This window comes from Lepidochelys kempii, chromosome 27 (assembly GCF_965140265.1).
Source record: "Lepidochelys kempii isolate rLepKem1 chromosome 27, rLepKem1.hap2, whole genome shotgun sequence".
Taxonomy (NCBI): domain Eukaryota; kingdom Metazoa; phylum Chordata; order Testudines; family Cheloniidae; genus Lepidochelys; species Lepidochelys kempii.
The window spans coordinates 16,185,029-16,403,769 of NC_133282.1; the positions used below are offsets into that span (position 1 = coordinate 16,185,029).

At 45.3% G+C, this 218,741-nt stretch overlaps 6 protein-coding genes across 8 annotated transcripts; 3 read left to right on the forward strand and 3 right to left on the reverse strand.

The window, feature by feature from the left end:
- Positions 1 to 6,879: 6,879 nt before the first annotated feature.
- GRB7 (growth factor receptor bound protein 7) lies at positions 6,880 to 28,866 on the forward strand. The gene is made up of 17 exons (XM_073325621.1): positions 6,880 to 6,947; positions 8,767 to 8,811; positions 9,766 to 10,021; positions 11,695 to 11,893; positions 12,863 to 13,004; positions 19,498 to 19,654; positions 20,069 to 20,190; positions 20,725 to 20,802; positions 21,865 to 22,002; positions 22,956 to 23,066; positions 23,645 to 23,743; positions 24,063 to 24,143; positions 25,502 to 25,618; positions 26,249 to 26,309; positions 27,231 to 27,318; positions 28,135 to 28,228; positions 28,629 to 28,866. The coding sequence occupies exons 4-17, from the start codon at positions 11,703 to 11,705 to the stop codon at positions 28,773 to 28,775; spliced, it is 1,626 nt and encodes a 541-aa protein (XP_073181722.1). The 5' UTR covers positions 6,880 to 6,947; positions 8,767 to 8,811; positions 9,766 to 10,021; positions 11,695 to 11,702; the 3' UTR covers positions 28,776 to 28,866.
- A 3,490-nt stretch (positions 28,867 to 32,356) lies between these two features.
- LOC140903755 (retinol dehydrogenase 8-like) lies at positions 32,357 to 47,537 on the forward strand. Its single transcript, XM_073325522.1, has 6 exons — positions 32,357 to 32,453; positions 33,653 to 33,814; positions 37,244 to 37,423; positions 42,082 to 42,175; positions 43,863 to 44,046; positions 47,298 to 47,537. Exons 1-6 carry the CDS (start codon positions 32,357 to 32,359, stop codon positions 47,535 to 47,537), a joined length of 957 nt encoding a protein of 318 aa, XP_073181623.1.
- A 19,763-nt stretch (positions 47,538 to 67,300) lies between these two features.
- IKZF3 (IKAROS family zinc finger 3) lies at positions 67,301 to 117,816 on the reverse strand. Of its 2 annotated transcripts, XM_073325781.1 has the most exons (8): positions 117,607 to 117,816; positions 106,373 to 106,426; positions 105,216 to 105,326; positions 89,595 to 89,855; positions 88,717 to 88,884; positions 85,875 to 85,991; positions 76,559 to 76,675; positions 67,301 to 70,015 (listed from the first exon to the last, which is right to left on the reverse strand). In XM_073325781.1, exons 1-8 carry the CDS (start codon positions 117,611 to 117,613, stop codon positions 69,312 to 69,314), a joined length of 1,539 nt encoding a protein of 512 aa, XP_073181882.1. In that variant the 5' UTR covers positions 117,614 to 117,816; the 3' UTR covers positions 67,301 to 69,311. The 2 variants fall into 2 exon arrangements, with proteins under 2 accessions (XP_073181882.1, XP_073181883.1); XM_073325782.1 differs by lacking the exon at positions 88,717 to 88,884.
- A 6,838-nt stretch (positions 117,817 to 124,654) lies between these two features.
- ZPBP2 (zona pellucida binding protein 2) lies at positions 124,655 to 142,428 on the forward strand. The gene is made up of 8 exons (XM_073325776.1): positions 124,655 to 124,751; positions 126,188 to 126,268; positions 128,062 to 128,187; positions 129,617 to 129,778; positions 130,745 to 130,963; positions 137,581 to 137,666; positions 138,846 to 139,023; positions 142,331 to 142,428. The coding sequence occupies exons 1-8, from the start codon at positions 124,655 to 124,657 to the stop codon at positions 142,426 to 142,428; spliced, it is 1,047 nt and encodes a 348-aa protein (XP_073181877.1).
- Positions 142,429 to 152,935: 10,507 nt separating this feature from the next.
- Positions 152,936 to 177,191, reverse strand: LOC140903844 (gasdermin-A3-like). The gene is made up of 11 exons (XM_073325734.1): positions 177,066 to 177,191; positions 175,472 to 175,744; positions 174,752 to 174,926; positions 171,204 to 171,372; positions 167,455 to 167,557; positions 165,427 to 165,474; positions 164,584 to 164,616; positions 163,888 to 164,027; positions 162,301 to 162,478; positions 159,607 to 159,680; positions 152,936 to 155,603 (listed from the first exon to the last, which is right to left on the reverse strand). Exons 2-11 carry the CDS (start codon positions 175,680 to 175,682, stop codon positions 155,373 to 155,375), a joined length of 1,362 nt encoding a protein of 453 aa, XP_073181835.1. The 5' UTR covers positions 175,683 to 175,744; positions 177,066 to 177,191; the 3' UTR covers positions 152,936 to 155,372.
- A 12,008-nt stretch (positions 177,192 to 189,199) lies between these two features.
- LRRC3C (leucine rich repeat containing 3C) lies at positions 189,200 to 199,317 on the reverse strand. Of its 2 annotated transcripts, XM_073326088.1 has the most exons (3): positions 199,195 to 199,317; positions 198,042 to 198,157; positions 189,200 to 190,757 (listed from the first exon to the last, which is right to left on the reverse strand). In XM_073326088.1, exon 3 carries the CDS (start codon positions 190,674 to 190,676, stop codon positions 189,894 to 189,896), a length of 783 nt encoding a protein of 260 aa, XP_073182189.1. In that variant the 5' UTR covers positions 190,677 to 190,757; positions 198,042 to 198,157; positions 199,195 to 199,317; the 3' UTR covers positions 189,200 to 189,893. The 2 variants fall into 2 exon arrangements, with proteins under 2 accessions (XP_073182189.1, XP_073182190.1); XM_073326089.1 differs by lacking the exon at positions 199,195 to 199,317 and having other exon boundaries at positions 198,042 to 198,285.
- Between the last annotated feature and the right edge of the window lie 19,424 nt (positions 199,318 to 218,741).

Below are 218,741 nucleotides of genomic sequence, written 5' to 3' on the forward strand. Positions count from 1 at the left end.
AGAGGCAGCGTCTTGCAGGAGGTGGTTGAGAGGATGGGCTGAGTTTCAGGCATGGCGTCCAGGTTGCTTGGAGCCTCAGACAGCGTTTCTCTGTGAGGTTAAGGGAAGTGCGTTCGTGTTTTGTTCTGGCTTCATTTGATTCCCATATACCAGTGCATTTCCGCACTCTGAGCCCTCCAGTCAGATTCTCCATTTGCAGAGCTCTGATCCGTCAGTCTTTTGCCAAGGATAAGTTGTTTCCACGCCGGGGTGCCGCTCTATAGTCTCCACTTGCCCATTGCAGCAAGGTCTGGGTAGGATGCCGACTCGGGGGCCATCTTCTCAAACTATTTGGACCATCACTACAAAAGGATTTTTTCTCCTGCTGATAATAGCTCACCTTAAGTGATCACTCTCTTGTTACAGTGTGTATGGTAACACCCATTGTTTCATGTTATTTGTGTGTATATATATCTTCCTCCTGTATTTTCCACTGCATGCATCCGATGAAGTGGGTTTTAGACCACGAAAGCTTATGCTCAAATAAATTTGTTAGTCTCTAAGGTGCCTCAAGGACTCCTCGTTCTTTTTGCTGATACAGACTAACACGGCTGTTACTCTGAAACCTATTTGGACCAGGTGTCTTGATCCATTTTTGTGGCTCCTGTCTCTCCTCTTGTTTGCTGACAGCTCAGGATTCACAGAATTCGTGAATCTGAAGATTTGTGATGATAAGTGCAAATCATAACAAGCTAGCTGTGTTTCAGGGGAGATGTAAAACTAAGGTCCCAGTCACTTGTGGCCATATCATTTTGCTCATGCTTTGCATTACAGGCCTGTATTCTAGCCAAATTCCAGCTCTGCCGCCTTAAATTCTCCTTCATGTTTCAACTGGACGCAGCAATCGTTACTTCAACTCTTGTGTTGCATTGCAGCAACTGTTAAAACAGCTGCTGTGTTTCTCCCAAGAGATGGCTGCATTCAGCGGAAAGTGAGCGGATTCCTGGACTTAGAAAACCAGGCTCCAACCTCAGTTTGACTTGCGTTAAATCCACAGTAAGTGGGTCCACTCTAGATTTCCACCGGCGAAACCAAGCTCTGAATCTAGTTGTTTGGAAAGCCACTTTGCAACGCCAGGCCTTGAAATTGCTCCCCCTCCAGCGACACACGTGAACTTTCAAGCACAAACATCTTGGGAAGTTGTTCCTGAGAGAGCATGAGCCTGGGACCTTGACCAGAGACAGACAATGGACTGCAAGCTTCCTCCCCTACTGGGCAGGCAGTGACCTGAGAAGGGCTGTGGAGAGACAAATATGCCCCCCTCCCTGGGGACTGTAAATAAGAAATGAATGATTAAACCCTGAGATCAATGAACCTCTCGCTTTGGCCTGTTGAACAAATTAAACTTTAAATGGGGCTGCTTTCTCCAGGACGTGCTGTTGTTGGTCGTGTACTGATTTCATCAGGGGTTTTTTTTAGAGAGGTGTGTGTCTGTGTTTGCACGTGCATGTGTGTGGTCCGTCTGCCTGTGCGCATGTGTCTATGTGCTGGTGGTCTGTGTGTGGATGTGTGTCTGTATGGATCTCTTTTTATTTATGCATCTGTGTGTGTCTTGGGGGCCGGGGGGTGTTTTGCATCCTAGCCAGTGGCTTTGCCTTTAGCCAGGAAGTTGTTTTCCAGGACTAGGCTCCCAGGCAGAAAGCATAATAGTTTGCAAATTTAGGAGTGGGTGGCAAGTGGCCCAATTTCCTGCTACACTTCATGCCTGGGTCTCTCAGCTGCCCTTTGTAGAGGTGCTTGGAGATCAAAGAAACAAACTCTTAGATGGAGTATTCGGGTACCTGGTTTTCTGAGGTGCAGCTTAGATGCTGGAAGCATTGATGTCTCCGAGTATCCATCTGTCTATCGGTTTGCAGTGTTGTTGTAGCCATGTTGATCCCAGGATGTTAGAGAGACAAGAGATATTACCTCACCCACCTTATCTGGCTATCTATCTGCACTCTTTGCATAGTGCTTCTTCTGGTGGTGTCTCTCCTTCTTTCACCGGAACGCATTCAGAGACATGGTGCAGTTCTTTTCAACCCTGCTTTTGCCAGGTTGGAGAGTGACACCCCTGCCCCCACCCCCAGTGCCTCTGTGATTGTCATGTAAAGTAACCCTTTGGGGCAGGTCCCCCGGGTGAGGGGTGGACGGAATCGGGCCTGTGACTCGGCAGGTAGACCCTAAGAATCCACATCCAGATTAAAAGGGAATTAAATCGTCTACACTTAAAACTTGGGTCAGCGCCTAGCAACTCCCTGACCGACAAAGCTGTGCCACCTTAATCCCCAGTGTAGACACAGCTATGTGGACAGAAGAATGTTTCCGTTGATGTAGCTAGAAGCGTTCTGGGAGGTGGAAGGCCCCTTCTGCCGGTGTAGGTGGCGTCTACACTATGGGGTTATGCTGGCATAGCAACACCGACAGAGCTGAGCCAGTATAGTCTCCAGAGTGTAGACACAGTGTAAGCAGGGCTTATGGTGTCTTCAGAGCTCTGGAACCATGGACCCCCAGCCTCCCCTCTTTGAACCGGTAACTAAAGAACCTACCCAGACCAGTTGGTTAATTTCAGCCCTTCGGTGGTTTCGTTTGGCATGGTGCCTCAGCACAAACTCAGACCACAGGAATTTATTTCATGGCAAGAAGTCCTGGGCCACCATGACACTGTCATGCTTCTGGTTACAAACCCTTCACGCAACTGGGGGCCAGGAAGAAAACATCCCCTATTGGATCAGGGAGGAGCATTATTGTGCAGGGTTGGACCTCTATGATCTGTGGGACCTGATCCTCCTCTCTCATTGCAGTTTGATGCTGGCCTCTGTTGGTCAAGGGAGTTATTCCTATTTATACCAGTGTGAGAGAACTTGTATTTCCCTGTGTCCATGCAATACATTGGTGCAGTGGTTGCTCTAACACTTAAAAGGGGCCAGATCCGGCATTGTGTAAAGGATAAAAGCAGGATCAGGACCTGAGAGGTGACAAAGAGCATCGGCTGAGGCAGCAAAGTGTTACCAAAAGTCCTTGTGCCAGTGCTTATGTCAAAAGAAGAAACTGGCAGAGGAATGAAGGGCCAGAGTTACTAGGAGACGGCAAGGCTGTAAATTGCCGGAGACCAGTGATGACAGGCTGTTGATCTTGAGGCTTCTGGGAGCTTGGTGCTCATTATAAGTAGTAACTTGCTCCTGGGCTGTACGTACAGGGCGGGTACATTCTTGGTGTTTCCATTTGGGCCACGTTTAGATTAGGAAGATGGGTCATATTTTAGAAAATATGTTAACTAGGGAGGATCCTGGGGCTCCTTGCAACCAGCCACCAGGTTCTTAAAGGCATTAACCCTTTTCTACACTCCTGTATCAAACTGTGTGGCAGACACGCCTTTGGACATAAGCTATTTTTCTACCTAGCTGCAAGGTGCCTGTCACGGAGACACTGGAGCGTTGGTACAATCAATACTGCATTCCTCCTCGCGCCCCGTGTGAGGTAGGGCAGGTCTATTGCCCCCGTTTGCACACAGGAAACTGAGATGCAAAGAGACTAAAGGCCTTGTGGTTAAAGGTATTTAGGCACCTGCTGGGGAGCCTCTCTACATCTTTAGGTACCTAAATACCTTAGGAATCTGGTCCTAAGAGGCTTGCCCGTGGTCACACAGGAAGCCTGTGGCAGAGACAGGGCACTGAACCCAATTCTCCAGCTCTTTAATGCCCACATTACCCTTCCTCCCTACAGCCTTTGCTATGTCTCTAGTGCACGCTAAGCCTGGGTTCTGTCTCTGATCTGAGCCCAAGCCCCCCTTTCCGTGCACACATAAATTAGTCTGACAGGTCAGCGAGCACTCAGCATCCAGGTCCTCAGACACTGCTGGGGGGTGGGTCATCAGAGCCCAAGTCCCCCTGTGACTTGGGTCCCGGCCCCGTCATTGTGCAGCGTGGACGCGTCAGCACGGCTGTGAGTGCCAGGTCCGGCAATCGTAAACCCAGGTTTAAAATGCAGTATGAACGCTCAAGCACATGCTTGGAATTACCGAGTCCACACACCTGGCTTCACAGTGCAGTGTAAACATACCGTCATTCCTCAGCTTTGGGGTCATTGTTTTAGCCCTCAGCGTGACTCCAGTCTCATATGACACTACGCTCTTGTGGGTTGTATTGTTGCTGGTAGCTACTGGATTAGCCGTCGAGTCAACGTTCAAACTTTAGACGCTAACATTTCCTGTATACTGGTGCAAATCCCTTTGAACTCTGTCTAAGCTACGAATAAACCGGAAACAATGTACATGATTGGTTCACACTCACATGACACTTTTATTATAAACATCTTGAAAGCGCTTGTGATTGCAGCAGCCCGGTGCTGATAGATATCTGGGGTGGGGTTTTCAAAAGCCTCTTAAGTGACTTAGGAGCACAAGGCCCATTGCAGGTCAATAAGGCTTGTGCTTCTAAATCACTTGAGCCATTTTGAAAATTATATCTGTAAAGTGTAATACAGGTAATGAATCAGGTATTTTGGGCGTGTAAGAAATACAATGCTGTGCGGCGTTTCATGCACCATGCTATGTGTGATATGGTATCAGAGAAATGTACCTACCTTGCTTTGCACTTCCATAGCCGTTTCATCCCTGAAAATTACCCTTGCTTAACAAGCCAGGGTGAGTATCTTCACCTGCATTTTACAGCTGGGGAAAATGAGTTTCAGAGAAGGGAGGGGACTCACCCAAGGTCACCCAGTGTGCCAGAGGCAGAGGCCTGTCTAGAGCCCAGGAGGCCTGACCACCAGTCTCCTGCTCCAAGCGTATATGTATGCTGGATCCAGATCGGTAGATGTGTCTATGGGGAGAATGTTTTCCCCTCTGTAGAAATTCTGCTGTGTTTGCAGCCTCTGGCTCATCAGAGGACTTTAACCCCAGGGCTCTGTCTGCTTCTCGGCCCCTCTTGGGTTCTGCTCTAATCCAGCTCATACTTTTCGCTCGCTCTGCAGTACGGTATGTGCTCGCGGGGAGGTTTATGAAGCAGCAGCCGTGCTGGGCTGAGTTCCACACACAGATGCGTCTCCACGCTTCTCCCTAATCTTCTGAACATGCCCCCGTGTGACTCTAGCCTGGCTTCAGGATTCCGTCCTTTTCCCAGATCCCCCCAGTGCCACAGTCAGGGCAGATTGTAGATTTCAGGAGCCGGCCATGAACCTCAGCCTTGCTATGTTTCATGCTTTGCTGGGTGCTGGCAGCGTGCAGGGCGCTGCACAAAATGAGCAGCCCCTTCTCCAGGGACTTGAGGATCTAGTGCAGGGACAGACGCACTGGGCCACATTCAGAACAAGCATAAACAGGCAAAGACCCAATCCCTCATTGCCCTAGCTGGGGGGGCCGCTGGGCGCGGGAGCCGTGAGGTGGGGTGGGGAATGGCCAGAGATTATCTGCACTCTGCTGGTCCTCTACCCCAGCAAAGCCCCGTAGAAGCCTTGAAGCAGGGGCATGATTCAGGGCTGGCCGAGCCAGCACAGGGAAGCTGCAGCCCCTGCAGAGGAGAGCTGGCATCGCTGTTTACAAGTGCCTGCTGTTCCTCATCAAACTAAAGTTGCTTTTTGCGACCTTGGGACTTCCCAGAAACGCACTCGACTGTAGAAAAGGGTTCTTAAACCGGAGCCAAGGAATCAAGCCAATTGGATTACATCCCTCCGCAGGTTTATTGCTGTGGCAGCTACAGGATTTGTTCCAGCCAGAGCTAATGGCTGGGCTTGGGCGTCTCCCTCCTGAGTCTGAGCCGGTGGCTGTATCCATGCGCCATGAGGCGCTATCTGAATAAGCCTGGCACCTACTAGGATACAATCACGAGAGGTATTGATCCTCATGCTGCAGGGCACAAAGCGACGGCTACCTACAGGGGTCAGGAAGGAACCTGCCCTCCTGGGACAGTATTGCAGAGCTCGGTGTGCTGCATGAGGGTGGAAGGAAAACAGCACCTTCCTCTGACTCATCCAGCTTTAGTCATCATCTGAGGCAAGTTACTGGACCAGCTGGGCCTGGCTGTGGCAGACCAGGTGTGACGCAGGGCTCTGATCCTGTGCAGCAGGGAATGGGGGGATAGCAGACTGAATGGCACCAGTGGGCTAATCCAGCCCTCCAGATTAGGGGGATGATGCTGGGCCAGATGGACCACTGGTCTATTCTGGACTGATACTCCCTTTGATTTCTCTCATTCACCCCTTAGTCCTAGGCCCCGCAAAGCAATATGGCCTTGTGTAGCAGAGCTCTCCTTTCCTTGACAAAGGCTCAGGACCACACAGCGCCCTCGTTACGACCTGGTGTCTGAACATCCCGGCCAGCTGGATGTCCCAGATACCAAGGGGGTGAGCTGTAGCAGGGAGAGGCCAGCAGTTCATCATGCTGGGGAGGTCCAGGTGTAGAACTGGTTTAGCCAGAAGCAGGAAGGTGTATGGGCTGCGGGGTAGGAGGAAGTGATGATCAGCTCCATTAGGCTGTGGGAAGCAGTGTCCTGGCTGCACTTCCTTTACCGCTCATGTGCTATGCGAAGATCTCCAAGCACACTCAGGCTGGTACCTTGCTGGTGGTTCCAGGGGGGATTCACTCCTGTGCAGAGGGGTCTAAGCGCCACTTAAATATTGGAGGCAAAACCCATTGCTCTTCCTTGGGGAGGTTTTATGATAAATTAATTTAAAACCATAGAATTTGTTGCCTACTAAAGGATCCCAAGTTTAGCAGATTGATTGTGATTGGGAATCATGTCCTCTTTTTCCCAAATGCAGCCACCTCTGGAGTAGAAGGTCACAGCTGTTTGTAACAGTTCACAGCGACACTATATAAGAGGTGCAGTCAGGACGTGAAGGAGAATTTTGCACCCAGTTGAATCTCTGGGGTGGAATGTAGGTCAGCAGAATGCAGTTACCCTAGATTGGAATTTTGCCAGGATACCAAGGTAAACACCTGGATTCCAGTACAAGGTACAAGAGGATTTAATCACCACAAGGGCCTCAGATTTGCATCACATCCATGTGACGGGGACAGTGGGGAAAATGTTCACAAACGCCTGAATGATTTAGGATTGAAGGCCCCTGGACTTTCAGTGCCGAAGGCCATGCCTTCCTCGCTTACCGGAGAGTCACCCCGTGCCTGCGTGCAAAGAGTGCCATTTTCCAGATAGCCGGCACGCTTTATCCTGCAGGGTCAGCACAGTCTCCCATCCAAGCACAAACCCAGTGTAATGCTGTTCTGGTTCAAGACGAGTCAAAGGCCTGGGATCTGCCACCCACTGCCCATTACCCCCCGACCTCTCCCCCATGCAGCAGCCCCCCACCCCATGCCAGGGGGCTGCAGTGGGAGAAAATGCCCGGCATGGTTGGGTGGGTTGTGGTCCCACGCCCAGTGTCTCGGTGGTGCCTGGTAGTGCCCGTTGCACAATCCGCCTGGCGATCACTGCTTTGTTTTGCAGTTTGTCTGGGGTGGGTGGTTGTTTTCAAGCCGGGATAGAAAAGGCAGGAAGCCGTGAGGGTGAATCACAGCTCAGGGCCCGCCTTAAAGGAACCCTGCCCCTTTCCCCTCGGGCCAGGGTGGCTTGAGTCAGAGCAGAGCGGGGGAGGGAAGGAAACAGCAAGAAGTTGCCAAGCTGAGGATCCAGGTGCCCCTGTCCCCTGGCCAGATTTGATGTTCCCTCCTCCTTCCGGCCCAGACCCCCGGCTGGATGGGCAACATTGCTGTGGCTGGAGATGTTGGTGTGGGGAGGGGCTCCGACTGGCTGGCGGGGAGCCTAACATTGCAGGGGGTGCCGGCGTGGCAGGGGAAGGGTCCCTCCCCCGACATGCCCATGGAGCTGCAGACGCCTCCAGTTTAATACTCCAGTGATTTTAACGATGTTCTCCCAGGCCCATAAAACCTGTTTGTTTCCTGACACTGGGGGGAAGGGGGGGCGCTGTATCTCCCCCAAACTGCGGCCGCGGCAGCCAGAATGAATTGGGCTTGTTGGGCCTTCCCTTCCTTGCCCCCGGCAACGGGGTGCTAGGACAGCTAGCTTGTAGACAGCATCCCCCCAAAGCAGAGCTAGAAGGGTTAAATCGGGGACCAGGGGCCGGCTTATGTGTGTCCACCCCCCTGCCTTTGGAGTCCCCTACTAATCTCCACTGGGCTGGCACAGCCCTGGCATCAGCAGGCCGAGCTTCCCTCTCGCCACGAGACACCCGCCCTGCCAGCCACAGGCCTCAGCCTGCCCTGGAGAGACAAAGGGGCTGACTGTGGTCGTGCAGGCCCCCAGACTCATAGCAGGCCTGGGTTGCTGCGTGACAGCATCCGGCTACCACTCACCGGAGCGGGGGATCCAAACGGGTGACAGGCTCTGTGGCCCACAGACAGCCCCCTGGAGCCATCCAGTCCCCATGCAGAGCTAGAGGGGAAGTCTGGTCTGGCAGGCAGGACGCTAGTTGAGCAGTGGGGTCAATTCTCAGCTCTGTTACAGACTCCCGGGACAGGTTGCTTGGCCACTCTGTTTCTCAGTACCCCACCTGTACCTTATGAAAGAACTGTTTCAGATTTGGCCCTGACTACTTTAAAGTTTAAGCCTGGCTAGCCAGAAGGCTGTCTGATCACTGTACACTGGGGATAAAGCCCTGCCCTGCGACACGGGGTGTGGTGATGAAAAGCCATTGGTAGTTGAAAACCCACCAGACTCCCAAGTCTCTCTCCCACCATCTCTCTGAGCGGGGCACACCTCCCTTGTCTTTATTGTCCTTGTCTTTATTCCCCAGCACCACGCTTCGGCTTCACCTTCCCTGGGAGCCAGGAGAGGTCACGTATGTAATTAGCAACAGAAGACGCCAGCAATCCTGTTTCCTCCAGATCGATCCCTCCAGCACGGGGCCCTGCAAATTATTTCAAGCATCCCCAGGGTGGTCAGCCGTGCTGAGACACCAGGGCGTGGGAGGGAGTCCTCTGTCGCTGGGGTCGCAGCCTGCAAATAGGGGGTCATAGAATCATAGAATATCAGGGCTGGAAGGGACCTCAGGAGGTCATCTAGTCCAACCCCCTGTTCAAAGCAGGGCCAATCCCCAATTTTTGGCCCAGGTCCCTAAATGGCCCCCTCAAGGATTGAACTCACAACCCTGGGTTTAGCAGGCCAATGCTTAAACCACTGAGCTATCCCTCCCGGGGTGTGATGGAAGGAAGAGGAGACGGCTGAGCTGATAGGAACAGCTGTGTCGTGGGAGCTTTGAACGGGTTGCGTCCTGCTCTCAGCTGGGTTGGCATGAATCCTGTGAAGTCAGGGGAGTAACAGGGATCAGAAGCTGGCCCCAGAGCCTACAGGACTGGCCTCATTATCCAACCCACCCAGTGTTTGTTTCACGCTCCGGCCGGCCTGTCTCAGTGGTCACCAGGCCTAGTGGCGAATCTGGCTGCTCCAGCTTGTCTGACTCCACCACAGCTTCCCCATCTCAACCCCGTGTCCCACGACAGCCCCCGGACCCAGATGGAGGGGGGCAGACGCAACATCACGGCAACACAGACAAATCCAGAAAGCTGCTTTTCTAACCTACCCGTGGCTCTTTGGAGCCCAGCCACCACGGTGATGGGCACCTTAGGAATTCCTAACTGAGAGTCTTCGGGCCAGCTGGAAGGGCCCGGCAGCCCAGGAGCGGCCAGTGGGGATCATCTGGACATCCCAGTCCAGGCTGCTAGCCTGTTAGACCAATGGCCCCTTCAGCGATCAGCTAGATGGAGCAGCTAACTGATTGCCTCTGTGTCTGTAGATCTGCCTGGACAGAGGCACCCGGTCCGGGACGGGTAGACTGGGCCATGCCCGCCCCAGTAGCAGCTATTCCACAGCAGAATGTGTGGGCAATGCCTGCCCTGACCTCCACGGCCAACACAAACCTCTGGGCAAGGTGGAAAGGGACCCAGTACAGAGGAAACACGAACGCTGCCTCCGACCCGGCTCTAGATCCCACCAGCCTCTAGCCAGGCCGCCTGCACGCAAGCACGTGGAGGAGGTCTGCAGTGAGAAGGGTGGGGCTGTGTTGAGTCACCTGCCCACACGCTGACTCATCCCTTTGTTGTGGATCAAGGGAAAACAATGGGCCACCGCAGACTTGGGAGCCAGTGCCCTGTGGAGGCCAGCTGCCGGATCGTGGCCAAAGGGGCCAGATGCCAGTGCCCCCTGCCTCTGATTCTGGCTTTGCAGTTCTTCCTTCTGGTGCCTGGCACGTTGGGCTGCCCCTGGGGTGTAGCCAGATGGGCTCTGGCTCGTGCCAGCAGTGTAGCTGCTCTTGCCGGAGAGCTGAGCATGGGGCAACCCGCAGCGTGAGTCAGTGATTGACACCCAGCATAGGCTGCCAGCCTGGGATATTGGCACCTGTAAAAGCCCGGTACAGCTGAGCTGGCCAGGCTGCCGGAGAGCGCAGGCACGGAGCAGGGGAGATGGAAGGGGACACTGGTCCGTTTCTGGAGGCGCCAGAGAGCATGATACCCGGCCTCAGCAAATGTTTCTTTAGGGCTAAACCAAATTTGGTGCTGATGGGCTGAGATGGCAGCGACTCCATGTGCAATGAGCTGAGTGACACATGCATGAGACTGGTGCACACTTAGTGAGAGTGCATGGAGTCCATGTGCAATTAGCCGACTGACTTGTGCAATAGGGATAACTGTGCCCAGAAGACCTGCCTGATTGCTTAAAATTCCTGGCCAAGGCGCCGGGGGCACCCAATGAGCCTGACGGGACAGCACCACAGGCGGGGCAAGGTTCCTGCACAAGCCAGCTTGCCTGTGTGGCTCAGCAGGGCCTCTTACCACTGGGCCTCTCCAGCCCTTGCCTGCTAGGGAACAGACCCAAACCCACTATCTTGGTTTGGGCCGGCGTCAGCTTTACCCGAGTCATCTGACCCAGTTGCAATAAGGGATGTGGCCCGAGGTTGTTGCTATAGCAGGGGAGGGGTTGCCCCGCTTCACGCGGCAGGGATGAGCTAACAGGAACCCAGCCCCAGCTCAGGGCACACTCCAGGGGCACGCGGCTGGCCCTCCAGGGGCAGGAAGGGTTCTGGCAGGTTTGGGTACTTCATGCTTTGCCTCGGATGGGGCTTTCTCTTTGTTAGGGCCAGAATCTGGTCTTAGCCACACTGGTGTAACGTAAGCTACAGCTTTCCGAGCCGATGAAGCGGCAGCTTGGCTCTTTGGGGTGCAGGCACCGTGGGGGTGGGGTGATCGCTGCGCTGCCCTGTGCCGCGCCTCGGTCACAGATGGTCACCTGGGGGTGGGAGGTCAGAGAGAGGGAATCCCCCCCCGTTTGGCTGGTGCCTGGGTGCTCCCTGCCAGCTGCCTTTCCCCGGGGTTTCTAGGTGCCCAACCTTCCTATGGGCGCTTAGGCCTCATTCCCCAGCTTGGCCCGTTCCTGAAGCAGGGCAGCGCTCTCTGCCCCAGGCTGGAGGAAGGGGGTGCGCCTCAGTGCAGCTCCCCGTGGCAGGAGATTCAGCGGCAGCGCGGGGTGTGGGTGAAGGTGCATCCAGCCTTCTTCTGTGCTGAGCAGGGGTGCCCCCTCCCCAAAAGGCCTCGGTGCCTCTAGCCCAGCAGGACACAGGCTGTGGCTGAGCCTGCCGCTCGGCATGGCGGGTGGGGAAGGTGCGGTGGTTTGAAGAAAGCCACAGAGGCACGAGTAACCATCCCAGTCTCCTCCCTTCTCTCTGCAGATAATGCCATGGACCTGGCAGCACTGCGGAACGACCTGCCCACCACCTTGGACAACCTGTACCAGGGCCACCTGGAGCAGGACCGAACCCGGAGCCTGTCCAATGGCCATGCCTTCCCCACCGGCGAGCGGGACAAGGCCGGGCTGCTGGCCGGCAGCGACGTGAAGCGCTCACAGCCGCTGGTCATCCAAGTCAACAGGTTAGGAGCAGGGCATTGTGGGGAACTCCGTCCTGCCCTCCACAACGGGGTCCCATGATTTTCCCAGCAGTGTGTCTGGCCAGCCCCAGGGGGCTGGGGGGAGAGTGAGTGTCTCTGTCCCCTTGTGGAGCTGTGATGCCCTCACCACCATTAGCCTCCAAGCCACATGGTCCTGGAAGGTCGATCATGTTAAAATACAAGACTGGGAGTCAGGACTCCTGGGTTCTATGCCCAGCACTGGAAGGAGCATGGTATCTAGTGGTTAGAGTCAGGTGGTGGTGGCTGAGAATCAGGACTCCTGGGTTCTATGCCCAGCACTAGGAGGACCATGGGGTCTAGTGGTTAGAGGGGTGGCTGAGAGTCAGGACTCCTGGGTTCTAGTCCCAACTCTGCCACTGACTGGCTGTGTGACCTTGGGTGAGTCTCTTCCCCGCTTCATACTTCAGTTTCCTCCTCTGCAAAATGGAGGCTTGTGCCACAAGCCTCCCCCATGGGGAGGGAGGGGAGCATCAGCTGGTGGAGGGATCCAGCAGGAGGAGACAGGGGTGCAGCCTGCAAGGAGGGAGGCTCCTTCTTCGCCTTTGAGCCTGGATGAACAGCACTAGGGAGAGCCAAGGGGTTTAGAGTTAATTATTAACTCGCCCGCCCACCTCTGGATCTCAGCGCTGGGCCCACTCTCCGGCTGAGGGAGTGCACGGCGCGTCCCTTTAAGAGCAGAGTGAAATCACCAGGCCTGCGGCTGCTGCTGACTGGGGCGGAGGTAGTTTTTGTTGGCACAGCCGTCAGTCTCTGGGGAGGGGCTGCAAGGGTCCGGGCGCCCGACTACCTTCAGGCTCTGGATACTTTGGGCCCGATCCTCCACGCTTTGTGCTGTTGTTTGCATCGGAACGTTGTATGGCTCCTGTGATCTCAGTGTGGTTCACATGCCAGGCCCCTGCGCCCTCACCCCAAACCTCTCCTTTCTGGCAGGAAGTTGAAGGAGGAAGAGCCGCGAGCCTCGTCGCTCCCGTCCATCCCCAACCCCTTCCCCGAGCTCTGCAGCCCCTCCAAGTCACCCATCCTCAGCAGCCCCTCGGCAGGGCAAGGCCCGCAGTGGGAAAGCGGCCCCCACGTAAGTGCACCGGCTCAGGGGCTGGGAGGGCAGGGCAGCTCCTGGACGGGTTTGCGGCGTTAGCCACAGTGGTGGTTGGACGCACAGGGAATCAATGGGCCTGCGTGCCAGGACACCTGGGTTCTCTCCCTGGTTCTGGCACGCGGTGGAGTCTAGTGGTTGGGGCAGTGGGGTTGGGCGTCAGGACTCCTGGGTCCTGTTCCCAGCTCTGCCGCTGACCTGCTTTTTGACCCTGGGTGGGTCATCCCCCTGTGCTGGTGCCCCATCGAACTCCTGAGCTGAGTCTGGCTGGGGTGTGCAGGGCAGCTGGGCATGACGGGGCTTGATGAGGCAGGCGGTTGGTTTCCATAGGGATGGTCGGCATGGATCCCGGTGTGTTTCGGCGACCCAGGCCCCCACAAGCTTGTAATTATAGGTGGGACAGTTTCCAGGCACCCTTGGAAACTTTCCAGCACTTCCCACCTGACACCTCCCCAGGCAATCACCTGCCTCTGAGCCGGGCCCAGCACAGCCGCTTAACCCGTGGTGTGCCGAACACTGCACCCTGAAAACACCAGGTGCCCCAGCACGGTGTGGCCCGCCCAGTGCACCCGCCCCCGCTGGAGACCCGGATCAGTGCCCCCTTGTGCAGAGACTTTGGTGGGCTGGTACTGGGGGCGGGGGAAGGGGCTGTAGTAGTTAGCCATCGGGGCCCCACTGTGCTGGGTGCTGTATAAACCATCCCTGCCCCAAAGACCTCCCAGTCAAGCCAGATGGATGAGACGGGTTGGAGCAGGCCCAGGAGAGCCAGGGAACAGCTGGGAAATGCAGCTGAGTCTCTGCAGGAGCAGGTGAGCTGAACCACAAGGGAGGGAAGTGGCTGCTCTTTCTAGGCTCAGTTCCCTTTCCCTGACAAATCTGATTGGCTTTGCTCTCTGGTCCCCGGAACTTGTTTTTCTCAAGATCTGGACCAATCGTGGTCACTGAAGATTTCACGGCACCTTTCGCGAGAAGCCAGGTTTTTAACTCCTGGCTTTCTGGCCAAATCCCAATTTGGAAAGCTCCATTCCCCCTTGCTAAACTCCCCCTACAGTTCAGTACCTTTCTTCACTCCCTGCCCTAAAGTATTAGGCAGTGTTGCTGAGGCCTTGCTCAAAGTGCTGACATGTTCCACCCCAGAGGTGGCTGCATTTCAGCAGGTTGGGATGGTGGACTCTATTTCTTCCACGTGAGCAAAGTGCTTTGGGATCCTCTTGGACGAGAAGCCCTCTAGACATGTCAGTCTCTGTACATGTGTCGGTCTTTGGCTGTTCCTTCAGGTTCAGAGGGACAACTGGACATAGCCCAGGGACTCTGTGGGTTTTGACGCTGGCAGTTACCCTGGGTTGGGTGGGGAGAGTGGAATTATGTGTCTGGAAGAATCTCTGGACGTCTCTAGGAGGTCTGTGTGTCCCGACGTGCTCAGATCTTGGAGCCAATTTACTGACTCGCCAGCAAGGAATAAGATTACGATTAAGGGCTTTGGAGAATAATAACTATAAAGGTTCCCTTGCCTTTCATCTGGAGCATGGGTGCTGCTGGGTGAGCGAGAGGGGGCACTGGGGTGCTCTAATCCCTGGGGGACTTGATCAGTCAGGAGGAGCAGCGGTGGGGTCAGGGTGGGGTGAGGAGCAGACAGCCAGGGGGAGGGGATCACATAGCCATGGACTGGTCACTTTCTCACAGGATTACCCTGGTGCCGGCCCCGGCCCTTCCCATTGCCCCCAGGGGTGTTGTCTGCGTGCTCCATCGTACATTTCCATTGCACTTTAGGATCCCTCCTCTAGGGGCATCTCACCTGCCCGGAGTGCAGGTAGCAGGTGTCAGGGTGGTTCTGGGGAGCCCTTGGGTAGGGGACAGCTCAGCCCCCTCCCATGGAACGTCAACGAGCCTTAAATCAACCCAGGGCTGCCGCAAGACCCGAATCTCCCCTGGGACGGTGATGGGGTTGGGGTTTGGACCTCGGGTGCAGCCCTTCGCCCCCAGGGCTGGGTTAGCTGAGCGGGCCGAGGGTGGGAGCTGGTGTCCCTCCCCCACACACTGGGAGGTGCTGCTGAGAGGCCAGCGCAGCCATCCCGACAGACTGTGGGGGCCACGAGCCAGGGGCTCCTCAGCCTGTGGGACGGAGAGCTGGCTGTGGCAGCAGCATGAGGCCTAACACGCTCGTGACAGTCTCCTCCCACCATCAGCAGCTCAGAGGCCTCAGTACAGCCCCAGCCGGGCAGCGCCCTTCCCCCAAGCTGAGGGCCTACCACACAGGGGCCGTGCTGGCCTGACTGTAAATCAATCCCCTTTTGGCAGCACACCCCCCATATTTCATGCGCCCCCCCACAGCTCCAATGACCCTGGGAGACCTGTCAGGGCCATTCCCAGGAAGCCCACGTCACTGTTACCATTGCGACCCTATGCCAAGGACAGGCTGCCCCCAGGCTGTGAGCTCGGGGGGCAGATGGTTCCCAAGGCCTCTCCGGCAGAGGGGACAAGCAAGCGGGACCCCTGTTCCCTGGGGTCAGCAGCATCGGAGTAGACAGAGCCCAAGAAGCCAACGCCTTTGGCTTTGATTTGGCCTGGCTGCTGGCTGAGGAAATTCAGCACTTCCCGGAGGGAAGCGGATGAGCCATCACCGAAGGGAAGAGCAGGGAGGTGGGCATGGGATGTTCATGGGTTTTCGACACCTTGCTTCTCTCCGGGCTACAGAGGTCCAGTGGTGCCGGGTGGATAATGCCCATGGCAGGCCAAGCAGGGGCCGTCTGGGGGCTCAGAGCAAGGGGTCCATGGCACACATAGCCAAAACATGTCCCAGAGGCAGCAGGGATCAGCACCTGGACTGGTTTCCTGCCAGGCAATGGCCCCTGGATAGAGATAAAAGGAGCCAAGCAGCGGGTGCCACGTGGGGCCAGCCCAGGAACTGCTTTATTGCAGCCCTAACGACCGTCTGCCCCCTCCGTGTGCAGACGCTCAGGGCATGGCTGGTGTCTGCAAAGAGCAGCTCAGGTGGTTGGTAGAGAGCAGCCAACCACAGAAAGAGCCTCCCCGCACCCGCCCCTAGCTGGTAGAACCTGAAGGAAGGCACTGAAGGAAATCTGAACCCTCCCTGCAAAGGTCACGAACTTCATGGCACGTGGGAGGGGGGAGCCTGTGGCTTCAAGACAGTGGCTGGCAGCCTCCCAAGCCACCCCAGGGCCTGGGCTGCCCCCTGCTCCTCCCCGCTAGGGCCTGCCTGGGAGTTAAGTAGCCTGCGTGCCGTTCCCTTAGCTGCTTTGTGACCTGTGCCTCAGTTTCCCCTCCCACCCTTCCTTAGTTCTATTGCAGTGGTGCCGAGGGGCCCCAGTCACAGACCAAGGTCCAATGGTGCTAGGCGCAGTACAAACGCAGAACAAAGAGACGGTCCCTGCCCCGAAGAGTTTACAGTGTCACAAGCCCTTTGGGGAGCGCCTGTCTCTCCCACAGGCTGGGCAAGGGGCGCCTCTCGCTGTGTATCTGTGCAGTGCCTGGCACCATGGGGCCTCGTCACAGCTGGGGCACAGAGAACAGGCACAGTGGGCCGGCTCTGCAAAGGGCATTGTTAGACGGACGTCCCCGCGCGCTGTGCCAATTCAGCAGGTGCTTATCCCCCTCTGGTGGGTTAAACGGGGACTAGCAGGGAGGATTCGGGTCTCAGCCTAGCCCAAGGCGCTGCTGCACTTCGATGTCGTTGTAAATTCCTTGTGGGCAGGGTCCAGCCATGATGCTGCTTCCTGCCAGGATCCCCTGGCAGTGGATGGTCTAACAGGGATGGGAATGGGAGGCTGGACATCCAGGTTCAACTGCTGGCTCTCTCCCAGGCTTGCTTGCAGGACCTTGGCCACCTCACTTTGCCTCCATTTCCTTGCTCAGAGCGATGCTCCAGCTCCCTCCAGAGAGGCTGTTTGGGTTCAGTGCTGGGGGACCCCGCCACCCTCCTGGCAGACAGCCCTGTGAAAGGGCTGTAAGGTTAGAAACTCAATGAGCTGGTTATGTTCGCAAAAGCTCCCCCCTCCCCGGCCCCTAGCTGACTCACTACACACCTCAATTTGCAACCAAGTACTGTAATGAGCATGGACCACTGAGCCAGGAATAGAACCCAGGAGTCCTGAACCACTAATACCTGCTCTAGCCCCTAGATAATGCTCCCTCTTAGAGATGTGAATAGACCCCCGGAGTCCTGAACCCCTAATACCTGCTCTAGCCCCTAGATAATGCTCCCTTTTAGAGATGTGAATAGACCCCCGGAGTCCTGAACCCCTAATACCTGCTCTAGCCCCTAGATAATGCTCCCTTTTAGAGATGTGAATAGACCCCCAGAGTCCTGAACCCCTGCTTGCATCACCAGACGATAGTCCCTCCTAGATTTGGGAATAGGACCCAGGAGTCCTGATGCATGCTCTAGCCCCTAGCCCACTCTGCTCCAGTATCTTTGCACTGTTTATTTTCTCTTTGTTGCTGGAGAGATTTGGGGCCCAATCCTGCACCTTGGGATTCCTGCCTTTGACTGTGACGGGAACAGGACCAGCCAGCCCACCCCCAAACTCTGCTGGCAGCTGACACTTGTCTATTGACAGGCCTACTTCCAGCTAGTGCTAAGCAGCTGGTCATGGGGTTCCTCTCCCCACAGTGCAAGGGTGCAGCGTTGGACCCCTAGGGAATGCTACTCATTGGCCTTTCCTTCCCCATCCGTATCCCGCCCCAAGCTCCAAACCCCCAGCAATCTTTCCCCTCCAGAGGCCCGGCAGGGAACCTCACACCCTCTGTATTCTTGGGAGCAGACCCAGCCTGTTACTCATTAGCCAGCAGTGCCCATTCCTTTGGGGGAGGGAAGGGGTCAGCATAGTCATGCCCTGGGGATATCGCTACAGGGCGGAGCCTGAGCCGCATCCACTGCCCTGGTGTCACCAAGCCACACGCTGGGGGATGCAGAAGGTCTCTGCCTGGCCATTTCCCCAGCTGCCCATCAGGCCCCCGCAACGGGGAGCCTGTAACACCAGAAGGATTGTGGGGTGCAACATGGAGCAAGGGGTGTTCAGCCCATGCCAAGGGGCAGTGGTGACATAGCTATCCACTTCCCCCCCAACTTAAGCCAGGACCCTCCTGGGCTATGGGCAGCAGCTGTTTCAGATGAGACACATCACGGACTCCCCTCTGGGGCGGGGCCAGTAGAAGCTGGGCTGGGCCAGTCGGAGTCAGGCTTTCTTGCACTTCTACCATCTCTTCCCCAATCTGACCTCTCCCCACAGCCAGAAGCCTGATCCCTGGACTCGCCCCTGTCTCGTTCTGCTGCTTCTGAATTTGGTTCTGGAGCCGAGGGGCGGGCCAGCTGGCCTGCTGCCCAGCCCCAGCTGCATAGAGCCAGAGATCTCCCTCTGTGGCACAAAAGGAGGCTAAGGCTACCCGGTCGCTGGGCAACCCACAGCCCTGGAACCACTTTCCCAGGCGCTGGGAGCAGAGGGACGCCGAAGCTACCCGCTCGCTTACTGAGGCAGCCTGAGAGCCAGGGGGCGATCACAGCCAGAGGGGGAGTTGCTGGGGGCTTCATAGATGAGTTGACGCCAGTGAACAGCAAGAGGGATTTGGGCTCCCAGGGGGTCAATCCTCCCTGTGCCAAAGAGTCAGTGCCTGAGAACTGCTCCATGACCCGGCCTCACGGGAGGGAGACAGAGAGAGCTGGTTTTGGGGAGCGCTGGCTTGGAGTGGGGGGAGGACCCACACCCGGCAGGGACCAATCCTGGGACCTTTTGCTGCAAAAGCACAGCCCGTTAGCACTTGAACTAAAGAAGCACCTCAGTTAGTTGGCTGCAGTAGAAGGTTCTTATCCTCTGCAGGGAGCAGTTACAGCTGCTCAGCCAGCTTGGCCTGGAGCAGTGCATTCCACCCTGAAACCGACGCTGCGATAGTAAATCTCCTGCTTAGGTCTTACTCCGATCTCTTAGCTATTAGAGATCAAGATGAGACCCACCATGGGGGGTGGCAGCTTTCCCCACTGCTACTGGAGGGTTCTTACACCTTCCTCAAAATCATCTGGTGCTGGGCCCTGTCAGGACCTTGGGCTAGATGGATTCTGGGGCTGATTCTGGCTGGCAGTTCCTGTGTGATCCCACAGTGCTGAGCAGGATGCAAACGCCCTGAAACCGACCGAGGGCGTCTTGGGGGGACAATTGCTCTGGCCAGGAGGGGAGCAGGTGCGGAGACAGGGCTTGTTTGCTATCACCCTGCTACCCTGCACACATCACTGCCTCCCCTTGGGAGGGTGATAAACCTCAGCCCAGTTTGGGTTTGCCCTTGGGGCTGGCTGTCAGGCTCTCCACGCCCCATCCTGACCTCCACTGCAGGGACATTGACCCAGCCACTGGTGCATTCAGAACTGAGACATGAGGAGGGGAGGGAACCCAGGGAGTGTCCAGAGTGAGGGGGTAGGGCTGTGGGAGAGGGAAGTTAACCTGGCCTGGCCTCTGCCCCACAGGTGGTAAAGGTCTTCAGCGAAGATGGCACCTGCCGCTCGCTGGAGGTCATGGCAGGCGCCACGGCCCACCACGTCTGCGAGATGCTGGTGCAAAAGACTCATGCCCTCCATGACGACAGCTGGTCCCTGGTGGAGCTCCATCAGCACTTGGCCCTAGGTGAGGAGGCATGTACACCCCCGGGGAACCTTGCACGGCCAGCTTTCTGCACATGGCCACCAGTGCACGTATGCAACTAGGAGCTTGCGGGGAGACGTGCACAGCTGGTTCTGTGCACGTGTGTCCACTAATGCCCAAATGCAAACACGACCTTGCGGGAGCTCACGCTGCCAGGTCTGTGCATGCAACTGCAGGCTTGGGTGAGATCAGGCAAGGGACTATGAATCCCCACAGCACAAGCTCCTACCACTTGTGCTAAGAGAGCAACTTGCTTAGCTGGGGTGGTGGCAAGCTGCTGTAGTCGCTGAGGCTGGCAACTAGAAGGAGACAGGCTGACTCAAGCTAAGCCAGTGTGCTGTGGTGCATGATGGTTGGCAGGGCTCTTCCTTGACCCTGTGGCTTTCTCCTCCACAGAGCGGTGCCTGGAAGACCATGAGTCAGTGGTGGAGGTCCAGGCCACCTGGCCCATTGGGGGAGACAGCAGATTTGTCTTCCGGAAGAACTTTGCCAAGTATGAGCTGTTTAAAAGCTCACCGGTAAGTGCCTGCCGACCTTGCTGCTGGGCGACCCAGCCCGGCATGACCCGGAGGGCCACCCACTGGCCTTTCATGTCTTGGACTCCAGTGGGCGAGATCCAGGCAGCATCCTGGGCACAGAACAGCCCTGCCTGGATAGAAGCCAATCCCAGACACACATTGACCTGACCAGAGGGGACCTGGTGGTACTCAGGGGAAGAATCCCCGAAGCTGCTGGAAGATCTGGTTGCCTTCCCTTCTCCTGAACCCCCAGGGTCCCGGAGCTGCCCAGCTGGGAATGAGCTTTGAATATGCTAAAACAGCTGGACTAAGCATCTACCCTTTACTGCCAGGAAATTAATTCCAGCACCGCCCTGCATTAAATGGACAGCTGCCCAGTGCACCAGGAGGTCACAAGCCCACTGGTCCTGATCCCAGGGGAGCCAGTCTGCCCCCCAGCCAGATGCTGGGGGCTGCTATGGTGCAGCGCCCGTCTGCTGCATTTGTGCTTGCCCCAGAGTCCCCGCTAACAATCTTCTCTCTCTCTGATCCCAGCAGTCCCTGTTCCCTGAGGTGATGGTCTCCAGCTGCTTGGATGCCAACAAGGGCATGACCCACTCGGAGCTCATCCAGGTATGCACTGCCAGACTGCCCTCCTGGCACTCATCGCCGGTGGCCAGTTCTGACTCTAGCCCACATGGTTTGAAGCAGGAAAGTGACCCTGGGAATTGTCCATAGGCACCGCCCACAAGTAGCTTCGCCTTATAAACAGGCATAGCACAAGTTTGTGGTGGGGTGGGGAGAAAGCGAATGCACCTGGGATAAACCCGCCGTGCAGCCTGTTAGTCAGAGAGCTTAATGCTTGAGCTGGATGCCTGATAGCCTCAAGTTATGGGGCCAGTTCAGTATCAGCTCTTAACATAAGAACAGCCGGACTGGGTCCATCAAGCCCAGTATCCTGTCTTCCAACAGTGGCCAATGCCAGGTGCGCCAAAAGGAATGAATAGAACAGGTAATCATCCAGTGATCCATGCCCTGTCACCCAATCCCAACTTCTGGCAAACAGAGGCTAGGGACACCATCCCTGCCCATCCTGGCGAATAGCCATTGATGGACCTATCCTCCATGAATCTATCTAGCTCCCTTTTGAACCCCATTATAGTATTGGCCTTCACAACACCCTCTGGCAAGGAGTTCCAGAGGTTGGCAGTGTGTAGCGTGAAAATATGCTTTCTTGTGTTTGTTTTAAACCTGCTACCTATTAATTTCATTTGGTGGCCCCTTGTTCTTGTATTATGAGAAGGAGTAAATAACACTTCCTTATTTCCTTTCTCTATACCACTCATGATTTTATAGACCTCTATCGTATCTCCCCTTAGTCACCTCTTTTCCAAGCTGAAAAGTCCCAGTCTTATTAATCTCTCCTCATACGGGAGCTGTTCCATACCCCTAATAATTTTTGTTGCCCTTTTCTGAATGTTTTCGAATTCCAACAGATCTTTTTTGAGATGGGGCGACCACATCTGCACGCAGTATTCAAGATGTGGGCGTACCATGGATTTATATAGAGGCAATACGATATTTTCCGTCTTATTATCTATCCCTGTCTTGATGATTCCCAACATTCTGTTCGCAATTCCCAACAATTCCCAACTCTTCCTTCCCATGCTCTCCCCGACCCCTCCTGTCCTGCAGAACTTCCTCAATTCTGGCAGCTGCCCAGAGATCCAGGGCTTCCTGCACCTGAAGGAGGTGGGGCGCAAGGTCTGGAAGAGGTTTTACTTCTCCCTCCGGCGCTCAGGGCTTTACTACTCCACAAAGGGCACATCTAAGGTGAGGCTCAGCAACAGGTCTAGAGGGGGCACCGCAGGAGGGGTGGGGCTGAAGACATCTTATGGCCGTGGGCTTCCTATAGAAGTGGCTAGTTCTTAGTTACTTTGGGTGGAGCGATCCGAATTATGCCCTCTATGAGTCACAAATGAGGCTTGAACCCTGGATAGTTAGCTTAAAGCACGGGATGTACATCTCTTGGACTAAAGGCATAGCTCCCTTAGCTGGTAGCAGCAGTAGGCTCTTATCCCAGTATGAATCGCTGAGTACCCTATCGATGCTACACATATGTCACCCATGTGCACGCTGTGTAGGGCTCTCTCCCCCTCTAGTGGTGGCTGGGCCACACTCGCATATTGATGAGCCTGCTGCAGCCCTTGCTAAGGGAGCAGGAGCTTTTAGTTCAGGTACCGCAGGCCCCTCTAATTCCATCCAAAGGTTCCTGGTTAAGTTCCCCTGCTGATAACCTGCCCAGCAGACTGACGGTACATAAATAACAGCATCCAGAATGAACACGCACTGAGGCTATTAAAGCAGAAGTGATTTTTAAAACCCTTCCTTGACCTTTGATGCCATTTAAATCTGCCCTTCCTTCCCTCGAGCCAGTTATTATCAGTGTTTATTATGGGTATTCCAGTAGCACGCAACAGCCCTGGTCTGCCGGGGGGCCCCGTTTTGCTAGGTGATGTACAAATGCATGGGGAGACCCAAAGAGCTTAGAGACCGATCAGTTTCCCTACCTCTGGCCAGTCGGTTTCCCTTCCTGGTGTTCGTGCTCTAAGGCCACGGTGGCTCCTGGGTTTGAGTCCCCTGTGCCCCATGCTTGGGTCGCGGCGGTGTCTGGAGTCTGGTCTCTCTGGCCCTTCAGGGTGCTGGACGGGAAGTGTCCTGGTCCCCCTGCCCCAGGACTGCCTCCCCTAAAACAGCACATGCTCTTCCTTCCTCTCCTCCCCCAGGACCCACGGCACCTACAGTATTTCGCTGACCTCAACGAGTCCAATGTCTACTTCATCGCCCAAGGGGGAAAACTCTACAGCACGCCCACCGAGTTCAGCTTCTGTATCAAGGTGAGGGAGGCCAGGTGTTTTGAGGGGGTATGGCTGCCACCTGGCACCCTAGAGGCCACAGCGGTAAGTGAAGCAATCCCTGCACAAACAGGGCCAAATCCATCCCTGCTGTAAACCCAGCAGAAGTTAGGATGGTTACACCAGGGGCCCAGGTGCGCAAAGTCCTTCCAGGCGCCTCTTGAGGTGGAAGGGACTGGAGACACACCAGCAGCAACCATTAAGGCCGGGTGGTTAGCGCAAAGGAGGGCTGGGCGCCAGGACTCCTGGGTTGGCTTGCCAGATGTCAGATTGGAGTGTAGAGCAGAGGGGCCTGGGATATCGGGCTTTGTTCCCAGCAATCAGAGAAGATTGGGGTCTAGTGGTTGGGGGCGCGGGACTGGGACTCAGGACTCCTGGGTTCTTTTCCCAGCTCTCCCAGAGACTTCTTGGGGCTAGTCCGTGCCTCGCTCTCCCCTCCCGCTAAAACAGGGCTCACAGCTTGGGGGGCTCGGTTCGCGCTCAGGGAGCTCGGTGCCGTGGCCTCCCGGCCGGCGCTGAAGACAGCCCCCTGCGGTTACCGTTGTCGCTCTGTTCTGCAGCCCTACAAGGTGCGCAGCGGCATGAAGGGCCTCAAGCTGTTCTGCAGCGAGGACGAGCAGAGCCGCACCTGCTGGATGGCCGCCTTCCGCCTCTTTAAGGTAAGAGCCTCCAGCCGGCCCCTGCACCTTGCTGCCAGCCCACTGGCATGCTAGAGCGGACAGCGACACCTGCTGGCGGAAGCGGGGACTGCACTTCGGTTCTGTTTCCTGTGGGAGCTCAGCACCACTTGGGCTGGTGAGGTTAGTGCTGCTACTTAGCACCCCCCCTCTCCCCCCCGCGTTGCGATGGGGGGCTAATTGGCCGGTGGGGGTGCTGCTTGCCTTGCAGCTCATGCCGTTCGCCCGGGGTGAGGCAGTGCCCTGCCGCTGGGCTTGGCTCTGGTGCTGCTGATGCTAACAAGGGCTGTTTCCTTCCCAGTATGGCGTGCAGCTCTACAGGAACTACCAGCAGTCCCAGTCCAGACGCAGCCACCAGTCCTGGATCAGCACCACGCCCCTGGTAAGCGCCTCGCCTGAGCCACCCTGAGGAGCTCCCTTTGCAGCGTTCCCCGCTTTCCCCTGGCCGGCTCAGCGGATTCCAAATTGCAGTGCACGGTGGTGGCCCCATTCCCACATTCTCCCTACAGCCGTCCTCACTGACGTGCTCACAGAACAGGTAGAGCCCAGGTGGGAAAGGATCTGGACAGGCGGCAGCTGTTCACTGCCCTTGTTGTTCCAGGCCGATGTTTTCCTGTGTCGACACCGCCGGATCTCCTGTTAGCACAGCAGAAGATGATGTTTCTTCCCCCTGCAACTAGGGGTGTGGTGAATGCCTTCAGCCTAGAGAGCTGATTGAAAAATGGGGATTTTTCCTTGGCAGTGCATCCTGGGAGGCCCTGGCCAGAGTGCATCCTGGGAGATGTAGTCCAGCTGGGGAGCCTGGCCCATAGAGAAGAATGGCAACATGGGCCAACTGAACTACAGCTCCCATGAGGCACCGTAGCAGCCTTTCCAAATCAAACTTTTTGGGCTTGGGGGTGTTTGTTTTTCAGAAATTTCACATTTTGTGAAAAATGTGTTTCATCAAAATCCCAATTTCCAATCAGAAAAACAGTTTCAATGGGAAATTTTCAACTAGCCCTTCCCCGGGCTCCCCCACCCCTCCCAGGGCGCAGGAGCTGCCCAGCAAGGCATGGTGCTGTTGTTCAAACAGAACTAAAGGCGAGATGGCCTCAGACAGCACCCTCTAGAGGAGTAGCCTGTCAGCACTGGGTGCCGAAGGGAGGACAAGGAGACTGGTGTCTGGATCTGACCAGATGCAACCCTTTTGGGGGTTACATATCAGGTTCTGTCTGCACTGCTCACCAAACAGCATCTCTGTGAGGGCAACCTCTCTGGAGGGCACCTATCGGACCCAGTCACTGGAGAGCGTCAGTTCAAAGTGACGTTCCCCACATGACCTATGCAGATGATGGGGCAGTTAGTTGAAGCAGGGGCTGGGTGGTACCTAATGATGTAGCTGGCCACGAAATGTTTCCTTTAAAATACCCAGGGATCCATGGGCCGTGGTGGGATTTTATGATGCCCATAATGGAGCTTTGATTTTTGAGTCCATTTTGTGCTGCGGAGAGGTGCCCAATGAAGAGCCCTGTTTATGCCCTGAACTGCTACAGCTCAACACTTACAGGCCCCCAGGTCCCTTGCTGAAAGGACTCAGTGCTGACATAATGGGACCCCTCTCAAAGCTGCTTACAGGGCCCTGAACTGTAGAACTGTAGAACTGTAGATCTCTGTCCCACGGCTCCCGTCTTCCAGGACAGGGTCCCCCTTCCCCACCCCCGTGGCTGTTCTCGCCTCAGCTGTTATTTCATCCCACAGAGGAGCATGTCTGACAACACCTTGGTGGCCATGGATTTCTCGGGGTGCACAGGCCGTGTGATTGAGAACCCCAACGAGGCGCTGACGGTGGCCCTGGAAGAGGCTCAGTCGTGGAGGGTGAGTTCATGCTTCCAGGCGGAGCTAGAAGTCAGAGGCCGGGCAGGGAAGCGGGCTGAGGCTGGAGGCGGTGTTGGGGCCGTGCATCTTCATCAAGCTGTCCAAACAGCTTCCAGCTGGTGGCTTATCTGCACAGAGAGCTGCACCGGGTTAGCTTAAACAATTAAACTGTGATATGGGCTGGTGGATGCCGTGTTGTTGTAGACGTGCTGATCCCAGGATAGGAGAAAGACAAGGTGGGTGAGCTGATATCTTATTGGACCAACTTCTGTTGGCGAAAGAGACAAGCTTCCAAGCTCCACAGAGCTCTTCCTCCGGTCCGGGAAAGGTGAGATCATCTCAGCCCAGCTCCATCGGCGTCCAGTGGGATGCTCTGGTGAGGGTGTGGAGACACAGTGCCCTTGCACCAGATTGCAATGAGGCTACGGTAGCCCTCAGATTGCAGCCTCCCCCCGGCTGCAGCCTGCGCTCTCGCCCTCTCTAGGTCTGTCCTATCCTTGCTCCCAGGTCATTCCCAGCATTCACCGTGGCGCTCGTTTCTGGTTTGATTTTCCATGAAAGTAGCATTGTGCTAAGGCCTAATAACAACACCCCATAGTAATGCCCTGCTCCTTGCTTTCCGTGCCACAGAAGAAGACAAGTCACCGCTACAGCCTGCCGATTCCTTGCCAGGGCTCGCCGCTCAGCACAGGTGAGTGAAGACCCCTCTACCCCCTTCGGTTGGCTGAGGGTCACCCAGGGAGACGTCCTTCCCAAAAGGATTCTGGGCTTGATCAAAGGGGAGCCAGAACCAGACGCTGTAGGGATACAATGAGCCCAATTGCTCTGAAGCTCATGTCAGTGCCAAGTGGGTGTGAAACACTAGCAGATCAGGGTGGTTGTGTCTTACACACACCTTGCACTGGTGCAGACGGAGACACGAAGTGGAGGGGAACTTGTTCCAAAAGTGAATTTTGAGATTAAAAAAAACAAAAAGATTTTATAGAACCTAAAACGCCACCCTGGATATTCTTCTAACTTTGGTTATAAGGGAATTTTGGGGACTGAATTGAAACTTTCCCCAGTATCTGATCTACATGGTGGATAAGGGCCTACTACTGCTGCCAGCCAAAGAATGGTCTTGTAGCTAAGATGCTCAGTGGAGACTCATGTTCAATTCCTGGCTCTGCCACAGACTCCCTGAGTGACCTTGGACAAGTCATTTGATTTCTCCGTACCTCAGTTTCCCCTCCTACCCTTTGTCTGTCTTGTCTATTTAGCCCGGGAGCCCTTTGGGGCAAGGGCTGTCTCTCACTCTCTGTCTATGCAGCACCCAGCACAATGGGGCCCTGATCTCATTTGGGGTCAGTGCTACTTTAATTTATTATTTGTGTTAACATAGCACTTAGGAGGTCCAGTCACAGACCAGGACCCCATGGTGCTAGGCACTGTACAGAGGCAGAACAAAGAGATAGTCCCTGCCCCAAAGAGTTTGCCTTTTTTTCTCTTTCTTGCTCTCTCCAATACCCCTTCAGTTTTGCAAACCCACCACGGTATACAAATTTTCTCTGTGAAAGGGTTTGTAAGAGAGTCAGATCAAAAAAGCTTTTTTTCCTCCATTTTCTTTTCTCAGCCATCCATCGAACACAGCCATGGTTTCATGGGCGAATCTCAAGGGAAGACACACAGCGATTGATAATCCAGCAGGGATTAGTTGATGGGTACGGAAAGGCTTTGAACACTGATTACATGGCTTCTATTAACTCGAAGTAGGCATTAACTCAAGGGACTCCCTGCTGCAGGATGTCAGTGAGGCCAAATGCTTAGCAAGGTTCCAAAGACACTTGGACAGCAATTTAATCCCCAGTCTCACAATATTTTCCTTAAAGTTTCCTTAAAGCGCCAGCTTCTGGAGACTTGTGATGACATGAGAATCTGAGCATTTTTTTTTAAAGTGAGTTTCTAGCCCTTGTGGTTGCAGAGAAAATGTGACCCCTGCTACAGGCTCAAAACCAAGAAGGCAAATAAGAAACCCCCAATTTTTAAAAAAATCGTTATTTTTAAGATAAATCTCATACTTTTTGGGGCCTGACTTGCTTTTTGAATAATTGAGGTTGTCAGTACTGCTTTTGTGGATAAGATGAGCACCAGCAGCGACGCTAGAGAGGATAAAGTAAGAAAAGCTTTCAATCTTCATGCTTCAGGGCACCCATCAGTTCTGGGGTCAGGAGGGAATGTCCCTCCCTGGTACAGGGCTGTGCAATTAGGCAAGATTTTATGCCTCAGAGTTATCCAGCACAGGCCACTGTCTGGGACAAGTTCATTGCCAGCTCTCACTGCAAAGGGTTACAGCACCCCTTGGTCGTGGCACGGGTTCGGCTGCTTTCAACAGCATTCCACGTGAGGCTGTGTTGATTTCAGCTGAGCTGACTGAGCAGCTCAGATGCTGCTCTGGGCTCCCCCTGGTGGATAGCAGAAGTTGGGTGGGCAGCGACAGCATATTGGTAACAGCCCCCTCTCTTGCTTTGATTTTTTAGGGTGTTTTTGGTGCGGGAAAGCCAGCGGAACCCCAAGGGCTACGTCCTGTCCTTGTGCCACCTACAGAAAGTCAAGCACTATCTCATCCTGCCAGTAAGTGCCCCTCCCCAGCCCCAGCTGCCACAGACTTTGCCTTCCCAGCAATATGGGTGAGGGTGCTTTACGAACTCGCTCAAGGAGCAAACCCATGGGGAGGAGAGTCACATATAGGAATGGTGTAAAAAGAGCTCCCAGCAGGGAAATGGGGCAGGAGCACTGGCTGTGGGGGGAGCTCCCAGCCTCTCCCTGTGTGAGTCCCTGAAGAGGACAACACTATCAGACAACACTAACCTTGGGAACGCTCCCACTCCCTCCAGTGTCGCCTCCTGGCAGGAGAGGTCACTGAAACAATAGCTTAATAAGTCTGTAGGGGAGCTGGCTGTTCCCGGCCTGCCCTGTCCAAGCATGGGCCAGGAGAGCTGAGCACACACCCTCCCACCCCATTTCTCTGCAGAGCGAGGAAGAGGGGCAGCTTTACTTCACCATGGATGACGGCCAGACGCGCTTTGCCGATCTCATCCAGCTGGTGGAGTTTCACCAAATCAACCGGGGCATCCTGCCCTGCAAGCTCAGACATTACTGCACCCGCGTCGCCTTGTGACAGACCTCCCGGTGGGCAGCAGGGCCCTGCGAGGGGCCACAGCCAACGCGCAGCAAGCGGGACTAGGATCAGCACAAAACTTCCGCCCCTCGCCCCACTTCGGCCGGGCAGTGGCGGCCGCAGGGGCCAGACTTGGCTCGTGCTCCGCCCTCTGCTGGGGTGTCAGTCACCACTCAGCCCCGTCAAGTGAGCACCGGCCAGGTGAGAGGCCGGAATGGCACCCCCAGCGCCCAAGGAGCCCGAAGGACCGAAATTCATCGTTTCAAAGGGAGACCTCGCCCCTGTGCTTCCACCATCTCACGGCCTTGGCTCTCTGCTGCCCCTCCCCCTGTGCCCCCGCTCCCGTCTCTCTCTGCCCCATATCCTTCCACTGTCATCTCTCTCTGTCCCTTCCTGTATCCTTCCACTCCCATCTCTTTCTGCCTCATATCCCTCTGTCCCGTAGCTCTCCATGCCTGTATTCCCCTTCCCACCCGTATCCCTGCGCCCCCAGCTCTGCCCCAATATGCTCTATCTGTTTGATCCTAGAGTCTCTCCTCCCTCCTCACCAGCTACTCAGTGTTAACGGTCGTATTCTGTGTGCCCTTGGGAAGCCAAGCCGGGAGCTTGGGGATGGTCCCGTTTGGTATGTCCCAGCACTCCTCCTGCACAGAGCCCTGGATGCTGTGTCTGCGCCCTCCTCCCTGGGCCCCTGCAGCCTCTTGGCTGGGTTCGGAGCTCCTCGTCCTTTGGGAAGATCTACCCACTCGTGCACTTTCTCCCCTAGGTTCCGACCTCTCTGGCCAGTGACCGCTGGGAGCTGAGGCAAGGGGGTGGTTACGTTGCCTTTCTCTTCAGGTTTCCACTTCTTTCCGTCAGATCAGTGCCAGAGTGGCTCCTTCTAACCTAGAGCACTGGCCTCCCTGCGGGTCGGAGTCCAGACCCTTCTGTGCGCGGGCTGAGGCTCACCTTTCTGCTCCCCATAGCAGCAACCTGCCTGAGGGCAGCCACCGTTCCCCGGCCACGGAGAACTGTATGTCAGTGGCAGCGGACCCTGATAGGTAGTGCAGATCCCATGCACTTGCCCCCTGTGTGGGAGTGGCCATGTCTCCCTTTCTGAGCTGGCGGGTGAAGCCAACAGGCCTGGCCACAGCAAGAAACAGCGCCCAGCTGTTTCTGTACTGGCTGGGATTAGCGATGGGTTATCGGGCCGCATGGAGAGGCCCGGGGCTCTCAATATTGATAGTAGATAACGTTCCACCGACAGGGTTGGCCTTGCTCCCAATCCTCCGGGAGGAAGTCCCTCCTTGGGAACAAGGCAGAAGCTAGCGTCAGCTAGGTTTGGGGCTGGCCAGGAGCCAGGGTGACTCATACAGAGATTCCTCTGCCATTTGCCCAGGGCCATGGGAATCAAGGTGCAGCTGGGTCCATTCAGGCTGACCAGAGGTGAGGAAAACCTGGAGGTGCAGGGAGTCCAGGGTCACGCTTCGAGCTGGGCCTTGTTCAGATGCTGGGGGTTGGGGGACTGGCCCCAAGCCCTGCTCTGGACATGGCAGGGGGGAGAAAAGGGGGTTTGGTGGCAGGTGTCAAGGGCGAGAGCAGACAAGTGGAACAGCCACAGTAAGGAAAGAGCTGGGCTTTTCCCTGTCCCTTCCTGTCAGCCCAAAGAGGCTTCCGCTCTCTGGAATGTAGGCTGCCAGGACCCGGTGATGGGGCCGTGCCCAGGTCTGGAAAGACCGGCGGGGCGAAGGGGGGAGGAGTATGTTTCCATCTCCAACGGCCTAGACGCCGACTGTCCTTCCAAACCCATCTCTGTGCGCTCCACTGTGCTGCACGCACTGAACTCAACACACCAGAGACCCCCAAAGCCAGGACTGCCTGGGGTGCTACTAACCCCCATAGCATCAAAGAACCCGAAGTGGGAGACAGATCTGACCCACTTGGTGCAGAGCTCTGTCCTCTTCAGTGGCGGCTGGGCCACATACAAAGCCTGCTGTCGGCAAGGCTAACAGAGGTGGGGATTTCAGCTGACGTAGTAGCGACAGGCATTAAGATCCCCAGGTTCACCTCCTGCTGCAGCTAACCCAGCCAGGGGTGTGGTGTCGCCGTGTTAGAAGGATCCTGGGTTTTGCTAAGAGGACGGATCTGTCTCTATTGTACATACCTGAGAGGCCAGTCGAACTGTGATGTGTTTTATACAAGTGGTAATAAATGTTATTTTTTCATATCCTTGCTTTTATTTTGTACAAAAAAGAGAAAAATAACTCAAATTAGCACCAAGCCCTGTAAGAAGACAGATTTATCTCTATTTATATCTACTCCAAAATCTTTTCACTACAAATAAATCTTGTCTATTTCATACCTGGCTGCTCTCCTTTCCTTATGGCGGTATGGTGGGGAGATGGGTCGGGGGAGTTTGGGATCCAGCCACCTTCCCGCATTGGCTCTGACTTCTGATCCGCATGCAGCGTCAAACTCCGTGGGAAATTCCACGTAGGCCCCAGCCGGGGAAGGGTTATGCTGAAGTCGGATCGAGGGAAAGGGGCCTGGAGGTTTGATCAGGAGCCAGGACTCCTGGGTTCTATGCTTGGCTCTTGGGATGACCTTGGGCAAAGTCACCCCCAGGTAGGGCTGGAACTTGAGACCTGGGTTAAATTCCCAGACTCCTTGTGACCCTGGGCAAATCACCTCATCTCTCCGGGCCCCTGTTCCCCAGTCTGTCCCATGGGGACGATGCTTTTCCTACCTCGCAGAGCAGGGGTTGCGAGGCTAAATCCATTAGTATCTGAGAGGGGCTCAGGTATGTTCAGCCCTCACTGTGCCCATTCGTTGACATGCTCACTAAACGACTCCCAGCCAGCAGAAGGGCAGCTGTTCCCATGGGGCCAACACAGCCCTGGTCTGCAGCCCAATCTGCAGCCCTGAGAAGCCTAGGGTTCCAAATCAGGAATCAGCTCCCTGCAGCGTTTCAGGCTGGTTCGTGGCAATGCAAAACCAAGGGGGTTTGCAATGGCCTGAAAAAGACTCTTTGCACCAGCTTGGCAAGGCTCAGCCAAGAACCTTCCAGGTGTTTTAGCCAGCAGAGCAGAAATCCACCCGCCCATCCCGCCAAAGCACCCTGCTCCCACCTCACACAGTGCTGCCACTGTGCTAACTACCTGCCCTGCCTCTGACCCAGCCCGTGACCTTCCTGCACAGTGCTCGCTTGGACAAGGGCCCCAATGCAAGGCATGCTCGGTAAGAGGGTTTGCCTGCTGCCGTAGTTCCCGTGGCGCTTTTTGTGCATCACATGTGGTGGTAGCCAGACGAGATTAGCCAGGAATCATCGTGCAAATCCATCCTGAGATTAACAAGGCCCAGAAGATTAAGGTCTTGGGCGCTGGCCAGTTAGGAGCCAGGCCATCCTTTATTAGGGCTGGAAGGAAGGTCGGAGCGGGATGTGAAGACAGAGCTGGGAGCTGCCAAGACCCCTTGGGAACTTCCAGCCTGAGAGCAACACTCTGAGTGCTCCTGCGTCAGGAGGATTTTCAGGGACCCCTGCTGCGCCTGCCCGTCTCATCCAGACCAGACCTCCTTGGTGCCCCGCTTTTCCTGGGAACGGCATGGCTCCCAAGACGGTGCTGATAACGGGCTGCTCCTCCGGCATCGGCTTGGCCTTGGCTGTGAAAATGGCCCAGGACAAACAGAAGCGGTTCAAAGGTGAGCGCTTCCCACATGTGCCCAGGGTGTCGGGCACACAGGCGCGAATGCCCAGGTTGCCCCCGGGTGGAGCTGGTACGGCTGGGATCATGGGAGACCCACAACTCCCCTGCAGCTGGACGGGGCTGCGTATTCCCACCCCCACTCCCAGAACAGCAGAGTCCATCTCCTTTCCCCATGCCGCCAAGCCTTGAGTACTGCAGCAGGATGGGGAAAGAAGAGCTGACCAGCTCCCTCGCCTGTCCTGGGGTCTTTCCATGCCAGCATGCAGCCAGGCTGTGGGTGCATTTGGTACCCGGCCTATTGGACACAGCCGGGAAGGGGTGGGGAACTAGGAACATTTTGCATGAGTGGTGGGGCACAGGAGAAGTCTTTACACATGAGATGGTAAAATAAATAATTTGCTCCAAAGGGAAAGAAATGGAGAGGGCAATGGGTCCTTCCCCTGCCCCTCTGTTCTGGGGCAGGGGCCCCAGCTTGGAACTCAAATGGGACAACACAAGGGAGTGAGAGTAGCTGCCTTCCTCCTACCTGCTCCCCTCCCAGGATGGTTTGGGCCCCTTAAATGTGATCCAGTAGTTAGGATCCCAGCGAGGGGTCATGGGGGAACCTGTGATCCAGTGGCCAGGATCCCAGCGAGGGAAGGGGGAGAATCTGACCCAGTGGCCTGGAACTGAGTTAGCATGACTGCCGTATTCCTTTAGGACATGGGAGGGGAGGCTAACCCCGAGTAGCTGGTACATCTCCCCATGTCGATGCTGACCCAAAGGCCTTTGCGGGAGAGAATGGCTGTCTGGCCTGCACCAGCCTTGGGCTCTTGCTTGGGGCAACGAGACACAAGCCAAGTCTGGAGCCCCCTCCCTCCATCTGGGCCCATGGTGCCAGAACACTTACTAGGAGCAGCATGGCCCTGATGGCACAGGAGGCCCCACATTGACACCCCACACCTCCTCTGAACCCCCATTCTAAGCCCCATTGAGAGCCCTGCAGCCTCTGGGGTGCATGGCCCTGGGATTTGCCTTCGCGGGCTGCTCTCCAGGACCCACCCCTGCTGCAGTGGGAATAGCAGGAGAAGCTCGTTGTGTATCGCGGCCCCCCCTCTACACCTGCTCTCCTCGCTCCCAGCCCTGCAGCATCACCGGGCCCTGTCCAGCTTCAGCAAACCCCAGTGCCTGCAGCCAGGCTGCTCTGTGTTACAGTCATTGCCACCATGAGGAACCTGGGCAAGAGAGGGTGCCTGGAAGCGGCCGCCGGAGTCACCCTCAACAAGACCCTGGAGATCAGGCAGTTGGACGTGTGCGATGAGCAATCCATCATCAGCTGCATCAACAGCATCCCCAACCGGCACATCGACATACTGAGTGAGGTCCCCTGCTTGCCTCTGCCCAAACTCCTGCTGCTGCCCCCTGCATGGGGCCCCCGCCACATTTCTTCCCCCTATCACCTGTGCTTATCTGCTCTTCCCATATATATCTGTGCTCTCCAATGCCCCTACAAGTCCTAACCTCCCCTACACAGGTCTACCTAAAAAAGGGAACAAAGAGGACCCAGGGAATTACAGACCAATCAGCCTAACTTTGATACCTGGAAAGATATTGGAACAAATTATTAAACAATCAGTTTGGGAGCTCCTAGAGCAGTGGTTTGCAACCTGTGGTCCACGGACCCCTGGGGATGTGCAGACTATGTCTAAGATTTCCAAAAGGATCCACACCTCCATTTGAAATTTTTTAGGGATCTGCAAATGAAAAAAGGTTGAAAACCCCTGCCTAGAGGATAATAGGTTTTTAAGCAATAGCCAGCATGGATTTGTCGAAAACAAATCATGCCAAACCAACCCAATTTCCTTCTTTGACAGGGTTACTGACCTAGTGGATAGGGAAGAAGCAGTAGATGTGAAATATCTTGATTTTAGTCAGGCTTTTGACACAGTTCCACGTGACATTCTCATACGCAAACTAGGGAAATGTGGTCTCGATGAAATTACTATAAAGTGGGTGCATAACTGGTTAAAAGATCATACTCAAAGAGTAGTTATCAATGATTTGCTGTGAAACTGGGAAGGTGTATCTAATGGAGTCTCACATGGTCAGTCCTGGGTTTGCTACTATATTCAGTATTTTCATTAATGACTTGGATAATGGAGCGGGGAGTAGGTTTATAAAATTTGCAGACACCACCAAGCTGGGAGGGCTTGCTAGCACTTTGGAGGGCAGGATTAGAATTCAAAGTGACTTTGATAAATTGGAGAACTGGTCTGAAATCAATAAGATGAAATTCAATTAAAATAAGTACAAAGTACTACACTGAGGAAGGTAAAATCAAATGCACAGTGACACGATAGGGAATAACTGGCCAGGCGGGAGCTCTGCTGAAAGGCATCTGGGGTTCTAGCGGATCAGAAAGGGAACATGAGTCACCAGTGTGATGCAGCTGTGAAAATGGCTAATATGATCCCATTAACAGGAGTGTCACATGTGAGACAGGGTAGATAATTGTCCCACTCCAGTGAGGCCTCAGCGTCAGTACTGTGGCCAATTCTGGGCACCGCACTTCAGGAAATAAGTGGACAAATTGAAGAGAGTCCAGAGGAGAGTAACAAAAATGTCCGGAGGTTTAGAAAACCTGGCCTGTGAGGAAAGGTTAAAACCCTGGGCATGTTTAGTCTTGAGGAAAGACGACTGAGAGGGACCTGAGAACAGTCTGCACATATGTGAAGGGCTGTTAGAAAGATGGGGATCAATTGTTTTCCATGTCCACTGAAGGTAGGACAAGAAGTAACAGGTTTAATCTGCAACAAAGGAGATTTAGGTGAGATATTAGGAAAACATTTCTAACCATAAGGGTAGTTATGCTGTGGAACAGGCTTCCAAGGGAGGTTGAGGAACCCCCATTATTGGAGGTTTTTAAGAACAGTTTGGAGAAACACCTGTCAGGGATGGTCTAGGTTCACTTTGGTCCTGTCTCGGCACAGGGGGCTGGACTTGATGACTGCCCTTTCAGCCCTACATGTCTATGATTTATGATCTTCCCTTCTGCATATTCATTCTCCCTCTCACCCTTATATGCCATCCCCTATATATATATATGTCCTCTTCTGGGCCCCTGGACTTCTCTGCATGTCCTTTTCTCCCCTATAGATGTCTGCCATCCCCTATGCACATCTCTCCTTTCCCTGTGCCCGATGCATGTCTGCCCTCCCCACATCCGCTGCACATCGCACAGGACCGTGACCTTTAACTCCACTGCGGGGGAAAGATGCTAGCAGCCCTCTCAGCCCTCGAACTGGGTCAGAGGCTGCCGGCAGTTTGGCTGGCACTGAGTCACATCTTTAATCGCAGGAGCCCTTGACCCATTTGCTGCTCCCTGCTTGCACAGACTACACCGAGGCTGATCTGTGAAAGTTATGTAGGTCAGCGACACACGTGCCCGGGGCCCCTCTCCTGAGATTATGGAACAATGTGGAGTTGACACTCTGGGAGCAGGAGATTGGCTCTCCTGCTTCCCGAGAACCATGTTGAACGCGCCTTCCCACACAGAGCCTCTTGGACGTCTCTCATGCTGCCCCACCAGGGCAGTGGCTCAGGCCCTCAGCAGGGCGAGGGAGTGGAGACGCCGCAGGAGCCAGGGTCTAATGTGGAAGCAAGGGCAGCTCATCTCAGTCACACCCACCTGGCCCATTAACTGCAATGCCGCTGGCTCAGTCAGAGCTGGGCTGGGAGCCAGATTGGGCCCCATCCACCTTAGGTCACACAGGGATTCTCCAGCCCAAGGAGCAGGCCTAGCTGCACGCTCCAGACTGCGCTGCTTGCCAGACCCATGGGGAAACCAGTCTGCAATTATTCAGCACTGGGAAGGCAGGACTGGGCCATGGTAAAAGCCTGTGGCCCGTCCAGACTCACAAAGAGAAAGATCTCTAGGAATGCAACCAGAATGTTGCTAACTAAGGAAGGGGCCTAGGTTACCTGCCTGGCCTTGAGGGAGGGCCAGCTGGGTCAAGTCTGACTGAGTGGCATTGCATCCTGGCTTGCTGGGTCGCAAAGCTACTCCCTTCAATTTGGCCAGGACGGCCCTCCATCGTCTGGTCGGTGGCCATGGGAGTGGAGACCTGACTCCCCTCCTGTGTTGCACCCCTGCCCCAAGGAGCTTGTCAGTTGTTATGCGGGCCTGTAACCAGAGACTCACACCAACAGTGTGTCCAACTGTTGCAATCAGGAGTCTTACCACGTGTTTTCTTAAAGCCCCAGCTCCTGGATACACAGGATTTGATGACAGGTTTCAGAGTAGCAGCCATGTTAGTCTGTATTCGCAAAAAGAAAAGGAGTACTTGTGGCACCTTAGAGACTAACAAATTTATTTGAGCATAAGCTTTCGTGAGCTACAGCTCACTTCATTGGATGAGATGAGAGTCTTGGCTTTCAAAGTAAGGTCCCAGCCCTCGTGGCCACTGAGCACAGCATGAAAATACAATCCCAAAAGGCTCAAAAACCCTGAAGGCCAAGAGGAAGAACCCAGAATTGATTTTTATTTTTAAAAACCCTCATGATTTCGGGGGGCCTTATTTGTGATATTGTGCACTTGGGTTGGCAAAGCTGCACCAACGCACCTGAAAGCAGGTGCCAGGCAATGAAATCCTAAGCTAAACCAAAATAACCCACTGAAACCAAGATCAGTGCAAGCCTCTGTGCAGACACGGCCTGAGACTACACAGGTCAAGCCCGTGCAAACCATGCTCGTTCAATACAAGAGGGCTCCTTGCTGACGCTACACTGCTTGTCCATATCTTGCAGTTAACAACGCCGGGGTGGGGATGATTGGCCCCATCGAATGCCAGACCATCGAGGAGATGAAGGGTGTGATGGAGACCAACTTCTTCGGTGTGGTGAGGATGATCAAAGAGGTGCTGCCCGATATGAAGAGGAGGCGGAGTGGGCATATTGTGGTGATCAGCAGTGTCATGGGCCTGCAAGGTAGGTGGGGGCCAGGAGAACATCCCTCTACATCTATGCAAAGCTGGTTCTGAGCCGGTGTTGCCTCCCCCCAGCTGCAAACCTTGGGCAGGTGTGGAATTTGCACCCCCCCCCCCCCGAGTGTGGCCCTGTTGGCCTGACTGCAGCTGCCCCCCACAAAATACAGACTTCAAACTACACCTGTGTCTTCAGCTCTAATGGTAGCAACTTTATGGTTTTAGTACTGGAGGTTTCCTGGTGTCATCCAAGATGGCAGCCAACACATAAGGATGGCAGTTTCTGGCTTTGGATAAGTATGTGTCCGTTTATCACTAAAAAGGACCTGGTTTTTCCAGCTGTACTGTGGAGTTTTAATCTTCTATTTGATACATACAGTTGTAAAGCGTTAGTGTTGTTAAAGTTTTTGGAGCAGAGATCCAGTCTCCCTGCACTTATGCCTCCTGTCTCACCATACACAGGGCGAGACTCACTAGCCTAAGTGCCACTTATGAGTCAGTTTTGTGCTAGTTAATGTTTTTACTCATAGCCCCAAATCCTGGAGTCAGGTGATTAGGTGAAAATCTCATAGACTGTGGTAGGTGCTGTACAAATACAGAGCAGAAAGAGAGTCCCTGCCCCGAGGAACTTACAATTTAAATTAATCACTTTTAATAGTCTCATCTGCCCCAAACTAGCGTTAAATTAATCCACCACATTAGGTGGTAGAACCACAAAAAGGGATTTTTCTGAGAAGGCTGAGGGCTTGATGACGATGGGGTGGAAAGAAGTTTCTGTGGGTGACAGGCTCTGTTCCAGTTGAGTTGATCAATTAATACTGCTGAGATTTCAGTGTAGCATTAACGCAGGATGGGTGGCCTAGCATCTTGGACAGGCATCTTTCTGGTTATTATTTAAATCAACATAAATACGTCCATCGAATCAGTCATTTTCAGGGTGGGGAACAGTTAGACCTGACATGGGAAGCTGGACGGATCAGGGATCCAAGCCCTTTGAGAGTGACCGGCTCCTCGTACACAGGGAAAGGTGGAAGGAGGAATTCTGGGGAAGGAAATGGCCCATGGAGAGAGGCTGCATTAAATGAAAAGGTCAGTCTCTAGGTTCCATCTCCCACTTGGCCCCCCCCAGAAGATGGAAGGTGTTTGGGACCTGGTGCCAAACAGACAGCAAGCTCTTTGGTGAGGAGGTGGGGCCCACTCATGCCTCCGGAGGGAGAGGACCTGGTGGCCGGGTCCCACGCAGGGACGTCACAGATGCCACAGTCGGAACTCCTGGCCCGTCACCCAGCAACCCCAGCACACCTGCTGAAGCCAGGGCTCAGCTCAGTGACATCAAAGGGATGAGAGGCGCAGCCTCCCCTCAGCCTGTGGTTTGTGAGGATTTGACTAACTCTCTCCGCTCCGAGGGGGCAGGCCAGGGGGAAAAGGTTTTTTGTGGGCTGTAGCCTTCACATTCTCCGTCACCTAGTGCTGAGGCCGGCAGGCTAACATGCCCAGGGCAGAGGTCACAAGAAGGCAGCTACTGCCAAGCCGCGAGAGCAGGCCAGAAGTCAGGCCCTTACACATCTCGGGCCAGAGCCTCAGCTGGTGTACGCGGGCACCGACAACCACGTCGATTTGCACCAGCTGGGGACCTGGCTGCTTTAGCTTTGGCTTGTAGAGAAAGTGGATTTTGTTTACATGATAGTAACAGGGACAGCCACCTGCTGAATGCCCCCTCAAGACCTCGGGTGTCTCTGTTGCACCCTGCCTCAGTTTCCCCTCCTGGAGTCCTCCATAACTCCCAAAAGGCGTCTCGCTGTTCCATAATCTCTCTCCTTAGAGTCTGCTTTTATTGGCATAAAGCTCAAAATAAACACACACAAAACAGCTCCCCCCCCTTATAAATTGGATGTGGCCCCTTCTCCCTGAGGTGCTGTCTCAAAACTCCCCTGGTGTTTCAGGGTCCCTGCTACAGGAGCCTTTGTCATGCTCTGAAACCTCTCTACAGCTTCCTCTGCCTTTGGCTTCAAGGCCCAAACTCCTTTCCCGCCCCCACCCCGGTCTCAGAGAGGAGCCACCTGCTCACTGCTGCTCTGCTATAGCTTCCTTCCTGTCTCTTCACCCTCTCCGGCTCTTTATACAGACCAGCTGCCTCGCTCAGGCCTGGGCAGGAGGCTGTTATTGAGGCACAGGTGGGCTGGACTTGGTTCCACTTACAGGGCCCAGTCCACCTGTGACTGATCTGCAGCAGCCCCCCATGACCTGGCGGGTAAGGCCCAGGGCTGGGAATCAGGGCTCCCCCTGGATTCTGTTCCTAGGCCTGCGACCGAGCGGCTGGGTGACCTTGGGCCAGTCACGGCCTCGCTCTGTGCCTCAGTTTCCCCTCCCATCTTTTGTCTGTCTCTAGCAACCTTTTTGGAGCAGGGATTATCTCTTACTAGCTGTATGTACAACACAGAGCATGAGGGAGCCTTGATCTCAGTCATGGTGTCCACAAGTCCCTAGAACACCAATAAATTAATAATAGTGAAAACGTAGGTCCCTGGGAGATTTCAAGGTTGTAGGCGTTGCTATCCTGTATCAGACTCTAAAATCCATCTGGCCCAGTAGCACATCCCCACCAATGATCAGTGACAGCTGCTTCAGGCGAAGGGTGCAAAATCCCCCAATTATGCCCAGGTCTGGAATAAGACCAGAGCATAGTGATGGGGCACAGCTGTTTATACAGGGGGAGGCAGGCGGCCTCTTGGCCTGGAGCAGGGTAACCCCGCTCAGTACCGCTGTCATGTGACTGGAGCCAGAATTCACTGACTCCAGTAGCTCCTGTTACAGACCCCCTGTGAGTTTCCATGCGCCCGTTGCCACGGCAAGTCCATTTCTGCTTTAATTTGCAGCTTTCCATGTGTTACTTGCTCTGCTGAGCTAGCTGATTGTGGGGTTGGCTTGTTTTGGTTGGGTTTTTTTCAGCTGTGGTGAGGCACTTTGTGGGTTTACAGTAAAGTCTGGGGGATAAAAATAACCATCCCTTACAAAGTACAAGTGTTAGGAAGCACTTCCTTATCAGCCTGATGCAAATCTAATTACAGAGGAGAATTATGCAGAGTCCTGTGACCTCTCTCTTCTTGGGACTTTACACACTGAATAAAGTCCAGTAAGGGCTTCTACTGGCTACACAAAAAGCTACACACACAAAAAAGACTTCTGACCAGCAGTGCCAATTCAGACATTTCTTGGGGGGGAGGAGGGCAGAATTCTGGTCTACCGGCTGGGGCCCTGTTCCGGTCCCCTCCTCCCTCCCCCGTCAGGGACCTGCGTCTCTCTCAGTCAGGGAGTCTCCCCTCTCTCTGACCCACCCAGTGCATGAGCCAGTGCTACCAGCAGTCGCATTCCCAGCAGATTTCCCTGCGCCCCGCAGTACAGGGACAGGCTCCCTACGTGCCAGGTTACAGCACCCTTTGACCCATCCCTCACTCTGTCCGTACAGAACAGCGGTGTTGTGACCACGCAGCCAGAGCGATGATCCAGACTGCTCCAGCAGCAGCCAGACTGATTTAGTACGGGGCCACTGCTTAAAAGCGGTCGGGTCATGGCCCTCCCCTGGCTCCACGGCCTATGGAACTTTGAGCAAGTGCAAAAGCCTTGGAGGGGGAGGTCAGGGGGTGTTTTCTTGCCCCCACCCCCACCCCACTCCACTCCCCAGCTACCTCCTGCACCACTGATCCTGACCTTTTGATTGGTAATGATGTAGTGAAATCGCTAGTGTGCGGGTGTCACCACTACACCCAGATGGAGGGATTCAGATCTGTTCGCTGTGTGCCATAGGCCCCATACTGCCAGGAGGTAATGGAGAGTGCCCTTTAGCTCAGATGAGTGGGGAACTAAGGTTTCTGGAGCAGGATGGCATCAGTTCTGGCCCCGCTGCTGTGACGTTCTGACTGGCCACGCTGTGCGGCGTAGTGACCGATGTGGAGGCTCTGCATAAGAGCGGAGACAGATTGATAGATAGCCTCAGATTAAATATCGTGACAGTTCCCTGGCCTTTCTCAGCGTCAGGTCAGATTTATCCCTCTTTCACAGGCTGGGAAGCTGGGGCACAGAGCTGCCGACCTTTTCATTCCCAGGGCTGCACTGCAATTCAGGAGCAGAACCCAGGTTTCCCTAGTCCCACTCTCATGCTCGCAACCACCAGACCACATAAGCTCCAGCACTTGGCTCCATGGACCGGAGTTGCAAGGCAATGAAAACGTTGGTGCTTGTTAGAGCAGGCTAATCAGGGCATTGCAGGCTGGTAATTAGCAGCTCCCAAGTTGCCCCTGAGGAGCTGAGAGTGCTGTATCCGCGCCGCACCCCAGCGGGTTCTGCCACCTGGGTCTAACTCACAAATCAACAAGCCTGCTCTGTGCTGGGCATGCAGTCAGATCCCTGGCAGTCTGCAATTCAAAGCCACTACCCTGCTTTGCATGACTGGCCAATGGATCATCCCCGATGGCTTCCTGTCAATAGCTACCCCTCGATTACCTGGTGCACACCGTATCCCCTCAACCCCTGCCCACAACCAGCTCACCACGTCAGATCCAACGTGCAAGAGACTCCTTTGTGGGCTCACGTAACTGACACACGCTCGCTGTGGTTCAGCTCTGTTCTCACGCCTCTCACCACTCTCTTGCCTCTGTCTTCCAGGCATTATGTTCAATGACATCTACACAGCCTCCAAGTTTGCCGTGGAAGGATTCTGCGAAAGCCTCGTCATACAGGCGCTGAAGTTCAACATCTTGTGAGTTACGGGAATCAGCTTTATTATGTTACAGACACAGCCAGGGTTCCAAATTATCTGTGCTGTTTCATTTCTCTGTTCTGAGGGTATTAGCTTAAAATACCACACAGGTGTGGGGAGCCATCCCTGGTGTGGAGATGGCACAGGCTCGGCAGAAGCAGACAGCTGGGATTAGCCTCCATAATCATTAATTCCTTTAAACAGAAAACTGACCCTGGAATATCCCCTGGGAATACAGTTCTGGGACTAACCGCAGACAACACGGTACCACCTTCCAATAGGAAATGGATCCCCTTTGGGGAATACACCCTTAGCATTCATTTGGCAAGCAACAGGGCTCTTATGCAGAGGTCTAAAGTCCTGTCTTGTGGGACATTCTTGACAAGTGCTCACAACCCACAGCCAGCTTGCAGCTGCCACCCCTCTTTGCTCCATACTGTGAGTAAGAAATAATGACATTTTCATGCCAGCAAGCTAGGCGAGGCAGCCGCCATCCAGCCAGAACCAAGCCCCAGGAATGCACGTTGGCCTATTCATTATTTTATCTTAAATCTACAAGTCCTTGAGATATTCTGAGTCCCCCATAGCTCAGTGTGTGAAATAACCCCTGGGCATTCGCAGGGGGACCTTGCTGTCCAAACTTCCGTGTATGCTTTTCTCACCGGAGTATACTGAGGCCTTTGTTCTGTGATTGTGCTGAGATTCTTTGTCTGCACAGGTCAGGTTGGCTAGGGTGAGTTTTCCCCGGAGGCGACTGCTGCTTGGCCCTTAAAACACTGGCCAGTCCCCAGGAAGGTGTCATTTGGGAGCTAGCTAATTTCTAGAGTTCATCAGAGGCCACCATAGGGCATGCTGGGTTGGGATTCTTAGGAGAATCAAGTCCCAACCCCCTTGCCTTAGCCTAGTTTCCGTCCTAGTATAATCTGCCTCTGGCCTGTCTTGCAGGCTGGGAGTCCCCAAGGGAAGGCAGGCCAGGAGCAGGCACAAGGAAGAGGAAGGGCAGCAGAGTGGCCTGGGAGCGAAAGGCTGACCCCTCTATGCCTCATGCAGAGGTGAGAGATAGCTTGGGGCATAGGAGGGAACTAGTGCTCAGCTGGTAGGAGCTGGGGAGACTATTCTAGTCCCAGCTTTGCGCCTATCAGAGCTCCTGCAGCATGACCTGAGGGAGCAGAGAACCGGTGAGACATGAGCCCCAGAAAGCAATCGTGGGATCGGTCTGGATTCCAAAGGCCAAGAGCGTGGCCAGCTTTGCCGTAGCTAGTTCTGCAGTGACGTTGCCCAGGAGACTGTGTTGTGGCGATTCTCCCGGCCTGTTTTGACATCCTAACATCCGGTCAGAGCAAGACGAGGTGTCACGAGGCAACGTCACTGCGGGAAGGAGCAACGTCAGCGCACGAAGCTGGGACATCGCCGCATAGGGTTGTGTTGTTCCCCCTCGTTAACACAGCATCACTGGGCACGGTTCCATGCCGATGCGGTGTCATGATGTCAGCGGGCATGGTTACCTAGGAGACATTAACACAGGCTGGTCTGGCATCCAGGGATGACACGGTAGGAGGTGCCCAGGCAGAACTATGCCTTAACACTGGGAGGTCAGACTAGAGGATCACAGTGGACTCTTCTGGTCTTAAAATCTACAGACCCACTGCATTGTGAACAGGGCTGTTATGCTTGCCTGTGTTTCCAGCGTCAGCCTGATAGAGCCTGGCCCCGTGGTGACAGAGTTTGAGACGAAGGTCTATGAAGATGCAGAGAATGCAGATTACTCCACAACAGACCCTGAGACGGCAGACATGTTCACTAACCTCTACCTGAAGAACTCCAAGGCGATTTTCTCCAGCCTGGGGCAGACTCCCAGTGACATAGCAGAGGTAAAAGGACTCGTGGGTGTGCCCCCAAACACAGAGAGGGTTGCCCTCTATCCTTGTTCATACGTGCCATATGCATCACCCACCCAGCAGCAGGCATAGAATAATAGAATCACAGGACTGGAAGGGACCACGAGAGGTCATCTAGTCCAGTCGTCTGCACTCATGGCAGGACTAAGTATGATATTCTAGACCATCCCTGACAGGTGTCTAACCTGCTCTTAAAAATCCCCAATGATGGAGATTCCACAACCTCCCTGGGCAATTTGTTCCAGTGCTTCACCGCCCTGACAAGTAGGAAGTTTTTCCTAATGTCCAAACCTAAACCTCCCTTGCTGTAATTTAAGCCCATTGCTGCTTGTCCTGTCCTCAGAGGTTAAGAAGAACAATTCTTCTCGCTCCCCCTTGCAACAACCTTTTATGTACTTGAAAGCTGTTCTCATGTCCCCTCTCGGTCTTCTCTTCTCCAGACTAATGCTCCTGGCCACACGCTAACACAGCAGAAACATGTTCTCGTGGACACACCCTTCCACAAGCGCACATGACACAACCCCAAGATCTGGAACGCCCCAAACAAGGCGTCTGATCTCCACCCCACTCTCCGTGGTAAAGCACGCCTTGCTGGCGGACCTCATGGTATCCCTTTAGAAGGGAGGGTCCCCCTATGGAGCACATCAGTCCCTAGTGGACTGTGGAGAGATCTCAGCAGGAGGGCTAATAGCTGGTATGTTAATTGCCAGCAATGCCATTACCTCCTCCATGATCTCTGCGTTCCCTCCCTGCAGACAGAGCGTGCCAGGAGACAGCCCGAGCTCCTGTCCCAGCAGTATGGTGAGATGCTAAGTCTTAACGTTGACACCAGGCAGCAGTGCACCATAGCTGCAATCCATTCTGGGCAGGCAAGAAAATCCGTTGCCTTATTGGCCAGGTGACAAGTGTGAGCTAAGGAGGGCTCCCTCCGCCTGCTTGGTCACTTGGAATAAGGAGGCGGTCACTGTCACATGTCCTGGAGCACCAGTGCCCCCTTAGAATGGATTCCAGGGGCCACAGTTCACCTGGCAGCTGATGATGGAAACCATGTATCTGGTGTTTGTTATTACTACTTCAAGCCAGGGGGTGCAGCAGCACCCCTAGTTCCAGCACCACTCCTGGCAGGCAAATTAGCGGGACTCCATTCCTCACGCCCACCTGGCATGAGCTCTGGCTATATATCTGGATTCTGCTGCCCAACAGCTGACAGGTACCAGTTGCTCTAGTTACTTCTTGATTCTAAACCCAATGACTGAAAGCTGCAAATCCACTCTTCTCCCCTCTAGGCCAAGCTTCCCCAGAACCTCCTCACGAATCCCACTAAGTGGCAATGCTAAATGGAGGCTATCTGGCCTCCTTTCCTTTTACTCAAAGAATGTCATGTCCCGTTAGCTCATATTTCCTCCCTCTGTTTATATCTTCCGGCTCATTCGCAAATTAATTAATCCCTCCCCCTCAACATTCACAAAATAATCCTCCCTAATCCCCACTTTATCCTGCCCCAAAGCCTCTTAGCATCTCTAAGCTGTCAGGAGACCATTTAGATTGGCTCTCCCCCTCCACTGATCCCAGCGGGGCCCCCCTGGGTTTGTTTGGAAGGCACAAAGCGGGTCTCTGAGTCCCTGCTACCAACGTTCAAAGTCCAGTGGGTCTTTCCGGCCCTGGTCTGCACTTGGTCACACGGCCCTCCATGGCATCACCATGGGAGTAAGGGAGATTTAGGTGAGATATTAGGAAAATCTTTCTAACCCTCAGAGTAGTTAAGCTCTGGAACAGGCCTCCAAGGAACGTTGTGGAATCCATGCCATTGTAAGTTTTTAAGAACAAGTTAGAAAAATACCTGTCAGAGAGGGCCTAGATTTACTTGGTCCTGCCTCAGCACTAAGGGCTGGACCTGCTGGTCTCTTGAGGTCCCTTCCAGCCTGACATTTCTAGGGTTCTGTGTGACTCACCCCAGGTGCAGCAGCAGTCCAGGGAGGAAGAAGAAAAGGAGTTCTTGTGGCACCTTAGAGACTAACCAATTTATTTGAGCATGAGCTTTCGTGAGCTACAGCTCACTTCATCGGATGCATACCGTGGAAACTGCAGTAGACTTTATATACACACAGAGACCATGAAACAATACCCCCTCCCACCCCACTGTCCTGCTGGTAATAGCTTATCTAAAGTGATCATCAAGTTGGGCCATTTCCAGCACAAATCCAGGTTTTCTCACCCTCTGCCCCCACACACACAAACTCACTCTCCTGCTGGTAATAGCCCATCCAAAGTGACCACTCTCTTCACAATGTGTATGATAATCAAGGTGGGCCATTTCCTGCACAAATCCAGGTTCTCTCACCCCCTCACCCCCCTCCAAAAACCACACACACAAACTCAATCTCCTGCTGGTAATAGCTTATCCAAAGTGACCACTCTCCCTAGGTCCAGGGAGGGGGGCTTAGGAAGAGATTTAGTCTCCACAAGATGAGATTCATGGGTTTGAGGATCTGTGTTGTGGGGTGGAACCCAGGATTTTGCCCCAGTCTGAACCCTGGGATGTCTCCCTTCGCCCACTCTCTTGCTCACTGGTGGATGTGTGTCACGCACTGAGTAGATGAATGGTACTGCCTCCTACCCCATGATTCACAAATCCTTAGACAATACTTCCTCCCCCGCCCTGTGGGGAGATGATGCATAGGAAACGGGGGGGTTCCCCCTGTCAGATGAGATTGCTGCTCCATCAAGTCAGGTATACTGTAAACACCTATTGCTTGTCTAGTGGTTAAAGTGTAGGAGTGGGTTCTAGGTCTCCTGAGTTCTGTTCCCAGCTCTGTCACTGACCCTCTGGTGGCCTGGGGAGAATCGCTTCCCTTCCCTGAGCCTCAGTTTCCCCCCAGCACAATGGGGACTGTAACATATTGGACACGTTTGGGTACTGGACATAGAGGCAGCTCACGAACCCAGGAGATTCAGTCAGAGACCTTTCTTGTGTCCTCTCTGAGATCCCACCACCTGCGGCACAACCAGAGTCCCAGGGCGACACCGCTACCGTATCCCTTAAAAGCACAGCGCGCTGCAGGACTATGGGTCCTGACCTACCTCCCAGGGCGTGGTGAGGCTGATGTTCACAGGGAGCTCTGGGATGGAGCTGCAAAGCACGGTGCTGGTAAAGTATTATGTTACTCTTGGCTTAGCAAAGGGCGGCACAGCACTCACGTGGGGCTGTCTCGGTTCCCTTGCAGCACACGCTGCAGGTGATCAGTGCCGCCAAGCCACCCTTCCGCCACCAGACCAACGCCTTCTACACGCCCATGACGGCCCTGAAACACGCCGACCCCACTGGAGCCCTGATGGCTGACACCTTCTACAAGATGGTCTTCAAGTACGACATGCTCTTGCACATCAGCCTGAAGGCCATCAAGGTGATCCGATGGCAGGCCCAGAAGATGAGGCAGGGGGTGAAGATGCTCAGCTTCAGATAGGCCCTGGGAACCAGGGTGAAGGGGTGGAGAGTGGGCTCAGGTGCAGTAGGGCTGGAAAAAGGCTGGAGATGCTCGATGATCAAGGGGTTCAGTGGACATGTGCCTCTCGGAGATGGACCGAGACCTTCCGGCCCATTGAACCATACACTAACCCAATATGGCTTCATTTTATAGGGTGCCCTTTGCACAAGCTGTACCCAAAATAGTAGGGAGAAGGAGAAATGAAGAGGCATGGGTTATTGTGGGGGGGGTAAGAGGTTGTAGCTGACAGCTAGAGGCACCCAGGGGAGAAGGCTTTTGATGCAACAGGGATGAGCTTCTGTGGGAGGGACAGGTGCTAGGAAAACAGAGGTAGGAGGGGAGCGAAGAGGGGCCAGGGTCTTGATTCTCCTCAGAGCCCACTGAGCTAATAGGACCCGCTCCTGAAGGTACATGTGCAATCAGAGTCAGTAAGCAAGGCAGGGCCGAGTGATGGCCTTTGCTTGCTTGTTACCAGCCTTAGCTGGATTTGAACCTGTGATCTAGGGGCACAAGATTTTCCTTCTCCAACTAACAGCCCTTGGAACAAACTCATACTCCCCCAAGTACTGTAATTTTAAATAGCAGCAAATAGTAAGAGGTGCTGCTGCTTTAAAGGCAGGAGGGAAGTGCCTTTATTCTTGCAGCTGGATGTGATATAAAGCCAACAGCTGCCATGCAAACTAGAGTCCTACTTGCCCACATCCAGTCCCCATCCCACTGCTGTCCACCAGCCAGCCCATGAGCACCAACAGATGTGCCAAACCGAGAGCGTGACACTCAGTCGTAATACTTGGCTTTTTGGGCCAGGTGCATAAGCAGAAGGTGCATGATGTTAAAAGAATCATAGGGAGCTTGAGTGAACGATGCCCAATACCAGTGTAGCTGTAGGACTGCAGAAGTCCTTGCTCTGTCTCCCATCTCCAGCCTGATCTAAGTTACACAAACTTCCAGAGATGCCTTTCGGGAAAACTTAACAAGACTTGGTATAACCTCTTTGGAAGTCTTCCAGAAGGACTCCTCCAGTATGCATAAGAACGGCCAGACTGGGTCAATCAAAGGTCCACCTAGCCCAGTATCCTGTCTTCTGACAGTGGCCAATGCCAGGTGCCCCAGAGGGAATGAACAGAACAGAAAATCATCAAGTGATCCATCCCCTGTCACCCATTCCCAGCTTCTGGCAAACAGAGGCTAGGGACACCATCCCTGCCCATCCTGGCTAATAGCCATTGGTGGACCTGTCCTCCATGAACTTATCTAGTTCTTTTTTGAACCCTGTTATAGTCTTGGCCTTCACAACATCCTCTGGCAAGGAGTTCCTCAGGTTGAGTGTGCGTTGTGTGAAAAAAATACTTCCTTTTGTTTGTTTTAAACCTGCTGCGTCAATTAGTGGTTCATGTTCATTAGTGGACCAAACTCATGGCCCTGTAACAAAACCCATTGAAGTCAATGAGAGTCTTTCGCTTTACTTCAATGGTTTATTTTAATGCCAGGTCTGGAATGGGCATAACCTCTCTTGAAACACAGCAGACCTGCCCACAGATGGTTATTATTTGGTGTGGCTAGTTGCAATCCCTTCCTGCCCTAAAGTTTCCTTCCTGTATGTAAGGTGACCATGTCACTAGTAATCTCAACAGCGCAAGCGCCATTGAGCTCTGAGTCCATGACATTCAGTGCCACATCCAAGTGTGAAACGTTGCAGTCAGGGAGACACCATGCAAGGGATGCTGTGTCTGAGTGCATGTCATTCTTCACCCTTGCAAAGTTTTGTTGTTTGGCATGCTACCCACAATGGAAGAGAAGAGCCCACAAAGTGGACGATGAACTATGGAATAAAACACCTTCAGGTTTTACATCTTGTGTGGAAAAGTTCAGAGTGGAAAATGTAATGATCATGTATACATGTCTGAATACATCTGGATGATGAGTCTCTGTTTGCACACCAGATATCTTGGTGATAGATAGATAGATAGATAGATAGATAGATAGATAGATAGATAGATAGATAGATCATGAGAGAGAAAAGAGAGACAATGAGATACTGTGCTCAGAACTATGGAACTGACTGTTCTGACTCTGTGGAGGACATAATCACTACTGAGAGGATCTTTCCCAGGGTGGAGCCTGTTCTTGTGACTAAGGCACCAGACTAGGTCTCGAGAGGAGGGTTCACTTCCCAGCTCTGGCGCAGACTTCCTGTATGAACTAGGGCAAGTCTCTTAATTTCTCTATGCTTCAGTTTCCCCCTCTGTAAAAAGGGTATAAAATCTTTCATTTCTTTGTCTTGTCTATTCTGATTGCAAGCTTTTGGGTGCAGGGACTGTCTCATACTATGTTAGCGGGGCTTTTGGGAACGACTGGAATATAAAATATTAATTATACCAATTCCAAAGGTTTAGAGGTTCAGATGTTTATCTACATCTTGTTCAAATGTATCCAAGGAGGTAAAATTCCAGGCAGAAATATTCTCGAACAGTTTTCCTTGCTGTGTTTCAGCATTTCTGACCCAAGGTAAACTAGGAAGCACCAAAGGGCTGGATTTTTTCCCCTCTGGATGAAATATTTACCTGAACTTTGCTGAACTACAGAGAAGTTTCCAGGATTGTGCTTCAGGCGGATTTTTATCTCCATGCTAAAACCCAAGAGCTCAAATCTACCTAAACTCAATTTATAGGAGCACAGATCCCACTGTAGTCCACACCCTCCTTAGTGCATTGTACTAGTGCTCAGTTCCTGGCTCATGTAATGTTAAGCCCCCGTTACATTTTTAGGACATTGTCAATGCCAGCTATTGGTCATTGGCATTGCACAGAATCCCCTGGCAGTGACTGGTGTGTGCACCTGCAGTGACATCCAGTGGTCAGTGCTAGTAATTGCAGCAGTGTATTCTGTCTGGTGCCTTACATATGGGACAGAGAGGCCCAGCTGTGAGGGACTGCAGAGTCTTGGGCTGGCTTGTGGGGACATGAGAGAGGCTGGGAATGGTTGGAAGGGAGAGGGAATGAGCAGGTGAAGAAGACCCTTAGAGCGGCTGAAGCATCAAGACTGAGGAGTGGGAGAAGGCACAGGAGAGGGCTGTCATGCCAGGACTGAGAGGTAACATTGTAAAGGGCAGGGGTGGTTATGTTCATAGCACACACACAGAGATGTTAGATAAAAACATAAATGCTGTTGCTGGAAGGTTGTAATGTAACGCTACTTGAATTCTTTGAATTCAGAACAATAACACACAAGGACCCATAAACAGAAAGAGAGAAAACAGGCTACTCCCTAAGGCAGCAAGGCATACCGCACTGCACTTTGCTTTAATCTGGCTCTTTCCAGACTGACTCTGATCACACACTCTGTTGCTGAGCCCCCACCCTAGCCTGCAATTGCAAACTGGACCAGGACCTCCCTGCACCCTTACTCAGCCCTTTTCTCCCCCGCGCTCTTAAAGTGATAGCTTACAATTCAAACACAGTCCTCAGTACACCACAGGAGTGAGTGGGGATCCAAGGGCCCTGGAACAACTAGGGTAGGAAGAGTAGAGGCAGCTGGCTGGGTGAGACCTGCTTGCTCTGGACACAGTCTGCGTGTATAGGAGGAAAATGAGCAGAAAGCAATGGGAGGGAGGAATGATGAGGCCAAAAGAAGCTAAGTGGCCTTGTGTCTTTTTAATTTAGACACTAATAATAGTCTGAAGGAGTCACCGGGGTATGTGGGGTCCATATAATGTCACTTACTGTGACATACAACATGCAAGAGTGAGTTACAGTCACACACTGTTGCACAGCGAACCCAGTGAGCACCATAAACTGTTTAAAGGGATGCTACCCAGTTCCTATACACTACAAAGGGGTCACGAGTGAGGGATGGAGCTGGTGGGTGGGGAAGGAATCAGAAGCCAAATGTGGCAAGGCAGAGTGGGATCCTCCAGTTACTCAGAGTAAAGTGTCCCTGTGTTTCACCCATGTGTGTGTGAGTGTAAAGAACAGGGACACTGAAAGGCTGATACTGAAAAAATTCCCTGGGCTGCAGAGGTTTTCAGAGGCCCAGTGCAAAATATGAAACAAGGGTGCAAAACATTGAGGGACAGTTGCGGGGCTTGGAGAGTGAGCCAACCCCACAATCACAGCTCCAGGCCCACAGGTCTGGCCCCAGCTCCCTGCTCCAGGTGTTATAACCTGGCACCTGAGGTCCCAGTGCCACTCAGGTTTGGGGCCCCTCTCAAACAGGGGTCCCAGGGCAAGCTGTCTCTTTTGCCCACCCCTTCTGGGCAGTCCTGGCCCTTCAGATGTTACATATCTGTTCTGTCTCACCAAACCCTACACTCAGAGTAAGCTGCTTAGCCAGGATGATCTTTACAGAATGGTAGCCACGCATCCCAGTAATTTGAAGCTCACCCTTCTTTATAAGCCCAGTTTCTAACACCAACCACAACTTCTCATAATTGAATCTGATCTTCTGAAAGGTTGTATGTTTTATCTCACAGAAGGGTCCATTTTTGCTGGGAAGTTTGGTTAAAAAAAATCAGACTTTTCTAAAGTGACAGTGCTTTGAAAACTTGGCTGTAGTTTGCTTTTTCAACATTTTTCCAATGCACTTTCTGTTCTGGTTCTCAGTCCAGGTTGGTTGGTCTGGGGACTCCACATTGACCTGCTGAGGACAAATGACTTTGGGCGGAGGCACTAATGGGGGATTTAAGAACATATAAAGAATAGTTTTTAAGTGCATAAAGAGCATCATCTATACATGTAAATGTTAGACTATAGGAGTGCAAGTCAGGAACCCTAGTCCCTACAATTCTCAGCCCAGAGAGCAGGAGTCAGGTCTGGAGGTTAGCCCAAGTGGAACAGGACTCCTGGGTTCTATCCCTAGCTAGGTGGAGTGCAGTCTTGTGGTTACAGCAGTGGGGAGTAGGCATCAGAACTCCTGGGCTCTACTCCCTGAGTTGGGATGCCCCTGTAGCTGTTCTGTCCCTCACCTGTAAGATGGGGAGTTTTGTTATTTATATTTTGCAATAGCACCTAGAGGCCTCGTTGTGGTAGGTGCTGTACATCATAAGAGAAAGTCACGGCATTTAAGAGCTTAGTTAGGCAAAGGGTTTGAAGAGGAAACAGAGGTGAAGTGGTTCAGAAGATCACATGGCAGGTTAATGGCAGTCCTAGGAAGAGAACCCAGTCCTTGCCAAGGCACAGTTTAGTGGCCTGTCCACTGGGCAGAGCTGCCGCTCAACATTAGCCTGTTGCACAGGGGTGCTGCAATGTCTGAGTCATTTGTAGCTGTAACAGGCTCTCAGAGCTTTGAGTGCCAAGTGCTGGGAAGAGTGGGAGTGCTCAGGGAAGGGGTATGTCTGCCTGGCCTTGGGGAAGAGCAGCTCAAGCTCATTCTGGCAGAATCAAGTGATGGGCTGTGACCAGAGAGAGGGTTTCACTTCCCACTCCCAGACAGAAATATCTCGAGTGACAGCCCTTATTAAAATCTGGAGTGATATTTTTAACCAGCACCGGGTGAAAAAGTACAGAGGCTTCCTTTGAAAGTGCACCCACTGTGACTTCGAGCTGGGAAGGGCTGAGCAGCTGTTCTGATGGTGGAGGGGGGTCTGGCCCCCCTGCCACTGCAGCTGCTTCCTGAACTTGTGCCACCATGGGCTTCCTAGGGGCCAACTTTGAAATGAATCCAGTCAGGTGGCAGCCCAGCTCCCAGCAAATAGGTGCATCCCATTAGCACCTCACTGGGCATTCATTCCCTCCTGCCTTCCCTACTGCAAATCCCTCGGTCCCCAGCTACCTGCCGCCTTCCCATGCACACAGCAGGGGTGGGTCATCGCCACCCTCACACAAGTGACCTTTAGGGACCTAGCCCTCGGCGCCACAGATGCGGCTCCCACTGAAGCCAGCAAAAGTTGCCCCATTATCAAAGGCAAAACTCCCACTAACTTCAGCATGGGCAGGGTTTAATCTCCACAGACTCACCCCATCTGACCTGCCGGCTCACTCTGCAGAGGGGAGATCCAGGCTCTGCCCATGGTGCAGCTGAAACTGTGTGAGCAACTCCTGTGAGGTGACAGGGACCGTGGCTCCCAGTGACCCGGGCAGGGGTTTGGGACCACCCAGTGCTTTTGAGGGATGCTCAGCACCACGCACCACGTGCCCCTTGTGGCCTGGATTTTGAAAGTGCTGAGCTCTTAACAGCTCCCATTGGCTCCTGTGGGCCATGTGGGTGGTCAGCACACTCTCACAGCAAGGCCACTACCAGGGACAGGGCCAAGAAAAGGCAGAAGTGACGGAGGAACCCGGAGGGATGGAGCTGCACCACCGCCACCATCTTGGCCAACGCCAGGGATGGAACCAGGCATCTTAACAACGAAAAGCATGAACTGCTCGAGCTTGAGAACCAGCCTGCACACCTTGTGCTGTAACAGACCCACATCCTCTGTGGGCTAGACACAGTGTGGGAATGCCTAATGCATGATGACCAATGGGTTATGGTAGCTCTTTTCTCCCTCAGAACTGCCCCGGCAAGGTGCTGGGGTGGCCTTGTGTTGCCAGATCTTTTGGGATGTCAGACCAGAGGCCTGGTGCCGGGCAGCTGCTATTGTTATAGAGGGCTGCTGCTCTCGGCACAGCCGTGCAGGGCTGGGAAAAATCTGCGTGGGTGCTGTGAGGCAGATGGAAAGCTAAGACGGAGAACAAGCCAGCCCTGATACTGGACTGAATGTTCAGTCCCTGGAGATGTGTTAGCTCTGGGGTCCTGGCCAAACATCACCCTAAAACCCAACTGCTGATTCAACCGCGTGGGGGACTCTCCTTCACTTTCTGTCCTGCCCTGCTGCTTTGCATGGCTAAACAGCTGGCTATCCCACCGACAAAGGGATTCATCTGCACTGGCGTGGCCGAGGACACTAGGGCAGCTCCAGATTTGCCCTAACTTGTGTCCCTGCTTTAGTGACGCCCCCCCGGGGCTTTACAGGGGAGCAGAATCGCTGCGCTACAGTTCTGCCTCAGCCACACCCCCTCCAATCTACCCCCAGCCCACTGCAGGATGCCCGAGGCTAGAGCGGGGCCTGTCTATGACGGGGATATTCTTCACTTCCCTATAGTGCCATTTGCACCAGCCTAGCTGGCACAAACGAGCCATCGTACACCGTCCAATCCGGCCCGACGCGCTCCGTGCTCGGGTTTTGTTGCTCAGTGGGGTGTGTAATACTCCCCCAATGCAAGGCACTGGCGATAGCTTCAGCAGCCGCAGTGCGACTGCTAGTGTTGTTCACTGGCTCCCTGTCCCACAGCCGCCCTTTTGCAATGCTAGCCACTGTGTGGGCGCCCAGCGTGACTGAACTTTGAAGATGATATAAGAGAGAGAAACCACAGAAAGGTCCTGGATGATTAAACCCCATGCACCATTTCTCAGAAGCAATTCTCAGCGTCCGCCATTCGGCTCCTGTGGCAACTGAGCCGTCTCCGAGGCTCGCTCTGAAATGAATGTGGAGGGAGCTGGGAGACAGTGTGAGAAAGCCCAAAAGTGCCCTTTCTCCTTTTCTAGATGACAAAGGCTGTCTGCCAGCAGGGCGGACTCTGCACCGGTGCCTGGGAATTCATCTCGCAACTGAGGCTCTGCCCATGAGGAGCTCTGTGTGTGTGTGTGTGTGTATGGGTGTGCGTACACTGGATAGGGACCAGGGGAATTAGGAAATGGAGGGGTATACAGCTCCACAACAGGGGGCTAATATGCTTCTGAGCCACCTGTAGGACATGGCTCTCCTTTTCTATCCACTGACACTTGGATCCATGAACCCCGTGAACCCTGTTCGCCAGAACTCAGGGCTCAGAACTCGGGACTGGCCATTAGCTCCGTCACTGACTCTCTCCATGACCATGGACAAGTCTCTTCCTTGCTCTGTGCCTCAGTTTCCCACTCTGGAAATTGGGTTTAGTAATAGCTGCCTCCTATGGAAGGGGAGGAGGATGAGCCAATCAGGCTCTGCAAAGGCCTGGGGTGAAAGTGCAACACATCATGAGATGTGTGAGGAGGGGAACACCACTGACATGACAGGCTGCATTCTAGGGAAAGGTCTGTCTACAGTACTCATACGAGCTCTACTACCAGAGTACCCAAGTATTTCACAGAGCATAATACATGTATCTTCACAACACCCCTGCAAGGCAGGGCAGGGCTTTTGTCCCCATGGTCCAGATGGGCAATGGAGGCATGGAGAGGCCAAGTGATTTGCCCAAGGGTCCACAAGAAGTCTGTGGCAGAGCAGGGTCTAGAATCCAGGTCTGCCAAGTGTTAAACTAGTGTCCTAACCACTGGACAACCCTAGCTCGGTGTCTTCGGATGCTGCTCCCCTTCCCCCTGTAAGGCACTACAGGGGAGGCAGTATGGCCTAGTAGACAGAGCATTGGGCTGGGTCTCAGAAGATCTGGGTGCTCAACTGCTGGCCTGCTGGGTGACCTTGAGCAAATTTCTTCTCCCTCACTGGGCCTCAGTTTCCCCACCTGCAGATAATAATAATGACTTTCTTTGGAGGGGGGCGCTTTGAAATCTACAGATGAAAAACACTATAGAAGAGGTAGGCATTGTTATTACCACAGGCTCTTATCTGGGTTGAATTTAGGTGGGGATGGAGGGCGAACAAGCTCAAGAGGAGCTGCTGCTCCCGCCCTCCGCCCCCAGCACTGGCCCACTGAACATGGAGTCCCAGGATACATGCTGCTGCACTGAGACCAGTCAGCTCACCCAGGAGACAGCTCTGTGGCTCCTTTCTTTCTGGTTTTGTTTTGTTTTTAAAGTCAATGTTCATCAGAAAAAGTAGTCAGGGGACGACTGCCTCCATCACCATGGCAACAGCAGCCGCACCTGCGGGACCCAGGGTTCAGATCAGTGACATCAAAGAGCCGAGAAGCTGCAGAGACGCAGCCTCCCCCCAGTCTGTGGTTTATGAGAATTTGACTAACTCTCTCCACTCTGAGGGGCAGGGGCGAAGGTGGGGGGGTGGTTTAACCCAGGGAAGAGAGAGAGACAGCGGGAACAATTGCTGTTACAGCGTTGCTAACGTGGAGCGTTCAAAAACCGTGGATCGGGCCCTGTAAAAATCATTACATTGGCTTCAAAATCATGAGGTTTTTTAATACCCCCACCCCACATATTTGGGGGTGTCTTTGCCATCTGGTGTTCGAGCACAAGGGTCAGGTTTTTGAACTTTGACCTGTAACCACGAGGGCTAGAAACTGATCCTTTAAAAAAATTAAAAGCTGAGATCGGCGGCTTTATGCAAAGCATCAAATACCATGATACGATCATGACATTACCATGTCTCCGTTGAGGCAGCCATGAAACCCCTGAGTGCAACGAGCAGGTGGGCTAGAGTAAATAGAAGATAATAACCTAACATTGCTTTGTTGAAATGGTCAGGGACAAGCACAGTGAGGCACGAAGTTAGTTCACTTTGTGCACAAACAGGCTGTCCTTTAATGGAGTATGTGTAGACTAACGGAAAAGCAGTCCCCAACGGCTGGCTGCCAGTTACCCTTCCATGCCTTTCATCCCACTGCTAGCAGCAGGGGGGCGGGCAGGGAGCTTGCCATGAACTTTTACTATCTCTGGCTCTGCTGTGGGAGGAGGGACACTGGCAGCGTCCTGTCTGCAGCCCTCCCAGAAATGGGAACTCAAACTACATCAGTGCAGGGGAGGCTGCCATTTATGAAAGGGGGAGGCCCCCTCTGGAAAGGAAGCAGTGAAAGGGGAGTGTGGGCTCTCTCTCCACCTCATGAATCATCACCAGCAATAGAGGTTGCCCTTGGAGCGTGATGAGTGGAGCTGGAGAAAGAAGGTCAGGTTTCAGGAGGGGCCTAGTTCAGTGTGAAAGCAGGAAGTTGCTGAGGGATACAAGCTGGCCCCTGCAAAGATCTCTCCCCTACCATTCTGCCTGCCTTCTGCACCTCTTATTGCTAACGATAGACACTACTGTCCAAATTCAGCCTTTTGGGTGACGCCTCTGCGATCACAGAGGGGATCCTGAGTGGCTGCATCTGCCCCAGGGACATTTGTCAGTGTTTTCCAATGGCGAATGCAGTGGGCCTGCTGAATGATTAGCACATAACTGTGTTGAGGACCTAGATGGAATGGGATCCAGTGAATTCACCTCTGCAGTGCTAGTAGAAGTCAAAAGCTGCAAAGGCCTTGTTTTTGTTGTGAGAATAAAGGCATCTGACCCTGAGACAAGCACGCAAGCAGCAGATCTGCTGAGCAAGAAAGAGCCATTTTTATAGAGTCACTTTCCCCTGTTCTCCTGGGTGGAATCTTGCCTGGCTCTCTGTGTCCAAGCGGAACTATGGGTAAAATGCCAGCCCCATCAAAGTCAATGGCAAAACTCCCATTGGCTCAATGGGGCTAGGATTTCACTCCCGGAGTCCCAGTCGTGGCAGGGGTCAAGGAGAAAGTGACACTCCAGGAGATCACTGCACGTGCTGAACGGGTAGATTATGGCAGGGGAGAGAGAGTGGGTTTTTTGCCTTCCTCTGAAGCATTAGGTGGATATCAGACTCGGTGCGCCACATTTGGGATTGCGAATCTTATGTTTTCATGGGAACACTGGGCACCCTCTATTGGGGGAGTGTATCCTGCCCGTGATAGTCTAATACAAGGTTTCTCAACCTGTGGGTGACAACCTAAAATTGGATCTCCAGAACACGTCAAAGGGTCAAGGGGCTGCCTGGGCTCACCTCCCCACTCCGGGTGCTGTGACCTGGTGCAGCGGGTCATGCCGCCACTCAGGTTTGGCCCAGCTGCCCCTCTGTCATGATGATGGGGGAGGCAGGTGGGCCAAATTTGAGGGAGTGGTCGCAATGCCACTCACACAAATTTGGCCTGGCCAGCTGCCCCACATCAGGGGGCTGAGCCCAGCCAGCCCAGCAGGACAGGAGCTGGGAGGGAACAGTTGATATCACACTCTCTGGTAAGTATTGCCCCCACACAATGTACTGCACTCCCAAGCTGGACAACACCCCATCTTCCATACCCCCATCCTGCACCCCAGGACCTCCGAATGGGGACCCCAAGGTACATCTCCCACAAAGACCCCTCTGTCATACCACCCTTCCGGATCCCCAGCTCTTCCTCCACTGCCACCCCAGCCCCTCCTGCCCCCCGACTCCTTCCCCCAACCTCCCCATCTTACTTACCCCCAGGACCCCAAATCCACCCACCCTTTTACCGTCTGCCCCCCATGGACATTTAGGGGTTGTGTGTTTTGGGGGAAAATCAGCTCATTGTCCTTCCCCCGGACCCCTCTGTCCCCATAACCTTCCCCAGCCTCTTACTGTCCCCCCACACCCTGCTGCCCCCCCATTCCTTCCCCATCCCCCTCCAGAAGCCCCAACTTCGTTCTCACTATACCCCTAGGTGCCCCAATCTCCCCACTTCACCTCCAAGCCCCCAAATCCCCCCTTACTCTCTGCCTCCCATGGGCCGTGAGGGGGCTTTGTAGTATTAGGGGGTTGTCTTATCTCACTGCCCCTCTCCTCAGTTGCTGGAGAGGGATATGCCCCAGCTGTTCACATCTGGATGGAGCACTTGGAATTTTAGTTCTGAGACTCTCCCCCTCACTGAATCCTGCAGGGGGAAGAGCATCTGGTCTGGGGGAGCAGGGGGTATCTCCGGGTTGTGACAGACCATGCATCAAGATTTACAAACGGGTCCTTCACTCCAAATGGTTGAGAACCACTGGCCTAATGGGTGTTTTCCCCTATTGTGATCCTATCCACGCCAGACATTTGCGTGGCCACCATCTTTCCTGCCTTCAGAACTTGTGAAAATCACTCCTTGGTCAGCCAGATGGGCAGAAGGCATCCTCCACCCCCCCACTTCCAAAGGTGCTAGTACATTCCCAGACCTTATTTGCTACAGATGGAGTGTCAACAAAGTTTTATGGTACACGAACCATGCATTTATCTTGTAATCTAAAGTGATTAATTAATGAACAATTCATTCACGGCTGCAGTGGAAATCAAAGGTCATGATAATAACAGGGACCATGCAATGGGGGGGAAAGGTTTGCTCCACTGGATCAGAGAAACCATCCGTCAGAGTCTGCTTTCTTACCTCCGGTAGCTTCAAAGAAAGGAGGAGGAATCCTCATGCACCAAACAAATAGGTGAGGGGCCATCTGGAGAACAGAAAGTGTCCTAGCAACCTGACAGTTATACCACCTGCACCTCACGCACCCTAGGAAGCATGGGGCGTGCTTGTGAATATTCCCCACTCTTGAGGAGTAGGCTGTGAAGGATCATGTCAGACCCAGGCCCGTAGGTCCTGCTCAGGCTGGGGCCACAGCAGCTCACGAGAATCAGTGGCAAAGGGGGCTAGCGGAACTCTAGCTCACAAAGGACTCTGCCCACAAAGCTCCTGACTGGGGGAGACATCTGTGGTCTGAGCATTGCCAGGGGCCCGATGGGTCTGGGTTGGGGACCCATGGGGTTTGAGAAAGAAAAGGGGTAGGGAGGAGGTGGGGTCATGGGCCACTGCGCCTTCTGTACACCAGCCTGCACTAGTGGGAGTAACCTGCAGTTCCCTCCTTGCACACGAGTAGGCAGCAGTGAGAGAGATTTCCCTATTTGAGGCACAATATCTCCAGCGCTCTATCATCCCTAAACAGGGTTGTGGCATGAAAGATATAATCTAGTCCTAAATTGCTGAATGGACGTGTGTACAAACGTGTGGGTATGTGTGTGCACAGGGGTGCGTGTATGTGCATTCATATATGTGGCTAGATCCGCAGATGATGTAAGTGGAGCTATGCCAGTTTACACTGGTTAAGTATCTGGTCCATAGTAACATAAACCTTGGAGACAAAAATAATAAATTAACACAATGCTTTGCATTTTCATAGGTTCTAAGGCCAGAAGGGAATATTGCGACCATCCATTCTGACCTCCTGTATAATACTGGCTACAGAACTTCCCCAAAATAATTCCTAGAGCATATATTTTAGAAAAACATCCAATCTTGATTTTAAATTTGTCAATGATAAAGAATTCACCACTACCTTTGGAAATTACCCTCATTGTTAAAAACTGTGCCTTATTTCCAGTCTTGAATTTATCGGGTCTCAATGTGCAGCCTATTGGATTACGTTATACCTTTGTCTGATAGACAGAAGAACCCATTATCAAAGATTTGTTTCCCCTGTAGGTACTAATAAACTGTGATCGAGTCACCCATTAACCTGCTGTTTGTTAAGCTGAACATGTTGAGCTCTTTCAGTCTATTGCTATAAGGCAGGTTTTCTAATCCTTTAGTCATTCTCATGGCTCTTCTGTGAACCCTCTCCAATTTATCAACATTCTTCTTGAATTATGGAAGTGGACCAGAAATGCATACGATATTCCAGTAGTGGTTACACCAGTGCCTAATACCTATGCCTTTACATTTAGCTGTATTACATGGCATATTGTTTGCTTGTACCCAGCTTACTAAGTGATACAGATCTCTCTATATCAGTAACTGTCTGCAAACTTTATCAGTGGTGATTTTATAAATATGTCATTCTCCCCAGTCATTCATAAATATGGTAAATAGTATAGGGCCAACAACCAGACCCTGCAGGACCCCACTAGAAACACATCTTTATAATTATATTTTGAGACCAATCAATTAGCCAGTTTTTAATCCATTTAATGTACATCATGTTAATTTTATACTATTCCAGTTTTCTAATCAAAATATTGTGCTGTACCAAGTCATACGCCTTACAGAAGTCTAAGTATATTACATCAACACTATTACCTTTATCAAGTAAATCTGTTATCTCATCAAAATATATTAAGTTAGTCTGACAGGATCTATTACCCACAAAGGCACATTGATTGGCATTAATTCTTTATTAATCGAGTCCCATAGAAGTTGGGCCATTATCTTTCCTAGGATCAATGTCAGACTGACAGGCCTCTAATTACTCAGGTCATCCCATTTACCCCTTTTAACTAGAGGCACAACATTCGCTTTCTTCCCGTCTTCTGGAACTTCCTCAGTGTCCCAAGAGTTATTGAAAATCAACATTAATGGTCCAGCAAGCTCCTCAGCCAGCTCTTTTAAAAGTCTTGTATACAAGTTATCTGGACCTGCTGATTTAAAAATATCTAACTTTGAAATATTTATTTGCTTTAGCAAGCTAAAGTAGTGGTAGCTCATGTAGAGAGGTTTTAGCTTAGTAACTCTTGAAAGGAAAGTGTGTTCTTCTAAAAACAATTGTCTGCCGGGACTTTCCTTTCATTGGCGAGTCTGCGTGTTACAATTGTTAGTTACTGTTCTGCACTCTCGCTCCCCGGAGAATTTCACTAGCTGCACAGGTGCAATGGTTTGCTGATATGCAAATGGCAATACAAATATAACCTTCCTCTGATGGAATGTCTCTATGTTAGCCTCATGACAGCACATGGGCCAGGAAAAGGAGAAAGAGAGTGATTCCCTTGAGGGCCTTGGTCTGATAACTTGTGAAGGTAAACTTCCTTCGCCAGGGTGCAGTTTGTCTGGTATGGACCCGCTCTTGCCAGTGTGGTAACATGCATCCTTTATGCTTGACTGAATTGTTTTACATAGGGCTTGAAGTCAATGGGAGCATTCTCGTAATTGCTACTCACTGTAAGGGCGGCATGGGCCCATGGTATTAGTGATTGTGTCCAGGCATTCTTTTTAACTAAGAACTAGCTTTTCCAAAGAGCTCAGCAAGTTGAGTGCTGAGCTTTTTTGAAAATGTGGTCCTTATTTGGGTGCCACAATGGGAGCTGGGCCAATTGCGGATGCTGAGCACTTGAAAATCTGGTCCTGTATGTGTAGTGATGTTTTTTTTTTTAATGTCTCCTAAATAGGGAATGATAACTGTTTGCACATCTATAGTGTCTTTCATCCAAGCAGCTCAACATGCTTTACAAACACTTAAGGGTCCAATCCTGTTTGCAATGACGTCAATGGGAGTTTCATAATTAACTTCAGTGGAAACAGGCATAGCCTATATTTAAGCCTAGCAATTTACCTTTCTCGCCACACACCCCAGTGGGGTAGATATTATTATCTCCCTGTAACAGAGTGATAGGGAAGCAAGTTTTCCCAGGCCACATACAAATATAGCTTGAGAAGGAACTAATTTACAGTACATAAGCAGCTCAAACTACCTCCTTTGCTCACCTATAGATAATGGCCCTGATCCAAAGCCTACTGCAATAAATGGAAAGACTCCCATTGACTTCAATGGGCTTTTGACCAGGTCCTAAAAAAACAGAAGAGGCAAGCAACATAAATTTACTTGAAGTGAATAATGTTTTGGTGTCCAAGGGCCTTGAAATGTACTGCTGCTAACTTCATTTGGAGGTGCTGAATGCTCCAGAACTGGAGGATTAAAGGACTTTGATCAGAGACTGCATGGCTCAAGGGGTTAGTGATAGGCTGGGAGACTTTTAGGGTTCCAGTTCAGATCCAGCTCAGGACATTAATGAGTGACCCAGTTACCATGTGATGACCATTCAGTAGCCCACATGGAATGAGTCTGGTGATCTTTGTATGGTTTCCAGTGTGTAGCTAGCTGAGTGTTTCACTAATTGGCCTTCTCACTGGCAGTCTCTGCAGAGAGACCAAAGACAGAACGTCTGTCACCACTAGCCCTGTTACCTTCTGCGAAATAGGGTAGAGACAGTCTTGCAAAAAGCATGAGCACATTAAAACATTCAAATGATGCGGTTTAATGCTGTGTACACTTTTTTAGGATTTTCATGCATTATAAAGCATGTTTGAACACTACAGGCAAAATGAGTTCTTCCATGTTCTATCACAATTACAGTATATCAAAAGATAAGGATCTCTCTGTCCTAACATCAACTCAACACCTTTATAAACCTTATGTTTATGCGTTTCTGGTTCCAGGCACATGAATATTTTTTTCCATTGACAAAAGAATTATTTTTATTAAAAGAAAAGCCACAATGAAGATACATTAAAAATTAAAACAGAGTTTGCTTCTTAACATTTTGCTCACTGTTCTAAACCTGCCAGTACTGCTACATTTCAAAAACTGGAAATTATTTAGATAATTCTTTAAGGCTTAGTGTGAAAGTTTCGCAGCAAAATGGGGAAACTATTTACAGTTGTTTAGGTTTTACTGGGTGGTGGGAAGGAAGTAGGTGACTCTAAAGAAGAAAATGCATTGACTTTTTCTTTTCTCTCTCTTCTGTTAAGCTGGTCCAGTTTATTGTGGTGAAAAGTGTCAAGAGGGAATGAAGTAAGTGTGAACAAGTGTGAAGTTGTTAAAACAGGTGCTAAAAAAGGGCCTGCTGGCTGTCCTAGTATTATCTTGAAATGCTACTTCTTCCACAACTTGTTACTGAGGCTTCCCTCTAATTGATGTGCTCTAGAGCAGTGCTTCTCAAGCTATCTGATGGGGGGGACCGGCCATTTTTTTTTCCAATGCGCGCGCAGACCGGCAGCCGGTCGGCGGACCACCACTTTCAGCAGCACTACTCTAGAGAGTTAGGTGCAGCTCTAGTCTTTCAGAGACTCCTGGATACTTGAGCCTTCCACAGAACTCCCCAGGGGCATAGAAGACTAAAGTGTTTGTTCTTAAAGCACTTTTTAAAAAGAAGCTGGGAACTATGGGCTGACTGTAACCTTCAGCCCACTGTTTTTTGGTGCAGAAAGCACTAAAGGTAGCAGAAGTGACACAGTTCCACTTCCTGAGGTGGAGCAAGCCAAGGACTAGCTGTCATGGGGAAGTCTACCCCATGTGCTCACCGCATAGTTCTATTCCACAGTGCCAGCAATACGGAAGGAAGGAAGGAAGGAAGGAGGCAGGGGCATGGCAGGCACAGGCTCCGACTAAATAATGGAGCTACCACTACAAGAATCTACAGGGCTAAACATCACACCCAGGAGCACCAGCTGTTACTACAGCCTTTCCCTGTAACTGTGGCAACAGATTAGCCACCCAACCACTCCACACTTCTGGATTAAGGGGAAGAGTAGTCCTTTCCATTTTAGGTATTTCTATACTGCCCCTCACTCTAGTAGCCAAGTGCTTTTAAAGGCCTGTGCAATGCCTGTTTAGGCTTTGCATGAAGAGTGTGAAGGTGAAAAGCCTTTGACCCTATAATAATGTAAAGTCACTTAAGGTCACCAGGCAGTATGTGTAGATAAATGGAATTTCTATTCTTCAAATCCACTGCTAACATTTACAGTGTACTTTATTTTCCACTGGCAAATCAACTAGTTCACAGGGAGCAAGAACCCCACTATCTCCAAGGCCAACCTGGCTTCAGTAACATAGAGCCAAAAGAATGGAGATTCTTAAAACACTGGGTGACAAAGTAAGGACCAGACTCTGCCTTCAGAAATATGCACACAAAAGTCCCAGAAAATTTGGTAGGAATTACTTGTGTATATCCCAGGGCAGAATTTGGCCTGTTATTCATCTTTATGTGCCTATCCTTGATTTGCTTGGAACGCAGGGAATGTGCAGTCTAAATCCAAAAGGTCAAACAAGGCTCCTTTTTTTGTATATATATAATTTATACATCAACTACCAGTATATACTATACTGATATAGTTTTTCCACAATTAAAAGAGTAGCCTATATTATAGTTAAATCTCTACATTTAACAGAGTTATATTAAGAAACTATTTAACATTCTGTTAACCACAGCCATCAAGCTCATTCTTAAGGGTATAACACATAACCTGCATATTGACCATAAGTTTCATCACAATTTCTTGATTTATAAATATGAAATATGATAGATTAAAGCTTAGTAAGACAAAAATTCTCAACATTTGGAAGCTAGGGGCTGCCTATCTGAATTAATTTGTCTTAATTAAATACAAAAATTTATTCAACATATAGAGCATTATTATTACGTGTGTTTTGTAGCATCTAAAAGCACCAATCAGGGATCAAGGCCCCATAATGCTAGGCCTTTTACAAACACAGAATTGCATTACATCTATTTGTTATATCTGCTGAGACTTCTTTAGCAATTACAAATATTAGACATTCTTTTTGTAGGTCTGTCCTTCAAAAATTCAATAAAATATTAAACAAAAAATAAAATTTATTCCTTAATGATACAATACAATTTGAAAAACCATATCAATGTTTTGTATGTGTGCAATTTATCAGTTAGCACAACAAAGAATTGACTGAGACAGAGAAAACTGTTGATCAGGCTGCATTTCAGAAAAATGTCTATGCAAAATGTGTTTTCATACTGAAATCAACTGAACCAGCAGTGTTAAAATAGGCCAGTAGAACAAATTAGGCTAGCAACAGTTTGCAAAGGTTTTTCATTTTGCAGTTCAGGTAATTTTGCAAAGTCATCAATGGGTTTTTCAACTCTGGCGTTTGAACTCTTTGCAGCAGGGGTTGGCAAAATGTATCTTGCAAGCTAAATGTGACTCTCAGCAGCCAACGTTGTGATCCACCTTCTTTCTGATAAACAGACATGGCCAAAACAGACTACTTGCTTCACCATGCAATCTTTCCTCTTGATCCAGTGGAAGGCTGCTGAGATCAAGATGGAGCACTGCAAGATGCAATCTTTAGTGTCTGTGAGCTACCCCTCCATATTAAAGATGAGGTAAGTGTCAATCTGCTCAATTTTATGCCAATTAGGGGGCAAATCCTTTTAAATTAGGGGGCAGATCCAGATTTAAATGGAAAGCAGTGGTGCTCAGCACTTTGCAGGTGTGGGCCTTATGTACTCCTCAAGCTTCAGTGCCAATATGTGACCAACGCAGTCCTGGGCCCAAGTGGGAGTAGTCCCAAACACACACTCATGAAGTTAATGAGGATTTTCATGTCAGATAAAAGGTACTCATTAAAATACACTGCTCATTGGGCCCAGAAAATGGCTATGAGCAATTTATTTTGGTGCAGTATATCTTAACAACACTTCTTTGCCTGAGTAGTGGTGAGAAAAGTCTGCCTACTAGGGGAAGATACTGTGAAACCTCTTTCAAAAAACTCTGAATGTAGCTCGAATTGAACTTTTCACAGGCGCAGTGGTTGATTGCTCACTTTATCTGGGAAATAATGGGTGGGTAGGTGGTTGAAGCCCTGCCTAGCTGAACAATGAGTGAAGAGTGGGAAAGTAAATTCTGGGCAAAGTAATCTTCAAGGATTCTATGGTGGAGTGAGAAAGAAGCTGGTGGTATTTGATGTAATATACATGCAGTAATTCAAGGTGTTTCCTGTGCTAATGACTAGGTAACACTTCACTATTTGTACTTTGTCTTATTAATCTTTCTAAATGATTTTGTTTAACCCTAATGAGAACCATTTTTTCTATGGTGTACATATATATTGATCATTTTTCCCATGAAAATACAGCCATCTTTGGAATGAAATGTAGAAACTGTTTATCAGCTCACAGTAATTTAGGACAGGAAATAAAGAAGAATACAGTATGTTTCTGCCCCACCGTTTTTAGGCAACCTCCTATTGTAAGAGACCAACTCCAAAGTATTTCCAAATATACTGAGCATGAACCTAATGTCCTATCTGATTTTACAGATCTTCTGTAAGTCAGGAGTAACTCAACTGAAGGGTTTTGTAGTAGTGCTGCGGCATGGGTGTGTTTGGGACGTAGGAGGGACATCCACTCAGCTCACTAAAAATGTCCCTGGTAATCAGAAGTTTTCTACCACAAAGGGATTAATAAAAGTATTTTACAAATATGTATCTACAAATTGAACACAAATGGACAAAAATATCTTCCCCACTCTGCACAAAATATATATATAGACATACACTTAGCACTTATATAGTACTTTTCAACTTCATAGCATTTTACAAACATTAATTTTATTAATCTTCACACATACCCCTATCAGGCAGAGAAAATATTATCATTCCCTTTTTACACGAGGAAAATAAGTCAGGGAGAGGTGAAGTGATTTGTCCAAGATCACAGAGGGAGCCAGTGTTAGAATTCTGTATTTCCTTACACTCAGTCCTCTATTCAGAACACTAGCCCTCACTTTTGCTCCATGGAAAAAAGTAAAACATTACACAGCAGTTGACACAACACTGAAAAAGTACAAAATAAATGCTCAGACCAAATACCCACTGGATGAAAAAATCCAGCAAAACACATCTAACTCTACATTATATAAAAGATTTTAAAAAAATAAACATACACTCAGCAAAATTATCATATTCACATCTTCAGCACAATGACTAATAATACAGCTGCAGAACAATGATTAGATTAAAACTATTTTAAAAACTGGCTTCAAAGTAATCGCAAATACTCATTTTGCAAAACAGCACATTTCACTCCAAGGGATATCCCCATGTAAAACCAGAAAGTGTGATTGAATTGTCCGCTCCCACACATTCTTACATGAAGATTCTCACGGTAGCTACTGCAAATTTTTGCCAGGACACTATGATTCTACTTGGCAACGCTAAATCCAAAATATATTGAGTCAACTTCTATGCTCATCTGCACAACCACCTGGCCATCATTGAAGTTACATGGGTGTAAATGAGGGTAGCATCTGATACAATAAATTTTGAGCCGAGCGTTCCTCTCACAAAGGTGTAACACCAGTGAGAGGAGACTCGGGACCTTTATTTTCACATTCAGTACACTGTCATTAGAAAATTGCTTTCTCAATCAAAAAGTTTTCTTTTTATTTGTTCTATATGTTATCGTCTCTGTTCTCTCCCTGAGTTATAGTAACCTCAAACTGCCCAATCCTGCAGCCCTTAGATAAGCAAAAATTCCATTTGCCTTAATGAGCATTTTGTCTGCCCATTGCTATTTTAGAGACTGCTCCTGCACCAGGTGAAGTCAGTGTGAGTTTTGCTGTTGATGTCAACGGGAGCAGAATCGGGTCTTGAGTCTCATTGCAATTTTGTTCTGTTAGAAAGACACATACTTGATCCATTAATGAAAAGCAGGATTTCCTTCAGAATTTAGGGGCAAGCCAACAAATGGTCTCAATGGGTATCCCAAAAGCGTACACAGTTACAAAAACTAAAACCCCAAATAGCTCAGATGGCTTATTTTGGTATTACTGAGTAAGAGATGAGGTGGGGAGAGACTTTAAAGAAAGTGAACAGAGTGGAGTAAGCAAAAGCAAAGTGTGGTGAGACAACACACTTTTAAGACTTTGGGGGAAACATTTAAAAGTTATTTGATACAATCTCCCCAGATATGTGTTTTCTGTGTTTCAATAATTTGGCCATTTTAGGAATACCTCAGAAATTGAAACACTAACAGAAAGTGTCTCTTGGGTGTTATTGGCTGGAATACAGTGGTTCTGAAAGGGCAGTAAGGATGGACAATCTTTTGTGCTGAATTTCAACTTTTTTTATGAGAATTATCACATCAATATTTGACTTTGTATTTCACTCATAATACAGCTAGATGGCCATTTTGCTATTACTGGAAGCAAATGTTCTAACAAAAATACATGTTAAAATATTTAAAAACATCTTAAGTTGCTATAAATTTTCACAAACATAAAGTTCATACAAAATCTGTATCTGGCTATCTTTGGTGTTTATATATCGTGCCAGTCACCACAGTATCTAGGCACAGATGCTACAGAATACTGCATTTTGAGTAACAAATAAAAAGCCCCATCAGTACTTTGCTACTACAAGGGACACTAACTCTTTTAGGATTGGCACAGAAAAATATTTAAGCAATTTTTTTAGTCAAATTTAAAAAACAAACAAATCTAAAACAGATCCTTTGGTCTCTTGGAAAATCAATCCTTTTACTTCAGGACCACTCTGTGCTCTCCTCGTGCTATATGTGAGGAGAATTCATATCTGTCTTGGCTTCTGTACCCACACATGTTGCATTCGAAAGGATCACGGAATCCGTGGCATCCCATATGAATGGTGAACATCACATAATCCAAAAACAAGACACGACAATGGTCACATCTGTAGACCCCGATGACATCACCTTCCTTATTGATAACCTTAAAGGCATCACGTGGGCATATGGTTGGTGGCTTGATTATGTCATATGGCCTTGGGAGCTCCTTCAAGGATTGGAGGCCATTGCGGACCTGGGAGGGGATCATTTGGTTTTGATGGTAGGTGTGATTCTGGCGCTCCTCATGGTTGCTATCAGTATCTGTGGAGTCTTGGCCACTGTTGTTTGGGGAAAGGCCTCTGTCAGAAGACAAACTTTTGTCTCTAAGATGGGCATGGCTCTTCTCTGTATCTTGTGGATTGCCATTTGACATTTCAGAGCGGGTGAGTGGTATGGGATACAAGCTGCTGATGACAGGGACCATCTCAGAAGTGGGAGCTGGTGGGGTTTGTACAAGCGGACGCAGTGCTTCTGCTCCAAGATAGCTGATCGCATTATTTATGGCCTGGTCCATCATACGTCCTTGCATCATTTCACTTTCCTTTTCATACAAGAAACTGGAATTGTAATTAATGTCAAAGCTATGTCGCTTCTCACCTACAAGAGAGGAAAGAAACTGAATTACTGAGTGGATTGTAAAAGTATTGAAACTCTAGGATCCTTTTCTAAATAGCAGTAGGCCCTGAGAAGGAAACAGATTTGAATTTAGCTATATGCTCTTTGGGGCAGGGATGCTGTTTATGTAAGTAAATTGACTTTTTGACGCACAAGCCTATAGGAAATGGAGCAATAGAGAAGTTAGTTAAGCAACTTGCCGGCCAATCCATCACTGATCTTGATGGTTCTGGGATTTAAGGAAAAGAGTAAAATTAGGAAAGCTCGTCAAGGATTCATTTCCTTCATCTTTACAGAAAATCATGTGAAAACTGATTCATGAAAAATAAAACAGGCAAAAAAGTCAATTAGTCAATAAACAAAATCCACAGCAGGTCCTTAAGGTTTAGAACATTCCCTCTAGCTCTTTGATCATCTCCTGAGAAATTGTACTCGTCTGTGACGGGGAGGGTAAACTGGCCACTGTCAGAAAACAGTATACTGGGCTAGATGAATCCGTGGTCTGACCCAGTATGGCTGTTCTTATATTCTTATACCATTCATTGATAGATATAGATATGGATTTTATATAAATATATGATGTATTCTCCCCTTTACTCATCTCTTTCTAAATTAAGTAGTTGGAAGGCCCCTTCAATAAGATTACATAGGCATAATTCTGGGACGACTGCACTTAAATCTTTTTACATTTCTTTGCATGGGAGCCCTCACTTAAACTTTCTTTTTCCAGCTCTTTTGTTCTTATTGGGCCTGATTCTTCATGATGTTACTTGGGTGTGAAACTGTAGAAGTACATTGGAGAATTACACCCATTGTATTTTAATACATTAAAATTAACAAGAATTTATGCATATTCCCAACCTAGACTGTGGCATAATATAGCTCCCCTTGGACTGGAATTGTTTCCTTTTAACTCTGTGAAGGATCTCGGATAATACAGTATTGAAAGCCATATAAGTAGAGATAATGTATTCTTTTGGAACATTACATTACATAGGGCTAGATTTTGACCATCTCTAATGCAGTCACACAGGGGAGCAAGCCCACCTCTGCCCTGACTATGTTAACGCTGCACACATTGTACTCAGCCAGGCATCAAGGGAATGGGGAGAGAGCAGAGGGGCTACACAATTGAAACGCTCCTCATACCCCTGCTAGCAAGGTATGGGACAAGGAAGGTTACTGTGGGTGGAGCCATGGCCCAAACCCTTTGTGTGCCAGGTGCAAGGAAGGAAGAAAGCTGCACTCCAAAAAAGACTGAAGTAACTCTTTTGTGGATGTCTAGAAATAAGTAACTGAATTCTGTGGTTTAAATGAAACTTATAATCTTTCATAGTTAAGAAAATGGACAAGCCTGAATGTTCACATGCAAGTGACTTGCAAACATCAGATCCACTAATCTTTGAGTTACGGTAACTTGAATAGTACAGATGTTTATCAGTCACCTGTAGACACTATGACTCAATGTATATGAAACTCACCAGGTTTCACTGCAAAGACAGCAAAACCAGAAGCTCACGTTTCTTTTATAAAACACTTTTATAAAAAAGGTTAGTGAACCACAAGAATGTAACTGCTTCCAACCCTCAGCAAAACTTGTGATCCAACTTCTATTCAGAGGGAACAACAATGGTATAACACATTTGAATGACTCATAATACCAGTTCTAGACAAATGAAAGGTTTAATCAAAACTGAAATAAAAAAATAACAAGAGCAAAAACATACAGAATCTTACTATGAAACTCCTGTTAAAAAGCTCAGCAGTCATTGAAATAAGACATGAAACAAATGTCCTGCCCTCTTGTGGTCATTAACGATCTGGCACTACTTTTCCCAACAGAGATGTGAGCCCTCAGGACCTGTTCAAATTCCCACTTAGTTAATTCCATTCTGCTTCCCTAAGATTCCATATGATAGTTCAGTTAGATAGAATATCCTACTTCACTCCCCTGACATAAACAGGGATGTCATGTGCTGTGCACCTTTAAAAAGCTTCCATATTCCACACCATAAACAGTGGTGAGTGAATGATTCCTACATGTATTTATCAGGTTATTAAGTTTGTTAAGCACTTTGGGATTAAAGGTGTTTCATATTAAATAATATAGTAAGTGGAATTATTATTAGATCTCATTATTGAAGGCACTAAATGTCAGAAAAATTAATAAGTGTATGTTCTTCCCTGCATTTACATCATACCAAATGATAACAAAACATTATAGGCAAACGGATGGAGTTCCACTGGTTTTGTTGTGTTCTAAGTCAGCAACCCTTTACTTAAAAGGAGACAAAAGGCAGCTCAAACTTTGCCTCATTAAGACAGCAACAAGACAGGGGTGAAAGAAAAGAAGAGTAGATTAGGAAGAGGCAAGAGAGCACGAGAGCAATGGAATAAAGTAAAGAAGATTAATTAGGGCATAAAGTAGTGATACAATTTTATTTATTGCAGCATTGTGGGACATTGCAAGAGATTACTGTGAGTTAAGTTGCTATTGCTCCCAGAGGAAGCACCAAAAAGTTACTGTGAAACACCAAATTAAGAACCAAGCCTGCATTCTCTTCTACTGTTGATTTACAAAGCTAGCTACTACACATTTTAAGAAACACCTTTCCCCAGTTTATCTTTTTCAACTCAGTGCAATGCAAAACTTTCCCCTTCAGAATTCACACGATCATATAATGCAAACACATAGCCAGTTGCTGCTCAGTGATGCTTACTCTACAGCAGTATGCAGATTTTTGTGACATGATGAGGTGTGGACACTGGAAAAAGGGAGTGAACCTGCTTCCTGTTGCTCTGCTAACCAAGGCAGGCCATTTTTCATTAGTTACTTCACACAGAGAGCTGGTGGTATTTGCTGAAGTTTCAGAACTGTACGAGCACATTTACCACTGGGGAGAAAGATATTTTTAATGCTGCTCTCAAAAAGAAGGTTTCAGAGGAACAGCCGTGTTAGTCTGTCTTCGCAAAAAGAACAGGAGGACTTGTGGCACCTTAGAGACTAACCCATTTATTTGAGCATGAGCTTTCGTGGGCTACAGCTCACTTCATCGGATGCATACTTCTCAAAAAGAAGTAGCACAAAATGAGCCATATGGGCAGCTGTGTAAACTGGCATAACTTAATTGATTTCAGTAGAGCTACTCTGATTTTCTATTAATAGAGCTACCCTGATATTCTATGATTCTATGATTTACACCAGCTGAGGATCTACCCCAATGTATATTCTATTCAAGAGATGAGGAAACACAAGCATAGTCACTACTGAGTGCAAGTTTAATTGAAAGGTGTGCCTACCAAGCTATATTCCTATTACTGGGTATCAGATCCACTTAACACACAACTAGAAAAAATGGCTAACTGAAATGGTAATTACAAACTGCTAAATACTACAAGTTTGGTGCACAGAAGTACACATTAGAAATCCGGCAGGAAGATGGGGAGTGGAACATGGAAAACTTTTGCCTGAACAGCTGTTCTCCCAAAATCCATGGAAAGGCCAAAGGCAGAACCTCTGCAACAGGAGCCATGGGGAAAGGTCTCAGGTAAGTTTTAGGAGTCAGGCATATGGTTTGTTCATATATATTCATATTTGTCCTGGCAATTGAAACTGCACATACCCACACAAATTATTTACACCAGTGGTTCTCAACCTGCAGCCCAAATAGCACACAGCTGCGGCCCATCTCAGCTGTGTGCTAAAGGCCGCAGGCTCCAGGCTCCCAGCTGCCCTGTCATGCAGCGGGCTCCAGGCAGCTAGCTGCCACACGGCCCCGCATGGCGGGGCTTGGGGTCCGGGCAGCCAGCTGCTGCTCAGCCCCGCACAGCAGGTCCGGGGTCCTGGGGCCCCGCATGGCGGGCGTTGGGATCCCTGCCCAGCTCTCCACTCCTGGCCCCACTCTGTGGAGGTGTCTCTGGGCAGAGGGTGCGGAGCATAGGGGTTTGTGCGGGGGTTTAGTTGGGGGGCACTGTGGTTCTCAACCTGCGACCCAGATAACACTTAGTGGTTCTCAACCTATTTAATATGCAGCCCACAGAGTTACACAATGGGGCCACTGCTGGTCAGAATGTGATACATAATCTTTTAGAGCCATTTACATGATGGGCCAGAATTTGGCCTACAGGAAGTGTGAGAGTCTGCAGTGTCATCAGAGGAGTCAACAGACAATTTAATAGTTTTTCTTCTCAGTAGACTTTTTCATAGAAATGAGCCTAGGCTAGCCTGTTGGTTTACATCTCCTTATCCCTCCTTCCTGAGGAAATGAAAAATCAGCACCCTTCTGAGAACTCTTGTTTCCCAAGAAATCACAAAACTGTCCTGGCAGATTTTTCCTCCTGCTCATATAGTTCAAGAAGTCACAAAAGTCAAGTCAAGGTCGGACAGACTGCTGCTGCAAACATGCCACTCAGGAATAAGAGGGAGTGAGTGACTCATGCTTTTTTCACATATTACCCAACATCATCGCTGTAGTAGAGGTTCTAGAGAAACAGCATGTTTCAGAACTCGATTACTCTATATCACTAAAAGAATGTCCCCAGTGCCCCCAACCTTACCCCCCAAAACACTTATTTATACCCCTGTGTCAGCTTGCACTGTTAATAAACTGTATCAATGCAGCATTACAATAGAATAAAAAGGACTCCGTCCTGCAAGGTGCTGAGCCAAAGCACTTCAGCTCATGCTTAACTTTAAACACATGCTTAAGTTCTAATGAAAAATTCAACACGTGCTTAAGTGGTTTACTGAATCAAGGATTAAGTTCTTTGCTGCATTGGGCAAGAGTGTTTAGCACCTTGCAAAATCACACCCCCAATGAATTATGATGACAAAAATCTGAGGCTGGTCTCAATACCAAAAAAACGACCTAAAGAACTTGAAAAGCATTTTAGGAATCACAGTATGGCCTGCAAGGCCTAATCCCCAAGGCCAAAATTTTCAAAGCTGGGTACCTAAAGTTAGAGTCCTAAATCCATAGTTAGGTGCCTAAGAAAAAGCAGCTTGTTTTTCTGAGGTGATGAAAGTTGACAAATTCCCACTGAAACCAATGGGTGCTCTAGGTGCTCAGCACCTTTGAAAATCAGGTCACTTTTATTTAGATGTCTATATTTTTTACTTAGGAGCCTACCCTTTGGTACCCAGATTTGAAAATTTGGGCCCAGAATTTCAAGAAGCATCTTTAGTACCCCTCTGTGCAGGGTGCAGATCAGACTATATGAAAATGGATTGCTCAAGTTCTGGCAGATGATTTCTATCACTATTCTCTTCCTTTCTCTTCTCCTGTGAGTGTGAATGTAAATTACCACAGAGGCCAATATTTGCAACAGAAAATGTATATTAAGAAAAGTAAACATCTTGTACCACATATATCCCTCTGGAAAATTTATGATTAAGGCATAACTGCAGGCTAATTAAACTCCCGAGCTCAAATGCAACTTCATATAGTGCAAAATAAATAACTATGACCAACAGACAGAGATAACAGCATCAAACACTGCTGAGAAACAGGACCTGCCATCAAACTCAGATACACAGGATTATTTAAAAACTATACCTTTGATTGGTTAGCTATTTTAATTAGAATACCACAGTGTATAGTTTTTTATTCTCTAGCTATATATGAGGTAAGTATTATTACTAGTACTATATACCCATTTCAGCAGGCTACTTGACAAAAAGAAATGTGTTTTAAACTTATTTTAATCTCTGCAGAAAACATCAGGCATATTTTAGTACACCAGTGGTATAAACTAGAGTCAAATATTTTTCTGTGATAATTTGTTATAATCTCATTTTGAAAGCTCAAGATTCAGTAAAACTTTTAATTTTATAAACATTCATTAAAGAAAACAACAAATTATATCAGACCTTGCTATCTAAGATTTCCAATTTGCCAAACATTGATTTGATAAAATTAAATCCACAGTAAATTTTATGGAAATGTATTGTGGCCATATTTTTTTTAACCAGAGCAAGAAAAGGGGTTGACCCTATCATTCATCATTCAGATTGAAATTTTTAAAAATGACTTTCAAAAATTCAGTAATTTTCTGTCTTTGGGCTCTATTCTGCAGTGCCATATGCCTCTGCAAGGAGCTACTGAGCACTTTCAACTTCCATTGACTACGATGGGGGATAAGGTACTCAGCCCCTAACAAGATGAAGCCCTCTGATTCTTCCCCAGTAAAACCCTGGTAGAAAGGTTTTCACACACACATACAGCTCCAAAACAAAAGCCCCCATAAAATATATATTTATTAACCATGCAAACACTAACACAAACAAGTACACAAAATACAGTATGAATTCAGATCTATTGGTCATTTACCTAATTGAACAATTTCTCTTGTTTATCAAATACATATAATCAGTAAGTAGAAGCACAGCAGGAAAGCAGAAGTTACCTTATTTAAATACATGATGGACTAGAAAGGGCCCTTCAAAACAAGTACTGCTATTGTACCTGTTGGTTACCAGCCCTCACACAGTTAACTGCTGCATGTGAAAAGACTTTTTATTCTTACCAATAAATTTCTGAGGCATTGAACTTTTTCGCTTTGCCACGTTGCTCGCTAACCTGTCCAGCACGAGTGCTCTTTCAGTCCCCATCTCTGCTTTGATGTGCCTTGCCTCCACGCTTGCTAGTTTGGAAAATGTGAAAAGAAAACACACGTAGGTTAAAAAAAAAAAAAAAAAAAAGGAAGAGATGAATGGTTTAATCTCCGGAGTTTGCCACAGTAACTGGAAGGAAACAGTTTGGAGATCTGATGTAAACTTGTTTTGTTGTTTTTCTGTTGTTCTTGTTCTTTGCGTCTTGGGCACCAGTTGCGGTCAGTGGAACCAAGCACAGAAACGCACAAAAATCTTGCAGTCTTAAGCTCGTGCAGGAGAGCATAACCCATACAAAACCAATATCTTCATTAGCAAGAGGAAGTGTAAAATAAACAGGCTGGACGTGGTTGGTTACAAAATACAGATGGAGATATAAGCCCTGCTCGGCTTTCCTTTTGATTCTGAGTAACACTATGTGACAGCTGCAGACCAATATAATTCTTCAAGACAGCTTAAAAAAAGATACAGTCCCTATGTTATATTATCAAAAAAGCTCAAGTATTTTAATAATACTGCTCAGAAACTAGGGTTGTTAGTAAAATAGCAACAAAGAAACATAAAATCTTTCTATAAATTTACATTTTTTAAAATAGTCTTACAATACTGTCTTCCATTCCCAATTTTTTTCCAGATTCTAGAAAAAGTCTTATCTAGTCTTACATTTTTTCTGTTTGTTACAACTGAAATTCACTGTGCACTCTCTATGCATCACTTTCAGTATTATTATTAGATATTCAGAGCTATTTAAAACTATTTAAACTGCCTAGAATTTCTGAAATTTAAGCATACTTGGTGTGTGTCTGTTCTATGTACCATTCATCTAGTGCTGTGGCTCTAGCATTTTCCAGAGTAAGACCCTAGCTGTACTAGCCAGGGCCCACTGTCACACATTCAGCTGTGAATGCTCTCAACCTCATCAAATTATGAACTGGACCAGCCATGACTACTTGTTTGTCACCTCAACCCAGTACTACCAGTCTCATTCTGATTTTAACTGCTCTAGCCCCCAAATTCTTGTTTTCTCCTCAGGAACAGGTATTATTACTAGTGATATGTATTAGAGCACCACTAAGAGACAAAAAGAAAAGGAGTACTTGTGGCACCTTAGAGACTAACCAATTTATTTGAGCATGGTCACACCGTGGTAGAAACTAAACAAACATATTAGAGACAGACTGTGCCCCAAAGAGCTTACAATCTGAATGGACAAGATGGACAAAGGGTGGAAGGGAAGTAAGTTGCCCAAGGCCCCACAGCAGGTTGGGCTGTGGGATGACCTCACTGTAAATGGACAATTTAAATGTTACAATATTTCATGTGGATACCATAAGCTTTGGTGTCTTGCCTAGACAGGAGAGAAGTCTTATCATAAATGGAGGATACATAAACATATCATGCTGCAGACCAATTAAGTGCAGTTTATAAAGTATTAGACCTAAATTAATCTATTTGCTAAAAATACAGCAGTAGAAATAATGTAAAATATGGCTGTGATAACAAAAGTGCCCAATCATTCTCCTTTAAGCTACTGTGCAATATTTTTCTGACATTTAAAAATAATTTAAACCTTAGATGTTTACTGTTACTGATATTGGATGTATTTTAATCAGTACTAACCATGACCCACCAAACCTCAGCCATTATTTAGTTTGTCAGTGTTTGCACAGCGTTTTGAAAATGTAAAGTGCTTCACAAGTGTTAAGTATCAAACTGCTCCTGCCATGAAATCTAGCTATATATATGACTCAGAATGGATGGAATAACTGGGTCTGTATCTCCATTGTGTTACTCTGGTTTTATGCAGGTGTATCTCCATTGATTTACATGATAAATCAGGCCCACAAATGAACACATTCACAGTGTTTTAAAGGTAATAATATCTTGCCTTTATATTGTGGTTATTTTTAATCCAAAGGATCACAACATGCTAAACAAACTTAAGAAAATATACATACTATAAACAGAGATCACTATATCATCAGCTAAAATGCAGCTGCCTCTGGGGTGAAAGAGTATACAAACACAGCATAACAATTGAAGTGAGAAAGTGAAGCATACCAGAATCAGTTGAAACGGCAAGAGAAAGTTAAGTTGCATTTTGGCCAGTATCTTTGAATTAACTCTTGCAAAGCATGCAATGGGATCTTTAATGTCAGCTTACATCTCATCCAAAAGCTGTCACATTCAGCAACACAATACGCCCTAGCATCATGCTGGGGAATTTGGTTTGATACTAAGTCAGGGGGAAGAGCACCCACTACTAAATCCCCAGCACCACTCCATATGGCACCCTTGGTTATCTTTGGAGGTCTCCTATCCAAGTTCTGAATCATCCTAAACCCAGTAAGCTTTTAATTTTGACAGGATCACTGTACAAGGCAGTTTGCTATTAATAATTAAAAGAAACTCAGCAACCCACATCTGTCCTGAACAAAAACAAGTTAGGTATTATGTTTTCAACTATGGTCACTTTTTATACCCAGAAGCTTTTCACTGGAACGAAAAATATCCATGCAAAAGAGGGCACAATAAATATGTGATAACAGTACTGCTTACTTGTTTATTTCTTTCCTATTCACAGCTCTTTGTTTGCTTTTTCGATTTTCTTTTATTCCTCCTACACCTCTAAGTCTTTCCTAGTATCCTCTCATCAGTTGTTGTTGTTGTTTTTTAATATACATTCTCAGAGCTACTTTATATATCTATTGGTAGAACTCTAGGAGCAAGAAACGGTGAATACAAGATGTTTCACTCAGCGCAAGACCTATATTGGGAGTTATCCTTAGCATCTTGATGTCATATTGGTTTTATCAATGCCATTTATTTACCACTGATGGAACCTCACTACATTACAGTCTAAAATGGTAGACATGCAGCTTCCTGCTGGGTGACACTAATATTCTGTGCAGAGAAGATATTGCTGAAGAGACACTAAATATTGACCTACATAGTATGTTCTGGGTCATCTGGAAATGTCAATTTTCTAGACTGTTGTGTCTCATGATTTTAAGCTTTTCTTCTGCATGCTAGTAGCCCTTTGTTTTTAAGAAACTGCAAAATATGGGCTGCAAAATATATTTGCAACCTCTTCAAAATGTAGTTCTAGAAAAACAATATGTTTGTTTCTGTAGCAGGGGCATACAGGCATAGGCGCAGCTGTCCCACACCTTATCAGTGTAGCTCTCCCTGTCTAAAGGCTGGCCTGAGATACTCCCATCTACCTGTTCATTCTTGTCCATTTAATTAATAAAGAATCATACTTAGCAGTTATGTAGCATTTTTCCTCATTCAAAGATCACAAAACACTTCTCAAAAGATAGGTAAGTATCTTTATGTCCATTTTATTGATGAAGAAACGGAGGCTCAAAGAGGCAACATGTCTTCTAAAGTGACTGCAATTGCAGTTGGTCAGTTTTTGGCCAGTCTTTAGGAATGGAACCCACATCTCCTGACTCCTACTCCGGTACTTTATTCACTTGATTTGTGCTGGAAATGGCCCACCTGTTGATCACTTTAGATAAGCTATTACCAGCAGGACAGTGGGGTGGGAGGAGGTATTGTTTCATGATTTCTGTGTGTATATAAAGTCTGCTGCAGTTTCCACGGTAAACATCTGATGAAGTGAGCTGTAGCTCACGAAAGCTCATGCTCAAATAAATTGGTTAGTCTCTAAGGTGCCACAAGTACTCCTTTTCTTTTTGCAAATACAGACTAACACGGCTGTTCCTCTGAAACAAGTAGAAACTGTCATTTCAACATGTAGTTAACAATATAATCCAAATACACCAGGCATCTTTTTTTGTTTTTGTTATTTTGTCACTTATTGACCTAGGATGGTTCAGAAGGATCTGGATTTAAATCAGCAACCATCTGAACACTGATTTCTGAATGGCTTGACAGAGGCACAAGGAAATGACAGATGACTTGCCCAAGGTTACATAGAGAGTAACTGAACAGCGTGATCAAAAACCTAGACTCTTAATGAAGTTATACTACTTTAGATTGTGATCTTGATATGTCATTCAAATCAAATAATGTTGGCCATGGTTCATCTTTGGATGGGACAGCACCATAAAAATTCCCAAGGATGCTGCAGGAAGTGTTGGAGATTCATTAGGTATTATTCTTCCCTCTGAACCTTCACTAATCAATGCCCTAGCATGGTGTTAGAAACACTGAGGAGCTGTCTTTCAAGTGAAATGTAAAGCCAAGTTTCTGATCATGGCCTTCTACCCAAGAGTAGGACAGTGTTAGCTCTAGTGTCCTGACCATTTTCAACTAAACTCTTCCTGAAGTCGCAATTGGGTATGGCATTCTTCACTTAATATCTTAGACATCTATGTAGTGCTTATAAATGCTGTTGTCCAGTGTTTGCATTTCAGGTGTAAGTGTATGTGCATTTCAGTGTTAGTCCTGTGTTTAAAAAACATTTTGGGATGAAAAGCATTACATACATGTGAGCTATTTTTCATTACGGACCACCAGTCTTTTGCTATAACCATTAGATTAATTATATTAATTTCTTAAGAGAGCAGAGACTCATTATACTAATTTCTTAAGAGAGCAGTGTCTCTAGAAAGCTCTAGTGTCTACTACCCTGCTGTAGAAATAGAAGGAGCGGGTCCTTTTCTTCCAGTCATGAACATTAATATTTTATCATTTGGCCTGTAATGAATTGTTTCCACAATGTGGTCTCTGTCACACTGTGACTATACTTTTTAGTGCATGTGGGCATCATTAGCAAACCCTGAAGTGCTAAATGAAGCTCAAATTAGAGGCATTGTTTCCTGTCTCATCTACTATGTGGTCACTAAATAATGGAGAGTGGAACATAGAGGTGGGTTATTGTGCTAAGAAAACGGTGTGATCAGAGATTGTTATCAAGGACAGAGCTAAGTTCTAACAATACTGTTACATAAAATCTTTTTTTTTTTCAGCAATATTGTTACCATGCCACATTCTGAGCAAGTAGAATACTAAAATGCAATGAGAAATTATTTAAAATTTTAAAAGAATGAATGAACTAGAGACTGCTGAAAATTCTGTTTCACTAGAGATCTGTTTTTTATTTATTTCCCTTTTCCTTCAGTTCACTTGTTTAAATTGTAATTCTACAAACAGTCTGACACTCAACTTTTAAGGGATACATTAGGTTTCCATAATACATCTTGTATTCTGCTGCTGCTACTATTATTACTACTGTGTTGTGTTTTTTTCCAGTGATCTCAAAGAGCTTTACAAACAATAATTAAGCCTCACAACCTTCTGGTAAGATAGGTGCAGTAAATCGTATTCCTGTTTTAGAGAAAGATAAACTGAGGCATTAAGAGGGTAAGACACTTACAGGACTCCCTGTCCCCTGATATTACTTATAACTTTTGGAATTCAACTTTAGATATATGGACTTTGTCCAGGAGTCATTAAAAAGAATAAATATTCTCCAAGCTTTGTACAGAGCCTGTGTGCCTCAGGGAAATTATGTTTGTGTGTTTGTTTTTAGTTTATTTTTTAATAAAAGAAGGTTAACTTTTGCATTTAGAAGTTAGTAACAACGTACAACTACTGGAGAAGGATGAGAAAAATATGGGATCTGCCTCCAGATTTTATCCTCCTGAAAGCAACAGGAATAGGCTTGGAAATCAAAACATGGATCTATCTTGAGGAAAAACTTTATGAAGTATATTGTCTGCTCCTGGGGTCTATCTAGTTCCTCTCCAAGCCAGAGTGAATTTCTGGCTTTTACTCAGAGAACATAGGTCTTGGTCTTACTCTGCTCTGGTTTTCATAGAAGACAGTAAATAGAAAAATCTGATCCATTTAAGTACAAATCAGAATATTCATCCAGTTCTGAGACTTAGGACAACATTTCCAAAAGGGCTGAAGTGATGTAGAAGCCTGAATCCCATTTTCAAAAGAGACTTAGGCACTTAGGAACCTAAACCTCATTGACTTTTGATGAGACTAAGGCACATAAATGCCTAAAATCACTTTTGAAAGTGAGATTTAGGAGTCCAACATCTCTTAGGTATTTTTGAATATTATCCTGAATGTCTAAAAATGTCAGAGCAACACTGTAATGTGTAATCCTTGAAGCTCCATATGGAAATCATATAATTGTTCCCATGGCTGATCTACATAATCACATGTTCCTATTACTATTATCCTCATCCTCCCCCCACAATTTCCTCCATGTATTTATTACACCCCTTTCCTGCACCTTGTCTTAAATTAGGGTGTAAAGCTCTTCTGGATAGAGACTGTCTTTTACTATGTGTTTTTGCACTTATTATAATAAGACCCTTGTATTACTTAGGCCTTCTGGACACCACTGTAATAAATAATAATCATCACAATAGCAGCAGCAGGGTTACGGGTAAGAGGAGCAATGACATGACAGTTCAAGATTTTGCTCTTGCTGTCTCAACCTGTGGGGAGGAAATGCCACACTGAGGTGGAAACTTCTGAAATGTTGACAAATGTAAGGTGAATCTTTTTGCATATCAGCCATTGTCATCAATGAACATTCTACATGTGGAACAAGGGCAGAATATGCCATCTAATACAGTGCCTAACAGCAGCGAATTGAATAGAAATGCCTCAGCAAGATTGGAGTTCCTGTTTTTCATAAATCTTACAGTGCCACTAAAAAACATTGCAGCATTTTTTAAGCTGTGAGGCCTTAAAAGCAGAGTATACTGATACATAATGCTGTACTGGAAATTTATATTTCCTCTATGACCAATTTACGCACTATTTTAGCACTGTTTATGGATAAGTGAAAAGTTGCCATTCTGAAGTGAGTACAAATGATGGGAACTACTATAATGCAGAAATCTACAGTAGGTATAAAGTTTCTGTGCCTCAATTTCCATGTGGTGGGCATCTCAATGTGATTGCCACCATCTGAGTGTACCTTGTAAGATAAAGCTGAAGTTATGGTATGTACAGGTTCTCATGAAAATCACAACTTGCTGACACGCTCAGTTAACCATTTCTTTGTGCGCAAAAAGGAAAACATGCTATGAAGCACTAATTAACCTTGATAAATCATCATTTCCTGAATTTTTTTTTGCACACTAACGGCCAAACCTGCAAGCAGCTCTGCAAGTTGGGGAGGAATCCTTGCACCCATTACAGAGTTCTAATAAATCAATGGGGATTCATGAGCTCAAGGGCTTACCTTTGTGGTGCTACTTGCATAAATAGGGTCTAAAATAGCTGAATATTTTTTCTTGATAGCCATATCCCTACAATAATTTTGTTATGTTTGAAGTGTCCATGTTAATTCTGTAACTTTATTACTATTTATTATTATTCACATAAAAGTATTTTAATCCTTATTTTTAATTTTTTAATTTTCATATTTTATCAGAGTAAAACATGCACTTAAACTCTTTGTTTGAAAAGAAACATCTATTTCAAATTCAGAACCAAAAATGAGGGGCTTCATACTTTACGTTCACTTTTCAAGGCAGGAAGTTCCTAGCTATAACAGCAGGAGAATGGGAGCCAGAATGCTGAAGTTTTCATAGATACTAAGGTCAGAAGGGACAATTATGATCATCTAGTTTGACCTCCTGCACAACGCAGGCCACAGAATCTCACCCACCCACTCCTGCGAAAAACCTTTCACCTATGTCTGAGCTATTGAAGTCCTCAAATTGTGGTTTAAAGACTTCAAGGAGCAGAGAATCCTCCAGCAACTGACCCATGCCCCATGCTACAGAGGAAGGTGAAAAACCTCCAGGGCCTCTTCCAATCAGCCCTGGAGGAAAATTCCTTCCCGACCCCAAATATGACGATCAGCTAAACCCTGAGCATATGGGCAAGATTCACCAGCCAGATACTACAGAAAATTCTTTCCTGGGTAACTCAGATCCCACCCCATCTAACATCCCATCACAGGCCATTAGGCCTATTTACCATGAAATATGAGTTTTAGACTCATATCTGCTACTGACTAATTCTGTAAACTTTCAGCAAGTCACAACCTCTCTATGCCTGTGTAAAATGGGGATAATTATATATTTCCTACCTCATAGGGATGTTGTGAGGCTTAATTTATTTTATGTTTTGAAATTCTCTGATGAAAATAGCTATGAAAAGGGAGAGTATTATTGTTGTTACTTTTGCCACTGAAATATTTTCTGAAATCCAGTATTGGAGTAATGAAAAGGAAAACAGAAGTTCCAAACTATTATTGGAAATTAACTTTTAAATCAGGTGACAAAACTTCGCTTCAGAATAACTAAAGGAATTCAAGTAGCTGACCAATATAGACTACATGAATGTAAAATTAGTTTGCCTGCATTCACAAAAGGTTCTGTTCAATCATTAAACTACTTAGCTACTATCACAATATACATGACAGTTATTTTTATTTTGTTTCAATTTAGAACAATAAAAAGAACCTCTACTCTGGCTCTGAATGCTGTGTCACTTATTTAAAATTACAAAACTAAGCTCAATCAGTTGATCTCTTCTCCAAGTAGCAACTCATAATCAAATACTAATACCCATTGCCTTTGCCTATACCTCAATTTTCCCATTTCCCTTCAAAAGCCAAGTATAACATATGGGCCCCCTTCAGTGTGCCCTTAAAGTGGGCAAATGGAACATAGATTCTTTCTGTTCACATAAATATGCATATTTCTATCTCCTTGTTTATTATTGAATATTTCTCATCGAAACTTCTCTCTACATTAGAGGCTGGTCCATCAAGAGTGTCAGGATCCCCACCCCATTTCCATCCCCTAGCCCAATACTTTTGCAGTTTGAAACACTTACAAATTCTAACTGATTATGATGGTATCAGCAAATATTAATCTACTGAAAAATAGTTCTGAATGGACTAACACATGCAAACAGTTGCTGTAATGAAATACCAGCAGCAACTCATCCAATGAAATAAACCACATAATAGTACTAGTGTAGGACTAATTTAATTTAATGTGGGTGTCACCTACAGAAATGCTGTGTATGAAGAATTCTGGATGTTTTATTGAAAGTAACAGTGAAATAAAAAAGTAATTAAAATAAAAGCATTCTTTAACTAGCTGCCTGAGGGATGCATTAAACTAGACCTTTTTATGAGATCTGCAGCCCCTTAGGTTACTTGAAATGATTGTAGTGAAAACTGTTTTCAGGCTGCAAATTAACAGTTTGCCAGATGCCCTTTTAAAGGCACTGTAACATACAAAGACAAGCACTGTAATCTGATAAACTTACCAGCCTCACACATGCCAGTGCTCTGCAAGTAAGTACGACAGCGCTCTTTATGCTCCTCTAATGAGCTTCTCTGCTTGTAACTCCTTCCACAAAACTCACATTTGTAGGGCTTCTCCACTAGAAAGAAAAGATGGCAGGATAAAATAACCACATGAAACTGATGATGCCTTCCTGGCATATGAGCACATAATTACTGATAACTCTCAATTTAACACTTGGGGAATGCCTTAAATTCCTATATAATTGATAACTATTATTATTATTACTATGAAATCAAGGTTAACTAAGGGTGAAATTCACCCTGGTATGGAGGGTCCATACATGGCCCTCTTCCTTACTTAAGTCCAGCAGTGCCCTACTACAGTGATGGAATATCTGTCAAAGAGCTTCTGCACTGCATGCAGCTGAAATTTGTGTCAAATAGGCTGGAAAATAATGGGCCAACAGGGGAAGACCAAAGGGGTCACTGGACCTGGATTTGCACAGATTCATATATCCCAATATGATATCATGACTGCAGAGGGGCTGTACTGGAACCCTGCAGACTGCTCACAGGTCAGGGTCCAGATTCTGTTCTCACCCAAACTCTGCAGATCAATCAAATTTGTGGTGTATGGGATATAAATTCATCTGATGAAGTGAGCTGTAGCTCACGAAAGCTTATGCTCAAATAAATTTGTTAGTCTCTAGGTGCCACAAGTACTCCTTTTCTTTTTGCGAATACAGACTAACATGCTAGCTACTCTGAAACCTGTCACCCTAGGACAGTAATTTTATGTTAGTAAATTTATAAATAATTGCTAAAATATGCCTGAGATTTTGTAACTAGGCACAGTTTTAACAAAATGAATACAGCACTTTGCATGGCTGATTTTTCCTGGTAGAATATAAAATAAATATGCAATAGATACATATCTGTTGATACCATGATAACATCACTAATGTAAATTATCATAATTTAATTAGCATGTTGCTTTCAAAAGATCTAATCAGAAATTATCGTCTCCCTCTGTTCATCCTTAGACTAACACGGCTGTTACTCTGAAATCAGAACTGTTCAGTTATCCTTAATGCATTTCATATCCTAAGATTGTAGGAGGCAGTGCTCTTAGGATCAGAGTTTCATAAGTTAGCCCCCACATTTGCAGAATCAGGAACAAAACCTAGGAGCTCTGATTCCTAGTACCCCACTCTAAGCACTAGCTTCTCTTAGCATAACCCCCTAACGTAGAGACACTACACTTGTGTGAAACAGGACTTGCACCATTGTTACTTAACCTGGTAATTTATAGGGGTGAGGCCCTGTCTGCACACAATCTTGTACTGATTTACTTAAACAGGTTTAGTTAAAACAGTGGAAGCCCTTGTGTGGATGCTCTTATTTCAGTTTCAGAGTGGCTTATTTCAATGTAGGTTAAACATGTTCCTAATCAATTTAAAATAAACTGAAATAAACCTGGTTTTAACTGAAATAAAAGTGTCCATACAGCCTTTACACTGCTTTAATTGAATTAGTCTAAAACGCCCCTTAAGTTAAACTAGTGCCACTCTATGTGTAGACAAGTTCTAAAGGCACATAGGTGCAAACCCCTTCTTGAAATCAGTACAACACATATATATTGGGGGTTTGCACTCTATACCAGTACAACTCCCCCCCCCCCAAAAAAAACCCAGTATAGTTAGGACCTTTGTTTATGTATTTAAAGATTTTAACATCTTTTAATTAGTCACTAACAGGCTTCTCAGAACAACTTTAATCACAAACAGCTTCCGATTGTAAGGTTATTAGTTCACATATTGTTTGGCAGCTGTGCCAAAGAGGGTTGCTGCATTGTTGATTAAGATGTGTTTGACACATGATGTTTTTATGTGAGTCCTGATGGGGACATGTAGTTTTGTTGATCTGGGCCAAAGTCAAATCAGAATCTTGTTTATCCATGTAAGATAATCTCATTTTTAACTTTCAGAGTAGCAGCCGTGTTAGTCTATTTGATTCTTTGTACGGTTAAACTTTTTTTCTGCATGTGGTAGTACATAGATAGTATCTGTCATTCAAAATCCTTGAATCTGTCATTCAAAATAGAGATTTTTCTAAACCTCTATGTAATACAGTAAGGACATATAAAAATAAACAGGAGTAAGTGTGATCTGATTGTTAAAGAGCAGGACTAGGAATTAGAATGTATGGGTTCTATTCCTAGGTTTCTGATTGACTTGCAGTGTTGGGACAAGTCACCCCCAGTTTTGTGCCTCCATTTCCAAATCTGTAAGAGGGATATAATATGCTAACGGGATATTGAAAAAATTAATGAACATTTGTTAAACTCTTTAAGATATTCAGATGAAAGGCACTAAAAAGGGCAAATATTATTTGGTAGTTGAGTGACACCAGCCCTGGGTATTCTCCTGGGGCCATTCTGATGATACAGGATAGGATAGCTCTAATAGACAAGAATGAGAGAAAGCCCTAGTGGAGTATAGTTCACTGCAACTATAAAAACGGAGGGTCTGATGGCATGGCCACATCTCCTAATGGAGAGGCCATACCTAGATGTTATGCAGTACAAACAAGTGGAGTAGCTGGGTCTCTCTCATAGTACTCTCTCCTGAAAGTAAGGCTTCCTACAGCCTTTTCCCTCACTAGCACATCCATGCAGCAAAGAGCAGAACTGAGCCCCAAGGTGGAATATACCATATATAGAACTAGGGGTCATTGCTAATTGTTAGGTCTCCAGAATCCAACTGCCAGATTAAACCTTGTGGATTAGCCCTTTCTATTTTCCACAACTGATGTCCTAGTGACACACATTTACAACACCTACGTGTCTCTGTAGGCACTTACCAGAATGTGTCCTTAAATGACCAGTTAGTGCATCTCTCCTTTGGCAGGCATAGCTACAAAGATGACATTTAAAAGGTTTTTCCCCTGTATGTAGTTTAATGTGGCGGAGGAGGTTACCCTTCTGAGTAAAGGAAGCTCCGCACTGATTACACTGGAATGGCCGTTCACCTTAAAATGACATACAAAAAAAAGGACATTTAATATTTATATGGATATCACCTCCAGCCCCTCACCCTTTCCTTTTTGGAGGAGTAAAGAATGAGATACTGGATCAAATTCTGTCCTGGGACACAAACACCACTCCTGTTAACCTCAGTGGAAGTTACTTGTGAATTTGGCACAATGTGTCCGTTTATGAGAAATATTCCAAATGTATAGTTTTTCTGTGGACTGGAAATAAATGTTCTTGAGGAAGTTGATTCTAATATGTTGAGAATTTTCAGGGGAAAAAAACTTTTTTAATTCTTCCCAGTCTGTACCTAATATGATAGTTGACTTTGTGTTAAGGTATGGTACAAAGAGAAGCATGACATACAAGCAAGATGCAGCAACCAGCAAAACAGCTTGACTCCTGGTTTTTGACTAAGTATTTATGTGATGAAGTGCTAGTGCCTTTCATCCAAAATTCTCAAAACACTTCACAAACATGCTTTTACAAACATTCAACCCTGATGAGATATGTAAATATTATTGTACTCATTAGGCAGATGGGTAAAGAGAGGCACAGAAAGATTAAGTGACTTGCCCAAGGTCATATTTGCAGGTTCAGGAACAGAACAAAGAGCTGTGATTCCTGCTACCCTTTTAATCACTAGACCACACTCAAATCATATGGTATCAAAATGTAGCTCTTTTAAGGATAATACAGGGATATTTACCAGTGTGGCTACGTTTGTGAACCATCAAGACATTGAGGCTAATGCAGGCTAATCCACAGACATCGCAGTTCATCTTTCCACTAGTTGGCCTGATGTTGTCATATGAACCAGAGTGTCTCTCCAGTTTAATGCTCTCGTATTCATTATATTCTCTTGGATAGCTGTAAGGTATTTCAGATTCTTCTGTATTTTCCATAGGCTCTGAATTCAAAGCACTCTCTTCTCTTTCATTGTATTCACCCTTCACTTTAACCAAGTCATCTGCAGGTGAACAATAAAGCACAAAATGAAAAATTATGTTAGAAGCTATAATGTCTCTCTAAAACAAATCCACATCAGCTAATTTAATATAAAAATGTTTAAAATAACTCTGCATGTTTGACGTAAATCCACAAAAAACAATGAAATACAGTTAAGACATCAGTCCTCATGGATCTTGCATTTATAGTGATAATCTTAAAGAAATAATTTTTATAAAAATTATACATATTAATTATATTTTGGGGATATTTTGCTTCTATGTTATATAAATATATAATACACCATATATCAAATTGTTATTATGTTATATATACTGTACAATATATAAAAGAAAATATTTGTTCACATAATACATAATTAGACTATAGAGATTATTGCCTCAGGGTGTCTGTCATTGAGGCCAAGAATGCAGGGGATTCTTGTCCCTTCCTCTGAAGCATTTGGTGCTTGCCACTTGACTAGATGGACCACAGGTGTGATCCAGTATTTAATTCTGCTGTTCCTATGTTGTAGTGTGAGGAGAGCCCCTTTTAATTTAATTCTTCTCAACAATCCTCATCAGGATTTTCACTAATTATCACTTCAAACAGCAACTTCTATCCAAGGATCTCAAAAGCTTTTAGAAGCATCCATTAATTTCCATTAAAATTGCAAAGAGAACTCAGGGGTCAAATTCCTCCCCAAGATATTTGCTCACAGTCACATAGCACGTGTCTGACAAATAATTCAGGTAGCCCTGATTATCAGCATCCTGCCCTACTGGTAGGGCATACTTGGCCTCCTTCTCCTAAATGTCCCTGGATAGGCTCCTGGTCCTTTGAGTTCCCATTTTTTCTGGGTGGCTAATGATGAAGACAACCTCTTAGGTTTTGGTTAGAAAATGACCCTACTGGCAAGATGGGACAATGGTGCAAGTAGTTAGCCATTTGCAAATAATAACCCCTCACTCAGGAGACAATGCTCCAGGAGTAAAAACATGAGGAGACTGACCATTCTCTTAGAGATAAAATATATAATTTCCTGTTTGAAAGTATTGCACTCCTGGCCACCTGCTCCTTTCCAGAAATGAGGGTTAGACAGTTAAATATGGCCTTCCTGCTAAGCAAGGTGCTTGCCCTTTCTCTAATGTATAGAACATGGACTATCAAAACTGCATTATCTCTGGATCTGATAAAGAAACCACATCAAATGCAGAGAAAAAACAATTGGTGCTAGTGAAAATGAAGTGACAGCATAAAAAAAAGTGAAAAAATAAAAACCAAGCAATAAACCCTTTCATGAAGTCAAACTTCTCAGCTGAAGTATGGAAGAAAAATACTCCTTTGTCCTGAATACTTGCAGTGAGCTCAGGCATTTATATGGGCACCAAGTATGCTTTTGTCTAAAAATATAACCCTTTCTCACTAGGGTGCAATTTTCTGCCTGTGGCCTTACTTCTGGCTTAAAGGTGTGGGGATGAGGGGGGGAGCAAGTGGCTGTGAGGGTCCTGGTGGTGAGGAAAATTCCAGGAGGTCTCCCTCAGTTTTTCCCTTAGATGATTCTGTCAGAAGGAAGTGTGTTTCTTTCCCCTTTCCTCTCTGTGAGTGGGGAGGTTGGCACTCAGAGCCCACAGATCACCCAAGGATCCAGACTGGTCTTGGGTAATGGTCCACCAGAGGTTAATCTACACAGGTACCTTATTTCTCCTTATCTGTTTCAGGAGTAACCCTGCCTCCCTATCTACCTCCTGGACAGTGCATCTCCTCAGAGTAGCAGCCGTGTTAATCTGTATCCGCAAAAAGAAAAGGAGTACTAGTGGCACCTTAGAGACTAACAAATTTATTTGAGCATAAGCTTTCGTATGTATGTAGCTCACGAATGCTCAAATAACACTGACAGCGTTTCCCTGCTTGAAACTATTGCTGCCCATTCCCATGCCCCCAAATAGGGGATCCTCCAGAGCAGACTGGGCTCAAGCAAAAGTTAGTGTAGCCTCTAGCTGTATAACTTTGCACAATACTGACTGCTAGTTGTTGGGGGGAATGTTAAACAAAACTCTTTTCCACACAGATTTATTTTTTAATAAAAGAGGGCAATCCTTACAAAATAATTCATCAGGTCCTGCACAATGTGTTAAAAGAAAGTGCACATTGCAGCTGCACCTTGCTGATACCTTCAGAAATATGTTTAAATTTCCACTTACTAATTAATGTTTTACCTGTCATCTGTATTAAATGCAGCTGCTTAGGGGAACAGGTTGGTCTTAACCTCTGATGTAGAAGACTTCTCTATAGTTTTATCCTTTATGTTTCCCACCACAAGTTCATGGTTCACATCTTTTTACTCTTTAGAGAAATATACCAATGTTCGTGAATAATATACATGTGTTTTGTCCCTGATTTCCACTGGGACAGATTAAGCAGACTGATATAGTTTAGGCTATATCTCATGGTTCCACCATGGAAAATAACTGTGTTTTGCTTTTTCCTTATTGCACACTGTTTGCAATGTTTTTGTTTTCTGATGATAGATGAGAAGGATGCACCTGAGTTCTGATCAAGGCCCTCCCCCCTAAATCATCACTACCACTCCAGCTGTCGGTGATATCCCACCAAAGCTTGAGTGCTTTTCAGTTTGCACGTAGGCGTTAAAAGAACCTCAACGGAAAACTGCAGCTACTGACAACTAAAAGATAGCAGAAAGCAGAACCTATTAGGGAAGAGTTATTTCATTTTGAGTGAATGTTGGTATAGAAATATTACCTTAAGATGTTGGCCACAATTAAGGGGAAAGTAGTACTAACAAAGTACCTCAGTGTGCTTGTGATAGGCGAAGGGAACAAGTGGCAATATTTATGCCATTTTCCCAAGGAAAAGAAAAGAAATGGCCTAGGAAAAGTAAGTCAATAACTGATCAAGTGGTAGTAGAGGTCTGCACTGCCATGCAGGAGACAAATTCAGTTTCTAGTCTAGGCCTTTTTGCTTTGCAAGCTGGCAGGCATAGGGAGGCCTCTGGAATCATAACACTAATGGTTGGGTGGGAATGCTTCATGTTGCATAAAGAGAGATTTTGACAGGTTCTGGAGAGTACCCAATCTAGTCCTCCTCAGACAAAAGGAGAATGCACAGAATTGTGGAGGAGAATTAAAGTGAGGAAAGACGAGGATATTCTTAAAGGGCTCATTGAAGTACATATAGGAACCACTTGGTTAAAAAGAATTATTGCCATAAGAATTATTGCCTCTTGTGTATAAGAATTATTGTCCCTTACGTGTTCAGGAAAGTGAAGAGGTTAATAGAGAAGAATTAATTAATCTGTCCTGGCCTGGGTAACTACTTTTTGGGGCCTTCCGGAAGACAATACACACAGCAGAAAGGATCTGGTAGATTTTACACAACAAAGTGGTGGTGTGATACATTAGGGCTGATGCACATGGTTTCATTTCCTGGGGTGATGATTATGAGATGAAAGACATACTCCAGAGTAATATTTTTGTTTCACCTGAAACGCTGTAAAAACAAAGGGTTCTGGAAAAGATCCAAAATATAAAGCTGTGATGGCAACATCAGACTGAGTCACCACAGAAACTCTGCATATATATGCTCTGTAAATTCAAGAATAATAATACACAGTCAACAACAGCAAATAATTAAGAAAAACAAGTGTGTTGTCTTGACTATACTCTCTAAGAGGAATTCTCAGGGGAACAGCCTTCAATTGCCATGCTTAATCCAATTCCTTGACATCAAACACAGGGAAAAGAATGTGAGTTTTGTGCTGTTACTGAGCAAAGTTTGTTACTGAAGTTACAGAAGACAGAAAGATTAAGAATCAGAAGCCATTAAAGGCAACAGCACAACAGGGTGATGTTGCTCAAGTATTGTACGAGGAGTGGGGTCATAATAATGAAATCCTCGACACATGCAAAAAGTCAAATGGATAACAAAAGAAACTTAATCATCTTAATGTGGCGTTTTAATGATGCTACTGATTTGCTATGCCAATTCTGAGATAATGAGCCCCCTAATGCTACAGATGTTCAGCCAGACTTAAAAAAAAAGAAAAGAAAAGAAAAAGCTTTTCTTGTATGCCATTTCCTAACTATCCAATTAAACAAATTGTGAAAGCATCTAGATAGTTTACCAGATTTTGACAGCTGTTCATAGGATTTAGAAGCTTGGAGCACTAAAGAACAAAAACAAATCTCTCTCTCTCTCTCTCTCTATATATATATATATAGAAGGATTAGAATGTTTTGTGACTACCTGTACCTGACTGATATTAACTGATGAATTGTTACATACAGTATGCAAATGTCTCCACAAACTGTTCCTAGAATTGTGAGTACAAGAGAGAATTGTGAGGTACTAAAACCACTCTTTGCCATCTCACAGAAAGTGAGATTTTCTAGCCTATGCTGACAAAATAACACAGTTGCATACCACAAAACTGAAGAAGTCATAAGAGTTTACATATTAAAGAGAATTCACAATCCTGAATGTCTATGAAAAACTCAGCAATCACTACGCAATGAACATAACGCAATGTGTACATACTGTAATTCCATAACATGGCAACCATTTTCAATCCTGTCAAGTGAAAGCATAAACAAAGAAGAAAAATCCATAATCAAATACTTGAGGAGATGCACACAGTTCATCCAATTACAAAACCTTAGATAAATTACTTCTTTTCTTTCCTTTCCATGTTTTCTTAAGATTCACAAAAGTGTTAAATTACATGTTCATTAAAAATTTCAATAAAGATTACAAAAATATTTTTCAGTATATTTAGTACTGGAGAAAGGTGCCAGGCAGGCAGCTTGCAATTTAGGCCAGGTCTAAACTACAAGCACTTTGCCAGTATAGACATAAAATTTTTATTAACGTTAATGTTAAAAATTCTATAATACACAGGTTAAGAAAAGAGTGTCTGTACATCTGGGTATAGTGCATAGATTATCCACAAATACAATGTTTGTTTAAAAGTCATAAGATACCTATAGTGCATAATCAGCAATAACCCAGATTTAGGTGAAAAAATTTAACAATACAGTTTAAATATTAGCATCCAAGTATTTGAGTACATCACTCATGAAAAGTTGTACAGTGAGTTGGTTGTAGAAAGCAAATATAGGAATGAGTGTAGATTGTCCCTCAATAATTGAGCATTTACGGTAAGGTGTCCATTTAAAAAATACATATACTGGTAAAGCACTCCTAGTGTGGATGCAGCTTTTACCAGTAAAACTATGCTTTTGCTGATATTACTGCATCTAAGGGATTTTGATGACACAGCTAGTTGGTCACAAATCACACCTCATCATATCTCTGACCAACACAGTTATGCCTGGCCTTACCCACAGGACAGGGACAACACAAACAGATACAGAGGAACTTTCCTTCACACCATTATGTCAATGTGGCTGCAGGTATCAACTGTAAGGATGAGAATGGAATTCAAGTCCTCCTGGCCCAGTCAGACTTTGAGGTTTCTCTGCTGAAAATGGTGATAAAGCCAATTAATGATGACTGTGATGATGTTTTCTGTGAGAAGATCATTTGTCAGCTAGGCACTGAAATGGATATTCTCAAGTCATTTCATAGTCCCCTGAACAACCATCAGATGAGCTCTACTAATCTGGACTGGATTAACGGGCAAGTAGAAGTAAAAGATTCCACTGCCTAATACCAGTCCTCTGAGCCACCCCTCCTCCATTGCAGCTCTGACATGGTCTGGAACAACCTTTCTGTATTTCTCCACCTGATTGTCCATTTAATTTCAAAATTCATGATTCCCCAGCAGTTGACTCCAGCCATGTCCCCTTCTGCCCTAGGGATGGAATAGACATGGCTGGAACTCACTGTACTCTGGCAATCCCAGTAGGTCTTCTAGCCCCATTACAAGACAATGGGTTTACCAGCAGGCTGGGGCTACACTACATTGCACCAGGGATTGGGTGGAGCAGCACAAAGCCAACTTTGCTTCACGTTCCATAGGTGTTCCAAGCATTGAGCCAGTGTGCCTGAGATTTTGTCTTATCAAAATAATTATTTAATCTATGGGTCAGATCCTCATCTGGTGTATTTCAGCAAAGCTTCATTGGACTTCAGTGAGTATCTGGCCCTACTGTCCTTTATTACCGTCAGATTATTTTTGCCTGTTGCAACTAGTGTCTTTAATCTTAGTTCTATAATTCACCGTCTACATTTTAGTGATAAAGAAATAAACACCCGTTTAAGTTATACACTGTATACAGCACATTTCAAGGGTGATATCTAAATGAGCCAATGTAGTGTGCACCTGGTAGAAATTTCACTTCTAAAAATAGAAGAGAAACTTTTATAATTCCTCTCTGTGGAATGCATGTTTTATGCTAATTAGTCTCTTTATTTTTATTCAGACTTCAGATAAAAATAGAAGCAAATCAGACTGAAGTACAGCACTTCAAATAGAAAAATCAGGAATACTCTTCCAAGCATTTGTACATTTAACTTCTATCTATAACAATTCCCCTTTTAATAACTGTCCTCCAAAAATCAAAATAGAACCTGATGTATCTTAAAATATAATTAAATTACCACAAAATAAATCATAAGAATTATGCTGGAAACTCAATAAATTGGTTAGTCTCTAAGGTGCCACAAGTACTCCTTTTCTTTTTGCGAATACAGACTAACACGACTGTTACTCTGAAACAGGAAATTCAGAGTTAACCCTAACCCTCAGCTTCTAACATTCTGTTTTTTTTCCCCTGTGGAGACCTATAATTTCATGAAGGATCCTATGCCCAAATATTTTAAATGTCTGTTAGCTTTTGTGTATTATCAATTGTCTGCCCTATAATAATGGTCTTTCACTTTATCGTGCTTTCATTCAGAAAGATCCCAAACCACTTTACAAAATGTTACTGATTGATCTATCTATATAGGAATTACATTGTCCAAAGCTAAGTGCTATCAACTCTGGACTGAAAGATAGCAACCATATATTATATCCAACTAAAGCTGCAGTGGGAATTTAGGGAAGCGGACTGTAATCATCCTGGATGGAATGTGACTAGAACACCAGGCATTATTTGGGGATGAGAGTTTAGTATTGATTCAGAGAGAACACCACTTCCTACTTCATCACCTGCAGTGCCTGAATTTTATCTTGAGTTCTCCCATTCAAATCCTGTCTCTGCCAATGTTGCTTAATTTACAAGATCTTCTGGCATTGATTTTCTGAACTTTTTTTTTTAAAATAAAAAAAGAAGATTAAACTCTGAGTTTTTCTGTTACTATTTAGATAACATGAGTCAGAGAACACAACTTGTAAAACTACAATTCCTAAAGTCCAGAAAGCCAGATACTGAAGTGTGATTTAATGGTTGTGATTGTAAGACAGTTGAATCAGAAAACATCTGGACATAACAATCAGACTGAAAGAGGTTATATGTTAAATTCTGATAGTATAACCTTTAAACACTATCGAATGAGATTAAGAGACATATTACTAATGTGATCAGTCAGGCTTGACTTTCTTTGGTCATCTGGTTTTTAAAATGCATTTCAAAACCTGAACTGTTTAAAGTACAATCTTGCTAATCACTCTCAAATAGATTTTCAAATGTCCTTTATTCCAATAGCACCTGATAATACTAACTGACATTTATATAGCAAATTTGATTCCAAAATGTTTTCAAAATTATGCACAATATACAGGATTGAGGAATCACTCCTGTGTGGAGTTTAGCAGCCAGTACACCATAGTGCATAAGGAAGGGAAAATTTTGGCCCAAAAAAGCAAGGCAAATTCCTACTCTTATGAAAAGTACCAGTGGAAATTTAATGAACATGCAGAGAAGACAGGACCTTGGTTTTTAAGGTACTGCCCAAAAGACCCAAACAGATTAAACCGCATGAAACTCAAATTATCTATTTTGGAAGAATGAAAGGTGAGTCAACCAAACCAGGATTTGAATGTATAATTCTAGATAATCCAGGTTTTGAAACTAGATTTTTAGATCACAAAAAGCTTCCCCTCCAGAGTTACTTTGTTGCGATAATATAATCCATTAATTACTTTTGCACTTTAATCTAGCTTTGACCGCCTCTGGGTTAATTTCTGCATTCCAGCATCCTTCCAGTGACTCAAACATTATTAAACTCATCCTTTTTTGCCACATAAATAGGTCTGGGGATAAAGTGTGAGTTATCTTAATTGATATCCTCTACTAGCCCATGTTTCTGTAAACTGATTCTTGTCTAATGTGACGTGTGATCTGATTTCCAGGGCCATTCTCTCATCTTCACCTCTCATATGTTGTGTACCGCATGGGAAAAAATAGGTCCCCGGTCTAGATTTCATTTCAGTACAAAAAGAATAAAATTGTCCCAGTTTTAATTTCACAGTTGTATTGTATGGATCTATGGGTTACATACAGTGTGAACAGAGGAAAGGGAGTACAGACCTTGAGAACTAAAAATCTATTGAATAATAGTATGTACCTTTTTCCTCCTTGGCCTTGCCTTCTCTGACCAGATATGATACAGATAGTCACATACCTCAAAAGAAATTTAGTCTTTTTTTCCTAGGTAAGGATAATGGATTAAACAGACTAAGGAAATGACTGCACATTTCTGGCTAAGGCAATCAAGATTACTGAGTTTTCATACCTCTAATTCCTAATTACATACCCCTAATTCCCTGTTATAAGTGCCCAGTACAACACAATCTGCAACTGTATGTCATTCATAAACAAATTGTAATGAAACTGACTAATTTTTGTTGATGTCATTAAAAATGTTTGGCAGTATTGCTTTTTGTTGACAGTACAGTACTGCAGAGTTAAAACAAAGTAGAGTAAATCTTTTGTTGATAACATTAGGGAGATGTGACTTTCAGTTCAGACATAGCTATCAAAGCTCACAGACTTGACACAGTTAACCAGTACAGACTCCTTGCCTGGTTTTAACACTTACAGAAATCCCCTGTTAAGTGAACTTCTGCAGCAAAGTACTGCTGATGTTGTGAGATAACCCCTGAGTCCCATGAGCGGCAGGGCTCGATCTAGGCTTGGGAGATGTAATATTCTGATAAAAAACGGCACTTCCTTTTCAAGCAGATAAGTGCGTGTGCTAAACAGCACCACTGGAACCTCAGTGAGCGCCTAAGCGAGGGTTTGTCAGCCTCTCCTGTCTCACTCCAGCCTTTTAACCGCCCCCTTTCACACACCTAAATGCAGCAGCAATTAGCATCCATAAACCACAAATGTGGCTTCTATTTCTTTTTATTTCACAACCATGAAAGCTAGCTAACATTCATAACACTGAAAAAGTAGTCTGCCTCAACCAATGATGGAATTGAGACTTTAATTATAGTACTTGTGCTTGACCTGTGTCTCCCATGGAAACAAATATTTTTAATTTAATTTTTAAATTAAGGACTCTTCACTTAAGCATGTGCGCCACTCAAGGCCACCAGGGTGGGGGATATGAAAAGGAAAGGGAAGTCTAAATCCTTCCCCCAATATCTGCCTCGTTGCTTGTCTCTTTTCTGACTAGTTACAGGAAGCACCATTGGAACACTTTTTTTCATAGTTGCAGGCAGGCATACACCATGTGCACCACAGCATACAACTTCAATTCCCTTGGGGCAGCAAGGGTTCTTTTTGTTCTTCACCAAGCTTTTTATTAACCTGCTACTACAGTTCTCTGTCTAACTGCTTGCACTATATTCAGTGATCATACTAAGGTCAAGCTCATTTCCTTGGGCTGTGTGTGTGAAAGGCTGAATTTCACTCACCATGTGTAACCTTTCTATGGCAGGTTTTGAGCATGCGGCATGCAGGCAGAGGGAGCATCATATCACCCAGTGTGTGTTTGTTTGGCCAAGGGACTGTACAAATTCGAAATTGCTAGCTACAACTGCAGATTTTCTTACAACTGATTTGCAATGTTCCTGGGATGCTGCTTCTTGTTTTCCACTGAGAACAATGAAGAGGGATACAGAAATGCAACAAGAATATTAGCTTTGATGAGATATTTTGACATTATATCATAATTCATTTATTGCCATTATTTTCTGTAATGTCAAAAAATTAGCCCAAAACTTCTACCAAACCAGTCCAGAGTTGGACAATATACAGATTGCAGTTGTCCCCACCTCGCACAAAGCTTGAAACTATGTCTCCATTACTCTATATGGAAACCACCTCCCCTGATAATGCAAGATTAATAAGTGAACAAGCTCTAAGAAATGATCATTGTTACCAGGTATGGATGATTTAATCATATAACAGGGAAAATGCTGGCTTACAGCAGTAATGAAAGACAATTATTATTGTTGGAGATATCTTTAATTGAAAAAAAAAAATACTAAACTATCAAATGCCTGATCGCCATCCAAATAGATGGCTGCCTGCCATTCAGCAGCTGGAGAACACCGTTTGGGAATGGACAATGACCACAGGCTGGTGGAACTGAGTTCTTCTCAAAACCTGGCATGAGCGTCCATGGCTGTATAACATCAAGATAGGAAAGGAGGCTTCTCGGTAGGCCTTTGGTGAGCTAAGCTTGATAGTGAAGCACCAGAACACAGGGATGAGAGCACTGCTTCAATGTGGAAGAGATTTTGGACTTCCCTGTGAAAAAACTGTCCACCCTGGTCTTTTGGGGACAAGTTTGATGATGGGAAGTCAATGGAGGGTATGTTGTGGAGACTTGCAGGACAATACAAAATGTGTTGCAGGGTGCGTGATCAAACGGAGTAAAAAGGCCACATGAGGGGCCAGAATATGGACAACCCTGGTTGCGCAGGTGTCATCAAAGCCTGGTTTGACCTGTATAAGTTTTAGGATTGGTGATGATGAAAAGATGGAAAGAGCCCAGCTTAGCCTGAGTCTGCACTCCTCACTTCCATTTCCAAAGTCGCAATGGTGGCACCATCTTTTCTGCTACTAAACTCTTCCTTAGGCCTGGAACATGCCAGAACCCCAGCCTCCTTCCCACATCCTGCTATAAGTCAAGCTCCATGACATTGTGAAACAGGGTTCTGTGGTTTGCATGGGGTGTGGAGGTCCCCATGTAGCTCTTCCATGGCATCACCACCCAGAAGAGTGGACGTTGTCAGCTTTGCTACTCTAGGACCTTCTCCACCCACAACGGGATTGGGGCAAGCATAGCATTTGATTCACACTAACTGAATCCATTTAAAACTCTTTACATTTAAACATTTATTTTTAATCTTCAAAGCTGCAGGGGTGATGAAAGCTTTGGTGGATCATCAAGGGATGTTCATGAATGTGTACACAAGGTGGCCCGACAAAGAGCATAATGCCAGAATTTTCAAAAACAGTGGACATGTGACGAGCAGAGAAAGGGGAACTGTATTCCTACTAACAACACTGACATGTTACCACTGTGATTCTGGATGACTCTGCATACCCATTTTTGCCACGGCTAATAAATCTTTTCATAGTTACAACAAACCCAAAAAGATGCACATCCACTAATAAATCCAGCAGGTGCAGCATGGTGATGGAATGTGCATCCAGGTAACTGGAAGTAAAATGAAGATGGTTGTTGACCTGCAATGACTGTTCAGTGACTAATGTTCGAATTATCATACCCAATACATTTTGTATAGCATATGTGAAAGCAAACGTGAAGTTTTTAATTAACAATGGAATGCGAAGGCAGCTGGATTGGTATAAGTTCATGCACATACAGTCACACAAGCAACTGTTCTTGAGCCTGTTAGCATAGCCTGCACTCAGCATGCTGCACAAATTAGAACTACTCTGTGCATAGACTATCAGACTGATGGTGCAGAACTGTATGTGAAGCAAACACAAAACACAAGAACCAGAGGTCCCATAACACAAGAACCAGGAGTTACTCAATGAAATTACCAGGCAGCAGGTTTAAAACAAACATAAAGAAGTACTTCTTCACACAACATATAGTCAACCTGTGGAACTTGTTGCCAGGGGATGTTGTGAAGGTCCAAAGTATAACTGGTTCAAAAGAACTAGGTAAATTCATAGAGAATAGGTTAATCAATGTCTATTACTCAAGATAGTCAGGGATGCAACCCCACGCTGTGGGTGTCCTTAAGCCTCTGACCGCTAGCAACTGGACGATATATTCCCTATCACTCGATAATTATCCTGTTCTGTTCATTCCCTCTGAAGCATCTTGCACTGGCCACTGGTAGAAGACAAGACACTGAGCTAGATGGACAATTGGTCTGACCCATTGTAGCCATTGTTATGTTCTTAAGTAGTAAATGTAATTTTATGTTGTGATGCTGTGGTATGTCTTTTTATGTATTAACATCCTTCTCCTATTTCCTCAAAATCTCTTTATTTGTACATTGAACATCTTCATAGAGGAGTGGATTATTGTGGTGTTGTAGTGGGTTTATACTCTGGGTTGTTTCATGAAGGATGAATGTTATAATGGCAAGGTAGTTTATTGAAGAGTGAATTGATGATGTATTGTTATTAATAACAGTATCTTTGACATGTAAAATTCACAGAACCTTTGTTTTCAAGAATAAAAGTTATTGCACAAAAGAGGGTTGCAGCAGGTCAGCTGCCATATAAAATAATATGTACAAGAGCAGGGTCAACATAAATGTTCTCTTCTCTGCACATAAAATATATTTGGATATAGCTTTTCTTTCATACTATTGCAGGTAGGTGAAGTGCCTGGAAAAATGTCATGAAGGAGCTAAAAGTAGGGGGCAGTCAAGTAACTACTAATGTCCTGATTGATGCCAGGATATTGGGCAGGTGATACGTTTTAGGTTCAGGCCAGATTTTCAAAGATATGTATGTGACTAAAGATGCAAAGGGGTGCCCAGTGGGATCTTCTAAAGCACCTAAGCAGTTTTGTTATTTAAATCCTATTGATTTCAAAGGAAGTTAGGCAACTAACTTGCTTACACACTTTTGGAAAATCCCATTAGGCATCTATATGCATCTTTAAGTGACTAAATACCTTTGAAAATCTGGTCCTCAGTCTCTAAGGATATGTCTACACTATGGAGATGATACCGGCACAACTATGTCTGCATATGTTATGCTGGCATAACCCCATAGTGTAAACGCAGCATACATTAACAGAAGTGGTTTTTCTGCCAGTGTAGCAACACCACCTCCCCAAACAACGTTAGCTACATTAATGGAAGCACTCTTCCATTGATATAGCTGCATCTACACTGGAGGTTATGTCAAGATAACTACATTGGTCAGGATTTTTTCACACCCTGACTGACGTAGTTATACAAATATAACTTTCAAGTGCGGCCAAAGCCTAAGTAGCCCATTCTTTGGCAGAACTGAACACTTTTGCAGGATGTGGCATGGAAGCACTTTCTACTCCTGCTGCCTGTGCTGTACCTAGTTTGTGGAGAACTAGAGGACTTGCCTCATTCACCAGTTAACACTAAATTTACTTTATATATCGTTTTGTATTTTGTTAAAGCAGTTTTATTTTTAATTACTGAAAGGTTCTAAATGTGAAAGTTCATTTTAGACCAAAGTAAAACTGTTACTTCCAAGTTATGGCAAAAGCAGATAACATCTAACTTTAGCCATTTAGATCAGCGGTTCTCAAACTGTGGGTCGGGACCCCAAAGTGGGTCTCGACCTCTTTTTGATGGGGTCACCAGGACTGGCTTAGACTTGCTGGGGTCCAGATCCGAAGCCCAAGCCTCAGGGCTTTAGCCCTAGGCGGCGGGGCTCAGGTTATAGACCCCCTGCCTGGGGCTGAAGCCCTTGGTCTTCAGCTTTGGCACACGTAGGGCAGCAGAGCTTGAGTGGGCTCAGGCTTCGCTCACCCCTCCTGGGGTCATGTAGTAATTTTTGTTGTTAGAAGGCGGTCGCGGTGCAATGAAGTTTGAGAATCCCTGACTTAGGTGACCAATTCAGAGAAAAAAATTTTAAATGTCATGATTTAAGTAAATCCTGATTCAGAAAACTGCCACCTGAAGCCACAGACATAATTTGTCTTGATACTAGTGTATTTTCATGGACATGGTGTATTTGAGAGGCAATATGAAACTGCTAAAACACCACATGGCTTTTCCTCAGTATATATTACCACATCCTCTGCCAAGCAGTATTTTTCACTGTCTGTGGTTGAGAACTGGCATAAATGAACATGCTCTACTCAGAGTAGCTGGAATGTTTATTAATGCTGTGATTTCACTTTATGACCATCTAGATACAGAGACCTTTTTCAAGGCCCCCTATCTCAAATGTTGCAATCCTAAAGGCCACACCATGAAAGATTTCCAAGAATCTAAGGACTGCATCTTTTATCTTTTTTGCCTATTAGGTGCTTTGATACTACAGAGAAGAAGCCATACCAGTTTCTAGATAGAAAGAGTTAAATAGACATATAAATGTACATAGGATATCTTTTCAATTAAAAATAGGTACACATGGGTGTAATATTTGTATCTTCCTTGAGAGATATATAGAAATTGTTTGAATTCATGTTCAATAAAAACCTAGAGTTGCTCAGCTTTTTCCTCACTGAGCAGTTACAGGGAAAAGATTACTGTGTGCAGCAGTTTAAGATTCCATAGTGCACTCTTGTTCCAGGAGTACAGAATAATCTACCCTTCCTTTAGAAAATGAAGCTGAAAGCTGTGAAAATATTCTGAGTTAATAAAAGTGGTGAAGTGATATTGATGCACAGTGCCTTGCTAGCATTTATATTGTTTTATCTGAAACAAACTACTTGTTTCAAAACATTTCAGTGTATGATTTTCAACAAGAAAACTTCGAGTGAATGATTCTGCATGAGGTGCATTACCCAAACTGCCTCTCATTATCTGAAAGTCTGTCACGGCTTCCAACAAAATTGCACCCAGAGTTACATAACACTCCCTTCTTCTACAGTTTTGGAATCTGATATATTATTACTTACTATACGTGTATGATCTGTTATGTCTGTGTAAGTAATACATTATAAGTTCTTTGGGGCAGGGACCATTTTTCCTTGAGCTTTTGTACAGCATTGAGCACACTATTAGAGCTTGCTAAATAATAAATAAAGTTAATCTATAAACTCATTCATAAACCCAAGATTGAAATGTACAGCATTTATCTGAGAGTGAACATTTCATGGGTCCTGTATAAATGACCTACGTACAATCTGCACATGGAGATTGTTTGATGGGAAATAGTAGTACTTCCTCCAATCTCCATATCACCTGGGAATCTGTTAAAATGTTCAGACCTCAAACTCATATTTCTCTGTTTGTATATCACGTAGCACACGGGAGCATGATCCTAATTAAAACTTCTAGGCACGAACATAACACAATCAAAGGAAGAAGAAGATCTTTAACTATTGTTTTCATCATGCAACCCCTGTTTACCTCCTGTTTCTTCATGAGGTTGACTGTGCTCTTTCATATCTTCCCTACTATCCATGTTTTCCATCTCCTGGAATTTGTTCACATTACAGTCTTTCAAAACTTCCTGTCCTTCTGAAGAAAAGAAAATGTTAAATGATAAGTAACCCTTCAATAGCATCTTCCATGTGATTATCTCAAGGCACTTTGCAAACTTTAAAATAATTTTCACAACACTCATGTCAGTCACCATTTTACGGATGAGCAACATAGCTCAATGATTATGATCATTCACTGAGTCACGGATAGAATTGGGAACAGATCCCCAAAACCATACACCCTTCTAAAACAGCAACTATCACCAATGCTATAGAATATACATCTAAAAGGAGTGTTAATCTATTTTTCAGACTTAAATATTCTGGAACTGTTCTGAGTCAGGTTAAAACAGATATAAACTGAAGTATAAGTAATTATATTTAATATGCCGTAGGACCTTGCTAATGTGTCCTAATGACTAGGAAACCCATTGCAAATTAGTTAATTTTATGAATTAGCAGATAAATAAACAAGAACTTTAAATAAAGCATAGAAAATGCTCACAAGATGTACTTTGCTCATATGGGGCTCAATCCTGCAAGATGCTGAAAACTCTGGCCCTTATCTAGTAAAGTGCTTGAACACATGCTTAACTTTAACCACGCGAGTAATCTCATTGAACCCAATGGATTTGTATCCGTGCTTTTGGAAAAATCACCCCCTTAAATAGGAAAATTGTTAACTATATCACTGGTGATCACTTTGGCAGAAACAGCAATTAATGTGCTTATCCCACAATTCCAAATTGCCTCCCAGGCAGAAAAAGGCCCAACTATCACTTAACCAGATACCAAAACCTCCAGCTTAATTTCTAAAACCTTTTCTTTTGTCCATGAGCAATGATAATTCTGAATCACATTCTTTTAATTTCTCGTCTATCACACTATTTTCTAAAATTCTATTGCCCTCTTATGCATTTACTTCAACTCAAGAGTTTAATTTTCTGTCCTCTAATGTCCATCTTAAGTTTTGTAATGTATCATCTAGTTCTAGTACATTGTGCAATTCTTCCATTTTTATTCCATTTAAAATTAACTAAGATTTTAAAGAGGAGGGTGAGAGAAAGCTTAAGGGTACAGTACCTGTAGCCACTGACTGTTCCTGAGAATTACTTAGATCCATACCTGACTGTGTATCTGGAAAGGACACAGACAAAGTAAATACTAGCAGCACTGTAAATTGCTAATAATATTTTTTAAATGATCTCTGCTCTAACAAAGCTAGAAGAGTATAATTTATTATGAATAAACCTAAACAGCAAAATTGACATTAATAATCTAAAGAAAGAGCTATCAAACAATTATTTTTATCAAGTGGAACTTGTACAATATAATTAATTTATACCCATTCTTTTTCTATAGCTCGACTAGTGTTAGGTGTCCAAAACAAGCAAACAGCATTCTTCCTTTTACAGTTTCTCAGTGTTACCGAATCAAATCATCTATGTTTTCCATTTAAGACCTCATTCTGAATGCAGCTTGATGGTAGTAGCTATGCATGGGAGGGATTTCTGTGGAGCAGAGTACTAGATGCTCCTAGATTCCCTTATTAACAAAAAGGAAAAAAGCTCCTATTAATTTTGTTACATCAAATTTGTTTAAATAGGGGTGCAAAACTAACTTTGTTTCTGATTTCTCATAGGGATACTGGGGCAGAGATTTTAAAAAACTGGAGACTAAAGATAGGCTCCTAAGTCTGTATTTAGGAACATATATATGTGGTGTGATTTTCTAAAGTGCTGAGCACCCAATAGGTCCCTTTGAAATCAGTGGGAGCTACAGGTTCTCAGCACCTCTGAAAATGACTTAGTAGCTTAAGCAGTCATTGATTTTTTTAAATCCTGGCCTGTGTAGATCAATGTACTGCACTTTCTAGATGCCTGTACTGTCATGACAACTTACAAATGTGGCTGATATTAATATTCACCTTTTTAATGGTGCCGTAGCTCCCTGTTCCTTTATTTCCTCTTTCCTTCACTATTTTTGTTCCTTTACATGTCAAAAAAATCTTGAATTGTCTTTACATAATCAAACAAGAGACCCAGAGCACATAAAACTCATTCCTGACAGTTACATAACAGAAATGCACATACTGTGGCAGTGAGGTGTTAACCACTACTGACATTTACCCCATAATTATCTATCTTTACCACCACTGTTTATGGAACATTTTTGTGGTCTCTTCAACATCAAAATGTAAAGCTTTGGTAACTAAAAAGTAAAGATGCCTGGCACTGCATAAGGTTATCCTAAAAATTCTGGGCGAGTGTGACCTTACTGACCTGCTCAGCTTAGTAAAAGTAAGTTAAAAAAAAAAAAAGTTTTGTACCTGCCTGATAAAGTTGCTAAAAATTTTGGATCTATTTTGGTCTCTTAAATGCTTGTGTTTAGCTTTCATTTCTCAAATATTTTATCTGTGTCGCTCCCACTATGGTTAAACAGTAATGAGCAGGGGGGGAGGAGCGAGGGCTCTGCAGGCTCAGGGGCAGGAAGGGGTGGAATGGGGGCAGGCCCTGTGGCAGAGCCAGGGGTTGAGCAGTGAGCACCCCCCGGCACACTGGAAAGTTGGCGCCTGTAGCTCCAGCCCCAGAGTCGATACCTGTACAAGGAGCCGCATAGTAACTTCTGAAGAGCCACATGTGGCTCCGGAGCCACAGGTTGGCCACCCCTGAGCTAGACCATAATATTTATTCTAGGGCTGTTGATTAATCGCAGTTAACTCACGCGATTAACTCAAAATTAATCGCGATTAAAAAAATTAATCAGTGTTTTAATCGCTCTGTTAAACAATAGAATACCAATTGAAATTTATTAAATTTTTGGATGTTTTTCTATATTTTCATATATATTGTAGTCTGTGTTGTAATTGAAACCAAAGTGTATATTATTTTTATTACAAATATTTCCACTGTAAGAACGATAAACAAAAGGAATAGTATTTTTCAATTCACCTCATACAAGTACTGTAGTGCAATCTCTTTGTCCTGAAAGTGCAACTTACAAATGTAGATTTTTTTGTTACATAACCACACTCAAAAACAAAACAATGTAAGACTTCAGAGCCTACAAGTCTACTCTGTCCTACTTCTTGTTCAGCCAATCGCTAAGACAAACACATTTGTTTACATTTACATGAGATAATGCTGCCCTCTTTTTATTTACAATGTCACCAGAAAGTGAGAACAGGCATTTTCATGGCACGTTTGTAACTGGCATTGCAAGGTATTTAAGTGTCAAATATGCTAAACATTCTTATGCCCGTGCATGCTTCAGCCACCATTCCAGAGGACATGCTTCCATGCTGATGATACTTGTTAAAAAAATAATATGGTAACTACATTTGTGACCTAACTCCTTGGGGGAGAATTGTATATCCCCTGCTCTATCTGCATTCTGCCATATATTTCATGTTATAGCAGTCTCTGATGTTGTTCATTTTCAGGTTTTAAAGTAGCATCCGATGAAGTGAGCTGTAGCTCAAGAAAGCTTATGCTCAAATAAATTTGTTAGTCTCTAAGGTGCCACAAGTACTTTTCTTTTTGTTCATTTTAAGAACACTTTCACTGCAGATTTCACAAAACTTTTCACAAATGCTTTCAGAAGTCTTAAAAGAGCAACACTCTGATGCGGAAACTACAGAATCCAAACCACTAAAAATAAAAATCAACCTTCTGCTGGTGGCATCTGAATGAAAATGCGTCAGTCCACACTACTCTGGGTTGTTATTGAGCAGAATCCGTCATCAGCATGGACGCATGTCCCCGGGAATGGTGGTTGAAGCATGAAGGGACATATGAATCTTTAGCGCATCTGGCACATAAATATCTTGCGATGCCAGCTACAACAGTGCCATGAGAATGCTTGTTCTCTCTTTCAAGTGACATTGTAAACAGGAAGCGGGCAGCATTATCTCCTGCAAATGTAAATAAACTTGTCCGCCTGAGCGACTAGCTGAACGAGAAGTAGGACTGAGTGCACTTACAAGCTCTAAAATTGTACATTGTTTTATTTTTGAATGCAGTTTGTTTTTTTACATAATTCTATATTTGTAAGTTCAACTTTCATGACAAAGAGATTGCACTATAGTACTTGTATTAGGCGAATTGAAAAATACTATTTCTTGGGTTTTTTTTTTTTTTTTTTTTTTACAGTGCAAATACTTGTAATCAAAAATATATATAAAGGAGCACTATACACTTTGTAGTCTGTGTTTTCATTGAAATCACTATATTTTAAAATGTAGAAACCATCCAAAAACATTTAAATAAATGGTATTCTATTATTGTTTAACAGTGTGGTTAATTTTTTTAATTGCACGATTAATCGTGTTTAATTTTTTTTAATCGCTTGACAGCCTTAATTTATTCATGTCTCTTCATCCCTTCTAAGTCACCATGAGATCTCTATATGCGATCTAAAGCAGAGATATTCATAAAGACAAAGATGTCATAATGTAATTCCTAAACATAAAGAGCTAATATCTCTCCCTCTCTTAAATCATTTGTTTTTCATTTAACGGCTATGGGATGTCACAGCTCTGAAATCTAATAACTGAATGCCATGTCCAGATTTATATGAAGTCTGATAATTCAGTAATATCTGGATTGTGGGAATAACTTAGCATTTTGACCTCTTCCTGGTCACTTCTGACTCTTTTTGATTTCTGAATAGAGTTGCATGTTGCGAAATAAAGTCTTCCAAAGTTAATGTTTGAATGTGTAGTTCAAGAAAGAACTTAAGCATATGCTTGAGTGTCTAAGTGTTTTCCTGAATTGGGGCCCAAATTAGAAGGAAAGTAATTGGGGGGGGGGTTGGTTGTCCATGCTAATTTCTATAAAATAATGTTATACTTTTAAATGCTTCACAATAAATGCCCTAAAGGTTGCCTTGAAGGTACTTCATTTTGTATGACAGTTTTTTCCACTAAGAGACAAGGTGGGTAAGGTAACATTTTTTATTGAACCAGCTTCCGTTGGTGAGAGAGACAGTTTTTGAGCTACACAGAGCTCCTCTTCAGGTCTGGGAAAGGAACTCCCAGCATCACAGCAAAATGCAAAGTCGAACAGATTATTTAGCATAAGTAGTTAGTACATATTTTCCACTGGTTTTCTTGCCCATACATTTCACCAGGTACCTTATGTAATGAAAAAAGAGATCCCTTAGGTCAAAGACTTTCAGACAAGACATCTTCTGAAGAACAACCACCAGGGAAAGCTAACATTTGTCTTCAATCCCATTTACTACCGATATCAAATAACCACTTGATATGTTGATCATCAACTAAATAGAAAGGCTAAGTAGTTTTGTTCCATTAATGTTCATTTCCTTCTGTTTTACTCTCCGACTTTTTGGGCAACCATTTGCCGATCTGGTGGGCATCATTCACATGCAGTATTTACTGTACTTGTTCCACATGTATTGTTTTGATTTTTCCATACTCTGGTTTCAGCTCTAATCTTTTCATAGTTGAATGGACAAATAAAATGTTGGTTTTAGCTACATGACATACATTCTTAGCTCCTGATGGGCCTCATCCCAAGAAGATAAAAATATCCACCTCTAAAAAGGCAGAGACTGTCATTCACTACAAGTTTGTACAATGCCTAGCACAATAGGACTCAACCTGTTGGAGATATTTAGGTGCAACCGCAATATAAATGTTAAACAATATGTTTGATTTTTTTAATCAATACTTCAAAAGAAAAAAATTCTGTGATATCTGCAATGTAGATCTCAGAAATACAGAAAGCTGTGTTTTATATACTATAACATATAGTGCATAATTTGAAGACCTACTCTAACTTTCACAAAAATGTACAGTACAGTTCTCCAGTTCTGCATGTCTTCTGAATTTTTGACAGCAGAGTCTAAGAAAATAACATTTTGACCAAAAGTGGGTGAATGTATCCAGAGACAAAAGTCACTTATGTGTTATCTAAAACAGGCTGATCTTTAGGCAAATTATGGAGTACATCCTGTTCTATAACCTTTTTGGAATAACTTGAGATCTTAAGCATCTCTTGAAGTGTTCTCAAAAAGGAATCATCTGGCATCATGTGATATTACCCACCATTACACTAAATAAGAAATCCAAATGCAAAATCCACCGTTCATGTATCTCATGGCACTGAGTGAATACCTGTCCACTGATATATATATGCCATTCCTGTGGCTTTCTTTCAGTTTTTTTGTTCCCCCCCAAATGAGCACTATCCCTGTTTTTTTCCATCAGGAATGTAAAAGGGCTAGTATTTCCTTCTGACTATGTAAACTCCTCAAATACTCTCCATTGGGAATAAGCACAATTAATAATAAAAGAAAAAATAGCTAATTCTCTGATTATTAATGTGTTCTCCAGTTACATTTTCAGTGTAATAATAAACTGTGAAATGTGAATTAGCTTTCCATTTTCATGTGATAAGAGATCCTCTTCAGAAGCCTATTTTATCTGAAACCATCAATCCTGGGAAATTACTACACGTCTTAACACTTCAATAATCTGTTTTTTTCAAAGCCTAATTTATTATATTCAAATCATATCCAAAGAAAAGGTGTTAAAATGCTCAGCAGAAAAGGTAGAAGTCCATTGGTTCATGCAATGCAACTTTTTTCATATTTGTCTTATATCATAATTAAACACATTACATTGTCATGTTCCAAAGCCACAGTCAAAAAGTTAAATGCAAAAAAATTATATATTACTAGAAATACTGGACTTAGAAATCAAGGAGTTTCACAGCTAAGGCATTCGATTTGTCATTTTCTTACCTTATAAAGTCTAAATATGAAGGCCTAGAACAGTGTATGACAGGCTTCTACTGTGATACTTATGGGAAACTCCCAGCTGATAATAACTAGGTATATGTCCAGTTGGGACCATTGATACCAATTCTAATTAGCTGCATGTTTATATCTTCTAGTTGTACAAACAACTAGTGTATGTACCAAACAGCCTGATTTTGTTACACTATCATATTTTTATTCCACTCTGACATAATCAAGAGGCCTTAAAATGAGTGGGAAAAGCTCCCTATGCGAACATGGGGGGAAGGGGGGAGAGGGAGGGCACCTGGCTGGTGTGGAACTGGTGTAAGGACTCTGCAGGGATCAAACTCCCAGAACTAAACACAGTGGGTATATCAGGAACATGTTGGGGGCGTGGCTGCACTGTATTGTGGCAGCTATTTGCTTGAGGGCCCACAAATAGATTCATAGATTCATAGATATTTAGGTCAGAAGGGACCATTATGATCATCTAGTCTGACCTCCTGCACAATGCAGGCCACAGAATGCAAACCATCTGAACACTGATTTCTGAATGGCTTGACAGAGGCACAAGGAAATGACAGATGACTTGCCCAAGGTTACATAGAGAGTAACTGAACAGCGTGATCAAAAACCTAGACTCTTAATGAAGTTATACTACTTTAGATTGTGATCTTGATATGTCATTCAAATCAAATAATGTTGGCCATGGTTCATCTTTGGATGGGACAGCACCATAAAAATTCCCAAGGATGCTGCAGGAAGTGTTGGAGATTCATTAGGTATTATTCTTCCCTCTGAACCTTCACTAATCAATGCCCTAGCATGGTGTTAGAAACACTGAGGAGCTGTCTTTCAAGTGAAATGTAAAGCCAAGTTTCTGATCATGGCCTTCTACCCAAGAGTAGGACAGTGTTAGCTCTAGTGTCCTGACCATTTTCAACTAAACTCTTCCTGAAGTCGCAATTGGGTATGGCATTCTTCACTTAATATCTTAGACATCTATGTAGTGCTTATAAATGCTGTTGTCCAGTGTTTGCATTTCAGGTGTAAGTGTATGTGCATTTCAGTGTTAGTCCTGTGTTTAAAAAACATTTTGGGATGAAAAGCATTACATACATGTGAGCTATTTTTCATTACGGACCACCAGTCTTTTGCTATAACCATTGGATTAATTATATTAATTTCTTAAGAGAGCAGAGACTCATTATACTAATTTCTTAAGAGAGCAGTGTCTCTAGAAAGCTCTAGTGTCTACTACCCTGCTGACTTGGGAAGCAAAATATAAATTAAAGTTACCTAGAGACCATCTTAAATTAGGGCTGATCTATGTCAACACAGTTTTTGTACCCCTATATTGATTTAGAAACCAATATAGCTAAAGCACTACAACTCCCTAGAGTGGACACAGTTATACCACATAAAGGTATACTTTATTCAAATAAGTTATATATAATATAAGCACCTTTGTATGGTATTCAATCAGCTATACCAGTATAAGAACCTTTATATTGTATTCAATAATCTATACCACTTTAATGCACTAAACTGTACCAATATAAGCATCTTTAAAGGTATAACTGTGTCCATACTAGGGAGCTGTACCATTTTAACTATATCCATTTTTAAACCACTAGTTATGGTGGTACAAAAACTGTTTAGACCAGCCCTTAAGCTCTCAGTGCAGGGACTATCCCTTTATGTGGATTTATACAGTGCCTTGCACAATAGGACCCTGGTCATGAGTGGGGCCTTTGAGAAATATAGCACTATAAATTAATTAATATTAAAAAATAATGACATTATGTATCATGTTTTTTTCCCCATTCACTAATACCACAGTATTTGCATAACTTTCAGGCCTCAATATCCATTCATCTGCACCTGGTTTTCATCAGACGTTAGTCTTCTCTAAAGGTCCTTCCTTCAAGCCCTTATGTTTTCTTCATACATCCTCAGACCTCCCTTCTCAATAAAATATTTTGAGCCAAATCCTTCCTTGTACCATGTAGGTGTGCTAGAAGGAGAAATGGACATAGGAAGCCTCTGTGCTCCATGAAAACAGTAGAACAATATCTACTTAGCGCTCAGAAAAGCACAAGGTGGGGCTCACTTACGTATCGGCTAGTCCTCATAAACTTCATGGGGGCAGGAACTGCCAGCTAGGGTACATGGGAAATGTGCAGCTGACTAAAGTGTATGTTGCATTTGGTGTGCAATGTTCATTTACAAAACAGAAGTAAAGTGCAACAGGTAGTGAGACTCACTCTATGCCAGCATCAGAATTGTCAAATAATACTTAACAAAAAAACCTTATTCAAGGGATATTATTTTATGAACGTTTTATTCTGTTATTTGACCAGCATACAGAAGTGGCTGAATAACTTGTGAACATATGTAATTAATCAAGTATTCAATGACTTGTGATCTTGACAATTAAATATACAGTGAATAATATCTTTCTATTGGCCACACATCTAACCAGCGGAATGGCAAGTGTGAATCTGTCACTGTTATGTTCTCTTCTCTCTGTTTGCCACCACCAGTTAAGAGCAGGATTTTGCCTTCTTTACTAGTATACAGTTGCACTGGAAAATGTAATAATTCAACATATCAAGGATGAAATCTTGGCCCCACTGAAGTCAACTGAAGTTTTCCAATTGACTTTAATGGAGTCAGCATTTCACTGCAAATACCTATTTCACAGATTACTATTTGCATTCTCTTGTATTTTCAATTTCTAAAGACAATTATCCCTGCTATTGTTGCATTCTATACTATTTGCATTCTCTTGTATTTTCAATTTCTAAAGACAATTATCCCTGCTATTGTTGCATTCTATACTATTTGCATTCTCTTGTATTTTCAATTTCTAAAGACAATTATCCCTGCTATTGTTGCATGTAGTAGAGAAATTAAAACTATTTACTCTGTCTTGATACCATCTTAACAGGTGCAAGGAACCTCTGAAATAAAAATACAACAGTCTAGGCCTCTGTCTGCAATCAGAACTACACAGTTTAAATTTTTAATCCACCAAGAGTCCTAATGCAAGATCAGTCTTTATTACATATAGTATGTAATTTCTTTTGCCACTGTCATATAATTTCCAATATTTTTCATATTCGAAACCATGTTATACTTCTAACACGTGAACAAGGGAAAGCCTATTTAATTTTCAGGTTGAAGTGCCTTATTTGGCATTTCAAACTTCAATAACTTCCTGAATAAAACACTTGGCCCTATTTCATCTTTTATTAAACAAAATTATTTCTTTTTACTTTTTAGATTATATCTGTGTGCCTAATAGTATCTTTCTCATAGTCTCAGAGAGTCCAGCTAATACGGCATTAAAGCTCTTTCCCTTTAAAGCATTCCCTTTTTCCTAGTAATTTTCATTCCCTTTTTAAATAATTGAGACATTTCAACTTTAGAAATAAATTATGTCATAACCTAAGTAGACTAAACTGATTCTTTTCCACATTTTCCACCATGGCTCTCTGCTAAAACCAGTATGCATTTTGAAAATGACCTTGAAAATTCAAAACACAAGAGTATTCAGGTTTTTAGTCTATAGATCCCTCAAAATAAACATGATGGGACTTTAATCTGGTCCTATAACATTGTGCTACTCTGATGATGGAAATGCCCATAATCCTGAGAACTATGCTGGTAGGAATATAACCGGTAGGGCCACCCATGCCAGATAGGCTGAAGGGTAGGAGCCAGACCAAAGGCAGTCTACCTGCCCTCCTGCTAGGAGGTTGAAAGAGGGCTAACAACCTGTTCCTGCAAAAAACAAAGCCATTACAGAAATATACAATACTTCTCGGCTCAATATTGGAAAGCTGTGATGAAGGCCCTATGTTCCCCATGGAATAAAGAGGCATAAATCAAGCCAGTCTTATGGACTATACAGTACTTGAAATTAGACTTCGACATATGTTGGAAAATATAATATCTAGCAGTATGCAGTTATGGACAACATTCTGATTTTCACTTTAAATTTTGATCTACATTGCATCTATCTTAAGAAATTGACCTTGTGTAGTACGTAGGATATCTTTACTCAGTTTATTCATGCCAATACATTAAATGCAAATACTAATCACACAAGGTCAAATTCTGCATTCCTTAATAAAATAAACTTCCCCTAAACTCTTTTAATATTTGGTCAAGTAAGGACTACAGAATTTAGCTCATAAACACCAGGCCCAATCTGAAAACCCTTACTCTTGCAAGTAACCATTTATTCATGTGAGTAAAACCTCACTGACTTCCGTCGGATTACCTCTTCTTTTTTTAGGGCAGGAAAAACAAGGGAAGACATCCTGGCCCCACTTGAAGTCAATGGTAAAGCTTCAGTGGAGCCAGGATTTCCCCTAAAAGTGTAAAACTAGGATTATAAAAGAAAACTTTATAGTTATTGTGTCCAAAGAGAATACAGTGTAACTTTATTCTGTACAGCATCTTTCACATAAATTGCATCCGAAAACATAAGAAACTTTAGTACACTTCAAATGCATCAAGTGAACTTCAGAGTGTAGGATGTCACATAGGACCCACTGGCAACATTAAAACTTGAACCATCAGTAGCAAGATATATTTTACTTGCAAGAGTTTTTAAAAGACAAATAAGCAAATTTTTGGAGAAAAAAATATACATTTCACAGAGATAGAGGCCTGCTCATTACTTATTCAGAGACTGTTCTTGTTTGCTGAATAAAAACATACAGTAAGTAATCACAACTTGATCAACTAAGAAAAATGAAACTGACACATGCAAGTAGACCCATTCTTTCAAAGCATTCACGCTATCAAGCTGTGGCTACCCGAATTGAGTCAGATTGTATTTAAATTATGAGTCTCACAGAAATGTACATCTCAAAATCTTTCATCACAAGAGGGCTAGACATTGTTAAAACAACATTTTAATTTAACCTAAAATAAAGGGGTCTCCCCCTCCGAGTGAGTGAGACTAGGCAGGGCGGATTTTACTCTCAGGCTTTTTTAACATGAAGAATCGAAACAATGTATTAATAATCTCACTCTCAAACTACTAGTGAATGGGACTAATTGCAAAGGTTGTTAACAATATGAAGAAACAAAGTATTTTGCCTCGTTTCAAATACTAGAACCTAAATTAACCTGCAACTTCTTTTTAACTGGATACGAAAGTTGCGTGCGCTTTTTATAAGCACAAAGAAACCCACACGCCCTTAATTCGTTAAAACCCAGAATATGAGCTGTAGTTAAACCAGGCTCTAAATCTATAACTTTAACATCTATGTTGCACAGGTTCTGAAATTAAACGTAGAAAGAGGCTCGACTCGTTTCCTGTTTTATTGCAACACACGATTTGATTCCACCTCTATGGATTGCAATCTGGTTGCAGAAAAGGTGGCAAAAGAAGAAACTTTCAACTGACTGCGAGGACAATCACGATTTATAAAATACTCCATTAAATACGATTAAAGCAACAACAAAAAAAACCCAGGGGTCCCTAAACCGGTGCACTACACCCTTGTAAAAACAGCAGAGTCTCTTCTCACCTTCCATGCTGCTGTTCCACGTGTGCTCCCTACTCCACGTGCTGGTCCAGGGCTCTAGGATTCTCAACTGCAGCAGGCGGGAGATTCCCAGCGACTGGGCTTCCGCTCTGGATAGGAGACTGTGACATCAGGCATTTAAAGGGACAGGAACTCATTGTCTGTGTGATTAGAGCGGCGCCGGGTGGTGGTTTGAAAACCTCGTGCAAAACTGCTGCGAGAACACACAGCCCCTGTAATCCCTTTAATGAGTCTGGGTGCAAAATTTCAACCTCTGGCAGGAGAAATGGGTACATTTCAGAATTAGCTGTTATTATTGTTAATTAACTAATTTAAAAATTCATTAATTTCATAAAAAGAAAAGGAGGACTTGTGGCACCTTAGAGACTAACCCATTTATTTGAGCATGAGCTTTCATGCATCCGATGCAGTGAGCTGTAGCTCACGAAAGCTCATGCTCAAATAAATGGGTTAGTCTCTAAGGTGCCACAAGTCCTCCTTTTCTTTTTGCGAAGACAGACTAACACGACTGTTACTCTGAAACCTGTCATTAATTTCATGTGATTGAAATATGTTTAATTTCAGGCACAAAAAATGCCACCTCGATAGCTAAAATGTGTTACCGGCAAGTTATCTAGAGTGGGAGGAAATTGGTGTGATTTTGAGAGTTAAACTTTTAAGACCATGCATGTTGATAGGCGGAGGCAGTTGGACTAGTGCTAAAATAAACATTTAAAATGTCATTAGGATTTTTTAAAAGGCTTCTTCATAGTCCTGTAACCTGAGATTTATAAACATCATAACGTTTTACTTTTCTCCAGCACCCTTTATCCCAAAGTGCTTTGCAAACAACCTACAATGCAGAGGCATTGTAATGCAGATATCTGAGGGATATAGGATCCTGCCTCACCAATCTGTGTGCAGGATGCTTAATAATAGTGCAAAGGAAGGGGGGATTTTTGGTAGGGATAGAAGGGCAAACTCCTATTCTCACACAAAGCACCAGTGACTCAAAAAGTGCCATGGCAAACCCTACTCTTAGAAAAAGGGTCACAACAAATGTCATGGATCTTTATCTCCATGTCTGCAGAGATGACTTTATGACCTTCCAAGTAAAGAATCAAAGGCAGAGTCCCCAGAAACATGCAGATACTACTTGGAGAGAGGAGCAAGTTGTACAAGACAGAATAACAACGCTTGCCATTCATGGAGCTACAGCAGTGGCAGAGTTGGGAACAGAAGCCAGGTATCCTGATTACCAAATCCATGTCCTATTCCCTGGATTACATTGTCTCCCCAGAAGCTTCAGAAGGAGTCCCAAAAGCATGGGATCCATCCTGGAGGTGTTACTGGTGAAACTGGGAATGAGGTCTTTTGTGACTGCCCCTCTCCATGATCCCATTAACAGAAAGGGAAACTGGGCTCTGAGTTGCTGAGGATGTTATAACATCCCTAAAATGTGGTGTCCTAAGTCATCACATCTTGACACTTACATATCTTAGTTCCCAGTGACTTGTTCCACAGAAGTTTCTTCACATGCACAACATTATGATTAAAAAAACATGGTTCTTTTAAAGGAATGGCCAAAGTGCATTCAAGGAATTCCACATCTCCCATGTCTGCCCTCATCTTTAATACAAACAGGACATCAGCAGATACTACTTTCCAGCATGGATGACACATCTTGGTCCAGTTGAACTACTGTTGTCTGTAAGATATATGCCTCCATATTAAACATAAAAGACAGATGCAATGTGTTCCATTCAAGCAATTTGCCATTGTAGCCCACATTTGTGAAAATAGTTTACCACTCCTTCCATAAAGCAGGTGATCTAATGGGCCCATAATCCATTAAAACATTTATCCAGTTAAAAATTGTGCTTATCATTTATACAGTGGTTTTCATTTGTGAAGTCCTTTACAAGTATTAATTCCCACAATACCCCTTAAAAGCCATTGGGGGCTACTTTGTTTCGGTCATCTATTAGTTACTCCAAAGACAGTAACTACTGTATTGCTAAGAATTTGACAGGAGTAACTCAACTACCTTGCCTTGATGGGTTTGTGACTCATTTCTTACAATTTGGCAAGGGTAGTTTAGGACTTTGTTTGAATGAGTGTTGCCAATAGCATGCCAGCATGCCCACACTCAACATGAAAAAATATTTTTCTTTCTTTATATTTAATTTCCTTTATGTGTAACTTGGACTGGTACTGTTTTTCCATCATGTAAACATAGTGACATGGTCTTCAGAGACTTGCATCAACACTGTTTTCTCTGTGTTATTCACCCTCACAGGCTTGCATATATATTAACACGCTATTGCTGAGACTACACTTGGCATCTCTTTAGGTTTAATAAAGGAAAGTCAATGATTGTTAGCTTTTAAAAAAAAGCAAAAATAACTCAGTTGTTTAAAAAATGACAAATTACAAAGATGCCTAGTAAACACCAGTAATGATTAACTCCATTCAAAAACCTTTACTGCTAACAAAGAATCATCTTTGTTCCTACAACTCAACAAAAAATAGCATGAAACTGGCTCTAATAAACACTTGGGAACCAAATCAGTTGAAGTTTTGAATGTGCAAGAATTCACATGTTAACTAAAAATAGTTTTGTAATTTTTTTATCAGAGTTCAGAATTATTTACCAAGAAATGGCCCTATGAAATTTTAAATGGCCTAGATATTACAATCTCCACATCAGCAACCAGCATCATCACAAGAACAATCAGCTCATGACATGATTCGACATCATCTTATATTTATACCTGCAACTTCAAGCTCTGATGAGACAAAAATAGTGTAGAGTGAAAGTAAGGGGGGGAAATGAATACTTTAGATTGAGGCTTCTATTCTTATTATCAATATGGAATACTTCATTTTTAAAAAAATATATTTTACTTAATTCGGCCTTTGTGTTTTTAAGACTTGCAGCTTGTTTATGATCTATATATTTGGCAGTTGAGAAATTAAATAAAAGCATTGGAGTAATAACTGGACTGAGAATTAATTTATGTTGTTACTTGACATTTTATGGGAATGATTACATCTCTAAGGTTATGGAGGCCCAGTTATGCAACCCATACTTCTGCAAGTAGTCCTTTTGAAGTCAATGAGAGTACTCATGTAATGATTGCAAAACTGAGAGACTAATTTCAGAGGAACAGCCGTGTTAGTCTGTATTCGCAAAAAGAAAAGGAGTACTTGTGGCACCTTAGAGACTAACCAATTTATTTGAGCATGAGCTTTCGTGAGCTACAGCTCATGAAATGGTGATCTGAACAGATCTTTCAAAAGACATAAACTGAACATGGCTCTGCTGTGTGATAACAATACAGCACAGGGATATGATTCTCAGAGTTATTTTTTTGTACTCTGAAGACTGCATTCTGACTGAATGTCCATCCAGTTTCTATAATCCAAAAAGGGAGAAGAGCTAGACACTCCATGAAAGTCCATGAGCACCTCACTGTTCCCAGTCTGTTCGGTGTCAAAGGTCCTGAGATACTACAGTATTGGATGACAGTATAAAACCCTGAAAAAGATAGAAAATATCAATAATATAGAAATAACCATGCTTGTAAGGATTATTAAAACTGTGAATGTTGACAACAGATGGAAGTACAAGAGATTTTATCAAATAAAATACTATTATTATTCCTTTTGACCTGAGCAGTTAGCTAGTATTTCAGGGTCTTGGGGTAACTATTGTTATGTTTAGTTTACCTGTATTAAATTCAAAATTAGACTCATTGTGCCCTGGAAACACCCATTGCAACAGAAAAGTCAAAGCTGTAGGAGCTAGTAGAAGTTACAGGATGGTTTCAGTGGAAGCAGGGAAGGATTGGGTTGTCTCTTTAGGGGACTGAAAAGGGACTGCCATTAAAAAAAGTACTTTCATCACCTGAACTCTTTTTTCCATATACACATTTTGCTGTCTGAATGAAATTATAAACTCTTTGGCGCAGGGACTTTGGCCTAGTTTGTATTTTGTAAGTCTCTGTGTACTTTTACAAGTATTAATTTTTATCATTATTATTGAAAACACCCAAGATGAGAAACATAATCTGAACGCTAGTGTACTGACTCTAAAATACAACTTAATTCTTACTATAGAAAGTAAAATACACCAAGAGACAGATGCACAAATAAGTTTATTGTATATTGTATATTAATGCTCTATATTAAGGAATTTTTGTTTAGTAGATTAATGTAGCTTTGTTTAATTTTCAGAAGACCTTTCTATGTATTTGTACAGCACCTAACATACTGGGGCCAGTGGGCGCTATCGTAAGAATAATATGTAAATAAATAGTGTTTAAGGAAATAAACCAAACTATATCTCTTATTTTTTGGTTGACAAAGAATCTTTTTTAAGAAGAAAATGCTGTTCACAGATCTATTAAGAAGATGACCTAGCTGCTTCTAACTCAGAAATATCATACTGACTTTGAAAGGAATGAGTCATTTGGCTAGAGGCATAGATCATAAGTCTCAATCTACAGAGATCCAAAACTGCAGACAAAGCTTTATAATGGAGAGATTCTTATTTTACAATAATTAACAAGTGGGATAATGAAAGTTTGTGTGGGACAGTCAAATTAAATTTGGGCATAAACATCCTCTGGAACAGACTGAGATATGACTCGTATATAACGGACACAGATTAAAACTGAATCACTTAGCCGATATCGCATAAGTGTGAAAAGTTAACTTTGAGTAAAACTGAAAATCTTTGACACAGAGGCGCGCTAGACCTTTTTGAGATGGTCCTAATTTTAAATTAACTACTCGTAGAAACTAAAACTGAACCCCTTGACATATTCCTTACACCTGAGCCAGCTACTCTACACATAACTGTTAAGTCTTCTTGAACTTGTGTCAACTGAAATAACTAAAGCAGCACCAATGTTTAGGCAAGAAACTTTAAATAACATGAAAATTGGAGGATAAATAGTTTAAAAACACTAATGTTTTAGTCCATAATTATGTTTTCTATCTCAACATTTTCCTTTCATAATTCAATATTATCCCCTTGGGAGGTTTCTTTCTTTCTTTCTTTCTTTCTTTCTTTCTTTCTTTCTTTCTTTCTTTCTTTCTTTCTTTCTTAATACTATTAGCTAAAGTCTTTGGCGTGTTTTCCGAACACGGTTATATGACTGTTTCTAACAATGTCAAATATGAATACTGTGTCCTGGCACATTTTCTGAACATGGTTATTTTAATACCGTTTTTAGAAATGCAGTATTACCAGCCCCACATGTTCAAAAAAGTTGAGCCAGGCCCCCAACATCATGAGATGGGCTTAAAAATTATATTTTTAAAAACAATAAATCTTTCTGTTTGCAATAAATTCTTTCTGTTTGCATTTTGGATTTTGATACAAGATCACATTTTCAAGCTTTTTGCCACAATCAGTGCTAAAAATTTACTTAAAATTAAAAAAAAGTTGAGATTCTCAACTCATCACATGCCTCCAGATGCTGGGGCTTTAAGAAAAACACTACACATTGCAAGGCTCACAATTAAATTGTGAAAGCTGACACAGCAGAATGCGGACACAAACCACAGTGCACTGTGTCTAGCAATGGTTTCTAACCATGGTTTAGTGCAGTGCTGTTTCTAGCTGTGGAAAGCAGGGGCAGACATCACCATGTCCCAGTTCTCCCAGGGTCCCTGGAGGTTTTTCTAATATTGTTGCTAGTTGTGTGAGCCAGGATATAGAACACTGTGTTACAGTATTTGGAAATAGGGTGACCAGACAGCAAATGTGAAAAATCAGGACGGGGTGGGGGGTAATAGGAGCCTATATAAGAAAAAGACCCCAAAATCAGGACTGTCCCAATAAAATCGGGACATCTGGTCACCCTATTTGGAAATAATTTCTGGGCATAGTTATAACAAAGTTTCTACTGATGTGTGGCACATGGTGTTGAGGATAGATGGCATAGTGATGCTGGGGGTGGTTCTGTCCCAAGGAAGGAGAATTATGCTATAATGATCAGCTTTTGCACTTTGCAACTTGGTTTACTGTGCTGGGGTGTAGAGGGTGGAAAGGGAGACACCCCCGCCCCCAGTAGTGCTACCGGCAAGTAACAAGGAGGGATGCTGTCCTATCCAGCCAGATTTCCTGCAAAGAGATCTCCTCAATCAGCCCCACCTGCCCTTTCAAGTGGGCAGCTGACTGAGGTAGCTCCTCCCCCCATGACAGAGGGACTCCCCTTAAAGGAGGAAAGAGGCGCCTCTCTGGAGCCTAAAGGTAGCAAATGGGAGCAGAAAGGTGGTGGGAAGACCTGGTAGGCTTCGCATGCAAAAAGGCGGGAACCGCATTTGGACCCCGCACGCTGCGGCGGCAACAGGCGTAAAAAAGGCGGGAAGGGCATTTGGCCTCGCGCTGCAACGCCGACAGGCAAGGAAAAGGCGGGTGGGGCGGTTAGGCTCGTGCTGTGGACGCGACAGAGGAAAAAAGGCGGGAAGGGCATTTGGTCGCGCTGCGGACACGATTGGTGAGAAAAAAGCGGGAAGGGCCTTCGGCCTCGCGCTGCGGCCCCGACAGAGGGAAAAAGGCGGGAAGGACAGTTGGTCTCGCGCTGCGGAAGGAGCAGGCGGAAAAAAGGCGGGAAGGGCATTTGGTCTCGTGCTGCGGACGCGATTGGGGAGAAAAAGGCGGGAAGGGCGTTCGGCCTCGCGCTGCGGCCCAGACAGGGGAAAAAGGCGGGAAGGGCGTTCGGCCTCGTGCTGCAGAGGCGACAAAGGCGGAAACAAACGGGAAGGGCATTTGGCCTCGCGCTGCAGGGGCGACAGGCGAGAAGGGCATTTGGCCTCGCGCTGCGGACGCCGCAGGCGGAAAAAAGGCGGGCAAGGCGGTTAGGCTCGCGCTGAAGCCGCGACAGGCGGGAAAAAGGCGGGCGGCGCAAAGCTGTTGGTCACGCGCCGCGGCGGTTAGAATGCTGCGGGCGGGGGAGGGGCTGCGAGGGGAGCTTGAGCCCCGCCCTCTCTCCTTGGCAGGGAGCGAGGACCGCGTGGGAGGGGGCTGCGCTTGACCATGCAGGGGGGCGGCTGCGGGCTGAGCCCTCCCCTCTACAGCGCCTCCCTCCTGTCCCTGGGGGTTTTGTTGAGCGCCTTGTTTGCTTTGACCCAAGGTAACCGGGGGAGCAGGTTGTCCTCACTCTCTGTGGGGGCTTCCCGGGTCTCCAGCTCTTTACCCTGTGGATGGCAGAGGCACACCCTGTTCTCCCTGTGGCCCTCACTCTGAGATCAGAGATTGTAAGGGGCCATTGTAGTCTCCCAGAGCCCCTTTTTCCCTGAGCTCAGAAATCATCAAGGTTCGGTGTGGGTCACTGCCAATACCCCTTTACCTCTTGGCCTCGCTCTTTGGGAAGCCAGACATCAGAAGAGGCCATCCCAGTGTCCTGGAGGCCTTCAGTGAAACCCTGGATCAGGAGTCATTGAGGGCCCCCAAAATATCGGGACAGCGGTCTTCACACCCATTAGGGGCTCTCTTGAGAGAGAAGCCCTTTCACATGTACTGGGCCCCAGTGCTCATCATATAGCTCATCATTTAGCTTATTCATCCCTTTAAACGGCTCAGTGGATATGGAAACAGGAGCACTGAAACATGGGCCCCACACCCTCCACAAGATCACAAATGCTGTGGCTTCCCTGAACCCCACTTGTGTCAGAGAAATCAGAGCCTCCTGCAACCTCAGCAGATGCGTCTCTAACAGTGGTGGGCTGCCCTTCTGAAATAGGTGTTACATAACCATAGTTATGAATTCTTTTGTCCCAAAGTCAGATGGGGTGTCGGAGTTGGGGGCCCCTGCAAATTATAAATAAATGGTATTCCTTTCAGAGACTGTTAATGGAAATCTCCAACCTGTTCACTGAAATCTGTAACTATTCAGAGGTTCTGGGGTTGATCAAAGACAGTGCTAGGCATAAGCAGACAAAGCAATGGCTTAACGGCCCTGAGCAACTCATGGCCCCCCTTAATTATTAGTAGATATTGTATGGGGTTGCCCCCCAAAATATTCCTGTTTAGAACCTCCAATGGATTAGCACAGGCACTGCTATTGATTAGTTAAGCGGTGCAAAGCACTTCCTTCACCTTTTGGGCAGAGTGTGCTGTTTCCACAGAACTTTCTGACCTGGGTAGTGAATGACTGGGATTAGTAATTGAACCCCGGACTTTAAACAGCAGAAAATGGTTCAAACCAGTATTTAATTTTTCTGGCTGCAAACTCCACCTTTTTGTTTATTTATATCAGAGAAGTAATGCCCATTCTGTAAGTTTCATGCAAGCTTGACAAGTTTTGTAGCTGAGATTATTTTGAAGAGCTGCAAATTTTTAAACAGCTTCCTTCCTTACTTACATATTTTTGGAAAGTTAATATTGAGCCTCTGTGGAGGCTCCACAGTCAAGACACGTTTACTACTTGAACAGTAAATAGGAGTACTTGTTTTAAGAAAAGGATGGAAGAGAGGGGAACTGCAAACTGTTCAGGAAAGGGGAAACAAACTAAATTCAGATTTGATTTTTAAAATGTTTTTTTTAAGTGTTACAGTGTTTTTTCTACAGTGGAAGCTGCAATTGATGAAGAACAATATTCTGTTAAAGTAATTAAAAAGAATTACATTTATGGCAACATCAAACATCAAGGTGATTATTTTTATAGTTAAGATCTCAGTAAGCATTTTAATGCAATATTAATACAAAGATCATAAATACAGCAATAAAGCATATAAACAAATGTACATATGTTGGTGACTGTGGCTGTGTTATTATACCAAAAGAATTTCAAATCTTAATTATATAGAAAATTACATAATTCTTCAAGCATATAAACAGGAAATGGATATCATAAAATAGGCAACTAAATTTTTTACTTCAAATTATTCCCAACTGGAACAATTCAATTACTGCAATCTGAAAGCTGTCAGTAAATCATAGCCACTGTGCAATAAAGGACATTGTAAACAGAAAGATCTTTGAATTAAGTGATTGCACAGAGCAGTAGGATGTGTGCTTATGGGTTTTTATATAAGATGAAAAAGGTATTGGCAAAATGATGATTCATTCTACAAGCTATCGATATTGCACAATCTTGGAGAGTCTGTTTTCAGTAAGGACTGCAAGTCAAGTATGCCGAACTGTGTTTTGGCCAAGGCTATAATGTTTTTAACTGAATCACAGTAAAGAAAGATAAAAGAGAATAGTTATGCATTTTTAATCAAAGGACAACATATACATTAGACATGGTTCTGTTGTGAATTCCTTAATCAGGGTCCCATTCTGACACACATGGAGGAGGGTTTGAGAAAAAACTTGTTTTGAGGTAAACGGTGTTTAAAAAGCCTTTGTGCCAAGGTGTAGAGAGTCCAAACTGCTCTCTAAATACCTGTTTGCTACTACTTGGTGGGTAACTTAGAGTGGCAGAGTATTTGGGGATGGCGAATGGTCGTACCTGGTGGGAAACAAGTACAGTTACTAGCATAGTAGAATTGATGGAAACCTGTTACGTACCCAACAGCAGTGGAAAATTTATTTATTCCATACCCATTGTAACAGATCCCACAAATTCTGTACCTGGGATATAGAGTAGGGCTATAGCTTATTCATTCCCATATGGATCCAGTCTGTACTTGTTCATTTCTTTCCTTTTTGTTCATTTACCAGATTGACCCCATAAAGTATCTGATTGGTCCGCACAGTTAATTGAAGTAATATAATAGATTTATTCTAGAAAAAGTTTAACACCACATGTTTACAACTACCTATTAAAGTTACAATGGAAAATGATTTAGAAAAACTCTAAAGAACTTTAATTTGGGTGGGAGGTGAGCCAAAGTCAATGGGGGCATAATTTATTATTTAGTGAGAAATTAAATAGATCATATTAGAAAAATGCCCTCGAATCTTTGTTTTTCTGGGGTGTTGACTGTGGTCAATTTATTGTATTTTAGCACTAGCCTTTATTGTATTAAAGCACTAACCTTTATCAGGTTACGCCATAGGAACAGCACATGCTGCTGAGCTGCTGGTGATTCCAACAATACTATTCTCAGGATGCAGAGCTGTGGCTTAACACTTTTCCCCTGTGGTGTTGCTCTAGAATTTTGTAAGCATTTAATGTCACGATAAGGGTACTACTTGCCTTCTCACCACCTCAGCTGCAAACTGGAGATCTGATATTCTTAGGCTGTCAAATCTTTGGGACTGGGACCATGTTTTCCAGTATATCTGGACAGTACAAAGCACATTGTGGAGAGTTCCATGGTACAAACTAATAAACAATAATAATAATAATTAGTGTAACATTGAACTAATTTTGCAAGTTGGACCTAAAAAAGTAAAGAATTAAATAATGTATATGTGTATATATAAATTGATATTTAGTAATTTAATTCAGTTTCAGCATTGCTAGTTATTTAATTCATTCTCTTGTATTGCAGTGAACATTTATGTTAAAGTGTATACAAATAGTCCATTTCTAGTATGCATGGATTTGGCACTTTCTCAAAAAGAAGTAATAGATCCAAACTATTTATGGATTGGACCAGATGGAAAGAATCTAAAAGGCAAGTTACTTTCTCCTCATTATAGTTTATATACAGTCTTACTGGTTCCATGTTTATTCCATCACCTACTAACCCACAGAATCTGATTTTTATGAATATCACATAACAAGAAGCAATCCATATGTGATAGCTTTGTTTTCTCTCCTATTTTACTGAAAAAAATTAATTCCGTCACTAATGGTTGAGTCGATTTCAGAATGCTGTATGTGAGATCACACTTTCTAAGTTTTTGGAGAAACCTATCATCAGTGGGATGGTGTGACTTGTGGGTCATGTTATCCTATGTGAATTTTTTCATGGGTGCTTTCATTAGCCTTCATTTCTTTAAGACATTTTCCATAATAATGTGTGATTAGTCAGAATTTGTTTTGAAGCTCTTCCTGATTTCCATAAAGAAAGGAGGTAATTTTCTTCACATAACTGACACAGATCTATAAAGTAGATTAAGGAAGCAGGGCTGGGGACTGAATATCCAGTCAGGCACTTAAGGGGAAACTGGAAGCACTATTAAAAAATCACTGCTTGGTAACCAAATGGGAGAGATTATGGAGAAAGTGGAGCTCCATGCCTAGTGGACTGGGTTGTTGTTTGATTTGGGATTTTTCTGTTTGAGTCTATATTTTCCTTTTTTGTTGTTGTTAACCTAAGCACAGACAGGCTCAAGAATAAAGCTGTGGAGAAAAGCTTTACTTGGTAAAAGACTTTGTAGTTGGCCCAGTTGGCCCACTCCATCAGTTTACAGATGTAAACACACAAACATTCCCCACTCCACTAGTTTGAACACCAGCAATGGTATTATAATACCATAAATGAAGAAAAAGAATTACTTTTAAAAAAATTAAGATGTTTTCACTCATATAATATTAGTTGAGTATTCACTTTATTAGCATATCAAGAGCATATTTTCACCTGTTCATAAGTTTTGTCAAAACAGTTTATGCTTTGAAGTATTTTCACCAAATAAATACACAAAGCATGATTTGTACTTTACTGAGGGATGTAAAAATTTGACCTTTGATATATATTTAAAGGCTGTTTTAATATTTTGTATATGCATCTTAAACGTTTTTTATTTTGATATATAGCAATGCTAAAAGTATGCACATGTTTATGTTCTCAGCACACTTAACATAACTTAAAAATACATCTTAAGTGCAGTAATTTAAGATAACCTGCTGTAGATCCTCCTTTCTGTCAAATAGTTCTGGACTCCTACAATTACATTCCCTCCTCCAAATTTTCAAATGCCTGAGGGAAAAAATGAGATTTGCAACAAGTCCTGAAGGTCATTAGATTCAGACCAACTTCTATAAGTAAATTGATATTCCTATGTAAATAATATATCTTCTTTCATCTGTTAGTATACTACATAAATTATGCATCAGTATTTTTCTAATATTAATCAGGTAGTTTCCTGTTTCCATTTTAGGACAAAGATATATCAATCTCACGGAAACAGGAAAACTGATGGTGAGAGGTTTTCAGGAATCTATGTCTGGATCTTATACTTGCACTCTTTCTTATAAAACCATCAAAACTGACATACAAGAAGAGAGAGAGAAATTTAAGACATATAAATTTATGGTTTATGGTAAGACCGTACAAATTTGCTGGTAAACTAGTGCATGTGACTTTTCTGAATATTGGTTTATTAAACACAATTAGTTAGCACTGTACTCCAGAATGTAAATTACATTTTCAAGCACCTTGGTGATAAACATCTTTATTATTCTAAATGCCAGTTTTTGAAAAGTCAGTTCAATACAACTTCGATTTCAATCAAATCAACACAACTGCCAATAGCATCTGGTGATTGTCCTTGAGAATGAAATAATCTTTACCCTTGGGAAAAATAGACGAGGTCATTGCCTTCTTCCTGCCTTCCCCCAAAGGTACCCAAGGACAGAAGAAGAGGCTCTGGTGTGGCTGTGATCTTGTTCCAAAGAGGTGTCAAAGATGGGGCTCTGTCCTGGTCTGATCTTAGTTGATGACATATGTTACAAGTGGTGGAAGGGTGACAGATTGTGCAGTTTAGCAACCCCATCATTCTCCCAAAAACAATTATAAAAAAGTAAATGAAAGGAGGAAGAAACAGATGTAAATTCTTTTTCCAGTCACTTCAAAACTCTCCACCCTAAAATGCAGGTACATGAAGTACTTTCTTTAACAATTTCTCATCACATTTCAGTTATGTCTACTTTGTAAGCAAGTGCACAGGCTCAAAAGTGGCTATGTTAGTTCTGTAGCTGTTTTGACATATAACATTTTCCCATGGTTGGTATTTAGGCACATAGTCATATAAAAATATAGTGTGTACACATACGAAAATTCTTGTGTGTATCAAACTAAATGAATAGTGTAATGCCATTTAAGACAGGGAAGCTATACCAAGGATGCATTTGGCCCGTCATGCTTAATAAGTAAACAAATTGGTTTGCCTCTAAATAAAAGTCTATTTAAGATATAAGATACAAAGAGTAGTACTGCATAGGAAATATAATATGTGTGGGACAGACATTATATTGCATGTACTTATGTGTATACTAATTTTTTTTAGCATATCGGGAGCCTGACTACACATACCAGATATCTGTTCGGTTTACTACAAAAGAGTGCAGACTAGCAGCTAATGGTCAATTCTTTGAAGAGCTGAAGAAAATCTTGAATGATTTAATCTCTGATTTGACATGTCATGTTATAGAACCATCATACAAATGTCATGTCATCAAGATGCCAAAACATGGCCTCCTGGATGAGCTATTTGTTACTTTTCAAGGTAACAGATTTAAGCATTTGTTTAAGACGTAGTGTCACACTGTTACTTTATTAAAAAAACTTAAATTAAGGGCAATATAAATTACATTTGCAATTATATCAGAGTCATATGTTCCCTCATATGTTGCTTCTCTGCTTTTCTTCAGAGTTTCTGTATTTTTTCTTCTTAGCCCACAGATGGAGCTATAATGCAGCTTATAAATTGTTTGAATTTATATTAATGTACTTTTTACAACCTTTCTGGGAAAGGTTATTCTCTAACAGGGGTGTCATTTGCAAAGGGCCTTGGGGAACATACGAATGGCCATACCGGGTCAGACCAAAGGTCCATCTAGCCCAGTATCCTGCCTTTTGATAGCGGCAAATGCCAGGTGCTTAGAGGGAATGAACAGAACAGATAATCATGAAGTGATCCACCCCTGTCGCCCATTCCCAGAAAATCATTTACTAAAGTCCAGATATAGTTCATTCATGATTCTTCATCAATGTAATTCTGTCAGAAAAATGATCAGATTTATCTTTCTTGCTATTTTCTTCTTGTTTCTTGACACTTCCTTATTTGGGGTCAGCAACTTTTATTGTCTTCTTCCGAAACTCATGATTGTACACCTGGTTGTCATGCAAATTGGTCTTTCTAATGTCCACTGATGTCTGGTCCATATACCAAGTCTTTGGCCTTCCCCTTGGTCATCTTCCGTCCATGATCATTGCAAGGGCCAGCCTATCAACATAACTCTCAGGTCTCTCCACTGGACATGTCCCTACCAACGTTGCCTAGCCTCCCTCAACTTGTCTTCATTTGGGGCAGCCCGCACTATGCCCCTCATAACTTCATTTCATTTCCTGTCATGGAGTGTGCAGCCATTTTGCCATTTCAGCATCTTCTTTTCTGTGGTGGAGAACATACTGATTTATTTTCTTGTGCCTGGCCAAGTCTCTGTTCTGCACATTTGGGTGGGTAGAATTATAGTTTTACACACTCTACCTTTTAATTTTGTAGGCATCTTTTATCACAGATGACTGGGGTCAGCCCCCAGCATTTGCACCAAGCAGCTTTGGAACAGTGCTGGGCTTCACTCAGAGCACCACTATCAGCAACCACTGATCCTATTTCAGAGTAACAGCCGTGTTAGTCTGTATTCGCAAAAAGAAAAGGAGTACTTGTGGCACCTTAGAGACTAACCAATTTATTTGAGCATAAGCTTTCATGAGCTACAGCATCCGATGAAGTGAGCTGTAGCTCACGAAAGCTTATGCTCAAATAAATTGGTTAGTCTCTAAGGTGCCACAAGTACTCCTTTTTCTTTTCACTGATCCTATGTATTTAGATTCTTTCATTTGTCTAAGCTCTCTGCCTGTAATATCCTTTATGGTGCGTCGTCCTCCCTCAATTGTAACCTAAGTCTTGCTAACATTCACTCTCACTCCTGCCTGCTCTATGTTGCCACTGTTCAAAGTTGGATTGCAGGGTCTCACAGTCTTTCGCACATATCACTGAGACCATGTCTACGCTACGGGGGGAGATGGATCTAAGTTACGCAACTTCAGCTACATGAATAACTTAGCTGAAGTCGACGTACTTAAATCTACTGCGGGGTCCACACTACGCTATATCAACTGGAGACGCTCTCCCATCGACTTCCCTTGCACTTCTCGTTCAGGTGGAGGACAGGAGTTGATGGGAGAGAAATTGGCGGTCGATCGCTGCACGTTGAACCCCCAGTTAGTGTAGACAAGGCCTGAGTCATCAGTGAACAGCATATTCCAAGGCAACTCCCTTCCCCTATTTTCACTTATCACATCCAAGGCAACTGCAAACAAAGAAGGATTAAACACTGACCCCTTCTCCCCCAATACAGCTGAACATTTACTGGAAATTTACTGCTGTAGCAGACTACTATGGTCGTCACTCCATCAAAAATATCCTGAATAAGGCAATATATCCTTCTGGCACACCTCTCCATTGCAAATTCCACCAAACTAGTTTTCTTGATGAACATTTATACACCACCTTCTCCAAGTCCACAAAGGCTGTGCCCAGTTGCTGTCTCTTGTCTCTAAACTTCTCCATGAGTATTCATAGAGCAAATATGGCATCAGTTGTACCCCTTCCCAGCATAAATACATATTGACCTCTCCAAATCTCAAGTGTTTCATAGATTCATAGATATTTAGGCCAGAAGGGACCATTTTGATCATCTAGTCTGACCTCCTGCACAATGCAGGCCACAGAATTTCACCCACCACTCCTAAAAAAGACCTCACACCTATATCTGTGCTATTGAAGTCCTCAAATTGTAGTTTGAAGACCTCAAGGAGCAGAGAATCCTCCAGCAAGTGACCCGTGCCCCATGCTACAGAGGAAGGCGAAAAACCTCCAGGGCCTTCCAATCTGCCCTGGAGGAAAATTCCTTCCCGACCCCAAATATGGCGATCAGCTAAACCCTGAGCATATGGGCAAGATTCATCAGCCAGATACTACAGAAAATTCTTTCCCGGGTAACTTGGATCTTACCCCATCTAAAAACCCATCACAGGCCATTGGGCCTATTTACCATGAATATTTAATTACCAAAACCATGTTATCCCATCATACCATCTCCTCCATAAACTTATCGAGTTTAATCTTAAAGCAAGATAGATCTTTTGCCCCCACTACTTCCCTCGGAAGGCTATTCCAAAACTTCATTCCTCTGATGGTTAGAAACCTTCGTCTAATTTCTAATCTAAATTTCCTAGTGGCCAGTTTATATCCATTTGTTCTTGTGTCCACATTGGTACTGAGTTTAAATAATTCCTCTCCCTCTCTGGTATTTATCCCTCTGATATATTTATAGAGAGCAATCATATCTCCCCTCAACCTTCTTTTAGTTAGGCTAAACAAGCCAAGCTCCCTGAGTCTCCTTTCATAAGACAAGTTTTCCATTCCTCGGATCATCCTAGTAGCCCTTCTCTGTACCTGTTCCAGTTTGAATTCATCCTTCTTAAACATGGGAGACCAGAACTGCACACAGTATTCCAGGTGAGGTCTCACCAGTGCCTTATATAACGGTACTAAAACCTCCTTATCCCTACTGGAAATACCTCTCCTGATGCATCCCAAGACGACATTAGCTTTTTTCACAGCCATATCACATTGGCAGCTCATAGTCATCCTATGATCAACCAATACTCCAAGGTCCTTTTCCTCCTCCGTTACTTCTAGTTGATGCGTCCCTAGCTTATAACTAAAATTCTTGTTATTAATCCCTAAATGCATGACCTTACACTTCTCACTATTAAATTTCATCCTATTCCTATTACTCCAGTTTACAAGGTCATCCAGATCCTCCTGTAGGGTATCCCTGTCCGTCTCTAAATTAGCAATACCTCCCAGCTTTGTATCATCTGCAAACTTTATTAGCACACTCCCACTTTTTGTGCCCAGGTCAGTAATAAAAAGATTAAATAAGATTGGTCCCAAAACTGATCCTTGAGGAACTCCACTGGTAACCTCCCTCCAACTTGACAGTTCACCTTTCAGTAGGACCCGTTGTAGTCTCCCCTTTAACCAATTCCCTATCCACCTTTCAATTTTCCTATTGATGCCCATCTTATCCAATTTAACTAATAATTCCCCATGTGGCACAGTATCAAACGCCTTACTAAAATCTAAGTAAATTAGATCCACTGCGTTTCCTTTATCTAAAAAATCTGTTACTCTCTCAAAGAAGGAGATCAGGTTGGTTTGGCACGATCTACCTTTTGTAAAACCATGTTGTATTTTGTCCCATTTACCATTGACTTCAATGTCCTTAACTACCTTCTCCTTCAAAATTTTTTCCAAGACCTTGCATACTACAGATGTCAAACTAACAGGCCTATAATTACTTGGATCACTTTTTTTCCCTTTCTTAAAAATAGGAACTATGTTAGCAATTCTCCAATCATACGGTACAACCCCTGAGTTTACAGATTCATTAAAAATTCTTGCTAATGGGCTTGCAATTTCTTGTGCCAATTCTTTTAATATTCTTGGATGAAGATTATCTGGGCCCCCCAATTTAGTCCCATTAAGCTGTTTGAGTTTCGCTTCTACCTCAGATATGGTGATGTCTACCTCCATATCCTCATTCCCATTTATCATGCTACCATTATCCCTAAGATCCTCTTTAGTCTTATTAAAGACTGAGGCAAAGTATTTGTTTAGATATTGGACCATGCCTAGATTATCCTTGACCTCCACTCCATCCTCAGTTTTTAGCAGTCCCACTTCTTCTTTCTTTGTTTTCTTCCTATTTATATGACTATAGAACCTTTTACTATTGGTTTTAATTCCCTTTGCAAGGTCCAACTCTACTTGACTTTTAGCCTGTCTCACTTTATCCCTACATATTCTGACCTCAATAAGGTAGCTTTCCTTACTGATCCCTCCCTTCTTCCACTCCCTATATGCTTTCTGCTTTTTCTTAATTACCTCTCTAAGATGCTTGCTCATCCAGCTTGGTCTACAACTCCTGCCTATGAATTTTTTCCCCTTTCTTGGGATGCAGGCTTCCGATAGCTTCTGCAGCTTTAATTTAAAATAATCCCAGGCCTCCTCTACCTTTAAACCCATAAATTCTTCAGTCCAATCCACTTCCCTAACTAATTTCTAACTAACTAACTAATTGACCTCTCCAAATCTCAAGTGTTCTCAGATGCTTTTCAATAATCTTCTCCCAAACTTTCATATGGCATGTGCTGTCAGCTTAATTAGGCCATAATTAGCATACAATATAATATCTCCTTTGTGTTTAAAAATGGACACCACAAAGCTTTTATTGCATTCGTCCAGCATTTTCTCTTTCTTAAGAATATCATTAAACAGACTTGTAAAATACTTGACGCTGTCCCTTCTCATTTACTTCAGTGCATCCAGCACTTCTTCATCTAGCCTAGGTGCTGTCTTCTTTTTCTTATTCCTCAGAGCCTCTACAACCTCTTCCTCCAGTGTGAAATCTGTTATGACTTGGCTCAGCTTACATGTTCTTAGTTCCTCCTGTGAGTTCTCATTTGTCACTCTTTCAAAATAATCACTCCAGACATTCTTGATTGATTCACCATTTGTTTACAATATACCATGTTCACTTCTAGTGTGTACAAACTCATATGAGCCTTTTCTTTCTTGCCTTAGCGAGTTTTTGGACAGTCTTTTCTCTGTCATATCCTCCTAGTTGATTATATAGCTTGTCACAAGCCAAATTTTTAGCTGTGGCAACACTTCTAACACTTCTCTTTTTTTCACCTCCATATACACTATCTTATCTTTGCTCAAGCTACTGGTCTACCATTTTTTAAAAGTTATCTCTCTTTCTTCACAGATTTTTTTAACCTGAAGATTCCACCACCAAGTCTTCCTTCTTATCCTTTTTGGCACTGGTTTAATCACTCCTAGGACTTTATATGCTGTTTCTAGCGATGTTAACTTTAATTTGTACCAGATATCCTCAACAAATCCCTTTGTGTAGTCAGAAAGTCTATGCATTATTTCTTGTTTAAAGATTTTTTTTAATTCCCATCTTTAAGTTTCCAGTGCTTAGACCTTTTTGGTGCCCAGGGATTCAGGTGTTTCCAAGATTTCTACATTTTGAATTCCATAGGGACAGTCGATCCATAATGCTCTCTGTAGGTGTCATAGCACTAGGGAATTGATGGGGGACAGGGACACCCCGGACACATTTTCTCTTGACTGTGTATCTGCCCTGCATGAGGGGAATTTGTCTGATGGGACCTGCAGTTGCTTTGTGGCAATTTTTCATCATCAGAGTGAATGAATTCCCCCTCTCCTCCCCCCATGTTCACAACAGAGAAGCCTCAAAGTTCAAATCTGGATTTGGACCTTTCCATAGTTTGAAGTTATTTGTATATATGGGGGTTTGAGTCTGTCCCATCTCTCATTTCCAGATCTTTTCTCTTCTCATTTATTTCATTATTTTGTTAGTGAATGACACTAAAGTCACTGGATAGGAATTGTCAGGACCACTCCTTTTTCCCTTATTAATAAATGATACCACATAGTTTTTTCCAGAATCTTGTATCTCTCCAGTTTTCCATGACCCTTTAGAAGTAATTATTAGGCATTCAGAATGTTCATTAGCTAATACTTTTAACATCCTAGAATGTCAAGCCAGCTAGACTGACTGATTTATATATGTTCATGTTTTCTTAGTATTTCCTTACCTGTTTTTAATCAGTTGGAGGTAATCGAAGTTGCCTTTCCTTCTTGGTTACCCATTTATCTTTATTTTTATTTAAAACTCAATTAAGTATCTTAGATCACAAGAACAATGGTTATGAAAAAAATATCTTGACCACAGAAACAAATGTAATAAATTGACACTTCCTCACAAATTTGAGGCAAAATAGAGTGCCTCTGCTCTTGAGTTGTATTGTAACAGCATAAAATTAATGTAATATACAGATAAGAAGCAGCAACAGTAGGATGACTGGCGTTTGCATGCCAGTGCTTTGTAAAATAAATCTCCAAATGAAAGACACTCATTTCAGGATGCTCCTTTGTAATGTATTCTTCAAGGTATTTATGATGAGCTATTACAATACAGTTTTGCCTTATACCCTTTCTCCTTTTCTCTATAGTAAATCCTTTTGCCCCAGGATGGGAAGCAGTTTGCCAACAGATTTCTTATGACTGTGAAGATGTAACCAACAGAAGAGTTCAGGAGGTAAGATTTTTTAATGCAAGCATACCTAAATAAACATGTGAATATTCTAGAACCCAAAATGAGGGAAGGAGACGCTGCGGGGTGGGAGGTTGTAAAATATGGACTACAAAGTTAGTTAAGGTGAAATTTACTTTTCCCTGTACAAATCCTAGATAACTGGGCTTTGTGCAGGGAAGTCTAGAAGAGCAAGAACAGCATGGAGAAGGAATCTATTCCATCAATCCACAAGCAGACCATGGTGTGTTGGTGCAGCTATTCTAGATGTGGTAGGGAATAGTAGCCACTGCTACTCCATGTCTCCTATTCAGATATTTTAGCCCACTGGATTCTTGTAAATGGGAACTAGAGGCCCCTCTGCACATCCATCCCCAGTGGTCCCCTATGTAACCAATTTTGGACCATTGTGGAATGTTTCTTCCCCTCCCCTCCCCCCCCCTTATTGAAAAGGACATGCAGATATCCATGCAGACGTCCCACTCTTAAGTACTTTTCTTTGTATTCGGGGTGGTCTGTGCACAATTGTATTCAGTGGATCAGTAGGGTTTAAATGTTATAGAAGGCTTTCACGGTCCCTTCACGCTACAGTGAATCCCATCATTAGTATTTACAGATTTTGACAGGTTGCAGTCCACCCTATGCAAAGAGCAGGAATGTATGTGTGATGTCTGGATTTTAAATAATTCAGCTCAAGATAGAAAACTATATTTAAATGTCATATTTATTCAAAAATTGCTGAGGCCAGTGTTAATGTTTCTTATACATTTACTTTCTAAAATATGAAATTATGAAAATTAGCAATATGTTAGCATGTACTGTATTGTTTATTTCAGTTTTCCTAGAACATAGACCTTTGGATTATGATTTGGTAGCTGTAAAACAGTTTAAAGAAACTATCAAGTGTAGCTTCTGTTTTATATATAGTTCATTTAGCTTCATGGTGATTGTTTATGATATATGTTATATTGCACATTGGCCCTGATCCTAAGCCCACTAAAGCCAATGGAAAGTCTCTGGATCACGATGCGGTGCAGTGGGTGCAGGATCAGGCCCATATTGCATATCATATACATATTCAAGCAGAATTAGGACAGAATATATTTATTGATATATCTGATCTACAAAAAACAAAATCTCTCTGTCATATTTATCATTTATCATTTAATTATTCCTAAATTTTAGGCAAGAGATCTCATTGAAGAATTTTTCCATAAACAAACATATGTTCTGAAGCACGAGTTTCGGAATGTACCTGCAATACATTATATAGACCATAGCTTTGAAGTTACTCGCATTGACAGCTGTCGTCCAGGTTTTGGAAAAAATTATGACACCCACAATGACTGCGCTAGCTGCTGTGGTAATTATAGAAAAATAAAGTATCCATATTTTTAGCAAGCAATATAAAGATTATTTCATATTAACCCTGCTTACATATTATTGCATATTAACCCTGTTTTCCTGTCAGATACTTTTATCACCAATATTAAAAAAAAAATGTAAGCGTACTGCTGTTTATCTTTTGAAGAGGCATTTTGATTCTAAGTGATAAAGTTGGCAGGAATGGAAACAGCCAAGAAAAAGGTGCTGATAGTATTTGATGCATATCATACTGTAATAAAGGCTACCACTGCTGTCATTGGCCCATCTGACTTTCTCCTCTTGCTCTTAGATCAGTTGTAGTATTCAGGACATAGGATCAATAAGAAATTGTCACTTTCATAGTACTGCTATTTTAAAATAAATGCTCAACTGTTCTGGGAGTTCTCCTGCTAGCAGTATCTATTTCTGAATTTAGGGTTACTGGAGGCATGGTGTTCTCAGTAGGTCTTTAGTTCTTGTGCTCAGGCTATGTTTGCACCGCACACCTTACAGCAGCACAGCTATGCTGCTACAGCCATATCGCGGTAAGCTACGCAGTGTAGCCGCTCTTTGTGGGCAGGAGACAGCTCTCCTGCCAACAAAATAAAACCACCCCCAAAGAGGGGCGTCTCCCACCAACAAAGCACTGTCCATACCAGCACTTTTCATTGGTAAAACTTTTGTCGGTCAGGGATGTGGTTTTTTTTTTTTTTCACACCCCTGATGACAAAAGTTTAACTGACGAAAGTGCAGTGTAGACATAGCCTCTATTTATTTTTGTTGGCTTTCAGCACACAATGCAAAGGCTGTCTGGTTAAACGGGTTAGTTAGAACTGAGTTACAGAATCATGGAAATGTAGGATAGGAAGGGACTTTGAGAGGTCATCTAGTCCAGCCCCCTGTACTGAGGCAGGACCAAATATACATAGATCATCTAAATCTCCAATGTTAGAGATTCCACAGTTTTCCTTGGAAGCCTATTCCGGTGCTTAACAATTCCTATAATTAAGGCTAAAATTTTGTCAGGGATATTTTTATTAAAAGTCAGGGACAGGTCACAGGCAATAGACAGAAATTCACGGAAGCCCGTGACCTGTCTCTGACTTTCACTAAAAATACCCCTGACAAAATGTGGAGGTGGATTCAGCTAAGCACTCACTGCTGCTGTGGCTGTAGGGTCCCCCACCACCTGCAGTGAGTGGGAGCTCTGGGGTTGGCCTGTTGCTGGGTCCCCTCGCCCCCCCACACCACCTGGGAGCTCCAGGGGGTCCTCCAGCTATGGCTTGGCAGCTGCAGGGTCTGCCCGCCGCAGCTGGGTAGCTATGGAAGATCCTCTCATTGCCCGCTGAGGCTGGGCAGCTGCGCAGGGTCCCCCCACTACAGCTGGGTAGGTGCAGGGGGTCTCCCCGCCTCAGCTGGGCAACAGCAGGGGGTCTGCCCATCCAGATGCAGGGTCCCCCCACTGTGGCTGGGCAACTGCAGGGGTTCTCCTACCAGGGCAGGGACTGGGAGCTGCGGGAGGGCTGGCTGAGAGCTCCAGCCCCAGGGCAGAAAATGTCACAGAGGTCAATGGAAGTCACGGATTCTGTGATTTCCATGACCTCCATGACATAATTGTAGCCTTACTTATAATTAGAAAGATTTTCTTAATATGTAACCTAAATCTCCCTTGCTGCAGATTAATCTGATTACTTTTTGTTTTAGCCTCTGTGGACATAGGGAACAACTGATTACTGTCCTCTTTACAATAGCTCTTAACAAATTTGAAGATTGTTATCAGGTCCCCTCTCATGCTGCTTTTCTCAAGACTAAAGCTGCCCAGCTTTTTTAACCTTTCCTCATAGGTCAGGTTTTCTAAACTTTTTATTATTTTTGTTGCTCTCCAATTTGTCCATATCTTTTTTTAAAGTGGGGTGCCCAGAACTGGACACTGTACTGTAGCTGAGGCCTCACCAGTGCCGAGTAGAGAGGGACAATTACCTCCCGTGTCTTACATATGCCACTCCTGTTAACATAGCCCAGAATTAGCCTGTTTCACAACTGCATCACAGATCAGGCTCATATTCAATTTGTGATCCTTTTTACTGCCCAGCCAGTTATTCCCATTTTGTAGCTGTGCATTTGATTATTTTCTTTCTAAGGGTAGTATTTTGCACTTGTCTTTATTTAATTTAACCTTTTTGATTTCAAACCAGTTCTTCAATTTGTCAAGGTTGTTTTGAATTCTAATCCTCCTCTCCAAAGTGCTAGCAACATAAAAATAGTCATACTGGGTCAGACCAAAGGTCAACTGTCAACTGCTCCCAACCTGCTGTCATCCGCAGATTTTATAAGCATACTCTCCACTCCATTATCCAAGTAATTAATGAGAATGTCGAATAGTACTGGACTCAGGAGAGAGACCGCCATAGGATCCTACTAGATATGTTCCTCCAGATTGACAGCAAACCATTGATAATTACTGAATGAGTACAGTTTTTCAACCAGTTTTGCACCCATTTTATAGTAATTTCATCTAGACCATATGTCCCTAGTTTGCATATGAGAATGTTCTGTGGGATTGTGTCAAAAGCTTTACTAAAATCAAGATATATCACATCTGTAGTTTCACACCATCCACTAGGCTGTATTGGTTTTTTAACAAGCTTATAGTTTGAACAGGTTGTATTTTTAAATTCTGAGTTTACCCAAAGGCAATGCAGTACATATGTTTTATACCTAAAAAAATAAATAGCTAACCCTCCAGAAAAACTTTTCAGGAAAATGAGGTTGGGGATATTTACATATCACTAGTAATTTCCAACAGTCACTTCTATTGCTCATGGCAACTGAAATTTGCAAGGCAGCCATCTAGAGTCAGTTACACAATGTTAAGCAAAGTATATGTGCATTGCTGGATCAAGCAAAGTGCTCAGCCCCTGGATTGAGCCCTTAATTTCTGGTCAGACTTTTTGGTTCAGGCTACTGTGTTATGAAGTGAAGCTAAGTGTGTTGATCTCAGAGAAACTGAAAAAGGCATTCTATAATACAGGTAGAGTTATTCTACAGGGTATGTCGGAATGGAGCACTAAAATATTAAATGAAAAGTAACTGATATGAAGGAAAACTACATTCTTAATTTTAATATATTTTATAGGATCACTTAGCTCCATATGAAATATTCAGCATGCAAAAAAAATAACCTGGAGCTAGTTTAGTGATCTGCTGAATGTCCCTAATACAAGTTTGAAAATTCCATAATGTGTATAACCCAGCCCATGGTGGAAGTCATCTGACTGAAATACTGTATATTTGTTTGGTTGCAGTGGTTTGTGACCCTGGAACATACAGCCCGAACAATGAAGTGAGATGTCGGATTTGTACAAGCATTCGAATCAAACACTATGGAGCAAAATCTTGCTAATAAACTTAAAATAGAAATTGGAAAACTGAAGAAAAGTTGTGAAAGCATTATTATTCTTTTGTGATGTCTGTTTTTTTTTTACCTCCAAACCTGGGGCTCTTATATTTCAATAGCCAATCCTCTCAAGATTGATATAACTACATTTTCTGTATTCAGGAGCTACTTGTGGATAGAGATTCTAAAAAATGTCTAGTATAAAATGTTCATACCGGGGAGAGTAATTCAATGGAAAACAAAGAATGCAAAGAAAATTATGAGTATTAATATGTGGTTTTTACAGAAAAGTCTCTGATTTGTGGTATTGACACTGAACACAGCATAGCACTGTACTTTAAATAAATGAAGGAGACATAAACAATTGATGGAGAAGTGATTTATAGTATAGTGGAATGATTGTAGAAGCATACTAATGTGTTATGATGCTTTAAGTAGAAGTCCATGTACATTAATGTTTGCAAGAAATTACTCTTGTAGGCCAGAAGTACATATTTAACCTCTATAATGTAAAAAATAAAACTATTTATTGTATTTCCTTTTGCTTTTTGTCCCTTTTTGGAGAAAAACAAGGTTGTTACAACTTTCCTCTTTGCATATGAACTCCTTTTCAAGTCAGGGAGGTTGAAATAATTTATATTAACATATTGTACTGATTTTGCTATGAGATACGGTGTACCAATATTTATTAGCCATGCAAGCTAAATGTTTCAGAGCATGTTGTTAGAACTCATTTATAAATCCCCTTAAACACAGAATCTACAATGAAAACTCTAGCAGATTCTGTGTAGCTAAAATATTAATTTACTATACTGAAAATTTCACAATGCTATGCAGAACGGTTTTCCAGACCATATGTAAGAAACTCAAAACAAATTCCCTAAAGTACCGTCTGCTTTCATCAGCAATTTGAAAAAGTCTCCCTGCAAACCACAGTACCAAATTCAAGGAGGATCATCTTTCTGAGACAGACAAATTAAGTTTTGTGTGGCTTAATGTAATGGACATGTCTCTTGGAGGAGTTCCTGAAAAGCAAAGTTCTCTGTAGCTATTAAAGATTGAATCACAATTTTTGTAAGAATAGGGGTTTGCCAAGAATAAAAGTGGTTATTTTCTTTTAACTTTAATTCACTGTAAAAAGTTCCTGCACATTTCTTTACGTAATCAAAGTGAAATCTCAGCATTTATGTTGTGCCTGAAATCCTTCCATTGCAGCCTACTCTGTGCAAAGTTAGGTAGTATAATGGTAAAAACACTAGCAGCCAATTGAGCTTCCACCATTGCCATCACCAGTGGGATCTATATGTAGTGCAACAGTGTGGAAGTTTAAAAAAAATGCTTAATGTAGAGTAGGCTAATGAAGGCTGGAAAGACAGTTTTTTTGTTTGTTTTTTAATAAAAAGCTTAGATTCCAGATCACATATCTTAGGCAAGATATGTTGGCAAATGCCACAGTCCTGGAATCAGGAAACATAAGGGGCCTATTTATATGACTTTTATGTTTGCTGCTTCCATCATACTTTCAGAAACTATATTATAAGCAAACAAAAAAGGTGCTGAGCATTTTGATCTCCATCTGCTTGCTTCTGTAGCTATTTCTTCTTCTCTGCATATCACCTGTGGCATGTGCTGGAGGTCCCAGGTGCCATGCTCTATGAACAGAAGCTTATTCTCTTCACAGCAGTTTTGAACCCTTTGTGATTTTTACTGGATCAGTAAACAAGTCCAGGAACAAATTGTGAAAATATTAAGATAAAGTGGAAGTATTTATTCCCAGAAAGAATCTAACCTTTCAAAAGTAAAGCAAATTTGGTAAAAATGTTATCTTATAGAACGAAGATATCTACAATGATAGACTGTATTGCCTATAACATAGAAGCTGTGTTAATACTACACTGTTGTTTTACAAGTGCTTTTCAAGTAACATTGGTTTTTAGTAATTTCATAATACATATTATGTATTATCTTGCAAGCCTCTGAAAAAGTTGGCCCGAGATATTTCTTGAGTCCAAATAGGATTATCTGTGTTTATTTTAAAAGGGTTTGGTTTGTAAACCTAATATCTTACTAGAAGCAATTCCTAAAACACAGAAGAAGAGTTTTCCTACTACCAAAAAAAGTGACTACAAGGGGTCAGGAAGGTAGTTGTACATCTCATTCAATGTACAGTGAGCCTGATTGACCACTGCCTTGCACTTTTATGTAGTCATATGTGCAAAATGGATGTGAAACACTACCATTCTGACTCAGTACTGTTCTACACCCATGATGCCAAGGTGTAAAGATGCACGGCAATGAAAAACCAGACCCAGCATCTCTTCTGCTGTACAGTTCATCCTCTTATTGGGCATTGCCTCAATATTAATTCAGGAGAAAGAGTGGCACCTACTGAACAACCACCACTTCTTACAGCATCTAGAAGTTCCTTGGGCACCCATCCAAGAACTGATTGGGATCAACCCAGTTTAGCTTATGCAGATTGACAAAATCGCAGCAGGAAGTGGTACGGGTAGAAACCATACTTCAACCTTTTCATATTCATTACTTATTAAACACTGATGAATAAAATCTTCTTTAACAAGAGCATTTAAATTGCCTGTAGGATGATTATCTTATTTGCCAACTGGACAGCTTGTGCATTGATCAGGTTTATACAGATTCAACAGAGGGGCATTCTGAGACTGCACAGTACATTTTTTGGCCTAATTCACAGCAGAATATCTTAGAGAACTGCAACATATAAATTAGATGGGAAAGTACAATAAGTAGACATTAGTGAGGCAGTACTGGGCAGCAGTCTGCTTTTAGTTTTTATTACTATTTTAATGGGGTCATAACTAGTTCTTTATTAGTCCCCCAAGTTTTTCAAGTTAACCTTAAAATAATAAACAACACAGTTCAAATGTATCCCTTGTCTAATTCCATTTACTTCAGTAGAATTATACTATGGATGACTTTAGCCCATGAACTTTTTCTATATAGTCTGTGTAAAATAACATGACATAGAATTACTTTACTCCTCTGACCTTTTTTATGTATTCACTCTCTGCTCCTCCAGTTTTAGCTTCTTCTCTTTTCCTACCTGTGATACCCCCAAAGTGTGCAATTACTCTTTTATTTATACTGTACCAAAACTTTAAAACTCTTTCTCCTTCTTCCAATTGCTGTAATTTACTCTAAACTCTGCTTACCGTTACTTTACCTTCACCAGTTATTGTATCCTTCCATTTTCTCCTCACTGTAACAGGTCATCAAGGGTATGTCTACACTTGCAATTAAAAACCTGGGGCTGCCCCATGCCAGCTGACTCAGGCTTGCGGGACTCAGGTTAAGGGACTGTTTAATTGTGGTGTAGACATTTGGGCTTGTCAGCTCCATAGTTAAGGAGCCCAGATGCCAGAATCCTACAAGGTGGGAGTGTCCCAGCTTTTGGGCTGCAGCCTGAGCTTATACAGCAGTAAAACAGCCCCTTAGCCTTAGCCCCAAAAGCCAAAGTTAGCTGGCACTGGCCAGCAGGGGGTCTAATTGCAGTGTAGACATACCTCAAGAATACTTATTAGCCTCCTTCCTACCTTTAAATTTCAGTTTTCTCCTTTTGCTCTATTCCATTTTTACACATCCTTTCCCCCCTTCTCTACCTGCATCTGTTTGTTGCTGTAGCCAAGTATAGGCCCTGATCCTGTAAACACATTCTAGTTTCTCACATGGATAAATGTTTGTGAAACTGGGCCTTAAAATATTCTCTCTCTAGTCTACCTCTCATTGTAAAGCTTTTGTGATACTTTGTATAAAGGATACTATTTAAAAATATTACTTAGCAATTAATATCTTGAAAGTATTGATTAACTTCTCACAATTAATTAATCCTCACAAAACCCCTGTGAGGTAATAGAATGAGTATTAGCATCCTCAGTGTACAGTCTGGGAAACTGAGACATTGAGAGGTTAAGTTATTTGCCCAATGCCACCCAGTAAATCACTGACAGACATAAGGCTTGAACTTGGAACTTCCTGCCACCGATTTCTGAGTATGGACCATTAGATCAGAAGCCTCTCCTGTGTGTCAGTATAAATTGCACTCTGTGTGTGATTTTCATTCTTAAAAATATATGAATGCTACAAATAATTATGAAAGTCATACCCCTTGTTCTAATGTCAAAGCCATATTTTCCCAGTCTGAAATAAAAACAATAAAACAGAATGTTAACAGAGACATTTTAAAGTATTCTCTGTAGATCTGCTGTGCCAACTGGTGGATTGGAATGGCACTGCTGTGCAGTAGCCATGAAATCAGGAAATGTTTCTATCATGGGTGTTAGAACGATGACATAACTTTTAGTGGAAATATCTTCTTGTGTCTCACATAGCATTTCTATTAATCTGTGAGTGATTATTTCTCTAAATTTGAATAATATGAAACAGAACTGGAACAGGTCATTCAGCTGTTTGAGATAGACAGAGCTGTGAGCTACAGCTTGTAGCTCATTTCTGAATGCCACAACCTAATAGCAGTTTCCATCAAATTAGAAGCAATTGGACTTTGTAGAAAGTTTTGATACCACCGCAGGGTTCTGCGTGACTACAGTGGGACAGTAAAAAGGTCTACAAAAATGAAAGATTGGTTAAAAAAAATCACAATTTTGTATCTTGGTTAGTAAACAGTGCAATGAGTTTTTGTAGCAGTAGTGCAGAGTTGTTCTGAATAACATGGTATATAGATAATACTGTGGACATCAAGCAAAAGAGCACTCATCACTACTAGTGATGGAAAAATATTCAAGAGAAAAAGCTAAAATAAATTTTGACTTTTCCACATTTCATTACCAATATGAAAATGGGCTATTTTTCCAAAAAACATTCATGATTTGTGATTTTTCCTCTCAGTAATGGGATCCTTTTCCAGTTAAAAGGAATCAATTTCCTATTGAACATGGACCAATTCTGAGCAAAAGGTGGATTCAAAGTTTAAAAAGCAAAAGGAGAATTTTTACAAGTTGCCTCTCTGAAGACCAGTCACTTTCCTAAATTTTGCAGAAATGCAAAATTGGAAAAGGAGTGCAAAATCTCTCAAAATGAAATTCCAAAAATTTGTGTGATCCCCCCACCCCGAAAAAAAAATCACTGGTTTTTCATAGCTTTTTACTATCAGCTCAAGTTATGAAAAATCTTTATTTAATCCAGGCTTTTCTCTTGCATTATTAACTGCATCATTCTTATATTCTAAATTCTTAATTACTTGTATTACAGTATTCAGAGTAACAGCCGTGTTAGTCTGTATTCGCAAAAAGAAAAGGAGTACTTGTGGCACCTTAGAGACTAACCAATTTATTTGAGCATGAGCTTTCGTGAGCTACAGCTCACTTCATCGGATGCATACCGTGGTAACTGCAGCAGACTTTATATACACACAGAGAATATGAAACAATACCTCCTCCCACCCCACTGTCCTGCTGGTAATAGCTTATCTAAAGTGATCATCAAGTTGGGCCATTTCCAGCACAAATCCAGGTTTTCTCACCCTCCACCCCCCCACACAAATTCACTCTCCTGCTGGTGATAGCCCATCCAAAGTTGGATGTGCTAGGTACTGTACAGACATATTATATAAAACAGAAATGTATTATTTATTATATACAGAGATACAATATTCTGCACTGAAGAACTTAGTCTAAATAGACAAGACACACAAGGGGTGGTAGAAAGGAAGCATTATTATCCTGATTTTACAGTTGGAGAACTGAGAGACAGAGAGTTTACGTGATTTGCCCTAGGTAACACAGGGAGTCTGTGGCAGAGACTTGAATTAAAACCAGATTGCCTGAGTCCCAGTACAGTGCCTTAATCATAAAATGAATCCTTCCTCTCTAAGATACCATTCCATAGCAGAAGGTGCTACACTGAAGTATTGTTAGACGTGGACCAAAGTATACTTCAGTTGGCAAGACAGCACACTAGTCCTCTTGTCAGTTGGATTAAAGATGCTTAATTGCATAAGTTCAGAGTGGGAAATGCCATCTTGCTTGCTTTATTAAATTAAAGCTATATTGAACAGAACATCTCCGTTAACTGGAAACCGAATTTGAAAGCTGAGCACAGCTGTGCTTTGGCTCAGATAACGATCAGAACATAATATGATCACAAAGTCAGGCATTAGAGATGGAAAATACCAAACAGGTCATCTAACCCATGACTCTGATAAGAAAATCACCTTCCCAGTGAAATCAAAAATATATTCATAGTCTCTTTTTCAAAGCTAAGGTTACAAGACTACCTTCTTTCATTCATACAGTCTGTAACCCTCAGCTTTAACACCTCTCTCCTGTGCTCCCCTAGTTGATTCTTTCCACTTCTACTTTCTCTGTAAAGCTAGTTCAGAATCCAGCTCCCTTCCAGCAGTCTGAAGTGCTCTTTTGATATTGTAAAACACTAGTTCACTCCCATTGTACACTCTAGTTTAGTCCCATCCCCCCTAAGCTTATGCTTTTCATGAAAGTCCTGGTGAAATTGGGACCAAATTATGGCTAACCCTATCCCACAGACAGGAAAAGAAGCTAGGAGGGGAGCTATGGGTGCAATTCTTATGGCTCTATCCAGGCCCCTAATAACCTAAAGTTAACATTGCAGATGCTCTGTGCTTGGTGGCACAATGAAGTATTTCAGTACGAAGCTTTGGAGTTAGGAAACACTGTGTTTTAGCAATGATCCCCTCTGATCCACCAATGACTACTGTGGAAGACTACTGTGGACTCCATTGTAATGTATACAAAGGGGATTCATCATTGAGGCTGCTGGACCCAGTAGGCCTTTCATTTCTCACTAGCTCCCTAGTTTCCAGATTTAGTCTCTGACCAAGGAAAATATTGACTCCAATGGGGCCACTCATGTGGTTAAAGTTAAACATGTGCTTAAGTGCTCTGCTGAACTGGAACAATACAACACAAAGCCTGTGCTACTTACTTTCACCAGACAGTCTCCCTAAATCCTGGCTTGGACTCAACAGTCATGGATTGCTGAATTACAGCATTTACACACCATTCAGGGCTCAGATTACTTCTACACCTACTAGAAGTATTTGTGCAGTGTTTGGGAGTTCTGCAGGGTCTCACAATTGACAAGAAAATGGGGTAAAAAAATTGCAGCAAAAGCAACATTAATTTGTGCCTGTTTGGAACAGTGGAGAAACCAAGAAAGCCAGACTGGCCCATGAAGTTTGGCTGAGACTTGAAATCATTCTATCTGGAAAGCCTTAAAAACCCCTCCCTGGATTGCCTGCAATTTTTATTAATGTACAGTACCTCTGTTTTTTAAAATAAAGAAACTAAATCTGGTTTTTGCTTAGTGTCAATCAGTTTGCATGAGAAATGAAAAAAAGATTACAGCAAACAGTTAATTAGGAGGGAAGGCTTTTTTCATTCTGATTTCTTGTTCAGGAAAAGGCATGTTGCGTGGGAAACAGAAAATGTAATGATGGTATGTATTTAAACGACTTTTGGGCTTCTTGTTCATCGGAGTTAATTTCTACTCACAGAAAGCGTCACTGACTATATTCTATGAACAGCATTATTCCCACTATAACAAGCAACATCACAGGAGTCCTTTGCATACAATGAAGAAGTATGATTTATTATTGACAGCAGTGCCACTGTAAAATGGATTTTGCTTGGTTAAATAAATAAGGGTTGTTGATGAACTGCAGACCAGTTTTAACCACAGTATAATTGCCACCAGTTCTAATTATTTGAAATATTTTTATAGTTATGAAGATTAAACAATTGGACAGCCTTCATTCCCTCTTCTGACTCTAATCATTTAAAAGTTCAAAACACAATCTAGGGATAGAAATGCAAAAAGTGATTACCTTTGCTAAATTTATTTCAGGACTATCTTTAAAAAAATAAATCACCTCTAGGTCTTTTTCTAAAATATTCAAATATGCAAAATCAAACATCAAGCTACCCAGGTGATTAGTGGCTTTCCACTGAGATAGCCATTGCTCCTAGGATAGATACTGGCAGGATTGGCTGGGGCTTGTGGAGTTCTGAGAACACAACTCTTGAGGAGTGATTGGGCAGAAGTTCTTGCCTCTAGCTTTTCTTAGTGGAAGGGGAGCAGCAGAATAAACCCTGTCTAGAGCAGTCTTGATTTCTGGCTTTACAGTTCCCTGGAGGGGAAAAACCCTGAATTTTTAGATTTAATTGTTTTTTTCTTTTCATACATCTTGCGGAATTCCCGCTTCCTTAAAAAATGTTAAGCTCAGGGATACTCTAAAATAGTTTTATTTTCACTTCTAGAATGAGTCTTTTCAGGTTGTAGCACTGCTACATTATGTGTAAACTGGTAGAAATACTCTGTTTCACTCTACAGCTGTAAAGTCAAACCCTTTAGGGGGGATCTGGGAGGAACCATAACAAAAGTAGTCCCTGGAAGCACAACTCTGGGGCCATTGGAAACCAGTGAGACTGAGTGACGGAGTAAATCAAGGGCAATCCATTTAGGAGGCTCCAGCTTAACCCAGGGATCTACCTAGGTCATGGAGGATCCATTGGTTAATGGGAGTGGAGCCGCAAACTTCTTTTGTATGGGAGAATCACCATCTGAGTTTCCTCAACTTGTAGAGTTTCCTCTCCCTGTGAAGGATTTCCCTTAAAGTAAGGACCCTAAGTAAGGATTTCAGGATTCTTTCCTCAGTATCTGGCTGGTGAATCTTGCCCATATGCTCAGGGTTTAGCTGATAGCCATATTTGGGGTCAGGAAGGAATTTTCCTCCAGGGCAGATTGGAAGAGGCCCTGGAGGTTTTTCACCTTCCTCTGCAGCATGGGGCACGGGTCAGTTGCTGGAGGATTCTCTACTCCTTGAAGTCTTTAAACCACAATTTGAGGACTTCAATAGCTCAGACATAGGTGAGAGGTTTATCGCAGGAGTGGGTGGGTGAGATTCTGTTGCCTGCATTGTGCAGGTCGGACTAGATGACCTTAGTATCTATGAATCTATGGCACAATATGCAGCAGTCATCTAACCACATTGATTTTTATCTGTGGGGAGTATATAAGCCATGAGTTCTAGGCTTTCAAGGGTGGTGATTAGCTCACAGCTAGCCAGGTCATGATTTTTTATTTCTTTCCAATAATACATTCTCCCTCAGCCACAGAATAAAATAGCTTTCCATTGGGTGTGCCAAACTGATTACCCACTCATCTGAGTGAAGAAGAATTCTTCTAATAGCCAAGATCTAACTGTGTGATGAAAGGATACATTCAGAGGTCATGCTTCTAATTCTCTTATTACTGATTGCAATAGATAAATATACAATATAATTGCAAATAAAACTACAGAAACATATGATATTAAAATTGATTAACATATGTTCTTGTTCAAAGAAAAGTGTTTACTATATCACTCTGATTGATAATTTTACCTTGGAATTAAGCTCACCCATATGTTTGGCAATTTCCTATATTTAGCTACACACAGTACCAGTTGTGTCTGGTTTCAGATTTGACTCAGATGCCAACCCCTACCTAAATGACCAAGGATGGAGTAAATATTAAATTAGAGAAATTTACAAGTGATAAAACACAGTCTGGCTTGAGTACCTTGAACATTCCACTCTGTTTGAAAATTACTGACATCAAATATATATTTCTGAACCGAAAAACCTGGGTAAGTAAGAAAGCTGATGATACTTAAAAAATCCTCAAACAATATTTGCTAAATAATTTAGCTAATCATACTGAGCACAGATAGCACCCACAGTGAAGTGTGTGGTATAAATGCTGAGTGAGAGATGTATATAATATATACAATGGGTGATCTACAAAGGAAATACTTACTTGGCTAGATATTGCTTTCTAAGGAAGGGAAAATGCTCTAAGGAGCATCACCACCAAAACCCTATGCTGGTCCAGCAGTCACAATAATAATTGCAATGTATACCCTTGCCTTCCCAATAAACGCACCTGTTCTCAGCACTGTCCAGCCCCAGCCCGCCACGTCCTGAAGCCTGACAATAAACCAGTCTGGAAAGGGCTCCAAGACATCTGGTCATTGCATCCACTTATTTTTTTAAATGCTTCTCCCATCTTCTTAGAGCTCTGTTTCTCATCTTCTATTGTGTACTGTGGAATAAGGATAATCCATACCAACTTGAAGCTGGTTTAAATTGTACACCAGTTACACTGCTCCTCTGGGATCATTTCTGCTGCATTTGGTACCAAGCTGCCTCTATTCCTGTGGCCACACTCAAATGTACATTGACCTTGTTACCTGCACACTTTAGGGAACCTCACCTTTTCCCAATTTGTAGGGCTCCAGGCGAAAAGCACCTACCCTTCCCCAATTCATAGGACTCAGGGCCACTTGTACGCAATTCGTAGGGCTCAGGGTGTAACTAACCTGGTCAATTTAAGTACCCACACCCTCTCCCAATACGTAGGGCTCCAGGTGTATACTACTTCTGCAGGTGTGCAGGACCTCTTACCAGTGAAAGAGCCTTACACAATAATATACGACATCACCTCTATTTATTAACAATCACCAAAAATGGAATGCACATGCTACACATACAATGCTCCCAATAAGACAGATGAACTTTTCTTGATGGCCAGTCAGGATCGGGTCTATCTGGGGGACTCCAGTTTCTGCACGGTGTTATTGGCAGAGTGTTGAGGTCTGGCAGCTCTGATCTTTGGGGCTGTGTCCCGGAGTCGGTTCCCAAAGAACTTTCTTTTGGACCCCAGTTTATATAGTGAAATTTGAGTCCTTTTAAACTATACCTTAACCAATTGTTATACTAAAATTTTACTAACCAATCCTAACATAGTGTAATAAAATTCTCTAACCAATCCTACCCCACCACCCTAATTAATTTACACCTTGCAAAATTAATTATGTAACAGACAATTAAAGAACCAGACAGAAACCATACAGATAAACAATAGGGAAGTGGGGAGCATAATGACAAAACAAAGAAATGAGGATTTTACACCCACAACTATTGATAAGTGATTTCTTGACCGACAGGATGCTATCAAACTAAGTTTTCTTTAACCATCTTAAGATCTGTTTCTTTATCTGGTGATGGTAGGTGCCATTAGGACGGAGTCTCCTTCTTGACAGCCTAATATTACATTGTTTTAATGTAATTCAGATGGAATGTGAGGATGTGACTTCCTGCTTCTCAGCTAACTCAGCTGCTCTTTTAATCTGGCTGCAGAGAAAGGCCTTAGGCTTTAGGCCTTACAATATGGCTGCAGACAAAGGCCTTATCCTTACAACCTCACCACCTTTTCCTGCACACAGTGGCAGGCATGTACCAGGGCTCAGATAGTATGCCATGCGGTCTAATTTGCTGTGCACTTGTGCAGGATCATTCCAGACAGGATATTGGGATTCTCTTAGCCCTTATTTGGTAGGACATGGGGCAATTTGTCCCTTTCCTCACTGTTACACACTGCACACCAAGACGAAAGACCAATGGATCTCAAACTTTTTTACTGGCAACCCCTTTCACATCGCAAGCCTCTGAGTGCAACCCCCCTAATAAATTAAACACACTTTTAAATATATTTAACACCATTATAAATGCTGTAGGCAAGCGGGGTTTGTGATGGAGGTTGACAGCTCGTGATCCCCCATGTAATGACCTCAAGACCCTCTGAGGGGTCCCGACCCCCAGTTTGAGAACCCCTGTGAAAGACAGTCCTTGCAATTTACCACAGTAAAGTCATGTTGAGATAAGGGAAATTATTCCTTTTTACACATAACTAATGTATTTTATATCCAATTTCTAGACCTTTGTCTGATAGACCTGCAGTACCCAGAGCTATATCGTGCCATCTATATTTAAGCAAAATTTCCCACTGAAATCAATAGTGAGTTCTGTTTAAACATGGATGGCAGGTATGGCCCCTAGAAATCAGTTTCTTTTCCTAATGAGTATCCCAAAAGAGACTTTTAGCCTTGAGCTGCTCCTGGACAGATATTTCAAGCGACCCTAATGAATATCATGCTTTAGGGCAGGGGTGGGCAAACTTTTTGGCCTGAGAGACAAATTGTATGGCGGGCCATGCATGCTCACAAAATAGGGGTAGGGTAAGGGCCGGCTGAGGATGCGGGCTCTGGGGTGGGGCCAGAAATGAGGAGTTCAGGGTGCGGGAGGGAGCTCCGGGTTGGGGTGCAGGGGGGCTTAGGGCTCTGGGGTGGGGCTGGGGATGAGGACTTTGGGGTACAGGAGGGGGCTCCAGGCTGGGACCGAGGGGTTTAGAGGATGGGAGGAGGATCTGGGCAGGGGGGTTGGGGGTACAGGGGAGGGGTGTGAGGGCTCTGGGGTGGGGCCGGGGATGAGGGGTGCAGGACGATGCTCCGGGCTGGGACCGATGGGTTCGGAGGGTGGGAGGAGGATCAGGGATGGGGCAGGCTGTTGCGGCCTGGGGTGGGTGAGGGCTCTAGCTGGGGAGGATTGGCTTCGGGTACAAGAGGGGGCTCTGGGCTGGGATCAAGGGGTTCGGCGGGCAGGGCTGTGGCAGGGGAGCGGAGGGCCTCAGGAGTGCAGGCTCCGGGCAACGCTTACAGCAAGCAGCTCCCGGAAGCATGTCCCCTCTCCGGCTGTGAGGCATGGCCAGGTGGCTCTGTGCGCTGCCCCATCCGCACGTGCCATCCTTGCAGCTCCCATTGGCCAGGAACTGCAGACAATGGGAGCTGCGGGGTTGGTGCCTGCAGATGGGGCAGCGGAGCAGGGAAAGCCCCTGACCCCACTCCCTGGCTGGAGCACAAGAGCAGGACAAGCCCCAGATCCCGCTCCCCAGCGGGAGCTGAGGGCCGGATTAAATGGCCTGATGGATCGGATGTGGCCCGCGTGCTGCAATTTGCCCACCCCTGCTTTAGGGTGATGGTTTGTAGCTCTTTCTTGATCCACATTTTTTATTTTTACACCCTCCCATTTAACCTGGTATCACTCACTGAGAATCCACAAAGCATACAAGGCTGCATACAGTGCAAATAGGTTTGATTGGGCTTCATTATTCCATAGGTAGGTTAAAGAGGGTCTGTCTGTCTGTGGAATCAGTCCACAGGTATACATCATTTCTGCAGTTATGTTCTTTTCTTCTTCTGGCAGAGAAGAGGCCAAGCTGAAGTTGCTTTCTCTGCCACTGGAAAGAATCCACTCCAAGATGTCATCCATCTTTGCAAAAAAAAAAAAGGAACCATGAAACAAAGGGTAAGGGAAGACAGTAAAAATTACTTGAAAAGGCAAATGAAATGTTTGTTCATAAGGTGGGACATCAGCTTACTGCCCTAATGGCTACCTTACTGGTTTGGAGTCTGTAACTGTATGAAATATGCAGGGAGAGGAGGAGAGCAGAAGCAGTTATATTGATCTTCAGAGAGCAGTAGGCCACAGTTTTCAAAAGTGATTAAGGGATTTAAAACTAGGCACTCAAAATCACTAGATGATCTGATTTTCAGAGGGTGAGTGCTCAGTGCTTTCTGAAAATTGGGACCATTTAAGGTGTTTCAGGCTGAGCAGCCAAAATCTCTGGTTGCTTTTGAAAATCTATCAGATTTGTAGGGCACCATTCGCTAGTATGTTGTTTTTCATGACAAGTATGTGAGAATTCCTTTAGTTAAAGCAAGTGAGGTCAGGTGTCATTTCATGCATAACCTTATTATGATTTTTTCCTAGTGATTCCAATCTTTTTCCTTTTGTCAAACATGGGGAAATGCTGCACTCCTTAGAATCATAGAATATCAGGGTTGGAAGGGACCTCAGGAGGTCAGCTAGTCCAACCCCCTGCTCAAAGCAGGACCGATCCCCGACTAAATCATCCCAGCCAGGGCTTTATCAAGCCAGACCTTAAAAACTTCTAGGGAAGGAGATTCCACCACCTCCCTAGGTAACGCATTCCAGTGTTTCACCACCCTCCTAGTGAAAAAGTTTTTCCTAATATCCAACCTAAATCTCCCCCACTGCAACTTGAGACCATTACTCCTCCTTCTGTCATCTGCTACCACTGAGAACAGTCCAGAGCAATCCTCTTTGGAACCCCCTTTCAGGTAGTTGAAAGCAGCTATCAAATCCCCCCTCATTCTTCTCTTCTGAAGACTAAACATCCCCAGTTCCCTCAGCATCTCCTCATAAGTCATGTATTCCAGTCCCCTAATCATTTTTGTTGCCCTCCGCTGGACTCTTTCCAATTTTTCCACATCCTTCTTGTAGTGTGGGGCCCAAAACTGGACATAGTACTCCAGATGAGGCCTCACCAATGTCGAATAGAGGGGAACAATCACGTCCCTTGATCTGCTGGCAATGCCCCGACATATACATCCCAAAATGCCATTGGCCTTCTTGGCGACAAGGGCACACTGTTGACTCATATCCAGCTTCTCGTCCACTGTAACCCCTAGGTCCTTTTCTGCAGAACTGCTGCCAAGCCACTCGGTCTCTAGTCTGTAGCGGTGCACGGGATTCTTCCCTCTTAAGTGCAGGACTCTGCACTTGTCCTTGTTGAACCTCATCAGATTTCTTTTGGCCCAATCCTCTAATTTGTCTAGGGCCCTCTGTATCCTATCCCTACCTTCCAGCGTATCTACCTCTCCTCCCAGTTTAGTGTCATCTGCAAACTTGCTGAGGGTGCAATCCACACCATCCTCCAGATCATTTATGAAGATATTGAACAAAACCGGCCCCAGGACCAACCCTTGGGGCACTCCACTTGATACCAGCTGCCAACTAGACATGGAGCCATTGATCACTACCCATTGAGCCCGACAGTCTAGCCAGCTTTCTATCCACCTTATAGTCCATTCATCCAGCCCATACTTCTTTAACTTGCTGGCAAGAATACTGTGGGAGACAATGTCAAAAGCTTTGCTAAAGTCAAGGAACAACTCGTCCACCGTTTTCCCCTCATCCACAGAGCCAGTTATCTCGTCATAGAAGGCAATTAGATTAGTCAGGCATGACTTGCCCTTGGTGAATCCATGCTGACTGTTCCTGATCACTTTCCTCTCCTCTAAGTGCTTCAGAATTGATTCCTTGAGGACCTGCTCCATGATTTTTCCAGGGACTGAGGTGAGGCTGACTGGCCTGTAGTTCCCAGGATCCTCTTTCTTCCCTTTTTTAAAGATGGGCACTACATTAGCCTTTTTCCAGTCATCTGGGACCTCCCCCGAATGCCATGAGTTTTCAAAGATAATGGCCAATGACTCTGCAATCACATCCGCCAACTCCTTTAGCACTCTCGGATGCAACGCATTCATTTCGGTAGGAGGTTTATATGAAAAAGGACTGGAGGATTTACTTCTTTTAGGTATTTTAGGACATACAAACCTCATCCTTTAATCATTCATGTGGCTTTTTTCTGAACCCTCTCCAATTTATCAACAACCTTGAATTGTAGACACCAGAACTGGACACAGTATTCCAGCAGCTCACAGCAGTGCCGAATACAGAGATAAAATAACCTCTCTACTCCTACTCAAGATTCCCTTGTTTATGCATCCCAGGATTTCTTTAGCCCTTTTGGCCACAGCATTGCACTGGGAGTTCATGTTCAGCTGATTATCCACCATGACCCCAAATCTTTTTCAGAGTCACTGCTTCCTGAGGTAGAGTCCCGCACCCTGTAAGTTTAGCCTACTTTCTTGGTTCCTAGAAACATACATTTACATTTAGCCATAAATGCATATAGTTTGCTTGAATCCAGCTTACCAAGCTCTGTATCAGTGACAAGAATAATGGTGAGACTGGAGTGTGTGGAAGGTTGTACTGCCATGTACTATTTATCTGTCAGTGTATCTACCTGGATCTTTGATATTTCTAAGGCAGGTTTCCTGTTCTGCAAATGAATTAGAAGTTTTAGCCTCCAGAGCTGCTTATCTGATGCCTTTCAGCAGCACTAAATTAATCCCAAAGAACAATAAATAGAAACTAGCTAGCAGTCCGAGTGTGAAAGATGTTATCACAGACAGCACTGATAAACATTTTCTAACCAAGCAAGGGACAGCCAACACTTTTATACTCTGCTGTGTGCTATGCTTGAGCAGACTAGGTATTTACTCTTGTTCCTTTAAGTAACAGGCTCACTACAGATGTAGAGGAGCATAAATCCAGAATGTTCTCAGTCCATCACTTTTTACTGCAGATATGTCTGCAACAGAGTAGTGACAGATGTAAGGAACCTAGCAGAAGATACATGGAGACAGATTCCAAAGTGGGCAGATTAAGTCTTTTCCTTATACTTTAAATACTGTGAGACAGGCTACAGCTAGCAACAGTCTATAACTTGTACTGGGAATATTGAGGGAGGATATTTGAGATCCAGTTACTGCTATTGGAGACCTAATGCAGCACTGAATTAGTCAGCTGGATACACAGACGATCACCGCCTTCTGGCCAGCTGATACTGTTGTAAGATCTAGGGAACAGGAAATGCTGGAGTTCATAGTGCGTCCCAAGCCACTTTGAGTCATGTCAGGGTATAAACCTAGCAAAAGAATGCGGGGGGGGGGGTGTTTGGAGAGGGGGAAATGGAACCGGGTGTCCTATAACTCTGGTTTGGCTAACATGCCTGGGAAATGCTGCTGGTTCTCATTGGGGATAGGGAAGAAATCAACTGAAGCATTTTAGTGGAGGTGGAGGGAATGGTTTGGTGGATTCAGACCCATCATGGTCTCTGTCCACATCTTAGTCCATGGCTTCCTGCAAGGATAAACTGGAGACTAAGGGCCTGAGTTTCTAGAGCTCAGTTCCCATTTTCAAAGGCGTCAGCACATTGAGGGCTGAGCTCATGGAAAAATCCAACCAACAGTGTGACACATGGGATCTGTTGGGTCTCCAGCTTTTTTGAAAATCTGGCCCCACAAAATGAACAATGGGGCCTTTTTCTCACTAAAACATTCCCCTCCTACAGGTATTCGACCTCCAGCTAAAAAATCCACTCCTAGATATTAATCCACACAAGAGGCAGCTGTGAGGACATAGGTCAAAATGGCTTGGCATGGTTGCTCTGCAGTTTGAGTTGACTATAAAGGAAGCATCTTGAGCTCATATAGCACCTTGGTGAATCTCAGATGTACCATGCGTGCCGAACGTCCTGCTGGATGCTGTGCTGAGCTGTATCAATCAGCTTTATTGCAGTGTTAACGAGTAAATATTCAAAGATACAAGTGTGGGAGGATCTTACCAGCTCAAGCTGCTTGGCCACCATATTCTTCTCTAGGCAGGTCACAAGCAGGGTCAGCACTCTAAAGTCCAGATCTGCGAAAATTAAATCACAACCTCAGGGAGAGCCAGAAAAAGAAAAATGCTCGGGGTGGTGTCCTTTAGAGCGGAGCTGTTGAAAGTTCTGGGTGCACTGTAATAATTCGTTACTGTGATTCATGCTTTTAAAAATACAAAATACCTTCTTTTCTTAATTGTTCAGTGCAGGTGAAAAATACCAGATTAACAGCCCTTAGGCTGAGAGTCCTTTGTTGCTCGAGCAGGTAGAGTGCAAATGGCAGCAATGTGCAAGATTCTGTGCACATCTCCCCACTGATGTGCCTCAGCCCTGATCTGAAGGGACCACTACTTGATAAGAGAGGGGAATTCACTCTCTAATGTCCATTCACTTCTGGTTATGATTAAATGGTGGTGTTAGTGATGTGTATTCCTGTCCACTAGGAACTGGACTGAGACCCACCGAACACATTTTGCATAGGCCACTAGCCATCGACAGGGGTAATAACTTGTGCTGAATTTGAGCAGTGATTCACTACAGAGATGAAAGTCTCAGACTGCCATAGACAATCCCCTGAGCTGGCCTCTTCCTCTTGTTTCTTTGTTTCCTGTGGAGCCCTAAAGATCTCCACTCTAAACCTACAGACCCCTGAGATACTGTTTTCTGACCACAGCCCTTCCAATCAAGGATTCACAGCTGTGTCAGTGGGAGAATGCTGTTGCACTTTACTGCAAGCAGTTGATGTCTCACCATGACCAGGTGTCCCAAGGTGGGACTTAGATGCATGGAACTGGTGAAATAAGAAGCAATAGTTTTAGTGAATGGCCGACACAGATTCTGTATGTTCCATGGCAAACCCCAAGAGTTGGAAGGTAAAAAATGTAGAGGAGAAGGGGAAAGCTGCAGAATACCACAGCAGGAGAGAAAAATGGAGGGACGAGAACACATTGGGATCAAGGTGAAGCCAAATCTCAGAGCCATTCTGAAGATGCAGAGGGGACTTGCTAAGGTGCATTCCATCCCTTGAGATTCTCCAAAATAGTGTTTCTCAGCCTTTTCAGGTTGCTGACTGCTTTTTCAAAGTAAAAAGTTTTCATATTCCCCATACATTTACTTTAAAAATAAGAGTAAAAATGTTTCAGTGATAACAATGCTAAGCCTCTATAATTTATTTAAGTGTGTGTTTTGAGAGGTTTACAAAGAACACTAGATCTGGAAGGGCGTGCAGGGAGTAAAGAGGTGGGTTTTTATTTGGGGGGGGTTGCTTTAGATTGTAATAAAATTTTCCACGTCATGACCCCCCTGATAGTCTGTCATGACCCACTGGTTGAGAAACATTGCTGCAAAACTAAGCCCACTTCTTTACACAGCCTTTCCAAGACCACTTAATTGCACACTTTTCTATTCTGATTTCAGTTGCAAAAACTTCCCCTAGTTTTTTGCTTCCTTCTCACCAAGAAATTTTCCAAATTCATAACTAGCAGTATGAAAAAATTATACAACTCAGATAGCAAACTGCAGTCTTCCTTGACTCTCCTCTTAGAACTCCACGAATCTCTCTCATTCATAAACTTTAGCACACACACACAAAGCTAAATCCGTTTTGCAGCTGCTCTTCCACAAGTCTCAGATCAAAGATCTGAGGCCCATCAGTGCTGCCAGAGTGGTGCCTATCCAATTATTTAAGGAACACATTTGGTAGTTGGTCTGTCTGTCATGTATGGGTTTCATGTTTGAAATCAGTGCCTTGGAAGACGCTTAACCTATAAAGACCCAAATCCATTTCTCCAGGAATATGAAGTGGAAAACATCAAATAGGGCCTCGCATTTTAAGTTAAGCACTGGAAGAGGTTACCCAGACAGGTTGTGGAATCCCTGTCACTAGAGGTTTTTAAGAACTGGTTAGATAAACATCTGTCATGGATAGTCTAGGTATACTTAATCCTGCCTCAACGCAACGAGGTGGGCTAGATTACCTTTTGAGGTCCTTTCCTGCTCAGCATTTCTCTGATTCCACGATTTTGCTCTGATGTTCAATATACTGCTGACCCTTCCACTCCCTCATTATGCTGGGTTTGTACTTTCCTGACATGATGTAGTAGTAGTGCAAAGCCAGCTGCTTCCAACCTGTGAAAGCCTCGTTTCCTGGGATAAGGTGAACACTGCTCACTGTAGAGCTTGATACTTCTAGTGAAACTTCATGATAGCATATAGGCTGGACTTCTTGCAAGATGGATTGGAATATCTTACATGTGCTTCTGAGCATATCCCAGAAACTCAGCGAGATTTGTGTACTACTTGAATATTATAGACAGCACTGGCTGAACAGCAATATCAGTTGAAAGATATCAGTAGAAAGAATCAGTAGAAGAGACATCTCAGGTTGGGTTTTCTCAAGTTCTCAATAGACGATACAGTCCTGATTTTGAGAAAACACAAGGCCAATAGAAATTCTATATCATACTGAAAAAAATCAACACAGGAAGCTCAGATGAGCAGATGGGTATATGCTTATTTAGATCCAACACATAAAACTACAGAACTCTATGTGGAAAACCTAGTTCTTCATGGATAAGGACAATCGGTCATGCTTTCCCCAAGCCATAAGTTTTTCAAGCAACTTTGGGACTGCCTCTGCATTGACTGAAGTCTCCGTACCTTCTAAAGAAGAGCACAGGAAGTGTATCGGTTGCAATAATGAAGGGGCTTCTTCTCTCTGATCTTCACAGAAAACTCCTAAATCATGAAGCAAATTTTCCACCTGAGGCCAGAGAAATTCATCCAACGAGTCCAGCATTGAGTGCTTAGGTTGACCCCCTGCCAAGAAAAGCTCCAGCTGGTGGTAAAATGAATAAAAGAAGAGGAGGGGGGAAAAGGACGGCTGTCAGTCAAAGTATAGTTCCTTCCCCCAGAAGATTGGCATTTTGTGTGTGTGCGCACGTGTGTGCAAACATGTATGACATAGATACCTGTCCCCTTAGCACTTTACTGGGACCACCAGACAAATGGGAACAACTCTCAGCCATTAGCCATCAGGAAGGATGCAAAACTGTGACATAAAGGTGAAAGGCTGCACTCTAAATCCCATTACTAATTTCCTGAACCATCCAGTCCCACAGTGAATGCAATGGTTAAAGTATTTTTGACCCACATTCTCATTTACATTAAGGCCCCTTTATGTTCCTTTAATTTACATCAACTTTAAGGCGTATTTACACTGCCAGAGTGGTGTAAAGGAGTCTTAATGCAAATGCAAATCAGGCTCTGTGTTTTAAACCCTTCCTTTTGGTAGCTCACAACTGTCTAACAGCCTGGTCTATACTTAAAAATTAGATCAAGTTAGCTATGTTGTTCAGGGCTGTGAAAAATTTTGCTCCCTGAGCACGATGGTTAGGTTGACCTAACCCCCAGCATAGGTGCACCTAAGAATTTTTCCATTGACCTAGTTACCACCTCTCAGATAGGTGTATTAACTAACCACATTACCAGAAAACCCCCTTCCATCAATATAGGTAGTGTCTATACTATGACACTACAGCAGCTGTAGTGTAGTGATCTAGCCCAGAGGTCCTCCAAGTGTGGGGAGTGCCCCCCTACGGGGATGTGGAGGATCATCCAAGGGGGTCCAACAGGGCCTGGGCCAGCGCCCACGGGGGTGGGGAGGGAGCACCACCCAGCCCCACCCCACACCCAACTTTGTTCCAGTCCCATCCCCAGCTGCGTCCCCAGCTCCCAACCCCATTCCCAGCCTTAGCGTGGCTCCACTCCCAGCCCTGTGCCAGCCCCCACAGCTCCCTCCCCAGCCTGGGGCCGAGGCTGGGAGCAAGGCTGAGAGCGGAGCTGCACCTGGCTGCAAGCCCAGCTGCTGGCCCCCACCACAGCCCAGCTGCGGCTCTGCTCCTGCCCCCAGACCCACCCCAGCTGTGGCCCCAGCCTTGGCCCGATTACCCCTGACCACATCCCATCCCCCCAAACCCCTCTGCTCCCAACCTGGGCTCCGGGGGGTGCAGACAGGGGTGAGGGGGGTGTGACCCTCAAAAGTTGGGGACCGCTGATCTAGCCCATAGCTCTGTTATATCTGTGGTGAGTTACAGAGTACTGTAGTAGCCAAGCAGTTGGAGTGATGAATGTGTCTCTAATCTCTACTTAAGTGGCACTTGGCATGCATTTATTTCACAAATGCACCAATCAATGTGTTTCTTGGCTTAATGTGAACTTGTCAAATGAAATTTAAAGAGCACATACCACAGTTTTAACATCTGATATAACATCACCATCCTGCAGAAAGCTCTTAAAGGTTCCCAGCAGTTTGATCCTGAAATCCTGACTCAGAGACATCAGCTGTGCACATTCTTCTTTGATGGTGCCCTTCACTTTCTGAAATGCTGGTGGTGGGTAAAAAGCAACATGCATCAGCACTCAGCCAACCTACCCACCTAACGGGTCATTAAGCTACTCTACCAAGTCTGACAATGGTGTGATGCATACATCAATGTGGTCTAGTGCTAAAGCAAGAGAGGGGAGTCAAGCAATGATGTTTTCACTGCAATGATGCTAACCTATTTGGGAAAAAAAATTTAAACTAAAATCAAAACACAGTAAAATAAAAATAACAGAGCTAATACTAGACAGCCAAATACTGAGCAGTGCTGAGCATCTGTGACTCTGGAGACAGGACTCCTGGGTTCCATTCCCAGCTCTGTTATGGGTTCATTTTGTGAACTTGGGCTAGTCACTTCAGTTCCTCCACCTGTAAAATGGGATTGCCAATATCCTCCTCATAAGGATGTTTTATTGACTAATTGTTGTATGTTAATCACTTTGTGGGGTGCTAGATACATGGAAAGTATTATTACTTCTGCAGAGCCCCTTTTCAAACCCTCTGAGATCCGAAAAACAAAAGCAAAATATGGAGAAAGGAATTAACAGCATGCTGCTTGCCTGTTAGTGAAGGCTCTGACTTATCCTTGAAGCCTGAAATGAGAAAAACACCAGTTTTATCATTGTACTACAATTAAATTGAAACAGAAGCTTAACAATAATGTGTCCTTCTCTGGGGCCCTTTCTCAAGACTGTCACAGAACTTTACAAGCAACCATTAACTGAGCTTCACAACCCCCTAGGAGCTAGAAATAGTAATGGGGGAGTGTAGTTATACCCATTTTACACCAGAGTTTACTAAAATCCAGAGAGGTTAAGTGGCTCAGGGCCACCCATCAACTCAATGGCAGAGCCAGGAACAGAGCCCCGGAGTTCCTGACTCCCCTTCCTTTTCACTAACCACTAGACCTGCCTTCTAATGACAGTCCAGATATGTGCCAGGTAGTTTTATCCTCCAGCTGTTTTTTATGGGGTCTTCACTCATAGCAAATCTACCAGCTGATCATTTACCTGCATCCATTGGTGCTGTCATATGAGAGTCCCTCTTAAGAACCCAAGTCCAGCTGTCATTCTTTCAAACACAGTGACTGAATTTGGAGTGTCTTTCTATTATCCCTCTAGGTTTCCACTCCAAATAATTTCCCTTTCTTTCTGTCCCAGAAACATTTTTTTGAGTGATTCATGTCTGGTAAAGCAGCCTAAATTAATTTCTGGCTCAGCAAAATACCCATGCCGACTCATTTTGACTTCAGCCATTATGAGACATGCCTGAGATGCATTGCAGAGAACCAGCTAGTTGAAAGATGCTGAGGAGGAGGGGAATATAAATGATATGAAAAAAGAGCGCTAAGAAAGATAGAAGTTACATGTAGCTAGAGTACAACAATAAAATAAATTGCTTACCATCCGAAACAAATAAAAATTTCCTGTTTTGTGCCAATGAGCATTTACCTGGAGAAGAAAATAGAAATTATTATTAATGATATTTTGACCTTCTCATGCTATGATCTCAAAGTGCTTTCCAATCACTCACGAATTAGGCCCTCAGCGTATGTGTAATCCTTGTACATTTTTATATCCTTGTGATGTTACACTCCATAATGCTTTATGGAAATATGCTTATGAGTGTAAATATGATGTAAATGGAATATGCTTTATGCAAAAGGTCTCTTGTAAGGTATCATTACAAAGTTTCAGAGTAACAGCCGTGTTAGTCTGTATTCGCAAAAAGAAAAGGAGTACTTGTGGCACCTTAGAGACTAACCAATTTATTTGAGCATGAGCTTTCGTGAGCTACAGCTCACTTCATCGGATGCATCATCCGATAAAGTGAGCTGTAGCTCACGAAAGCTCATGCTCAAATAAATTGGTTAGTCTCTAAGGTGCCACAAGTACTCCTTTTCTTATTACAAAGGTTATAACCTACTGAATATATTTATCCTATTTGTATGAATGTATCATTCTTGTATCTGAAACTAGAAATATGAAGTATAACTCTGAGGTCCTATTGTGATGATGCAAAGTGTGGGCCATTAATGGTGGTTTAGAATCTTGATGGCTCCCATTGACTATGACAATTGACTGTAAATGGTTCTGTTTACCTGCAAGCCTACCTGTATATGTGTGTGCCAGCCAATGGGTAATGAAAAATGAGGTCTTACAATGTTATGTGACCATGTCACCTGATACTGGAATTCATCTTAAACCCTGGTGCTTTTCCATTTAGAAGGAGGGGTGGGGACCCAGAGAGACAAAGGATTCCCGCCTTGTGCCAAAGCTATAAAAGGGGGTGGAGCAGGACAAAGCGGGTCCCAGTCATGAGAAAGCCCCTGCTTTTCACCTAAGATGCTGGCTGGAACTAACAAGGACTGTATCAGGGGAAAGGATTGGGCCCAGACTAGGAAGGAGTCTAGTCTGTGATAAAGCTTATTGGAAATCTCTGAGGGCAAGATTTACCTGTAATCAGTTTCTTAATGTATTAGGCTTAGACTTGCGTGTTTTGTTTTATTTTGCTTGGTAACTTACTTTGTTCTGTCTGTTATTACTTGGAACCACTTAAATCCTACTTTTTATACTTAATAAAATCACTTTTGTTTATTGATTAAACCCAGAGTAAGTGATTAATACCTGGGGGAGCAAACAGCTGTGCATCTCTCTCTATAAGTGCTATAGAGGGGGGACAATTTATGAGTTTACCCTGTATAAGCTTTATACAGAGTAAAATGGATTTATTTGGGGTTTGGATCCCATTGGGAACTGGGTGTCTGGGTACTGGAGATAAGTGATCTGCTGAGCAGTTTTTGGTTAAAGTCTGCAGCTTTGGGGGCATGGACCAGACCTGGGTCTGTGTTGCAGCAGGCTAGCGTGTCTGGCTCAACAAGGCAGGGTTCTGGTGTCCCAAGATGGCAGGAAAAATGGGCTGAGAGGTAAATTCAGCACGTCAGGTGACCGTCCCAAAGGGGTCTCTGTGACCGAACCCATCACAATCCTCATGTCAACAGATCAGGAAACTGAGGAACAGAGAGGGTAAGTGACTTGCCCAAGGTCACAGTAAATCAGTGGCATACAAGCCAGGAGTCCTTGTAATGGTATCATCAGAAGTCAGTGGACATTTGACCCCCTACCAAATGAAAGTGGTATAAACTTGTGTAACCCTGACCCATATTATCTAATCGGTGCCATGAAACAGAGATCAATCCCTTTCCAGCGCTTCTGAGAATCATACTTTTAGTCCAGGTGGGAAATTCAGCCCCCAACTCTAGCCACAAGATTCAACTGCCATGTTTCACCTCATATTGTTGTGAGGAAAGATAAAATGCGCTGTGGTTTGGCCTGCAGAAAGCAAAACGAATATAACTGCATTAAAGTGGGACCCAGTACCCCACGCCACATGTGACTTAATGGTTTCAACACTTAGCTTAGATCACTTACAAAGTGTTCCTTCCTTCAGGATATTCAGGGGCTGTACAACATATGCCAGCACTGTGCCCTGAGGAATTGTCATAGTCTTCTTTTTAATGCTCTTTCCCCGCCCCTGTGGAGTCAAACACAGCCACATGTCTCCGGTGAGATTCCTAAGGCAGGTCAATAAATCCTCACGTGGGTATGTTATAAATGAAGTGGCAGGGAGTAGCTCCCTTTGATGGACACCCAACCAGCCAGTTAGATGTAAAATCCCTCTTGGTTGCTGTTCTCTACTTGCTTTACCTGTAAAGGGTTAAAAAGTCCCCCAGGTTAAAAAAAAAAAGTGCCAATGGGAAGGGAGAACTTTTTCAAATTGGGAAAGAAACTTGCCCATTGTCTGTTGTTCTCTGGAGAAGGAGACATCTGTAGGACTCCAAAGACTCTGTAGCTGGAAGCAAGACCAACATGAGTGAAGGGGGTGTGTGGATTTTGCTGGCCAATGAAGGGCTGTCAATAGCTGGTAGCTGTGAGCCCACAACTGGATCAGGGTCACCTTCCCTTTTGCGGGAAACAGGAGTGTCTGCCCCAGAGGGGAGCCCAAAGAGGAATTTTAGGTATACTGCCTCTGATATGGACAGTGTCCAAGTCTCTGGCAGTAAGTTCAGGAGGATGGGGTGATGTTACTCTCCATATGATTTTAGGAAAATATGCTAATGAGTGTGAATATAATATATCATAGAATATCAGGGTTGGAAGGGACCTCAGGAGGTCATCTAGTCCAACCCCCTGCTCAAAGCAGGACCAATCCCCATTTTTTGCACCAGATCCCTAAATGGCCCCCTCAAGGACTGAACTCACAACACTGGGTTTAGCAGGCCAATGCTCAAACCACTGAGCTATCCCTCCCTCCCAGTGTAACTGGAATATGCTTCATGCAAAAGGTCTCTTGTGAGGTATCATTACAAAGTTTATGATCTACCGAGTATGTTCATCCTATTTCTATGAATGTCTCATTCTTCTATCTGAACCTAGGAATATAAAGCATAACTCTGCATATTCGCAAAAAGAAAAGGAGTACTTGTGGCACCTTAGAGACTAACCAATTTATTTGAGCATGAGCTTTCGTGAGCTACAGCTCACTTCATCGGATGCATGCCGTGGAAACTGTAGCAGACTTTATATATACACAGAGAATATGAAAAAATACCTCCTCCCACCCCACTGTCCTGCTGGTAATAGCTTATCTAAAGTGATCATCAGGTTGAGCCATTTCCAGCACAAATCCAGGTTCTCTCACCCCCTCAGAGAGAACCTGGATTTGTGCAGAAATGGCCCAACTTTATTATCATGCACATTGTGTAAAGAGTTGTCACTTTGGATGGGCTATCACCAGCAGGAGAGTGAATCTGTGTGGGGGGGTGGAGGGTGAGAAAACCTGGATTTGTGCTGGAAATGGCCCACCTGATGATCACTTTAGATAAGCTATTACCAGCAGGACAGTGGGGTGGGAGGAGGTATTTTTTCATATTCTCTGTGTATATATAAAGTCTGCTACAGTTTCCACGGCATGCATCCGATGAAGTGAGCTGTAGCTCACGAAAGCTCATGCTCAAATAAATTGGTTAGTCTCTAAGGTGCCACAAGTACTCCTTTTCTTTTTGCGAATACAGACTAACACGGCTGTTACTCTGAAACTCTGCATATTGTAATTATGCAAAATGTGGGCCATTAATGGTGGTTTAGAATCTTAATGGCTCCCATCGACTAGGACAATTGACTGTAGATGGCTCTGTTTAGTTGCAAGCCTTCCTATGAGTCAGGCCAGGAAGAATGAAGGCTTGGGGTCTCACGGGACATGTGACCATGTCACCTAGTACTGGAATCCATCTTAAACCTGGTGCTTTTCCATTTAGAAGGAGGGGTGGGGGGACCAAAGAAACAAAAGATTCCTGCCTTGTGCCAAAGCTATAAAAGGGGGTAGAAGAGAACAAAGGAGGTTCCAGTCATGAGAAATCCCCTAGTTACCATCTGAGCTGGAGCTAACAAGAACTGTACCAGGGGGAAGGATTGGGCCTAGACTAGGAAGGAGTCTAGTCTGTGAAAGAAGCTTATTGGAACATCTCTGAGGGCGAGATTTTACCTGTAAAGAGTTTCTTAATGTATTACGCTTAGACTTGCATGTTTTGTTTTATTTTGCTTGGTAACTTACTTTGTTCTGTCTGTTATTACTTGGAACCACTTAAATCCTACTTTTATACTTAATAATCTCACTTTTGTTTTAAAATATAATTTAAACATGCCCTGTCCAATAATTTTTTCTAGGTATGAAAGATGAATTTTTATACCTGGTTCAAGCCTCACACAGCATTCCTGCTTATAGCATTGCTGTTCCATGTCTCCTTCTCCAGAGAACAACAGACAAAGGGAAAGTTTCTTTCCCAATTTTAAAAAGTTCAACCTTCCCATTGGCTTTTTTGGTCAGGTGCCCACTTTTTTTTTTTTTTTTTTTAAATCTGGGGGACTTTTTAACCCTTTACAGGTAAAGCAAGTAGAGAACAGATACCAAGAGGGATTTTACAGCTAACTGGCTGGCTGGGTGTCCATCAAAGGGAGCTACTCCCCCTGCCACTTCATTTATCACAGGGTACTTGACAAGCTTTGATTCTTGGCAGAGTCTATGGGGGGAAGAGGGCAGTTCTCCAGCTCCTTTATCTGAAACAGGCTTTTGCTTATTTATGGCTTTTAGACACAGTTGCTTTGGAGCAAGTATGTCAGGAGAAAGGAACAAGCCACAGGAAATAGCCTCCTGTTATGTGCCTGATTTCAGCAGAGCAAAATGCCATGTAAACCTAGTCTCCTCTCCCCACCTCCCCTCCCTCTCTCAGAATCTTTGTGTGACTTTAGTATTAGTGAAAGTATGGCCCGTGGATAGCTCAAGAGCCTTGGACATGATGGGCACTAGCAGCATCCCAGGCTGTGCTTCTACAATGCCCCTGCTGGCGTGCCTCAAACTTCACCTATTGAGACCATCCCTTGGAATGAGAGGAGTTCTTATCCAAGCCATGGGCTTATCTTTGGAGATTGCCTGTAAGTGGGCCAGTTAAAGCCAATTGTGTTGTTGGTTTTGTCAATACCTGTCCACTGAGAACTGGAATGAGTAGTCTGCCTTCCTTTCCCCCACCATCATGTCTTTTCCCACTCCCTGAGGCTTGGCGTGGATGTTGCTGCATTCATATCTACTGCACAGCACTGGATCTGTGACCTTCAGAGACCTTTAATTGGTCCGAGGAGACACGAGGTGCCTGGCAGCACTCCCAGACTGGGCAGCAATAGATCAGGATGGGAAATTAAATCAGAACCTCATGCATGGTGGCCACACAGAGTACTGCTACCAGAGGCAGCGAGTCCCAATGTACTGACACCCACCCGTGAAGTTCTTCGACTGCTGTGTCACTTTTGTGCAATATGTGCTACAGCGTGTGGGGTGCGGATGACACCAGCTGCCGCTTTCTCCATGCTGCTAGCGCGTGACTAATGGAAGATGCTGTTCCTGGAAACGAACACCTCTGGAGGGCACATAGAATTAGAAGGAAGATCATTTATTTTTACTGTTGATTTCATTTGTTTATTTCACTAATTCATTCCTCCAGGTGCCTTACTAGGTGATCCCAGTATCATGCTCTTTGCCAGCTGGTAGTTACAGATGTTAATACAATGGCTCCAACCACAGCTGAGTCGGAGAGCTGATTGAAATGACACAGTACAAATGCACAAACCTGTATTTCACCTATTTCCCCTGCTGCGATCACGGCTTTGCCTCCTCCCTGGCTCGTCTTCTGAATGTGCAATGGTTCCTTTAACTCAAAAGCCTCAGTCACGACATACAGCTGCGTCCCAGGGGAGCCTGAGAACTCCTTTATGAACTTGTGTGACATGTCAATTTTCCTGCAGAGGACACAGAGTAACAATGAGAACATCATCTGCTGTTACTACAAAGTGTCTCAGCCCTTGTGCTTCAGGGCATCTGCCAAATACTAACTGCATCTGGTTAGGAAAAAAACAATTAAGAGCAAGTTGTTCCTAGTATAACAGGAGGAAATCTTTACACCTTCTTCTGATTAATGCTCTGTTTTAGAAACATACATGGGCCTAGGCACTCAGACACTATGGTGACGAACAGTTATGAATGTATTTACCCTGATAAAACCCCTGTGAGGCAGGGAAGTGCTATTATCCCCATTTTACAGATGGGGAACTGAAGCACAGAGAGGCTAAATGAGTTGACCAAGGTCACACAGGTTGCTTGTGGTAAAGCAGTAAATTGAGTCTAAGCCTCTGCAATTCTATTGCACAGTTTAACCACAAGGCCTTCCTTCCTACCTACACAGCCCTGCAGGACTCCGCAGGGCCACAGGGACTGGGAGTGCTGTGCTCCGTCCTTGTTGGAGAGGAAATGTCATAAGTCACTCCACAGAGAACACTCTGGCCCGCGGAGGAATTTGTTTCCCCTGCCAGAGGGTTGCTGAGCTCCAGACAGAGGTTTACCTTCCTCAGCTAGCAAGATGGCTTCTGTGGTGCAGGGTATCCAGGGGCTAGGAATGGGATTAAATGCTGTGCGCTGTTGTATTCACGTTGGGCTATATGGGCCCAAAAGGTTAAAGGTGTTAACATGACCTAGTCACTGTCCAACACTAAACAGTTTTAAACCAGGTTTGGGGTTTGGTAATAGAGACTTCCGCATGCGTATTACCACGGCAAACGCAATATTAACATTTTAGAAACTTTTATTAAAGATACAGAAAAAAGGAAACATAGGTAAAGCATTTGAAATGTAAAGTATTAAGAAAGGCTTTCATTTGCTCAGTGGTTTGAGCATTGGCCTGCTAAACCCTGGGTTGTGAGTTCAATCCTTGAAGGGGCCATTTGAGATCTTGGGCAAAAAAAAAATTGGGGATTGTGCCTGCTTTGAGAAGGGGGTTGGACTTAGATGATCTCCTGAGGTCCCTTCCAACCCTGATATTCTATGATTCTATGTCTCTGTCCCTATACTGAGTAAACTGAACCAAAGTCCAAAATTCTGTATCTATGATTCAACAACATCTCTTATTCCCTTTATCTGGAGAGAATTTTTAGAAGGAAATCCCTCCTACTTTCAGTCTTTTAGATGGTATTCAAGAGGGTAGCAACGGTCTTGTTTGAGGGGAAAAGAGAAGAAGGGTTGAAATGGGCTGGTGGTGTTGTTGGGGCTGTTGTCAAAGTCCGATCAGGTTTCCTAAAAGACAGGAGAGAAAACAGCAAAGCTAGAAAATGCCACTTCTGTCTCTGGTATTGACTTTTATTTGCACTCTTCCTGCTGCAGAAACAGGTGTGGAACATGGTTTTATTAGCCACTCCGAGACCTGGCAAACTTATAACAGCCTTGGGCTGTTTGGGGCATTGCTTTTAACCACCTCTTTGATTGCAGGCTTACAGCAAGGTTGCAGAATATGCAGTGTGGGCAGGCTAAGCCAGGCTCTTATTAGACAGAAGAAAAAAAAAAAGAGACTGGGGATGCATCACTTGGAAATAACAGAGGAGGAGAAGGACCTCGGTGTATTGGTTGATGACAGGATGACTATGAGCTGCCAATGTGATATGGCCGTGAAAAAAGCTAATGCGGTCTTGGGATGCATCAGGCGAGGTATTTCCAGTAGAGATAAGGAGGTGTTAGCACCGTTCTACAAGGCACTGGTGAGACCTCATCTGGAATACTGTATGCAGTTCTGGTCTCCCATGTTTAAGAAGGATGAATTCAAACTGGAACAGGTACAGAGAAGGGCTACTAGGATGATCCGAGGAATGGAAAACCTGTCTTATGAAAGGAGGCTCAAAGAGCTTGGCTTGTTTAGCCTAACCAAAAGAAGGCTGAGAGGAGATATGATTACTATCTATAAATATATCAGAGGGATAAATACCACAGAGGGAGAAGAATTATTTAAGTTCAGTACCAATGTGGACACGAGAACAAATGGTTATAAACTGGCCATCAGGAAGTTTAGATTTGAAATTAGACAAAGGTTTCTAACCATCAGAGGAGTGAAGTTCTGGAACAGCCTTCCAAGGGAAGCAGTGGAGGCAAAAGACATATCTGGCTTCAAGACTAAGCTTGATAAGTTTATGGAGGAGATGATATGATGGCATAGCCTAATTTTGGCAATTAATTGATCTTCAACTATTAGCGGTAGATATGCCCAATGGCCTGTAATAGGATGTTAGATGGGGTGGGATCTGAGTTACTGCAGAGAATTCTTTCCTGGGTGACTGGCTGGTGAGTCTTGCACACATGCTCAGGTTTTAGTTGACTGCCATATTTGGGGTCAGGAAGGAATTTTCCTCCAGGGCAGATTGGCAGAGGCCATGGGGTTTTTTTGCCTTCCTCTGCAGCGTGGGGCACGGGTCACTTGCTGGAGGATTCTCTGCACCTTGAAGTCTTTAAACCATGATTTGAGGACTTCAATAGCTCAGACATAAGTTAGGGGTTTGTTACAGGAGTTGGTGGGTGAGATTCTGTGGCCTGCGTTGTGCAGGAGGTCAGACTAGATGATAATAATGGTTCCTTCTGACCTTAAAATCTATGATTTTAAGAAAAGAAATAAGATGAGGAAGGAAAAGAACACCGGGGTCCGGGGAGAGACGATAAGCAAGTCTCACATCCCAGGTGGCGTTGGGATTTATCATCTGGGTCCCACTCTTTGACCCAGTCTGGTTGGGACATCTGTTGAGATTAGGACAATAAAGTCCCAAAGATGTAACAGTGGATCCTGGGTTCCCAGGAGATGGTGGAGGTGACAGCCATAATGGTAAATCTCACTTCTTCTGGTCCACCCATCTCCCAGACAGCAGTTGTGAAACACCTTTCGATTTTTCCCCGAAGTCTTTTAAGGACCCCAAAATGGAAGTGGTGGGTGGAATAGCCCCTCCCCTCATTATTTCATCCATAATTAGGCCTAATTTTTGACACACCAATTTTGTTTTATTGATTTCTAGTCTCACACTTCCCTTGTTTACCAGGTTTAATATTTGCATATTCCTTGAATTATATTAGTAGGCCATTTTGTTTGTAATAATTCAGTCTGTCTCCCTTTTGTACCTTTTCCCCATCAACATTTGTTGCAACAGGTCATTGTGTCATTTTATAAACTTTCACTCACTTTTTACTGTTGAGCTCACAATTAGTCAGTTTGCAAGCCCAGTTATTGCAACAGTGCCTGGCTGTGGGAAGTAGATCTCAAGGCTGCAAAGGCAAGTCACTCCCAAAAGAGGTAAAATAAAAATCCATACTCACCACTGCCCTTTTTTAACCACGTAGGCTTTTCTCACGGATATCTGAGAGACTGAGAATAAACTCTTCCCTGAGCAAGCAAAGTCCACCTCGGTGGGCTGTAACTTAAGGCTGAGCTTTCCTCCTGCTTTCTGGTCTGTGGTCTTGGAGTATTGTAACAGATCAACATATTTCACCTCTTGGGAAACAAACTTAATCAGGTTTCGTTTATTGCAGAAACTCTTATTTGTACTTGTTTCTTTAAGGTTTACCTCATATCTCACCAGTGGCTTCCCACGAACCCTCAGTATACCCAACAAAGCCACTGCTTTCTTAGATGGCTGGAAACTAGTCTCTCCCAAGGAAGTTGGAGTCGACCCAGTGTACGCTGCAAGTGAGCACCAAAATCCAGGCAGGAATTTGTGAGTGACCTGTGAGGTCTAGTGGTCAGTCAAAACATAAGACTGGAGGGCTTAGATCTCCTGAGTTCTAATCAGGCTCTGAGACTGACCTGCCCTGTGATCTTGTGCTTGTTTCCTTGTGGCTTAGTTTACCCATCAGAGGAAACAATGTAAAAAATACTTACTTAGTGTACCTCCCAGGAGGGTTGTGAGGGCTTAATGAACTACTGTTTGTAAAGCACTTGGGACCCTTGAATGGAAGAGGCTATAGAGGGGCACAGTTATTAGTCAACCCTTTCCCAAAATAACTGGTGATCACTTTAAGTCTGAATTCAAGTCATACCTGCATCCATAGTTGTTCCTTCTTTGAATATATCTGTAAGTTTGTAGGGGGTGATGAGATATTTTGGGGGTTGTAAAGGCAGCCATGGCTGCTTCTTCGTGACCAGACAGAAGGGTCTGTAACTATCGGCACTAGCCAAGCTGGATATAGGAATGAGTCTCCCGTCAGAGTCCAGCTCTTTTGTGAGCTGCTTGGCCGCTTTAGCAAACATTTCCAGCCACTTGTAGCCAAATCTAGTTAAAGATGGTATCTGATGGGTTAACAATGGACCATCTGTTGAAGGCAAATTGGAATACATGAAGTTAACGTAATAATCCTGCTCATCTCTTTTCATCTGTAGATTGCAAAGCACTTTACAAAGGAGGCTATTATTAGTTATTGTCTGTATTATGGCAGGACCTAAAAGCATCAGCTGTGATCAAGACTCCATTGTGCTAGGCACTGTACATACTTATATTAAGAGACAGTCCCTGCCCAAGGAGTTTACATTCTAAAGAGATAATATAATCAATACATTACCTCACTCACAAGAGTGTTCTTAAGGTTATTTAATGTCTACATAGTGGTTTGCAATCTTTGGCTGACAGGCTCAATATAAATGTGATGTATTATTATGATCATTGTTATTGCTTACATTCCATTCGAAGACCTTCTGAAATCATAGAAGATTAGGGTTGGAAGAGATCTCAGGAGGTCATCTAGTCCAACCTCCTACTCGAAGCAGGACCAACACCACTAAATCATTCCAGCCAGGGCTTTGTCAACTCGAGCCTTAAAACCCTCTAAGGATGGAGATTCCACCACCTCCCTAGGTAACCCATTCCAGTGCTTCACCACCCTCCTAGTGAAATAGTTTTTCCTAATATCCAACCTAGACCTCCCCCAATGCAACTTGAGACCATTGCTCCTTGTTCTGTACGTGCCACCCCTGACAACAGCTGAGTTCCATCCTCTTTGAAACCCCCCTTCAGGTAGTTGCTTAACTCCAGGAACGGCGGCCTTAAAAAAACCCACCGAATACAATGAGAATACACTGCTGTTTGAAGAGCGACACGTGACACATAATTTCCTTTGGAAATTTGGGTTCAGGCTGGACTAGCTATACAAGTAATGTCTATCGTGGTCTTGTCTGAGTCCATAGTTGATTTTATTTTTTGTCCACCTCCTGCAAACTATTTCCTGGAAAATGTAGCATGTCTGGCAGTACCTGCTCGGGAGAAGCCTGGGAATGGAATAGGTTGGAATAAGCAAGTGGTGCTGCAGATCGGGACCAAGGCACACTGATACAGGAGCAGGCCCCAGAGCTGGAATAGCAAGGGGCTGCAGGTCAGGATTGAGATGCATTGGTAGGGCTGTATGTAGGGGGCCCAGGACTGGAATAGCAAGGAACAGGTGGGTCAGGAAGGACTGAGGTGCACCAGCAGAGATCTGTGCAGAGAGCCCAGGGCTGCAATAGCAGGGTGAAGTGCGGGAAGGAGTCAGGACCGAGATGCATTGGCAGAGGTGGATAAGAGTCCCAGGACTGAAAGAACAGATATTGAAAATGGGAATGAAAAGGAGATTTCTGTCAGCAAGTTTAAAAAAACGGACATACCTGGACTCTCACGCCTCACTTGTCCTGTGTGCGGAGAAAGTTCCCAGTTGTTTTAATTGTGAGGAGAGGAGACATAGGATGGCACCAGACCGTACAATACGTTCCCACCAGCGAACTTCTGCCACTGAACTTGAAATCACTAAGCAGTGACTTGCTTTAAGTTCTAGGCTGTGCTTACCCACAAAGGGAAGTAGTTCACTGGCAGTGGATTGCTTCACTTGTTATTTTCTTCACATGACTGTAGCCTTTTATTTTTGTTTAAAGTGAATTTTGTAATGTGGTATTGCACCCCTGTGGGCTCAGCTCTGGTCACTTATAGTTTCAAGCTTAACAGAGTGAAAATCACCTCTGCTACTTGCTTTAGATTTAGAGTCTGTAAGAACACATAAAGAGCAAAGGTGGTGACCACACATACATTCATAAGTACAAGGTATCTATTTTACAAGTTTTATTAAAATTACAATTAAAGTTATGATTACCCAAGCATATAGAAATTCTATACAAACCTATGCACAAGTTGCAAATATAGTTATACTCACATCCTTAACAATAGTGTTAGGGTCTGATGAGTCTCTCATGGATTGATCATCAGTAGAGGGATGGTTCCTGCTGGAGTGTCCCATAGGGAGCTCAATTTTCCCGCTCTGGGCACCCCCTTTTATAATGTAATTCTGACTATATCGCATTAACATTTATGCGCATCATGCACCCTGCAAGGGCATGTGTTAGAAAATGGAATCTTACTCTTACTGTTAATTTTTCGCAATATGATGCATTGGTACATCTTTTCATGTAATCTTAGGGCACTGGGTTATTGTTTGGTCCCTTATGTCAGCATTTCTTAGCTCCAAGGCCTAAAATAGCTAAGCTAAACTCTTGTAGGCCTCAGCCTACAGGCCTTTCATTTCAACCCTACTCACTTTCACTTAGATACCTAATACATGATTATCCTTCTAACTACGGATCAGTTTTATACTTCTATAATCCTTCAATTTAACTCTATTTAGCATACGATTATATATAACATAACATGTCAGTTAATTATAACATCACACAATAAATGAACAATGAACTAAAATCATTGGCTACATGACTCAGAAACTTAGCAAATTTCCTTTGGAACTCCACAATTGAGTTAAGGGTTGCGGGGGGGGGGGAGTTTTGGTGATTGTCTGCAAAGATGAGGAGAGGACAGAGTAGTTAAATAGACATGGGAAGTATTGGACAGGAGACTGGGAAGGAGAAATGGATGAGACTGTTCTTAAGTCAAATATCTTTTTATTAACACCCCTAACGTAGGTAATAAATCCTATTTATAGGATCTGGATTCTTTTATTTTTCCATCAATGAGCTAGTACGGTTGTTCTTTTATATAGACAACCGATGGCCCTGTGAATAAAACAGGGTCCCTTTTATTGAAGACAGTGTAAAATCAAACAAGTCTATTTGCTTTCCAACAGGAGACAATGAGCTAAGGTTCTAAGCATTGGAACAATAGATTAGGTGCAGCTCATAGGATTCCCTACTGGTTAGTAGTGTTACCTTCAGTAGGGGAAAGTTACCAGCACCCCCTGCATTAAGTGAAAGAGACTGGGGTCTGTCAAAAAGGTTCCTCTCCTTCCCCACTTGAGACCCAATTAAACTGGTTGTTAGCTAGAAAATTCCAACAGGGAATTCACCTCTGCAGAGTCCACGGTGTCTGACCATGAGCTTGTTGTTCCAAAGCTAATTACCCAGCAAATAGCTTGTTGGTCCAAGATTCTGTGCCATCCATTGCTATGGGTGCCAGAAGACCCAGAGAGGGAGAAGGTGGCTCATAGACCTTTCTTCTCTAAGTCTCCATCTCCATAAGCACCAAGTGGGGCAGGCCAGTGATGGCAGATGGGTGCCTTCACATACACACATCCCCCTCCTTCCACAGCTGATCCCTGAAAGGTCAGAGGAAAGTGCCAGAGAGGCTAACTTGTGTAGACAAGAAAGGACACAACCACTATCCATCTGGGAGCGTATCATCTGTAGGAGTGTGGCCGTCAAAACAAGTCACGTCATGTTTGTGTCTGGAGCAAGCCATGTGATACAGGAGGCTAAATTTCCCATGAATGGGAGCTGTTGTTCCATATGCAGTCATGAGTTTGACCCTTTGTGGGACTGGGAAAGGTCACCTGCAAACTCCAGTAGCGATGACTATGGATTTGTCCACCAGCAACACCACCTTCTTCTACTATTAGCTCTAGTAGAATGCCTTGTGTTAGCTTAAGATGCTTGCCCATTACTGGCAGCCAAAGGTCTTTCCAGCCCTGCACTGGGTGCAGACTGATCACTGCAGGGGTCAGGAAGGACGTTTTTCTCCTATGTGTAGACACCTCCAAATTATGAAATCCCAAGGAGGGAGGGAGCACAGACATACACTGTGTGTTCTTTAGCCTGGCTGCTGGCCTTGTGCATCCTTTGGTACCAAATTTGACAGATTGTTTATGCTTTGGTACACAGAACAATATGGTCTAGTGGCCAGAGCATGGAACTGTGCACCAGGACTCCTGTGTTCTTTTACTGTCTGTGCAATTGATGGACCTCTTGGACAAGTCTCAGCTTTAGATTACGAGTGTTATAAAGCACATATCATGAGAATTAATGTTTGCAAAAGGCCTTAAGATGAAAGTTTCCCTGTAATGTAAAGACAACAGTTTATTAGCTACTTATCTCTTCCTCTTAGGGGCCTCTGAACTACGCCCCTGCTTTGTTTTACTGCTGCTCTGCAGCAAAAAATAAATAAAAAATAAAAAAAATCAATGCTTATCAAACAGAAACAAGATAAAATATGGATTGCTCAGCCAAAGAGCTACCAAAGGGACATGTTATAACTATGTGTGAGTATATGAAAGGTGTAGGCCATAAGGAGAGAAGGGAATTGTTTAGAGTGGTGGGGGGGGGGAGAGGTTGCAGCCAAGAACAATGAAGTGAAACTGGGCCAAAAAAACAAACAAACAAAAAAACCACACTTATTGATGGAAAGTTAAAGGGAAATTAACTTATTAACAAATGGACCTGTGAGTGTCTTTGGTTATGGTGCTGTTCTGCAGATTCGTCTGCAAAATTTCCTCTCCGGAGCTCTGACAGAGCGGGGAGGGTTCTCAGATGGCGAGTGTCTAAATAAAGGAAGCAGTCACGCAACTGAGCTTGGAAGAACAGTTCTTTCGCATGGTGCAATTTCTCCCGCCACCTGCTGACTTCTCTGCAGCCCTTGATGGGGGTAGCAGAGTTGCAGCCCAATCTGTTTCAATTAGGAGATTTTTAAAAGATATTTAAGCATCTAAAATTTGGTGCCTAGTGGGATTTTCAGAAGCATGTCAGTGCCTAACTCCCATTGATTACAATGTGAATTAGGCACATAGGAGCTTTGAATGTCCCATTAGGTGCCTATCTGCATCTTTAGGACCTACATACCTTTAAAGATCTGGCCCATTTTCCTTCTCCATCCTTCGTGTACCGATCAGGTGCAATAGTCATGCCATGCAGTGGATTGGGCACATGCGGCTGAAACCAAAATGAATCCTCTATGTACACAAATTGCAAAGGGGGAAAACAAATGGCTTCCTGGGCCTATAGTTAACAGTTCTGAACAGATGCCACAGCTAAAGCTATGCACGGTACAGAGGAAGCGCTGGTGATAGCTGGCATGCTCACTTTCTGAGAGGGGAATATGAATGACTGTAACCTTACAGCAGCCTCCCTGGGGTCCACCAGTGCCTATGGGAACCAGTCTGAGAGGAGAATGGCTCAGAGGCAAAGTCAAAGTCAAAGTCATTGAAGAAAGAAGCCAGGAAATATATATATATATATATACATACATATACACACACACAGTGTCTGTCTGGGGGTAGTTCAGATCCCACTGCACTGAGCATAGTATAAATGTTTAGAGGCAAAGAGAGGGAGAATAGCGTCACGGAGACTGGCTCCCCTCTGTGGTCCAACGCTCGCTTACATCCAGCTTCAGAAGACACACCTCAATCCCTTTGAAAATGGGGATCCCCGTTCCCCCCTCCTGTAGCCCAGTAGTTCTGCTGTGAACAACATCACTGCAGTGATAGTTGCTAGGGCACTACTAAAAATAACCAAACAAGCAAGCCACCCTGTGGTGCTAACACATGGGAGATTCCCCTAAACTATGGCCTCCCCTCCCCGGTATAGGATTTATTCACTCCAGTTGTTGTAGGCCAATTACAATTAGAACAAATTAAACAAATGTTGCTGATCTGGCTGGCTCACCCTCCCACCCCCTGCTTCAGCAAGAGCTGCCTATCTAATTTCAAACCTCTAAGTGACCTGAATTATTCTGATCCCGAGCATGGTCTCCTGTCTGCAGAAACTAAACTGCTGTGTGTTCATTAATTCAAAGCTAAGGTAGGATTACCACAGCACTAGGTGACAACCTGGGATTAGGTGATTTTATTTCTAAAAGCTCCATCCTCTTAACAGAAAACAGAATGCAAACAATGATCCAGAAAGGTAGGGGAGGTAGGGTTTTGGGGCCAGGGAGCAGGGCTCCACCAGCGTGAATGATAAGGTATTTGCATTCCCTAAATGTCATGAGGACTACCCCATAGGAAACTAACCAGCTTTTCCTGCCTATGATGTTAAAGTTATGTTATCAGCTTTGTGGGAGGCATTGGAAACAGACAGAGGCAATGTTTTCTAAGGGAGGATTTGACATCACCACCATCGCTGTCTGCCCTTTGCTCAGTCTGGCTATAGAGACAAAGGAAGTCTCTCTCTGCTCATAGGGAAGCCTTGTTCTGTATGTACAACCCCAACACCTACACAGAGAGTCAAAAGCCAGAAGGTACCATCATGATCAACTAATCTGACCTCCTGCATTACACAAGATGGACATGGAGATGCAAACAGAAGCAATGCAGATAGCAGCGCCCCTCATACCAATATACTCTGGGATGCGAACAGAGAACCAAATGTATACATTTCATACAGACACCCCCAAAAAGCCAATGGACATGCTTTTACATGAACGCACAACACCAACATACGCACACAAGAAACCAGTACATATGCACACACTTCAGGAGACACAGACAGACAGTACTTATGCAGATACGCTCAGAGACTCTCTCTCACACAGAATGTGACTACACACTCACATTTGGATACACGAACTTGCCTATTCTGCTTTCTTTGGGCCACTTCCTCTTTTATTTCCTTCCTGCTGCTGTACTTGCCCAGCTGTTCAACACTTTAAAAAAAATAGTATTTAAACACCCCTCTCTTTTACCCTGGCTCTCAAGGACAAGTAGCAAAATGTCTTCGTTTGCCAGCTAATCAAAAGAATATTGTATAGAACACGTGGCTGCTCTAACAATACCCCCCTAGCACTTCCTTAGATCCCTTCAGGGATGGGTTCTAGCTGCTATTTTTAAATTAAATAAATGGAAGGAGGGTTTATTAAAACATGGACAGATCTTCTGAATTTGGGCCTTTATCTTCCAAAGGTCTGGCAGGAACTGAGAATGCTGCTGTCCATATATGGTAAATCTACACTGCAAAAAAAAAAACAAAAAACACAGAAGCAAGTTGCCAAACCTGGAACAACTGACTCAGGTTTGTTCTTTGAGGTTAAAAATTGCAGCATAGCCATTCCCACGCTCAGGCAGCAGCTGGGCTCTGAGACCCACCTCAGTCACAGGCTTTCAGAACCCAGGCTCCAGCACACCGCAAGTCTACACTGCTCTTCTTAGCCTTGTAGCAGAAGCCCTGGGAGCCCAGGTCAGTTACCCTGGTGTAGCAGAGTGCTGAGACCTGACAGGTGGGTTCACCCTCTAATCAGAGTAGCCTCAATTAGTTCCCTCAGTGAGGGCTGATTGAATAATTAGGTAATCAGAAGGAGAGGATGGGGAGGTAATGAACTAATTAGGCCTCAGCTGGCTAACCTGATAAAAACCAGGAAGGCAGGGTTAGGGGGGAGGACAGGGCTAGCTGAGTCTAGAGTGTCTCTAGGGAGAGCTCTTTTCTGCCAGGGCCTTAGTAAAGGGGGTGAAAGATGCATGGATGTAAAACTGTGATGTTGCACTATACTGGTGGTAGTAGAAGGGTTTAGAATAAAATACAAACTGAACTCTAAAAGAAAGTGGGTCTGAACAGTCTCTGGGGTATCAGAGAATAGGGACAGAGTGTTGCCCCATCAAACCTGGGCTCTGAGACTCTGGGTTGTTTTGATTTTTGTTGTGTAGACATACCCATGGTCCACTTTTCTGCACTGTACAGTCCTTCAGACCCAAAATACACCATGTCAATTGTGCATGCAGGGCTGGATTCAAATTTCATTGAAGCAGATGAAAAGACTCCCATTGACTTTGGCTCTGGACATAACGAGTGGGGGGGAAGCTCCTGCCTCAAATCGTACAGCAGCATACACTCTGGAATAACCACTGGCCATGTATAAATGCTACTAAGCTCTCTCTAAACAGTAACAGGTTCTTCCGAGCTTCCTCTAAATCATAGAATATCAGGGTTGGAAGGGACCTCAGGAGGTCATCTAGTCCAACCCCCTGCTCAAAAGCAGGACCCATCCCCAATTAAATCTTCCCAGCCACGGCTTTGTCAAGCCTGACCTTAAAAACTTCTAAGGAAGGAGATTCCACCACCTCTCTAGGCAACGCATTCCAGTGTTTCACCACCCTCCTAGTGAAAAAGTTTTTCCTAATATCCAACCTAAACCTCCCCCACTGCAACTTGAGACCATTACTCCTTGTCCTGTCCTCTTCCACCACTGAAAATAGTCTAGAACCATCCTCTCTGGAACCACCTCTCAGGTAGTTGAAAGCAGCTATCAAATCCCCCCTCATTCTTTTCTTCTGCAGACTAAACAATCCCAGTTCCCTCAGCCTCTCCTCATAAGGCATGTGTTCCAGACCCCTAATCATTTTTGTTGCCCTTCGCTGGACTCTTTCCAATTTATCCACATCCTTCTTGTAGTGTGGGGCCCAAAACTGGACACAGTACTCCAGATGAGGCCTCACCAATGTCGAATAGAGGGGGATGATCACGTCCCTCGATCTGCTCACTATGTCCCTACTTATACATCCCAAAATGCCATTGGCCTTCTTGGCAACAAGGGCACACTGCTGACTCATATCCAGCTTCTCGTCCACTGTCACCCCTAGGTCCTTTTCTGCAGAACTGCTGCCTAGCCATTCCGTCCCTAGTCTGTAGCTGTGCATTGGGTTCTTCCGTCCTAAGTGCAGGACCCTGCACTTATCCTTATTGAACCTCATCAGATTTCTTTTGGCCCAATCCTCCAATTTGTCTAGGTCCCTCTGTATCCTATCCCTGCCCTCCAGTGTATCTACCACTCCTCCCAGTTTAGTATCATCCGCAAATTTGCTGAGAGTGCAATCCACACCATCCTCCAGATCATTTATAAAGATATTGAACAAAACCGGCCCCAGGACCAACCCCTGGGGCACTCCACTTGACACCGGCTGCCAACTAGACATGGAGCCATTGATCACTACCCGTTGAGCCCGACAATCTAGCCAACTTTCTACCCACCTTATAGTGCATTCATCCAGCCCATACTTCTTTAACTTGCTGACAAGAATACTGTGGGAGACAATGTCAAAAGCTTTGCTAAAGTCAAGATACAATACATCCACTGCTTTCCCTTCATCCACAGAACCAGTAATCTCATCATAGAAGGCGATTAGATTAGTCAGGCATGACCTTCCCTTGGTGAATCCATGCTGACTGTTCCTGATCACTTTCCTCTCATGTAAGTGCTTCAGGATTGATTCTTTGAGGACCTGCTCCATGATTTTTCCGGGGACTGAAGTGAGGCTGACTGGCCTGTCTGTTTATCCTTAATGTTTATCCCACACACCCAAAACAAGATCCCCTACACCAGCATTAATTCAGAGGATCGCTTTTAAATGGGAAAGTTCCTGCAATTTTGTATTCAGTTAGGGCACTTCAGTGCCAAATAGAATGTTGACCCAAAAAAATGGAAGGAGTTCAGAGAAGAGCCCCAGAAATGATCAGGAAAGTTGAGTGAGGAAAGATTTTAAAAGTTAGGAAGTTATGACTTGTCTAAACAACAGCTAAATGGTAGGGAAACATGGCAAATGTCACTCTAGAGGGAAAGGTATTCTTTACAGTGATCCACAGAGCTCTTTTTCAGCCCTCCCAAGGAAGATAGAAGTGCAAACAAATATAATTTTATATATTTTATATGTGGTACTTAAAATGATGTCAATATACAAGTAAACGGAGTTGCTCTTGACTTCGTGGCAAGTTGCCCATGGGTCCTGATGGTGTCGCAAAAGATGCAGTGGTGTATAAAAAAATTTGGCAAAAGCAAGGACTGTCGTTCAGCCTCCCTGAAATCCTGTGGGTGTGTTAATCATTGTGATCTCTACGGGGCCTTTTAGTAGACTTGTTCATCTTTTTTCCTTCTTTTGTCAACAATGCCTCTGAAGCAGCAGCTTCAAAAAGAAGCCAATCAGCTGTGAATTCTAAGGTCACAAAGTCAGCTGTGGCTTCCACACCACCAGGTAATTGAAAAGGTTTCCACTTATCTCCATCACCAGGTCACCAGAGCACCGAAAAATTAGTGACTCATTTGTTATTACAGACATGGGCAGTAAACAACTTCAAGGGATGCTTAGAGATTCCTGCCCCAGCTTTCTATATAGGGGCAGTACCAAGTACATTCCAGGTGGGCAACAGGATTTTGTCTTCCCAGAGGCTCTAACCAGAGTGGATTCCATGAGGACATAAAGAAATCCAGTCCAACTTCCTCCACTATTTATGTCAAATAGATGAACTGACTGAGAAAATTCCCTTTAAGAGTCTGACGTGATTGCACGGCTTGCTTACTGGGATTTTTCACCAGCCACATGCAAATCCTGTACTGGATTTTAATGCCTCTTAGGAAGTGGATGGGGTTAGATAGTGGCCCTGGGAAGAGAAGCTCAAAGGAATGTAGGAGTTGCCATAGTAGATCAGATCATACTTCCAAATCTCCTTCCATCCTGAGGCAGATTTTCATTGTTTCCTTTAAAACAGAAATAGCACCAAAAGCAAATTTAACAAATCTTGCCTTTTCTTTCCTGGAAATCATAATTGTAAATGGCACCATCACCATGTCTTGCTCTCAAGGGTTGGTAGTGGGATGACCTCTGGTCACCAAAACTGTGACACTGATGTTAAAACATAAGAACCTTTTGCTTTTATCCTGATAGGAATAAAGTGCTGAGACCAGGATTGGAGGTAAGATACACAGATTCATAGAGTTTAAGACCAGAAGGTACCATTAGATCACTTAGTCTGACAACCTGTATAACACAGGCTACAGAATTTCACCCAGTATTGAGCCCAATAACTTATGTTTGGCTAAACATCTTCCAGAAAGGCATCGGGTCTTGATCTGAAGGCCTTTCAAGAGATGGAGAATCCACCATTTCCCTTGAGAGTTTGTTCCAAATTTGTCTTATTTCTAATTTCAATGTGTTTGGCTTCTGCTTCCAGCCATGGGTTCTTCTTATTTCTTTCTCTGCTAAATAAAGGTCAAGCCACTTAGGCAGCTACCGAGGGCTATTTTAGGGATAGCTCCAGCCCACAACTTTCCTCCCCATCCATGACAGATTTGGGGGGGGGGTCGGAAAGTCTTCTCCTTTAGGGATGATCCCAGCATTATGTCTACACTGCACCAAAAGCATTGAAATGTCTTGCTTTAATCCTGGCCGAGCCGGGGAGGTGAAATAATTGCCATGAGAACAACATTTCCTACCGTTCAGAGGAGGGACACAAACTCCAAAGTAAAAGTCAACTTTATTCTCATATAAAGTAAGAACATGAACTGACTATTTAAGCACATCGTTTGGTCAGATGTTATCAAGACATAATCCCACACAGTGAGCGTGCCCTGACCACCATGTTTTAAACCTGGCAACCCAGAAGATCACAATTCTACTGGGCTTTTGTTACAGAGCATAGATGTCAGGGGTACAGGGGGTTGATGGCTGGGGGGGAAATATGCAGTTCATTAATTCACGTTTGGTTTTAATGTGGACATCTGGACAACCCAGGTCATTGAATTAGCTGCTTTCAGCCTTCCATTTTCCAGCACATCAGATAGATTTGTAAAGGGAAAACTTGTTAAACGATCTTCACTTTCAATGCACAAAAGTGGCATCAGACGGAGTCAAAAGGTGTTTGTGCATGATGCAGGAACCCTGCAGATGTTTGGAAAGTAGGCACTTCTGAATATATCTGAGCAGCTCTGAGGGCATTTGTGCATGGGACATCAGATTTTCTCATGAGCACCAAGTGAACTTTCGCTGCTTCCCACCTCTAAATCTCTTCCAGATCATTTGGAGATTTCACCAACTTCCCCTCCCCCGCTACTCAAATGTTGTTTTTGATTATTCTGGATAATTTGGTCTCATGCTTGTCAGGGAGGGGCCTGAACCTAGACCTAACATCTAAACACCCCCAAAATGTTGTGAGAGGTCAGTTCATCACTAGGATTTGAATCCATGTTTTTCTGCAGTAGGATCATCTCTAATAGTAATATAATATAATGGTTGGTTGCTGTCAGAACTACACAAGCAAGGAGAGAGACTTGGGGCCTGATCCAAAACCCACTCAAATCAAAGGAAAGATTGAGTTCAAAGAGCTTTGATGACCTTGACAGATTCAGGCAATTTACCTTTAGTCCGTTTAGACTGGATGCAACAAAACAAAACAGCTTTGCAGCCTTTTCGTCCTGGGCCAGAGGTAGATCCAACTGTTAAATTTTAAGATTCTGATTCCGGTTGCTTTTATTTCTTTAAACATCAGATGAATCTTGATTCAGACTTTGCAGCTGTCCTCCATCAAAGGTCATCCCAAAACCTCTGATCCAAACACCCCCAAACCTTGGAGATAGTTCAATCAAGTTCCAAAATTTAGTGGTTCAGGCCCCTCTCTAATTATTGGATATTCAAATATTGTTTCTGAACATGGGGCTGGGGGGATTCTATGCCCCAATACTGGAAACATAGAGAGGAGATGTTGGGGTTTTTGGTGAGGGTGAAGGATGAGGCCACTTGCCAACAGAGGAGAGAGAGAGACAGAAAGAGAAGAAGAAGAAAGAAACTTAGCTGTGGCTTCACTCTAACCCATCACATCCTTTTTTCTCCCAACATGTCACAGTGATAGGTCGACAAACTTGTGAGTCCTAAAGTAAACATGATGACCAAAGTCCTCTCTTCTGGAGGCAGTTAGATACAAGATGGTGAGGAAACTCCCCACTTCAAGGCAATGCCTTCTGGCCATGACCAGTATCCACTGGGAAAGTAGGAGACCCAAAGGGTCCTACATATTGAGCCAGCTGAGTGGTTTGGGCCGAAGCAGGCTGACTTGTAAATGTTTAAGCTACAGAGAGCCCTACCCCCAAATACATTATAAATCGGTTCATGTGGTTGAGGCAGGGAAGTAAGATTGAGGCTCAGCCATTGAATGCTAGTCACACCTCTGGTTTGGAACCCTTACTGCAAATGAGAAGATTCTCTCATGCCAGAAGGTGTGTCCCTTCCTTTGCATGTTCCAGTGCTGGAGAGACACACTGGAGCACGACTTTCCCAATTCACAGAGTCCTCCATCTAGCGGCTGGACCTGCTATGTGTATATCTTATATCCTACCTATGACTGAGACCCCGGGGGGACCCTCCAGGTCTATGGACAATCTCAGGGGAAGGGCTCTCTCAGCAGAATCCCAGCATGTGTTGTTGTGGCTGGAAAAACTCTGAGGATGGCTCGCATTTCGACTTTTCTAGTCCCGGCGAGCAGAAGTGAAGTAAACATTTCAGAACCTCAAAAAGCTCATTTCAGATTTGTTTCTAAAAGAGGGGGATATTTTAGGGGCACGGAGATGGATTTTATTTTATCCTAACAGACTCATCCATCTCTAATGATAAAATCCCTTTCTGCCTCATATCTTTGTTAGGGACCAAATTTATGAGGTGCAGAGCATCTTCAGCTCTCACTGACCTTACTGGCCCTTTGATGGAAGAAGGGGCAGATATTTTGGGTAGAACTTTTAACTCAAGATCCTATGAGGGGTTAGCTCATACCACCCTCCAGCAGTTGGGATTTGCTTTAATCTCTTTAGTTTGACGTGATACCCAGTATTCCCAATATTCCGCAAAAGCCAGGAGGACTATATAGTAAGGGTACAACACTGTTCTCTGAGACTCTGCAGTGTCTTCTTGGGGCATCGCCAGGTTGCTGGAAACATCCCTTCCTGAGAGTGAAGGAAGTAGACAGAGAGTGTCTGAACCACTGATTTTTTTAACACCTTAATGGAGTCCTGTAAAGTATATAAAATTCTTTTAAAATTAAGTTTAACGTCTGAAAGGGGAATCATTTGCGTAATTACTGTATGCTTGAGGAGACACACTGGGTTTCTTTTCTTTTCCCTCTGTTATTCAACACAATAAACAGATGCCCAAATCCCCCGTGGTTTCACTGAGCCCTCACTAATTGCTGTGGATCACAGCCCTGTTGGCTCTTGTTCTGCAGAATTGTGGATAGAGGCCAAGCCTTCCCTGCTCCTGTTTTGTTCTGAACACGCGGGGCTGGGTCTCCTGAAACCATCTGTTTATTTTCCAAAGGACAAAACTAATGTTGTTGTTGTTGTTAACTAACAGCCTCTTTGGCCATTGTGTGTCTATGGAGCTGATTGAATACCCATGAAACTCAGCAGGGGTCTTTCCATGAACTCCCCCAGGGGTCCTACGTTTGCTGGGGTTGCGGCAGGAGGGAGCGGTTTTTCAGTCACACCACGGTGCTGATGGTGGAGGACTCTTCTGACTTCCTCTGCTTGCTGGGCAAGGACTTCAGGTACTCAAGGTGCCGACGGGCGTCTTCTTGGTTCTGCCGGACATAGTAGACCAGGTAGGAGATCACCATGGCGAACCAGCCGAACATGGTGACCAGCATGGCTATGTCCGTGGTCTTTTTGTAAACACTGCAGAAGTCCATGTCTGTGACCACTTGCAGGAAGGGCTTGCCAATATGCTCCTCCTTAGTAGAGGAGTCACAGACGATGCTCCCAGAGGACCCAGCAACCAGGTCCACTGTCCTGATCAGCTCCTGGAGCCTGCAGTCGCACAGCCAAGGGTTGCTGGAGAGATTGACCTTGGCCTTCAGATTGCTAAAGACATCCTTATTGACCGACACCAGCTTGTTTGAGGACAAATCCAGGGAATGCAAGTGCTCCGACAAGCCCCGGAAAGCCCCACTTTCTATCCTGACAATGGCATTGTGAGACAGATCGAGCTCCAGCAGGACTGGCAGGTTCCGAAAGGTGTCAACGGGGAGGAAGGCAATCTGGTTGAAATCCAGGTAGAGCTTGTTAGTGTCATTGGGTATGTCCTTAGGGACCTCTGTGAGCTGAGCTTTGCTGCACCGGAAGGTTTTATAACCGTCCTCTTCTGCATGGTAGCAGCCTTTAGGAAAGGTAGTGGCCGGATGGAAACAAAAGGTCATCAGGACAAAGCTCTGGAGCAGCAGCCACATGGTAACCGAGTGGCGGAGGTACCAGTCTACTAGAGGCATGGTGGGGTGTCTGCATAATCACGTGGCCACTTGCTTATCAGCTGTCTCTCTCTCTCAAGCGGTCCACTGGATTCATTGTATCTGAGTAAGAGATAGCAAGGGGAAAATATAAAACATGCTAGACAGGGAGAAATAACGTGGCTTTTATGTGATCCCAGGCCTTTATTCTCTCTAGCTGGTGTCTCATAATAGCACCCACCACTGTAGTAACTAAGCACCCCTTCCTGTTACACGACAGATGAATTATGGCTTCCAACATGGAGATCTGTCCTTGACACATCAGATGTGTCCAGGCCCAAAACTCGAGTCCCTGGAAAAGTAGCATGTGCATGTATGGTAGGGTAATGGCTCTCAAACCTTGATCTGTGGTCAGCATTTCCAAGCACTTTACCTGAATAACAGCCGCACCCAGAAACGTCTGTCTGGAGATCTCCAAGAGCATCACGAAAGGAAGCCAGGTATCCCCATCCCCATCTCACAGAAGCACAGAGAAGTGACGCGACTTGCCCAAGATCATATTTATTATTATTTATGTGTATTACCGTGGTGCTGAGCAGCCCCAGTCAGGGGCCCAGACCCCGTTGCGCTAGGCATTGTGCAAACATACAACAGAAAAATAGTCCTGGTCCCCAAAAGACCAAAAGCTGGCTCTAGAAGCCAAGGTCTTCTGGCCCTCCTAGTCCCATGCCCTATCCACTGAACCAGGTCAGAACTGGGACATCCCAGCAGGTTGCTGTGGAAACGACGGTGATGCCTGGGAGCAGAGAGAGGCAGGTTAGGGCTGTTTACCTCCCTGAAAGGCCAGTGCTCCTGAGCTGTACTCCTTCCTGGCCCTAGGAAGATCACCAGTTTTTTGGCCAAAAAATGGCTATTGCATTTCTCATTTCCATAATACGGATAAAGGCTCAACACCGTTGCCCCAGGCATTGTCTGCTCCCCCGGCACACCCTCTTCTGAGTCTAGTGAACCTACATGCATAGTGCTTTCCACTGTACTGTATGGCGTAGCCCCGTGGGCCAGCTTACCTGTATTATATTCATTGCTTTGTTATTCTGCTTTATTATATTTAGTAGTAAGGCAAGGAACCTACAGGCTTTTTATCCCGTAAGATTTGGCTTTAGTAGATAGTGTGAGGCTTGGGGCCTGTAACCTTTGGTATAGATAAACTTAAGTAACTCATAAGTTTTATAGAGAACTGAAAGTGGCATGCCAGAGGGGAAACTTTGTCCAGAATACTGACATCAGCCACACATAGAACATCGCTGACGCCAGCATCCGGAAGGTTCCAGACAGAACCTCCAACGGCAAAGGTGCCATGACAGCCAGTTGACGTGTATGCTAACAGGGTAACATCATACCTATACTAACCCAGGGATCTCAAACTCAAATCACCATGAGGGCCACATGAGGACTAGTACATTGGCCCGAGGGCCCACTGCCCCTGGCCCTGCCCCCACTCCACCCCTTCCCCGCCCCCATTCCAACCCTTTCCCCAAAGTCCCCACTCCAACTCCGCCCTCTCCTTCCCCCTATTCCAACCCCTTCCCCAAATCCCTGCTCCTGCCCCACCTCTTCTCCGCCTCCTCCCCTGAGCGTGCGGCTCCCTGCTCCTCCCCCCCCCCCCGGAAAGCGCTAAGCACCACCAAACAGCTGTTTGGCAGAGGGAAGCGCCTCGAGGTAGGCAGAGGAGCAGGGACACAGTGTGCTGGTGGGGGGGGAAGGGGGATGGCGGGGGAGGGGAGCTTGGCGGCTGCAAGAAATAACTCGGGGGGGGGCACAGGGAGCTTGGTGGGCCGCAGCAATAACTCCACGGGCTGCGTGTTTGAGACCCCTGTACTAACCTATAAAAAACGGACACTTTAAGGGGAGGAAATACAAATAAGGACCTCTATTGAATATGCATTGGACTTGGCAGCGTCAGCATAACCTACTATAAAAGTAACATCCCAGGGGCCGCAGATAGGCTGGAGAGATGTAGACCTTGGGAGGGGCCAGAAGGATGGCCACCGGGGAAGATGAGGATGCTGACGGTGACGAGAAAGATAATGGTTAACATTCCAGGGTGTAAGTGTGGCCGTCCAAATATACTTTCTGCATTATCTCTATCTGCTTTGTTGCGTTTGTGTGTGTGTAAAACTTTGCTAAAGTACTAATAAATCGTATATTTATATATAAAGAGAGTTCCTATAGTGTGAGTGCTGCACCTGTGCACATCGGGGTTCCCAAACTAGATGATAATTTTACAATAATCTTACTGGGCCTGATCTTGGGACAAGAATCTGTTAATCCTCAAATTACAATGATATATACCAAACTTTGGGTCAGGCTACAATGGTGACTGAATGCATACGCACACAGGGGCTGATGATGCTTCCCATTGAAATCAATGGCAAAACCTCACCAAGGTAGGATTAACCCCCTGCTGAGTACATTTGCACAGCCCAGTGGATGCACATCTCCTCTTTGCAAGCTGCCTGTGCTTCAAAGAATTTACAGGATTAAGCCTGAGCCAAAGACAGGAGTAAAACCCTGACCGCACTGAAATCAATGTGATTTTTGCCATTGGCTTCAGTGGGGTCAGGATTTCACCCTGGGACTCCTGGTGGAGAATAAGCAGCAGCAGCAGGGGCAAAATCCTGTGTTCAGGCAAACATCCTCTTAATAGAGACAACAAGGGGACCAGAATGCAGAAATACTTGAGGCAAAATTGGCCCCCAGACTTGTCCAGGATTTGTCTGTTGCTCTTTAATTATGTGGTCTCTTACAGATTGATTTGGGGATACAAAGATTCATCTACAGGGCTGCTATCACCCTGCTGTGGAAGCTTGCAGCTGACCTTTCCAAGGTTTTTAATGCCAACAAACTCAAACAAGCAATTTCCATTCATCTCTCCAGGAAGATGCAAGCATAAGCAAATATTTTGGTGGGTGCATTGCTTTTGATCCTGGTCCTAGCAAAAGTTAGCTTCCAGATTGCCATTGACCCCAACCCAGCTGGTTCACACACTGGGAAGGCTGGCTTTTGGCCAATACATCCCGCTGTGTCACCAAGTTTGGGTGGCCCCACAAAGGGCTGTAATCGCATTCTCCATCCAGCTCTTTATTCCAGAAGGGAAGAACGTCAGCAAGGGAGAAACAAAAACAGAAAAAGGAAACTTGCTTGAGCAGAGCTTGCAATATGTTCCCAGGGTGGATAAGGCAGATAAGGGTCGCTCTGTGAAATCTGCGGGTGTGTTACCAGCCTGTCAACACCAGCCTCTACTCTGCACAGAAAGAGCCCTCATATTTTTAGCCTGACAGCAACTTGCCTGGTTCTTCCCATGATTAAAGGAACATACACGAAAGGGTGCCCACATAGTCACTGAATTGGGTGGGGTGCCCCAGGAACTGTTCAAATGGGGCAGGGGGTGTGGCATAGAATCATAGAATATCAGGGTTGGAAGGGACCCCAGAAGGTCATCTAGTCCAACCCCCTGCTCAAAGCAGGACCAATTCCCAGTTAATGCCAATGCCAATTCCCAGGCATGCTTTGAAAAGCTGATGTGGGCTGCCTGGTGAGTTGATCTCTTCCAGATACAGGCCCCGCAAGATCTGTGCCCTGCTGCTCCCATAGCTGGCTGCCTTTTACAGAGGCTTTGCTAAAAACTACAGCAGCAGAATGGCAAGAGGAAACCCGGTCTGCAAAAACATGTAGACAAATGGAAACCAGACTTCCAAGCTGGAACAAAATGCTACAGACAGGGATGTATTCAGCAAGGAATTTGTGCGGACAGTGGCAGTGTTAAGGCTGAGAAATTACCCTGTGCGATAAGGACCCAAGGTGTGCTTCTAAGCCACCTGCTGTATTGGGCTGGGGCTGAGGAAGAGACATGTTACTAAAGAACTCTTGGAAGAATTCTGGCAGATTAACCAGAATCCATCTGGAACTTCCAGAGGAGACAGGGGCTTGTGGAGGGGTGAGGGACATACGGTATCTCTGATCCCTGAAAGGTTGCAGACCAGATGCCAGCCCTGTACTCTCACGTCATTCCTTCCCACCCTTTATTCTTCATGATTAGCCCTGCCATGAACCAATGAAGTGCCCTCACTCCCCTGCACACTTTGCAGGAAGCTCTGCTCCCTCTCCCCACTTGCTTCCGCATTGAGGGCTAATTGCAGCGTGGCTCCCCCAAAAGATACAGAATCTATCCAAGCAGTTTATGGTTATCATGCTGTTATCAGGGTACTGGATGGCTCGGTGAACCAGGATTGGGCTATAGAGAAGTTCACTGGTTCAAATCCAGCCCAGCTTGGTAGTGACTGAGGATTCTTAACCCCTGCTGCCTGCTCAGAGATTCGTGCAAAAGCAGCTTGGTGTTCCAAGCTCAGTTCCCGTTGGGAAGAGGATCCCCATTACGAAAACCAGCACCGCAACTGGCCCCTTATTGGCAGCCTCAGGAGGGACGCCAAGGAACTAATGGGCTGTGCAAACAACTCCCTTCACTGTAGAGATTCAGAGATTCTAAGGCCAGACAGGAGCACTGTGATCATCTAATCTGATCTCCTGTATAACACAGGTCGGAAAACTCCCCCAGAATAATTCCTGTTAGAATGAGAGCAGATCTTTTAGCAAAACTTCCAGTCTTGATTTAAAAATTGCCAGTGATGGAGAATCCACCACAGTCTTTGGTGAATTGTTCCAGTTGGGGTTCTCGACTCAATTTCTGCCTGGAGAGTTGTCTATACAGCAAACCCCATCATCAGAATTGTCAGTGTTGCTGGTCCTTCCATCAGAGAATCATAGAAATGTAGCACTGGAAGGGACCTCACTAGGTTATCTAATCCAGCCCCCTGCAATGAGGCAGGATTAAGTATTATATAGACATGATGAGTTCACCAGCTCAGTAATGGGGCCATGTGTGGAAGTTTGCAGACTCTCTGCCTGGACTTCTCCTGTTCTTTGGATGACTAGTCTCCAGGGCTGTCAACTCAGCTCTAAACTCCTATGAAATGTAAATGTCTAGATATTATAGAGTAGCTTATCCCAAGGGATCTCAAAGTAGGCGGCAGACATTCAGCACTTGCATGCACCTTTATGCTACTTCATTGTTTTTTGCTTGCATGATTTTTTTTAAGCAATGATCAATGAAAACTTCATCGCAGTTTTCATTCCTGCAACCTTAAAGGAAACAGCACTATGTGGATGTACAATGCCTCCTGATTGCAGAGATGGTGATTAATAATCAACTGGCAACACTTAGGTATCTTCCATCCACACCCCACGCCAGTTCTCAGCTTATACAGTAACTCCTTGCATAACATTGTAGTTATGTTCCTGAAAAATGTTACTTTAAGTGAAACACTGTTAAGCGAATCCAATTTCCCTATAAGAATTCATGTAAATGGGGGGTTAGGTTCAAGGGAAATTTTTTTTGCCAGACAAAAGACATTATATACATATACAGTGTAAGTTTTAAATAACTTTAAACAAACAATACTGTACACATAAATGATGATTGTGAAGCTTGGTTGAGGCAGGGGTGTAGCAGGGTCAGGGCACGGGGCTTTCCCGGCTCCGCCCGCCCGGCACTCTTGCCATGGAGTGGGGTCGGGGTGTGGGGGCTTGTCCGTCTCCGCCCACCTGGCATCCCAGCCAGGGAGCGGGGTGGGGGGCGTGCCCGCTCGCCACCTGGAACACTGGGTGGGTGGAACGGGGCAAGCCCCCGCAGCCCGACCCCACTCTCCGGCAGGAGTGCCCGGTGAGCAGAGCATGGCAAGCCAAACAACCTTATAACGGAACACTGTGCAACTTTAAATGAGTATGTTCTGTAATAGATCAGCAAACTAATGAAACAATGTTAACCGGGGCGACTTTAAGTGAGGAGTTACTGTACATTTAAATGTGAATCTGAAACCTGCATGTTGATTATCATCCCCCACGGACATGCCATTTGGAGGGGTTTGGTTCTCCCAATGCAGCTTTATGGGGCTCCTGCTGGGAAACCTCTGTAAAATGGCAGCTCCCCTGAAGAAAGGCACCCACACCATTTGCAGTGATGGAGGCCACGAAGCAGAATCAGGTGTTTTTAAATATGTGTATTGAAAACTCATCTCTTGACATATTAGTTCTTACTTAGCCAGTTGCTATTTAATTCTCTCTGATGATATGACTGCCACTCCCTCTTCTCTGGGACTGGCCAAACAACCTAGGAACAGCATCTGAGAGCCTTCTCTGGCCCTCATTACCATGGTGTCTCAGCACCTCACAATCTTTCATGTATTTAGTCTCATCACATCCCTGTGAGGTAGGGCAGGGCTATTATCTGCATTCTGCAGAGGGAGAATGGAGGCCAATAGAAGCTAAGTGACCTGCCCAAGGTCACACAGAAAGTCTGTGGCAGAGCAAGGACTTGCATGCAGATTTTCAAAGTCCTAGGCTAACATCTGAACCACTGCACCATCCTTCCTCTCTAACTTTGGCCCTCATTCCTAGGTTTGCATGGGACAGGAGCATTCAGCATCATTCGAGTGGTCAGAGGACCATTGACAGGCTCAGAAGGGGACACATCCAGCCTTCTTCGGGAGAAGACGGAGATGCCACCCAGTGGGGTATTTTAGCTGGGGCCAGACAAAGCACAGATACCTTCAGCCAGACAGAGCAGGAAGACCAAGCAAGAAATATATTCCAGTGAGTTGCAAAGCATATCGCTGCACTTCCAGCAGCAAGCCCTGCAGCAGTGAGGTGCACCTGTGAATTATTCCTGAAATCCCCAATCTGCCCAGTGTGTTCAAATGAAGCCAAAACCCCCCAGACCCTTTGGGAGCAGTGAAAACAGGCAGAAAGGGGTAGTGTAATAGACATGCATCCCTGTTGCATTAACCCTGCTCTGTCTGAGAAAGAAAGAAAGAAAGAAAGAAAGAAAGAAAGAAAGAAAGAAAGAAAGAAAGAAAGAAAGAAAGAAAGAAAGAAAGAAAGAAAGAAAGAATTATCTAATTTAAAACAAATATAACTGCAATATCTGCTTCCTTAATATTCCACTGCCTTCCAGGAAGAAGATTGCTTTTCTACAGCCACCCAGTGATACTCAGTGGAAATCACCTTGCAGATCAGAAACGCTGCTGCAGGATAAGGGGAACAATACTCCTGTATGTATTTTATCAGGCAGTTTGCTCTTGAATTTCCTGAGATGGACCAGGGAAGTTGTGTGTGTGTGTGTGTGTGTCCCCACCATCTCCCGCCTTTCAAGCAAACTGATCTTTGCCCGCAGACAATCCCACTAACAGGAGAGAGAAAGAAACTGTCCCACTCCTACCATCTGATCAGCCGCATTTATTACCCCCTTAGATGTGCACGGAGCAGAAAGTCGAGGCTCCTCCAGGGACTTACCATCTAAAGTCAGACTGAAAACACAACGGCGGCGCATGGAGCAGGACTGGGGGAGTGGGCAGCCTCGATGGACGATGCAGCTGACGGGGGACAGCGCCCTGACAAGGCCGTTTACTCTGGAGACAGGGAGACAAAAAGACTGCAAATTCTCTCGGGCAGGGCTTGTGTTTCTGTACTCAGAGGGTCTAGCATAGGTAGGGGGGCCGGAATAAATCACCGCAGCTCTGTGAGCTGGGGATTTTGCTGGGTTTTTCAACCTTTCAACGAAATTACAAGGGGAAAATTACTCTCTCATCTTCCCTGACTATTCCCCAGCCAGCTCCTCAGGAAAGACCTTGCCATTTCCCCGTCACCAGAAGAGGGCGTCAGATCTGCTCCGCGCCTACGACAGAGGAGTCTTGAAGCTCTGGGGGAAAGAAACCCTGACAATGTATGGACGGGATTCCCCCCACCTCAATGAAAGTTAGGGCAGCAGAGCAAAAACCCTCCCTGCCTGCAGTGAGGAGAAAGCAAATCCGCCAGCAGGTTAACCTGGGCTATGTTTAAAATTGCACCTCCTCGGGTCTGGATGGGCATACAACACTCAGCTCCCCTCTCTTGGGTAATCTAAGATTTCATCTCATTTCTGAATACTGAGACTCGGGGAGCAGCTGATATAAACTTCACACTCTCAACTTCTCCCTTCCCCCGAGTCCAGCTATTTGTTTGCGTCAATCAGCAGACTCCCCCCCCCCCCGCTTCTCTTTTTTTTTACCTTTCGCTTTTGATTTGAAACATGCTTCTCCCTGTCTCCCCCTCCCCCGTCCCGTCCCCCTCTCATATTCAAACCCTTCTGAGAAGGTCAAAGCAGGCAAGCAGGTTCCTACCTAATTCTTTGGCTTTACCTTTTATACCAACACGTGAAATAAGATCTTTAGGGGGTTCTGCCAGATGACTGATCACAGGGCCGGATTCTGATCAGTGTAAATAGGAAGTTAGTGAAGTCACTCCGGATTTACACCCCTGCAACTCAGAGCAGAATCTGGCTTTTCCCCTGACCCAATCTAACGTTGTCTCATTCTTTCTTTCCTCCTTGGCTTGAGCATGTCTGAGGCACCCCCTAAGCCTCATCTCCTACCTTATTGCATTAACCGCGTAAGTGAAATTGACTCACCTTTAGTCAGTTGCGTCTTTCTGCGTCTACTCAAAGTCCTGGAACTGGAGAGGGGAAAGAGACAGAAAGAGAGAGAAACCAGCTACGATTTCTTCAAAAGCAGGCATCACAGCAGCTCCTGTTTTTACGGTACCCCTCTCTGAACTGGAAGCGGGCTGGGGGATCCTGATCTTTGGAAATAGGTCTCTATTCCAGCGCATGGGGGGGTGGGGGGGGGCTGTAAGGTGCAGCCAGATGTGCAAAAAAAAAAAAGAGAGAGACGTAATAAAAAATAGCCTTCCGGCTCAGCACTGTTCTATAAAGAAATTGCAGGCAAAGCTACAGATGCTAGAGGGAAGCAAGCGGGTGCCCAGATGCTGGGGGTGTGTGCGTATCTGTCTGAGACTCTGTGTGTGTGTGTGTGAGAGAGAGAAAGCGGTGGATTTTTCCTCACCAGAGAATGATATCCGTCCTCAGGGGATTGAAAACTCCGCCTGGAGCGACCGAGCGAGAGAGTCTCCATGCAGCCAGGGAGGGAAAAGCCCATTCGTTTTGGGAGAAGCAAAGCACTCAGGCAGTAGCTGCAGGATTCATTTTAGCAGAATCAACTCAACACCTCTTTTCTCAGAGATCTACCCAGGTATCTGGCCCCTGTATACTGGCAAATGGATTAGGCGGAGATTTTAGCTACCTCTCCTCGAATGATTTGAAAGAGGGCTGGAGGCAGAGATAGCAGAGGGTTAGGTGGGTTAAACATTTCTTTAAAAAAAAAAAAAAGATCTGTTATAAGAGCAATCCAGAGTAATTCTGAAGATCAGGGGAGTTGCTGTAAGGTACAGAGAATAGGCTTTGTATGCTTCCTTATTTTCCCATTCAGCTATGGAGATCTGCTTTCAACCCTTTCTAAAGTGGGGAAGTCAGGAAAGACCAAGATGGATGGTGGATTTAATTGGCTTCAGATTGGTGTTGATATAGCTGCTCTTAGAATAAAGAAAGGAAAGTTTCCCAACCCATAATCTGTATTTAGGTATACCATATCAGTAAGGTGCTCCTAGTGTGGATGCTTTTACTGGTAGTTTATTTCACCACCACTGAATGAAACAAGCTATATTGGGAAAAAGAAAAGGAGGACTTGTGGCACCTTAGAGACTAACCAATTTATTTGAGCATGAGCTTTCCTGAGCTACAGCTCACTTCATCGGATGCAGTGAGCTGTAGCTCACGAAAGCTCATGCTCAAATAAATTGGTTAGTCTCTAAGGTGCCACGAGTCCCCCTGTTCTTTTTGCGAATACAGACTAACGCGGCTGTTACTCTGAAACCTATATTGGGAAAAGCACAGGATTGCTGGTATAACTGCGTCTACATTTGGAGCACACGCCGGGAAGGCTCACACCTCTTTAACACCCTTGACTGACATAGCTACCGTGTAGAGTAGACATAGCTTTAGATTCATATAATGTATCTTTACATTGTAAACTCTTTGGGGGCAGCAGGGAACTGTCTTTTTCATCTGTGTTTGTACAGCACCTAGCACAATAGGGTACTGGTCTGTGACTGGGGCTCCTGGCCACTCCTGCAACATAAATAACTAAAATAATGTAGGTATTTTATTTCCTTAAAGCCAGGTAGCCAGGATTTTATTTTCAGGGGTTTCAGTTCAACATTCCTTCCTTGTTTTAGGGGCCCTTTGAGGACTCACTCCATTCCATCTCGTGAAACTTTTCTCTCTTGGTTTTCCACCTCATTCCCTCATCTCACCACTATTTATTATTTATTGGTGGGGTTATGGTAGCACCTAGAGGGCCTGTAGGCTGGGTGTGCAGAGACACACAGTGAGAGACAGTCCCTGCCCTACATAATAATGATAATACTGTACCTAGCTCCTATGCAGCACTTTTCATCCATAGATCTCCAAGCACTTTGCAAAGGAGGTCGTTGTCATTATCACCATTTTAGAGATGGGGAAAGTGAGGCACAGGGCAGGGAAATGACTTATTCAAGGTCACCCAGCAGGCCAGTGGAGGGCTGGGAGTCTCCTGAGTCCCAGGTAACCTGAGTCCCAGCCTAGTGCTCTGTCCACAGAAGTCTGACAAAGGGTGGGAGAAAAGAAATGTTGTTTTTCGCCATTGTACAGATGGGGAACTCGGGCTCAGAACTACTGGCCTCATTCTCAAAGGTGCTGAGTACTTGCATCTCCCACAGACTTCAAGGGCATTGGTGAATGCTGAGAACTTCTGAAAATCAGCCCATAAGTGGCTTGACCAGGGTCATGCAAGAAATCTAGGGCAGAGCCCAGAAATGAACGCAGGTTTCCTGAGTGCCTGTGCTGTGCTTTAACCACAAGACTGTCCTCCCTCTGCCAAGCATTGGAGTTGGTGCGAGGCTGGAAGGTGCAAATAGCTGCTGTCAGCGGAGTCTTGGATCCAAAACCAACCAGATCGCATTAAAGCCAGTGGGTGGTCGAGCACTCCCTTTCAGGATCAACAGAAGGCGCAATCAAGCCCCTTTATGTAGCAAAGAGAGTGGCAAACAACGGAGCCGACTGCCCAAAGACTAGGTCAGAGCTAAGCCGTGTGAACTGCAGGGTTTCCAAAGTTGCAAATACAGCCACTAGCATATTGGATGCAATCGGCACGTACTGGAGGCAGAAAGTCATGGACAAGGAGTTCTGAGCGTGCCCTTGAGAGGAAGCAGAAAGACAGAGTTTCTTGGGCACAGAGATTGCTGGAGGGGCAGACTTGGGGATGTCTGAGCTAGGAAACCGCCTGCTGCTGTTTGTTTCTATTGTGTTCAGGGAAACAGGACTTTGTGTACGTTTTTTATAAGTAAATTACACCAAGAGGAGACCAGGCTTATACTACCAATTTCTCATCCTAATGGAAGCAACCCTGCAAAACCTCATTCTGCTCAAAGGGATAACAGTACCATTGAAGTGTGTTTAAAACTGTGTTAAAATTGTAAGCTGTCACTTCAAATTTCAGAGGGTTTTCTTGGTCCTGCTTGGAGGAAGACTAAGATTAGTCAGTCATCAAATAGCCAGTCTACAGAACAGTGGGGTGAGCTGTACCGCTCTGCTTTCAAGAGTAGCCTGCTTTGTCTCTTTCTGTTTTGGGTCCCTTTTGTGTTATTGTTCTGAATTCTAAGCAATGAAGTGGTGTTACGTTGCAACCTTTCAGCAAGAGTCTTTTATGTTTTTAAGCTAGCTTCTCTCTGGGTGTAAACCATGGGCATAACAACCATAACCTTCACAAGTGCTGTGAGGGCTTGCCTGGCATTGGACCCCAGGACAATTAATACAATAAGCAAGAAGTCTACCATAATGAATAAGCCACACTCAGCTAGCACACACTATGCCTTCCTTCAGCCTGGCCCCTGGTTGGTGCAACATCTTCTCCATTGACCTCCTCTGCCTGTGGTTTCATTGACTCTCAGCCTGTCTTCAAATCTCATCAGCTGAGGGCAGTGCTCTGGGAGCAGGGTGGACACATCAAGAGGCCACCTTGCCATGGAAATCCATTCCACTAGCAGACAGAACAAACCCAGATTGTCCCGCCTTCAGAAAGACAGACAAGACATTTCCTTCTCTGCCAAAGTCTTCTTGTAATAACTATGTTGGGAGCAAAGGTCCAGTGTATAATTCCCTGGAGCTGAGCCATGGGACTAAAGGATAACAACAAGAACTACAAAATGCCAGGCACGTTCGCAGACCCAGCTGATGTAATAATGCCACAACCAAAGGGAAAGTGGAGAAGGCAATTGTTCAGACTGAATTTTGCTTCAGATACCTGTGTAAGTGCCCAGATATCACAGTGATGAGTGCATGAGGGATAGAGGGATGTGCATGGGGGTGGGCGGGTAGGTCAATAGTTAGACCTATAGAAAGGAAATCGTTCCATCTAGGGAGAGGCCCACCTGCCAGTTCCTTTGTGATCCCACAGGCAGCTCTGCACCATTGCCAGGTGACGCATAGCCACATTGCTGCAGCAGATCCTTAACCTTTGACTGAATAACAACCCCATGACGCAGCCAGCTGCTGCTCCATGCATGCCCAGCATCTCCTTGCAGACTGCGCCTGTGTCCATCTGCATGTTGCTTTTAGTCCTTCAGTGTCATTCCTTGTTTGGCAAACACACCCAGGTGAGCAGGGTCAGCCCTTGGGGAAGCTCTTGCACTAACGAGGGCCTCTGCTGTGCCTGTATGTTTGTTTTTTATCTTCCACGTGGAAGGTCCTTCCTTTGTTTTGTTCTCAAGTCCCTGGTGTGCTGACAGCCTCTGACACAAGCTGCTGAGTTTGGACTTGCTTGGCCACATGGCCCAGGTGTCTGGGAGACCTGGGTGTGGAGGAAGACTGGTAGATCAGTAGTCTCCAGTATGGATCTCTGGCACTGAACACGTCGTATAGCTCCCAAGAGTCCAGTGGGACTTAAAAAAAAAAGTCTGCACATCTAGGACTAGGTGCCAGTGTGACCGGTTATATCCCTGGTACCACCCCAGATCCCTGCATCCTGCAACTGAGTACTGAGCGTGATCATTATTGATCAATATCATTATGAAATCCCACCTATTTGCTTGGAGTTATTTTTTATTATTATTTTATTATTTTTACTAGCTGGTGAAAAAAGGATTCTGGGAACTTACCCCCAAACCTTTGGGCTGACGTTATGGTTATTGCTAGAGTTCAGATATACAGATTTTTTTCTCATTCCTTTTGACTTAGGAGAAAACTCTCTTCTCATTAGAAGGAATTAAGGGCCATGTGGGATACTACAAGCACCCAGAATTTGCAGCCACTGTGGGCTGCTTTGCTAGTTGATGTCCCTTAACTTCAGAGTGAAAGGCACTGAAGTGACTTCCCTTCGGTCACTGCTAATCTTGTCCAGATCCTTTCCCATTCCTGGGAGCAAGGGAGGAGCATTTGATGAGCTGTGTGAGCTTGGCTTGGTTTAAGGACGATCTTAAATATTTCATTTGCCTTTCATTGCAGGGAGCAAAAACATTTTAAACGTGCATTTCCATTCTCCCCGACTCATCTAAAAAAAAAAAAAAATTCCTGTGGCCAGGACCATCTGATGATGCAACATGACTGCCTAGAGAACTAGAGAGACAAAAAGAAAAGGAGTAGTCATGGCACCTTAGAGACTAACCAATTTATTTGAGCATAAGCTTTCGTGAGCTACAGCTCACTTCATCGGAAACTTATGGTCAAATAAATTGGTTAGTCGCTAAGGTGCCACAAGTCCTCCTCTTCTTTTTGCGAATACAGACTAACACGGCTGTTACTCTAAAGAGAGACAGTGCATTTTTATTTTAAATACACCCAGTGGGAACTGCATTGCACTGAGCACCTCTGAACATTAGTCCCTCCACTGCCCTTCACTGGATGGAATCAGAATCTCTCCCCTGTGTGTCATGGGCCCTGTACGGCTAACAGAGATTTTCCTTTAGTTTTAGGGGATTGTGCTTTTGGAGCAAGAAGAGCTGAGTTCTAGCCTTGCTATTACCGCGAAGGTCTAAGAAGTCACTTGATGTGGCACAGTGAGAACCATGCAGTTGCTAGTGGGCACTGACTTGTTACATCAGCTGTCCCATTGGCACCAAAGAAGGATGTGGGGCCATCGCACAGAGGAGAGGGCAAACTCTGGGCTCCTGGGCACTGGCAGGAACCAGGTGCATCAGAGAGGAGAAGTCACTGGCAATGCCACCCCCACCTGCAGCGTGACATCCACTTGTGGCTCCTCTTTCCCTGGGGGCGCGGATCTGCCGCGCAGACAGGACAAGGCAGGGTGAGACAGATGGAGCCCAGCAGCCTGCCTGGGAACAGACCCACCCCTAAGCAGCAGAGGAAATGCACGGCTGCGGAAGAAGCCTGCGTGCAGCCTGCTCTGGGCTCAGAATTAAAGCAGTAATGATGCTGACAGCCTAGTCCTGGGTGTTTTATTTAGCACCGGAAGCCAAATCTAATGATGGGGCTAATTATCCTCATTAGCCTCCCAGTGTCTGGTGGGTGTTACCGGTCCCATTAGTGGCATTGTGGTGACTCCAGGCCGTCATTGTTCCTGTGATTCTGGCGGCTCTCCTACGTAGCAACGGGCGGCCTGGTGTGCTCTGTTTATTCCACTGCAGGCTCCTCAGAGGAGACTCTGACTCAAAGGCAGGTGAATCGTCACCTGCGGCTGCACACTGGCTCCCAGTCCACCACGGTGCTTTTTCCTACTTGCTCTCAGATGTTGTAACACTCTCCCCGACGGTTACTCTAGTTGTCCTGGAGGCCCCTTCTGCATTCATTGCAGCAGGGAGGGAGGGTCACCCAGTTGCTGGGAGTCGGGGGATCGGGGGTCAGGACTCCTGGGTTCTATTCCCAGCTCTGAGAAGGTCTAGTGCTGAGAGCTAGGGAGGCAGATGGGGAATCCAGGACTCGGGTTCTATTCCCAGATCTAGGAAAGAAGTGGGGTGGGAGAAGAATTGGGAGTCAAGACTCCTGGGTTCTGGTGCCAACTCAGTCAGTGACTTCTGGCTACAGGGAAGCCATTTTGTCTCTCCATGCTTCAATTTTCCCATGTGTAAAAGGGGGTGGGGTGATCGTACCCACCTCGCAGAGGGGCTGCAAAGGCTAATGAATGAGAGTTTGCGGGGCTCCCTGGGAACGCATCGGTACCAGTCACTGCAGAAAGGTAACATGTGGTTATTAACCCAAGTATGGGGTGTGACACAGAGACTGTGAAACTCACAAGGGCATATTACAAATCCTGCCACCACCCGCCCCAGCAAATCAGAACTAAAAGCTTTTTGGAAATGTGAGTTACCCCTTGTCTATGCTGAGATTTTAGCTCCCATACCGCTGATTTATAGCCATGCTTTGCACTGCTGAAAGGTGCAGCCGGTTCAGTTGTGTCTACAGTGCAGGTTAAAACCACAGTGTAGACAAAGGCCTAGATAGGTTCAAACACAGAGAGAGGATCCTGGGGGCCGCTTTGTACAGCCGCTTTGCTGCACGGGCTTCACAGCCTGCACAGACACAGCCCAGACGCCCTGGCCTGGCCGCCCTGCTCAGGGCATTACGCCAAGCAGTGACTTGACAGCACTCCCTGCTGAGCCACCTGCTGGCGACATATTGGGACCTGCATTCTGTTTTGAACATCCTTTAACCGAGCCCGTATCTCTCGCTTACTAGAGATGGATTGTGACGTGCTGGCAGAGTGCTTGGAGCTGTACGAGATGCAGACTTTCCTTTCTCACTATCTGAGCTCTGATTGTCTCTAAAATGGTGATGGTGTCTGCTTTAAACTCTCCAGCCACAGCTTGTCGTTTCCCGCCTTCCCGCCCTTCGCCCTGTGGTGGGGTGGGAAGTTGCTTAAGACCCAGACAGAGAGCCCTAGAGAAGGAGAAGTGAGCTCAGCAGCTCCTGCTATCAGCAGAAATCAGCGTCCCCTCTTACGCTGCAAGCACTGAGTTAAAATAACCCCACCCTGCTTCCAGCAAAGCACACAGATAAGCTTCCACCCTGAGTTACTCACCACGCCACTGCCTCCCTTGGGACCAAATTCACCCTGAGTCTAACCCCACTGAATGCAAAGCACTTACGGTATTTACCTGGCTCCAGGCCAGCAGGGTAGCTCCTAATCTCACTGACATGAAGCCTCCCCAGCTGGGGCCTCTCCCTGATTGTTTCCTCTTGGCTGGGCATGGAGCTGGCCTCATGCACCGGGCAGCGGGGTCAGTTCCCATCAGCGCAGCTGAAGAGATCCAGACTCCTAGTTCCAGCCTGTTGGGTCCTGCTGCTGGCTCTCAGGTAGCACAAGGCACCCATTGGGGCGGCTGAGGTGCCTTCCACTGAGGGGTGACAGCAGCTTCGTGTGTGCTCACCAGCTGGCGGGCACCTCACTGGCAATGCCCAGGCTGGGGGCCTAGAAGCAGGGGGCCTCCCGCCGCGCTACCCCTGGCATGGGGGCAGGTTTTGGCAGCAGGGTGGAGGAGTGCCCCTTATGGAAGAAGGGGCTTAGAGCAGCCTGACGTAAAAGCGAGGCCCTGAGCGCCCGCTGGCAGGGGCAGCTCATGTGGTCCTCCGCCCTGCAATGTCCGTGGGAATCATGGCCTTGGCAGCCTCGTGCCAGTCAGGGTGAGGAAAGAGCTGGGGTGGGAAGGTTTTATCCGCACTCCAGCGAAGGCAGCAGCAAGGTTTACACATGGAGGGGAGCATTTTGCAAGAACTCAGGTGCCCAGGGAGATCTGCTTTGCTGAGCTCGTAGCTTTGCTGCGTGCCTGACACTGCCCCATTGCCCACACGGATGGCCTTGGACCCCCCTACCCTGGTTAGCATCCTCCCCACTTCTCTTTTGCAGCCTCCAGGCCTCAGAACATTGGCTGGGGGTTCACAGGAGCCTCAAGGAGCTGGATGCAGAGTTGTTTACTTGAACTGAAGACACCCCACTCCCAGTCCCTTCCAAACTGCCAAGGACACCCCAAGGTGTGCCGAAGTGAGGGCAGTAAAGGAGCCTAATCCTGCCCCAGAGGATGCAGCCCATTCTGCTGGGAACAGCCATCCATCTGCAGAGCACAAGCCTGGGCTCCCCATTGAAAGCTATAGAGTGTGACTGCTCTGTGTGGGAGAGCATTCGTCCTTAGGGTCCACTTCCCAACTCACAGCCCATCCCCGAGCACAACTCCCTGGCCAGCTGCTACTGCAGGGAGAGGCCTTTTGGTGTCCAGGGGGACCATGAGAGACTGGCTGAGCCCCTCATACAGTCCCCCCACTCTGCCCTAGCAGTCTGATCCCTGCCTTATCAGCCTGAGAGCCCCAGGGAAATGTGACGTTCAAAGCAAGCTCCACACTGTTCCCTTGTGCGTTAAATCTTAACAGGCAGCCTGGACATTCACGGGTCAATAATTCCTGCAGCATCATGATCTTTGATGTTATTTTGCCCTAGTATATAAAATATCATTTTTGTTGGTTTGGTTTGTTTGTAGAGGTCCAGACTGAGGGATGTGGACAGAACTGTGGAGTGGGGGAGCTCCCAGGGGTGAGAGAGTGGGCGGGGGGGCTGTGGGGCAGGAGCCTGGGGCTGGGAGAGCAAGAGGGGCTATGGGGCAGGATTGAGGGGTGTTGGCAGAGCTCTGTGGGAACACGACTGGAATACCTGTTGTAGGGAAAGAGGAGACTTTCTCTGCTGCACTGTAACAGGATCAAGAGCCAGAACATGCATTTGCTTGTTTGCTCCAGGCCCCTTTCAGGCTCCATTCCCTGGTCTCTAACCTGTGAAGCTGTGAAACTGATCAGTAACCCTTTCCCCCTCCAGCAGCTTGGAGTTCAAGTATCATTTACTCGGCAAGAAACCCAAGCCCCTCCAGGCCACCCGAGCAGGGTCGGTACAGCGATGTGCCGGGCTCTGAGTAGCTGGCAGAGTCTGAGAGGTGTCAGGTAGCTGCAGCTCCAAAGAGGAAAAGCAAATGAAGATGAACCTATCTGCTTAATTACAGCGAAGGGAAGGAGCCAGGCAGTGGAGAGAAACAGAAAGCCAGGGCAGAAAGACGGACTTGGCCATCACACTATGCTCCACAGGCCGGATTTTTAAACTATTTTTAGGTGCCCTAAAGATGCAGACAGGTCTAGTGGCATTGAGACCACTTAGAGATTAATGAGTCTGCTCTACAGCCTTAGCAGACAAGTATCTAAGTGGGATTTTCAAACTGCCTGTCTGCATCTTTGGGGACCTCCAAATCTGACCCTAGAAGCTTTCCCACAAACCTGGGCTTTGTCTTCAGCCAAACACCAGGTGATTTAGGATTCAGAGCTAGGCTTCCCAGAAGCCGGGAATGGGCGACAGGGGATGGATCACTGGGCGAGTCCCTGTTCTGTTCATTCTCTCTGGGACACCTGGCACTGGCCACTGCTGGAAGACAGGACACTGGGCTAGGTGGATCTTTGGTCTGACCCAGTGTGGCCTTTCTTGTGTTCTTATGTAGTCAATGCAGTGAAGTCATCAGCATTACCCTGCCAAGTAGAAATCATAGGATGCTCCATGATTTGAGAGTCAGCTTAAGGCTTTCAATGGGAATTGTAACACACACTCAAGTGCTTTGCTGAATCGGGACCTGAGTGGTCAGTTGCCAAAGTTTTGGTCCAGCTAGGCCCCACAGCCTGCTTGCAGGGAAGGGATGGAGACAGCATATCTCTAGGTGGAGAGAGAGATGGATTGGTTCCCCCAGCACCACAAGGCAGCACTGAAGCAGTCCACAGCCCAAATTGTCGGGGGCCCAGTTCTCCAATGTTCTGCCCCTCATGTTACCATGTACACCAGGGTGAAGGGCATCTAAAATGATACCTAGTCAGATTGTTAGCATATAGCATCCACTTTGCACTGGTGTATGTGAATATGCAAAGTGGAGGGCAGTGGCAAATTGGGCACCTCGGGCCAGATATTCTGAAGCCCTCATGCCCAGATTTCACTTCTGGTCAGGTTTTCAGTTTCATATGTAAGCGGCGGAATGGTCCCGCTCCCATCCCCTTACACATATCCAAATTGCTGAGCTCGTTTGATGCACTGGCTCGTGAGCTGGCCCCACTGGCTGACAGACAGAAAACCAGCCAAGATGCTGCTGCCTGGATCACATGCCAAGTCCCACTCAAGAGAGACCTCAGGGCCCACTTCTACAGTGAGGCGTCCAGGTGTTTCATTTGCTTGTTGCTTGTTGGAAGAGAAAAAAAACAACCACTCCTTCCTGCCCTAGGGATTTCTCAGAGACTTTTCCATCCCTCCCTCCCCCTACTGCTCTCTTTTTCTACCTGCCACAGCAACATCTCCTACAGAGAAAACCCCCAGCTGGTAAAATCAAAATGGGTTGAAATAATAACAGCCTCCCCCTCCCTCCCAAAATCAGCCAACCTAGTGATAAACAGAGAGGAAATCAAAATCATCACAAGCATTCTTTGGTTTATTGCCTTCCTTTGCTTGCTCCTAAACACTCAGTAAATTACGCCAGTGGAAACAGGCAATAGGAAGGAATAGCTCAGTGTTAGTGCTGGTGGAAATGAGGTCGTGTTCAGCTCTTGTGCGCGGATCACAGCTATTCACTGGTCACTTTTTCTAATGAATAATTGTCACAAATCAGCTCCAGCTCCGGGGTCTCCCACAAACTGTTTGGTGCCAGCCCTGATTTGATGATGGCCGGTTTGCAGTGCACCGCAGCTGAGTCATGTGGCAATGCTTCTGCTCCCTCATCGGATAGCTCAGTGGTTTGAGCATTGGCCTGCTAAACCCACGGTTGTGAGTTCAATCCTTGAGGGGGCCATTTAGGGATCTAGGGTAAAAACTGGGGATTGGTCCTGCTTTGAGCAGGGGGTTGGACTAGATGACCTCCTGAGGTCCCTTCCAACCCTGATATTCTATGAGAGCAGCTGGATGACATCTGGGTCATGTGACACCCTAACTGATGACCTTGAGTGAATAAACTGCTCCTACTCACCCCCAATCATTCACTTTCCAGGAACAAGTCGTCACTTCTATGAGTACGCCCAAGGAGTGGGCAAAACTGGGTCAAATGGGTCTGAATCCACATGGATTTCAATGGCGTTACGTGCCAGGAATAAATTTAGCCCGATACCTTTGGGGGGATAATCAAGGGCTGTCTCTTAGGACTGGATAAGGATGAGCTGCGCATTTCAGCATATGCAGCTATTCCCTCTAACGTCTAAATCATGGGTTCTAAGCCCAGGAAGGTTAAACGTGTCAAGGAGAGACAACCCCTATGTGGGTCCCAGATTGTTAATAGGCTGGGGATCCCAGCTACTGGGGGAAAGGGGGAGATCCTAATATGCAAAAGACTGAGAACCTCCACCCCTCAGATCTCTCCCTGGCTTCCAGCCGCTGCCCCCTGTTACAGTGCTCCTGCCTGGAGACTTTACCTGGGTTCTTGGTTGTTTTCCTTCATCTCCCATGAGAGAGGCATTAGAACTGAATGTGTATGTCTTGCTCTTTGTACATAGGCATACAACACATGTAGGGGGCCAGACCCCCAGCTGGTGTAAACTCATGCAGCTCCACCAAAGTCAACAGCACCGCACCAATCTACACCAGCCAAGGACCCAGCCCATCGCCATTAAATGGCTCTGGAGGGTTGAGTTTTGGCTGCTGAGGGCAGCAGAAACTCAGTCTCAGACGGGGGCACCGAGGAGGGAGACGTGTGGGCCTGGAAGGAGCGCTCACTGCCATCAGCCTTTATTACAGCACTGGGCTTGTCGATTTAAATTACACTGCAGACCAGGGGTCATGTGTTCCCATAACCGTATCACCATACAGACTACCCAGTGCATCCTTATTTCCGTTCTGTTCAGGGGGCAGGCACAGAGGACGAGTCAGATGCTGGGGGGACATGATAAGATCCGACGCTGTGATTGCATCTGTCAGCTGCGATCCCTGGGACAGCTCCTTCTAGCTTTGGATTTGACTGACCGATGTAGGGAGCAGAGTGAGGACATACCTGGATGGTCCCTGATCCCCTGCGCTGGGTAGCAATAGTACAGTGTGGACAAACTGGGCCTAAGGGGTTCCTCTCACAGAGGAGACAGTGTTCCACGAGTCTCCAAACCTGGGTTTAAAATTCACTCATCACTAGAAGAAGGGGGGGTGCTTTCTGAAGTCCCCCCCCACGCCACCTAGACATATTTATACAGGGGTTTAACTTTCTGGCATTGAAACGCACAGGGACAAGTCCCGGAGCTGTTACGCAGGGCTCACTCTGTATGTCCTCTGTGATAACTCTGTACTTCGATCTCAGTGGGATTTTTCCCTGCCTAAGGCCTGAGGGACAGATTACACCTGACCCCTTTCCTGATGCAGAATGGGGAGGAAATGCTGGGAGCGCACTGCTCGGTGGCTGGACACCTCTGAGTGAAGCCCTGCTCCTGACCACCGGTGGAGCCATGCAGCCCACCCTACACTCACCCCAGCCGGAGGGATGCATGCTGCACCCTCTACCAGGGCAATGCAGCAGCTGGGCTCTCTAACTCTGGGAGGGACGGTGGCTGCAGGACGCACATTTCCCCTGGAGGAGTGCAGCCCCCCACCGCCCCCGGCGCAGGGCTGGAACTCCAGCGTGTAATAGAGCGCAGGGTGAGGAGTTCAGAGCTTTTAGCTCTCTTTACAATGGGGATGTGCAGGAAGGAGGGGAGTGATTTTTTTCTGAATGTGTCCCTTGTTCTTATACACCTGCTTCCAGAGAGCAGCTTCTGTTCATCCAAATCCGGCTGATAATACAGCCCCTATTCACCAGCACGGCTGCCGTGTTTGCTCTCTATTGTATTGCTCCTATTCCGCCGTGCCATGGCAGACTCTTTGGGCTAGGGCCCTGCTATTGATCTGTGGCAGGTCACCTACCATACAGCCAGGGCCCTGTGCACCCACCTAGTAATACAGGGATTTTCTTTTACAGTCCGTGGTATTGGGTCTGTTGTAGTTGATGGATAAACATAGTTAAGATAAAAAGAAAAGGAGGACTTGTGGCACCTTAGAGACTAACCAATTTATTTGAGCATAAGCTTTCGTGAGCTACAGCTCACTTCATCGGATGCAAGTGAGCTGTAGCTCACGAAAGCTTATGCTCAAATAAATTGGTTAGTCTCTAAGGTGCCACAAGTCCTCCTTTTCTTTTTGCGAATACAGACTAACACGGCTGTTACTCTGAAACCTGTCATAGTTAAGATAGAGCTGAGAGACCATCCTTCTCATTACACTGCCTCTCCAGTAAATCAGAGGCTGCTGTAAGACAGCTGGGCCATCTCCCCAGACAGCAGGATTTCAGTCCCTTTGCTTCAGGGGTGAGTGATTTCTCCAGATCAAAACAGCTCAACGTAAACCCAACAATTAGGCCAGACTCCATCTCCCACAGATCTCCCTGTCTAGCTGGTCTCAGGCTGGTTCTGAATCACATGCTCCCATCACGTAGCCCCTGGACTCATGCCCTTCACACGGCAGTTGGGCTACACCTGGCTCAGGTGAGGCTGAGCCCTGACTCTCTTGAGGGGCCAGCTCCCCCTCCCGCTCCCCGCTGCCCATGAGGAGCAGTGTTTGTATGCAGCAGTGGAAGGGGAATGGTAGCTCCTTTGCATTGCATTTTCTCGGCTCCAGCACGGGAGCCAGCATGACACATACTTGTGCATGTATGAGCAGTGAGATGTGAGCTCTTCTGAGACCATTAGGCATTGGCAAGGGAATTCTCCCCTGTATTGGCAATTAACTTCCCGATCTGAGCAGTGAACGCAAAGCCATAAGGTCTAATGTTTAGATTGTAAGCCGCTTTGGGGCAGGGACTAGCTGTTTGTTCTGTGTTTGTACAGCACCTTGCATGACGGGGTCCTGTTCCATGACTAGGGCCCCTAGGCGACATGGTAATACAAATAATCAAAGACAGCAGACAAGTGACGATAGCATCATCAACAATCCCTTCCAAGAATGCCTAGTCCAGGCAATGGCTTGGGATGCATTGTGTAGCAATACACAGGGAACAGGGAATGGTTTGGGCAAGGACATCCCTTGCCTTGGCCCGGGGGAGGGTGAATCCCACCAGATCATGTGACACCCCAGGTTCGGTTGTGACGTCTCTTTTTTCAATAGGAAACTGTCGTGACAAATACTTTCCTTTCCCACAGCCCCACATGGGGTCTGGCAGCATTTCGCACACACTGATTCAGTAACTCCCTTCAGAGACAGGGCAGTGTTGTCAACCCTGTTTTACAGGTGGGGAAACTGAGGCACCAAGCAGGCATGTGACTTGCTCAACATCACAAAGGGAATGGCTTCACTGCACACTAAGCCTGGGCTCTAACTCAGGCTAGATCTGAAGCCCCCTTCCATCCATATGCAAATCAGTCAGACTTGGGTCAGCAAGCACTAAGGACCCAGGTCCTAGAACCCTGCTCGAGGGGAGGGGGGAGTCAGTGCCTGAGTTCTATCCTGACTCAAGTGCAAGCCCTGTCATTTTGCAGTGTGGATGCTGCTCAAGCCCCAGACCCGAGTCAGGAGTTCTGTGTAGTGCAGTGTGGATGCGTGAGCACGGCTGTGAGACTCAGGTCCAGCCATTGTAAACACAGGTTTACAATGCCGTACGGACGCGCAGGCGTGGGCTTGGAAACACCAAGCCCCACAACCCCGAGCTTAGTGTGCAGTGTAGACACACCCAAAGTGAGACAGTGTCAGAACTGGGAGTAGAACCCAGGGGTTCGCTTGCTGCTGTAACTGCTAGACAACACTCCCTCTGGCTTCACGTAGAGCTAGTCCATTCTAACCCAAAGCATTTTCTCCCTGAACCCCAGTGAGTTTGCAAACCCTCGAAGCACCACAGTTTTCAGAACCATGGAGAACGCCAGCCATTGATGGGAGCCAGGCCGCTGAGAGCCTCTTGCTCATCCCTCTGCCAAGGAGAAAGGGCCCATTGCAGAAGCGTTGCCCATTGTCAGAAATGCCACTGCCGGGGAGTGTGAACCCAGCTCCTCCATCTGTCCATGCCACTGGCGAATGATTTAGATGCGTCGCTGGGCCACTTTGTGCTATAAATAAAGCAGATCAGGGAATGAATTAAACATGTGTCCCTGCAGTCAGGTTATATTCCATCCTGCGAAATGTATAGGGCAAGCCCTTCAAAGCCCAGAGCAACAGCTCCCCTCCCAGAGCTGAAAACAGAGCCCGGGAATCTTATAGGGAACTCCTCCACCAGACATGGCTTCTCTCCAGAGCCAGAGATCGGACTCAGGAATCCTGACCCTTATTTCCCTTGGGCCAACCACCAGACGTGACTCCCTGTCCAGAGCCAGGAATGGAAATTAGGAGTCCTGATTCCCAGACCCCTTCAATAATCACTAGACACAGCCTGGCATGGTGAACATTCGCTGTAGATTGGTGGTGAAATGAAGCCCAGAAATTAGATTGTCTTTGTGTGACTCCAAAAGCACACTGTAAGCTTTGTGCATTTATATTCCTTTTCTTTAGCTCTACTAAAATGATAAGCTATTTACCAGGCAACTGGCCTGGATCTTCGCTCAATTAAGAAGAACAAAAACTGACACTTGCAAAAAAAAAAAAAAAAACACCCCAGCTGCATATGTAGTAAAGGTCAGATCCAGGAGATGAGGTCCCTCCACCCTCCCTGTCTCTCTGGCAGCTGGGTTGTTTCAATTTAAACCTCTCTTCCTCGTCCCTAATGAGCCTTGTTCATTTAAGATCCTTGTGATCCGAGAGCATTTGGGAATGTTCACAAGAAGCCGTCCTGGAAGAAATAAATGACCCTTCAGTCTCTGAGGTGCGAAGGTGGGTCTAGATTTCTCAGCCCAAAAGGAGTAGGCCAGAACAGGTCGCTGCTCTAAAATGTGGTCAGCAAACAGGCTGGAATCCAGAGCTGCCGAGGAGAAGGGCTTTGCACCTGTGGTGGGCCGATAATGAGCCAAGACAGAGGGGAGAGAGTTTAGGGGCTTCAGAGTCAGAAAATATCCCTGACTTCAGGGCTGGAGGAGGGAAAGGTCCCTGCAGTGGAGTGTCCACTCAGGAATACCTCAGAACAAAGTGCTTTGGGGAGGTACCTGGGATACAAGCAATGAGGCCGGTACGTCTACATGGACATACCTGGGATACAGAGCAGAGAGGCAGTGCCCTGGGTCCAGGATCATACAAATCGATTCTCTTTTTGTTTAGACAGATGAAAAATGGAGCAATTAAAGCCCCAGGTGTTTCCTCAGCAGAATCTCATTAGGATTTCCCTCTCTTCCCCGCTGTCCCACTGAGAGCCTGGCTATTTTTAGCAGGCTTGGCCCATTTCCAGGGCAGTGGGGAGGGGGGATGGCTTTCAGTAGGCACAAACAGGTTTTGATCTCTCCATGCTAATCCCTGGTCTCCTGGCAACGGGCGAAAGTGTGCGCTTCTGAGATGCCCAGAGTTCCCCTGCTGAGAGCTCATCATGGGGGCCACGGGGCTGCTGTTGCCTGGGAAATGGGGCATGTTTACTGCTAGGCTGGGGGGAGTTCTTGTGATTAAGACTTTCTCTCACCCCCTGGCAAACCCTCTGCCCTACTGTGATTATGGCAGCAGCTAGAGACCCCCGTTGGGCTGGTCACTGCACAGACACGGTCTAAAGAGACAGAGGGTGGGAGGAGAAACTCAGGCACAGAGAAGGGAAGGGACTTGCCCAAGGTCACCTAGCAGGATGGTGGCAAAGCCAGGAATAGCCAGGAGTCCTGACTCCCCACCCACTGCTTTATCCGTTGCAGGGCACTGCACCTCTGTGGTCATTCTTCCACCTGGCCCCTCCAGTGTTCCCTTAGTTCCAGCCAGAGAAGGGGTGGGGTTGAACGACCTTGTTGTGCAGCAGCCTCCATGTTGACCCACTCTCCAGCCCCCACTGCCCTTGACAGTTAAGCGAGGCGGCCAGCCATCACCTTCCCCGCGCTCCCTCGCTGGGTTTGCATCATTCAGGAGCAGTGTTTATGCCAAGCAGGTCTGCAGCTAGCGGGAAGCGGCCCGATCGCAGGAGCAGCCTGTGTCGGTGGAGCCAGTGAACGGCTCCCCTGTGGGCATCCACGAGCGCCATCCTCTTGCTGCCTCGTGCGAGGCCTCTGCCACCGCCGCAGCATCTGTGGCAGCATAATGCACCGAACACAGAGTGACCCCCAGCCTGCGTGTGCCCAAGGTTAGGCAGGGCCTGGGTTTCGTGACTCCTCCAGGGACTCTCTGCTCCACCCATATTCCTGCAGGAGGCCCTAACGGCCAATTGGACAGGATGGCTGCACCCGTCCAGCCCTAAGGATGCTTCCCTGGGGGTTTTTCCCTTCAAAATAAGGCATTTCAGTTAAATAACTGGACATTGTTGGTGCCCGCGCAAGGGATGGCACTGCCCAGACCTCGCTCAGTTCCCCACACGCAGCTGTACGGATGCCCCTCGGCCCTGACCCAGAGCCCCTTTCTTATTGCTATTCTGAGTCCTCATGCCCCTAGTCCTGGCATAGGAAGGCGGTCCTGGCCACACTGGCCCCCCACGGGGATGTTCCCTGCATGCTCCTTATTTGTCTCTCCTGTCTAATGACCCACAGGAAAGGTCCCCCGTGTTGAGGTTTGACTTGTGGAGAGTTGTCCCTGGGGGCAGATCATCCCATCACCCCCTACTGCACAGTGTAATGCAGCTCCCTATAAAGCTGACCCTGGCCAGTTAGACGCAGGACACTACCAGCCAGGCCCTTGGCCGGATCCAGGCTGGTCATGTGTCCCATTAGAAGGAGCCATCAACTGCACCTCATCCTGGAGAAGGAAAACTGTCTGCCATATGAGCAGCTTCAGGTTCTGGGCTGGAGCAGGGGGATCAGTCAAAGCCAGGGGCTTTGGCTCCATTTCCCCTTTGCTGGGAAGTATTAGCTAGCTGCAGGCAAGATGCCTTAGGGACATTTCAGCATGTCCCACTGGAGAGACAAGCAGGAGCTGAGAATAACCCATCTCATTTAATGGTGCTCCTGAGGCCTGTGCTGGGAGTGGGGCGGGGTTGCTGGGAACTCATTGCTCCTCATTTATTAGCAACCCTGAGATGCTGTGCTCAGGGGAAAAGGGGCGAGTCTGGCCCCTCTCCCACCCCTCTCCATCCTCTGGTGCACCTGGGATTTCCAGCCCCCATGTCTTGTAAACAGGCACAAAATTAATTCTAGAAGCAGAAATCCCACCTTGAATTCTGGGTGTTGCTAATGTCAGCAGCAAAGGAAGTAGGTTTCTGCTAGAGGTGCCACCCCATGTAACATGGCAAGGGGTTTCCTCCAGTGTCAAACCACAGCAGGGCACGGGCTGCTATTCCCTAGAACAGGAGCATGACCTGCTGGTCACTGGCAGAGCTCAGCGCCTTCAGCCACCTTTTACAGAGGGAGAAACCGAGGCACAGAGACTCTCCCAAGGTCGGTGGCAGAGGTGGGACTAGAACCCCAGTGTCCTGACTCCCAGTCCCGTGCCTTGTTCCCTGCATCATGCTGCTGTTTCCAAAGAGCAGCTCTGCCTTGCTCTTTCTGAGTCTGTCCCAAGCGTGGGTCCGTAGGGGCCTTCCCTCCCGCTGACGGTTCCGGGCCCATCACCCAAGACTGGCTTCACCCCAGCACCGAGGCACCTGCAGGATCAATCTTGTATCACCAGAGATCCAACTGCTGCAGGCTTCTCCCTGCCACCTACCGGCACTGCTAGGACAGCTCATGCCCTTTACACTGACATGGCCAAGGGCAGAGCATCACCCACGGGGCAACTGGGAGACAGAGAGATGGCGTTAGACAACTTAGTTGAGCTCAACAATTCCCTGGGCCCCAAATCCCCTGCTAAATATAAGGACCAAGTGGCTCAATCTTTCTCATTATTCCCCGACAAAATGAACGAGCCAAGGCAAAGGGTGGCCATGGGACCTGGTTGTTGCTAGGCACCCGTCTGCACCCAAACGCTGACTGGTTCGGTTGCCATTGGTGGCCGCTGACCCCCAGTGACATTCCAGACGAGAGAGGGAATGGCTCCCGGTAGCAACACCCTCCATTTCAGCTGGCTAACAGGGTTCATCCAGCTCAGTGCCCTA

Coding starts and splice junctions, on each gene's coding strand:
- GRB7 (XM_073325621.1), top strand. CDS start 11,703: ATGGACCTGGCAGCACTGCGGAACGACCTGCCCACCACCTTGGACAAC. Junction 19,655..20,068: donor CCATCAGCACTTGGCCCTAG/GTGAGGAGGCAT, acceptor TCTCCTCCACAG/AGCGGTGCCTGGAAGACCAT. Junction 27,319..28,134: donor CAGCAGGGATTAGTTGATGG/GTACGGAAAGGC, acceptor TTGATTTTTTAG/GGTGTTTTTGGTGCGGGAAA.
- LOC140903755 (XM_073325522.1), top strand. CDS start 32,357: ATGGCTCCCAAGACGGTGCTGATAACGGGCTGCTCCTCCGGCATCGGC. Junction 42,176..43,862: donor GCGCTGAAGTTCAACATCTT/GTGAGTTACGGG, acceptor CTGTGTTTCCAG/CGTCAGCCTGATAGAGCCTG. Junction 44,047..47,297: donor CTCCCAGTGACATAGCAGAG/GTAAAAGGACTC, acceptor GTTCCCTTGCAG/CACACGCTGCAGGTGATCAG.
- IKZF3 (XM_073325781.1), bottom strand. Junction 89,856..105,215: donor ACCTCATGAAGAAACAGGAG/GTAAACAGGGGT, acceptor GTTCACCTGCAG/ATGACTTGGTTAAAGTGAAG. Junction 88,885..89,594: donor TCACAAACGTAGCCACACTG/GTAAATATCCCT, acceptor TGTCATTTTAAG/GTGAACGGCCATTCCAGTGT.
- ZPBP2 (XM_073325776.1), top strand. CDS start 124,655: ATGCAGGGGGGCGGCTGCGGGCTGAGCCCTCCCCTCTACAGCGCCTCC. Junction 128,188..129,616: donor AGATGGAAAGAATCTAAAAG/GCAAGTTACTTT, acceptor TTTCCATTTTAG/GACAAAGATATATCAATCTC. Junction 139,024..142,330: donor TGACTGCGCTAGCTGCTGTG/GTAATTATAGAA, acceptor GTTTGGTTGCAG/TGGTTTGTGACCCTGGAACA.
- LOC140903844 (XM_073325734.1), bottom strand. CDS start 175,682: ATGTTTGCTAAAGCGGCCAAGCAGCTCACAAAAGAGCTGGACTCTGAC. Junction 174,927..175,471: donor AGGAACAACTATGGATGCAG/GTATGACTTGAA, acceptor TTGTTTCCCAAG/AGGTGAAATATGTTGATCTG. Junction 165,475..167,454: donor CCTGAAGGAAGGAACACTTT/GTAAGTGATCTA, acceptor TTTCTTCTCCAG/GTAAATGCTCATTGGCACAA.
- LRRC3C (XM_073326088.1), bottom strand. CDS start 190,676: ATGCCTCTAGTAGACTGGTACCTCCGCCACTCGGTTACCATGTGGCTG.